The sequence below is a fragment of the Bos taurus genome, chromosome 6 (genome assembly GCF_002263795.3).
Source record: "Bos taurus isolate L1 Dominette 01449 registration number 42190680 breed Hereford chromosome 6, ARS-UCD2.0, whole genome shotgun sequence".
NCBI classification, from domain to species: domain Eukaryota; kingdom Metazoa; phylum Chordata; class Mammalia; order Artiodactyla; family Bovidae; genus Bos; species Bos taurus.
In genome coordinates this window covers 41877642-42165999 of record NC_037333.1, presented here as the reverse complement: position 1 = coordinate 42165999, position 288358 = coordinate 41877642, and the positions used below count along the sequence as shown (strand labels likewise).

General features: G+C 40.0%; 1 protein-coding gene across 4 annotated transcripts; it reads left to right on the top strand.

Annotated features, from left to right (window-relative positions):
- The first annotated feature begins 48946 nt into the window (after positions 1-48946).
- Positions 48947-181404, top strand: ADGRA3 (adhesion G protein-coupled receptor A3). Of its 4 annotated transcripts, none has more exons than XM_024993526.2 (19): positions 48947-49424; positions 86245-86316; positions 98175-98246; positions 102245-102316; positions 108736-108807; positions 111610-111770; positions 113423-113636; positions 118634-118798; positions 121841-122042; positions 123272-123427; positions 134118-134279; positions 137028-137231; positions 150278-150491; positions 150699-150907; positions 164750-164874; positions 165932-166055; positions 175623-175768; positions 179792-179887; positions 180023-181404. In XM_024993526.2, exons 1-19 carry the CDS (start codon positions 49186-49188, stop codon positions 181263-181265), a joined length of 3948 nt encoding a protein of 1315 aa, XP_024849294.1. In that variant the 5' UTR covers positions 48947-49185; the 3' UTR covers positions 181266-181404. The 4 variants fall into 4 exon arrangements, with proteins under 4 accessions (XP_024849294.1, XP_059743726.1, XP_010804350.1 ...); XM_010806048.4 differs by lacking the exon at positions 48947-49424 and adding an exon at positions 49475-50517; XM_059887743.1 differs by lacking the exon at positions 98175-98246.
- The last annotated feature ends 106954 nt before the right edge of the window (positions 181405-288358 follow it).

The window sequence follows — 288358 nt, the reverse complement described above, 5'->3', positions numbered from 1 at the left end:
CAACAGGTAGGTCTTTGAAAGCTGGGGTAACCACCTGGCAGCCTTTCTTCGAGGCTAGAGCTATGTGCTACAGAGAAGTGAAATGTGGGCGTTCCCTCCAGTATTGGCCTTAGACCGGGGCAGTAGGGCCCTTGCCCTATGTTTCATGGTTTAGAAGATGACTATAAAACACTCAAACCCCTAAAAGAATGAAAGAGAACGTGGGTCCTGCCTCACTTAGAACCAGAGTCTTACTACTGCTTAGATGCTCAGCAGCCTCTCTTGTGAGTAACACTGCTCAGGGCCCAGGAAAACACTTTTATGTACTTCTTCCTTTGTGTTCTTGATGGTAGGGATAAGGATGAAAATTTGCGATTGTAAAGCTGATGATATTGAAGACAGACAATGCTTCAGTGTGCAGGAAGGATTTCCTCTCAGGGAATCAAATTAATCTATCAGATTCTTCCTCTCAGTGTGAATGCCATAGATACTCCCATAGCAAAGTACCATTTCCAATCGGTGTTCCAATATGTGCTTCAGGAAGTACCCAGGAATTAATTAGCATAGTATTTGCAACATTGCACAAGGCAGCTGATGGACATTTTGTAATAGTAATTAATACTGCTCTCAAAATTGCATTATATAATTTGAGACTCAAATGTGTGAAGCTTGACAACTTTATATTAAAAATTTGATAGACAGTGAACATAAGGAATGTGAATAGTTTCATTTTTATAAATGTATTTAACATGATTATATTTTCAAAAATTAATACATTTCAACTTTAGTAATTTTGAGTTAAAATATTGATGCTTATTGTTATTTGAATTTGTATTTTGGTTTTAAATAATCTAAGCCTAAAGTAACTTTTTGAAAACTTATGAAAATTATTTAAAATATTTGATACTTATTTTTTATTAATAAGAAAATATATTGAAATATATCCATTTTGGATATAACGAAAGTGAAAGTCGCTCAGTCGTGTCCGACTCTTTGCGACCCCACGGACTATATCCAGGCCAGAATACTGGAGTGAGTAGCCTATCCCTTCTCCAGAGGACTTTCCCAACCGAGGAATCAAAGCGGGGTCTCCTGCACTGCAGGTGGATTCTTTACCAACTGAACTATCAGGGTACAATAGAATTATTTAATCTTTTATTTAACTGCTATTAACAGACTATAACTCAAGGGAGAAATAATTATTATAATAACATAATTATTGATATTGCTGAAATGGAGGCAAAAGAAAGAAATTTCATGGAAGAAGTTTATAATAATTTGTAAGTTTTAATTTATTCAGTCATCCGAAATCACCATTCAATCAGCATAACACCTAGACACATACAATTAATAGTTAAATTGAGTTGTTTTCACTCTGTGGCTAAAATCACATAAAAACTATAGTTTTACACATATATTTGCTTCTTATTAGAAAAGTGTATTTGTTGAGATAGGCATTTAGAACATGTTTTACATAATATAGCTGGTTGGCTTAATTTAGGACTTTTAAATCTTTAAACCTATGGTCGGAGAAGGCAATGGCACCCCACTCCAGTACTCTTGCCTGGAAAATCCCATGGACGGAGGAGCCTGGTAGGCTGCAATCCATGGGGTCGCTAGGAGTTGGACACGACTGAGGGACTTCACTTTCACTGCACTTTCATGCATTGGAGAAGGAAATGGCAACCCACTCCAGAATTCTTGCCTGGAGAATCCCAGGGATGGGGGAGCCTGGTGAGCTGCCGTCTATGGGGTCGCACGGAGTCGGACATGATTGAACCTATGGTAAGTAGAACTAAAATTGTGCCTCTGGACCAGGATCCCAAAATGTTAGGGGCAAAACAATTCCCTTCTAAAGTTTGGAGGTCATAAAAGTTATTTTTTATTTGCATATTGTTTTGGTGGTGGTTGTAACATGTGTGTGTGTGCTTAGTCGCTCAGTCGTGTCTGACTCTTTGTGACCCGTGGACTGTAGCCCGCCAGGCTCCTCTGTCCATGCAATTCTTCAGGCAAGAATACTGGAGTGGGTTGCCATGCCCTTCTCCAGGGAATCCTCCCAACCCACTGACTGAACCCAGGTCTCCCATATTGCAGGTTGATTCTTTACCGTCTGAGCCATTAAGGGAAGCCAAGTAGTGGTAACATAATTTTCCTCACTTTCCATGACTTTCTTGCTCATCACACAGAGCAGACTTTTGATGAAATTTATGCATCCACAGGCACGATCAGCTACACTATATAGTTCTGGGAGTTCATAGGGCCCAGCTGACCCAGGGCAAGGCAGGTATATCTCTGGAATTTTTACTGACATAGACCTTGGCTGCAGACATGTGTCAAATTGGAGTTCAGGGTTGGCCAACCCACTCACATGCTGAAAATGAACTTGGAATGACAATGCATGTTTGACAGGGGCCACAACCTGCCTGCCAGTTGTTGGAGGGAAATAGTGGGTGATGATTTCATATAGTCTGAGGCCCATAGTCCCTTGAATTGCATTTCCCATGTTCACCATGTTAGTTGGAAGTGCTTCAAGCCTTTTACAGTTTTTTTTGTTTGTTTGTTTGTTTGCAAAGTTACTTTGTTTCCTATGGTTGCTGTCATAAATTTGCAATAAACTGTGTCTACAGCAGAAATTTCTCTCTTATGGCTCTGGAGGCCAGCAGTTAGAAATCAGTTGCACTGGGTCAAAATCAAAGTGTCTTCAGGGCCCTTTTCCCTCCAGAAGTTAGAGGGGAGAATCTGTTCTTGTCTCTTTCGGTTTCTGGTACCTGCCAGTATGCCTTGTCTTGAACCACATCACCAGCTTTATGGCCAGCATCTTCAATGCCCTCTCTGCTTTGATCACACAGCTTTGCTCTGTGTGTAATAAAATCTCCACCTGCCTCCTTCTTCCAAGGGTACACATGATTGTATTTAGAGTCCACCTGGATAACCTAGGATTCTCTCCTCACCTCAAGATTCTTCATATCATCCCATTGGCACAGACTTTGCTACAATAAGTAACATTTACAGGTTTCAGGAATCAAGACCCGATATCTTTGAGGAAAACATTTTTAACCAACAACAAGTCACAGTCCTTTCTTAATATCATGGTTTCTCTATTCTACTTTATCAGAGTTTTTAGGGTAGTATGAGGTACATAGTTAAAAATTATCTTTTGGGTCTATGTACATATTTATGGAAAATTTACCATTAAAATGAAAATCTTGGTCTTGGACTATGTTACAAGAAACTCCAGCAAGTATTCTTGGAGTTTTGTTTTTTTCCCCCTACACTAAGGCACTTGCTTTTTGACAAGAAAATTCTGGCCACTCAGAGAACAGGTATGTGATAACTAGGACATGGGAGTATCCAACCTACTAGGGAACATTAGTCAAGTCAGTTTGTAGGTGGATAAGGAATCCTACCTACCTTCCCAATGGTTTCTGCATAAGCTTTGGTCTGGTTTCTCTGAGTTACATGCAGCAAAAGTTGGGTAGTATGCACATATATCGGAAGAGCCAGGCCTAGATCAATCATCTTCTCCTTCTTCTGTTGTCTTATCTCTGCCTATGGGTGCCACTAGCTTGAATGCCTGGGTGAGGACAGGAATGAAGGTCTGGGAATTCATGGAAAGACCACGTGGGAATAGCCAGACGTCCAAAAGGTAGACAAAGCTGGCCTCAGACATCCAGGCAGCATTATAAATCAGTGTCCATTTCATTCAATTATTCAGTGTTGGTTTGTTTGGGCTGATAAAACACATTCTGCAGTAACTGTACTTACCACTATAACACCAATAAATTTCCCAATATTTTAAATCAGATTTTGAAATATTAATATAAAACATATTTTTCCAAGTATCCAAAGTTGAAGTACTAGTTGTAGAAAATAAAAGAGATTCAAAAATGAGTTATTTAACCAAAAAGAAAGTTGGTTTAATTCAACACGCCCCTTTCCCCACCTTTCATTCTAAAATCTGGACTTTCTGCTATGAGGTAAGATGGTTTTCTCTTTTTTTTTTCATTAATACACATAGTGTTAAAATTTACCATCTTTATCTAGACAAGATTTTAAAGCATCATTTTTTCATTCCTTGTGTGACCCTGACTTTCAGTCAAACCTTTTATCCATTAGTTACTGTATGGTTTATTTTTAGCTGCCAAAAGTTAAATTTATCATGTTTGAGTTTAAAATTCTGTGAGAAAAATAGAATACTGTTTTAAAAACAGTTTATTTACTATTGATTTTGTGTCAGAGAAACAGCATCTTACCACGTGTATACCTCAATTCACATCCCAGTTTAACACTTCAAAGCTAAATTATTTTTGTTTGTTTGGTTTTGGGGATTTTTCTAATACCCAGTGTAGTCAAGAAGTCCCACTCCCTTTTAGATCTGCCTTGTAATCAGCAGAGGAGGAGACCCCATGACCCTCAGAAGGTTGAGATTTTGTGGCATTCAGCAAGGGATGGGGAAAGAACTTATTGTCACAAGCGCTTTTAAACTTCAAAAGACCATTTGAAAGGACTGTTGGCATATATTTGGAGAACTGTATAATACTTATTAAGTAAAACAGGATCTGTAAAGGGATTATAGTATTTGCCCACTGAAATAAAATATTGAAGATTTAGGAGTTGCATGACTGTTCAGGGAGCAAATAATTAGGGATCTCTTTATTCTTTGTGCTTTTTAAATTTTAGAATATGTGACACCAAGTTTTTTGATTATAGAGTGGTTGATTTTCTCTTGAGTGTTATCTGTTGAGTTTCACTTCTGCCATGTTAATTGTAACCTACTTAAAAGTCTTTGAACCCAAAGGCTTCCAACATGGAATATTAAAACCAACAAATGCAGGAGTACTCAAACAATGTATAACTGAAATCTGATTCATGTGATATATTAGGTACTCAAATACTACATTAAATAGGGTCCATGATAATACTTAGGGTCTTAGAATAAAAAATAATCTGGCTTCCCTCTTGAGGAGTCCAACTCCTCGTTAAAAATCAATGTGTGATTTTTCAGTTCTCATCATAGCCAATTATAAAGGTCCTACCTGGCAGGTCTCGTGGGGGAGAGCCGCCTGCCCCACTCCAGACTCGGTGCACAGCCAGTGCACTGCCATCTTTCAAAGGAGTTATAGTCAAAAACACAGGCACCCTCTGGTTGGTCATGCTCTTATGTTTATCTGCATTCTTAGACCAGGCTCCTATATTCCTAGGCTTCTTTGTTTGAAGCCTTGGGCTGAGGTCCTTTTAGGGTGCCTCTTCCAAGGTCTTCTTATGGAGTGAAAAGGAAGCCTTGAAGCCATTTTATTTACTCTTAGTATTCAGTAATTTCCCCCCTGAGGTTTATAAAAACGATAGAGCCTTTTTGTTCAGGGCTTCCTTAACAGTAGTCCCTTCCACTCGGCTCTGGACCATTGCACCAATTCGTAGGGAAAATGGAACAGGAGAAGTTGGCAATTTCTCTGATTTTAGCCTCTTTGCTTACATTATCTCAGAAACTAGTTAAAGACAACTCTTTTATCTTTCCTTGCTGCCTTAAATTGGTTACTCTGATACCTACAAGCTCAGCTCTCTTTTTCCCAGCTCAATTGAGCTTCTGATATCTTGGGGCATTCGGGTTATTATATAACATAAGCAACATTATTAAATCAACTTGAACATCCTTTACTCGAGTTTGTCAAGGGTGAGTCTTCCCAATAAATTAACAGAATGGACACTGAGCAAGAGCTTATGATGAGCAAACCTGGGCACATAGTCTATGGAGTTGAGATTTCTTCAGTTAGGTTCAGTTCAGTCGCTCAGTCATGTCTGACTCTTTGCAACCCCATGAACCACAGCACACCAGGCCTCCCTGTCCATCACCAACTCCCCAAGTCTACCCAAACCCACGTCCATCAAGTCGGTGATGCCATCCAACCATCTCATCCTCTGTCGTCCCCTTCTCCTCCTGCCCTCAATCTTTCCCAGCATCAGGGTCTTTTCAAATGAGTCAGCTCTTGGCATCAGGTGGCCAAAGTATTGGAGTTTCAGCTTCAGCATCAGTCCTTCCAATGAATATTCAGGACTGATTTCCTTTAGGATGGACTGGTTGGATCTCCTTGCAGTCCAAGGGACTCTCAAGAGTCTTCTCCAACACCACAGTTCAAAAGCATCAATTCTTCGGTGCTCAGCTTTCTTTATTGTCCAACTCTCACATCCATACATGACTACTGGAAAAACCATAGCCTTGACTAGACAGACCTTTGTTGGCAAAGTAATGTCTCTGCTTTTTAATATGCTATCTAGGTTGGTCATAACTTTCCTTCCAAGGAGTAAGCGTCTTTTAATTTCATGGCTGCAATCACCATCTACAGTGATTTTGGAGCCCAGAAAAATAAAGTCAGTGAGATTTCCTAGTGTGGCTTTATTACTTATCTTGCAATACTATGGATCAAACACATTTGTATTCAAACATAAATACTAAGACATATTTCTTGTAGTCACAGAATCTTACCTTCTCTTCCACACATTAATATGAATATGTCAGAATGGTTTTGGTCTCAAGTAAAATAAAACACAGGGATTTCCCTAACTGTCCAATGGTTAAGACTGTGTTCCATTGCAGGGACTGCCAGTTCAATCCGCATGCTGCCTTTGTAGTGCAGGCAAAACACACACAAAGTGACCAAAGTAATAAGGAAATTTTTTAACTGCTGTAAATGACAGACCATCACATTTGCAGCCTGGAATATACAAGCCTGGACTAAAAGTTCAGACAAACTAAGAGTAAAAGCATGACTGAGTTCTTGACTGCAACTCCCTTCACAGAGTGCAATGGCCATGCATCAAGTCTAGTGTGTGGAGGGCAGCTCTCCCCCTCTGAGACTCACTAAGTGGGACCTTTGTAATTGGCTATGAGAAGGCAATGGCACCCCACTCCAGTATTCTTGCCTGGAAAATCGCATGGACGGAGGAGCCTGGTAGGCTGCAGTCCATGGGGCCGCTAAGAGTCGGACATGACTGAGTGACTTACTTTCACTTTTCACTTTCATGCACCGGAGAAGGAAATGGCAACCCACTCCAGTGTTCTTGCCTGGAGAATCTCAGGGACGGGGCAGCCTAGTGGGCTGCCGTCTATGGGGTCACACAGAGTCGGACACGACTGAGGTGACTTAGCAGCAGTAGCAGCAGGCATGAAAAATCACACATTGATTTTTAACCAGGAGCTAGGCTTCTGGTCTGTCATTTAGAGTAGTTATGGTTTGATTAAAATGTCATCAGTCTATATCTCAGTCTTACTGTGATTCCTTTACTCTTTCTTTCTCTGTATATCCTTCTGATTGGCACAGAATCTTTACTAAGGAAACAATATGGCTTCCAGAGTTCTAGACTTTGTATCTATGGGTCATTTCATCCAAAGGAAAAGAAAGTCTTAGTTTTCCCAGCATTCTCTCTCTTTAATTATACTAGCTTTGGTCATATGCCAACTCCTGAGCCAATCTTGGTGTCGAGGGCAGTGCATTATTCCAACTGTCTTGGTCAAGGTGATGTGCTCTATTCTTAAAGCTGATGGATGGAGTTATCATCTTTCCTAAAACTGCACGGAATCCCAAACAGAAATCAGGAGTTACTGAGAAGAGGTGAATGGGTACTGGAGAGGCAGCTGTAACTATCAAATAAATCGGGTAATAAAGAATTGACTGCACTTTGTAATTTGGTCCAGAAATTAGCATAATAATCACAAACTCTCTGACTACTTCTAGCTTGCTTAATTAGTACAATGCATTTTGCACAACCACTATTTCAGAACCATATTTAAAGTAATGTACATCTTTAAAGTTGTACATTTAAAGTAATGTACAACTCTTTTTAAGGAAAATGCCTTTGCCATCAACAAATTACAAAGCACGTCATCATTGTAATTATTTTCTGGGGGAAAAATCTTTAAATTGTTAAAGTATTATTGGATAAATTAATGTAAATAGGATTATAGCAACTTCAAAAGTATCTCAGTTGCTTCCACTGCTAAAAATAAGTTGGTGATGAGAGATGACTTGAAATACTCAATAGATGACAGTGTCAATTGTATGTGGATTTATCTATGTACAGAGTTGAACAAAAATAAGTAGCATATGATGTTTGCAGTATGTAAGGCAAGAAAAATTAAAGGAACAGCCTCAAGACCTCCATAATGTCTTTATTCAGATCAGATCAGTCGCTCAGTCGTGTCCGACTCTTTGCGACCCCATGAATCGCAGCACGCCAGGCCTCCCTGTCCATCACCAACTCCCGGAGTTCACTCAGACTCACGTCCATCAAGTCAGCGATGCCATCCAGCCATCTCATCCTCTGTCGTCCCCTTCTCCTCCTGCCCCCAATCCCTCCCAAAATCAGAGTCTTTTCCAATGAGCCAACTCTTTGCATGAGGTGGACAAAGTACTGGAGTTTCAGCTTTAGCATCATTCCTTCCAAAGAAATCCCAGGGCTGATCTCCTTCAGAATGGACTGGTTGGATCTCCTTGCAGTCCAAGGGACTCTCAAGAGTCTTCTCCAACACCACAGTTCAAAAGCATCAATTCTTCGGTGCTCAGCCTTCTTCACAGTCCAACTCTCACATCCATACATGACCACAGGAAAAACCTTGAATAGACAGACCTTTGTTGGCAAAGTAATGTCTCTGCTTTTGAATATGCTATCTAGGTTGGTCATAACTTTCCTTCCAAGGACTAAGCGTCTTTTAATTTCATGGCTGCAGTCACCATCTGCAGTGATTTTGGAGCCCCCCAAAATAAAGTCTGACGCTGTTTCCCCTGTTTGCCCATCTATTTGCCATAAAGTGATGGGACCAGATGCCATGATCTTAGTTTTCTGAATGTTGAGCTCTAAGCCAACTTTTTCACTCTCCTCTTTCACTTTCATCAAGAGGCTCTTTAGTTCCTCTTCACTTTCTGCCATAAGGGTGGTGTCATCTGCATATCTGAGGTTATTGATATTTCTCCCAGCAACCTTGATTCCAGCTTGTGCTTCTTCCAGCCCAGCGTTTCTCATGGTGTACTCTGCATAGAAGTTAAATAAGCAGGGTGACAATAGACAGCCTTGACGTACTCCTTTTCCTATTTGGAACCAGTCTGTTGTTCCATGTCCAGTTCTAACTGTTGCTTCCTGACCTGCATATAGGTTTCTCAAGAGGCAGGACAGGTGGTCTGGTATTCCCATCTCTTTAAGAATTTTCCACAGTTTATTGTGATCCGCACAGTCAAAGGCTTTGGCATAGTCAATAAAGCAGAAATAGATGTTTTTCTGGAACTCTCTTGCTTTTTCGATGATCCAGCGGATATTGGCAATTTGATCTCTGGTTCCTCTGCCTTCTCTAAAACCAGCTTGAACATCTGGAAGTTCATGATTCACGTATTGCTGAAGCCTGGCTTGGAGAATTTTGAGCATTACTTTACTAGAGTGTGAGATGAGTGCAATTGTGCAGTAGTTTGAGCATTCTTTGGCATTACCTTTCTTTGGGATTGGAATGAAAACTGACCTTTTCCATTCCTGTGGCCACTGCTGTTTTCCAAATTTGCTGGCATATTGAGTGCAACACTTTCACAGGAAAGATACAAGCATCTGAATGCAGAGTTCCAAAGAATAGCAAGAAGAGATAAGAAGAAAGTCTTCCTCAGCAATCAATGCAAAGAAATAGAGGAAAACAACAGAATGGGAAAGACTAGAGATCTCTTCAAGAAAATTAGAGATACCAAGGGAACATTTCATGCAAAGATGGGCTCGATAAAGGACAGAAATAGTATGGACCTAACAGAAGCAGAAGATATTAAGAAGAGGTGGCAGGAATACACAGAAGAACTATACAAAAAAGATCTTCATGACCAAGATAATCACGATCGTGTGATTACTCACCTAGGGCCTTAGAAAGCATCATGAAGAGATTAGATTTACCTAAATTTATAAAAGCCACACAGAAGAGGTAACACTTGAACTAGGTCTTAAAGTATGGGTAAGACTTTTGCAGTAAGAAGGGAGAAGGAAGGCAGGGCATTCTAAGAAAAAAGACAAATGCAGGCAAAGAAAAGGGAAAGTCTGAAATTTCTGCAGCAAAGGGTCCTTGGAGATTTCTGAACACTGAATTATGTTGGAATCTGAAAAAGACAGGTCGGTTCAGTCTCTCAGTCATGGCCAACTTTGTGACCCCATGGACTGCAGCACGCCAGGCTTTACTGTTCATCACCAGCACCCAGAGCTAACTCAAACTCAGGTGATGCCATCCAACCGTCTCATCCTCTGTCATCCCCTTCTCCTACCTTCAATCTTTCCCAGCATCAGGGTCTTTTCCAGTGTCAGTTTGCATCCGGTGGTCAAAGAATTGGAGTTTCAGCTTCAGCATCAGTCCTTACAATGAATATTTAGGACTGATTTCCTTTAGGATGGACTGGTTGGATCTCCTTGCAGCCCAAGGGACTCTCAAGAGTTTTCTCCAACACCAGAGTTCAAAAGCATCAATTGTTCAGTGCTTAGCTTTCTTCATAGTCCAACTCTCACATCTATATATGACTATTGAAATATTATTACTAGCTTTCACTAGATGGACCTTTTTTGGCAAGGTCTCTGCTTTTGAATATGCTATCTAGGTTGGTCACAACTTCTCTTCCAAAGAGTAAGCATCTTTTAATTTCATGGCTGCAGTCACCATTTGCAGTGATTTTGGAGCCCCCAAAAATAAAGTCTCTCACTGTTTCCATTGTTTCCTCATCTATTTGCTATGAAGTGATGGGACTGGATGCCATGATCTTAGTTTTCTGAATGTTGAGTTTTAAGCCAGCTTTTTCACTCTCCTCTTTCACTTTCATCAAGAGGCTTTTTAGTTCTTCTTTGCTTTCTGCTTAAGGGTGGTGTTATCTGCATATCTGAGGTTATTGATATTTCTCCCAGCAATCTTGATTCCAGCTTGTGCTTCTTCCAGCCCAGCATTTCGCATGACATACTCTGCATATAAGTTAAATAAGCAGGATAACAATATACAGCCTTGACGTACTCCTTTTCCTGTTTGGAACCAGTCTGTTGTTCCATGTTCAATTCTAACTGTTGCCTCCTAACCTGCATATAGGTTTGTCAAGAGGTAGGTCAGGTGGTCTGGTATTCCCATCTCTTTAAGAATTTTCCACAGTTTATTGTGATCCACACAGTTAAAGGCTTTGGCATAGTCAATAAAGCAGTAGATGTTTTTCTGGAACTCTCTTGCTTTTTCAATGATCCAGCAGATGTTGGCAATTTGATCTCTGGCTCCTCTGCCTTTTCTAAATCCAGCTTGAACATCTGGAAGTTCACAGTTCAGGTACTGCTGAAGCCTGGCTTGGAGAATTTTGAGCATTACTTTACTAGAGTGTGAGATGAGTGCAACTGTGTGGTAGTTTGAGCATTCTTTGGCATTGCCTTTCTTTGGGATAGGAATGAAAACTGACCTTTTCCATTCCTGTGGCCACTGCTGAGTTTTCCAAATTTTCTGGCATATTGAGTGCAGCACTCTCACAGCATCATCTTTTAATATTTGAAATAGCTCAACTGGAATTCCATCACCTTCATTAGCTTTGTTCGTAGTGATGCTTTCTAAGGCCCACTTGACTTCACGTTCCAGGGTGTCTGGCTCTAGGTGAGTGATCATACCATCGTGATTTTCTGGGTCCTGAAGATCTTTTTTGTACAAGAAAAAAAAAGACATCAAGTGTCAAAACATTAAGGCTTGAGACTTGATTTTACATGCAGTGAGTGTCAATAAAGTGTTTAAGAAGGAAATGGTACAATTGGTTTTGCTTTTAAGGATGACCCCAGTGGAGTGTGACTGTCAACTGTAATAAGAATGGAGACCAGCCAGGGCCAATTTTTAAAATTTAGGTGAGAGATCACCCAGTTCTGCATTAAGTCCATGGAAGAGTTCAGCAAAGGGAGATTAGAATGCAGAGATGCTTCTGAATTTACAGCTAATAAGACTTGGTGAATGAACAAAAAAGGAACATTGAGTAGAAAAAAAAGAACACTAGATTTGCAGCGTAGGAGACCTGAGTTGACTTCAGGTTCTGCCATTAGTATTTTTTGACCTCATAAATTATTTTACCCTTATTACTTATAAGTTAGATATAACCATACCTCTCAATGGTTTATTGTGATTAAATATAATATTTATAAATCTCCTCCATATCATTAGTTTTATTATGATTATTAATCATAGTATGAGAAAGAAGGAAATTCTGGGATGCCTTCTAGGTTTTTGACAGAAGAATGGATGATAAGGTCAGGAACTTAAAAAGTGATAGAACAAGTTCTTGAAAATAAGACTGAATTGTTTCCATTCTCTGTAGGACTCCCGGTTGAGGTGCCCAGGCATAGTTATTAACATGGGCCAGAAACTTGGGAAAGAAAGCATGAGATTTAAAATACTGTTTCTAAAATTTATCAGTGTGTATATAATGTTTGAAGTGGAAGTAATGGATAAAGCTTGTCAAAGAAAGAAGAAATAGCTAGAAAGAAGTATTTTGTGAACTAAGCTTATGTTATATGACCTTGAGTCCCACCCCCTCCAAAAATTATCTATGAAGTTCTTTAAGAAAGGTCTGTTACTTCAAAACTTCATTTTATATTAGCATAGGCTTGCTTTTGCCTTTAGGGAATCCGGACTCTCAGTTTGGGTAACTACTAGCTAGAAAAAAATGCAAAAGTGGAGCTAAAGCCGTGTTCTGGTAGTTCAGGCCCTTAAGAAGCCAGACTGAGCTGTGTAATGTAAAAAGTTGTCCTAGTTGGGTGCAAAGAGATGAATGCAGAGATAAATAGAGTGCCACGTGGTCTTTTTCTTCAGAGGAAACTCTGTAGTGGTCCTAAGTTGCAAATCAGTTGCCTGACCTGGATATAGCGGCAAAAGACTAATCGAACCATCTAGTATCTGGTTCCCTCTGAAGTCTCCCTCAGGATAGCTGGCACTCTCGCATGAACCATACAGTTTATCCGATTAAGCGAATGATTAGAGGTCTTGGGGCCCAAATGATCTCAACCTATTCTCAAACTTCAAATGGGTAAGAAGCCCGGCTCACTGGCATGGAGTTGGGCATGGAATGCAAGTGCCTAGTGGGCCACTTTTGGTCTTGGAGGACTCTTCTCATCAACTGAGTCCTCTCAATATTCGAAGAGCCTGATATGCCACTGAACTGAAGAAGAGTCTCTCTTTGCCTAGCAAGTCTTATCTCTGGATGTAGGTGATGTGGCCAATGAGGCCTTCTTTCACAGTGAGCTGGCTAGAGCTTTACAATCTTTTGGATAGTTTGGAAACACTACCTCCCCACCCCAAGTCGAATGAAAGATGGGAAGTCATTGACTTAGAATGCACCTTGAGATAGGATACAGACAGCCCCCGAAATAGCTCAAGTGAAACTGAGCCTCACAAGAAAGGGACCAAACCCGGTATCAAGGAGATGTCCAAACTGACCTTCATGCCAAGGCAGCAACAACAGCTTCTTCAAAGATGATTATTGGGGGAAGAGGGCGCGCATGCATCAAGTTCGTTCTGTCCATTCAACAAATGGTCGGGGCTATGGGAGGCTCCGATATGGCTGCTGGGCCAGCCACTCAGGCGGTCTCCATTCTACTCAGCCAAACTCTCTCCCCACCCACCCACCCTCACACCCAGCCACTCCTCCCTGCCTTCCTTCACTTTCACCGGACATGGTGCCTTTAAGATGACTCTGATTGTAAATAGGCATTGACAGGAAGATTTCCTCAGTCTGACCTGTCATTCCTGTAACCCTGGGCTGGGGAGGGGATTATTTTTGTCCCCAAAGACCTCAGACCTCCTCTTTTTCTGGACCCTCTGAACCCTGGCCGCTGGACTTCATTCAACCGCCATTTAGTAAGAGGGTCATTCAAACAGTCTTGGTATGGTAGGTACACTTTCTGTGTGGGTTGAAGCCTTCCCACCCTCATTGCAAGCTTTAAAAACCAAATAGACAATAACAACAACAACTAAAAGGCAACAGTGTTTGCCACTTGGGGTATACCTTCCGCAGTCTCCAGTGATCAAGACACCCACTTCACTGGGCAAATCCTAGGAGCCTTCTCTTGCAAAATTTTTTGGAACCATCACTCTTCCAATCACCCTCAATCATCAGATCACGTGTACAGAACCGATGGAAAAATTGGACTCCAAGAAGAACAAGGAAAACTTCCATGGGATTGCATGAACTGATAAGTAGGATGATAAAATGTATGACTTTTTGTCTAAAATAGAATTGAATGCGAAATAGGGGCAGGGCGGGAAATTTAGGAGGTTGGGAGGAACATATACACATAACGATACATAAAATAGATAATCAACAAGCACCTACTATATAACACAGGAAATTATACTTTGTATTAACCTATAAGGGAAAAGAATCTGAAAACCCAAAACTAACATGATTCTGTAAATCAACTCTACTTCCTTTTTTTTTTTAAATCCCTTAACCTGAGTGAAAAGTAAGAGAGGGACAGACAGACAGAAGAAAAAGAAAATAGGATCTACTGTTAAATCTTTTGCTTTCCAGATACAAGGAAAAACAAACGACCAAAAGAACACAACTTTTAAATTTTTAATTTTGAAAGATGGACATCCATTTGGTCACTTAATACCCCTGGCAGCAGAATGGAATCATTTATCTTTTTCTCCCTACCTGGTCCTTCCAGATTTCAGAAACTCTCAGTGAAGATTCTTATCTCCTTGGCAATAGTTATTTTTATACGTTCCTTAAGGGGCCCAAATGATGTTTCCATGAAACGGGGATGCACACTTCTGAATAGGAGATTCTGGTGCTATTTGCTTTCCTTTGTGTGTTGTTCTTAACCTGAAAGCAGGAATGAATCTTGAAGTTTTCCAAGTTGCCTCCAATATCTGGATACAACCCTCTCCATGCACATTTACCATTTTCTCTTACCCTTCTGATTTGGCATCACTGAGAATTCAAAAGGCCCCGTACCTAAAGCCCTGCAAGTAGAAACTAGAGGACCTGGTGAAATTTTCTGAGAGAGTTCCCTGGTGGCTTACACTGTAAAGAGTCTGACTGCAATGCAGGAGACCTAGGTTTGGTCCCTGGTTCGGGAAGATCTCCTGGAGGAGGAAATGGCAATTCACTCCAGTATTCTTGCCTGGAGAATCCTATGGACAGAAGAGCCTGGCGAGTCCCAGTCCATGGGGTCACGAGGAGTCAGACATGACTGAGCAACTCACACTTCACTTTTGGTCTTTTTCATCTGTGAATTTAACACAAAAATGTTTTTCCCTAGGTTAGCACAGTCTATAGAACTTCAGGCACACACTCTCACTTAGGGTTCACACCTAGTATCATGGCTTTGAATACAATGTAAATAGTGATGATTTTCAAATTTTTATTTACAGTCCAAACTTCTACATAAGCTCCAGACTCCTATATCCCACTGCCAAATCAACACCTCACTTGGATGTCAAAGAGGCATCTCAGAGGCAACATATCCAAAACCTATCTCCTGATTCCTTCCTCCTTCTTCAAACTCTTCTCCTCGAAGAGTCTTTTCCATTAATAACTCAGAAAATGATAAGTCCATCTTCACAGTGGCTCATACTAAAAAAGCCATCCTTGATTTGTCTTTCTCTCACAATCCATAGCCAATGCCTCAGTAAATATTATTAGTTTGAATTTCAAAATAAATTCAAAATCTGCATGAGAAGTAGAGCTTTGGGAACTATTTAACACCCCACACCATAAATTGCAGAAATCTCAGTAGCCATTAACAATGCACCAGTAACATCCTAACTGAACTCCTTGTGTCTGTCTCTCCTATGACAGCAGCTGCTGCTCTGCTCCAAATGATCCCACTTTCTGATAGCCATGCTCACATGTAATCCCCTTCCCTTGATTGTGAACTGGACCTACCAGAGTGCCCCAACCACAATAGAAGCAGTGGTATGGAATGTTCCTTCTGTGACTAGGTTACAAAGACTCTGGCTTCCATTTGGCTGAGATTTCTGGCTCTGGCTCTTCGTGCTTGCTTGCTCTGATGGAGAGGACTACCTGGCAAGGAAATGAGGATGGCCTCTGGCCATCAGCCAGTAAGTGACCCAGGCACTCATTCCAACAGCCCATGAGGAACTGAACTCTCCTCACAGCCACTGAATGAGCTTAGAAGTATATCATCACCCAGTTGACCTTGAGATTACTGAAACCCTGGCAACACCTTGACCACAAGCATGGGAGACCCCAAAGCAGAGGCCACAGCTAAGCTGTGTCTAAATTTCTGGCTCCTAGAATCTATGTGATAACAAATGTGTGTTGTTTTAATTTGCTAAATTTTGAGACCATTTGTTACATAGCTAACAAATCTCAGTGAAGTAAATTTTGAAGGAGCAGCCAAACTGACTATTTGTGAAAATCATATCAAGGTGCTCCACTTAAAATCATTCAATGGCCAGAGATGAATCCACACACCTATGGACACCTTATCTTTGACAACGGAGGAAAAAATATACAATGGAGAAAAGACAATCTCTTTAACAAGTGGTGATGGCTGTTTACAATAGCCAGGACATGGAAGCAACCTAGATGTCCATCGGCAGACGAATGGATAAGAAAGCTGTGGTACATATACACAATGGAATATTACTCAGCTATTAAAAAGAATGCATTTGAATCCGTTCTAATGAGGTGGATAAAACTGGAGCCTATTATACAAAGTAAGTCAGAAAGAAAAACACCAATACAGTATATTAATGCATATATATGAAATTTAGAAAGATGGTAATGATCTTATGTGCAAGACAGCAAAGAGACACAAATATAAAGAACAGAATTTTGCACTCTGTGGGAGAAGCCAGGGTGGGATGATTTGAGAGAACAGCATTGAAACATGTATATTACCATACGTGAAATAGATGGCCAGTCCAAGTACAATGCATGAAACAGGGCACTCTGGGACAACCCAGAGGGATGGGATGGGGAGGGAGGTGGGAGGGGGGTTTGGGAAGGGGGGACACATGCACACCTGTGGCTGATTCATGTCAATGTATGGCAAAACCCACAATATTGTAATTAGCCTCCAATTAAAATAAATTAATAAAAAAATGAAATAAAGTGAAAAAATAAATCATTCAATGGCTTCCAATCTCACTTGGCATAAAAGCCAACATCCTGCAATAGCCAATATGATCCTACCTGATCAGGCCTGATCCTACCTGATCCTCCTTCCTTAACAGTCTTAGTTCTCTGACTGTATCTGTGACTGTATCTCCTAGGAGTCTTTCTCTTGTCTTTGCTTCACACTGACCTCCTGGCTATTTTTGAACATGCAATCATCCGCACTATTTCAGAGTATGTGCGTTTGTAGTTTTATCTGCTTGGAAGGCTTTTCAAATATCCACATGCTTCTCTTCTTCAGTCTTTTCAGTCTCTATTCCAAGGTCTCCTTACCAATAAAGCCTTCCCTGATGACCCTACCAAGGATCAACCCTGATGACCCTCCCCTGGCATGTTCTACTTTTTTTCCATACTTAAAAAAAAAATTTTTTTATTGTGGTAAGGTCACATAATACAGAACATAGCATTTTAACCATATTTAACTGTATAGTTCAGTGGTACTAAGTACGTTCACATTGCTGTGCAATTCTCACCACCATCCATCTGAATTTTTCACCTTCCTAAACTGAAACTCTGTCCTCATTAAACACCAAGTCCCCATTCCCATTACCAACCCCTCACCTCTTTACTGTTTGTCTACTTATTTATAACATGTAACCTGTATCTTTTGGGACGATCCCCTGGAGAAGGAAATGGCAACCCACTCCAGTACTCTTGCCTGGGAAATCTCATGGACAGAGGAACCTGGCGAGCTACAGTCTGTGGGGTTGCAAAGAGTTGGAGATAACTTAGCAACTAAACAATAACAACAGCCTACACCTTGACTTGTATATGAGTATATCGTCCATCTCCCCTTACTAAAATAAAAGCTCCGGGAATAAAAGAACTGATTTATTCACTGCCATATCCCCAGCACTAGAGCAAGGCTTAATGCATAGTTAGCATTCAATTTGTCAAAAAAGCTTCTGGTCCTTTTGCAGTAGAATTGGTACATTTGAAAGTTGTAAATGTTTAATGGGAGAGACACGAGGATGTCTCAGGGCTTTACTCAGGACCTGCCTAGCAAGCAATACATAAATAGCCATAGGAACACGAATTGCTATGAACAACATATCACTCATTAGGATATAAAAAGAAAGTGTTAGTTGCGTCTGACTCTTTGCGATCCCATGGACTATAGCCCACCAGGCTCCTCTGTCCCTGGTATTTCCCAGACAAGAACACTGGAGTGGGTTGCCATTCCCTTTTCCAGGGGAATTCCCAACTCAGGGATCGAACCCATGTCTCCCGTCTTGCAGGCAGATTCTTTACCTCTGCGCCACTATAGGCATTAATTTAATGCTATTACAAGCTAGTAATTTTTCACAAAAAGAAAAAAAAAAATCGGTCCCATAATCACAGACTGTACCCCTAACCTTGGCTAATCATCTTGCAAATGCCTGCGATTAGTCACAATGGGTAATGCGAAGGGGACTGCCTGAGGCCCAGGCAGCACCATCCATCACCAGCGCAGGGGATATAACTCACATTTCGTGTCCTACTAATGGCAGGTCAGTTAGCATCAATTTTGTACTTGAAGGGCAATTCAAACCAAATTCCTTAAATGCACCAAAATTTTGATAAGTATTCTCTGCTAATACTAACATTATCTAGCAAAACTTTAACATGGGAAGAATTTGTAGCCGTCGGGAAAGCAACCGAATTAAAAGTATAAAAACAAATCACGCAAGGCAATCTTGCTAGTTGTTTTGATGGAACGTCAAAATGTAATGGCCATTTAAGGGAACAGCATTTTATCAAAATGTCAGGAAATCTTACTCATTTTTTTTATGGATACTAACAATTTGATTCAAATTGCCCTTCAATACAAATACCAAATATCAGAAATGGGTCAAAAGGTATGATATTTATCCCTGTGTAGAACTACCTTTGCACCTACCATAGGATGTAACACTTTAAGGCTGGAGGGTGAATATAAAAGAATAAGAAGAACCTCTAAGAATACTCAGCAAGGCAGAAAACGAAGTGAATCAGGGTATCTACAGACATTAAAAATGATAGAAAGGAAGTTTTCAATTGTTGAGAGCAAGAAGAAATGATGGGATGGCCTACTGTTTAAAGAATATAATGTTAACAGGTGATAGAACACTAAAATATTTCTATTCAGTCTCCTTCAAGTTGGAAAGGTCCAATTTAAAGAAAGAAATTATAGCTAAAGATAGTCGAAAAGATAGTAAAAAGGGCACATAGGCACTTCAAGTGAATTTAAGTTTCTAAGACCAAGCAAATTACATTCTCAGAAGTTGAAGGAATTTCTAGATGGAATCTCAGGACCACTCTTTGACATGAAGAAAGGGGTAGAAGCCAGACAGTTGAAGGCAGCTCTATGTTGCTCTGTTTTCTAAAAAATGAGAAATACACACATATATGTATAGACATATATTTTGTAAGTGGTAGACAGAGACACAGATTGTGGGCAAAATCCAAGAGTGGATTCATTAAGCACAGCCATTTTAAACCTTTAGAACATAATGCAGTGATAGATGTGCTGTGGCCAGAGTTTATAAACACATGGTCTAAATTGAAGTGATTTGCATTAGTGTTTTGCTTTTTTTTTTCCCCCAGAAGTTTCAGGTTTGCTAGAAAGAGTTTTGGAGGCAGAGAGCTGATCATGGATATAAATGCTGGTTCTACCACTGTCTTCCTGGGGGCTGTGGGGGAATTCTCTTCACTCTCTTTGAGTCTTGTTTACTTATAATACTGCCTCAAAGAGCTATTATGAAGGTCTTCAGGCTATCTACTGCACCTTACATAGATGACTTAGTGTTATGTGTTAGTGCAAATCCTCTATTTCTCTGCTTCTCTATTTCTCTGGAGAGAGACCAGCTATAGCAACTTTCCTTGCCTCTCATCCTGTCCGTATTCCCCTTATTTGCGTATATGGGAGAAGGAAGTGGGCCTGTCCAGTTTAGATGCTTCTCTTTTTTCTCTATTGGAATCAGAATATTGAAGGACACATGCATTCTGGTCGCCTTTTCTGCCAAGAAGAAAGCTTGTTCAGGCAGGTTTGGTTTGTACAAAGGGGAGGCAGGTGATTATCCAACAATGCCAAAATGTTATCCACATGGTGACCAGGTGGGTACCATGACCTATTGTAGAGATTAGAAGCCCTGGTGGCCGCAGATTGAAACACACTCTTTGGTTCAGTTTTTCCAACAATAAAGTTGATATTCTGATCTCCATCCAAGTCTGATTCTTGTATCTCTGTCATTGGGGGAAATTTTTAAGGTTGGAGATGGAGAAAAAAGTGTTAGTTATCATCCCACTAGAACCTCAACAAGATGATGACAACAATGGTCACAAAACAAGTCAATTGGGACACTGTCATCCTGAGGAATTTTATACTTGGATCCCTATTCCTTAAATGACAAAATCGCCTGCTGCATTTTAGTGAGGAAATTGTTAAATGTCTGATAACTAGATAAGTAATAATTCTACAATACCAAGGACGATTGATTAATAATACAGAATACTTCCTTAGCATTTATGGAACCCTAGAGACTTCACAAGTTCTTCACATGTACCATCTAATTCCTCTCTGCAGTCACATGAAGCAAATATAATACCTCATTTTATAGGTGAAGAAAGGAGAGTTCAATGGTTAAATGATTTGTCTAAGGTCATGCAGTTAACAAGTAAAAAAATAGGATACAAACTTAGATCTAATTCCCGAGTTCATATATGATCCAGGGCTTGGCAAAACCCTACATCCTGCAGGCCAAATTCAGCCAAGACCACTTGTTACATATTGTTTATGACTATTTTTGCACTATAATGACAGAGTTGAGCAGGTGTGACAAAAAACATATGACCTGTAAAGCAGAAAATATTTACTATCTTCACCTTAATAGAAAGTTTGGGCCTTCTGCTCTAGTATAAACCATTGTGAAACACTCTTTCAATTTAAAATCTTGAAGGTTCCCATCTCATGCCAAAAATATGATGTGAATGTTCCTTCACTTAACACTGGCAGACAAGGTAAAATTTGAGACTCTCTGAGAGATAAGAAAGCCTTCCTCAGTGATCAATGCAAAGAAATAGAGGAAAACAATAGAATGGGAAAGACTAGAGATCTCTTCAAGAAAATTAGAGATACCAAGGGAACATTTCATGCAAAGATGGGCTCGATAAAGGACAGAAATGGTATGGACCTAACAGAAGCAGAAGGTATTAAGAAGAGGTGGAAAGAATACACAGAACTGTACAAAAAAGATCTTCATGACCAAGATAATCACAATGGTGTGATCACTCACCTAGAGCCAGACATTCTGGAATGTGAAGTCAAGTGGGCCTTAGAAAGCATCACTATGAACACAGCTAGTGGAGGTGATGGAATTCCAGTTGAGCTATTTCAAATCCTGAAAGATGATGCTGTGAAAGTGCTGCACTCAATATGCCAGCAAATTTGGAAAACTCAGCAGTGGCCACAAAACTGGAAAAGGTCAGTTTTCATTCCAATCCCAAAGAAAGGCAAAGCCAAAGAATGCTCAAACTACTGCACAATTGCACTCATCTCACACGCTAGTAGAGTAATGCTCAAAATTCTCCAAGCCAGGCTTCAGCAGTGCATGAACCATGAACTTCTTGATGTTCAAGCTGGTTTTAGAAAAGGCAGAGGAACCAGAGATCAAATTGCCAACATCCGCTGGATCATCGAAAAAGCAAGAGAGTTCCAGAAAAACATCTATTTCTGCTTTATTGACTATGCCAAAGCCTTTATTGTGTGGATCACAATAAACTGTGGAAAATTCTTAAAGAGATGGGAATACCAGACCACCTGACCTGCCTCTTGAGAAATCTGTATGCAGGTCAAGAAGCAACAGTTAGAACTGGACATGGAACAATAGACTGGTTCCAAATAGGAAAAGGAGTACGTCAAGGCTGTATACTGTCACCCTGCTTATTTAACTTCTATGCAGAGTACATCATGAGAAACGCTGGGCTGGAAGAAGCACAAGCTGGAATCAAGGTTGCTGGGAGAAATATCAATAACCTCAGATATGCAGATGACACCACCCTTATGGCAGAAAGTGAAGAGGAACTAAAGAGCCTCTTGATGAAAATGAAAGTGGAGAGTGAAAAAGTTGGCTTAAAGCTCAACATTCAGAAAACGAAGATCCTGGCATCTGGTCCCATGACTTCATGGCAAATAGATGGGCAAACAGTGGAAACAGTGTCAGACTTTATTTTGGGGGGCTCCAAAATCACTGCAGATGGTGATTGCAGCCATGAAATTAAAAGACGCTTACTCCTTGGAAGGAAAGTTATGACCAACCTAGATAGCATATTCAAAAGCAGAGACATTACTTTGCCAACAAAGGTCTGTTTAGTTAAGGCTATGGTTTTTCCTGTGGTCATTTATGGATGTGAGAGTTGGACTGTGAAGAAAGCTGAGTGCTGAAGAATTGATGCTTTTGAACTGTAGTTTTGGAGAAGACTCTTGAGAGTCCCTTGGACTGCAAGGAGATCCAACCAGTCCATTCTAAAGGAGATCAGCCCTGGGTGTTCTGTGGAAGGAGTGATGCTAAAGCTGAAACTCCAGTACTTTGGCCACCTCATGTGAAGAGTTGATTCATTGGAAAAGACTCTGATGCTGGGAGGGATTGGGGCAGTAGGAGAAGGGGACGACAGAGGATGAGATGGCTGGATGGCATCACTGACTCGATGGATGTGAATTTGAGTGAACTCCGGGAGGTGGTGATGGACAGGGAGGCCTGGTGTGCTGCGATTCATGGGATCACAAAGAGTCAGACACGACTGAGCGACTGAACTGAACTGAACTGAGGTATACTTTTCTATTCAGAAACTTTAATTTAATAAATAATTCAATGGTCCTATAATGTTTTAGCTTTTTCTCCCTAGAGCCTCAGCATTGTTCTTAAATTCCAATAAATCTCTTAACAATATCTCTTGATTATACTAGATTTGACCTTTTCAACAAAGTAAGATAATTCATAAACAGTATAGCTGTTAGGACAGCTTTCAAGTAGCAGGTAGAGTTTTATCTACTTTATATTATAAAAATTTTCAGATATATACAAAAGTAGAGAGAACAATACACTAACATTCCTTGTATCTATCACCCAGCTTCAAATTACCATCTTCAAGGCTAATTTTATTTCACCTATAAATCCTTCCTCCTCCCCAACTCCCACCAGACCATTTGAAACAAATTGCAGACATCATATCATTTCAGCCACAAATGCTAAAAATGGTTTTCAATACAGAGGCAGCGAAAATATGCTAATAGGATACCAGCACATAGAACCATATAATCCTTATATGGTTATATATATAATTATAATTCTGCTCAAGTTGAGAGTTTATACTAATTCTTTATAGGCACAATGTTTACTACATTTTTTGGTCAAAACAAGATAACATGCTATTCAAACTCCATTAAGGAAAAGAGTTCAGGAACCATGATAGCAGTTTATGTCATATGGCCTCAGGTGATCTCAGTCATTCACCCAGCAGTGAATCTTCAGAGGGTCATCAATAAGACAGAGTCCATGTAATAAATGAACATCAGGGCAAGAAAGAGGTCAATCCTGGTCATGGTATGCCAACAAAAATAATAAATATACTGCCTGCCATATATTCTTGAAAGATCCTGTACCAAGGTTACTGAAACCATTCATTATATATTTTCAAGATTACAATAATGCAACTGTTGCAGTTGGAAGCTGGCTTTTAAGTGTGTAGGGAGAAGCTATACTCTATTGTTTAAAGATGTCAGCACAAGTCAGTCATTTACAAATGTTCTTGAAAGCTACAGGTGTGATCTTACTCTATGCAAAACAGCAGAAAAGAAGTTGGTCAGTGCTGGTTCCTCCTGTGTCCCCAAATACTATTTGTGAGTAGGAAAAGCTAAGTATTTTGTTTACCATATTAATAGAGAACAAGCTTCCATGAAGTTTTGGTAATGTCTCAGTAGGGGAACAAAGTCAGAATTAATCAAGAATTGAGAACTGAAGTTTAGTTCTTTAGGTTTTTCAGTGCAAGAGGATTTGGCAAGAACTGTGTAAGGAGTAAGATATAACAGTCCAGTATTGTTGAAACCAGGAAGGCAAGGATTTCTGAGGTATGACATTGAGAGCATCTTAGAGTACAAATGGTCTGTTGATACTTTCTATTGTAGAATGGATGGGTCTTTTGAAGGTCATGCTAATGAAGGCAATGGAATAGTAAGGCCATTTTAAAGTAAACAGCTGTGGGGAGCATAGAGAGTAAGCATTTTAATTTCTCAACATCCAGCTGTGGGTAAAAGTTGGTAGTTCCAGTTCTCAACTTTCATCTTCAAATTAGAAGCATGCATGCGTGCACACTCAGTCATGTCCAACTCTGTGACCCCATGGACTGTAGCCCGCCAGGCCTCCCTATGAATGGAATTTTCCAGGCAAGAGTACTGGAGCAGGTTGCCATTTCCTTCTCCAGGGGATCTTCCCAACCCAGGGATCGAACCTGTGTCTCTTGTGTCTCCGCATTGGCAGGCAGATTCTTTGCCAGCTGAGCCACAGGAGATATAGATAGTAGATAAGCTATGTAATGAGAGATAAATCAAGAATCTCTCTATATACATATTTGTTTTAATATAATGAAGTCCATATAGTGTTTTATCTACCATCTCTTTAAGATGCCAGTAAAGAGCCTCTGAATATGATTCATTAGGCATCTTTCTTCTTTATTTTGGAGTTCTGCCCATCATTTTTTGTCTCTGTGTCTCCAAGGGTGTCACCATCAATATCCTTCATCAGAGGCTTCTTGCCAACTGGGAAGAACATCCAGTATTGACAGAAAAATTTTCAATCTCTGCATCTGTACCTGCTCAAAGTTCAGATGTTAATGGAGATGCATCATCAACTGTAACAAAAGGTTGGATCTTTAATTTAATTCTTTCCTTCTAAAGTTTGCTCTTAGTACCGAGAACCCAGAAATGTATTTTTATTCTTTTGTGTTGCACAGCACTTCTGAGATGTCATGGATATTAACACTGTCAAACATTGTGCATAAACACAGCAGATTAAGGCTTAGAACTCGGTGCTTCTATTTAATGTCAAGCCCATATTTCTACACTGAATTTCTGATATCAACAAATGACAAATTACAGACACATTTGAGACATCCTAAATCATTTTGGCATATCAGTTATGAGTGGGAAAATTTTTTTTTTAATTTCCAGGGTCACTTCCTTTAGTTAATGTTCACCGTTATTCAAGATTCATACAATGTATATTCCACCTACCTTTGAAATGAGAAAATTCCAAACTTTCCTTAAGTTATTAGCATTTTGGCTTCAAGTCCAATTCATTGGCTTCAAGTCCAATTCAGCTGGAGGATTCAGTCTCTTCAATCATGAGAGAACTAACTCCTGAAGTGGGACTTTTACTGATTTCTGAACCAACTCACTGTACAGCCTCCAGTAAAGAAGGTACTGGTTACTGTGAATGCCTCCCACAGCAGCCCCTTTCAATTGCCTTACCTGACTAAACCAGCTTCTAGCTTGACACTCTTACCCCCATTAACAGATCATACCTTCCCAGTTATTGTGTTCTGTATTTATTCTGTACAACCTCTCAGTGTCCCTAATACTCAGAGCGTGCTTCCAAATCAGTGACTTTTCCTTACTGATTGAATGGTTGGTCTTGACTTTCCTTAAAAGGAAAAAAAAAAAAACAAAACAATTCTCCATGTAAGGAGCCACCAACTCTATTCTTTTCTTGTGTAAGGAAACCATTTTTACTTGTAATAAAATCCAAATTCAGCTTACCTCAAATTGTTGATTTGGGAATAATATCTGATGAGGTGAGGTAGTCATATCTCAGAGACTTGGGTCTTGTTCTTGGAGATTTCTCATTAATTTCTCCTGCCACTTAATGAGAATGCTGCTCCCTCTTTGACATTTTCTTCCAGGATGGAATACAAGACTCATCCCTTAATTCTTCATAGCACAGCAAGAACCATGTTGAAAGATTAAAAATAATTTACTGAGTACTAAACAGGTATAGAAATACCAAAAGTAACTTGCTACAAAATACTCAATATTCTATTATATAATCTATTTTCTACTAGGGCTTTCTTGTAGAAAGTAGTCCTTTACTCATTCCTAGTCCCTGTCTAGCCCCAGATTTGCCTCAAGGGAACAAAGGTAATTTTCTCTTTGTTTGTCTTGTTAAGTCACTAAGTTGTATCAGACTCTTTGGCAACCCCATGGACTGTATCCCGCCAAGCTCTTCTGTCCATGGGATTTCCCAGGTAAGAATACTGGAGTAGATTGCCATTTCCTTCTCCTTGAGATCTTCCTGACCCAGGGATTAAACCAGCGTCTCCTGCATTGGCAAGCAGGTTCTTAACTACTGAGCCACAAGGGAAGCCACATTTTATTCTTACTGCCTGGAAACCTAATTCTAATGCATGACTAGATTCTTTGTAGACCAAAGCCAAAGAAAGGTGAAATGCTCCTTCACACTTGTCTAAGACCCGTCAAAGACAAAAACTGGACAAGCATGGACATTGATTTTATTCATACTATTGCAATAGGGAGAACAACCAGATCTGAAGATCAGAGCTTCTCATCAGGAGTAGTATGCAAGTATCAGAAGGTTATTTACAGTTGAAATTGTTTTATAGTCAAGGAAAGTCAATCATCTGAACAGGGAAATGTTTCTTGTCTAGTTAGTTTCAGAGGATATATATATATATATTTTTTTTTAATTGTCAATTTTTTTTAGAATATTTTTATTTAATGTATTTATTTGCCTGTGCTGGATCTCAAATGCAGCACAAAGCATCTTCGACCTCCATTGCAGCATGCAGGATATTTAGTGGCAGCATGTGGGATCTAGTTCCCTAACCAAGGATTGAACCCAGGCCCCCTGCACTGGCAATGCAGAATCTTATCCCCTGGACCACCAGGGAAGCAGAGGATACATAGTTTTAATCTTAGCTAATCACTCATGAGACAACGAATGGGAAGTTAGCAAAGGGGGAAAGGTCTGTGTCTGCCTTGTTAGTAAGTCCAGACAATAGGGGAAAGTTGTGTTTGGCCTTGCCATACTTCTTTCCCCTGTTGTTGAAGACAGCCATAGGTTGTCCTTAAATAGTTACATCTGAAAACAAGGAGATGAGGAACGTCCAGCTCTATACCATTGTCAGTCCAGTTTCGATCCTGATGCATTAAAACTATCAGTTGAAATTCAGCTTCTGCATGAGAAGTCAGTTGAAAGTGGAGTTGTTTTTAACTCTGATAGATCATAATACACTGCTGAATTTTGTTTCAAGATGATGACTACGCGACAGTGTTAGGACTTAGGACTCTGAACAAGATTCATCACCCAACTGCAAGGCATAAGGTTACAAGCAAAAGGACTGATAATCTTTGCAATATACCTCAAAGCCAAGATCCTGCTTTCCATTTCCTGTCCAGGAGAACATGTCCTATTGGGCATTTGGCTCAACCTTAGAGAGTTAAGTAGCCTTGTCATTCAGTCTAGTGATGGATGACTCTACTTGGTCTGTGACGTTAATCCAAGTGCAGCAGGAAGCGTCGGCCATGAAGCAGTCACCTCACAAGCTAGAAAGGAGAAAGTCAAGTGCTGTGATTGTCCACAACACTGGCCAGTGAGTTTAGGCTTATCTGCAATGCTTCCATCTGTGGTCCTATCTGGCTTAATGAGAGAGTTCTAACCACCTTTTCAAACTGTGTAATTCCCAGAGTGGGCACAATGACCCTCACAGCACACATAAAGAGAGAATTGATGACGTTTCCTAGGAGTTTTTCTGAATACCCTGTAGTTTCCTCATCTGGACATAACCATTTAAATCTATAGAGGGACACATGATCAACAGGTGGGCTGATGATTTTGAATAAGTGGAAGTCCTATAAAAGAGTTCCCGTATAAGGTAATAACACAGGAAAAACTGGGATATGTGGGAAAGGCAGGGGTAGTCTTGCTGACAAATAGTAATATCTCGGGAGGAGTTGCCCACAGACAGCTTGGGGGGATAGAAATTATTAATAATACCTGGGGTTAACCCTCCTGGGTATATCCCTGGGTATATCCCTCAGGAAGGCAGAGTCTTGCTTAGAATTAAGCAAAATTTGTAAGCCTGGCTGAAAAGCGGTGGAGGAAAAAATGGTTATTAGGGATAAAAAAAAAAAGTGTGTTTTTTCCTACATCCTGAGGAATTAAAGCTGCGAAGCTTGGCGACTTCAAGAGAAGCATAAATTACACTGGGAATTAAGTTTCAGTTAGCATCTACTGAGAGGTTGAGGTTGGTGATATGGGCGTAGTTGAAATGCCAATATGATCGTTAAGGGGAAAGTCTCCCTGAGATGTGTTGAAGGGAATGACAATTGGGTGTTCATCCTGGTGTCAGGTGGGGGGATGAGTGGAGAATGTAGGGATAGTTTGAAAAAACTGAGCCGACTTAACAAAGGAGTTTGCCCTTCCTGTGATGAGGATGCAAAGGAGGGAAAGGACAGAGCAAAGAAGGGCAAAGTCATTGGTTTGTATTTTTTAAATTATGAAATATGAGCCCAAGATTGTACTAATTGTAGTTTTGTAGCAGTATTGGTAATTAGGAGAATAAAGGCTCCCTTCCACCTGGATTCAGACTCAATCTTTCAGGGCTATCTTTTCTGGAAGACTAGGTCTCCAACCTGAAAGTCATGTAAGAGCTGTGGTGGGATGTCCAGGGGAAAGACAGAACTGACCTGAATGTATTGAATAAATATGAATATGTTTAAGAAGAACTTGGCAGTGTTGAAGTACAGTGGACCCTTGAACAATATGGGGGTCAGGGGTGCCAAACTTCATGCACTCAAAATTTCCCCATATAACTTCACATTTGGCCCTCTGTATCCCCACTTCACATATATGGATTCAACCAACCTTGGACTATGTAGTACTGGACTAGGTGTTAATTGAAAAATCCAGATTTCCCTGGTGGTTCCAGAAGTTAAGAATCCACCTGCCAATGCAGGGGACACAGGTTCAATCCCTGGTCTGGGAAGATCCCACATGCCATGAGGCAACTAAGCCCTTGTGCCACAACCTACTGAACCCGTGTGCCACAACTAGGGAAGCCACCGCAACTAGAGAGTAGCCCTTGTTCGCTGCAACAAGAGACAGCCTGCACGCAGTGCTGAAGACCCAGCAGAGCCAAAAAAATAAATAAATGAGAAAAATCCATTCCATGCATAAGTGGACCCTCAAAGTTCAAACCTGTGTTGTTCAAGTGTCAACTGCATATTGGATTGAATCAGATTAGAGTCTCCCAAGGTGCAGGATGGGAAAGGGATCTTCCTTGACCTGTTGTAATTACTTCACAAGGGCCCAAGCAGGAAGAGCAAATGATTATCAGGGCTAATAGCAACACTTTGAGCCAGAATCTGAGGAACCATTGAGAACTGAAAACAGTCCATTTACCAATAATAGAGAGACTTGCCAGGGGGGAGCTGGCTCCCATTCTTGTTTCTCCTTTACATGTTTACTAGGATTGTGTTTCTGGTGGATGATGCCAGTTGAGATTACCTGCCAATATGAGGGCTGATGCAATCTCATGATTTCTGCAGGAGTTCTTTAAGATTTCCTTTGCTATACAGGGTAATCTTACAAGGGGCTTTCCAGGTGGCTCCAGTGGTAAAGAATCCACCTGCCAATGCAGGAGACACAAGAGACGTGAGTTTGATCCCTGAGTCAGGTGGATCCCCTGGAGGAGGAAATGGTAACCCACTTCAGTATTCTCGACTGGAAAATCCCACGGACAGAGGAGCTTGGCAGGCTGTAGTCCATGGGGTCACAAAGAGCTGGACATGACTGAGCAACTTAGTAAACATCTAGTCTTAAAGAGTAGTTGTTGTTCAGTCACTAAGCTGTGTCTGACTCTTTGCTAGCCCTTGGTCTGCAGCACACCAGACTTCCCTATCCTTTACTATCTCCCAGAATTTGTTCAAACTCATGTCCATTGAGTCAGTGATGCCATCCTACCATCTCATCCTCTTTTGCCCTCTTCTACTCCTGCCCTCAATCTTTCCCAACATCAGGGTCATTTCTAATGAGTCAGCTCTTTACATCAGGTGGCCAAAGTATTGGAACTTCAGCTTCAGCATCAGTCCTTCCAATGAATAATCAGGGTTGATTTCCTTTAGGATTGACTGATTTGATCTCTTTGCTGTCCAAGGGACTCTCAAGGGTCTTCTCCAGCAGCACAATTTGAAAGCACTCAGTCTTACAGAGGCTATGGGCTAGAGTTCAAGTGAGAGACAAAAAGAGACCAAGCTGGTGTCTCCAAAGCTCACTGACTGGATAAAAATCCATCCTGTTTTCAGGTAGCCTTTCAGCTTCAGGTACCAGCAGTTGTTATGCCTTAAATTCCCTAAATAGAGTTTCTGTGACCAAAGGAGGTTGAGCAAGGCGAACTATGTTGAGGAAGAGTTTTCTTGGAAGCAGTTCCTTAGCATATTGTCAGTCAAGGAGTTTTCCTTAGCTGCAGGGGTCTGGCTACTAGTCTGAGGTTCGATTTTGAAAATATTTCTTAGAAAGTCTGGAAATTACAGATTTTTATTGTGCCCTTGTCTTCAGAGTCTGAGGACCTCTTCTTAATGGTTATGTCTTTTGACTGATCCTATTACAGAATTATTTTTGTAGAAGGCCCCATTTTGGTCTATATCTCAAATTAGGTAAGGACTGGGAATAAGAAATAAAGACTTGACCCCAACTCATAAGTTATTTTTACATAAAGGATGAATTTTATGGAGAAATAATGTTGATTTTCTAAATGAGGATCATCAGATCACCTTTGGTGTAAATGTTCAAAGGAAATTTGAATGATCTCATTGCTTAAATTTATGTCAGGTAACCTGGAAGAAGCACAGATCATAGGAAGCCTGTAAAAAGAGATGAATCACATTCTATCCTACTTGACATTATATTAACCCTTCAGGTTAAGGGCTCTGGAAGCATTTAACATGCATTTCAAGGATTCATGTTGATTTTTCAGGCAGATACCAAAAGAACTTCTTGGGTTAGACATTCTTCCAAAATGGCTCTAAGTGCTTATAATTACATTTCAAACATCTGCGGCAACAATCAGCTAGTTTTTGCAACACATGGATTGACAGACAACTGTTCTGATTCAACCTCAGTTTGAGTGGTGAGAACTTGTAGTTAGGAGCCCTATCTGAACTGTCACCATTATGTCTTATCAACTCCAAGCAAATGGCCACCCCTGGATGTTATAGACCACTAAAACTGTCTTAAATAAAAATGTTGGAAGAACTGTTTCCAACATTTGCCAGATTTATTTATTTTTGTCCCCAGGGTTTAACATTTCCATTTTCAACAACTCGAATTGAATTTTCTAAATTAATTATTGTGGAAAGGGAAGGAGGTGGTGACAACTCAGGTTAAGACTTGCTGTGATGGTCCTCGTCTAAAGCAGAGGTCACCGCATCATCCAAATTTATGGTGCCCACAAGCTAAGGTGGCTTTTGCATTTTTTAATGGATGGGGAAAAAAGAATATTCCACAACACACGAAAATTGCATGAAATTCCAATTTCAGTGCCCATAAATGGTTTAATTGAAACATGGTGCTCTTTAATTTGTTATTTATCACTTTTTTTCACCACAATAGTTGTAACAGAGACTATAGAGCTGACCCGGGCTGAGATATTTACCATCTAGCCCTTACAGAAAACGTTTGCAGACCTTTGCTCTAGTGTTAAGTCGCTCAATTGTGTCTGACTCTTTGTGATTCCATGGACTGAAGCCTGCCAGGCTCCTCTGTCCCTGGAATTCTCCAGGCAAGAATACTGGAGTGGTTAGCCACTCCCTTCTCCAGGCCATCGTCCTGTCCCAGGGATCAAACTGATGTCTCCCAAACTGCAGGCAGATTCTTTACTATCTGAACCACCAGGGAAGCCCTTTGCTCTATACTGCTGAAGAAAAAAACTCCTTCTGGAAATCAGCCCTAATATTTATACCTACTTTTGTCCATAGGGAAAAATTTGCAGGAGACTTGTAAAGGACTAGACTAGATATTCATCTTTAAAAGACATCAGTGGGCAAAAGATGGCCCTGATTGAATGATTGATTATAAAGTATTTTTCCACTATGGCTTGATGACAACAGAATCCTTAGAGCACCATCTGGCATGGAATATTTAGCTCTGTCTCCAGAAAACTGAGTTGAGATGCAAAGAATAAAAATAATAATTCTCTTGATTCCTGCAACAGCTGAAGAGAAGCCAGCTGGAATTTCCATACTTGCTAGGAAAACTCAGAGCAATCTCATAAAAAGTTGTACCACCAACAGTAAAGGATTCTGTTAGCACAGTGGTGGGACTGGGGGTGGAGGATAGAGTGCTGCTGGGTTTGGCAGATAGAACAGTTGATTTTGTGCTTTTAGTCTTGTTTCTTTCCTTTGGTATTTAATTTCATGTTCCGGAAGGCAGTTTAAGAAGGGTGAAATTAAAATAGTAGATCTTGCTCCGATAAAATTTTCTTCAAATCTTATTTGTCACTAAGTGACCACTTGGTAGAACAATAATTAAATGACCTTACGGAATTATCACCAATCACTTATTACACCATCAGTTTTTTTTTTTTTTTTCAATTTTATTTATTTTTTAACTTTACAATGTTGTATTGGTTTTGCCATATATCAAAATGAATCCGCCACAGGTATACATGTGTTCCCCATCCTGAACCCTCCTCCCTCCTCCCTGCCCATACCTACACCTTCAGTTTTGATACGCCCACCTCTTCAGTAAACAAAGGATGTTACAGCCATCAAGCCTTCAGCCACAGCTCCTCCTCCATGGTGCACCCCAAGGGGAATTCTGGATGTGGAAACGCAGGATACTGGCCTTAGATGGTTAAGATACACATCAAAGGAACAATTCAATGAGCCCAGACTCTTGCATCTTCCAATACTTAGAAAAGCTCTAAAGTCATTAGCTTGAGGTGTCTGTTTTCTGATTAGCAGTAATCTTTTGACATTGGATTACGTGTTTGTTTTCCCAGCAAAAACTCTCCTGTATCCTGGTTCCTCTCTTACCTTTTTGGAACAGTTCATCAGAGTTGAGAGGCTACCTTCCTGGGCTATGTGCATGTTAGTTGCTCAGTCACGTCCAACTCTTTGCAACCCCCTGAAGTGTAACCCACCAGGCTCTTCCGTCCATGGGATTTCCCAGGCAAAAATACTGACGTGGGTTGCCATTTCCTTTTCCAGGGGATCTTCCCAACCCAGGGATTGAACCTGGGTCTCCCACATTGCAGGCAGACTACTATGTGAACTACCAGGGAAGCTCTTCCTGGGCTATAGTTCTCAGTAAAGCCCCAAGTGAAACATGAAAGTGAATGTGAAAGTTGCTCAGTTGTGTCCAACTCTTTGCGACCCCATGGACTACACAGTCCGTGGAATTCTCCAGGTCAGGATACTGGAGTGGGTAGTAGCCTCTCCTTTCTCCAGGGGATCTTCCTCGAACCCAGGACTCCCTCATTGCAGATGGATTCTTTACCAGCTGAATCACAAGGGAAGCCCAAATGAAATATAATTCTCAACTTTTAAATTTTGCATTTTTTTTTCAGTACAAGTGACTTTCTCTAGTTACTCTGGTGCCAGCTCTTCTTATTCTTTATCTGCTGCTGCCTCCTCCTCTCCCAATATTTAAAAGCAGACTTTCTTTGCTAATCCCTATTCTTTTCTCACTTTGATCTTTCTATTTAGGAAATCTCATCCTCACCTATGCCTCTAATAAAATTTATAGGCTTTGATTTATGGGCTTCCTTGGTGGCTCCAATGGGAAAGAATCTGCCTGCAATGCAGGGACCCAGGTTCAATCCCTGGATCAGGAAGATCCCTGGAGAAGGGCATGATTATCTATTTCAGTATTCTTACCCAGAGAATTCCATGGACAGGGGAGCCTGGCGAGCTATAGTCCATGGGGTCACAAATAATCAGATATGACTTAGCATTCACACATACATTCTTGCCTGGAGAATTCCATGGATAGAGGTGTCTTGAGGGCTACAGTCCATGAGGCTGCAAAAAATCAGACACCACTGAGTGACTTACACTTTCACTTTCCCTTATATTAAAAAAAAAAAAATCAGTGGGAATGACCTGGCAATCCAATGGTTAGGACTCTGTGCTTTAGTTACTAATGGCAAGGGTTCAATCCATTATCAGGGAACTAAGATTCCCACAAGCCATTTCTTGTGGCAAATATATACATTTGTCTCTCCAGCCCTTGCTGAAAACTCCAGGTGCACATTCAAAGCACCACCTGAATGATTAAAACAAACCTCGGTCTCAACATGTCCCAACAGCACTCGTGATCCTCCCAGTCAAACTGCTCTTCCTCCAGGGTTTCTTGTCTTGGTGAATGGCATCATCACACACTCAGGTAAACCAAAACCTGGAAGGCATCTTTGACATCACCCCTGTCCCTCATATCCCCAACCAAACAACCACAGAAGTGAGTCCTGTGGTTTCCTAATTACAGTGTCATTCATATGCATCCTCTTTTCATCTCCATTCCCAACATCTTGGCTTAAGCTACCAGAATAATTTCTCACCTCTGGCTAAAGCACCTAATTATTTCCCAGAATCTAGTCTTCTGCAGCTCCCCATTCTCCAAGGGAGTACATAAAACTGCAACTTTTATGGTGTCTTCCCTCCACTTTAAACCCTTCAATGACTTCCAAATGTTACTAAGGTGAAAAACATTCTCTCAATGAACAAAGCCACAGTCCCAGCCAGATCTTACCTTTTCTTACCTCACCAGTGTCATTGGCTGGCTCTCCTCCTTCCATTTGAGGCCCTGCTAGATTTGCCTTTTAACTTTTTCCAAACGTTCCATTTTCTTTCCAGCTGCAGTAGCCTTCCACAGGCAGGTCTCTGTCCTCTCAGTTCAGTTCAGTTCAGTTCAGTCACTCAGTCATGTCCGACTCTTTGTGACTCCATGGACTGCAGCATGCCAGGCCTCCCTGTCCATCACCAGCTCCCGGAGTTTACTCAAACTCATGTCCATTGAGTCGGTGATGCCATCCAACCATCTTATCCTCTGTCTTCCCCTTCTCATCCTGCCTTCAATCTTTCCCAGCATCAAGGTCTTTTCAAATGAGTCAGTTCTTCGCATCAGGTGGCCAAAGTATTCAGCATCAGTCCTTCCAATGAATATTCAGGACTGATTTCCTTTAGATTGGACTGGTTGGATCTCCTTGCTGTCCAAGGGACTTTCAAGAGTCTTCTCCAACACCACAGTTCAAAAGCATCAGTTCTTTGGCACTCTGCTTTCTTTATAGTCCAACTCTTACATCCATACATGACTACTGGAAAAACCACAGACTTGCCTCTGTTGGCAAGTAATGTCTCTGCTTTTTAATATGCTGTTTAGGTTGATCATAACTTTCCTTCCAAGGAGCAAGCATCTTTTAATTTCATGGCTGCAATCACCATCTGCAATGATTTTGGAGCCCCCCAAAAAAGTCTGTCACTGTTTCCACTGTTTCCTCATTTATTTGCCATGAAGTGATGAGACCAGATGCCATGATCTTAGTTTTCTGAATGTTGAGTTTTAAGCCAACTTTTTCACCCTCCTCTTTCACTTTCATTAAGAGGCTCTTTAGTTCTTCTTTGCTTTCTGCCTTAAGGGTGGTGTCATCTGCATATATGAGGTTATCTCTGCCTATCTCTGTCCTCTGCATATCTCTGTCTTCTGAGTTGCACTAAGTATTACTTAAATGCCTCAAAAGTACCAAAGTCCTTCAGAGACTGAAAGCCTTTGAGCTTCAGAGAGGGACTTCCCTGGTGGCTCAGATGGTAAAGAATCTGCCTGCAATGCGAGAGACCTGGGTTTGATCCCGGGGTCTGAAAGATCCCTTGGAGAAGGGAATGGCCACCCACTCCAGTACTCTTGCCTGGGGAATTCCATGGACAGAGAAGCCTGGCGGGCTACAGTCCAGGGGCTTGCAAAGAGTTGGAAGGGACTGAGTGACTAACATTTTCACACACTGAGCCTCAGAAAGGTACTGGTCTTAAGAGCCTGTATCCCTAGGTGTCCAGGAATCTTCTTTGTTCCTATGCAGACTTACTCACCCTTCCCCCAGTGACCTGATCTACATTTGAAGGGATATTAAAAACAGAACTTTTGGTCAGAAGAAAAAGGCCTCCCTTGGGGCAATGGGTACCTGCTTGCTTCATAGTGTTTACACTTACATAATCAAAATTTTTACATTTACAAAATTAAGAGCATTTCTTCAAGAAATTTTTACTGGGAAAAAATAGGACAGACTTTGATAATTTGCAGTCTACTAATGTCAAAAAAAATTGAATGAAAAGTTATATTTACCATATTTGCTCTCAACCTTTAAAATCATCTTGCCTTTTAATTAAAGAGTGAATGGGTGGCAAAGTGGTAAAGAATCCTCCAGCCACTGTAGGAAATGCAAGAGACTTGAACTTGATCCTTGAGTTGGGAAGATCCCCTGGAGTAGGAAACAGCAACTCACTCCAGTATTGTTGCCTGGAGAATCCCATGGACGGAGCAGCCTGGCGGGCTACAGTCCATGGGGTCACAAACAGTGGGACATAACTGAGCACGTGCACACACATACACACACACAGAGGTTTTTAAAAAATCAAATAATAAAAAAAGTATAATGAAATGTAAGTCTCCTCAGCAACAATCCCTTTCCGAGATAAGGTGGCCTTTATAACTGTTTCTTTATATCCTTCCAGAAATATTCCATATACTCATAGTACAAATAGACACACATACACACATTATTTCTAGAAATGAGGACCAATGGCTTCTTCCACAGATCAACAAACAGAGATCTTAGTCTCTTTCCTCAGGTCTTCACTTGAGGTGAAGTGCCGCCCATTTGTAATTTGTTATAATTTGTTGAACCCATTTTTCCATTCAATTTATTAATAGACATATTATTTCCAATTTGCCGTTATAAAAAAGGCACCAAGTTGTATCACTAATTTAGAGCATAATGATTATAGCTAATAATAATGTATCATAGATTTTACAGCCAAGAGACTAAATCTTTAGCATTCTCACTACAAAAAAAAAAAAAAAAGGTAACTATGTGTTGAAAAAGACAGAGGTAGTAGCTAATATTTAGTAATAATCACTTCGCAATTTATAAATGTAACAAATCAACATGTTGACACAAATGTACACAATGTTATGTGTCAATTATATGTCAATAAACTGGCAGGGGTGGGGAGGGAACAAAAAAAATTTTTTATCAATTTGTATTGCCTTCAACCATGTAGGGAATCGTTGACTTCTCCACACAAGGAAGTTATGAAATGCTATTTTATTTATTTCACGAAATGCTATTTAATTTTTTCCAATTTGATGGCTAAAATTAGTATTTAGATTTTTGTTGGTGGGTTGGTTTGCTTGCATTTCTTTTTTGTGAGGCTGAACATCCTTCCATATTACACCTTTTATTTTTCCTTCTGTGAGATAGCTTTTCTCTATTTTTCTTAAGTAATTGAAGGTTTTCTTACTGATTTGTAAGCTTTGTAAATATAATAAAGAAATTATTCCTCTACCATATACATTGCAAAGCTTTTTAGCAGCTTGACTTTTGATTTTTTTTTTTTTTGACTTTTGATTTTTTTTTAATAGTATTTGTTCAGGCAGAATTTGTAACCTTATGAGATAAAACTTACCAATTCAAGCTTTGTGTCTTGATGTGGTACATATGTGCACACACATATATACATTTATATGATCATATATATGCATTTAAATACAATGTTTAAAACACTTTATGATTATATTTTTATATATTTAAACCTTTGATCTCTGTTGCAGAAGAGAGGAATTTGGTGATAAGCAGTGAGTAATAATAGCTGGTAATTTTTAAATAGTAATTATCCTTTGCAGAAGGAATTTAAGGACCTTTACAATAGTAATTAAAGGATTATATATTTGTCTTCCCCATCTGACAACAAATGCCTTGAAGGTTTTACCAAAGGCTTTTTTGCACAATGCAGCAAGCCAGACACTGAGAAGCCAAGGTTTGCCTCAAAGCGAGGATTTATTCAGGAGGCAATCAATGGAGGAGAAAGAGAATGCATCTCAAATCTGTCTCCTCAAAGGCAAGGGTCTTGGGGTATTTATGGGATAAAGCTGAGGTGTGGGGAGAGGTGAAGGGTGATTAGAGTTAAGTAAAGGCTGAGCCAAACTTTCTGTACAGGCGCAACTAAGCTACCTGCTTCTCCATGGGTTTTTTTCCCTACCTTTAATAACATATTTGGAGAGAATTCCCTGGCGATCCAGTGGTTAGGACTCCAAGTTTCCACTGTTGGGGGTGTGGGTTCTATTCCTGGTTGGGGAACTAAGACTCCACAAGCCTCAGCACACAGCCAAAAAAAAAAAAAAAAAAAAGAATGTATTTGGAGAATTCAGCTGATTCTACACCTGTTTCAGAGGTATGTTTTCAATTCAGACCAGGCAGTCAGAGGACTTCATTGTCCCCGCCCCTTCTTCAGGGATGTGTGACACAGACAGGCCAGTCATATCCCTCACTGGGAACCCTGTGTGTGGAGGGGGGATTGTTGTTTTCTGTTGTTATTTTTATCTTTTTGCTAGGATTTTACAATGTGAGGATGATGTAAAGGTGAAGCTGCCTGTGACTCTCCAATTATGAGTAATTCTTGCCAGAGAACGAAGCCAATAAAGTGCTAAGAAATGAAGAGAGAAAACTGGGGACATCATTTCAGCTCCTTGATCCAGCTATGCCTGAAGCAACATTCTAGCTACATGAACGAATATATTTCTTTTTGTGTATAAACTATTTGGAATGGTGTTTCTGTCACTTTCATCTGAAATGGTTTTGACTAACATAAGACTAGTTTTGATAGCATTTCATGGTGCTTTGGCAAAGGATCTATGAATGCCTGACTCTTGACTCCCTCCTTTCAGAGTTTGAGTGCAAGAAGGAAAGGAGGGGAATGAATATGCACACAAAACGAAATAAAAGCAGGAAATATTCTTAGCCAACTGAGTAATGAGTAACCCTGAAAGGCTCAAGCAGGGTGAAATACAGTATGGAATAGAATCACTCTCTCCCCTTAAGATTCTTTGTGTCTTGCATTATTAGTTGCCAGAGAGGCTGTTTTATTACATATGCCCATCAGAAGGGGCTGAGTTTTATATAATGAAGATTAGAGAAACTAATTAAGTGAATTTAGAATTTATATACAAAGCTTTCACAGCCAAATAGGCTTCATATGAGTGAGTTTCCAGATGGGGAAAGACTGAAGTCAGACTGTTGGGGTTTTTAACATTTATAATCTATATCATCAAACATTCACTTAAGGAGTAAGTGCAAGTATGAGAAATTTCAATGCAGCCAATTGAGCCAAGAGATGAGTTCATAAATATAAGTTTTGCTTGACTTACCATATGGCAAATAAGTTATGGTTATTTGGCAGTCATGAAAAGACAAATTAATCAGTGGAGAAATATTACCTCTTCTTTTGTTCACTCATTCATTATTCATTCAACAAATATTTATGGAGTGCCTATTGCATGTGCGGCACTGTTCAAGGTGCTAGGATACAGTAATAAACAAGGCAAAAGCTTTCCCTTCATAGCAAGTACCTAAAGAAGCATCTTGATTATACTGAACTGAACTTAGAATATACATACATTAATCTGTATGTGTGTGTGCTTAGTTGCTCAGTTCAGTTCAGTTCAGTCGCTCAGTCATGTTCGACTCTTTGCGACCCGATGAATCGCAGCATGCCAGGCCTCCCTGTCCATCACCAACTCCTGGAGTTCACTCAGACTCACGTTCATCGAGTCAGTGATGTCATCCAGCCATCTCATCCTCTGTCGTCCCCTTCTCCTCCTGCCCCCAATCCCTCCCAGCATCAGAGTCTTTTCCAATGAGCCAACCCTTTGCATGAGGTGGACAAAGTACTGGAGTTTCAGCTTTAGCATCATTCCTTCCAAAGAAATCCCAGGGCTGATCTCCTTCAGAATGGACTGGTTGGATCTCCTTGCAGTCCAAGGGACTCTCAAGAGTCTTCTCCAACACCACAGTTCAAAAGCATCAATTCTTCGGTGCTCAGCCCTCTTCACAGTCCAACTCTCACATCCATACATGACCACAGGAAAAACCATAGCCTTGACTAGATGAACCTTTGTTGGCAAAGTAATGTCTCTGCTTTTGAATATGCTATCTAGGTTGGTCATAACTTTCCTTCCAATGAGTAAGCATCTTTTAATTTCATGGCTGCAGTCACCATCTGCAGTGATTTTGGAGCCCAAAAAAATAAAGTCTGACACTGTTTCCACTGTTTCCCCATCTATTTCCCATGAAGTGATGGGACCGGATGCCATGATCTTCGTTTTCTGAATGTTGAGCTTTAAGCCCACTTTTTCACTCTCCTCTTTCACTTTCATCAAGAGGCTTTTTAGTTCCTCTTCACTTTCTGCCATAAGGGTGGTGTCATCTGCATATCTGAGGTTATTGATATTTCTCCCAGCAATCTTGATTCCAGCTTGTGCTTCTTCCAGCCCAGCATTTCTCATGATATACTCTACATAGAAGTTAAATAAGCAGGGTGACAATATACAGCCTTGGTGTACTCCTTTTCCTATTTGGAACCAGTCTGTTGTTCCATGTCCAGTTCTAACTGTCATGTCCAATTCTTTGTGACCCTTTGGCCTGTAGTCCTACAGGCTCCTCTGTCCATCGAATTTTTCAGGCAAGAACACTGGAGTGGGTTGCCATTTCCTTCTCCAGGGGATTGAACTAAGTCTCTCAATTCTCCTGCCTTGCAGGCCGCTTCCGCTGAGCCATCAGGGAGGCCCATTAATCTGTACAGTGAAGGGTATTCACTTGCAAAGGGATGAGGATGACTGAGGTAATTATTGGACAAATAGAACTGTAAAAGCCGGGTAGGATGAAAAAAGTCGGCTGGCTTCCTCCTGAATTTTCTGTATGATTATCTCGATTCTCCATTTTGTCTTCCTAGTAGAAGCATTGTCTGAGTGTTCACAGTGTTTATTTTGGAGGAATTCAGAGCTCCAGAGATGAAAGGAATTGATACATATATAATTGTAGTGTTATTAAAGATGAAATGCTTTTGTAGCTTATAATGTTTATAATGATATGCTATAATTACATGGAATGTTTTTCCCAGTGATTTCCTTCACACATCACACATCACTTCTTTACATTTCCAATAATACTGGAATGTGTGTGTATGTGTGTGGGGGACAATTATTAGTTTCTCAATTTTGCAGGTAGGGAAATAGATATTTAGCAAGTGATGTTTAAATCATAACTCTTAACCAGATTTATAAGAAAGCTTGGTTACAGGTTTATAAGGGAAACCAACTACACCTGCAAAGTTTTCCCAGCTCTCTGGTTCAGGCTTTCATGTGCACAAAGGGTTTGATTTGAGATTCATTTAACCTCCTTAGATTTCAGCTTCATCTGGAATATGAGGCAATGGGCTAGATTCAGGATCAGCTAACCTTCAACAAGTACTTACTATGTGCAAGTCGTATGTTAGGAACTTTCAATGTAATCATAATAATTCATATTAAATTTTAAATTAAACCCTATAACAGGTTAACAAACCTAGGCCCCAAGAAATTTGGCAGCTTGCTTAAGTCAAAGAACTAATTTGTATCAATAATAATTAATTTAAATCAAAATAATTTAAATTAATTTAAATATAAATTAAAATACATTAATTAAACTAATTAAAATTTATTAATTTAGATTAATATATTAATCCTATCTCCTGACTTAAAAAAATCAATGCTTTTCCCTCTATACTTTCACACTTTCCTCCATATTTTAGCATTATATACAATTATAGAAAAATGTATATGAGCTTTGATTTATTGATTTATAAGCTAAAGTATTCCTATTACCCAAAATACACACGAGTAAAATAATTAATATATCTAAATTGAAATTTTAAAGTTTGACTGAGTTTATATAATCAAATTGCTTGACTTACTAGTGTTTGAGGTTTCTGAGTGACATGGGAATGTGTTTTAAAACATATTACAGAAATCCAAACAGCAAGATATTCCATGTGTTATCAACATACAGATTCAGAGACTGAGTCAAAGTAGTGAATTCTTGATTGAGAAATGCATAATTTCAAATATAGATTCTCATTCTGTTCAGCTCCATGAATGGATTTTAATATGTTAACTGACCCTAAGAAGGAAGAAGACTACTATTTTTAAAAAAAACTTTAGATGGAAGTTTCATGATTGGTATATCTGCTATTGTGTCTACCATTAATAATTATTAGTTGGTTGATAGATTTTAATCATTATATTGGCACATAGGAATACAATGTATAATAGCATAGCTGATATAACAAGACATACATCATATTTGGGAGATAAATATTTAGGAAATACTGCTATTTGGGAAAGCAATATACATCTCTGGTGTGGACTGTATTTCTAAATTTCCCCAGAGTCTGCTGTTTCCTCTATTATGTACCATGTTTTATGTTATGCACTATGTTTTAAATATTTTAAAACATATAATTCTGCTATAAAAATAATAGGCAAAAAGGAAGGAGAATTGATGACACTAAATAGAGAAGCAAAGACTGTATGAGACATGGCAGATAGAGAAAAAGAAAGTAGAGTACATGTGGGATGAGCAGATAAATATGATGGGACAAAAGAGAACAAGATGAAAGGATAAATATTTAGAAAAGGATGAAAGATAAATATTTATGATTCACTAAATGTGCATATGGCATATGAGACACTCAATATATATCGGATTGAAAAACAGCTGCTCATTTGTGACATCAGATTTGGCCCCATGTTCCCTCTGTCCAGGAAGCACAAATAAAGTCCATAGCTGCTTATTGGGCGAGTTATAGTCATGGCCAGGTATAACTGCCCCTGCATCTCTAACAAAGCAGTGAGATGTTGGTCCCAGACATCTTAAATCTGTTAGGTCACCTTGCTTAAAGTTCAGCTGTGGTCCTTGGAACTACACCAGCAGTGGGGAAAGTTGACGTGTCTGAGTTGGAAGATAGACCGATGGACTAACTCAGTTCATATGTGCATTGTATACGTTGAGGTGATAGGTCTTTCTTCTGTTTGCATCCTAATCCTTGTGGGTTAACCTAGCCCAACTCTTTCCCTGCTTCTCACTGGTCCATGTGTTTTAAATGGATATAATAAACTGTGTGATTTGAGCATCTTAATTTGCACTGTGAGCCTTCCTGTTCCACCACCTCTGTGCTAACCTGCCTGGTCATGTACTTGGAGACTCCTATTACATCAAGGTAATTCCCCACATGGCACTGCTGGCCAATTTTTGCCTCATATTTCTTCTTTATATTTACAACTGATGGTAATTACACTGCAGTGGGTAGAGAATATACCATTTCAGAAAGATATTTGGTCATCTAAAAAGAGCATTTAACTGTCACAGGGATACATTCCAATAATAGTCTGGCTGCAGCAGACAAACAATAGAAGAATTCATGGTTTAGCAGGATCAAGTCAGAGCACTTTAAAGCTGGTTCCAGTTCAAATTCTCATTTCAGAAAGACGAGATTTAGTGACTTGCTGAAGGTCACTATTTCTAGTAACTAGTAAGGCAGAACAGGAGCCAATGCTGTCTGAAGACGTTATGGGGTTATTTGAGCTACTGCTGCTTCTAGCTGGGTCCTGGGTAATAACCAAGCATGCATTCCAGCACATGCCATGTAATGACTAAAAATATAAACTACAGCTGTCACAACTAATAGATTAACATTAAATGATGCAAAAATAAACAGAGAATGTCTGTTTATTAACAGGGTTTATAGAGGTGTCACTGAGACATTTCAAGTGCTAAAAATTGCTGTTCTTCCCATGTCAGTTTAATCATGACATTACACATTCCCCTTTGATTCTGGAAGACAGGACATTAGTCAATCTTCTCAACACTCACTAGCTAATATATTTGAAGAACTGTGTTAGATGTTTGCCACATAAAAATGAGTAAGGTATAAACTATGAGAATCAACACTTCAGACTCCCTTCCATGTGCCAGGCACTGTTGTAGGCACTAGAAAACCAAAACAAGTGTCTTAAACCAGAGAACATTCATAATAAAAATAAGTCCAGAGGTTTGAGAGGCAGCTCAGCGATGACCTTGGGGACCTCTGTCTTTCCATTTCCTCCTATTATTTCAGAATTTTCCTTTGTTCCTTTTGCTTGTGGTTTCAAAAGGCCTTGCTTCAGCTCCATGCCTCATGTTCTCACAATACCATTTCCAAAGCAAGAAGGATGAGGGTGGTGAGACAGATCTTCTCTTGTAGGTCTCTATTTATCATCACAAAATTTCTATCCTGAAGTTTCTTGGCAAACTCCCCTCAGAATTGTGTTGAAGAGTAGAACTTTCTGTGAGTTGAAACTCTTTCATAATTTGTGCTACCCAAAATGGTATCTACCAGCCACGTATGGGTAGTGAGCACTTGAATTATGACTAGTGTGACTAAGGAATAGAATTTTTCGTTTCATTTAATTTTAATTAATTTGAGTTTAAAATTTAAATACATGTGTCTAATGTCTACCATATTGGAAAACACTGCCTTTGACTCTTTCTGGGTAGAACTACAATATGGCCACCAGTAGTTCCCATATTGCGTAGCTTTTTCAGCCTCCAAAGGAGAAAAAGTTGGGGAATGGCTCTTTGGCAGCAACTAACAGAAGAAAGTGAAACTGTTAGTCACTCAGTTGTGTCCAATTCTTTCCCTCCAAGGGACAATGATTGCGTAGCTTTTTCAGCCTCCAAGGGAGAAAAAGTTGAGGAAAGGCTCTTTGGCAGTTACTAACAGAAGAAAGTGAAACTGCTAGTCATTGAGTTGTGTTTGACTTTTTTCGACCCCCATGGACTGTAGCCCACCAGGCTCTTCTGTCCATGGAACTCCCCAGGCAAGAATACTGGAGTGGGTTGCCATTCCCTTCTCCCAAGGATCTTCCCAACCCAGGGATTGAACCCAGGTCTACAGCAGTGCATCCAGATTCTTTACCATCTGAGCCCCCAGGGAAGCCCAGAAACGAACAGAGTCTGCCTTAAAAAGTAAATAAGACAAAGTGTCATAGAGCTGGTATTGTAATGGGGGAGGCTAACATAAAAGTATAAACAAACTTTTAAAGGTAGCTATCTTCAGGTTGGAACAAGCCATGTTATCTAGATTCAGTCTAGATGACTGGTCTAGATTTTAGAGTGATGTAATAGGGAGTAATTGAAGGTGGGAGGGAGTAATTTAAGAAGGGGTGGGAAAAATCTCAAGAAGTTCATCGTCTGGTAGAAAAGGAAGAAGACAGCCATATAAAATTAAATTGTTAATAAATAGGGTGTTATATACATATATAAATCCATGTATTTATTGCATAGTAAATATATGTACATATGTATTTACTCATGTACATAGCTAATACAGAGTCTACACTAGAAGGATAAACAAAGCATCTTTGAATGTTTCCCTGGTATCTCCTACAAGCTTTACATAACATAGCAAGACAGGATTCGCAGCATAGAAGCCTTGGAATGTGGTCCATCTACCACCCTTAAAGCAACAGTTGACACAATACAACTTTACAGGACTATGTGTACAGGAATTATGGTTAATGAGTGATTTCTCAAACAGTTCCTATAGGATGTTCTAAAGTGGGATAATCAGCAACACAGTGAAGACTTTGAAAGGACCTATTAAAGTAACTTCAAAAGGTATAATGTTCTTGATGCCTGAGGGGGGATCAGCAGTAGATAGACCTGTCTGACAAGAGACTGTCAGGGCTGGGGTAGCTTAATTAAAGCGAAGATTTTGGTGTGACTGAGGGTTAAAGATGGTAAGTTTCAGACAGTGTCATCCTCAGAGATCTTCGTAACTGGGGAAAGGATCATCTGCCATGTCCTTATGAACCCATGCTGGTACAGAATGATAACCCAGGGTTGTGTGCTTTCCAAGGACTACAGGGTTGAAAGATAGACTTTCTAAAGCCTTTTCAAGTTTTAATATACTATATTATTATTTTGTGACTTGTAGTGATTTTTTTCAAAGACAGTGATTTCTGTGCCAGAATGTTTGAAATCATCCATGTATTAAAACATGTCCTTCATAGTTTTCCTTGGATTCAGGATATTACTTGAGATATCTCTGTGATAATTCTGTGCTTTCTACAGCTTTCTCAACTACAGTGAGGTAAAAAAGAGGATATGTATCAAATTGGTGTTAATACGGTAAACAAATTTCAAAACAGACATGCAAATTTATTTCAACCATAGGCTGAAGTAGAGTGTGTGAAGATACAGATTCTGAGTTCACATGACAGTTGCGGCTCTGACAACAGTAACATGGCTAATAAACTTCCATTTAGCTATGAAGTTTTCATCTTTATAGAGAAAACTGATGACAACAATGATGATTTTGTTAGGGAATAAGAATTCTTTAAATAAATTCAAAAGAATTTATTTAATTATACCACTTAAGCTTATTTATAGGTTTAAAGCTACTTAATGGTGATGATGATATCCCACTTTTTCCATCCATCAGTGTCAAGAACTGCACAGTTCAACAAGGTAGTCACTAAGCACCTTGGACTTGAAATTTGAATTAAATTAATTAAAGGTAAAGTGAAAAATTCTCTTCTGACCTCACACTAGCTACTTTTCAAGTATTAAATAGCCACCATACTGGACAGTGCAGATCTAGAATATCTTATTTCAGAATGCACTGTTAGCAATAGACACCTTCAGGTTCACATCGTTGGTTTTCAAAAAATGTTGATCAAATGAAGCACTATTCAATTTAATGCAACAGTGTCTGTTAAATAGACATCATTTATTTACTATCGAGAAAGTTTTAGTCATATAAAGAGATTCCTAGGAACTGGTGCCTAAGATAGATTCTGTAGGGGCCTTAGTCAGTAATGACCTCAGACTTGGTGAAGAAAAACCCCTTTCTAGCTCTGCATGTTATTTTATTTTTGGCTTTATTTTTATTTTTTAGCTGCACCTGGCAGCATATGCAATCTTACTTCCCCAACCAGGGATTGAACCTGTGCCTCCTGCAGTAGAAGCCAGGAGTCTTAACTGCTGGACCACCAGGCAAGTCCCTGAGTCTACGTTTTAGAGGGCACCAACCAAGCTCTCCTCCCCAAAGGGTGAAAAATCTCCAGGGCCAAGGGACTTATTCCCTAAGAGCCTGTGTCCTCTTTCTGTCACTAGACCTTGTCCAAGGAGCCCAGGCCCCTGGAATTCAATGACTGAAAATTCCCAATGCTACTTCCGGGGCCTGTGTGCTAAATCGCTTCAGTCCAGTTCAACTCTTTGCGACCATATGGACTATAGCCCGTCATGCTCCTCTAGCCATGCCATTCTCCAGGCAAGAATACTGGGTTGGGTTGCCATGCCCTCCTACAGGGGATCTTCTCCACCTTGGGATCGAAGCCGCTTCTCTCGCGTCTCCTACATTGCTGGTAGATTCTTTGCCCCTACTGCCACCTGGGAAGCTCTATAAGGGCTTGAGCAGGCCTCTTTCCAGAATTTTCCTCTTCAGGGAGGGCCAAACAACTGGTATTTGCATTCCTAGGCCTGAAGGGCTGCCAATACCACTTGAGGGTGTGCATGAAGCTTCGTTGAGAGGTGTGCAGAAAGCTCCTCTTGTTCATGAATGGTGCGGGCACAGGAAGTTAAAGTCACATAAGTGTGTAGACCAAGTGCTGGGACCTACCACTTATGAGGTGTAATCCAAGGTATTTGAGAGCTCGGTACACACACCTGGCATTCCAGGTTGTTATTAAGGAGTATTTCTCAAGATGGGAGCACAGAATATATATATTTTTGAAGGTCTGACATACTCCTTGTAAATATTTAAATATAGGGTAGGTGAGCCCCGGTGTTGGGACTGTTAGCGTGGGGTTGGCAGCACTGCCTAGAAGAAAAATAGATTCCGCTTGAGTTTCTTGGCTGGTTTGCTCGCAATTGATCTAACCGGTTATATCTGAGGTATCTTTGGATACCAGAGGGAAATTTCCTTTGCCAAAGGCTGCCGGTCCATCGAGGCCCCACTGCATCCTTTGCAGTGGTTATAAGTGGAATTGCTGAAGGCCAGAAACGGCTTTGGGGGGTCCTTTTTCTGGGACAGGACCCTGTTCCCAGCTCGGATGTATCTGGGACAAATGAGACTACGGAGTGTCTAGAAGGAGGTTCGAGATGTCTGCAGAGAGGAGGGAAGGCGATTCCTTTGAAGACTGTTAGTTTGGGGGCACTCTCTTCTTTCTTGGGTGCTCCAAAGAAACTGAACCTTGCTCTCCTCCCCTTCCCCAAGCCCAGGACTGGGGCTCGCCAGGCGGAACGCGCGGCTCCCAGGGACACACGGGGCGCCTTTGTCTGGAGGATTGCGGTGGAAGAGTAGAGAAGCGTGCGAGAGTGGCCACCGTGGCTGGAGTTTGGACTAGAACTTTCTTCCGCCCTCCCTACGGGTACGGTACTCCCGCTGACCCACAACTCCGGCCCAGAAGCCGGGAGCGCCTAGGTACCGGGGGTCCGGCTCCGCGGCGGGCGGCGCAGGTCCCCACGCACGCCCCTCCTTCCCGGAGCCGCGGGCGGCGAGGGGAGCGGAGACGACAAGGTAGAGGAGGAGGAGGAGGTGGCGGAGGGGAAGGGGCGGGGGCGGCGGGCTGGGAGGAGCCGCCGCGGGCAGTGGCCGGGGGAGGCGGCGGCGACTGAGGAGGAGGTGGAGGAAGCGGCGGCACTCCCGCCCCGCCGTAGAGCGGCGCTGGGACCCACGCGGCTGTGACCCCGCGGCTCCCCGGAGGCCGAGCGCGGCAGCTGCGGACAAAGGAGCATGTCGGCGCCGAGGAGGGCGCGTCCTCCGGCCACCACGAGACTCCGGGCGCCACCGGGCCCGCGCTGCGCTCCAGTCCGCCGGGGCACCAGGGCGGCCCGCTAGGCCAGCGCTGCGTCGCTCGGCCCGCAGGCCCCGGCCGGCCGCCCGGCCCGCAGCATGGAACGGCCCGGGCGCCCGCGGGGCCGCCCGCCGCCGCCCCTTCTGCTGCTGCCGCTGGCGCTGCTCGCGCTGCTGGGCGGCGGGGCCGTGGCGCTGCCCCCAGGCTGCAAGCACGACGGGCGGCTCCGAGGGGCCGGGAGGGCGGCCGGCGCCGCCGAGGGCAAGGTGGTGTGCAGCAGCCTGGAGCTCGCGCAGGTCCTGCCCCCGGACACGCTGCCGAACCGCACGGTTACCCTGTGAGTAGCCCGCGGGGCGCCCCTCTGTCCTGGCGCCCGGTCTCTTCCGTCCCAGCGCTTTCCGTCGTGTTGCTTCTCCTTTCTCGCCACTTGGAAGAGGGTCCCGCCGCCACCCCCGCGCCTTTGTGTGCGTGGAGCCGCTGGCGGGGGTGATGCTGGGGAACGAGCGGGCTCGGCCGGAGGCGTTTCTGTGGCTGGCGAGCGGATGTGTGCCGGCGTCGCTCCGCTAGTTTGCAAAGTAAAAGTTTTAGGATTCCCCCGCGCGGTCCCGGCGCAGTGCTTGTGAAGCTAGCTGCGCGGTGCCACGTGAGGATGCAAGTAAACATGCAAGCCGCGGAGTTAAAGCTCATTCATCCGTGCTTGGGCGCAGGAAAACAGCTGGGCTAGAAGGGCCAGCCCTTCAGTTACTTGCAAGTTAAGTTACTCGAACACTAGTTTTCAGGATACTAAAGCCACACAGGGACTTTGAACGCCACTGTGTGTGATCTCCAAACTTCCAGACTGTTTCCTTTGCTTTTGCCGGCTGAGTTTTATTACATTAAAGAGCACCTTGTAAAATAAGAGTTTTTTTTTAAGGGCCCAGAAATATATTTGAGATGAAATCGTGCACCTTCGACCCCCGGTTTCTTGGGTATGAGAGCTTATCTTTAAAGCCGAGAACTTCACATTTGCAAACTGGGTTTGTTGAGCCTTCCAACTCAAGGGATTTTCGGATTGAGTTTCCACCTGGAAAGAAAAATTTTTGGTCTCGTAACTCACTTTGTGCTACGATTCACTGTCCAGTTTTGCCAATTCTAGCTGAACCCTTGGCCCGGTGACTCTTGATTTTATTTTCTGAACGAGGAATTGGTTTGGGACAGTTTAAAAGTGTTTCTAATGGGTATTTTGTCGAACTGAAATATGAGTCCCTCGGCGCCGTGTGCCTCTGTGTTGTTTTGGTTGGTTTCCTAAAAAAGAATCAAGGCTGCCAGTATAAAAACATGAAGGCAAGAGGAACAGCGTGACCTGTGAAAGAACTTAAAATATGGTTTTTAATTTAGCCCAGAAATATGGTTTTTAATTTAACCCAAATTAACCCTAGCAGGATTTATGGGTAAGTACAGATTTCATTACTAACACGTTTGTTCTTCGTTTCCATTTGTTTGAATTAGGAAAGGTTTAACACAGGAAAACTGTGTGTTTTTCTGTTTATGGAGGCCTGAAAAAGGTAAAAGAGTTTTTGTTTTGTTTGATTCCTTTACCAACGCTTGACCACTTGGTAGTGGCAGCAGCTGTATTTATTTCTTAGCCAGATTCTTTGAAGTGGAAATCTTGAGTATGGGCCCGTAATTACAGTCTGGAGTCAAGTGGAGAAAACCTTTGTTTTGGAGATATCCTCTGTTACTCTGAAGAAATTAGTCCTATATTTGGCTTCTGAATCAGTGGCACTTAAGCTGATTCAAGTTTAGGTCGATTTTTCCTGAATTGTCAACAATTGTAAATTGTTGATTTCACAGGGAGAAAAAAGTTGATATTGTAGAAAATAACTTTTCAGAATATGATCAAACTATTTCATTGAATGTTAATGAACTGATTAAAATATGTGCCTTTGAAATGTCATTGTAATTCTTTTTTTTGCACCTGAAAGTCCTTTAAAGTAAAAGTAATACAATTTAGTGAATGGGAAGAATTATAATTGAGGATCAGATAAAGTTGATGTTCTGGATGAAGTTGGTTTCAAGTGTATCAGAATGGGGGTGGGTGGGTGGGTGTGGGTGTGTGTGTGGGGGTGTGTGTGTGTGTGTGTGTGTGTGTGTGGTGTTCTGGGCCAGTTTCCTCATTTTCCTAGAGAATAAATTAGATGGTCATAGTAGATAAGTGACTTGCCCAATTCCTATGATAAATTTATAGCGAGGGGATCCGTGCCCTGGATTCTTGCCCTGCAGTTCACATGCTTTTTCATCTTCATTCCTTGTCTTCATCTTCCTTAGTTCAACACAGGTTTTTTTTTTTTTTTTATTAAATCATTTCTAGATCATTGGCAGTATGTTGAGGTTTGGACTAGGTGTTATTTTCCTAGGACTGTGGTAGATTAATCACTAGTTTGATGCCTTAAGACAGCAAATTTCTTCTCTCACCATTCTGGAAGCCGAAAATCCAAAAGCAAGGGTTTTAAGCAGGACCATGTTCCTGCCAAGGCTCTGGAGAATCCTTGCCTCTTTTCAGCTTCTGACTTTCCTTGGCTTGTGGCAGCTCAATTCCACTCTGTTTCTGTCTTCCTGTGGTCTTCCCTGTGGTGTCTTTCAAATATTCTCCTTTCTCTTATGAGACACCAGTCTTTGAATCTAGGGGTCCACTGGGAAGTCCACGAGGCTCTTTTCTCAAGATTCATGACTTGGTTTCATCTGCAGAGAAACCCACAAAAACCAACCCTATTTCCCAGCAGCGTTATTTTCAGAGGTACTAGGAGTAAGAACTTGGACCTTTGGTTTTGGGGCACACTCACTTTTCAATTCATACAGAATACAGACAAAAACATTATCTTTCTTCTCTAGGAACTCACACAGATTTGAGGAGAAAGTTTCATGAAGTCTCAGGACAGTATGGTTAAACACTCTAATATCAGGGAACACAATTAGCAAAAGGAACCCATAAGAGGGCAACCGAGGTTCCTCTGGGGCATAATGGGTAGGATCGAGGATCTGAGAACCCATAGCCAATTTGAGAAGTATGAGAAAGATACTGTGGAGGAAATGAGGGGATGAGAGGTGGGCATCCCCGGCAGGCCCAGGATAGTGGAGATGCTTGAGGAATTGTGTGTTTGAAGTTTCTGGAATGTCAAGGACACATGTCTAGTGCTTGGAATGGTGGTGGTGGTGGTAGGGGTTCAGGGAGCTCTAGGAACAAGTCAAGGATAGGCAGGCTCTCTAATTCCTTCGGTGTGGCCAAACGTTTTCAGCTGAGTTGTGATGTGGCTGCCGAGTGGAAAGTTGGGGGTTGAAAGGATGGCAAGGATTGAAGTTTTCTTTCTCTTTACTAATTAAAAATAAGATTATTTCTTCTTAGTGGATTTCTTTCTCAGATCCTTCTGCTGCTGCTAAGTCGCTTCAGTAGTGTGTGACTCTCTGAGACCCCATAGACGGCAGCCCACCAGGCTCCCTGGTCCCTGGGATTCTCTAGGCAAGCATACTGGAGTGGGTTGCCATTTCCTTCTCCAGTGCATGCATGCATGCTAAGTTGCTTCAGTTGTGTCTGACTCTGTGCGACCCCATGGACAGCAGCCCACCAGGCTCTGTCCATAGGTTTCTCTAGGCAAGAATACAGGAGTGGGTTGCCATTTCCTTCTCCATCAGATTCTTCTACGATCTTAGTGAACAACACTTATTTTCATAGCCATGTTTCTAGAGAGGTTTGGCAGAAATCCTCAGCTTGACCACACTTGTTCCTTGTATCTTATATAACCTTCTGCATTAAAGGATTATGTTCCATTTATTATTTTACGCACAAACTGAATACAAATTTAACTGCATTAATGCTTTTGTTGGAAATCTATTTCTATGTTTCATGTGAAATGCTCAATATTAAGTTTTAAAAATTCTGAAGACATCAGTGGTAGAAAGTTTCACAGATTTAGTCGTGGTCTTCCAATAGTGTTTTCCTGGTGATGCTACATGGTGATTGTAGATAAAAGGTTTCTTTTAAAAAAATTTTATGATTTGTTAAGTAACTTTGGGACAAAATCCAGATGTTTTTCAGACTGTTTAACAGACTAAAATAATGCTCGGGTTTGGTTTTTACTTTTATAAAATGTTAAGTTCTTTTGCTATCAGAGGACTGATAATTGGACATCCCCAGTGTATGCGGCTCAGTGCTAGGTACACAAAAAGAAGTGCTGGTGTTTGGAAACTTCAGTCTGGTTGGAGAGGGAAGATTTGCACCGAAGCAAAGCAGACATCTAGGGAATAATCTCAGAATGTCTGTAATTAAGTAATAAATTCTGTACTGCTGATTGTTTAAATGCTTTAGGAAGCCTGTTAAGAGGAGAGCTGTGAGGCTGTGGAGGCCTGGGAAGGTATTAAAATTTTCCTGGAGAGGTTGAGACTTGAGCACGGCCTGAGGGAAGGGAAAGGTTTGGGTTTTGAGCTAGGGGAGAGAGGGCGCTCTGCAGTTGAAATGAGGCGTGGTGATGAACTGGCCCTGCTGAAAAGCAGGGAAGGTTTCAGAACCATTGGTCTGTCTGTGGTGTTTCAAGCACCAGGCTGGTCCAGGTCAGTTAGGGGAGTGTGTCCAGGTGGGAAGGAGGAGGGGCCCAGGCTGAAGTCCCCTGGAGCAGTAGAGGGGCCTGAGAAGGAAGGTGCAGCTGGTGAGGTTGAGGGGCAGCAACTGGGGAGTATTTGGTCAAAGAAGCCAAGGGGAGTTCAGGTTTGAAGACAGGATGGGGGCGCCCCAGTGGAGAGATGCTGCGAGGTCGGGAACAGTAAGAACAAGCTAGACTTGACAGCTTTGGTGCCCTCCGTGGGCCAGAGGCTGCAGGAGGCAGATTGTGGTAGATTAAAGGGAGAACTGTGTGAGGATGGTGGTGTTACCTTGATGAGGAAGAAGTTTGGTGTGAGGAAAGAGAATCTTTGCATCCTGCTGAGTATGGTTGGCAATAGTTGGGGAGAGGGAGAAATGGATGATGGAAGGTGAGATATGATGGGAGCTGGAGCCCAGGTGGGGTGTGAGGCTTTTAGATGGAGGGGGGTTGTTCCATCCCCAAGTGGTGACTGGAGGGAGCTTGGGCAAAATGGTGGGTGGGAGACCACCGAGGAGGGCATATGGGATGAAGAGGGCTTTGCTGCCCCCTGGCATTTATTTTTTCAAAGACCTAGAGGCTGGGTGAGGGAAGAGGGTGAGGAGATGGTGTGAAGAGGAAGTGAATGAAGAGTGAAGTGGCCCTTTTGGAAAGGACCTGGGGATTGTAGAAGTGTCACCCAGGTGGAGTGGTGTCCGTTTTTGCCTTGTGATCCAATTCAGAGGGAGATGGTCAGCATGTTTTTTTTTCCTTCTCTTCAGCTGCTTTCAGCTTAGAGATGAGAACAGTGGATATTAGCCAGGCTGCTTCGCCAGGTGAGGACAACAGAGGAGGAGAAGTAGCAGGGAGATTTCAATGAACATCACGGACAGCTGCTGTGGTCTGAATTCATGTGGATCCAGGTTTTTATCTTTGAATGAAAGGTCTTCTCTGTAGCCATATTTTCTCATTCTCAGCACAGCCTTTTTTCCCCGTGCACATCTATTGAGACACTATTAATATTGTACGCACAACTCTGAGTGCTAGGGATGGCTCTGAGTGCTAGGGATGGCTAGAATAAGCTATAATTCTTTCATCCGAGGATCAATGCTGCTGCTGCTGCTAAGTCGCTTCAGTCGTGTCTGACTCTTTGCGACCCCATAGACGGCAGCCCACCAGGCTTCCCAGTCCCTGGGATTCTCCAGGCAAGAACACTGGAGTGGGTTGCCATTTCCTTCTCCAATGCGTGAAAAGTGAAAGTGAAGTCGCTCAGTCATGTCCGACTTTTAGCGACCCCATGGACTGCAGCCTACCAGGCTCCTCCGTCCATGGGATTTTCCAGGCAAGAGTACTGGAGTGGGGTGCCATTGCCTTCTCTGCGAGGATCAATAATATACCCCAATTCTCTGCTTCACCACAGCATGCGTCTCATTGTCCCCTGAGCAGATTTTTATGTATTTGCTTCCTGTATGCCTCGGCTAAGTTTGCCACTCTTGCCTGACGCCCCTTTCCTGGTAAAAATGTGGGTTCTCATTAATCTAGCCCAATTGCAGTGGCCTCTTTTGTACCTCTTCCAATGCTCTGATCCTTCTCTTCTCTAAACTTGGGAAGTGCTTCTTATCTGTGCTCTTATGTCACTTTATGGGATACTTGATGCGTTCCTCAAAGCATGTCCTGTCAAAGGAAGGGCTCTGAGACCTCACTGGGTGGGAATGTAATCACTCTTTATTGATAAGAGTAATGCCAGCAATGATAGGACTGTATGGTGGGAGGTCAGGACAAGCAGAGAGATGTGAATTCAAAATTTTACTCTTTTATGGCCAGTGAAAACATTTCATTAGTTTAGGTCAGCATTTCATGGCTGTTGGGTCCCCGATTCAAGAACAGATATAAATATGGGCAGTTACATTTGACCTACATGATCTTATGTGTGTGATAAGCACACATTGCCAACATCCATTGGATCATAGAAAAAGCAAGAGAGTTCCAGAAAAGCATCTACTTCTGCTTTATTGAGTACACCAAAGCCTTTGACGGTGGATCACAACAAACTGTGGAAAATTCTTAAAAGAGATGGGAATACCAGACCACCTTACCTGCCTCCTGAGAAATCTATATGCAGGTGAAAAAGCAACAGTTAGAACCAGACATCGAACAACGAACTGGTTCCATATTGGAAAAGGAGTATGTCAAGTATATTGTCACCCTGCTTCTTTAACTTCTATGCAGAGTACATCATGGGAAATGCTGGGCTGAATGAAGCACAAGCTGGAATCAAGGTTGCTAGAGAAATATTAATAACCTCAGATATGCAGATAACACCACCCTTATGGAAGAAAACGAAGAAGAGCTAAAGAGCCTCTTGATAAAAGTGAAAGAGAAGAATGAAAAATCTGGCTTAAAACTCAACATTGAAAAAACGAAGATCATGGCTTTTGGTCCCATCACTTCATGGCAAGTAAATGGGGAAACAATGGAAACAGTGAGAGACTTTATTTTTCTGGACTCCAAAATCACCACAGATGGTGACTTCAGCCATGAAATTAAAACACATTTGCTCCTTGGAAGAAAATCATGACCAACCTAGACAGCATATTCAAAAGCAGAGACATTACTTTGCAGACAAAGGTCCATATAGTCAAAGCTATGATTTTTCCAGTAGTCATGTATGCATGTGAGAGTTGGACTCTAAAGAAAGCTGAGCACTGAAGAATTGATGCTTTTGAACTGTGGTGTTGGAGAAGACTCTTGAGAGTCCCTTGGACTGCAAGGAGATCAAACCATTCAATCTTAAAGGAAATCAGTCCTGAATATTCATTGGAAAGACTGATGAGAAAGCTCCAGTACTTCAGCCACCTGATGCGAAGAACTGACTCATTTGAAAAGACCCTGATGCTGGGAAAGATTGAAGGAGGAAGAGAAGGGGACAACAGAGGATGAGATGGTTGGATGGCATCACCACATCGATGGACATGTGTTTGAGTCAATGGACATGAGTTTGAGCAAGGTCTGGGAGTTGGTGATGGACAGGGAAGCCTGATGTGCTGCCGTCCATGGGGTCACAAAGAGTCAGACACCAACTGCGTGACTAACTGAACTGAAACACTCACGTAAAACAGTGTTTCGGCAGGTTGATCAGAAATACTGAAGAATTTTGGGCAGACTTAGGCATTTGGTCTATGAATGCAAGTCTTGGTGCTGGTGGTTTAGTTGCTGAGTTGTGTCCCACTTGTGACCCCATGGACGGTAGCCTACCAGGCTCCTCTGTCCATGGGGTTCTCCAGGCAAGAATACTGGAGTGGATTGCCATTTCCTTCTCCAGGGGATCTTCCCAACCCAGGTATCAAACCCTGGCATCCTGCATTTTAGGCAGATTCTTTTCCAACTGAGCTACAAGGGAAGTGTTTTTTCCAATCTGGTGAGGTTTTGCATGACCCAGCCCCTTAATCTTGTTGCTTCTTACCTGCTTTGGAGTCCTCCAGCATCAGGAGTATTTGATGAGAAGATGGTGGGTTTGGCAATAAATCAGAAATAAAATCCTAGAAAGAGACATAGGAACTTTCCAAACCTATAAAGGTGTTTTTTTTTTTTTTTTTAAATAGGCAAAAACAACAAAGTAAAAACTCCTGAAAGTACTCAGAAAACAACACAGGGTGAAGTTCCTTAGAGTTGCATTTAGGACTTTTGTTTTCTTCCTATTTAGTTGCGTCTCTGAAAATAGTTGCTTTCTGTATTGGCTCTCCTCCTGTGGAGGAATTTTTTTTTTTTTTAAATTATAGCAGATCTATTTAGCTGTGTCGAGTCTTAATTGTGGCACACAGGATATTCATTGCATCAGGCAGAACTTCTGTTACAGAACACTGGCTTCAGTAGTTAAAGGCTCATTTGCTCTGCTGCCTGAGGGATCTCAGTTCCCCTGCCAGGGATCAAACCCGAGTCCCCTGCACTGCAGGGAGGATTCTTAACCACTGGGCCACCATGGAAGTCCCTCGCATGAAAGTCCCAGAGAACATAACAAATTCATTGTTCTCAACATTTTTGTCAAAAACAGACAAAAAAATAGAGTACAGAATTCTTAAAATTTTAGTAACTTATTAAATCAGTTTTTTTTTTTTTGCCAAAATTAGGAAGCTGTAGATGCAGACTTGCTCAATGAGTTTTTAATAGTTGCCTAACTAAATTTATTTTAATAAAATTTTTAATGCTTCATGGATGGTTTAGCTTGTTTTTATGTTCACGTGCAGATCATTTTAGTCCAAAGAGGGAGTTTTAAATTAAGCAGTTTCCCCAAGCTTTTTTAAATTGAATTTCGCACGTGTGGTGAGGGAAACTCCTGCGTGTTGGATGGGACAGAACAGAGGTGTGGCTGTTGCCCCACAGAAGAGACAGGTCTGTCCTGGCCACCACTTGTAGTGCCATGCTGAGCACCTTGCACATAGTGGGCATTTCTCTCAGGTAACCTTTTCTTGTCCTCAGAGCCTGAAGAGAGTAAACGGAAGGGGTTGGTGTAAGAATCATCTAGGACTTCCCCCATGCCCCTGTGCCCACCCAGCTTCCCCCCAGCACCCTTTGTCTGCGGGTTGCAAGCCCAGGTTTAAATCTGCTTTCCCACAACAGCAGGGGCCTTCCAAAGACCAGACTTTTGGTAATCACTCTTCTCTAGTGGCTGTCTTCGTAATTCCTATCCTAGTTTTTAAAACTGCTTGCTTTTGTGTTCGCTCGGCAAATAGTTATTTCCTGCCTACTCGGCCTGTTGTCGATGTAATTTAGGTGTGCTTGTGTGATTGTTTTTGGCCATTAGACCAGTTTTATCCTAGGCTCGTGTGCTTGTATTCCTTTCTGGAACTCCACCTCTTGCCTTCCAGAAACACAACATCTCCCTGGTCTGCCGCCTTGTGACACAGTTTAACCTGCATCCTCTTCCTTCGCCACACTCTGCTGTGAGAGCTGGAGATACCGGGGTTGGGGGTGGGAGGGGGAACTGGTGGACTTTCAAAAATTATTATAGGCGTTGAGGTTTCTAAAGAGATATCCGCAAGACTGGTTTAGGAACAACATAACCAATGGGACTGATAGACCGTGTGGGCAGTGACCGCCTTGGCTTTCCCCTCACATCTGTCTGCTGGGCACAGAATCTTTCACCTCATATGTCTCTGATCTCCGTAGCACATAATCACCTCCAGTACTCAGAGCAGTTCTTTCTGAGGATTTTCATGTTGTGACACACACACACAGTGCTAAGGTTTGTGTGGAGGGTGCGCAGGTGGGAACCCCACTGAGCCAGACCCTGCATCCCAGCCCAGCTTGGGGAGGGGTTTGGGGGAGCAGTTATTTCCACCTTCCTGTAACCTGGTTGCTGAGTTTGCTGTTGAGACTTTTCACCTTGCTTTGAATCACCTAGGAACATTAAAAGCTCAGATGCCTGGGCCACAGGTCTCATGATCTGATTTGACTGTTCCAGGATGGGGCCTGGAAGTTGGTATTTTTCACAGCTCTGCAGGTGATTGTCTTGTCACCTGGGCTAAGAATCTGTTTTCTAGGTGTTTTCTTCACCACTTGTCATCTGCTACAACAAAAGAAGGTAGAAGAAAGAGGAGTGGAGCAGAATGAGGACAACTGCCTCAAGGGAAGGGGGCTGTTCCAAGTGGAGCAAGGATGAATGGAAATCAGGAGATGTTTTTAGGACAGAGAACTGAGAGCTTTAGGTTGGGGCCTTATTCATAAGAGAGGAGAAAAGTGACTATATGTAAAGTGGGGAATGATATGCCAAACTAGGATTTAATATCAAGTCATGAGGTTAACGGCTTCCCAGAGGGCTCAGCAGTAAAGAATCCGCCTGCAATGCAGAAGATGCAGGTTCGATCCCTGGATTGGGAAGATTCCCCTGGAGAAGGAAATGGCAACCCACTCCAGTATTCTTGCCTGGAAAATCCCATGGACAGAGGAGCCTGGCGGGTGACAGTCTGTGGGGTTGCTAAGAGTCGGACATGACTGAGCGACTAAACAACAGCAGCAACAGCATGGGGCTAAGGACAGTAAGGTTGTGGAGGTGCGTTGTGGCACTGAAAGGATGAACTGAGAGAGTCTAAGGGCAGCAAACCAGCATTTGGGGGCCTGATACTCAGATGGAGCAGACAATGAAACACATAATAGCCCCTTCCTTGATCTGCCTTAAATCCTTTATTGTATATTAAATTTAAAATAGAGATTTATTTCTGATAATAATCCATTATTAATATAAAATAGTAAGAAAGCGTAGAGAATCCATGAGAGGCCCAATTCCCCAAGTATCTGCCTACTGAGAATTTTTTGTTTGGTCTTGTCTAAGTTATTAAAAAAAAAGAGCTTATTTTAATTTACATCCTCATTATAAGTGAAGTTTCATATATTTTTGACACATGTGCAAAAGGGTCATTTGTATTTGGCCACCTTCTCTGTACATTTTTAGTTTCCAGCAGTTTTTTTTAGCCCCCAGTTGACACTTAGATTTTTTGAGTGACCACTCATTATCTGAAAATGTAGTACTTTCATTATTTCTTGCTGCTTTGGCTGGGACTGAGGAGGCAGGATTGTGGACACCTTTGTCATGTTCTTGACTTGATAATGGACAGGCATGTTGGGCAGATGAGGACAAGAGATATTTCCTGGCAGGGCACATGATTTTGTTGAGAGGCTAAATCCACTCATATAGCAGGCATTTGCTAGTTGCTTTTAGCTCTTTATCAATTCACATGACTGACATTCTTGGTTCTTAGGTTAAATAAAAGATATCTTTTGCCCTTCTTTTCCTTCCCATATTTTGCCTTGTGATGTTTAAATTATGTAATGGTTGAATTGTACATATTTGAAATCTTTTCTTCCTGAATAATCAGTATGGGGGGGAAGGGCATGCCTGTGGAATGCAGTTTTATACAAAGAAGGCTCAATTGACAGTCATCCTCACTCTCTAGTTCTTAGGCTATTTTTATTAAATTCTTTTGGATGACAGTGGCATGAGCATGAAGAAAATCTTCTGGCAGGATTGCTAGCTCTACAAGCAAAAGCGGTGCTTCCACCTAGTCAAGAATTGTACAGTAATCCTCCTTTGTACCTAGCTTCAGTTACTCGTGGTGAACCATGGGCCACAAATATTAGATGGAAAATTCCAGAAATAACTCATGAGTTTTAAAGTGTGCACCGTTCTGAGTAGTATGATGAAGTCTCTCTCTCTCCTGCCTGGGATGGGAATCATCCTTTTGTCCAGCGTATCCGCCTGTTAGACACTTGGTGGCCATCTGGGTCATGTGTCATCAGATCGATTGTCCTGGAAGCTCAGTGCCTTCTGTTCCAGCCACCCTTGTTTTACTTCGTAATGAGCCCTCAAGTATAGGAGTATTGATGCTGGCAATGCAAAGGTGCCGAAGATAAATCTGTAAAATGCTTTCTAAGTGAAAAGGTGAAAGATTTAACACGGAAAGAAAAATAATCATATATACTGAGGTTGCGAAGATCTAGAGTAAGAACAAATCTTTAGCCATGAAATAGTGAAGAAAAAAGAATCCATGCTCATTTTGCTGTTGCACCATAGACTGCAAAAATTATGGCCACAGTGTGTGATAAATGCTTAGTTAGATGGAAAAGACCTTTTTCATTTGTGCAGTGAGATATTTTGAGAGGGAGACCACCTGCATAGAACTCTGATTACAATATGTTGTCATAATTCTCTTAGTTTATTGATGATAATCTCTTATGTGCCTTCTTTAAAAACTAAACTTTATCGGAGAATGTATATAAAGGAAAAAAATAGTACATAAAAGACACTGAAGTTGGAGGTGTCCTCTGGGGGCCTTGAAGCGTATCCCCTGTGGATAGGAGGGACTCCTGTACTTGCAGGCCAAGATGTTTCCCCAGAATAGGAACAAGCACGTCCGCCACCCAGGCTGGGGAGAAATAAAGACCCCTATGGGTAATCTAAGCTCCCCAAGCTGCACCCCTACTCCTCTCCCCTGCATCCTCCCAGTATGGGACATAATATACAGTAGGTGATTGTGAGTTAAATTCACTCCCTATATGAAGACATTTCTGAATTAGAGTAAATAGTTCCGTCTCTGTGATCTTGCCTCCCCTAGATAATGGAGCTTGGAGACTTTTTTGTCCCCTCCTGCCACTCTCGCACCTAGAAGAGTGGTCGGCTTTTCATTGGCATTTCTGTGATCGCCTCCTATTGTGAGCTGGATAGAAAGCAGGTTGTAAATTGTGTTGGGGATGACACTTCTGCCTAAACCCTCCTGAGATTTAATTGAAGGAAACTTAAAGTGGGCTTTGGAGATGCAGCTGTAACACAGACTCTGTAATGCAGTTGTTAAACTTCTCTTTCTTCAAGACTGCTTGAATCTAAGTCTAATTAAATTGATTCATTTCCCATCAAGATAAGACTTAAAAGCATTCTTTGTTTTATTGTGCAATTCTTCCCAACTCTTTTCTCATGAAAAGGCAAAGAGTAATTGACTAGGGGTGTATTCATCTCCAGTACCATGTTTAAGGCAGATGGGCTTTCTATTAGATTAAAAATTTTTTAACCTTCGTTTTGTTTGTTTGAAACAAGACCAAGTGTAAACTCTCCCTTGCTGGTGAAGATTTGATTAGATTTCTCAACTCTAAAGATGGTAACAATAACCCTGTATGTGAGACAGCAAAAGAGACACTGATGTATAGAACAGTCTTTTGGACTCTGTGGGAGAGGGAGAGGGTGGGATGATTTGGGAGAATGGCACTGAAACATGTATAATATCATATATGAAACGAGTTGCCAGTCCAGGTTCGATGCACGATACTGGATGCTTGGGGTTGGTGCACTGGAATGACCCAGAGGGATGGTATGGGGAGGGAGGAGGGAGGAGGGTTCAGGATGGAGAACACATGTATACCTGTGGCGGATTCATGTTGATATATGGCAAAACCAATACAATATTGTAAAGTTAAAAAAAAAAAAAGATTTCTAAACTCTTTCCAATACCATGGAATTTGCAGTCCACCTTGGCAATCAGTGCTAGGCTGGCTCCTCCATTCCTTGTACCCGCATCCAGCCTCATCCTTTGCTTGCATCACTGCAGCTGTCATAATCTTTGGAATTATTTATTTACAATCCTTTCTGTCTTACCAGACTCTGAACTTTTTTAAAAATTGATGTATGTATAGTTGGTTTAGTTTCAAAATGTCCAACATAGTGATTCAGTATTTTTGTTAACTTTAAATGGACTATGCCTGTGTATATACTAAGTCACTTCAGTCATGTCTGACTCTTTGCAAACTTACGGATTGTAGCCCTCCAGTTTCCTCTGTCTATGGGTTTCTCCAGGCAAGAATACTGGTGTGACTAGCCATGCCCTCCTCCATGGGATCTTCCCAACCCAAGGATCAAACTCGTATCTCTTACATCTCCTTCACGGGTTCTTTACCACTAGCATCACCTGAGAAGCCCTTAAATGGAGTATAATCTATAACAAAATAATGGCCATATTTCTCTGTGCTGTACAATATATCCTGTGGCTTAATTTACTTTATACATAGTAGGTTGTATCTCTTAATTTCCTACCCCTGTTGTGCCCCTCTCCCCATTCCTTCTCCCCATTGGTGATCACTGGTTTGTTCTCTGTATCTTAAAGTCTGTTTTTTGTTTTGTTACATCCATCCCTTTGTAAATCAAACCAGTCAATCCTAATGGAAATCAACCCTGACTATCCATTGGAAAGACTCATGCTTAAGCTCCTATACTTTGGGCACCTGATGCGAAGAGCCAACTCACTGGAAAAGACCCTGATTCTTGGAAAGATTGAGGGCAGGAAGAGAAGGGGACGACAGAGGAAGAGATGGTTGGATGGCATCACCGACCCAATGGACATGAGTTTGAGCAAACTCCAGGAGATGGTGAAGGACAGGGAAGCCTGGCGTGCTGCAGTCCATGGGGTCTCATAGAGTGAGACTTGACTTAGTGACTGAGCAACAATGAGTGATAACATAGAGTGTTTGTCTTTCTGTGTCTGACTTATTTGTCTTAGCATGATAATCCCTAAGTCTGTCAACTTTGTTGAGTTTCCTTCTATTTTGTGGCCTAGTAATGTTCTTGTATATATGTACCACATCTTCTTTATCTGGTCAACTGTCGTTGAACACGTAGGTTACCTCTCTATCTTGGCAATTGTAAATAATCTCGCTACGAACGTTGGGTGCATGTATTTTTTAAAATTAGCGTCTTTGTTTTCTTCAGATGTATACCCAGCTGTGACATTTCTGGATCATGTGGTTCTGTTTTTTATTTTTGAGGAACCTCCATAGTGTTTTCATAGTGGCTGCACCAGATTGTAAACTCTTGATGGTGATATTTACCTCTGTATCCTCAGTGTCTATCACATAAACACTTAGTAAGTCTTTGTATAAATAAGGCCCATGTTCCCCATTGTTTTTCTTTTTTTCCTAAAGTAGAACTAGAAGAAGAATCTTGCATTATTTTTAACACAGGATGATGACTCCATCACTGATAAGCTTGAGAGTCTTCAAAGCGGAATACCCAACCTACAAGGTCGAGGCTTAAACTCCCACTCTGTATTTGATAATGAAAAGCCTTTCTCTCTTACCCATATTTGGGTTTTTTTTTTCCTCCCCTTTTCTTGATCTGCTTCCCTTCTACTTTTGGAGAGACTGTCACTTACCTTTTCTGTTTTAAGCTTCTCTCCTTGTTTGTGATGTTTCTCCTTGGCATACATAGCCTCTGTTAAAACAAAAACAACAAAAATCTCGCCTCCCTCATACCACCCTTACCGCAGCACTATGTAGGTACTCTTCTTATTTCACAGTTAAGCTTCTTAAAAAGCAACATGAATTCACCCCGGCATTTCCTTACCTTATTTCGGTTTCAGTCCATTGTCTCGTTTCTGCACTGTGCCTTGCCTGAAAGCAGCTAAACTCAGAGCTCTTTTCATTCCTCCATCATGTGTAGTCTTCTCCTGGTCACCACCTCTGTTACCATGCTCATTTAATGATTAAACTTCAGCAGTTTGACATGGTTTGGGCTCAGCAGCTCCTATGAGGAAGTGGCTAGCTTGGCTGTATGGTTTCCTGCCAAGATGACCACAGGCAGCAGTACCTCCTTAGGGGATGGTGTTTTTTTTGAAGGCAAAGCCCTACGGAATGCGTATTGTCCACCCTGAACCACCATAAACAGAGATTGTCTACTTGAGATTATTGCCTACTTAGAGAAACCTAGTTAACTGTCTGCCTTGGCTTGATTTTTTTCAGGGATCCTTACTAGGGGCGGGAAGGGAACTGTCTTGGAGTTCTTCCCCCAGGGATAAAGTTGAAAAACTTGTCCATCAGCTTAACTAGAACAGCTTAGCAACCACAGACTGGGGCCATGATGTAAGGACTTTGTCAGACTTTCCCTTTTTAAGCTTTGTTAGTGTTTCCATTGTTTTTCCTTTTAGTGTTTTATAGAACTTTAAAAATTGCAGATGTTTTGGTTTCACCGCATGGAGCACAGATGAGGGGGGATTTTGGAGACCTCCTACACTAAGTCTTAACTTTCACTAAGTCTTACACCATCTTAGAGTAGATGGTGACAGCTTATAAATGGAAAGAAGCTGTTTATTTTTCTGTTGGGAGGTTGATAGTAAAGCCAATGTGAAGAACCTTCTTGTTTTAGGAAAAATAGGATTTCAGAAAACCTCTTAGCTTTCTGTTAAACCTGCTGTTTCTACTTCTGATGTAACTGTAAAGAATCCATGATTGAGTTAGCTAATGTAGGTGGTTAAAAACTTTTGTTTTAATGCTGGTTCAACTTTCTCCCAAAACCAGCTTGATAATTGCCTTAAACTACCATGAATAGCACAACTAAGGTGTAGAACTCTGTAGAACTCCTTGGCCTCCAGAACTTTATATAGTTGACCCTTGAACAACAAAAATTTGAACTTCGTGGTTACATTTATGAGTGGAAGTTCTTCAGTAAGTACTATAGTACAACATAGCATTCAACATTCAAAAAACTAAAATCATGCCATCTGGTCCCATCACTTCATGGCAGATAGATGGGGAAAAAGTGGAAGCAGTGACATTTTATTTTTCTGGGCTCCAAAACCACTGTGGACAGTGACTACAGCCATGAAATTAAAAGACGCTTGCTCCTTGGGAGAAAAGCTATGACAAACCTAGACAGCGTATTAGAAAGCAGAGACATCACTTTGCCAATGAAGTTTCATCTAGTCAAAGGTATGGTTTTTCCAGTAGTCATGTATGGATGTGAGAATTGGACCATAAAGAAGGCTGAGCTCCAAAGAATTGATGCTTTCGAATTGTAGTGCTGGAGAAGACTCTTGGGAGTCCCTTGGACAGGAAGGAAATTGAACTGATCAATCCTAAAGGAAATCAATCTTGAATATTCATTGGAAGGACTGATGCTGAAGCTCCAATACTTTGACCACCTGATGCACAGAGCCAGCTCATTGGAAAAGACCCTGGTGCTTGGAAAGATTGAGGGCATGAGAATGGGTGACAGAGGATGAGATGGTTGGATGGCATCACGGACCCAATGGACATGAGTTTTAGCAAACCCCAGGAAATACTGAAGAACAGGGAAGCCTGGTGTGCTGCGGTCCATGGGTTGCAGAGCGTTGGATACAACTGAGTGACTGAACAACAACAATAGAACGACATGATCTGAGGTGGGTTGAATTCATAGATGTGGGGGAACCATGTATACTGAGAGCTGACTCTAAGTTGGATTTTCCACTGAGTGGAGGGTAGGTGCCCTAACCGCCATGTTTTTCAAGGCTCAATTGGGTATAAGTGCCCTTAACTGATTTTGAGTTCAGTTCAGTTGAGTTGCTCAGTCGTGTCCAACTCTTTGAGACCCCATGGACTGCAGCACTCCATGATTTCTTTAGAGCTGGCTGACTGATGGGGAAATAGAATAACTGAGACTTTAAATACTTACCGTGTCCTAGTAACTCAGGTTCTAATTGCGATATTTATCATGTGCTGGGTACAGTGCCACATGCTCCACATACACATCTTAGTTGTTAAAATAACTTCCTAAGCTTGGCATTGTCCCCATTTTTCAGTTGTGCCATCTGAGCGTGGACAGGTAAATTGATCCTCTCAGGTTACATGCTGTGTACGCTCTGGCCCTGGAATGTGGCCTTTAAGCTTGTAATTCTCACTATTGTTCTGTTCATAAAAGTCACTGAGAAGCTAAATGCTCATGATGGCAGTAGGGGTTGAGGGTAAGCCTTTGCAGAACAAAAGAGATGGGGAACTTCTTTACCTGAACCATTTCTTTAGAGTTGGCTGACATGGGAAAATGGAATAATTGAGACTTCTCCTTCAGTACTTACTGTGTCCTAGTAAATCAAGGGCAAACGTAGTGTCTTGTTTTGCTATCAGCAAGTGGTTATGGGAACGATCAGAGCGCCATACTTAGTCCTCTTACCTGTGTTCCTGAGATCAAATATTTTATCCTAGAGTGATATCTTCGAGTCATAAATGACCTACCTCAGGCGTTACTGCTCTGTTAAGATGAAAGCAATAATGACATCATAGGGGGTAGTTGCATGTTTGATAGGTCTCCATGGGACATGAATCCATCACACACAGTCTTCTCAGGGAGCACTCACATCTACCTGTCAGAGTTGTGCCTGAGTAAGCAGGGAGCTGGCGTGCCTATTCCATGTTTGACAAAAATGCTCAGAAAGCAGGATACAGAGGAATTAGCAACAAGACTCAAAGTGTTCAGGGGCACTGAGTAGAATGTGACCCTTTACACATCATAATTTTTCTGGCTATCGCTTTCCTGAAGAGTAAAATAAGATTTTGAACTAGGTTATCTTTAAGTCTCTTTAACTGCTGAAATTCAAGATTACTGAGATATTTTTAAAAATCCTCAGAGTTCATATGCATATTTGATGAAGCTCAAATTGTGTATTAGAAGGGGTTTGTTGCATTATAATAGCAGGGCTGTTTTCTTGGCGGATGTTGGGGCTGTGCAGTCCTTAGTATCTGGCCGCATGCCTTTTCTCACCACTCTTAGGCTGATTGCCCATCAGTTGCGGGCTGAGACCTGCCCTTGTTCCCTAGGGCTAAACCAACATGGAACTTTGTGCTTTCATCCTGTTAGCTGGTTTTGTTTTGTCCCTCAGTTAGATCTGAATCCACTGAACTCTGGCTATCTTTTTGCAGATCATCATTCTTTTCCTCTGTTAAATAAATACAGATTATTAAGTCCCAGCCCAGGTAGTCTACCAGTCTGCTTATCTGAGTTCCTGAGTATCACAGGAATGTACAAAGTGTCCATAAAGTTCAGAAGCATACTTTGTTAAAGCAACGTGAAAATGAGCTTTTTTTGACTTTATGCATACACAGACACATGGATATTTTCCCCTTTATTTCCAGACTGTATGGATATGCTGCAGATTTTATATCACGTGATTGTTTTTCTTGCCGGCATGCCCCCCACCCCCTTACTGCTTTGCCCAATTGCCACACGTTTGTTATGCATCCTCTGATGCCAGTGTTCTGACTGATTCTACTTCACAGCACTTCCCTGTTGACTCTCTATACACAGTTCACCTTCAGTGGGCAGGTCAGTGCCTGGTCACGATGCCTCCACCAGTTATAAAAAGTACATTGAGGTCATAATTGCTGTGATAGAGTTTCTGTTGTAGAACCACTATGGTAAATAGATTCCTTGAATGACAACATCTGTGAATTGGGAGCAGCCATTAGGAGTGTGGCCTGAGCTTATCAGGAAAGTGCCAGTTCAGATGTCTGCTCTGGCACAGGATAGGGAGGTGGTGGCACACATGCCCTTATTTGCCAATGGCCCTGGAACCCCAAAACTCTGTTAATTACTGGATTGTTTGGTTTTATAATCTTGGAATCATATGGGTTTTTGTACATACCCAGGTTCTTTGCTGTTTGATAACAGTTTCAACAGCTACATGGAAAGAGTGTCTCTGAATTTTACAAAAGTCTCAGGAGATTTCTTTTTTTTTTTTTTGAGGCATGTGGGATCTTTGTTCCCCAAAGTATGAAAGTCTTAGTCGCTTGGTGGTATCCAGTTCTTTGCGACACCATGGATGGTAGCCTGCCAGGCTCCTCTGTCCATGGGGATTTTCCAGGCAAGAATACTGGAGTGGGTGGATATTCCCTTCACCTGGGATCTTCCAACCGAGGGATTGTACGCAGGTCTCCTGCATTGCTGGCGTATTCTTTACCATCTGAGCCACAAGGGACACCCCCTGCCCCAGGGATCAAACCCATGCCCCCTGTAGTGAAAGTGCAGATTCTTAACCATTGAACTTCCAGGGAAGTCCCAGGAGATTACTTACTGAAAGAATTAGACAATTCTTTGCTTAGCAGTGAGCACTTAGCTTGTCAGAAGTAATGATTTCACTCCTTGGTAATAGTTTCCGAACTCTAAGTATCTTCTAACAGAGACTGGCACCCAGCATTTGGGCCAGCTGCCTAAGAATTTTTGGAAGATCGTAATTAGTGAGAAGACACAGATAATCCATTCGAAATATGGGCCAGTAATAATCAGTAATGTTTGTTGAGTGTGCCAGATCCTGTCGTAAGTGTTTTTAAGGGTTGTGTTGTATTAGTTGATTCTCATAATTCCCTCATGAGGTCATTATTATTATGATCCCTTTTCTGTGCCTGAGCAACGGAGGCAAAGCTCATTAATTTTCCCTAGGTCACCCGGGCAGTAAGAGGTGGAGCCAGGCTGTGAGCTGAGGCAGTCTAACCTGAGAGTTCACACTTAACAACCAGTGTGTTATAATGATCAAAAGACGTTTTCACACCTTCACAGGAAGGGAACACAAATTCACAATGGGAAGTGGAAATTACAAGGTATCACTTTTTTTTTTTTCCTGTTCAGATTGAAGCATGACTCTAGCAAGAATATTTCACAGGTGATATGTGCACTCATTTCCTTCCTTCCCTCCACTCCATTCATTAACTTAGGAGCATCCCCTCTATTGGTACCCAGGTGCTGTGCAGCCACTTCCCACCCTGAGCAGAAAACACACATACTCTGGGCTGGGCTTCTGACCTGCAGAGCTATGTGCTAAGTAATAGGTATTGATTTAAAGCATTAAGTTTGTGGTAATTCGTTATGAAGCAAAAGAAAATAATACAGAGAGTTTATCTCTGTTTAAAAGGATTTTCCCCTTCCTGTCTGCACTTGGAATTCTTCCTCATTTAACAACAAAGTTCAGAAATGTTTCCCTTATTCATTTGCATTTCTGCAACATTTAAACTCTGTATTTTCTTTGAATCATACAGTCCTCTTGTAGCACTTTATACCAAGATTCATGTATTGTATTAGCCCTTGAGACCAATTATTGTGTCCTTTAATGTAACTCCCAGCACACAATAGATGCGCAAATACACTCAATTAATGCGTAGTAGGTTCATTGTGAATTTCAGCTTAAAAATCAGGCTCAAAATCCTAGAAGAAACTCATTCTGTTCCCAGGAGAAAGCCCTCTATTTGATTAAAATGCCAAATAAGCATGCTTTTATTGTATTCATAAATATTAAGTGTCCAGTGTTCTTTATGATGTTAAAGACACCTTGAAAAATAGGCTTTTCTCATTGAGCTAATGTGTTCCTAAATAAAATGAAGTGTTATTTAATAAGCAGTTTTTCATTTTTAGGCATTTTGGAAACAATCAGTTCAGTTCAGTCACTCAGTCGTGTCTGACTTTTTGTGACCCCATGGACTGCAGCATGCCAGGCCTCCCTGTCCATCACCAACTCCTGGAGTTTATTCAAACTCATGTCCATTGAGTCGGTGATGCCATCCAATCATCTCATCCTTCTCTCTTTCCCTTCTCCTCACACCTTCAATCTTTACCAGCATCAGGGTCTTTTCAAATGAGTCAGTTCTTCGCATCAGGTGGCCAGAGTATTGGAGTTTCAGCTTCAACATCAGAGAAGGCAATGGCAACCCACTCCAGTACTCTTGCCTGGAAAATCCCATGGACGGAGAAGCCTGGTAGGCTGCAGTCCATGGGATTGCTAAGAGTTGGGCACGACTGAGCGACTTCACTTTCACTTTTCACTTTCATGCATTGGAGAAGGAAATGGCAACCTACTCCAGTATTCTTGCCTGGAGAATCCCAGGGACAGAGGAGCCTAGTGGGTTGCCGTCTATGGGGTCGCACAGAGTTGGACACGACTGAAGCGACTTAGCAGTAGCAGCAGCAGCTTCAACATCAGTCCTTCCAATGAATGTTCAGGACTGATTTCCTTTGGGATGGACTGGTTGGATCTCCTTGCAGTCCAAGGGACTCTCAAGAGTCTTCTGCAACACCACAGTTCAAAAGCATCAATTCTTTGGCACTCAGCTTTCTTTTATAGTCCAACTCTCACATCCATACATGACTACTGGAAAGAACATAGCTTTGACTAGACTGACCTGTGTTGGCAAAGTAATGTCTCTGCTTTTCAATATGCTGTCTAGGTTGGTCATAACTTTCCTTCCAAGGAGTAAGTGTCTTTTAATTTCATGGCTGCAGTCACCATATGCAGTGATTTTGGAGACCCCCCCCCCCAAAATAAAAAGTCTCTCACTCTTTCCACTCTTTCCCCATCTATTTGCCATGAAGTGATGGGACCAGATGCCATGATCTTAGTCTTCTGAATGTTGAGCTTTAAGCCAACTTTTTCAGTCTCTTTCACGTTCATCCAGAGGCTTTTTAGTTCTTTGCTTTCTGCCTTAAGGATTGTGTCATCTGCATATCTGAGGTTATTGACATTTCTCCTTGCAGTCTTGATTCCAGCTTGTGCTTCATCTAGCCCAGCGTTTCTCATGATGTACTCTGCATATAAGTTAAATAAGCAGGATGACATATAGCCTTGACATACTCCTTTTCCTATTTGGAACCAGTCTGTTGTTTCATGTTCAGTTCTAACTATTGCTTCCTGACTTGCATACAGATTTCTCAAGAGGCAGGTCAGGTGGTCTGGTATTCCCATCTCTTTCAGAATTTTCCCCAGTTTATTGTGATACATGCAGTCAAAGGCTTTGGCACAGTCAATAAAGCAGAAATAGATGTTTTTCTGGAACTCTTGCTTTTTCGATAATCCAGCAGATGTTGGCAATTTGATCTCTGGTTCCTCTTGAACATCTGGAAGTTCACGGTTCACATATTGTTGAAGCCTGGCTTGGAGAAATTTGAGCATTACTTTACTAGCATGTGAGATGAGTGCAATTGTGCAGTAGTTCGAGCATTCTTGGCATTGCCTTTCTTTGGGATTGGAATGAAAACTGACCTTTTCCAGTCCTTGTGGCCACTTCAGAGTTTTCCATATTTGCTGGCATATTGAGCATAGCACTTTCACAGCATCATCTTTCAGGATTTGAAATAGCTCAGGTGGAATTCTCCTCCACTAGCTTTGTTTGTAGTGATGCTTCCTAAGGCCCACTTGACTTCACATTCCAGAATGTCTGCCTCTAGGTGAGTGATCACACCATTGTGATTATCTGGGTCATGAAGATCTCTTTTGTACAGTTTTTCTGTGTATTCTTGCCACCTTTTCTTAATATCTATTGCTTCTGTTAGGTCCATACCATTTCTGTCCTTTATTGAGCTCATCTTTGCATGAAATGTTCCCTTGGTATCTCTAATTTTCTTGAAGAGATCTCTGTTCTTTCCCATTCTATTGTTTTCCTCTATTTCTTTGCACTGGTCACTGAGGAAGGCTTTCTTATCTCTCCTTGCTATTCTTTGGAATTTTGCATTCAAATGGGTATATCTTTCCTTTTCTCCTTTGCTTTTGGCTTCTCTTCTTTTCACAGCTATTTGTAAGGCCTCCTCAGAGAGCCATTTTGCTTTTTTGCATTTCTTTTTCTTGGGGATGGTCTTGATTCCTGTCTCGTGTACAACGTCATGAACCTCTGTCCATAGCTCATCAGTAGTATGGCATAAAAAAAAAAAAAAAAACCTTTAGTTTTTCTTAATTAACCAAATGCTGTCTGATTACTGGAGAAGGCAGTGGCACCCCACTCCAGTGGGGTGGGGAAAATCCCATGGATGGAGGAGCCTGGTAGGCTGCAGTCCATGGTGTCGCTAAGAGTAGGGCACAACTGAGCGACTTCACTTCCAGTTTTCACCTTCATGCATTGGAGAAGAAAATGGCAACCAACTCCAGTGCTCTTGCCTGGAGAATCCCAGGGACGGGCGAGCCTGATGGGCTGCCATCTATGGGATCGCACAGAGTCAGACACGACTGAAGTGACTTAGCAGCAGTAGCAGCTGCATTTGATTACATGCGAATTTACTGCTTAATGCAAAAACAGAAATATAGATTTCCTTCCTATTTATAAAACTACTGAATAAAGTGGAAAAAAGTGGAAGTGTTAAGTTGCTCAGTCTGCTCGTGGCAGCCCCCTGAACTGTAACCTGCCAGCCTCCTCCATCCATGGAATTCTCCAGGCAAAAATACTGGAGTGGGTAGAATTCCCTTCCCCAGGGGATCTTGCTGACCCAGTGGTCAAACTCAGGTCTCCTGCTTTGCAGGCAGATCCTTTACCATCTGAACCACCAGATCAGCTCTTTTATTTATAAAACTACTGAATAAAAATTCTGAAATAATTATAAGAAAAAGCAGGCCTTAAAATGTCAGATTTTTGATAGAAATGCCTGGAAACTTAAAAAGATTATTTAATGAACCATTTGAGTATTAAGGATAACCATATGCCCAGGTTAACACCTGTTGTCTTGCTGTAATTATTAATGTGAATGTAAGCATCAAGTGTCTAGTGATAAATTATATGGTGACCCTATAATAATATGTTAGCTGGTGATATCTTTGACTTGCTGTCTAATTTTTAAATATTATTCAGGGACTTCCCTGCCAGTCCAGTGGTTAAGAATTCATGCTTCCATTGTAGAGGGCGCAAGTTTGATCCCTGGTCAGGGAGTCGAATCTTGGTCTCCTGCACTGCAGGGGCTTGCCTTGTAGCTCAACTGGTAAAGAATCCACCTGCAACGCAAGAGACCCCGGTTTGATTCCTGGGTCAGGAGGATGTCTTGGAAGAGGGCATGGCAACCCACTCCAGTATTTTTGCCTGGAGAATCCCCATGGACAGAGAAGAGTGACAGGCTACAGTCCATGGGGTCACAAAGAGTTTTACAGGACAGAGTGACTAAGCACAGCATCTGCACTGCAGGCAGGTTCTTCACCATCTGAGCCGCCAGAGAAGCCCGAATAAAGCCAGTAAGAGCTTTTAAAGTTGTTCAGTTGAGCTTTGTTTTTTAATAGTGGCCAGGTGAGGGAACAGAATTACAACTTCCCTCTCACACCCCCCTCCCCCCCCATATGACTCTCCACCCTTGTTTAGCCTTTGGGGGTTGGATGCTGAACCAGATGCCTGTGGCACTCATGAATGGGTTTACTCAGCGACACCTGATTGTTTTACAGGGCACCTGGAGCTTTACTTTTGGTGGACGTATGAGGCATTGTTTTAAGCGGGTCCCCTTGTGATTAAACGTCATCTTTCTTCCAGGTGAAAGGTGGTTGAGATTTTTCTATGGGTTTTGGCAACGTAAAGGGAAAGGCTAGCCTCCCTGTGTGCGGGGCTGGGATGGGCCAGACAGGAAGTCTGACCCCAGTCATGTAGCATCGAGAGAGGATGCAGGAGAGGAAGGGAGCCCTCCACTCTTAGGAAATGACTCTTTTACAACCCCCTCAGTGGATATACATTGAACCACACTTGTTTACTTTTTCTTCTTTCCTTCCAAAATTCTGTTGAAAATGACAGCAGAAACATGAAAATATGAACAGACCCATAACTAATGGGGCTGAAAACTGAGAAAGGTGCTGCAGTGCTCCAGGCGCACTGAGGATGCAGTGGAATAAATAAAACAGATGGGATCAGACTGATGGTGAAACTGCACGGCGCGGGAACTTACAACCCAATAGAGACAGAAGAGGGAGTAACTGCGCAAATGAATTTTTCTTCACAGGATCCTGGAAGATTCCCAAGAATTGAAACTCCAGGGAGTGGCAGCAGAAGTGGTGAGGAGAGTGATGGGCAGGGATGAATAGCTTGGAACCAGCTCTCATTGAGTTTGACTCAGCAGGCTTGGTGGTCGGGTTCACCTCTGCAGCAAAGCCCTTCAGCGGAGTTCTTAGTAAGCTGGGAGATTTGTCCAGGCAGAATACTGGTAGCTTACTGTAGCCAGAAGTTGAAGTTTTTGTCACTGAGGACCCCAGGTTTGTGTCCCTACCTTCCAAGGGTTATTAGACTTTGTGCCTTGAGATGAATGCTTTTTGCTCAACCCCCTTTCCTGCTTATTCCCCATTGTTTTCATGTGCGCTCAAGAAACCACCTGCAGCGGGGAATCTGCATTGATCCAGACCCCCATTTGTAAAGATGAGCAAGCAACCATGGGTCATCAGGCATGTGAGAGGAAATCAGCAGGATGATCAAGAAGTTAATACAGGAAACTTTTAATTCCTAGTCTCAGATCCAAGAGAAGGACAAATCCAGAAAGCAACAGCTGTTGAGGGAAAGGAGTTACAGAGAAAAGGAGGCAATTGGAGACATTAACCGTGAGGTTGTAATGTTAGACTGTGGCGGCTGGGGCAGCACATGGGCTCGAGATTAAAATAGGAACTGCATCAGACTGAGAAAATTAGTGGTCGGGAAAACTGAGCCGAGGATTTCTTCTAAAATTCAAAGCAGAAGGTTTAAGAACTATGAAGAAGAATTGAGAGATGTGAAGGATGGGTCTACGAGAGCCTGTATCCAACCAACTTGAGGAACAGATGGAGAAGAAAAAAGCAGCCAATATTTGCTGCTAAGATGCCATCAACAGTCAGATGCCTGTTTCCAAACAGCTTTTTTCTAAGGGAGCTAATTTCTCTAAAAATGTCGGTGTTTTTTTCCCACACCATGAAATACCACTTCTTCAGTACTGAAGTGGACATCCAGCCATCTCATTTAGAAATCTTCTGAAGCACTTGACCATTCTTGTCATGCATAGTGTCATCTTAATACAAAACTTTTTATACTGTCCTCTGAAAATAATTTCAAACGTGAAAGTTGAAAGTAAGAATAATGGGCAGAACCCTCATTTTATACCCAGATTTGCCAGTTTTGACTATGAATAACATTTTACCCCTTTACCAGTCCCCTTTTCTTTTCTGTGTATAAATGATAAATGTATTTTAAGATATTGGACAGCATGGTGCATGTATTGTAAACTACTGAGCTTTTTATAAAAGTGATCTTGACTTTTTCTTTTGCATCTTTAGCCTTGGCAGTATAATTTGGCTGTTTGTAAGGAATATTAGGGTTTTATTTGTACTTTTTATTTGGTTAATTTAACAAACTTCCTCCACCTCCATTGAATCATGCTTCATTGAAGTTTAACTGCTTCCCTTATAAATTCACTGCAGCTTATGAGAGATGGGAGCTGCTTGAATGATAGTTCTCCATGACACATGAATGAATCCCACCAGCCTCTCCTAAATGTTAAATTCTGGGAGATTTAACATTTCTGCTGCCTTTAATTATGCTGACTGTCATATAATACGCAGTCTCCCATTACATGACTTTTTATTTCAGTGCTGTATCATGGTGAAACCTTAATGTATCAACATTAAGCCATCATTAAGGATTCAGACTTCACATTCAGCCACAGTTTGTGTATTTGCCAGTAAGAACAGCTACTGATAACTTATTCCTTTTTCTAGCAGCTGGACATTTTTTTTTTAATCTCTATTTTAAGATGCTCCTAATTTTAGAAGGGTTAAAATGTGGGGTAAAGTATATTAAGACAACTTTTACTGCAATATTAAAAGAGGAAGGGGCTTCCCAGGTGGCTCAGTGGTGAAGAATCCGCCTGACACGCAGGAGATGTGGTTTCAATCTGTGTGTTGGCAAGTTCCCCTAGAGGAGGGCATGGTAACCCACTCCAGTATTTTTGCCTGGGAAATCCCATGAGCAGACGAGTCTGCATTGGGTTGCAAAGAGTCAGACACCACTGAACACACATGCACATAGAAGAAGAAATCTAGGCGTATTCTGGTAGATTGTTTTTTATTCCTGCCCCCGTCCCCTCCAAACTTTTTTCAGTAGGTCTCAGAGAAGAAGGAATGAGCATGGGACTGAAATTTATGTCTCATCTGTATGACTGGGTGCTTGGATATTGTAGATGTTGTATCATTAATCCCTTATAGAGGGATCTTTGAACACAGAACTTTAAACCCAGCCATAATTTTATTTCACTCATTTACCGGACAGAAATTGTAGGTGTCTTATCAGTTGGATCCTCTGGAAAGCACATGCCGGAGTGGGGTTAGAAGAATAACTCTGGAAACTATCTTGGGGGGTAGGGGAAGAAGGAGATGAAGCAGAAGTTATGGAAAGCCTCTGGATTGGGATGCAAGTCTAGCACCTGTGAAAGGAGTGGGAAGGAAGGATGATTGGGTGGTGCAGACTACCTGCAGCTATGAGAGGGTTTTGGCCACCCGGCAGGAAGCTCTGGTGCAGAGCAGGACCACTGTGGAGTCTGTACCGACCAGGGATGGAGAACCTGCTTATCACTGTGGAGCTCAGTCCTGGACTGGCATTGTTGCAAAGTGGGTGGCCTCTGCTTGGAACTGAGGCAGATCTTCTGGACAGTCGCAGCTGGAAGTGGTCAGTTGCCTGCTCTTCTGAACAGGGTCTGTCCGGAAGGGAGATCTTAGTACTGCACCTCCCTTAGCCCCGTGAGTCTCTCGTGTATCAGGCACTGTTTGACTCTTCACTCTGCTACTTGGTCTGAATATGAATCTGCGCAAGTTGCCCAGCTTGCAAATTTTCTGTTGTTACTGTCTTTGAAAAAACAATAGTGCCTGTTTCATAGTGTTCTTGTGAGGAGTAAATGAGTGTGTATCCATATGGAAAAGAATGGCTGCAAGATAGACTCTCTCCAGTGTTCACCATCATGATCTTTTTTTGTGGGGATGTGGTGACAGTCATGTTGAAAAAGATCCCCTACGCTTTATGGATTTTACCTTGTCATAGGAGACATGTAAATAGACCAATATCTGAGCAGAGTAATTTCAGATAGTGAGAAGTGCTGTTAAAACAAGATGATGTGACAGAGCGAGGACAAAACATTTTTTGACCCACAGAGACAGAACATACCACCCAGAATTCTTTCTGCAGGAATGAATGAATGCATCCAGTTAACAGAAGGATGCACTGATGAACAGATAACATGTGGGGCAAAATGTGTGTAATTGCTGATGCCTTGCAGAATTAAATGTGATTTTAAAATAAAGATTATTCAAATCAATGGAGAGTTTTGAAATGCAGTAGATACTCTTATTCTTACTTGGTAGGAAGAATTAATTTAGAAATTAGCATTTGATTTTCATTTGCCTGGAAACAGAGAATAAGCTGAGACAGAGTACACTAAGACAAGAGTTGGCAAACTTTTTCTGTAACGGGCCAGACAGTAAATATTTTAGACTTTCCTGGCCAGTCTCCTTCAGTACTCCTCAAGTCTGCTGTCAGCATCAAAGCTGCCATAGACAGTATGTGAACAAATGGGCATCGTCGTGTCGCAATAAAACTTTAAGAACACTGAAATTTGGATTTCATACATTTTTTTCATGTATCATAAAGTATTATTCTTTTGGTTTTCTTTCAGCCATTAAAAAACATAAAAAACCATTCTTAGAGCCCATGGGTTGTCAAGAAAACAGGTGGCGGGTTGTATTTGGCTGCCCCAAGAGAACATGGGAAATAACCAGTTTTCATTAATGGGATAAATGAAGCAAAGTACTAAACATTCACTTCTGAGGAGTTAACATTTCTGGTTTTAGCTTATCACAGGTGGCCCTAAAGGTTTAGGCAGTGTGCCCACTGTGTAAGTTAGTGACTCAGAAGCATAGCCTGGCCATATTGTCTATTTTTCTTGCACTTGATAAAGATGTAGCAATAACAGGTGCTCTTCTACATGATAAATCTAGTAGAAAATCAATTAGTATTATTATTTTAGCAAATCAAAAGTCTCAAGGGATGGGACCGTTTAATATGTAAATATATGCCCTCTGTCTTCAGTGTGTCTGATCTGTATGAATAGCTAAAAGCTTCCTCGCCACCACCTCTGCGCCCCCATCCCCCATTCTGCATGGTATCCATTTAATGGAGGACTTAAACCAATTCCATATTCCTGGGGCCAACTTAAATATTCAGTAATTAGCTTTTATAAACAATAGAGCAATGCATAATTTTGTTATCTAAATATATAATTATATAATATTTAACATGTACTATATTTTGTACATGTGCAAGTATGTCTTTTGGAGAAGGAAATGGCAATCCACTTTAGTATTCTTGCTTGGGAAATCCCATGGACAGAGGTGCCTGGTGGGTAGGCAACAGTCTCAAAAGTGTCAGTCATGACTTACTGGACTAAACAACAGCAACAAAGTATGTCTTTTGGGTAAATTTCCAGGAGGGGAATTAATGGATCACATATTATATATGCATTTGTGTTTTTGCCCTCCATAGTGATTGTACTAATTTATTGCTAAATGTGAGTGGCTATTCCCGTCTGAGTCCAAATGTGATACCACATTTTCCCCATTCTGATAAGTGATTTATGGCATCCTCTTTTACTAAGTTGCGTTTCTTTTGTAATTAAGGCTGTATATCCCTTCATGTGGTTGTGATCCACTAGTGTTTACTTTCAATGAACTATCTAGCTTTTGCTAGATTTTCTATTGGGGATTTTTTTTTAAAAGAGCTCTTTATACATTTGGGAAATTAGTCCTTTGTCTTTGATAGTGGTTGTAAATATTATGTATTTTTTAACAGTTAGAACTGGACATGGAACAACAGACTGGTTCCAAATAGGAAAAGGAGTTCGTCAAGGCTGTATATTGTCACCCTGTTTATTTAACTTCTATGCAGAGTACATCATGAGAAACGCTGGGCTGGAAGAAGCACAAGCTGGAATCAAGATTGCTGGGAGAAATATCAATAACCTCAGATATGCAGATGACACCACCCTTATGGCAGAAAGTGAAGAGGAACTCAAAAGCCTCTTGATGAAAGTGAAAGTGGAGAGTGAAAAAGTTGGCTTAAAGCTCAATATTCAGAAAACGAAGATCATGGCATCCCGTCCCATCACTTCATGGGAAATAGATGGGGAAACAGTGGAAACAGTGTCAGACTTTATTTTTTGGGGCTCCAAAATCACTGCATATGGTGACTGCAGCCATGAAATTAAAAGACGCTTGCTCCTTGGAAGGAAAGTTATGACCAACCTAGATAGCATATTCAAAAGCAGACATTTCTTTGCCAAAAAAGGTTCGTCTAGTCAAGGCTATGGTTTTCCTGTGGTCATGTATGGATGTGAGAGTTGGACTGTGAAGAAGGCCGAGCACCGAAGAATTGATGCTTCTGAACTGTGGTGTTGGAGAAGACTCTTGAGAGTCCCTTGGACTGCAAGGAGATCCAACCAGTCCATTCTGAAGGAGATCAGCCCTGGGATTTCTTTGGAAGGAATGATGCTAAAGCTGAAACTCCAGTACTTTGGCCACCTCATGTGAAGAGTTGACTCATTGGAAAAGACTCTGATGCTGGGAGGGATTGGGGGCAGGAGGAGAAGGGGATGACAGAAGATGAGATGGCTGGATGGCATCACTGACTCAATGGACGTGAGTCTGAGTGAACTCTGGGAGTTGGTGATGGACAGGGAGACCTGGCGTGCTGCGATTCATGGGGTCGCAAAGAGTCGGACATGACTGAGCGACTGATCTGATCTGATCTGATGGATTTTTAAAAGTAAAAAAATAAGCTTTAAAAATATAAATACACTACGTTTAAGAACATAGTTTTGTTTACACTTTTCCTTAGATCTGGAAAATCTTTGATTATTATGCCTGTATATTAGGTATATCTGCCTATCTTCCATTTTCTCTTTTTCCTCTTTCTGAGGTTGCCCTTGTTTTCACATGTGCCTCTGAGTCCTCTTTTCTTTCTCTTCTGGGACACCCGTCACTGTGTTTAGAGCCCAGCCTAATCCAGGATGGGTTTTATCTTGAAACCCTTAACTTCATTGCAGATACCTTATTTCTAATTAAGGTAGCATACACAAGTTCTTGGTATACCTTTTGGAGTCTTCCCTGGTGGCTCAGTATGTAGAGTCTGCCTGCAGTACAGGAGACCTGGATTTGATCCCTGGGTTGGGAAGATCCCCTGGAGAAGGAAATGGGCAACACACTCCAGTATTCTTGCCTCGAAAATTCCCTGGACAGAGAAGCCTGGTGGACTATGGACCATGGAGTGACAAAGAGACAGACATGACTGAATGACTAACACTTTCACTTTCATACGTTTTGAGGAACACCATTCAACCCACTCTAATGACCCTATTTATCTTTTTTTTTCTTATTTATCTTTTTTGACTATGTTTTTTTTCTTTCAGGAAATTATATTGATTTTAAGAGTTATATTCCTAACGTTTGCTCTGAATATTTAATGCTCTTGAAATACATTTTCAGTTCCTCTTAAAAGGAAAATGATTCTGTGTCTTCTGCCATACAGAATGTGGATGCTATGAACAGCATTCCATTCTTGGAGTTGAAATAGCATGCAACTGAGAAATTGTAATGCTGAATTTTTATTTCTTTCTGCTCCATAACCTTTTGATTTTAAAAAAACATGTCTACATTGTGTCTTATTCCTTTTTTTCATGTTTCAGGCATAAATTACACACCGAACTAACTTGTTTCTGGGTTAAATGGTAGCAGTGGACATCAAACTCTTCTTGTGTTTGAATTCCAGAGGCAGGAACCCATAAAAGCATTCCTGAGTGTTGCCTGTTGATCGTGTGGTGGTAACGTCATCAGTATAGAACAGAAATGAGTATATATAAGCTTTGTAACTCTGGTCAAGTTTACATTTTTCATTTAGTTACCTCCTAGAAAGTTTGAAATTTCAAAGGTTCCAGCAAAAATATTATGAATAGGTTTTAGGTTTATAATGATACATGATATTATGCACTTGCTAGTTCCACAGTCCCTCTGTCTCAAAATTGAGTATAAAAACTGTCTGCAGAGTAGATTTATTCATACCGATCCTGTTTTCTTGCAAAAATCCTTAAACACATCAAGTAATATGTAGACTGAATATATTAACATGAGGTTGTAAACTATATTTTTAAGGTTACAGTTATAACTTTTTAAGTGTGATAAAATATCTTCCCTTTTACTCTCGTCAATAAAGTCTGTCATTTATCATACTAAAGCCTTTATGACTGAGCAAATGACAGGCCTTTTGCTGAAGCAATACCAAGTCTCACTGAGTGTAATTCAGTCCGCATCCTGGCAGTTTTTCCCAAGATATGTCTGTGTGTAGGTTTCATTCTTCATTCTGAAACAACATAGTGGTGGCAGTGAGCTTGGTAGCTTTGTGTAGTTTTCCTTTATTTCCTTACTTTTGGTTCATTGCTAGTAAATTCTCAGTCACCATCAGTTTCTTCAGCTTTGCTCATTACAACATGAATAATTATAAAAAATTAAAAATAAGTTGGGAGGTGCTTCTTTTAAGAATGGAGATCATTCTTGCCTAATCTCTTCTGTCTTAAAAATGATGAAACAGAAGTCTATGTAGAAAAGTGAAGTGACTTGTCAGAGACTGAGTCATGTATTACTGGTGAGGTCTCAAAAGCCTGAGATAGCAACCACATTGTTCTTTGCACTACTTTTACTGCCTTTTAAGTTGCAGTCACTACATAAACCTTTTTTGAATGTAAATAATGAAATGTGAGCTTTTAATCTCAGCAGAAATAAAGTATTCCCTACTTCAATGTTTATTTTAAGATATACTCAAAATCAGCTCAATTTGAAGCTATACTTGGTAATTAAGATTCTTATGTTTATCATCAAAGTCTGTTTCAAAGAGAAGAGTCATTCTAGATATTTCAAAATACTTCAGGATTATAAAGACTAAGAGAGAAGTAGGAACCTCATCACCAAGATAGTGATCATTGTGATCTATTTCTTCCAAGTCTTTTTTGTCTCTGCATTATATTCATTCCAGTCAATGGTGTCAGTTTTGTTCTTTGCTTTTTAACTGATTATAAGCATTTTCCTTTTTATCAGGTTTCCTTTAAAAGTTTCCTTTAATGGATGGGCACAATTTTGTCGTTTGATATACCATCATTTGTTTAACTCCCCCTCTTACAAAAGCTGAACTCTTTGGTATAAATCATGCTTAAATTAGATCATTGAATATATTTCTTGTTGGATTTGGTGACTTCTTAGCTTAGGACCCCTGCCTGTTTAGGAAGGCAAGGTTGGTAGCTCTTGGGTATGGACTGCCGGAGAAATGCCGTTACAGTGACCTCCGTGGCCTTGGCCTTGTCCAAGTCTATGTTTGCTTTTGCTCACGCCTACTACTTTACTTAAAGTCCTTTTGCAGCTTTGATGAGATAAAATGATGTTTCAATTGGCATGTTCTTGATCACCATGTTTTTCTTGGTTCCAGTGGTTCAGGCCTTATCCTTGCTTTAGTAATAGGTTGGAGGAGAAGGAAAATAACTCCATATGATATGCTTTGATTGCCGGATGCATTTTGATGTCAGAAACATTAAAATGAGGGAAGATGTGTGTCTTAGAACCAAGGAAATAGAATTTGCAACATTACACTCATTGAGCGTGTTAGGTGTTTTCTGCTTTCTTTCTAGAATTATATGAGGTATCAGTAGATACTGTTCTTCCCATTTATAAATGAGGAATTGTGTTACAGAGAATGGAGTGACTTGCTCATGACCAGTGTAACTGAACATGATAGAGCTGGGCTTCAAGCACACATAAGCTTGACTTTATCGCAAAAATGCTGTGAAATGTTAATCTGCATTAGCTGTTTTTTTTTTTTTTTAACTTCAAACTAAAGAACATCAGTCAAATGGCTATTTCTTTTTGCTTGCTTTCATACACATAATGGACTCTTTTGTTCTAAAGAAAGATGAGAGTAAACAAAATGAAAATGAGTGCCTGAAACCCCATGACCCAGGGGTGTTCTGTTAACATTTGTACGTACAGTATTGCCCATTCTGGACTGGGGGCAGCCCTCAGCCTGGACCCAGTGTGAAGGGTCTGCCCCTGAAGTTGTACAGCACCTTGTGGGATGGAGAGTTTTCTGCCTAAAATGCCAGTAAGGGTGTCTCTTGACCAGCATTGGTCTGTATTGAAGAACAGGGGGTTTGGAGTGAAGTGTGTACCAGGGTTCCTATTCCATCTCTACCATTTCCTAGGATGGTCTTGAGCCATTAATTGAACTCTTCTAAGGCTGTTTTGATTTTTTTTTTCCATTTATTTTATCTCGTTATTTCCACTCTCCCAAGTAAGGTAGCTTTAACATTTCCCCCTTCTGTGTGGAAATTCCTTATTGGCATGCAAGATGCAAAAGGAGCATAGTTACAAAGCCTAGAGAGGAAGCAAGACCGTGTGCGCATTGTCTGGTCTTAGGCAAGTTCTGCCACGGTGGTGGCTCGACCAGGACTTCTTTTAAATCATTTTTTTGTTTCCAGTTTTTTTAAAGAACATCATCCTAATCCATGAGTTGTAGTATTGCAATACAGCTACCTGTTTCTGCCTGTGAATGTGTGCAAAAAGTATAATATTTTCACACAAACTTATATGCAGAGTACATCATGAGAAACACTGGACTGGAAGAAGCACAAGCTAGAATCAAGATTGCCGGGAGAAATATCAATAACCTCAGATATGCAGATGACACCACCCTTATGGCAGAAAGTGAAGAGGAACTAAAGAGCCTCTTGATGAAAGTGAAAGAGGAGAGTGCAAAAGTTGGCTTAAAGCTCAGCGTTCAGAAAATGAAGATCATGGCATCTGGTCCCATCATTTCATGGCAAATAGATGGGGAAACAGTGTCAGACTTTATCTTTTTGGGCTCCAAAATCACTGCAGATGGTGATTGCAGCCATGAAATTAAAAGATGCTTACTCTTTGGAAGGAAAGTTATGACCAACCTAGATAGCATATTCAAAAGCAGAGACATTACTTTGCCAACAAAGGTTCGTCTAGTCAAGGCTATGGTTTTTCCTGTGGTCATGTATGGATGTGAGAGTTGGATTGTGAAGAAGGCCGAGTGCCGAAGAATTGATGCTTTTGAACTGTGGTGTTGGAGAAGACTCTTGAGAGTCCCTTGGACTGCAAGGAGATCCAACCAGTCCATTCTGAAGGAGATGAGCCCTAGGATTTCTTTGGAAGGAATGATGCTAAAGCTGAAACTCCAGTACTTTGGCCACCTCATGCAAAGAGTTGACTCATTGGAAAAGACTCTGATGCTGGGAGGGATTGGGGGCAGGAGGAAAAGGGGACGACAGAGGATGAGATGGCTGGATGGCATCACTGGCTCAATGGACGTGAGTCTGAGTGAACTCCGGGAGTTGGTAATGGACAGGGAGGCTTGGCGTGCTGGGATTCATGGGGTCGACTGAACTGAACTGAACTGAAGTTGCAAATGGAGAAGGCAATGGCCACTCCAGTGGTACTCCCCACTCCAGTACTCTTGCCTAGAAAATCCCATGGACGGAGGAGCCTGGAAGGCTGCAGTCCATGGGGTTGCTGAGGGTCAGACACGACTGAGCGACTTCACTTTCACGCATTGGAGAAGGAAATGGCAACCCACTCCAGTGGGTTTCTTGCTTGGAGAATCCCAGGGACCAGGGAGCCTGGTGGGCTGCCGTCTATGGGGTCGCACAGAGTCGGATACGACTGAAGTGACTTAGCAGCTTAGCAAGTTGCAAATAATATTCAGTATTGTTGAAATGGCATCTAGAAGATACTATATTTCTCTTTTTAAAACTGTTTTACTTATTTATTTATCTGTAATTGGCTGCGCCGGCTCTTTGTTTCCGTGTCGCTCCTGTCTAGTGAGCAGGGGCTGCTCCAGATGCGGTGTGTGGGCTGCTCATTGCGGTGGCTTCTCTTGTGCAGCACGAGCTCTGGAGCACGTGTAGGCTCAGTAGTTGTGGCTCATAGGCTCAGTTGCTCTATGGCATGTGGGCTTCTCCTGGATTAGGGAACAAGCCAGTGAGTGTCCCCTGCGTTGGCAGGCCGATTATTTACCAGTGAGCCACCAGGGAAGCCCTGTATTTCCTTCCAAGTCAGTGCTTGGTAGAGCTCTTTTTGTATTAAGTTTCCAGTTTTTAAGTAGATATTCAGGTTATATAAATTAATTTTGTAAATGTATATGACATTCTTTATTCTTACACTGAACTTAGAGCTGTTTTATGTTGACTTTTTATTTCAAATGTCTTGGTTTAGGGTGACAAGAACAATTTAAGATGTGACAAGATGTGCAAATTAGCTATTTTGGGTTGTTTCTCAAAGAGAAGGAAGCTCCAATTTTTTTCAGGCATCTCAAAAATTCTTTGGGTAATAAGTGACTTCTTAGACTTCCTATAGTTTAAACTTAACAAGCTAAATTTATTTGATATTGATGATGTACATATATTAGGCAACTTACCTTTTTTTTTTTTGTCATTTTTAGGATTCTGAGTAACAATAAAATATCCGAGCTGAAGAATGGCTCATTTTCTGGGTTAAGTCTCCTCGAAAGATTGTGAGTATTTTTTTATTATCATCTCTTATTGGTATTTTGTTTAATACATTTCCAATGTAAGTCTGTTACTAAGCTATCAACTTTTCAAAATAAAATTTGTTTTCCCATTATGAAACATATGAGAATTTTTTTTTTTTCAGAATTGAATTTTAAAAAGCAATACATTAAAGCAGAGGAGGGCGAGCTTTTGATAAGGGCCAGATAGTAAATAATTTAGGCTTTGTGGGCTGTGTGGTCTCTGTCACTGTGACCCAGTTATGCCACTGTCTGGAGAAAGCAGCCACAGACAGTACATGCACAAATCAGTGTGGAGGTAACTGTGCTTAGAAAACAGGCTGTGCAGCATGGTTTGATGACGTGTGGCTTTTAAAGCCTCAGTGCTGTTTTGAAATTCTGTCATGAAATGTGTGTAGAATTAAAAAAATTAAAAAAAAAAAAAACCTCATCCAAGGGGAAGTACTTTTGTATAAACTTAATATTTTATTCAGCCGTCTTTGAATGGGATCCTTTTGTTTTGCTTAACAGTTAGGTCTAGTTTTGCTTCTGACCAGAAGTGTGACAAGCGTCACTTATTTTTTGCCTTGGTGAATTTTGCACAGTGGATCTTTAATTTGCTTGTATGCTGAATGCTACTCTAGGATCATGTTTCCAATTCCCATATTACTCATATGCTTCAGATAACGTTTCAGATACAGCAGGGAGCTGGTCACACAGTGAGCATCTCCGTTTCTGTTGGATAACAGACTTCCTCATTTTCTTAGCTCTCATTTCTTCTTTTTCTCCACTCTGGCCTTTCCTTGACCGTTTCCCTTGGTGTCTTCTCCCACAACTGATTCCCACAGGACTTCATTGCTTTGATCTCAGATGTGTTATTTAAGCACATAGCATCTAAAATTCTTCGTCTTTTTCTTTCATTGAGATCAAATGTCTTTAAATTAGGTTATATTAGGGCCTTCCAGCTCCCCTCTACTCATTTACACATACAGCAATGTGTTTACATTTACCTATGTAATATATGCATTTACACGTATATATAGCAGTGCATTCATGTGTGCATGTGTACATATAATTGTGTATATACACACATGTGTACACATACACACCTATAAAATGATCTTTACACAGTAGTGCTTAATTCTCAGATTTTTTTTTTTTTTTTTTCTGTTTTCATTTGAGGCTTCCTGTCTTGTTCCACATTGTCCGTTTGCTTCCGAGGATGCTAGCTGCACCTCGTGTCCAGGCCTTTCCCTGAGAGAACCATCCACTGGTTCTCTGGTCCAGTCACTGGTCCAGTAATGGGTATTTGACACAGTTGAATCCAGTTGAGATTTGCTTGGGGCTTTGGGGAGAGGAGTTTGCTCCCTGTCATCAGAAAGATGGTTGGACTTCTGGTACAGAAGCCACCATGCTGCGGGCTTGGGCAGAGCTGACGCACAGAGGAGAGTGGGGTAGGCCCGTTGGGTGAGTAGAGGGGAGCTGGCACGACCTCCCTGAAGCAGGACTCCCTCTGGACTGTTGGAGTCGTAAGAGGTGGCATGATCCTGTTTAGTTTTCTATTCCTTGTAATAAAAGTCATCGTGCTGACAGATACCCTGTCACACGCAGCACAGTATCAGGCCCTGCATATAGGTGCTCAGTGATGCAGGATCAGTGAGGTTTGCCCTTTCCAAGAGAAGGGTAATGGGCACTCCAGGGAGCTGTGGTGTCTCTTGTGTTCAGAAACATAAGTTACTTTTGGCACCAGGATTGCTCTGGTGGTTCATGCACATCAGAAGTGTGGACAGCATTGTGGTAGTGGGGGTTTTGACCTCAACATAGAAAATCCGGGGGTACACAATTCAGCCTGTGGCAGTGATGTAGTATTTTGATAGATTCAGTTCAGTTCAGTTCAGTTGCTCAGTCGTGTCCAACTCTTTGCGACTCCATGAATCACAGCATGCCAGGCCTCCCTGTCCATCACCATCTCCCGGAGTTCACTCACGTCCATCGAGTCAGTGATGCCATCCAGTCATCTCATCCTCTGTCGTCCCCTTTTCCTCCTGCCCCCAATCCCTCCCAGAATCAGAGTCTTTTCCAGTGAGTCAACTCTTTGCATGAGGTGGCCAAAGTACTGGAGTTTCAGCTTCAGTATTATTCCTTCCAAAGAACACCCAGGATTGATCTCCTTCAGAATGGACTGTTTGGATCTCCTTGCAGTCCAGGGGACTCTCAGGAGTCTTCTCCAACACCACAGTTCAAAAGCATCAATTCTTGGGTGCTCAGCTTTCTTCACAGTCCAACTCACATCCATTCATGACCACTGGAAAAACCATAGCCTTGACTAAACGGACCTTTGTTGGCAAAGTAATGTCTCAGCTTTTCAATACGCTATCTAGGTTGGTCATAACTTTTCTTCCAAGGAGTAAGCGTCTTAATTTCATGGCTGCAGTCACCATCTGCAGTGATTTCGGAGCCCAAAAAGATAAAGTCTGACACTGTTTCCACTGTTTCCCCATCTATTTCCCATGAAGTGATGGGACCAGATGCCATGATCTGTGTTTTCTGATAGATTAACCCATGTATATTTTCCTTACCTGTTTCCTAATTGCTCTGCCTCAGGAGAATGGATAACAGAACAGAAAAAAAGACTCTTTGACCAGTGAGTTCCTGAAGTCTTAGTCCAAGTGTAGAAAAGAGGTTTCAGTAGGTGTGAAAAATTATTCCTTACCTTGATACATACTCTGTGGGCTAATTGGGGAGTTAGAGGGAGTGTAGATAGAGCTTACATGCTGGTGGGTCCCCAGGAAAGAGCTCTGTCTTTGTCTTCCTCCCTGTTCCTCCCTGGGATGAGGGGGAGACAGGCGAAAAGACAGGGAAAAAGATCACGTGAAGTCAGTAAAAGGTTCTGTATCCAAAGGGGCATCTGAGGCCTCTTTCCTGGGGAAGCAGAATCCCAGATTTCCCAGGACCCAGCATGACGTGGGAGCAGGAGAGCTGATTGTGTAGCCATTGAAATGTGTGGGCTAGGACCGTCTATTGAAGGGTTTATCGAAGGGTTTGTCAAAGGGTTTCCTCAGGGAGCAGCAGGATAGGTTTGGGGCTTGTTATCAGAGAGAGGGCGCGCGCTCTGCAGAATCCTGATGGTTGCCAGGAAGTACTTGAGAAGCGTCCTGGGCTGGTTCTGGGAACCCAACTTAAGACTGAGCTAGCCGGATAAATGACTTCTTGTTTGTATAAATGACATCATATTCAAATCTTTCAAAAATTACCTGAAAACACTGTAGCAGACTTATTCCTTTAACACTTCCCAGAATGGGATGTGGTATAAAAAGCAAGTGGTAGGTCAAGGAATTATTCAGACTAGGGCCAAAACTGTAAAAGTCTGGCCTTAAAGTACCTGTAGCCAGGCCATGCGGAATAAGAGAGGGGCTTAGTAGTGCTGGGTAGTGTGCTTGGAGTAGAACAGTAGGGGCTGGCTGGGTTGAACTAGCTGGCACGTGGGCCCCAGCGATGGAGTAAAACCCGCGAGGCAAGCAGTCTTGGCAGTTCTTTTGGGTTGAAGAGTGGATTTCTTAAGAGGATTCGTTTTCTCTTTTTTTCCACAAAGTAAAACTGGTGCGGGTGGACACACTCCTTCTTACAAACTCCATCTAGAAAGGAACCTTTTTCTTTAGGCTTTGTTCTTTGAAATGTTTGGTTTAACTGGTGCGGGTGGACACACTCCTTCTTACAAACTCCATCTAGAAAGGAACCTTTTTCTTTAGGCTTTGTTCTTTGAAATGTTTGGTTTTCGTTTGGGAGCTTTCTTGTTTTCCATCATTTGTATTTGCTTTTGTCCCTCATAAGAAAGTAGCAGAGTGTGTGGTGTGTGTGCTTGTCTTTAAAAATTTTTATTTGAGTATAGCTGATTTTCATCATTGTGTTAGTTTCAGGTGTACAGCAAAGTGAATCAGTTATACACATACACACTCTTTTATTTTTTTAGATTCTTTTGAGTTTTTCTTCAGGGTTTGGGGTTTTTATTTTTAGGACATAATACCTCTTTCTGACATCTTGGAAACTAGTTTCCTAGTGATGATCTACTTTTTTAAAAGATTAATTGGCATTCTTTTAAAAGTGTGTACCATGGATAACTGATGTAGATTTATTGTATCATGTTAATTTAAACCATTAAAAAGGTAAATGGTCTAACATCAAGGCTTGGTACAAGTATTGTCTCAATCATTATTAAGTCCTTCCTGAGTAGCTGATCTAAATTTGTTTAGCAGATATTTATTAATTGCCCACACTGTTTTAGGATTGGGATTCATTGGTGAATCCCAATCCTTTGTTGTCAAAGGTCCTGTCTTTAAAGAGTTTATGTTGTGATGGGGAGAAATAGAATAGACATAGCAAGCCAATTGATAGCATAAGTACAAGTGCCCCTGCTCCAGGTTCCATCCTGCATGGTATGGAGGACTGACTCTACTATACCATTTTACGTACAGGACTTGAATGTCTGGATATTGGTGTTTGTGGGGGTCCTGGAACTAAAGGAATGACTGTACTATGGGTAAAGAAACATACAGCAGGGAGTGGCGTTTGTGCACCTATGCACTATGTATGTGAGTTTTGTATGGTGATAGTGTGAAGGCTTAGAGCAAGTGATTGAGCCTTGAGGAAAGAATATTATAGGCAGCCGGACCTGTAGGTGCAAAAGCTGTGCTGTGAAACATGTTGCTTGTGTTTGAGGAGCAGCAAGGAGACCAGAGTGAGGCCAAAGAGGTATTGGTGGGACAGATTCTAGAGAGTTACTGTAAGGACTTTGGCTTTCACTGTGAGCTACTGTGAGCAGTAGTCATGTATGGATGTGAGAGTTGGACTATAAAGAAAGCTGAGCGCCAAAGAATTGATGATTTTGAACTGTGGTGTTGGAGAAGACTCTTGAGAGTCCCTTGGACTGCAAGATCATCCAACCAGTCCATTCTAAAGGAAATCAGTCCTGAATATTCATTGAAAGGACTGATGCTGAAGCTAAAGCTCCAATACTTTGGGCACCTGATGGGAAGAACTGACTCACTGGAAAAGACCCTGATGCTGGGAAAGATTGATGGCAGGAGGAGAAGGGGATGACAGAGGATGAGACGGTTGGATGGCATCACTGACTCAATGGACATGAGTTTGAGTAAGCTCTGAGGGTTGGTGATGGACAGGGAGGCCTGGTGTGCTGCAGTCCATGGGGTCACAAAGAGTTCGGACATGACTGAGCGACTGAACTGACTGACTGACTGACTGACTGTGAGCAGAGGGGCTTCCCAGGTGGCGCTAGTGGTAAACAACTCATTTGCCAGTGCAGGAGACGAAAGAGATGCAGATTTGATTCCTGGGTCCAGACAGTCCCTTGAAGAAGGGCATAGCAACCCACTCCAGTATTCTTACCTGGAGAATCCCTTGGACGGAGGCGCCTGGCAGGCTTGATCCATTGGGTCTCAAAGAGTCAGACACGACTGAAGTGACTTAACACTCACGCACTGTAAGCAGATGCTCTGGCTGCTGGAATGAGGGGTTGGGATAAGGAGGAAGTAGGGAAGTGAAACGAAAGTTGCTCAGTTGTGTCCGACTTTTCGCAACCACATGGACTATACAGTCCATGGAATTCTCCAGGCCAGAATACTGGAGTGGGTAGCCTTTCCCTTCTCCAGGGTATCTTCCCAATCCAGAGATTGAAGCCAGGTCTCCCACATTGCAGGCAGATTCTTTACCACCTGGGCCACAAGAGAAGCCCAAGAATACTGGAGTGGGTAGCCTATCCCTTCTCCAGCAGATCTTCCCCACCCAGGAATCGAAACGGGGTCTGCTGCATTGCAGGCAGATTCTTTACCAACTGAGCTTTCAGTTCAGTTCAGTCACTGTCCAACTCTTTGCGACCCCATGAACCGCAGCATGCGAGGCCTCCCTGCCCATCACCAACTCCCGGAGTTCACCCAAACTCATGTCCATTGTGTCGGTGATGCTATCCAACCATCTCATCCTCTGTCGTCCCCTTCTCCTCCTGTCCTCAATCTTTCCCAGCGTCAGGGTCTTTTCAAATGAGTCAGCTCTTCTCATTAGGTGACCAAAGTATTGGAGTGTCAGCTTCAACATCAGTTCTTCCAAAGAACACGCAGGACTGATCTCCTTTAGGATGAGTTAGTTGGATCTTCTTGCAGTCCAAGGGACTCTCAAGAGTCTTCTCCAATACCGCAGTTCAAAAGCATCAATTCTTAGGCACCCAGCTTTCTTCATAGTCCAACTCTCACATCCATACATGACTATTGGAAAAGCAATAGCCTTGACTAGACAGACCTTTTTGTTTTTGAGCCTTCAGGGAAGTGTTAAATCTAAGGTAATTTAAAGCCCATAATCTCTGTTTAGAGACTAGTGCCTCACCTGGACTGGTGGTTGTCCAACTTTGTGTGCAGTAGAATCACTTGGGAGGACTTGATAAAGCACAGACTAGAGCTCCTGATACTGTGTTGGTTTTTGATGTGGCTGTGAGATGTCCAGATGTAGGTGTTGAGTTAGACAGCTGTGTATGCAATAGGGAACTCAAGGGAATGGTGAGGTTGGGCTACAGATACAGTTGTGAGCCTAGAGAGGGGTGGTGATGATTGCCTCAGAGAAAGTAGTTGTGGCACACAGGCTTTAGTTGCCCACGGGGTGTAACATCTTCCCAGCCTAGGGATCAAACCCGCGTCCCCTCCATTGGCATGCAGATTCTTACCCACTCTCCCACCAGGGAAGAAAGACTTAGCTCTTTTAACAACTGTTAAGATACTCCTTTAATTTTGTTTATGCAATTCTTGTGTGCCTTTTCGTTTATATTTTAATGATACAACATTCAGATTTAGCTGTATATCCTCAACTTAGACTTGTGTTTACTAAGTCTGGAAGTTGTGGGTTGGTAAAGGCAGGGAGGGAGGGCAATGTTAAATGAAAGAATTTGACTATAAATATCTTTTGGCAATGCCTGATTAATATGGCTATTATTAAATATTATATAATATGTCAAGGATTTTTTATTATTGAAGAAAAAGTGCATCTTTAAATCATATTATAGTCCTCGGTTATTCATGAGAGGTATTTTGTAGAAACACATGCAGTACATCATTGACCACAAATTTATGTACTGCTTTAGCTAAATCACTTCCCGTTGTAGATACTCTTTAAAATCTGATAACTGAAACATATGTATTAAAAAAATAGAACTGACATTGTATATTTCTTTTTGCAGAACTTTTTGCTTATATAGGTCAAAAACATTGATTCAGGTTTTTCCTAAAATCGTATCTTTGCAATAAAGAATTGGGGTCGGTTGTGGTGGGGGAGGTGGGTGGGGAGATGAGAACTAATAAATTGAGCCTGAGGACTAGTTGTAATTCATGGGACTAAAAATAGTGGGAACAGAATTTGTATTAAAATTTTCAACATACAAAAAATTGAAAGAATGATGTAGTAATCTCCCACATTACCAATTTACCTACTCAGTCATTAATAACAGCACGTCATCATTGTTTTCCTTTATATTGGAGTATGCCTACATATACTTGTTTGCTGAATGATTTGAAAGTCACTTGCAGACATCATGACCTTCTGCTTTTATTGAGAAATATTAGTGCTTATGAATGAGATGCAGCAGTTTCTACATTGTCTGACTATGAATATATCCTAATAATTTTGTGGCTAGCTGTAATTGACTAAAAAGACTTTTATGGTGAGGGTCAGGTAGTGTAATCCTGTCTCTCAGCCATGGTTTACTTTTCCATCCATTTATCATCTGTCCCAGCCTGTTCTGGCTGCTGTAACGAGATGCCATGAGCTGGGTGGCTTATGAACAGCAGACATGTATATCTCTCAGTTCTGGAGGCTGAGAAATCCAAGATCAAGGCTCTGGCAGGTTTGGTGTCTGGTAAGGGCCCACTTCCTACTTGGCCGTCTTTTTGCTGCAGTTTCTCTCATGTAGTGGAAGGGGAAGCGGGAACTCTCTGGGCCACTTTTACAAAGGTATTAACCTCATTCATGAAGTCTCTACTCTTATAACCTATTCACCTCCCAAAGGCCCCATCTTTGTGGAACATAAAATCTGAGTTCTGATTAATGAAATACTTACTTAGTAATGGTAACCAGAATAGACTCTATACTATGTTAAAAGAATGTTTCCTGTATTTTATAAATACAGGTATTTGCAAGGTACTTGGGGGTTCAGTTTTATGTAGAAGAACCTGGCTCTGATTTGTAGGGGGGGTGGAGTGGGATTGCGGTTTTGCTCCTGGCTTACAGCAGAAGGCTTAATGCATAAGGTTGAGTGTGAGACATGGAGAAGGCAGAACAGGGTTTGTTGGTGGATGTTTATGTGCACAGGCGTCACTGGTTGCGCCTCCAGGGAAGAGTTCTTGAGAATTTCTGGTCAACTTCCATCGCCCGGTATGAAACAGCATTGAGAGCACAGGAGGCCAGTGTGGATGGCACTGGGTTGTGGAGAGAGTGTGGGTTTTCAACAGCGACTGACCAGTGCAGTGAGGAGCAGAGAGCCAGTTTCTTCAGGCTGTTTTTGTGAAATTGCCAGGAAACCTGCCTACAAACCAGTCCTAGTGGTGCAGCTTTGTCTATATTGATAGTTTGAATGAGCCATTAAGGAAAAAGAGCATGTTATGAAGCAGGCCAGACAACGGTTAGTTTTCATCCCCTGATGTCAGTAAAATTGAACGTGCCTCCCTCACTTGATGACAGGAAACACATGGATCTGAGCCCACTGCAGTGACTTCCCCAGTGTCCTTTTCTTAAGCGCCAGTAGACCAAACAGGTCAGATGCCTGAGGAAGTGAACTGAGTATTTTTCTGTTGAGTAGTTTAGGCTGCTTCTCACAGGCTAGACTGCCCATGGTAGGGCAGTAGTGACAAATGATCCCAGAGACACGTCACCTCAGTGTTGTGATAACAGGCGGCACCAGTGGTCCAGGATCTGCTTTCAGGAAAGCTTTTTATTTCTCAAATAAGTGAGGTACTGAAGGACCCGAGAGGTACATGCTACCCTGGGTTTGTATTGCCCTTTGCTCTGCATTTTTGCATTGTTTCACCAACTCAGTGTGTGTGGGGGGGGTGGGGGTGGGGGGTGTAAGTCACTTTAGTCTTGTCCCACTCTTTGAGACCCTGTGGACTGTAGCCCATCAGGTTCCTGTGTCCATGGGATTCTCCAGGCAAGAATACTGGGGTGGATTGCTATGCCCTCCTCCAAGGATCTTCCTGACCCAGGGATTATGTTTACTGCATTGGCATGCGGGTTCTTTACCACTAGCGCTACCTCGGAAGTCCAGTTATGAGAATAATGATGGATAATTAGGATTGACGTCAGAAGCTCACACATACATGGAAGGGAAAATGTTGCCTTTGTTTGGGAAAGACTCCCAGGTGAAGAGAAGTTGGGAAGGGTTTCTGTTCACAGTCGACCTGAGGTGCTCTGAGAGATGACCAGAGGCCACTCAGGCCTCCAGTGGGCAAGGTTATGAGTGAGTCCTGATGAATGGGCCCACTTTGGGTGTCTAGTAGAGTTGAACTGTGGGCCAGCCATTGGCTGGCCTGTGGGAAGCAGGCCACTGTTCTCCTTCTCAGTGCTCCTGCGGCTGAGGATCACTCTCTACAGATGTTAGCTGGACTCTTGTGTGGGGTGACTGGAGAGTTTCAGCTGAGCCCAAGCAGAACCTTTGAAAGTGAAAGTTTCTCAGGTGTGTCCGACTCTTTGCAACCCCATGGACTATACAGTCCATGGAATTCTCCAGACCAGAATACTGGAGTGGGTAGCCTTTCCCTTCTCCTGATCTTCCCAACCCAGGGATTGAACCCAGGTTTTCCGCATTGCAGGTGGATTCTTTACCTGCTGAGCCCAAGCAAGCAGAACCTTTAGTGATGGGCCACATCTGCCCTGGAGGAAGGATCTGGCTGTGATGCTCACTGCTGCCCCCAGTGGTGGTGTGCTGGCATGCAAGGGCCAAGCACTGGAGGAGAGTGGGGATACAGTAGCCTCCCCACCCCATCCGAGGTTTCAGTTTCCACAGTTTTATTTACTCATGGTCAACTACAGGTGGAAAATATTAAATGGAAACTTCCAGAAATAAACAATTCCTATGTTTTAAATTACACACCATTCTGAATAGTGTGATGAAATCTCACACCACCCCACCCAGGGCGTGAATCAACCCTTTGTCCCTCACATCCTGCTCCTCAGTCCCTTAGTAGCCATTCCGGTTATCAGATCCACTGTCAAGATATCTCAGTTTGTGTTCAGGTCAGCCTCATTTTATTCAGTAACAGCTCCAAAGCACGAGAGTACTGATGCTGACTGTTTGGATGTGCTGAAGAGAAGCTATATGACACTTCTTTTAAGTTAAATGGTGAAAGTTCTTGACTTAATAAGGAGAGAAAAAAACTGTATGCTGAGGTTGCTAAGATCCATGGTAGGAATGACTCTTTCTCTAAAATTGTGACCAAAAAAATTGTACTCGTTTTGCTGTTATATCTCACATTGCAAAAGTTATGGTCACAGTTGTGGTAAGTGCTGAGGGAAAAGGCATTGCGTGCATGTTAAGTCACTTGGTCGTGTCCGACTCTGTACAACCCTATGGACTGTAGCATGCCAGGTTCCTCTGTCCGTGGGATTTCCCAGGCAAGAATACTGGAGTGGGTTGCCATGCCCTCTTCCTGGGGATCTTCCTGACCCACGGATCAAACCTTTGTCTCTTATATCTCCTGTATTGGCAGGCAGGTTCTATACCACTGGCAAAAATGGAAAAGGCATTGCATTTGTACAGTAAGATATTTTGAAAGAGAAAGACCGATTTTATAAACTTTTATCATGTTGTTATAATTCTGTTTAATTGTTGTTGATCGCTTACTGTGCCTAATTTACAAATTTTGTCATAGATATGTATGTATAGAAAAAAGGCATAGTATATAAAGGATTCGGCACTATTTCAGTTTCAGGCGTGCACTGGGAGTCTTGGAACGTATTCCACATGGATGGGGGGACTGCTGTCCGTTGTGATTGCTGTCAGATGCCATTGCATGGAGGACTGGTGCATCTTGGCTTTGAGCTGTATACTGTGAAATAACACACTGTTTTATAGAAAGCCTCGCCTTAGAAGTCCTGGGAGGAAGAAATATTAACAACCAAATGGTGTGAATTTTAGAGTGTATAGTTTTGAAAACGATTTGAAAATTTTTAATTTAATTATCCTTGTCACCAATACAGTCTGATTTATTTCAATAATTAAAGTGTAACATACTAAGGAAGAGACTGTAAAAATAATGTATAAGATTGTCATTTAGTCATAACTTTGAATTGGACTAATGCTATGCTATGCTAAGTCACTTCAGTTGTTTCCGACTCTGTGCGACCCCATAGGTGGCAGCCCACCAGGCTCCCCCATCCCTGGGATTCTCCAGGCAAGAACACTGGAGTGGGTTGCCATTTCCTTCTCCAGTGCATGAAAGTGAAAAGTGAAAGTGAAGTCGCTTAGTCCTGTCCAACTCTTAGTGACCCCATGGATTGCAGCCTAACAGGCTCCTCCGTCCATGGGATTTTCCAAGCAAGAGTACTGGAGTGGGGTGCCATTGCCTTCTCCGGAATTGGAGTAATACTAAGATGCATATTGCCCCACACAAATGGCTTCAGAACCAGATTTCTTGATTTTGAATTCTTGCTCTTCTACTTACTACTGGGCTGATTTTAGCTTAGCCTGTTTGGCCTCAGTTTCCTCCCATTCCTATTACTGTCATTGCTGTTTTCTGTACAGCAGATAAGTGCAGTATGCCTAAATAGTTCTTACAGTGTTGAGATGTAAGTAACTTTTATTTTGTCTTTAACAGGGACCTCCGAAACAATCTTATTAGTAGTATAGACCCAGGTGCCTTTTGGGGACTGTCATCGCTAAAAAGATTGTAAGTGTTTGAATTGCTGGCTTATGAATGTGAACCATTCCTTTTTAAGTAACTGTTAATGTACTTCAAACTTTAACACGATAAAAAAGTGGCTTTTTAATAATTTTTAGAAGTTCGTCTAGCCGGGTCTAAGATAGAAAAGCAGACTGTTTAAAGTAAGTAGCTCAGAAGGCAATTTATTTATACAGCAGTTTGATTTGTTGGTGGTAGATGGTTACATCCCTCTTATGGTAATAAAATGATTATGGTTGGCTTTGCCAGTGGGCATGATCTGTAGATGAGTTTCAATTTACGAATGCATTTAAACAATCTATTGTAAATGCCCTAAAAATTGAGGCCTCTTTCTATTAATGATTTCAAAATCTTGCCAATTTCCTATGTATTTTATCTGTATGTTATTTCAAAATCTAAAGACCAGTTTTTATTACTTCCGAGACTAAGCACTCTTGCTTTCCTTATCGTGTTCTTGTCACAACTACTTTGTGAGAGTGCTTATATTTTAGAGGTCACCTGGTGCTTAAGCCATGTGGACTGCGCCACTACCCTTCATTCCTTCTGAATGCGTTTATTGAGTGCTGACTGCTTATTATGCTTGGACTTCCCTGGAAGAACTCACAGACTCTTAGGGGCAAATCGATAGTGAAAATACATCCTAAATAATGTTACTAATCTGCCGGGGAAAGGAGGGACCACCTGAGATGGGAATGACCTCCATGAGAGCAGCCAGCCTTTAGACTTGACTTTGCTCCTGAGGGGTGAGTATGTATTGAAGAGTAACAGAAAGAGCACTGTAAGCAGAGTAGACACAGGTGTGAAAAGAACATGTTCTTTGACCAAAGCATTAAGTAGAAAGGGGAAAAGAACATTGGAATGTAAGGTTAGTCAGAAAGAGACCAGGCTTTTGATGACCTCCTGCCATGTTGAAGAATTTCGAATCTATTATTTAGACAGTGGAGGGCTGGCAAAACTTTTTCAGTATGGAGTTGATGTGATCAGATTAGTGACATCAGGGCTGCAGTGGATCAAGCTGGGTTTAGACGTCAGTGAAAGTATTATCAACGTATAGAAATGTAATTGAAGTGGAAGGACAAATCGGCATCAATTCAGTTCAACAAAAATTTATCAAGTTCATCCTCTGTGCCCAGTAGTGACCAGCCTCCAGAGATACAAAGGTAACTAACTCAGGAACCGCTTGGAAGGTTTGCAGTCTAGTGGAATTATGTACACCAACCAAGATCTTGGGTTTGGGTTTGGAATATACTTCCAGAGAGATGGAGCCCTAGCTGGTGTTCAGCTGTTAAGGGTCTTTGAAGCTGTTGGGACTTGCCAGACTGACACAAGCAGGAGCATGGAACGTGGCCATCAACAGGCTACATGCATCCCCAGAAACAGTCCTTAGGGAGTGGAGGGGCAGCAGCCAGCTGAGCTTGATTTATAACAATGAGTCATTTTCTCTGTGCTTCTTACTGGGACAAACTGACCCCTTGTTTGGATGGAATGTGAGTCCTCACGTAGGGAGAAGGAGTAGGAGTGTAGCTGCTAGAGCTGCCCTATCAAGCTCTGGGGCTGAGGCTAAAGCATTTTTATTTCAACTGTCCTTCCTGGTGATTCTGATGCTAAAGCTGGAGAATTACTACAACTAGTTGTTCCAAGAGGAGGGAGGAGGGTGGTATCATATGGCCAGACAAGTCCACTTATTCTCACCTTCTCTGATCACGTGACTGTCCGTGTTCTGCTTTCTGATAATAGGGAGCTTAATATGATAGTATCTGCATGTTGAAGTAGAGATTGAAGGAAACTCAACTCTTAATAAAAAGCAGCTTCATCAGGCTCTTTCAAGCATATTGCAAAATAGCCTGTGTTCTCCATCAGTTCTTTATCCTTCAGTAAATAGTTTTTCACATATTGCTATCCAAAATGAATTTAAAATTTTCTTGTTCAGTAGCACTTAATTTAATTACCATGATTGTCCCAGATGTTGCTTTAGCATTTTTTCATTGCATTACACATTAAGTAGTCTCTGGTGCTCATGTCTAGGAAGGTAATTGTCATTTATAATCTTCCCACTAGAAAATTCGGTCTTAATTCCAAACAGCTAACTTGGTATACAGCTTGCAAGCTGAGAGAGTTCTGTATGAAAACTCCATGAGATAGAAAGGTATCTGCTAGTCACTTCTTGACTACAGGCACTTTTTCTTATGAGGCCTTAAATCATTCAGTTGTGCATCTCACTCAGCAGCTGCATATAAAGTGTTTCTGTCAGTGTCCCATACCTTTACTTTATAGATAATTTGGATCAGGAAGATTAAGTCAGTGGCTTTCTGGAGAATAAACTATCAGAAGTAGGTAAAACCTAGACCCATTCAGTTTCTCTTTTGCTTTATCAACAAAATTCAAGCTGATTCTCAATTCAAATGAAAACTCATTATCAGTACCTAAATTCCATTTTAAATAGGTATAGCTGTAATGAAATTGTTTCCCAAAGAATCAATGGTAATTACACCATTTAAAACTCAGAACTGAGACAAGATAATGAATAGAACTCAAAATGCTTGTTTAAGCAACACTTCACACGATGATGCCTCATTTTCTTAAATAGTAAAGCCCAGAAATAGAAGGAAAATCAGCCGGAATAAAGAAAAGTCCCACACGATTAAATACTTAGCTTTAATATTCTGAGGAGCTAGAGCATAATGAATGTAGATAAAAACTTGTATTGCTTAACATATTTTTTTAAATCAAAAGTTGCCATAAGAAAGGGAAAACAGAGCTATGAAATTTTTGAATACTAGGGATTACCTAAACTAGCTTTTAAAATATCTAAAGGAAAAAATTAATGAGTGGGTACTGAATTCAAATATGAAGTCTTTGTAATTTCTATCAGACTAATACCTCCCCCCCCATTACCAAGTGTATAATTTAGAATCTGACAGTTTTAGTTTAGAAATGGTTGGTATAAGTCTCTAAAGAGTAACTCAGTGAAATTCAAAGAATATGTCCTTCTCTATTACAGAGAATAATACAGACAGTGAAGAAAATACGAGAAAAATATTTTTTAAAGTTTGGCTTAGAAAGCTTGTTTTACTTCTTTTATTGAAATAAAAAATGACCAATAATCCCAAATCTTAATAACTGAGAAAAACAAAGATTCATTGTTTTAGGGCTTTCATAGTAAATCCACTGATGGGAAATGATGAAAGCTATGCTCTCTTATTTGAAGAAATAGTTATCTCCTAATTAAAATAAATCTTAATTGAAGTATAAAATTGTGTTCACTGTGCTTGGTATGAATAAAAATAGTGTGGAAAGAACAAAATACTAAACTTATTACAGATAAAAGGGAAAAAGTTACCTACATTGAGGAGGAGAAAAAAAAAATGGTTTCAAAGTAACATTTGATAGGAACTATAAGAAGTTTAGGAGTGACTGAAAAAATATGGGCCATTACCTAGATATTGTGATAAAGTAATTTGGCTTGGAGCCTAAATGACAGATCTGTAAAGTAAAAGCTAGCTCAGTTGTTTTTTCATTACAGTCAAAACTTCTGAGTATTTAAGGAATGAAGTTAGCATTAAGTTTCACTTGTTCTTGAGGAAATAAAAGTTTGGGGATTGTGATAATGTACCTTTTTACCCGTTGTCTCTTGGATGTTGCCTTAGATCAGCTCTGTTCCCTAACTTACCAGCGTGATGAGCTGTGTATATCATCACAGGCAGTAAGATAGATTGGTTTTATCTTGAGTCATTTTCCAGGAGTAAATGGCTTTAAATATTGAGGGCACTGTAATTAAACAGCAGTTAGTTTTCTACGTGCCAGAAGTAAGTGAAAGCAAGGATTATTTCTTCTCTCAGTGCTGTACTTGAGATAGGTGAATATGTTAGAGATGCTTAAAAGAAAAGTCTTGTGTGATACCTGGGTGCCATTCTTGAATATGAAATGTATGAAACCTTCATTAACCAGGAGAACTAATTGAAGATACTTTTCCCCTTTCTCCTTAGGGATCTGACAAACAACCGAATAGGATGTCTGAATGCAGATATATTCCGAGGACTCACCAATCTGGTTAGGCTGTAAGTACCTCTGTCTTCCATATTGTAATACAAGGAAGCATATGAACCAGTACCCACATTTTTATGACCACTTATATGTTTAACATTAAAATAGCAACTGTAGAGGTTATAGAACTGGTAGGGGGATAGTTCAGTTCAGTCACTCAGTCATGTCCAACTCTTTACGACCCCATGGACTGTAGCATGCCAGGCCTCCCTGTCCATTACCAGCTCCTAAAGCTTGCTCAAACTCATGTCCATTGAGTTGGTGATGCCATCCAACCATCTCATCCTCTGTCATCCTGTTCTTCTCCTGCCTTCAACCTTTCCCTGGGAAAGATTGAAGGTAGGGGATAAGGAGCTGGAAATTTAATCATGGAGATATAATGTCATCAGAATATAATAATGCATGACATCCACTGCTCCACATACACATGCACACACGCGATGTAGTATGTGTGCATAGTGGACCTAGAGAATAGGTCCATATTGAGACACATGATCAAAAGCTTTGATGGTTTGGGAAAATTTCTTTGAAGAGGTGAATATTGAGCTAATGGTCCAGATCCTTAGAAGGGAAAAGAAGTCAAGCAAATGATAGAAATCAGAGCGAGGCCAGTTTGTCAAGGTGAAAGCTGATAGTCTTATGCATAGACTGACCATTGAAGTCACTCCTCTGACCTTGTGTTTATAGGTGACCTCTCAAGCTTTTCTGTTTTTTGTCTGTACAGTAGGATTAATAGTACCTCAAAGTTATTAGAAGGATTAATTAGCATTTGAATTATCTATACCTGTTTCTTATAATTTATATCTAATATAAATGGAGAACTTTGTATATATCATCAAATATATTTTAGTTTTATTTTTAAAGTTAAGAATCTGAGAATAACTAGAAGTAAGGACAGTTACCTGTAATAGAGCTTTATGCAAGAAAGGCAGACTGAAGCTTAGAACTGACTCAATCCTAGGAGGCCTCTGGAAGACATTGATGTGGGGAAATGGCATAAATCATGATTTAGAGAACAGCAATCTAGAAACAGGGTGCAGCATGCAAGGCAGGATTTTGAGGTAGAAGTTCTAGTTCTGAGATCGCCTATGCTGGGCTCTTTCCCTTTGTAGCTTTTTAGGATGTTTCATCTGTTGTGTTCAAGTTAACTTTGAAAAAGCCATATGGGCTTAAGTACTGAGGTTATTTCATCTCTACAGTAAGCGATGGGTCTCACTTGTCAGAATAGAACAAAGTACTCTTGCTCCTCAGTCAGCAAATTCGTATTTTTCAGTGTGCCCTTTAGCTCTGGGGGAAAGATAGATGGCCCCAGTATATGTTTTTAAATAAAAGATTGACTTGGTGTACAGCTTTACTCATTGCTAGAAATCAGTTAAATCTATTACAGTGTTCTTTTTTTGTAAGTGGATTACAGTTTTGTTTCAGTGCCTTTATTATATCGAGAGTTTTTAATTTTTGTTTTTGAGGAAAGTGTAAGAATTGGCAACCTGAGGCATTTATGGAGAAAAATGTGTTATGCTTTTGAGTAGTTATGAATCAAATAGTGAAAGAAGGAGTCTGAGGTTTACCATTTTCTTGACTTTAGTTCCAGATGGATTTATAGCTTTGGTCTAGGGATTTTTGACTCAACAGCAGAAGTTCTTTAGGCAAAAGTGTTGTTTTGGACAGTGCTTACATTAAAGCAGGTTACTATACACTTTTTTGTTTTTGCCTCCTGCCTTAAAATCTAATATTGTTGCAAATTTTAAAGCCTGGATTGTCTCTTACATTTTTACCAATTCTCTGATACCTGTGCGAGAATTTACAGGACATAGAACATAACGGACATATATCCAGTGAGTCATTAAAACATAGAAATAACACTACCAAGTTTCCTACTTTGTGATTGATTGAGATAATTTTGTAGTCCATGTAATAGTAGATGATAGCCCTCTTAAATGCAGCAGTATGGCACGTATAGAACTATACCTGACATGTCCTTCAAATACTGTTCTAAGAAAAATTAAGACTTCCTGCATGGCTCTTTGGGTAAAGAATCCGCCTGCAATGCAGGAGACCCAGGAGACATGGGTTCAATCCCTGAGTCGGGAAGATCCCCTGAAGAAGAAAATGGCAACCCACTCCAGTATTCTTGCCTGGAAAAGTCCATGGACAGAGGAGCCCGGCGGGCTACAGTCCATGGGTCGCAAAGAGTCGGACACGACTGAGTGACTGAACTGAACTGAAGAAAAATGATCAGTACTAAACACATAAACATAAACACATAGGAAAAATTAGCAGTTGTGGTAGCTTCTTAGCATTCAGGAATGCTTTGCAGTGGAGTTGCTTGTGATCATTTGGGTTGACATAGTTCTCGAGCATTGAATCAGGAACCTTTGGATGGGTGTTGTGTGTGGACTGCATAGCTTTCTGGGCTGTCTAAGCCAGGTTGTATGTTGCTTGTAAAGGCTGATAGCATTTGGTATTTCAGATATGGAGAATAACATTTTCATTCTAGCAAGTGGAAAAGAGAGTCTGATTAGTTAAGGGACATGTAGTACATTTTTAGGTTAAGAGTCAGAGAAGCTCTGTATTACTAATATTTCCCACCCTATAGAGTAAATGTGCAAAAGAAATAAGTCTAGAGTAGATTACTGTTCTAGCTCTTTCCTCTGCTACCTCTTCAGCTTAACTCTTTGGGTTACCCTGGAACTTTGGACCCTTAGACTCACTTGGCCTCTTAGCCACGGAGCCTGGAAACCTTGGCAGAAGGCCTGTAGCATTCCCACCCAGACTTCTCATTGGCGATTTAGTGTAAAAATTGAAAAATGACATACGTCAGAGTGTTCAGTGGACTTGGGTGTGGTAGGTAAATTGATTGAATCTGTGTATTGATCTCTGCCTTTATTGATGGAGAAGTTCTGGGAAGTGAAGCCATCCTCCCAGAGGTTCCCACTCTAACCCTAGGAGTAACTGGCAGAAAAAGGATGGAACTAATAATGGACTCCAGTGAAGTCTCTGTCGTTCACTTACGAAGTTAGCTTACAGAGTAGTTGTTAGGAGATCCAAAAAAATCAAAACTTTGCTTTTAATTTTCTTTATGAATTTTGATCAATTTAAAACCTGTGTTTTTCCTCTAAGAATTATACCTTTAATATTTTTCTGTCAATCGAGTGATATTTATAAGAACTTCCTTTCTACAATTTAAAAATTATTGTTGTTAAGTAATAAAGCCATATAGAGAGATATGTAGAAAGAGTTGAATTTCCCCTTCATCTGTTCAAACATACCCTTCTGAGATAGCATATACTGTCCAGTGTATATATTCTCAGACTTTTCTATTGCCCCTGCAAATGTGTAGGCATCCGCACAGGGCTTTAAAAATGTGCTATACTCTGGACTTCCCTGGTGATCCGGTGGTTAAGACTTCACCTTTCGGTTCAGGGGGAAAGGGTTCGATCTGTGGTTGGGAAGCTAAGATCCCACATGCCTTGTGACCAAAACCCCAAACATAAAATAGAAGCGGTATTGTAAAAAATTCAATAAAGACTTTAAAAATGATCTACATCAAAAAAAATCTTTAAAAAGTGTATTCTACTTGACAACTTACTTAAAAAAATTTTACCAAGGTACCATTATCTTTTTAGGAGAATACTTTTTAGGAGAATACCGTTATCTTTTCAGGAGAATGTTTTTGTTCATGCTTCTGACTAGCTAACAGAATATTCCACAAGTATAGAACAGTACGCTGTGCTTAGTCGCTCAGTTGTGTCTGACTCTTTGCAACCGCATGGACTGTAGCCCTCCAGGCTCCTCTGTCCATGGGAATTCTCTAGGCAAGAATACTGGAGTGGATAGCCATGCTCTCCTCTGGGGGATCTTCCCAACTCAGAGATTGAACCCAGGTCTCCCACACTGCAGGTGGATGCTTTACTGTCTGAGCCATGAGGTAAAAGAACAGTATGATTTAGTCAATTATTCCTAAGTTAAAGGAGGTACCATTTGATTCATTACCTCCTCCTTTAACAAGTCTGCCCTAGTAAACATGCCTGTACATACACAGATGCTGCATCGTACCCATTTAACTTACAGGAATGCAAATATCTATTTAACAAAAAGTAAGTAAATAAAAATTAAGTGAGAGAGTAAGAAACAGCATGAGTGGGAGTGGGTGGATAATTCACCTGCCACTCCATTCAATGAGCTGTTTTAGGACATGAGAGAGTGACTTTGCTGTGAACATTGTCATTCTCAGTCCCATGATGCTTTTTTTGGTATAAGCATTTCAGAGTTGGAATGTGCTTTTAATGTATTAAGGGCTTCCCTGGTGGTTCAGAGGGTAAAGCGTCTACCTGCAATGCAGGAGACTCAGGTTCAATCCCTGGGTTGGGAAGATCCCCTGGAGAAGGCAATGGCACCCCACTCCAATACTCTTGCCTGGAAAATCCCATGGACAGAGGAGCCTCGTGGGCTGCAGTCCACGGGGTCGCAAAGAGTTGGACACGACTGAGCGACATCACTCTCACTTTAATGTATTAAAGTATATGTGAATTTTTATGGTCATCAGCCAGTTACTTCACTTGGTGTCTAGCCAATCAAATAGCAGTTTGTTCCAACACTGGAGGAAAAATATGCTTTGTGTTGGGATTTACCGGGAGGATGGCATGTCTTTCTCCAATGTGATTCCTTCCTCAGTGATTTCCAAGGAAAAACAAATTAATAGTACCTAATAATTACCATAAAGTTACCTAGCAGTTAGAATCTAATGGTTCCTATAAGATACAATCATTTTGTTTATACTTAAATCCTATACTTGTAATATATATTTTTATTTCCAATGACTACACTCTTTCAAACATCTAAAAATTACAAATAATTGTACAGGGAATCTCCATGTACCCATCAGTCAGTTTCAACACTTAGCAACTCAGAGCCTATCTTGTTTTAGTTCCACATCATATCTCTTATCTTCCCACCTACATTATTTACAGTAAACCCCAGTAATCTTATAATTTCACATAGGGTACCTTGATAAAAGTACAGTTGTTCATTTTAATTACATCCAGGTTACTTTCTTAAAATGTTATGATTTGCATTCCATCAGCTGTAATACCCTTTTCAAAATCCACATTTGGTGTTCACTCTGATAAGCCAAAAAAGAAAAAGGCATTGCTTTCATGATTCTTTAATGTAAAAGTATTCTTTTTATTTTTTAAGTTCCTTGGCAATTCTTTTATGAAGATCAAAATTATTTTACTCAGCCTCTTTTCTATTAAAAAAATTATCCTAAGATATATGTAAAATGAATTCAATAATGTTTTTACTGAAGTCCATTATATATTACTTTTGAGGGATTGGTGTTTGTGCAATGTTAAGTCTTCCCATCCAGAAATACGTCGTTGCAGATGTCATGGAAACAGCTGACCTCTGCCCTCTTCAAGTCTCTTCCCTCTCCCCACTGGGGAATCCTTCTACTCAGGTGTCACTTTTTTCCATGCTTAAAGGATTTAACTCAGCCTCTGGACGTGAAGCAGGCCTCCCTGCGGGTCTCAGGACTTCTTCGGTGAGAATTCTAGGTCAGACTATAGCATTCTTGATACTACAGCAGGCACTGAACAGATCTTGGTGGTGGTTGGGTCATCCTGCCATTTTCCTGGAGCCCTTGGTAGCAGCTCCTAAAGCTGGGGTCCATGTCCTGAACAGCCAGCCACTGCAATTGAGCACCTTCTGTATACTCTGGCTTCTTACTGGCTTCCAGAGGTATCCAAGTAAATAAGACACACAAGCCCTTTCTGTCCTGGAGCTTATGAAAGTCGAGCATGGAAGAAATCACAAAAAAATGATTTGTACAAACTACTCATATAATAGCATAAGGTGTTCTACAATTTATAGCAAACTCTGTAAGTGTTTATATATTTATTAAAGCCACGATACAAGGGGAAACCAGAGAGGTTAAGTAATCTGCCCAAGGGCAACACTGAATTCTATGCCAAGTCTTTGATTAAACCCTGGACCCGTTTCACTCTTCCAATATATTTTAGTAGGTGACTGTCAGCTGCTGCTGGTTATTTGTACCATCCTTTTCTTTGTTTTTTAATTTTTGTTTCCTTAAATGAAACTGAGTGAACTCCTGAAGAGCAGTTCTAGTTGCAATGAGAGCATGATTGAAAATCAGGTTCAGGAACGTAACTTGGAGGTTCTACATGTTATTTAACAGAAAAATCCTTATCCAGCAGTAATTTTAATTAATTTTATTTATTGCTTTTTATAAGGTTAATTTTCTTCTTCAACTTTGGAGAAAATATTTACTAGATACTTCTTTCTATGAGATTTAAAACAACCTTCATAACTTCTTAATAACAGTATTTAATGATAGGATGTTTTAGGAAATATAATATAAAATGATATATAATTGTTCGCCTTTCTTACAGTAAAGTTATTTCCTTTTTTCCAGAAACCTTTCAGGGAACTTGTTTTCTTCATTATCTCAAGGAACTTTTGATTATCTTGGCTCATTACGATCTTTGTAAGTAAGAATTTTTTCTTCCTGTTTTTGTAAATGTATCTGAGTGTCTGAAAATTAAAAACAGTTATTATATGGCTTAAGAGACTTCATGGGAAAATTTTGTGATTTTGCAATAATTAGAATCTCACTTGAGAGTTTGCATTCACATTGAAAAACATACCATAAACCTTAATAATGTGTGTCAGGCTAGAGCAACCATTTTCTTCTTAGAATACTCTTATCTCTCTAATTTATATTTAAATAGGTTGGTAATATTTTTCTTTGTGTTTCCAAATTAGAAAATATTTTGTTTACCTAATTAAATCCCCAAAGTATAAAATAAGCCTCCCTTCTTATGAAGAGTTTATAGTTAAGACTTATGTTGTTCTTTGAGAGCTTTCCTGGTGGCTTACATGGTAAAGAGTCTGCCTGCAATATAGGAGACCTGGGTTCCATCCCTGGGTTGGGAAGATCTTCTGGAGAAGGAAATGGCAACCCGCTCCAGTATTCTTGCTTGGAGAATCCCATGGACAGAAGAGCCTGGAGAGTCTCAGTCAATGGGGTGGGTCACAAGGAGTCAGACACAACTGAGCGACTAACACTTCACTTCATGTTATGTTTTAGAGATTAATTTTATCCTGTGACTCCATCCCCAAACTGAATTCACAGCTTATTGCTGATATTTTTAGGCATGCTTATGTAGAATGTCTGCTTTATGAAGTCAGTGTATGGTCATATTTACACAGTTCTCTGTAGCTTTAAAATTGGCTGAGTTTTTTTTTTTTTACACCCAAAACCAATTTTGTTAAGTGAGAGATTAGATTGTCTAGAAGTTACTTTCGAAGCTTACTGTATTTTCAGTAGCATTAATATGTCTCAAAGCATAACTTTTACTGATTCCTATTGGAATTACAGTTAAATACAATGGTTTTTCAAATTTTTATTGTGACATACAGACTTGAGTCTCTTTTTCCAGTGAAAGATGTCTTCTCTGCCAGATGCCTGTTTGATGTATGCTCACTTCTTATCTTTCCCCCCTTCCCCTCCCCTTTCTTTTTCCTTTCCCTGCCCTCCTCTTCATCTTTAGTTTTGTAAATTTATCATTTCAGTCTCATTTAGCAGCTTTCATTGGAATAAAGCCAATGGGTTAGGTGCTCAAGGGGCTTCTCACCATTATGGCAGACATATGTATGTACTTCTAGAATCCCTACATCAAACTTTTTTTTTCTTTTTTTTAAATTTAATTTTATTTTTAATACCCAAAGTATTTTTTTATTGAGGTATAGCTGATTAACAATGTTGAGATAGTTTCAGGTGAACAGTGAAGGGATTCAGCCATACATATACACGCAACCATTCTCCCCAAACTCCCCTCCCATCCAGGCTGGCACATAACATTGAACAGAGTTCCATATGCTATACAATAGGTCTCTGTTGATTATCCATTTAAAATATAGCAGTGTGTACAGGACCTTCCCAAAGTCCTTAACTATTCCTTCCCCCCAGCAACCATGAGTTCTGTTTTCTAAGTCTGAGTCTCTTTGTGTTTTGAAAGTAAGTTCATTTGTGTCATTTCTTTTAAGATTTCACAATAAGGGATGTCATGTGATTTTCTCTTTCTCTGAGACAGATAATAATTATCGCATAATTATAAAAAATAATTTTTTTGACAGGTATTATTTTCATATGCTTAAAAATTTGCAATCATTTTTCAGATCAAAGTAAAAGCCACTAACTTGCCATAGTGAACAGGCTTTGGATCATCTTGTTCCCTGACTCTTCCCTGATCTCAAGTCCAGTCAAGTCCCCGTCTTCCATAGTAATCCTCCAAGATGCCAGGCAGACATGCTTCTGCCTCAGGGCCTTTGCACTTGTGAGGCCTTTGCCTGGAAAACACTTCCACCAAGTATCACCCATGGCTCTGGGACTTCCCTGGTGGTCCAGTGGCTAAGAGTCTGTGTTCCCATTGCATGGGGCCTGGATTCAATCCCCAGTCAGGGAACTAGATCCCACATGCCACAACTAGGAGTTGTGGCTCCTACACCCTGCCTCAAACTCTTATCTGGTCTTTTTGGTACTATTAACATTCTTACCCAGAAAACTGCTTTTTAGTGAAGACATCTCCTTTTAGTGGGCTTATGTCAGCCATTTCTGTGAAGTTTAGGAAATAAAGACTGCAAAAATGATCTGACTTTTGAAACCCGAGATAGCAGGAATGTAAGAAGTATTTTCATGCAAAAATTGAGCAAAATTGTCAGTGTTTATAAAAGATAATGCTGTAAACTCACCAGAAGGTGGTTCTTAGGAATTAGAAGTTAGTCATCCTAATCAGAAAAACAGAATATAACCATGCGAAGCAGTCATATGTTGCTTTATGCTGTCAGAATTAAGAGTTTGCAGACATTTAAGCCAAGAACATGGCAATGATGCTGGAAGAAATGGGGAAAGCTTCAGTTTCCAGTAATAGTGCCACAGCCCTGATGACATATCCGTACAAGTTTGATAGACAAAAGGAATGTGGATGTGATATTCCAGTACCCTGGGCTTCAGAAGTATGTTTCATAGATGATGAAACGATTTTGTTCACATACCATCTTTGATTGAAAGCCGAGTCAGTCCAGGATCAGGTGGGAAGGGATTTTGGGGTCAGACATTCGACATCATCTCGCTGGGAAGGAAACCATAAGCAGTTGATGGTACAGTATGTGCCCTAGGTGAGATTGAGCAGCTGTGTGCTTGTCACCAAAGACTAAGCCAATGTAAAGCAAAAGTGCAATTTAATTCATTAACCATACTGTCTAAATTGCATTTTGTGTGCTACAGAGAATTTCAGACTGAGTATCTGCTGTGTGATTGTAACATACTGTGGATGCATCGCTGGGTAAAGGAGAGAAACATCACGGTACGGGACACACGGTGTGTTTATCCCAAGTCTCTTCAGGCCCAGCCAGTCACAGGTGTGAAGCAGGAGCTGTTGACATGCGGTAAGGAAGAAAAGCTGAGAAACGGTTAACTGTGTTTTGCTTGCTGCCATGTGTTTCCTGACAAACTTCAGAATTCTTTTTATATGTTGGAACCGATTGTAGCCATCACTCTTCATGAATTTGATAATATTCAGTTTTTGTCAACAGTTAAGTCAGTTGAATTAAAAAATGTTTTTTTCAATTGGCATTTAAAGTTCTTAGGTTCTGAACAGCTTTCTTAATGAAATTCAATTTCAATAAATAGTATAGATCTTCATATTTTCTAGTAGCAAATCAGTAATACGTTGATAGTGCTAAAATCTCAGGATGCAATCATGCGTTTTATTGATAGGGTATGAATTGATACAGCTGTTTTGAAGGGTGGCTTGGCAGTAAGTATTAGTGTTCTTAGAGAATTGGTACAACTTGATATAGCTAATTCTGCAAGTAGGGCTTAATTCTTGAGAAATCATCAGCTATGTGTGTAAATCTTCAGATTTTATATAAGAACATATCTTAAATTCTGAAAAATAGGGCATTGGCTTACTTATGACAGTCCATTCAATGAAATAGCATATTTGTTGAAAATCATGATTTTCCAGAATACCTGAAGACTTGAGGGAAATAATACATTTACCATGTGTTTAATGAAAAAGAAAAACCAGAAAAAACAGGAAACAGTCCTTACAATGATAGAGGGAGGTTCTAGTTTAGTCTCTGTGCTTGGAAATAAACAACCCTATCAGTTTTTTCCTTTTATTTTCATCATTATTGTTGTTTCACATGTGAAGTGTGCTCATTGGATTAAAGATTTATGAAAAGAAATAATGTGTACAGATAAGAAATCACCTTGGTGTACACTTTAAATATCTTATAATTTTGTCAATTATACCTCCATAAAGCTGGGGGGAAAAATGAAAAAACTGAAAGAAGGAAAAAAAAAACCAAAATCCATACTTAACATTCTTATCACTCATAGGTAGCTAACATCAAAGATACCTTGGTATACATATCAATTTTCTACCTTTTTATTATGTTTTATCCAAAATACCATACTCTAATATTATTTTGTATCATTTTTAAACTTGAAATAATGTAAACTTGTTTCCTCATCATACTGATATAAAAGATGCATACCAATTCATTATATACATATAGCCATAACTTTTATTTTTACATTATAGGGATATAGCCACAATAATTTCTTTATTACTGCATATTTAGGTTGTTAATTTCTCACTCCATAAACATTAACAAGATTAATTTCCTTACGTACATTTTTACGTATTAGCTATTTAGGATAGCTTGCTACTAAAAGTAGAATTGTCATGTTAGAGACCGAATATTTTAAAGGTTTTTGATGGGCCGTGATATTTGTGTACGTTTTTGCATATGTAGTTTAAGATTTCCTTCTTTTATTTTTCTTATTGGAAAGAAATATATCAGCTTTGTAAAAGTGACGTGAAATGGTTTAATTTTAATTTTATTTAATGGTGTTTTCATCTTGGATCCTCTTAATTCAGCAACATCTTTGTTGATGGTAAAACTAGAATGCTGATTACTGAGGAATTTGTTTTTCCATTTTTAAGATTTCAATTCGAACTTCTATAATTTTAAGTTCTGTAGTGTGAATATAGTATTTGTTTACTGAGTCTTTGTTCTCCTGTCTCTAGACCCTCCCCTTGAATTACCATCTTTCTACATGACTCCGTCTCATCGTCAAGTTGTATTTGAAGGAGACAGCCTTCCTTTCCAGTGCATGGCTTCATATATCGATCAAGACATGCAAGTGTTATGGTATCAAGACGGGCGAATAGTCGAAACTGATGAATCCCAAGGTATCTTTGTTGAAAAGAACATGATTCACAACTGCTCATTGATTGCAAGGTAAACTTTTTTAGATGAGGAATTGTCTCTGTAGATTTTATTTATCATCTCAGAAATTGTAATGTTTAGTTGACGTTTAAATTAATATTTTACCTTCTTGCATTTAAAAAGCAAATGTCTGACATTTCTTTTTCTGATTGTTATTTATCTTTGAAAGTTATCTTTTATTTATCTTTTCCATCTAGTTTTGGAGGTAAAAAAGCATAAGGTAGAAGGGAAACACTTTAAAAGCTGGAGACTTTTTGTTTAAAGTTTTAAGAGGAAAAAATGTAACCTTTTTTTTTACCAAACTTAATTTCCAACTATTTCCTGCTGCTATTAATAAGCGCAGAATTTCACTTCTAGGAATCACCTAATTTTCACTGTCTTATGATTAATGTTGCATTTTAAGATACTGCCTTTTTCATCCTGTTAGTATAAAACAGTATACTACCTGTTAACCTCATGGTTGGTACAAGTGCCACAATAGTTTGAATGAAGTTAAAGTACAAAAAACAGGATAAAAATAAATGTTATCACTCATTGTATTTTATTTTGGTGATATGTTAATCTGTAGGCATTGAATTTTCTCTTTCCTGCTCTCTGCCTCTGTCTCTGAGTATCTCTCCAAGCCTTTTCTATGTTTTTCTCTTTCCTTTTTATCAATTTTATGACGTTAGACCTCAACTTGAATATTTAAGGATAGAGCTATAACTTTCTACTGAGGTACTTTATGTAGTATTACAAAAGTGCATGAAAAAACTACCAAGGAAACTAATAGTTCTCTGAGTTCAGTCTCAGATCTGGGAATTTTGAGGTTTGAATATTCTATTTCATAATTTCTCTTTCTCTTCTGAGATTTCCTTAGAAGCATATTTTCATTTATGTCTTTGAACTTTTATAGTAGAAACCCTTAAATCCTTGCCTCTTAGTATCTGGGTTATATGGGGGTCATCGCCCTGCTTATTTTTTATGAATATGGTTTATATTTTCTACTTTAAAAAGTATTATTTATATGTCTGGTAATGTTGGATTGTATCCTAGATATTGTGAATGATTTGCTGTGGAGAAGCTGACAAAGTACAGCTTATGGGACAAATCTGGCCTATTAATTTTTTTTATAGTTTTAAATGGTTACCTATCAAATGGTTATACAGATACCTTCCAAATAGTATTGCTTCTCAGTCAGCAAAACCTAAAGTATTTACTGTGTGGCCTTCAAAGAAAACGTTTGCTGACCCCTGACTCTGGATTCTTTTGTATTCTTCTCAAAGACAGCTGATTTTGTTTCATTGAGCAGTTAGCTTTTGGTTAAGCTAAAACTCCTGGATCTGGCTTTTGTGTAGTAGGCAGCCACTGAAATCTGCTTGGTGTTTGCTGTGTCTGCATGTAGGTCAGGGATCAGTTAAAGAACTGGGTGAATTACATATGCACAAGTTTGGGCTTCTAGCCAGGCTGCTTTCACCTCTGTCTCTGATTTTTCAACCACTCAGATTTTGAGTTTCTTTTTGAATAATGCCTGCCCTTTGGCAAAAGTCATTAAAAATTTTCCTGGTTACTCCCCAGTGCCAATCTCTTTTTTCTAAAGTCAGTTCCTCTTTGGCTTCTGCTCACTTTGGATCACTCACCATGTGTTCAGATAGTTGACTGTAGTTTGTCTACAGCTTATAGCTGTTAAATGTCGGGAGTGTGGTTTGATAGGAGCCAAGAAAGGAATGTCAATCCACTCCAGTATTCTTGCCTGGAGAATTCCACGGACAGAGGAGCCTGGAGGGCTACCGTCCATGGGGTCACAAAGAGTCAGACATGATTGAGCAACTCGCACTTTCTTTCACTCTACTATTACCAGAAGCAGAGTTCGCTTACTAGGGGTTAAGACTGTTAGGAATGTTTTGTGTATTCTTTGCATCAGTGTATTAAGTCCCAGTGAGAAGAGTCTGTTACATTGTTTTTACTGTGGTGATAATTTCACAAGTGTATACATATGTTAGAAGTTACCAAATTGTAGACTTGAAGTAGTTTATTGTCTGAGTAGACAATAATTGACATATAGTATGCACCCCACTCCAGTACTCTTGCCTGGAAAATCCCATGGACGGAGGAGCCTGGAAGGCTGCAGTCCATGGGGTAGCTGAGGGTCGGACACGACTGAGCAACTTCACTGTCACTTTTCACTTTCATGCATTGGAGAAGGAAATGGCAACCCACTCCAGTGTTCTTGCCTGGAGAATCCCAGGGACGGGGGAGCCTGGTGGGCTGCTGTCTATGGGATCGCACAGAGTCGGACACGACTGAAGTGACTTAGCAGTAGCAAAGCTTTAAAAATGTAATAGAACTCTTGTCTGAATAAAAGCTTTATTTTTTAAAGTTTTACTGAAGTTTAGTTAATTTATAGTGCTGTGTTAATTTCTGCTATATAGCAAAGTGCCTCAGTTATATATATACATACTTATACATATATGTATATATACACACACACTTTTTCAGATTCTTTTCTATTATGGTTCATCACAGGGTATTGAATATAGTTCCAAGAGCTTCAATTTAGGCTTCTTCAATTTTGTAACAAGTAACCAGATTTACTTTATAAATTCATTTCTCTGTCATGTTTAACTTAATCTAAATTCCATTAGCATTAAAAAAATTAATTCAAAGGATAGCAACTTCGCACAATGGTTTTTTGTTGATAGGAATACTTACTAAAGTGAAAGTCTTTCATATGAAGACTGGGAAGTCCTTTACCTGGAGTTAGCTCCAGAATAATAGAAAGTTGTAGGAGAAGGAAATATGTGGTTATTGGATTGGGTAGCCTCATAGACCTCTTGATTCTTCATTGGTCTTTGCATGTCATTGAGCCTTCATTAATAAGAACTGGAGTTTGTATTTTTCCTGGACATTGAAATTGAAGCTACCCCTTCTCCTTAAATCTCCTAATGTGTTGTGCTGAGGATTCTTGAAAAATTTATTCTGATAATTGGTTTTAGACATTGAAGGTATTGCTGAAAGTTATCTTTAAAAAATGTTAGGACCATTTTCCCCAGAGCGTGTGCTAACATGCTCTGGGATGCTACAGTGAGTGGACAGAGGTGCTGTGGGGTATTTTGAGTGTTTGAGCATAGTGATACTGGACATTCCTGGACATCTCACAGCTACCAGCTCTGGGCAGTTAGGGTGTTGACATTACATCATGCTGCCTCCCTTTTGTTTGTGTCACATCTTAGTTACTGGTATTTTGACAATTACTATGGTACAAAGCAAGTACTGTATGAAAATCATTGTGGAATAAGAAATAGAGATATCATTGTCTGATCTGTATCTGATTAATTTTAGAGTGCCCAGTAAGCATGCGCAACCCATTAGGAAGCAGTTGTGGTTATGTAAGAATGAAATATTTATTTTAAATTGATTTTTTTTTTTTTTCAAATGGCTGTAAGGTATTAGGACATATATACACAGTTTTAGGATTTCATGTAGTCATTGCAACCACCCGAGGTGTTTCTTTTAGGCTAGGGGCACTGTGAAAGTTATCTAGTCAGTGAAGGTACCATGAACTGAGAAAATATGGGGACTTCTGGATTTGAGAATGCTTTTTATTGCCCAGAATTTTTATATACTTCTTCCTGGTTCAGTAGAGTCATATAAAGTAGAATTCTAGTTGGCAATGTTTTGGTTATTTAAATTTAATGTCAAACTCTTCTGTGTCGTTTTACCTTGAGTATACCTATTTTAATATGTTAATGTATTTAACTTAGTAAAGATGATAAACATTTTCTTTGGTTCAAAATCACAGTCCCTCAAAGTCTTTATTAGAGCATTTATTGTTGTGTAGCCATTAATGATTTAGGAAGCTACAAAAATGTATAGTAACTTCAAGACAGTCTTTAGTGAGTTAATTAAAATGATACATGCTTTATGTCTAATGATTTATCTGTATCTACATAAAAGCAAAGTATGATAGATCATGTGGGGGGAATAAAGGTTAATTGAAGATTCTGCCATTTGCTCTTAATTAATAGGTTTTATATTAGAGAATTATGATGTCATCTTGAAAGTTGAATTTTCTGACAGCTGTTCAGAAATATAGCTGTTATTAGAAGTTGAAGTATACTTTTAAATGAAAAGCTACTTTTTTAAAAGCCTTAATTGGTAATTTATTAAATCTTTTTAGAGACTTAATAGGTTTCCCCCCTTTTCCATAAGATATTTCATTTTAAATATTAATTACACACTTTATATTAGTCTCCTTCATGCTTGAATATTTTCCCTAGAATTCCCAAGATGTAACTTGGTAACTTCCCTGCTAGTTTTTTAATTGTTAGGCTTTTGATTTTTTTTTTTTTCTCTTTTTTCTTATTGCAGTGTAGTTGATTTACAACGTTGTGTTGGTTTCAGGTGTACAAAGTGATTCAGTTAGACCTGTGTGTGTATAGATATATTTTCCAGATTCTTTCCCTTATAGGTTATTACAAAATATTGAGTATAGTTCCTGTGCTATACACTAGGTCCTTGTTGGTTGCCTGTTTCATGTGTAGTAGTATGTATATGTTAATCCCAAACTCAATTTATCCTTCTTCCCTCCTTTCCCTTTGAGAACCATAAGTTAGTTTACTATGTCTGTGGGTCTGTTTCTGTTTTTATCCCTTATGTGTGAAATCTAAAGAAACAGATACGAATGAACTTAGATACAAAACGGAAAACATAGCCTCTCCATTAGTTTTGCTGAAGGCAGTGCTGTGATGTTTCTGTTTTGGTGCTTGGTTTCCCTCTGTGGCATGGCCTGCTCTCCCTTTTCCTGGAGTCTCAGTGCCACTGCCCTCCATTCATTCTTATGTTACAGCCAGCTCTTGACTTGCTGCTGAAGTACTTAAACGGAGGGATCGTTTTTTTTATTCATTTTTATCTAGCAAGCGCTTAGCCTCCAGCACACATTCATGTTTGCTAAATGCATGATCGAAGCACATGTTGTCTCCCTTCTTGCCTAACCATATTTTCTCTCTTTAAACTCTTTCTTCATGCAGTGCCCTAACCATTTCTAATATTCAGGCTGGATCGACTGGAAATTGGGGCTGCCACGTCCAGACCAAACGTGGGAACAATACAAGAACCGTGGATATTGTGGTCTTAGAAAGCTCTGCACAGTACTGTCCTCCTGAGCGGGTGGTGAACAATAAAGGAGATTTCAGGTCAGTGACTTGAAGAGTGCTGAAAGGGGCTGATTTGCCCCAATTCTTTTTATTCTCAAAGGCATAAGTAAGTAAGTGAGGAAGTGAAGTAGCTCAGTCGTGTCTGACTCTTTGGGACCCCATGGACTGTAGCCTACCAGGCTCCTCCGTCCATGGGATTTTCCAGGCAGTAGTACTGGAGCGGACTGCCATTTCCTTCTCCAGTGGATCTTCCTGACCCAGGGATCGAACCCAGGTCTCCCGCATTATAGACAGACGCTTTACCATCTGAGCCACCACGGAAGTATAGATGTATGTAATTGGTCTCCTGTCTTCAGTAAGAATTTGAGAAATGTATTCACATATATAATAGGATCGCTCTAGTGGCTCAGGACGGTAAAGCGTCTGTCTGCAATACAGAAGACCCAGGTTCGATCCCTGGGTTGGGAAGATCCCCTGGAGAAGGAAATGGCAGCCCACTCCAGTATTCTTGCCTGGAAAATCCCATGGATCTCGGAGCCTGGTAGGCTACCGTCCATTGGGTTGCAAAGAGTCGGACACGACTGAGCGACTTCACTTTGACTTTATTCACATATATATCCTTATATATCTAAGGACTGCCCTTTAGAATGGTGATTTCAGAATCATTTATGGAAACTAAAAGTAAAAACAGGTGCCTGAACTTTATCTCAGATCTATTGATTGATGAGTCTCTGAAGGTTGAGCCAGAAGTGTTTATTTTTATTTTGTAGTTTTGTTGTAGTAGTTAAGAACCACTACCTTAAGAAACATTTTGGAAATTCCACTCAAATAATGTGAAATTCAGACAGGTTAACAGCATTTCCTGTTTCTGAGGGGCTTTTTTTGGATGGCCTTTGGAAGGTTTTGTTGTGTTAATTCAGTTTTAACTGCAGACAGTCAGTAGACATTGTACTTAGCAGAAACACACACCCAGTTTCCCTCCGCTGTGTGGTTCTTCTAGCAATTAAATCAGGGGACTTTGAGAAAAGAAAGCTGTTGGGTGGCCTGAAAGCTGGGGAGCCTCTAGTGTTGGACCCTGTTAGGATAAGCAGATTGACTTAAATGCGGTGGTTTTGTTTTTGCTTTTTAATAGAAAGTTTAGAATTTGTGAGCGGTAACAACTTTTACTTTAGACTCCCCTGTCTTTCAAAGTTGCTTTAAAACATTATCTTTAAACTTATTATTTACCTAAAATGCTTTATGTTCAGGATTTTAATAATCAGTTTATAGTTAATATAAATGAAGGGAAATATGTAGCTCTTTAAAGCAGCATAGAGATTTTTGAATACACGGTTGGTTTACACTGTCTGTGATTGGTATTTTTGCTGCCTTGTGGCTATAAGTCTGATTTTTAAGAATAAGAAAAAAACTCTTTGTTGTTATTCTTTCAAGTCCAAGGTGAAGAAGCAATGACAACTTTAGCTCAGCTAGTTCTTCATTGATTTTTTTTTTTAAATTCCCTTTTGACTTTCCTTTCTCCTCCCCCATTTAAAATTCTTCTGGATAATGTGTGCGTGGAAATCATAATTTATTGTTGCCAACAGATAAGTCTTTTATGTGGATTAACTGTTAACTTGTAATATTTATACAGTATACTTTGAAGTGAAATAGATACCATTTGTTAATTTTGTTACATTCAATGCCTTTATTAAATAATCATAGGATTTTTTCTATTTATGGTGTATTATCTGTCTTTACTTATAGTTTTGGAGTGTTTTCATTTTTAAAAATAGAAGAAGAATCTGTTTAACTGATTAATGAATTATTTATCTTTTGACACTCCTTAAGATATAATACAGTTAGAACTTCCACTGCATTAATAAAATTTAGTTTAGCATTGCTTGATCTATTTATACAGTTTTTGATAATGCATTACATTTTGGTGTGGCTGATATTATAATTTAGAAGTTCATATGTTGTAAGTCATCTGTAGCTTTTATTAAATACATTATTTTCATTCCCAGTTTTGGAGAAATAGAGCTCAAATAACAAAGATTTCTCCCAGTCCAGTTAGTGCTGATTTCACGCCAGCAGGTTGGTGTAGTCACTTGCACAGTACCTATGCAATTTATCTGGGTTTCACTCAGATAAATTTGGTTGTATATGTTATTGGATGTTTTCAAGACCACTTCCCAAGTGCAAAAGTTTGTTGAAAGGACTCACAGGACTCAGCATGCAGCTGTGGTCACAGCTCAGATGTAGTGATGTAGTAATATACCTAGCCGGATAATAAGGGGAAAAGACACAGATGGATTCTGGGGCGATCAGTGTGTAAGTTCTTGATTATCTCTGCCTCCCAGGAGGCTCATGCAGAGCCTACCCCTCCTCCAGCCTTGAAAAGGCAGCAGCCTCTGTATAGTGTTTTTGCCCAGGGAAGACGATTGGAGTCTCAGCATCCAAAACTCCTGTTGGGAAATGTTCATAAAGGCAACCTCTGTCTATCTCATTCCAAAACTTTAGATCCTCAGGATGAAAGCAGGTGCTCAGCACACACCATATGGCTTCCGCAGACTGTCTAGGTAAAGTGAATCACTCTTACCAGTTAACTGTGAACACAAAAAGCCCCAAATTCCTGGGTGCCACTGAAAGGCCAGCATTGCAGGCAGGCCACTTTAAGGATGGCAGTCCTTTCTGCAAGTATACTAACTGTCTTTCTGTGAAAGGCCAAATTCTATTCATACTGGAAAAGATTCTGACCCTATATACCTAATGATTGTATAAGCCAACGATACAGTAACAGTAATTAAAGAAACATAAGACCATTTGGTGCACCATTTTTCTTTTCTGCTTGATAAGGTACAATTTCCGTGGTTGTATTTAGAATATTTTAGGAAAATATTCTGTTATGGCATTAAAATTTATTCAGCTGATACCTTACAATGGTTTTAGTTCATTTTAGCTTTTTTTGTTTTTGCCTTTATTGTCAAAGGAGTTCTGTTTCTTCTTGATTTTCCTCTGATTCCGTGTGACACGTCCTGATCCTCGATTTTCCCCTGCTGTTACTGTGTCAGAGTAGGTTCTCTCGTGTCTTCGTCTCTCTAGGTGGCCCAGAACACTGGCGGGCATCACCGCGTATCTGCAGTGTACTCGGAACGCCCACGGCAGTGGGATCTACCCTGGGAACGCACAGGATGAGAGAAAGGCCTGGCGCAGATGTGATCGAGGTGGCTTTTGGGCGGATGATGATTATTCCCGCTGCCAGTATGCGAACGATGTCACTAGAGTTCTTTATATGTTTAATCAGGTAACTGGAAAGTCTTCAGATCTTCTGAGGTTGCTAATAAGACGTGGTGCTCACACCAAATACATAAGTTTTTTTTACTACTAGTAAAGCGTAAGGATTTGGTGTCTATACTTTCGTGGACTGTGTCTTTGGGATCAGACCTGTTCTTCTCAACCAGTATTCACAGCCCTCTCTGGCATTACTCTTCCTTTCCAGGTATGGCCTGGCTTTATGCCTTTGCTTGAATAACTTAGCATCTGTATCCCCAAACAGAATCCCAACCATTCTTCAAGAGCACCTGGGAGGCCCCCTCTTCAGTTCCTTTTATAATCCCTTTGTCACAAGAGATCCCTTGTCGTGCTTGTCTTTTTAGTGTGCCTTTTCTCATCTCTGCTTCTATGTCTTTTTTAAAACCATAGCCGATTATAAGCAGCTGGCAGGTGGTTTCTTTCACACATTTTCTTACGCTTCTTTGCACCTGGTATACACTTTTTGTAATGGTTGGTGCTGAGTTGTGTTTAAGTCAATAATAAACAAATGAAAAACATTACAGGCCGTGCATGGCAGTATAGATAAGTGCTAAATAAGTGGTTCATACTCCCAGGTGGCAGGAGTTCCAGGGGAGATGTTGATCCCTCCTGGCTGGAATACTTGGGAAAGGTGTTACTAGGCAATTGGAATTGAGTATATATAGGATTTGGATAGATACAGATGAAGAGATGGTGCAGGCCGCTTCCCTGATTTTTCTTTTTCTTTTTAAACTTTTAACTTTGTTATTTTTATCTTTTGGCTGTGCTGTAGCATGTGGGATCTTAGTTCCCTGACCAGGGATCAAACCCACATCCCCTGCATTAGAACCACTGGACCACCAGGGAAGTCCCTCCCTGATGTGTTTTTATGTGCTGTTTTATTTCATTCTAAGTTAAAAAAAGAAAATTCCTTCAGTTAGTTTCCAATAAAATTTGTCTTAGTTTTGGAAAAAGCATTTTGCGAAGGTCGTAGTGAATCGGTGATAAAGAGTTTTGAAATTGCCATGTTTTGAAATGCAAAGGTAAGGTGCAATGTGGGACACCTGGGTTCGATCCCTGGGTTGGGAAGATCCCTTGGAGAAGGGAAAGGCTACCTACTCCAGTATTCTGGCCTGGAGAATTCCATGGACTATACAGTCCATGGTGTCACAAAGAGTCGGACACGACTGAGCGACTTTCACTTCACTTGCTAAGTGCTTCTTTTTTGCCTTTTTAATACAGATGCCCCTCAATCTTACCAACGCTGTGGCTACAGCCCGACAGTTATTAGCTTACACTGTGGAAGCAGCCAACTTTTCGGACAAGATGGATGTTATATTTGTGGCTGAAATGATAGAGAAATTTGGAAGATTTACCAAAGAGGAAAAATCAAAAGAGGTATTTTCTGGTTCAGATTTGTAGCATATAGTATGTCAGCAAATGGTCGTGTGATAGAGCTGACTCTCTATTTTTAAAGCCTACTTATGTTTGCTGTATTTGAACTAAATATACCTTTTAATTTCCAGAATTGTCATTGAGAAACCTATGCTCCATCTGTCATGGGAACTTGTTGGGAGGAGTAGAGGTGGATTGTTAGTTCTTGGCAATAAGGTACCAGGGTAGGGCAGAACCAGCCTGTGAGAAAGCAGCTTTTTCTGCATCCATGGTGTATGTGAGTCGGGCTGCATCTCTCAGGCTGACTGGGATTTCCCTTCTCCCCACTGGTGTGTTTTCATCTTTCTTCTTTGTTTTTTTTTAAAAATCACCACTTAAATTTATTGATTGAAGACGTCTTTGTATGCTTAACAATTTACAATGTTCAGAAAGTAGAATCTTTTTTGTTCTTCTATTTATTTTTTTAAATTTAATTTTAAATTAGAGGGTAATTACAATATTGGGATGGTTTCTGCCATATATCAACATGAATCAGCCATATGTGTAGATGTGTCCCTTCCCACCCCCTCCCCACCCCAGCCTTCCCGGTTGTCACAGAGCACTGGCTTTGGGTTCCCTGTGTCATACAGCACGCTCCCACTTGTTCATCCTTCTTCGTGAGAGTTTTAGTTCCCCAGATCTTGTGTTAAATTGCTTTGGGAATGTCCTAGAGAAAATGTAAGACTATTTTAGCACTTTTAAAACAAAATTCCAAATGATTAAGATACACGAGGCATGAAAATTTAGTGACTTTGAAAAGAGGCCATGTTCAAACTATGATATTCCTGTCCACATGATACCCTTTAGGGGAAGACATTGACAACTACTGTTTTCAGAATCAGTGAGCAGCAAATAATGATTTGAATAAGTTTTTAGCTGCAGATTAACATGTTCTTAAACTTTATTTCCAGCCAGGTGAGAGCTTTTATATAAACTGTTTCTCTTGTGATGGAATCATATAAGAATGAATTTTTGAGCTAGAATAAACCTAGATTAGGTCATACACTGAAGCCTAAAGAAAATTAAACAATTTCTCTAAGGTTTTAGAGCTAAACTATGCAGGGCTGAAAACAACTCGAGAACTTTGGTTGTCTAATCCAGCAGTTTTCTGCTGTATCATATTTACTTTCTAGAAGAGCTTTGCTCTGTCATAGTATTCCAAAAGTACTGTGGGGAAGACACTGAACTAAACAAAGTCTTAATATATTTCTTTATGTGGGGCATCTCAGATTCGTTAATGTGCTAAAAGGTGGTATTGGTTTGGCTAAAAAGTTCATTCAGCTTTTTACGCACAGTGGTATGGATAAACCCAAATGAACCTTTTGGCCAACCCAATTAATATCCCTTGTTTCTCTACATAATTTAACCAAGGGAGTTTTTTGCATGTGGTACCTATTAATATCTGGCATTTTGGTGATAAATTTTGAAATTGCAGCTCTGTACATTAGGTACTTTACTTGCTGTAGTGTAGCTGATAAAGGAAAGAAAGTAGTGACATGCTTATAAATGGGATTCAGAACACCAGACCACCTAATGATGACATGGCATTTCACTGTTGCTATCTAATCTTCAGGCCTTAGTTTCCTAATGAATTGTTCCTTTGCTTGATTCTGTCCTTGGGCCATAGCCCGCTTCCCATGATGAATTTTTCTGGTGCCGGGAGGAGCCGTGTGAATCCTGGCTCTGTGGTAATCCTGCTCTCCCTTGTTGATTATAATCACAGGTTAGCTGCCCACATGATTAGAAGTCATTCATGGAGGCTGGATGTTTCAGGTCACTAGAGTAATTGGAATGGCATTTGGAATCTGGACATAGGGAAAGGTCCTGCCATCGTGTGATAGACCAGAGTTTACCCCTTGCTGCCCTGTTCTGGTGTGAGGGACTTCTGTACACTTCCCAGGTCGGGAGCAGCAGTGTGGTGCCCTGAGGTGTACGTTTCATTGTGTTGCTGCTGTGTGGGAAGAATGGTCTGAATCTTTGTTGCTTTGTCATGTTCTTAGGGGGAAGCATCTTGTTGAAGACTGGAAGTGGACCTGGTTTGTGAGTTATTAACCATGGACCCTTTGTTTTTAAAATGAGACATGATGCTTGCCCTGTTTAACTTGCAGTTAAACTCACTGTTTACGCAAGAGAGAATATAGGTGAAACTATTTTTATCATTGCAAAGCTAGGACATATTTTTTAGGGTTAAGAAATTAGCATTTTTTTTGTACTTGTGAGGAATTTTCATTTATCTATCTATTTTACTTGAAGTTGAATTGATGTGCAATACTTTCTGTTATAGATGCACAACATGCAGTTGCAGTTCAGTCGCTCAGTCGTGTCCTATTCTTTGCAACCCCGCGGACTGCACCATGCCAGGCTTCCCTGTCTATCACCAGCTCCTGGACCTTGCTCAGACTCATGTCCATCAAGTCAGTTATGCCATCCACACATCTCATCCTCTGTCGTCCCCTTCTTCTCTTGCCTTCAATCTTTCCCAGCATCAGAGTCTTTTCCAGTGAGTCAGTTCTTTGCATCAGGTGGCCAGGTGGCCAACATATTGGAGCTTCAATTCAACATTAATCCTTCCAATGAATATTCAGGAACAATTTCCTATATGAGACTGGTTTGATCTTCTTGCAGTTCAAGGGACTCAAAAGAGTCCTCTCCAACACCACAGTTTAAAAGCATCAATTCTTTGGGACTCAGTTTTCTTTATGTCCAACTCTCACATCCATACATGACTACAGGAAAAACCATAGCTTTGACTATACGGACCTTTGTTGTATATATATAACATAGCCGTTCACAATTTCTTTTTTTTAATTTATTTATTTTAATTGGAGGATAATTACTTTACAATATTGTGATGATTTTTGCCATATATCAACATAAATCAGCCATAGGCATACACGTGTCTGCTCTGAAAAGTAACATTCTTATGATCTCAGAAGCTAAGAGAGAAGTCCTTTAAAAAAAATACCACCAGACTGCTTTAGTTACTTATCTAAAAACTTACTTTGAAGGAGATTGTTGTCACTTTCACTGGCTGACATAGAAGGTGAAATTTTAACTATCTTTGGAAACAAATGATGGCAACCTATTAAGTATAAATAGAAAAAACAGGAAATTATTCAGGATTGAACAATTGAGATATAAATGTAAGATTACCTTTGATGCAGTGACAGACATTTGATTCTTTGGAAGCTTAAAATTGCAGGCCAGAGCTTTCCCGGTTTATTGCTATGTTAAGAAGAAATCATAAGGCTTAAGGGCTCCATTTTAAGTTAATTAACACTGCATAAAATTATGCTAAGGTATCTTAAAATGCATATAGCATAATTGGGCAATTAAATTGATTTTTGTATTATATCCAGAAAGTTGTTGTGCTGTGGATTTTTTCATAAACAACCTGGGATTGAGTCTAGCCAACACAAGCTGGTACTCTTGTTGTCTTAGGGTGGGTGCTGAAAACTATCAAACCGCCAGATCTAAATGAGGTATTTACTGGGGTCTTTTAAAAAGAGCCGAAGGTTCTCTGTCAGATAGTGTGTGTTCCATATTTACTGTAGTGATTTCTCTTATGGAAACAAGCATGTATCCATTTTAAAAGATGAGAACATCTATGAAGATTAGAGTTAGTTATGTATTATAATTTTCTTACTGTGCTCTAGTCTTAAATATGTAAGGCATGCACCTCACATTTTTATGTATAGAATTTTTAAAATTCTTTCATTTATTTACTTTAAGGTATAATCACATCTGTACTGGCGAGTTTCTTTTTTATTTTCAATGTTTTTAATGTTTTTTTCCTTGATCTTACTTGTCAGACTTCCTGATACTGTTTATATTTTCAAAGACCCAGCCTCTGGCTTTTTGATCCTTCTGAGAACATGGTTTCTCAAACTTGCATGGGGCCCACAATTGGTACCAGGTTCCGGGTGTGGGAAGCCTGAGGATTCGTATTTCCTCTAAATTCCAGGTGATACTGGGCAACGTCTTTGGCACAGGCTTTGAGCACCTCTGTGAAGTAAAGTGAAGTGAAAGTCCCTCAGTCGTGTCTGACTCTTTGCAACCCCATGGACTGTAGTCCATGGAATTCTCCAGGCCAGAATACTGGAGTGGGTAGCCTTTCCGTTCTCCAGGGGATCTTCCCAACCCAGGGATTGAACCCAGTTCTCCCACATTGAGGACCACTGTAGTATATTTCTTTCCTATTCTTACCTCTTTTTAAAAAAATGTTCTATTTGGGTTTAACTTTTTAAAAACTTTTCAGACACTTTTTTTTTTATTAGAAAATTCCTAAAATGTAGGAGAAGGAATATTACTATTAACACTCTTGTTTTACCTTTCACTGAATTTCGACAGTTTTCGGCACTTATCAGTCTTGCTTCATCTCTCCTGTCCACGCTTTTTATGTTTTCTGCCCCTCCTTCCTTCTCTCTTCCCCTCTCCCTGTGTCTCTGTGTGTCTCTGTCTTACTCTGTGTCTTTCTGTCTTTCAATGCCGGAACATTTAAGAGCACATTTTAGGTGTCATATTTCATCCATAATTTTTTTTTTTTAATTGTAAGGAACTTTAAAATAGAACCATGATATGGTTATTATATCACCCAAATGAACTCAAGTCCTTAATATTATAAAATATCTAATCCGTGTTCAGTTTTCCTTGATTATGATTTTTCTTTAAATGTGGACCTTGTGTCTGGTTTCCTTATGAAATTCATTCATATAATTTTCTAGTTGGTTTTGTGGGATTTTCTAGACAGACGGTTTTGTCCATAGACAGTAGATAACAGTTGGTTTGTCTGTTTCCGTATAAAACACATCCTGTTTTTCTGGTTATACGTCGGTGAGGACCTCCAGAACTATGCTGATGCGTGTTGGTGACAAGTGGTCTTCATGAGAATGGTATGATGTGTCATTATTATGACATGATATATGGTATGATGTGATACTTATGTGCTTCTGCTAGGTGCTGGGGGGCTATATCAGTGTTAGGGGGTCACATTGGAAGTAGTTCTCAGCTTGAGGTTTCTCAGACCACAGAAAAAATGAGAACTCTGTTCTCAGTCCTGTGTGAAGGTCGACTTGTGTTGACAGATGGACAGGGAAGAGATTTTTTTACCTCTTTCCTAGCTTGTGCCAAAGTCAAGATGGGCAAGTTTCAAGTTTCCTTGCGATTCCCTTCCTTCCAGGAGGCTGGTTTAATGCTGCTTGGCCCTGACCCTGCTGGTGTTCCCTTTGGCTTATCAGCTTTATGCTGTGGTTTTCTCCTGTTAGCCTGTGTTGGCAGGGCCTGGGTCTTACATGGAAGTCAGAGCATAGTCTGTGGTCAGCTGAGCTCAGCCGCAGAGCGCTTCGGATTCCTGTTGTTTTGCTGTTGGCCTCTCGTGGAGCCTTTGTTTTCTGAATGGTCAGTGGTGCATTTAAAAGGTAACTTTTTTTCCTTTACCATTTTTCACTTTTATCAGGAGAATTGTCCATAGTACTTAGTCCTCCATGCTTCCAGAAAGGGAGATGCATGTACAGTTTTGTCATCGGAAAAACAAGATCTGCTTCCAGTGGGAGAGTTGGAGGGATCGTACAAGTTAAGCCTTGCCATTTGTTGTGAAGGTATGGCTGAGGATGTTGAGCATTTCACTTGGTATCTCTTTAATAGTGTTCTTCACGTGTTCTAAGAATTTTCTTTATGAAAGTGACTGTCTACTTGGAGGAAATATTCTCCTTTTCATTAATAATTGAACGGTTATCTTCACTGCCTTGACTAGAAACACGTCAAGAATCAGTTTTTCCCCAGTCCCATTAACTCTGCCATTGATGTGTATTTTAACTTGAGTCTTTTTTTAAGCCTGTGTTTCCCACCAGGACTTCCCTGGTGGCTCAGACAGTCAAGAATCTGCCTACAATGCAGGAGACTGTGGGTGTATCCCTGGGTTGTGAAGATTCCCTAAAGGAAGGAAATGGCAACCCACTCCAGTATTCTTGCCTAGAGAATTCTGTGGACAGAGGAGCCTGGCAGGCTACAGTTTGTGGGGTTGCAAAGAGTTGGACATGACTGAGTGACTTAACACACTTTCTCACTCTCTATGTATGTTTTAATTTAAAAAGAATTATCTTTTAAACATTGTTAGGCTATTTCAGATACTTTCTATAAGGCAAGAGAGAATAAATGCAACTTTTATTCCCTGTGACATTGTTTTCAATCTTTTCCCCTTCCCACTTGTTTTCCCATCGCCATCCTCTTTATTTTTGTACCAGAGTGACATCAGAGCTTTCATCTGATGACCATCACATTTGGACCTTTCGAACACTGACTACTTACCAAGCTGAGCAGCGTTCAGTTGGGGTCCCCAGGCCCTCAGGATGCTGAAGCTGGTTAATAATGCCATAAACACATTCTTAAAAATTTACTTTCATAACAGAGCAATTCCTTCATTAAAGTAATCAGGGCATATAGCATACTTTGAGATGGGAATGATATCAATACAGCTATTTATAATTAGGAAAAACCATGAAGTTTACTTGAACTAAAATAATGACATCAACTGAGTTATTATTTAGTCGAGTTTGAACTGTGTGTCAGTTCTGGACTTTTCATCTCCATCTCAGCTGTCCCCAGACAACTTCTCAGCATACTGCCCTGTGGTATATGTGTCTCTAATTTTTGCTTCTCTAGTTATTAGAATTGCTGAGGTACCCCCTGCTGACTTTGTGCTTGAAACAAGAATGTGGGAAGGGGCCTAGATTTCTTGGCTTTTCTCAAAAACTATATGAATTGCTTAATGAAGATATTTGCCTTCTGTTCTCTCTCTCTCTGTCTTTCTTAAAGACAGTTTTCATAGGGTTCTTGGTCTCATTTTGCAAATGGGCAAACAGAGACTTGGAGAGGATAAATAATTTGCTATGGACATTTAACTTGTAAGGGATGGTTGAACTCTTAACCCAGGAGAACTTAAGTCCAAGGCACATAAGCATACTCGCTGCAGTGTTATTTTATTCTCCTGTTACATTAAAATCAAATACATCAAGTTGAGTTTATGTGTTGTGTGTTATGTGAACCAACATCAGAAATTCATGAAATTTACAGGTGATTTTAATCTAGTTTTGCCCGGGATTGCAAACATAAATATTGAAAAGAGCATGAAATATTCTGCCTCTTACCACAGATGACATTTAATGGTTTCATTGTTGTTAATGTGGCATTTTCATTTCTCTCCCCTTTTATCTTGGATGAAGTGCGTTCACAGTGTTTTCGTTTGATCCTCGCCCTGTGGTATGACAGATGGCAGAGCAGGTGCATGACTCCTCCGACCCTTCCGTGGCTGGCGTGGCCTTCAGGGAATGCGGTCGAAGAGAAATACGGTGCTTCCCCGCACATTGGTCACGGTTATTAAACTGTACCTGTGTGTCACATTTCAGGGATGCTTTTTTAATCCGGTGTAATTTTTCATGTACTGTTATTCTTTTTGTGTCCTTTTTTGCCACCATGAAGGATTCAGAACTACTTCCATAACCAAGCTCCAGAAGCATGTAGTGTTTCATGATTGCTTGCTATAGGGGATATTTTGGCTACAAAACTGTTTCTTTAATTCATAGCCTTTTATAATGAAATAATGGGGAAAAAAAAGCTTATCCTCAGCTAAGGCAACCCCTTTTATTAGCTCTATACTTTCTTACAGATACTACTACTACTTCTTTTTTTTTGTTGTTTTACAGTTATTGACACATGTCAAATTCCTTGGCTGGCATTATCTAGTGACCCATGGCTGTAGTTCCTTGATTAAAAAATAAACAGCTTTTCAAAAGAGATGATGTATCAGTTAGGTCTCATGTTAGAGTTTCATAAAGCCCATACATGTAGAACTTGTAAAGAAATTTCCAAGCTAGTTGTAAAATTGCTGATTTTTTTGAATACTTCATAAATATTTGAGGAGGGCCTTGGAGGAGAATTGGTATTTTCTTGTATTTGATCTTTTAAATTTTTACAGGCAATGGCCATTTCTTTTCTGATAGCTATAGAACATATCATACAGTGTCATCTCTTATTTATTTTTGTATACAGTTTTGAAAATACAAATTTGAAAGGTAAGAATAAGAGGTAAAAATGTAACCAAATTCTCTAGCTTCTCTGAATTGCCATTAAGAGGTGGTAGTTATTATTCCAGTTGCTGTATAAGTGGCTGATATACAAATGCAGGCGTCACCACCCATCTTCATAACTCCAGAAATAAGCACTTCTGTTAAAGTGAAATTTACCCCCATACCTATTGTTTTTAGGAATATATTATGAGGTGCTGGTGTTTTCATGAAAGTGAAAAGAAAGTGAAGTCGCTCAGTTGTGTCTGACTCTTTGTGACCCTGTGGACTGTAGCCTACCAGGTTTCTCCGTCCATGGGATTTTCCAGGCAAGAATACTCAAGTGGTTTGCCATTTCCTTCTCCAGGAGATCTTCCTGAACCAAGGATTGAACCCGGTCTCCTACATTGTAGGAAGACGCTTTACCATCTGAGCCACAGGGAAGTCTGGTGTTTTCATAAATTGTATCAAATGAACAGACTCAGGATTCTACATAGTTTGATTATAGGTTCTTCTTCATTCTTTGTCAGTTGATCTTGTTCATGTCTTGGGTTTGAATGAGTTGCCTCTTGAGAGAATATGTGAGTCCATTAAAATTGGGTTTTGCGGTTAAATTCCATTACTATCTGTCATTTATTACTCTGTTTATTTCATCTCTTGCAGGTATCACAACCTAGTCACTTAAAAAAAATGTATTTAGTTGCTTGTTATATATTTTCTTGATAGATACAAACTCCAAAATATATCTTCTATGTTTCTCTCACTGCTGTATCTCCATTGCTTGGGGATAGTGTCTGGCTCACCTTGGTCCTCAATAAATATTTAGTCAGGGAGTGAATGGGTATTATATAGCTGTTGGCTTTTATACGAGGAGTTACTCTAATGAATGAGTATGAATATAAGTAGGACATTGGGGGCTGTCCCTGCCCCCAAGATGTTTATACTGGAATTAAAATAAGGACAGAATTGTGACACATGATGGTAACGGCAGTATGAAGTCAATTAACTGTATTTGAGTTGGATAAGATGATGGGGCTTTACGGAGGAGATAGAGGCAGTTTTGCTGGGTACATTGTTCCTCTTTATATATGAACATGTAGACTTTAAAAATGTACCCCTCTTAACACTTCTAGAGCCTGTCATTCTCAGAAAGACTTATTTTGGGATGGAAATGGAAAAAAAAAGGGAGCAGTAAAATTAGAGCTGTGTTTTGAATGCCTGCCATGTGCAAGGCATAGTTTGAGGAGCCTTATAGTTATTAGTGGAGCTTAATCTTCACAACATTCAGAAAAGACAGGATGGTTATTATCCTTGTTTCACAAATAAAGGAAGGTACGGGAGGTGCCAGCCCTGCTCCATGGCTCGGGGGTGGAATCCGGTAGATTTCCGCAGGCTTGTCTTCTTCCTGAAAAGAAGCATGGGTGGAAAGGACTGATCTTTTTCCAGACCCACCTCAGCCCTCATAATTACACACCCTGGGAAGAGTATTGGAGACAGAACAGGGTTGAAAAGCTCAGCTGGACTCTTCTGGGGTGATGAAAAGACATCTGCTGAAATGGCCTTGGCAGTCTGGCTTGGCTTTGGGGCGTTTGAGGCTTTTTTCTTGGTTAGAGGACCTGCCAGCTTGTCAGCCCTCCAGTGCTACCTCCAGAATGCTTGTGTGCTCTAGCTCTTGTGAATGGTTTGCTCAATAGTAGACCCTCCTGGCAACAGGCTTTCTCCTTATCCTGGACTGTTCAGTGCACTTTTCTGAAATGAGACATACAAGTCACCAGCAACGACAGCCCATTGATATTTCACTGGTGTTGCCTGACAGATGTTTACATCTGTAAGTTACGGACTGAGCTAATGAAAATAATTCAGGAAATGAAACAAACAAGCAGTGGAAAAGTGGACACTTATTGGGATTCATTTGTTTTTTTGACCATGTAAATCTAAAAGCATCCCTTGAGTTGGGAGACAGGGAAGAAGCAGCTTGTTCAAGATAAAGATAAAGGGAACCGTGTGTGCACAGACTCACGTGATGGCCCAGCGCATACAGAGAACTCACAGTAGTTGGACATACCTAGGGTTTTAAACATGACAGGATGCTAAAGAGGTCACCAGTATGTTCTTTAATTTTTAATTAAATTTAACTGAAGTATAGTTGATTTAATGTTGTGCCAGATACTTCTTGATCATATTAAGTAATACTTATGCAAAAAGAAGATAAGTGTTTTTCCAGAGTGGAGATCTGTTTATTCTGAGAATCATGTAATTTTCTTCCCCTTGATTAATATAAATGCCTTTCTCCCCCGACTCCCTGACTGCACCCCCCAACCTATCAGTTTAAGTACTACATGTCACTCTTTTCCCTGATGATTTGGTGGTTACGTGAATACACTGTTTTGAGCTAAATGTTACCAAATGGTTATAATGACTGTGCTCTTCCTATCTGAAGATGCCTTAATGAGAAATGAGTCAAGTGCCTGTTGGGTTTTCCTGTGGAAATTTAGACTGAATGCCCAGCTTAGTGTCTCATTAGGATTTTGATGATGTAAAGCCTCCTGTGTGGGCTTTAAAGATCTTCCTTTTCTCTCCTGCATGCCTGCTAGCTTGGCGATGTGATGGTTGACATTGCAAGTAACATCATGTTGGCTGATGAACGCGTCCTGGGGCTGGCGCAGAGGGAGGCCAAAGCCTGCAGTAGAATCGTTCAGTGTCTGCAGCGCATCGCCACATACCGACTGGCAAACGGAGCTCATGTTTATTCAACAGTAAGTGTCACGTTATCCTAGATTTCTAAGGAAAAGGTTCATTGAAAGCAGCTCTAACCTCAAAATAGATAGGTCTCATCGCCATTATGGGGTGAGTATTTTGTCACTGCTGATTATTACAGAATTTACTGTTCTCAGACATTTAAAAAGACAGTTTTGCTTCTGAATAGTCTGTTTTCTTGGTAACTGGGCTTAATTTGTAATTTGAACAGTTACCACCATCTCATCCTCTGAAACTTTCCACAACACAAATAAGAACACCATAGCCTTGCCCTCCTGCCACATGCCCGTCGTGCATCCTAGCTGATATTGTCTTCTGGGCCCTGAAGGATGTTTTGAGACAGTGCTTGATTGCTTGCCCAGGTTTCAATTTCAAAAGGGAGCTAGGATTCCCCCAACTCTTGTGAACCTATTGACATTTTTCAGTCAGTTCCACTTTGGGGGAAGTGAGTGATTTATATGTAATAACCACTCTTGGGCTTCCCTGGTGGCTCAGTGGTAAAGAATCCGTCTGCCAGTGCAGGAGATGCGGGTTCGATCTCTGGGTTGGGAAGATCCCCTGGAGAAGGAAGTGGCAATCCACTCTAGTATTTTTGCCTGGGAAATCCCGTGGACAGAGCACCCTGGCGGGCTACAGTCCAGAGGGTTATAAAAGACTTGGACACAATTTAGTGACTAACCAACAGCAATGATCACTGTGTTAAATAATCTTAAATTTTGTTTGGGTAGAGTTTCTTGGTGTACTGCTTGCTTTTTTTGTTCTAAAATGTAGATATGATAAATGTGGGAACTATGATAAATAATGCTTTATTTTATTCTTTTAGCAGTCATATTCTGCTCTGGCCCATGATCTTCATTTTCTAACTATTTTAGTGGGTTCGTTGAATGTTTTCTACTTCCTCCTGTGATTTTATACAATTCAAAATTACTGTCTTTAACTGATGGAACCTTTTTGATGAGACCGTGTTTTATTGATCCTTTTGTTCACTTAAGTTTAGTATTACTTTCTTAAATAATAAACAGAATGGAGGCCTAGACTGGCTCCTGTCAGGACAACATAGTTTAGGGTAGGTGCTCTCTATGACCTTACTTGAAATGAGCTTGCCAGTTTGGGGGCCACACTTGGTCCTCCCAGATCATTTAAACCCATTTCCATCCTATGCTTCAGCCTTGCTTATTACTCAGCACAAAGAGCTTCCTTCATTCTCCTGAGAACCCACAGGTATAATAGAGGGTGTAGGGGGTATTTGTACACCACTTCAAAGTATAAAAAGTTCCTGAGAAACAATATATCTACTTAGGACATGGCTTCAAGGGCACTTCAAAATGGCAGTTTTCTTTCAACTGAGGTTTTACATGTTTATCATAATTATAATGTGTCTTTGATTAATAAAAAATTTCAAATACAATTTGCTGGTAAGTATGATTGAATTTAGTACGATTTTTCACACTGTGTCATCTCTGGGGCAAAACTAAATGCAAAGATTTCTTACTCTTAAAAATTTGGGGAACCACCAGATATATTCTACTATATATATGGTACTTGAAAAAATTCTACCTTCTTATATTTAAAAATTTTAATCTTCCTGATAGATTCTGGACACCTTACATGAAGGTCCAATATTAAAAAAAAAAAAATGTTTAAAGGAGAACTTTGTCCACATGTGGCACTTAGAATGGTGCCCTGCTTCCATAGTAAACGTAGAATTTACCATCCTTAAAGGAAGGAGTTTACCGCACATCCTGTCATCTTGCTGGATGTGAAAGAAACCGGTCAGCCTGTCACTTCTTATGTTAGCTCTGTCGTGGTTCTAACAGGCGGGAGTGGTGCCAGAAACTCCTGGACATGGGTGGTTGGTTGTTTGTATCGGCAGACCGTGGGTTTTGATAGACTCGCAAGTTCAGTCACACTCTTGCATTGCTTAACATTGTGAGGACAGGTGCCATCTTTTTCAGGTGACTTTTCTGGCCTAATTCTCCCTTCAGAATCTGTTCATTTATTTCTATTTGGACTAGCACCTCCCTTCCTTTTCTGAAGAAAACTTTGCCATGAGTCTGTGTAAAGATTTTATTGGTGAAACTTAATGCTAAGTGTTGATGTTCCTGTGAAAGGAAGAAGTGTAAAGATGTTATGAAGCGTTGAATAAGGCAGCTTTTAAGTGTACTAAGATCATTATGACTTCCCTGGTGGCTCAGACGGTAAAGCGTCTGTCTACAATGCAGGAGACCCGGGTTCGATCCCTGGGTTGGGAAGATCCCCTGGAGAAGGAAATGGCAATCCACTCCAGGACTATTGCCTGGAAAATCCCATGGACAGAGGAGCCTGGTAGGCTACATCCCATGGGGTCCCAAAGAGTCAGACACGACTGAGCGACTTCACTTTCACTAAGATCATTAAGGGGGTCCACTGATTTCTCCAGCTGTTTTTTTTAATCAGGATACTTCCATTTTCAACTTATAGATTCCTGCAACTACTCTTCAAATTATTAATTGACTTCTCATTTATATCTGATCTTCCATACTTCATGACTTTTTTCCTCTTCGTGGGTATCTTGCTATTTTAGGACATCCTTCTGTAGTTGGCATCTTTTTTGATTCTGCCAGTTATCTACACAATGTCTTTGTTTAGTAAGAGCTCAAGCTTTGTCTTCTAGCTTATGTAGTATTTTGTGTTTTAAACTCTTTGAAAGTGCTTTTTCCCCCTATGTTATAAATCTTTTGTAACTCCTGTTTGATTGACTTTTGAAGTATTCACCCAATATTGCTCTGGAAGCTTATGTCATCAAGGCTACTGGCTTCACTGGGATGACATGTACCGTGTTCCAGAAAGTGGCAGCCACTGACCGGACAGGCCTTTCTGACTATGGGAGGCGAGATCTGGATGGAAACCTGGATAAACAGCTGAGCTTTAAGTGCAACGTTTCGAATACATTTTCAAGTCTGGCTCTGAAGGTACGTTATATTCTGTAGTCATTTAAGACTTTGTAGTTAGATTAGAATACAGTACCTCCATATCCATAGGTTCTGTATCTACAGATTCAACCAAACTGCAGATTGAAAATATCCGATTTAAAAAAATATCCCGAAAAGTTCCAAAAAGCAAAACTTAAATTTGCTACATGCTGGCAGCTATTTGCATAGGATTTACATTATATTTACAGTTATTTGTATAACACTCACAGTAGGTATTTTAAGTAATCTAGACATCATTTAAAGTAAGTATACCAGAGGGTGTGCCTAGGTTATATACAGATATTATGCCATGTTAAATAAGAGACTTGAGCATCTACAGGTTTTGGTATCCGAGAGGATCCTGGAATCAGTCCTTCGAGGGTATGGAGGGTGCTGCACTTAAGTGCTCTGCTTTGCAAAAATAATCTTATGAAAGGTTGTTGGGAGGGAGAAGTGTATTAGAATTGCCTTTGTTCTTGTTTTGAAAGAAATTCAGACCAAGAAGGAACACATCATGGCTTTCATGGGCCTAGGCATTTTTGCCCTCTGGACCCCTTTCTGCATATGAATATATCAAAATTAAATTTTATGACTGGAGTGGTAAAAGCATGAATATATTAGTTACATATTGAGACATTTTCTTTGACTTTAAAGTTCATTTTTATGCTGCTGATTTTAAAGACATGAAGACGTTTCTGTAGACTTCCTAAAAGTATTTGGTGCCTGTGGCTCTGTGCTCCTGGGCCTAATGGGAAAGTCCAGGCATTTAATCAAGCCATCTGTATATCAAGATTTTTTGCACAGAAGTGCACACACATGTGTGTTTGTAAATTGGGGCTCCCCTGGTGGCTCAGATGGTAAAGCATCTTCCTGCAATGTGGGAGACCAGGGTTTGAGCCCTGGGTCAGGAAGATCCTCTGGAGAAGGAAATGGCAACCCACTCCAGTACTCTTGCCTAGAAAATTCCATGGATGGAGGAGCCTGGTAGACTACAGTCCATGGGGCTGCAAAGAATCGGACATGACTGAGCGACTTCACTGCAGCAAGCAAAATTAAAAGCATTTTTATTGGTTTTTAAAATTGGGGGTTTAGGCGTGTTTTATTAAACTACATTGAAGCAAATGTTGGAAGTACAGTTTGACACCCTAATGGAGCTGTGTTTTTTTCATTGAGTTTTGTATGGCTATGTGTAATTGTGTTCTTGGTGGTTTTTAATTACACAGTACTTTTCTTTTTTTATAGTTTGTTTCTTAATTATATTGTAAACAATATTCCATCCATTCCAGTCTTAATGCCTGATAATAATCAAATAGGTCTTAGGTGTCCTGGTACACTGGAAATGCAATGAATATTGAATGAATGAGTGAATGGATAAATGAAGAATTAATATATTTTGTCATACTTGAGTGGTTTAGTCTGATGGTGGGTTAGTCGCTAAATCATGTCCAACTTTTGCAATCCTGTGGATTGGGAACCTGCCAGGCTCCTCTGTCCGTGGGATTCTCCAGACAAGAATACTGGAGTGGGTTTGGAGTCACGCTTTACACTTGTGACCTCCATAAGGACAGCCAGTTTGCCTAATTTAGAAATAATCTTAACTTCTCCCACTGCCCAAGACAGCTATCTCAACTATATCAGAATGTCTAATGATAATATATTCAGAGGAATATTAGCAAGATGTATTTATTACTCTTGACTCTTGGAGAGTGTTTGCACCTAGCAGTGCAACTCCTTAATGTCTGCTCCTTTGCTTAGAGTGTAGTATTGGTAAAAACGTACTGCAAAAGGCATCGAAACAGCATCACACACAGGCCCACGAGAGAGGGGTGTGTGTCATTGAGGAACACTTAAAATTGATGAACCCTTCTATCTTAGATGATCACAGTTGGTAGGAAGGGATTAAAAATGATGAAACTCAACATTTCATCAATTTCACAACCTACCCCTCTGGGTAAGGAGGGTTCTACCTGCTGAAGTAGAAAGCTTTAAATGAACACTCTTAAATTTGTCAATTTCATACTGTTCCATCATTTTAAGATCATCTTGTGGCCAGAAACCAAGGATGCATCACACTATTATTCATGCTTCATAGATGGACATGCTTATACCGAGTGAAAAAGGACCATATCCTTCGTGATACAAAAGTCAGTTAAAAAATTTTGCATTGACAATGCAAAATGCCTTAGCATTTTAACAGAAAACTTTTACATTTTAGACTTTATATTATGGCAGTTTTTACTCTCTTTGCTTGTGCTTTTTTTTTTTTTTTAATGCCATCAGTGGACTAACTAGACATCCTGAAGATGTCATAATTGATTGTATTGCCCTTGGATGGGAGAACACGCTAGCATATAAAGTTAAACCCTTAAGAAGGCAGTCCTTAGCTGTAGGAGCCTAACTGGAGTTGTTTTCTACATATTTTTTGAATCTCTATTTGTCCTGTCTTTACTCTCTTTATTCCATCACAGCCCAGTTTGGACTTTCATTCTGTATTGCCCATACCATTGTGAGCTTCTGTTTAGTCTCTTGTGTTTCCAGGTTCTTCTTAAAAATCTATGCTTTTCTGAAGCAGGGCACCCAAAACTGGTGCTCTGTGACAACCTGGAGGGATTGGGTGGGGATGGAGGTTGCGGGGGTGGTTTCAGGATATGGGGGGAGACATGTATGCCTATGGCCAATTCATTTTGATGTATATATGACAAAATCCATCAAAATATTATAAAGTAATTATCTTCTAATTAAAATAAATTGATTAAAAAAAATCCATGTTTTTCATACAGGTTGGTCTGCATTCAGCCAATGCATACCAATCCAACCATGGCAGTTAGTAAAATACTGAAGTGCTTCCTTACCCTTTAGTGAATAGCTGTGCCGTGGCCCCGCACCGCCAGCCACACCCCCCACCCCCGGCCCCCACCCCAACCCCCGTCTCCTGAGTCCCTCCACAGCTGACATTCTGGATACTCTCCAGTCTGTCCACCCTTTAGCAACTGAAGGACCTGCAGAACCAAGGACCTATAGGACCTTCCCCTCTCTTCATACTCTTTGATTGTGAATGTTATCCCTGGATCTGTCCAACATGGAGATGACTCTTGCAGATCCCACGATAAATTCTTCATGTCCTTTAAGGAGGCTGGCTGTCAGTTAACTTAATAATTTGGCATTTATCTGCCCTTGTCTAGTAAAAGAAAACTTCCTTTGTTGTCTTCTTCCAACCACTGACCAATTTTACTTAGGCCAGGCTCATGCTAATTCTTCTACTAGAATCCCTGCTTCTCTACTCCCCTCCCTTCCCCAGCTGCTTGGTTCTGTGATAACACCCAGCAGAAAGACGTAACCTTCGAGAATCCTAACTAATTCCATCTGGTCAATCCTTGCCTCTCCCATCCTCATCTTCATTTCTCTTCCTCACTCTGCTCATCTCTCTGTCATCGCATGTTACACACAGGGGCCCGATGGGCTTCTTATTCCTGCACTGGACTGAGGGTTGCTTGAGGTCAGAGCTGCTCTTTACGTCATTGATGAACTCCAGTGCTGGCCCTCAGTCGTTCAACCATTTGGAGATTGAATTACCTGTGGTGTGACTCTTTCAGCACCTGATCTAAAATTTTTCTTTACCAAATGCTTCCTTCCACTGTTGGTACCATAAGTCAGATTTGTTAGCATCACAAAATATTGCCTATTTTTTGTTAAATATTAAGAGCTTTTAGTAACTGTTGGTGTTTTGAATTCAATTGTTAATGTAGCCAGAAGGAATTAGTTCTTTAAAATTTTCTTGGCAGGAATTTGGAAATCAGGTTTTCTTTATGTATCTCACGTTTCTGTTGTCCCATCGAGGGCTTTAGCCCAAATAAAGTTTTCATTTCCAAGGCAGTTGTGTACATCTTCACGCTTCCTTCCTTCACATGTGCCCCTTTTCATGCCCTCAGTCACCCCCCTGCTCAGGGAAATCCCTGTTACTCTCTTCTAAGAACCAGCTCAGACGGCAGCTTCCTTTTTTTCCTCAGACAGAATTCATTGTGGCCATTAGTTTGTAGTGCTTTGTTCATTGTCTGGAATAAATAGAAGCTGATATGCTGGTGAGTTGAGTTAGAAGCTAGAAGATATGGCTACTAAAATGTGTTCATGTTCTGCTCCTCGACTTAAAAGCTGTGCAAACTTGGGCAAGTACCTTAACTTCTCTGAATGTCAGTTCCTTTCTCTTACATAGGAATCATGAAGTGGTGTTAAACTCAAAAGGTTATTGAGAGGGTTTAATGAGGCAAATACGTAGACACACACAGCAGTGTGTGTACAGGTCTAGCACTTAATAAACGTTAAGCTTGTATTGTTGTATTATTGTTGTTGTCTCTTCCTTGCTAAATTTTGAATATTTGAGGTCAGGGACCATGGCTTATTTCATTGTTTATCTCCAGATTCTGCACAGCGCCATGAGTAGAGGAATGAAACATCTAATAAACATCATTGAATAAAAATTAACGGCCAAACTTAATTAGTGAAGTCAGTTAAAAAAATTCTAAAGGCAAGCATAATCCTTGTTAATCTTCAGTAGTGAGATAATCAAAAGATAGAATGCAGTTAATAACTAATTATACATAAGAAAATAATTAGGATGTATCTGAACACCTATCTGTTTAAAATCCAGTGAATAGATAGTCAAGAAAACTTGAACAAATTACTGTTTCAGTCAGCTAGCTCTTTGACTCATTCTAATTTTATTGTTAAAATTCTAGAGACTTAAACAAAATTAGGATTTCAAAAAATTTTAATTTCTCAATTACGTAGTTTTTGGAGTCCAGATTTCACAAGGAATGATAAAATCTAATGGAAATATTTGAGTTAACCTCCCTTAAGATACTTAACCATGTTCTTCGTAGTGTCATTCTAAATAAGCAAAAATGCATGCAAATAAATTCATGATAAGAGCTCAGTGATGACATTAATTTCATGTGTGTTTATAGTTTGTCAGTTTTGATTATTTAAAACTAATTCTGAACTGTGAAAGTCAGAACGTGAGGTTGTAGATGATTGTTGGTAAGTCAGTTACTTCAAGGCATTTTCTCTCCCCAGCCTTCAGATAACACCTGCTACCCTGCAACAGTACAAGCAGATCTTTGAAATATTGTAGGTTCGATTCCAGATCATTGCAGTAAAACAAATATTGTAATAAAGTGAGTTACATGAGTTTGTGGTTTCCCAGTGCATATAAAAGTTACATTTACACTATACTGTGGTCTATTAAATGTGTGATTGATTATGCCTAAAAAATAGTGTTGTTCTTCAGTTGCTTAGTCCTGTCTATTTCTTTGCGACACTATGGACTACAGCATGTCAGGGTCCTCTGTCCTCCCCTGTCTCCTGGAGTTTACTCATATTCTTACCCTTAAGTCAGTGATGCTGTCTAATCATCTCATCTTCTGTCGCCCCCTTCTTTTGTCTTCAGTCCTTTCCAGCAGCAGGGACTTTTCCACTGAGTCGGCTCTTTGCATCAGGTGGCCAAAGTATTGGAGCTTCAGCATCAGCCCTTCCAAAGAATATTCAGGGTTGATTTTATTTAGGATTGATTGGTTTGAGCTCCTTGCAGGGCAAGGGACTCTCAGGAGTCTTCTCCAAAACCATAGTTCAAAAGCCTCAATTCTTTGGCGCCCAGGCTTCTCTGTGGTCCAACTCTCACATCCATACATGACTGCTGAAAAAACTATAGCTTTGACTATACAGACCTTTCTTGGTAAAGTGTCTCTGCTTTTTTTTTTAATACGCTGTCTAGGTTTGTCATAGATTTCCTTTCAAGGAGCAAGCGTCTTAATTTCATGACTGCAGTCACCATCCACAGTGATTTTGGAACCAAAGAAAATAAAATCGGTCACTGCTTCCACTTTCTCCTCTTCTGTTTGCTATGAAGTGATGAGACCAGAAGCCATGTTCTTAGTTTTTTGAATGCTGAGTTTTAAGCCAGCTTTTTCACTCTCCTCTTTCTCTCTCATTAAGAAACTCTTTGGTTCCTCTTCATTTTCTACCATTAGAGTGGTAGCATCTGCATATCTGAGGTTGTTGATATTTTTCCCAGCAATCTTGATTCCAGCTTGTGATTCATCCAGCCTGCCAATTTTGGATGATGTACTCTGCATAGAAGTTAAATAAGCAGGGTGACAGTATACAGCCTTGACATTCTCCTTTCCCAAGTTTGAACCAGTTCATTGTTCCATGTAAGGTTCTCACTGTTGCTTCTTGACCTGCATACAGGTTTCTCAGGAGACAGGTAAGGTGGTTTGATGTTCTGATCACTTTAAGAATTTTCCATAGTTTGTTGAGATTCACATAATCAAGGCTTTCATGTATTCAGTGAAGCAGAAGTAGATGTTTTTCTAGAATTCCTTTGGTTATTCCATGATCCAGCAGATGTTGGCAATTTGATCTCTGGTTCTTTTTCCTTTTCTAAATCCAGCTTGTATATCTGGAAGTTCTCAATTCATATACTGCTGAAACCTAGCTTGAAGGATTTTGATCACAACCTTACTAGCATGTGAAATGAGCGCAGTTGTACGGTAGTTTGAACAGTCTTTGGCATTGTCCTTCTTTGGGATTTAAATGAAAACTGACTTTTTCCAGTCCTGTGGCCACTGCTGAGTTTTCCAAATTTGCTGGCATATTGAGTGTAGCACTTCCACAGCATCATCTTTTAGGATTTGAAATAGCTCAGTTGGAATTCCATCACCTCCACTAGCTTTATTTATAGTAATGCTTCCTAAGGCCCACTTGACTTCACACTCCAGGATGTCTGCCTATAGGTGAATAACGACGTCATCATGTCTATCTAGGTCATTAAGACCTTTTTTGGACAGTACTTCTGTGTATTCTTGCCACCTCTTCCTAATCTCTTCTACTTTTATTAAGTCCTTATTGTTTCCTTCCTTTATTGTGCCCATCCTTGTATGAAATGTTCCCTTGATACTCCAGTTTTTTTGAAGAGACCTCTAGTCTTTCCCATTCTGTTGTTTTCCTCTGTTTACTTGCATTGTTCATTTAAGAAGGCCTTATCTCTCCCTGCTCTTCTCTGGAACTGTGCATTCAGTTGGATATATCTTTCCCTTTTTCCCTTGCCTTTCACTTCTCTTCTTTCCTCAGCTATTTGTAAATCCTCCTCCCAACCCCTTTTGCCTTCTTGAGTTTCTTTTCCTTTGGGATGGCTATGTTCTCTGCTATGGCTATGTTCCTGTACAATGTTAGGAACCTCTGTCCATAGTTCTTCAGGCACTCTGTCTTCCAGATCTAATCCCTGGAATCTAGTCATCACCTCCACTGTATAATCACAAAGTATTTGATTTAGGTCATACCTGGAAGGCCTAGTGGTTTTTCCTACTTTCTTCAGTTTAATTGTGTAATAAGGAGCTGAAGATCTGAGCCACAGTCAGTTTCAGGTCGTGTTTTTGCTGACTTTATAGAGCTTTTCCATTTTCGGCTGTGAAGAATACAATCAGTCTGTTTTTGGTATTGACCATTTGGTGATGTCCATGTATAAAGCCGTCCATTGTGTTGTTGGAAGAGGATGTTTGCTGTGACCAGTGTTCTCTCTTGACAAAACTCTGTTAGCCTTTGCCCTGCTTCATTTTGTACTCCAAGATCAAACTTGCCTGTTACCTCAGGTGTCTCTTGACTTGTACTTTTGCATTCCAGTCCCTTGTGGTGAAAAAGACATTTTTTTTTTTAATGTTAGTTGTAGGTTTTGTAGATTTTCATGGAACTGGTCAACTTTAGCTTCTTTGGCCTTAGTGGTTGGGGCATAGACTTGGATTACTGTGCTGTTGAATGGTTTGCCTGGAAATAAGTGAAGATCATTTTGTTGTTTTGAGATTGCTACTGCATTTCAGACTCTTGTAGGCTATGGTGGCTGCTACATTTCTTCTAAGGGATTCTTGCCCACAGTAGTAGGTAGGTCATCTGAATTAAGATTCACCCATTCACGTCCATTGTAGCTCACTGATTCCTAAGATGTTGATATTCACTCTTGGCATCTCCTGCTTGACCGTGTCCAGTTAACTTGGGGAGCCTGGCATGGTGCAATTCATGGGGTCTCAAGAGTTGGACACAACATAGTGACTGAACAGCAACAATGAACCTAACATTCCAAGTTCCTGTGCAGTGTTATTCTTGATGACATTGGAGTTTACTTTTACCACCAGATGCATCCACAGCTGAGCGTCGTTTCTGCTTTGGCCCAGGCTCTTCATTCTTTCTGGAGCTATTAGTAATTGCCCACCAGTCTTGCCCAGTAACATATTGGACACTTTCCGACTTTGGGGGTTCATCTTCTGATGTCATCTTTTTGCCTTTTCATATTATTCATGGGGAATGGTTTTCCATTTCCTCCTCCAGTGGACCACATTTTCTCAGAACTCTCACTATCACTTGTCCATCTTGGGTGACCCTGCACGACGTGGCTCATAGCTTCGTTGAATAATGCAAGCCCCTTTGCCTTGGCAAGGTCATGATCCATGAAGAGGAAAAAATAATGTACATACTTTAAATAAAAAAATACTTTTTTTTTTTTTTTGCTAAAAATTGCTAACCATCTGACAGTGTAGGATTGCCACAAACATTGCATTTGTTAAAATCAAAGCAAACAACTCCTCCCACCCCCAAAATGCAGTATCTGTGAAGTGCAATATAACAAACTATGCCTGAAATAATAATAAAAACACCACCCACAGTTCCATTGCCTTTCATGCTTGTCATGGTTATGATCCCATTTGGTCCTCACAACTATTTGTTAGGAAGGTCGTTAGGTATATGTAACAAATGCAACTCAGAGGGTAGACAAAATCTTGCAGTGTCTAGCCACTGCTTTCTGGTGATGCTGGGACCCAAATTGTGGTTTCTTGTTGCAGATCCCATGTTCCCCCCCTCAGGGGTGGCATATAATCTTCAATAGATATTATAATAGACCCCAAAAACATGTCTTTCCAAAAGAGTTGTTTTTTTTTAATTGAAGGATAGTGGATTTGTGGTAATTTCTGCTGTACAGCAGTCATTCAGTTATATCAATACATATATATATTTATATTCATTTTCATATTCCTTTCCATTATGATTATCACAGGATATTAAATGTAATTCCTTGTGCTATACAGTAAGACCTTGTTTACCTCGTCTATATATAAAGGTTTGCATCTGCTAACACGAAGATTAGCGGCCCATCCTTCCCCTAGTCCCTTTTGGCAGCCTAAGTCAGTTGTGTGTGTGTGTGTGTGTGTGTGTGTGTGTGTGTGTGTGTGTGTATGCGTGCTGTTGTGTAGGTAAGTTCATTTGTGTCGTATTTTAGATTTCATATGTAAGTGATAGATATGATATTTGTCTTTCTGACTTACTTCACTTAGTGTCATAATCTCTAGATCCTTCCTTGTTGCTGCAAATAGCATTATTTTATTTTTTTGTGACTGAATACTGTCTCATTTGTATGTATATACCACATCTTCTTTATTTATTCATCTCAGTGGACATTCAGGTTGTTTTCACATCTTGACTATTGGGAATAGTGTGCTGTAAACATAGGCGTGCAGGTATCTTTTTGAATTTTGTTTTGTGGGATATATGCCCAGGAGTAGGATTGCTGGATCATATGGCAACTCTATTTTTTAATTCCTTAAGGAACCTCCATACTGTTTTCCATAGTGACTTCATCAACTTACATGCCCACCAACAGTGTAAGAGGGCTTCCCAAAGGTTTTGGAAAGAAACTTTTCTGATTTAGTAGCTATAATTCATATGTTTTATATCAATTTCCATTGCTGTAATCCATACATTTTAAAATGAATATATGGTTGAATGAAAGTATTGCCTTTGTGTTTTTGTCTTCAGGCTAAGTGGCAAATGTATAGTCACAATAAATGTATCAAATATGTCCGTTAGTTTTGGACATGCCACATAGCATGTGGAGTCATAGTTCCTCACCCAGGGGTCAAACCCTCACCCCCTGCATTGGAAGCACAGAGTTTTAACCACTGGACTGCCAGGGATGTCCTTCTTGGTGAATTTTTTCATTAGATTTACAACCTTTCTGTAATAAATGATCAGGACTTCTTTTAAAGAGATTAAATATTCAAGTGTTAACATATTTACTATAAAAATATTTTTGATACAGGTGAAGTTTGCTTTTCCATCTCCCCTAGGCTACCCCAAGGGACCTATAATTATTATTTGGCAATACTCGTTATTGAACTTTGAAGGGTATCTTATAAATTGTAAGCATGTAACAGCCTTGAATTTATAGCTCTCATCTCTCAGGGATTTGTCCTTACTCCAGAGTTTTTTAAATTTGTTGTTGTTGGGTTGGTTTTGCCAGTTTAAATTTGTGTAGAAAAAAAATTGGACTTGTAGAAACTGTAATTGTCATTTCCTTTTTCAGCTGTCTTTTAGAAAGTAAAGTATGACTTTCTTTATTAAATTAATTTGATTTATCATAAGGAATACTTTCCCAGAGAGCTGTACTTTGTTTTCAAGTTATTTTGTGTTCATAATAGAATTATTTTATGGACTTTTAAGTACTTAAGTTTTAATAAATGTCCAGCATGTAACATTTCATCAGGATTTTGACCTTCTAATTAAATTGATCTATTGATGTTTTTCCATTTTGGCATGCATCTTTATATACTTAGGATAAATTTATATGCTTAATAGAAATGTACTACGTTAGTGAATGAATTGGTAATATCTTTATTTGCCTATCAAGTTGTATTTGGAAGAATAGTAGAAACCTTATTATATGTTTTCTTAGATGTAATATTTCTACTAAATATTTTCTTGTTATCTGCAATTTAAAAGTAATGTTCACCTATCAATATTTAAACTTCAAAAATGCTCTCAGCAGATATTTATGGTTATCTGCTGTGTTACAACACTGTTTTAAGCACAGTAGTTAAGAACTAATTCTGAAGTCAATCGTTTGCTTCAGTAGAACCTTAAAAATGCCACACAGACTTTCATTAATTTCATAAACAATGGGCTACTTTTGTTAATGCTAGTGCCAGGAACTATTATTAACATAGGCAGTCCCCAAATAAATGAGATTATCTGCATTCGAAAGTTCTCTCACCCTAGTTAAGAGGAGTAGACAGTCGGTTACACTGTGATACTTGAGGACTTTAGTTATGCTGTGCTGTGTGCAGAATGCTGCCTGAGCCCAGAATAGGGAGCAGTACCTGGAGCAGTGATGTAATTAATCACCCCCAAAAGCCCTATTAATAAAACCTTGCAAAGTCACTCTCTTCTTGGCTGCCAGCCTTTCTCATCCTGATCCATCCTTTGCAGAAGCAGCAGAATTAACTTACTAAAAATCAGATCTGACCAGTTTGAGCTTACCAGATAAAAGAATCATGGGGCATTTCAGCCAGAGATACTGGCATGTGCACAGTGGCATTTAAGAATCAGGGGATGGGGCTTCCCTTGTGGCTCAGTGGTAAAGAATGCGCCTGCCAATGCTGAAGACACGGGCTGGATCCCTGATCAGGCAGATGTCACATGCCATGGAGCAACTAAGTGCTGAGCCTGTCCTCTAGAGCCCGGGAGCTGCTATACTGAGCCCATGTGCCACGGTTACTGAAGCCTGAACACTATAGAGGCTGTGCCCCAGAACAAAGAGAAGCTACTGCAGTGAGAAGCCTACGCTCTGCAACTGGAGAGTATCCCCTACTTGCCACAACTGGAGAAAAGCCTGTGTAGCAATGAAGAGCCAGCACAGCCAAAAAAAAAATAAGTAGAAAAGAAAAGAAGAAAAAGCAGGGGATGTCAAAAAGTGATAAACTCGATTCGTGTATATTATCATATGTGAAATAGATCGCCAGTCCAGGTTCGATGCATGAGACAGGGCACTCAGGCTGGTGCACTGGAACGACCCTGAGGGATGGGATGGGGAGGGAGGTGGGAGAAGGTTCAGGATGGGGGACACGTGTACACCCATGGCTGATTCATGTGAATGTATGGCAAAAACCACTACAATATTGTAAAGTAATTAGCCTCCAATTAAAATAAATAAATTAAAAAAAATACATATTTTTCTGTCAATGTCACCCCCCCGCCCCCCCGCCCCCCCGCCAAAAAAAAAAAAAGTGATAAACTCACTGTGGCCCAGTCATAGGTTGTGGTGTAGGGAGTGTTAGGAGATGAATTTGCGGCAAGGATTTTAGCCAAATTATATGGCATACTTAAGAATTTTTGGCTGTATTTTCTAAACATTTGGGAGCCAAGGTGTTACTTGAACTGAGATAACAACACATTTGTTGAAGAGGAAATTCTGTTGGCATCATGAGCATTGGGTTGGAGAGAGAGGTTGGTGCCAAGAGAAAGGCTCTGTGATGAGTCCTTAAAATAGGGAAGTTTTTAGATTATTATTTATCTTCTTGGTGTACAGATTTATTTTTCATTACATGCTGAATAATTTATACTTTAAAAATCCCTAATAAATAACCTGAAGAACATCCAGTGCCTGGCCAGCATTTTCACTTGTTCCTCTTTGTGACTGTGTTTTTATAAACCCAATGTGTTTCTGAGTCTAAAGTTCTGTTGTGTAATTTCTTCTGTTCTTTGACAGTCGGAATCTATCATAAATCACCTTAAAGTTTCACAAGCCCAAATTAATTATATTCACATTAGCGATATGCTCCCTTTGTGCTCATTCACCATATTTTGTCATTGTAAAATTCATAGGCAGAGTGATCGCTGAGATCTTGTTCTGTTTAATGCAGTTTACTTCAGCAGTGTACAGTATCAGGGGAAAATTCACTTTGAAATAATCCCTTGTTTACTACTTTAATGATTTGAAATAGAGTTTGCATTTCTCTTTATTTTCTGCTGCTTTTGTTCTATGCTGTTATATGATCTTTAGGCATTTCACTTAATGAATAAATTGTTTTAACTACTAAATCTCACTCATATTTAAAACCTGTGTTCAGCATGTAACTAGTCAGTATTCATAACTGTCTGAAATGTTTCTGGTTTTAAACTACTAAGATGTCAACTCTTCTTTCTTTATTTTTTTTTTAATATATTTTCAGAACACTATTGTGGAGGCTTCTATTCAGCTTCCTCCTTCCCTTTTCTCACCAAAGCAAAAAAGAGAAGTCAGACCAAGTGATGACTCTCTCTATAAGCTGCAACTCATCGCATTCCGCAATGGAAAGCTTTTTCCGGCCACCGGGAATTCAACAAATTTGGCTGATGATGGAAAACGGCGTACAGTGGTTACCCCCGTGATTCTCACCAAAATAGGTTTGTCTGTGGCGTATGTCTTCCTGTAGTCACTGGACAGCACGACTCGATCATTCCCTGCTCCTAAAGATGCTTATTTTTGTTCCTTCTCATTTTAATGAGTCACTAGAGAAAAAAAGATATTTGCAGATGCCCATTCTTGTATGTTGACATTTAATTGTTCATGAAATTTGTTTCAGAAATATTTTTATTTCCCTTTTCCTCCAGATGGTGTGAACATTGATACCCACCACATCCCCGTTAATGTGACACTGCGTCGAATTGCGCATGGAGCAGATGCTGTGGCTGCCCAGTGGGATTTCGATTTGCTGAATGGACAAGGAGGCTGGAAGTCCGATGGGTGCCATATACTCTATTCGGATGAAAATATCACTACCATTCAGTGCTACTCCCTTAGTAACTATGCAGTTTTAATGGTATGGCAGTTGTTAATGCATAAACACTAAGCATTCGAATTTCTTCCCTATGCATAGTTAAGCTCAAATGAAGATTTTTTTTTTAACTTTTAACGTAAATTGCTCCCTTAATTAAGGAAGAGGTGACATTTGGTGTCATTCTGATTTTAAAGGGAAATTGAGTTACTACTAAGTGAAATGTATTGGATTGAATTTGGTACGGGAATTTTCAGTAAACTTTAAGCCAATCAATTCAACTAGACCTTGACCTTAAAATTTGGAAACACGCTGTCCAACTCTTAATCAAGAGTGATTCATTTGCCCAAAGACACACAGTAAATAGGGCTTCCCTGATGGTTCAGCTGGTAAAGAATCTGCCTGCAATGTGGGAGACCTGGGTTCGATCCCTGGGTTGGGAAGGTCCCTTGGAGAAGGGAAAGGCTACCTACTCCAGTATTCTGGCCTGGAGAATTCCATGGACCGTATAGCCCATGGGGTCGTGAAGACAAGGCGGAGCAACTTTCACTTCCTCACCCAGTGAATGGGGCTTCCCTGGTGGCTCAGATGGTAAAGAAGCTGAGTACAATGCAGGAGACGTGGGTTTGATCCCTGGGTCAAGAGATCCCATGGAGAAAGGAATGGATACCTATTCCAGTATTCTTGCTTGCAGAATTCCGTGGACAGAGGAGCCTGGAGGGCTACAGTGCATGGGGTAGCAGAGTCAGGCATGACTGAGCGACTAACTTTCACATTCACACAATGAATAGTGAGAGATTTTCCTACTTTGCTATTTAGTGCCTCTCCGACTACACATCGTAATTTTTTAGATTCCTTTTGTATTTAGAGTAATGGTGATAATTTCAGTTTAGTTGCTGCAAGCAGCAGCACTGACACAAATGTCTTCAATTTTAATGCTAATCAAGTTAATGTTTTCTGTTATTTACTATTTTTGTATTTATTAATTTTTTTGTGAAATAGCTAGTTATTAGCGTATCTTTTTATTAATGAGTCATTTATGTGAATCTGATCCCTGAGTTGATAATTATGAAATTAGCCGTACTAGTTTTTATTGCATATTGTGGTTATTCTAAGATACTAACATCCTGAAGTGTGTATACATTCATTTAGAGCAGAGTGGAAGAAATTACTGATGAGCATGAAGGACATTTCTTAGCAATGGCCTGAGGCTAGCCTGGGAATGAGGATGCCTACGTTTTGATTTCTGCCACCAGCTCTGAATCTTCTGTTATCTAGATAATATTTTATCAAAGCACCAAATAATCTTGAAACATGATATATTTTACTCTAAGTGAATTTTCTTTTCTTAAAACTACAAAAGAGCATTTTCACTGGAAATGGTCTTGAAGCATGCTTTAATTGGAGTAGATTTTCTTCAGCTCTGTATTTTGGTTTTCTCTTTACTTCTCAAATTAGGCTACCTACCTAGTGTCCCGAACAGGTGAAGGAGTAAGTAGATTATCAGGCAGGGCAGAAGGATTAATGTGTGTGTTATTTAACCCAGCAGACAGTGGGTGGGGTCTACACTAGGAAAGAGCTCAGCTGTTTGGATCTAAGTCATCTCTCCTTTTGGGTTTAGTGTTAATAGTGTAGGATTCTCTTCACAAATAGATGTTTGAGTTCTGTAAGTCTAAGTCTGGTTTCTGTAAGTTCACATTTTATTGTTTTGTAGTCAGCTTTCAAAGAATGCTTGAAGCAGTAATTAAAATATGAAGCATTTGCTCTTTCAGTTTAAAAGTGTTTTCTCATTCAGGTTTTGATTATAAAATAATGTGGAACTGAGAAGTACTGAAGGAGAAATAAGAGAGAGGTAGCATTGCAGAGAAGGCAATGGTACCCCACTCCAGTACTCTTGCCTGGAAAATCCCAGGGACGGCGGAGCCTGGTGGGCTGCTGTCTGTGGGGTCGCACAGAATTGGACATGACTGAAGCGATTTAGCAGCAGCAGCATTTGAGGAGAAGGCAGTGGCAACCCATTCTAGTACTCTTGCCTGGAAAATCCCATGGATGGAGGAGCCTGGTAGGCTGCAGTCCATGGGGTCACAAAGAGTCAGACACGACTGAATGACTTCACTTTCACTTTTCACTTTCATGTGTTGGAGAAGGCAATGGCAACCCACTCCAGTGTTCTTGCCTGGAGAATCCCGGGGACGGTGGAGCCTGGTGGGTCACACAGAGTCGGACGCGACTTAGCAGCAGCATCATTTGAAATTTTTTTAGTAGTTAACTAGAAGAAGTTGGTCAAGAGAAATGAAATGCAGACCCACAACGAAAGGCATTTTATAAGCTTCAGTGTTCAAGACATGATACTGTACCATGTGAAACTTTTATTTAATACCAGTTAAAATATCTATTTTTGAACTTCCTAGCAGTTCTTCTCCACAGTTTAAATTAGTATAATCCTTTTCTTGAAGAAATAAGCTATTCTTTTATCTTTCATACTTTTAATCTTTTAAAAAATGTAATACACAATTCTTAAAGCTAGAATACAGCACTAAGTTTTTTTTCTGTTTTCAAAGAATATCCTTTCTCTTTTCTTAAATATAACTGTGCCACCTAGAGGTAGCAAGGTGAAAAGGATCTGAAATTGTTGACAAAATTGTCAAAGTTAGTATATGGCATTTTTAGAGTTGCTGATGAAATGTGAAGGCAAAGTTAATGAAATCATACCTACTCTTAAATAAAGTCATGTCTGAGTTAGAAAACATAGCTTTAGAAATTGGAAGTCAACATCTTTTTTTCTTTGCCTGACACTGTTTTGAATAATAGATAAAATCCTATTTTTTTTTTTTTTTTTTTGAGAACTGCTTTAATGTAGGATTTTATTTAGCAAGTCTAAATTCCTTTATTGGCAGCTAGCTCATAAAGCTTTTCCTGCTGTGGTTTAAAAAATAATGTGTATTTAGAAAATGAAATGAAAAGAATATATTTGTTTTTAAATCTCAAATAGATAGTCATAGTTCTAGACAGATAACATAGTTCAGTAGGCATCCTGCAATAACCATTTATATTCTAAGTTCTCAGAGAAAAAAGTTAGGTAGAAATAGAATTTGTTTGAATTATGTGATCAGAAATAACCAATTGACCGGAGGTCAGTAGGGAACAAAAAAACTGAATGAGGAGGGCCAGACCATTCATGGTAGTACTTACTACTTAATTGGTATTAGTAGTGAAGATAAAATAACCACTATATCTTGATTCTCCTTTGTTACTATATTCACCTAGAAACACATGAAACCAGAGAGCACTCATTTGTTTTTACATCTCTAGGTTTTTTCAAGGCAAACTGTGGTTTCATTTACTCTATAACTCAACATGAATGTTAGCATTGTTTATATAATTCTTAAGTAGGTATTATACTCACATGGATCAATTGTTTGAATTATTTCTAATTAATGTACAGTGAGAAATTAAACTCCTGACACTCTGTTGTCTCTTCTGCACAGAATCAGTTGAGTTCAGTTCAGTCACTCAGTCATGTCCGACTCTTTGCGACCCCATGAACTGCAGCACGCCAGGCCTCCCTGTCCATCACCAACTCCCAGAGTTCACTCAGACTAACGTCCATTGAGTCGGTGATGCCATCCAGCCATCTCATCCTCTGTCGTCCCCTTTTCCTCCTGCCCCCAATCCCTCCAAGCATCAGTCTTTTCCAATGAGTCAACTCTTCACACAAGGTGACCAAAATACTGGAGTTTCAGCCTCAGCATCATTCCCTCCAAAGAACACCCAGGGCTGATCTCCTTTAGAATGGACTGGTTGTATCTCCTTGCAGTCCAAGGGACTCTCAAGAGTCTTCTCCAACCCCACAGTTCAAAAGCATCAATTCTTCAGTGCTCAGCTTTCTTCACAATCCAACTCTCGCATCCATACATGACCACTGGAAAAACCATAGCCTTGACTAGATGGACCTTTGTTGGCAAAGTAATGTCTCTGCTTTTGAATATGCTATCTAGGTTGGTCATAACTTTTCTCCCAAGGAGTAAGCGTCTTTTAATTTCATGGCTATAGTTACCATCTGCAGTGATTTTGGAACCCCAAAAAATAAAGTCTCTCAGTGTTTCCACTGTTTCCCCATCCATTTCCCATGAAGTGGTGGGACCGGATGCCATGATCTTCGTTTTCTGAATGTTGAGCTTTAAGCCAACTCTTTTACTCTCCTCTTTCACTTTCTTCAAGAGGCTTTTTAGTTCCTCTTCACTTTCTGCCATAAGGGTGGTGTCATCTCCACAGAATAGATAACCCTTAATAGTTTTTTTTTTACGCATTATCGAAGGACTTTCACGTATGTTACAACAAAATGAATACATGATCCTATTTTCTTACATTTTTATATGAAGGTAGCATGCTGCAAACATTCTAAACCATTCCTGTTTCCATGAAGCAGTGTATCTTACACAAGGATGATGCTAACCATGGAACAGTATGTCCTAACACTGATGATGCTGCCTTGTGTTGGTGATATTCTTTGGATGATATGAGGGTAGTGATGGCAGTGGTTAATTTTTATTAAGTACTTAATGCACTGGGTTCTCTTAAATCTTTACCTACATTATTGTGCTACTATTATTACCCCCAGTTTCCAGATAGAGAAACCAAGGCATAGAGAAGTGAAGGACCATGACCAGGTTGACAAAGGTAGTCAGTGTGGAGTTGGAGTTCAAACTCCAGAAATGTCTTCTTAATCCCACTACTGAATTTCCTTTCTGAACACTTCCTTATTAGTGTTAGAGAGCTTTCTCATTCTTTTTTATCTCTGAATATTACTTTATGACCTCACCATCATTTATTTGGGCATTCTTCTATATTGTTTGTGTTATAATAATTTCTGTGTATAGAATGATTTTACACATTAGAAAATCTGTATCATAAATTATCTGAAGTAGAATTGATAATCAAAGGGAAATCAAAACTTTTTCTTTTTTCATTAAATTGAGCTATTGATCGATGTTCATAGATCTTAACTATATAGCTTAATGGTATTTTTACCTGTGAACCTACATGTTTAGCTGCCATCAAGACTTTTATTTGAGCACTCAGAAGCTCTGATATGTTTCTTTCTAGGAATTTTCACTGTCATTTGAAGAAATAGCCTTCTGATGTGTATCACTAGATAAGCTTCATCTGCTCTTTAATTCCATATAATTGGAATTGTACAGCATGCACTCTTTGTGTCTGGTTTCTTTCCATCATTATGTCTGTGATATTCATCTTTGTTTTTACATGTGGTAGCAGGTTATTGTTTTTTCGTTTTCCTTCATAGTAGGCCATTTTATGGGCTTCCCAGGTCGTGCTAGTGGTAAAAGAACCTGACTGCCAATTCAGGAGATGTAAGAGATATGGGTTCAATCCCTGGGTCAGGAAGATCTCCTGAGGAAGGCATAGCAACCCACTGCAGTATTATTGCCTGGAGAATCCCATGGACAGAGGAGCCTGGTGGGCTATAGTCCCTGGAGTCACAAAGAGTTGGACATGACTGAAGCGACTTAGCATACACACAGGCCATAGTATGAAGATATCAGAATTTGTGCATTGATGGATTTTTGAGTTGTTGTGAGGTTCTGGATATCAAGAAAAAGCTGTTGTAAATATTTGTGGACAGTGACTTCAGCCATGAAATTAAAAGACACTTGCTTTTTGGAAGGAAAGCTATGACAAGCCTGGACAGTGAATTAAAAAGCAGAGACATCTCTTTGCTGACAAAGGTCTGTCTAGTCAAAGCTATGGTTTTTCCAGTAGTCATGTATGGATGTGACAGTTGGACCATTATGGTCCTGAGTCCTGAAAAATTGATAATACTTTTGAACTGTGGTGCTGGAGAGGTCTCTTGAGAGTCCCTTGGATAGCAAGAAGATCAAACCAGTGAATCCTAAAGGAAATCAACACTGAATATTCATTGGAAGGACTGAAGCTGAAGCTCTAATACTTTGGCCACCTGATGTGAAGAGCCAACTCACTGGAAAAGACCCTGATGCTGGGAAAGATTGAGAGCAGGAGGAGAAGGAGGTGACAGAGGATGAGATGGTTGGATGACGTCATTGACTCAATGGACATGAGTTTGAGCAAACTCTGGGAGATAGTGAAGGACAGGGAAGCTTGGCATGCTGCAGTCCATGGGGTCGAAAAGAGTCAGACACGACTGAGTAACTGAACAACAACAACAAAATAATTTAGGAACATGTTTTTTGATGGACATGTGCATACAGGAGTGGAATTGCTAAGTTGTAGGCATCTGTATGCTGTGAGAAGTAATGCCATGCAATTGATCAAACTGGTTTTATTGGTGTAGTCTCACCAGTAATGAGTGTTAATTGCTCTATATCCTTCCCAGTGCTTGGTATTCTCAATCTTTAGTTTTGGTCTTCTGGTGGCTGTGCTGTGATAGATCATTGTGGTTTTAATTTTTTAAGTTTTTTCAGTTTTTAAAATTTTTTTAAATTTAAATAAGATAAAAATTAAAATTTTTGTTTTTTGGTAACTGATAATATTGAGTACCTCTTCATTTTCATATTACAGTTTGAGTAGCCCTTTTGTGAAGTTATTCTTCAAATCTTACATATTTTTAATTTGATTGTCTGTTGCTTTCTTACTGGCTTATAGGAATTCTTCATGAACTCTGAATAGGATCTCTTTGTTAGATTTATGTGTTGCAAAAATCTTCTCCCAGTTCATGACTTTTTTTAATCAGTTCAGGCTGCTACAACAGAATATCACAGACTAGGTCATTTACAAACAGAAGAAAAAAAATTTTTTTTTCATAGTTTTTGTAGGAGACAGGAAGAATAAAAAAAAAAAAAAAAAGCAGCCTCTGGCAAGGGCTGCAAAAGAAATTTATAATTGTTGGTAAACTGGATGCTATAAGGCATGAGACTCTTGGAACAAGTCCAGAGGGAACAGTTCATAACCTTGAAAACAAGATATGATCCTGGGGTCGGAAAACTGACCCCAGACTGTTTCTCAACTGTCGTCTCAGAGTCACATGTTTTGTGTATCTGATGAAAAAATCAATAGATAAAAATATTAGTCTTAGTTACTGATTTGTTATTGATTACTGTTTCGTAATTACTCAGTGGTTAATGATCATTTTGTTCTTTGGCCCTGAAGGCCACATGAGTTATAGTTTAACTCCCCGCTTATTCTTTCATTCACAGCTGAAAGTATAATAAAGCTGCCTTGGATTCAGTTTCGGGACCTTCACCTTGGATCCACGTTGATCCCCTGATCCTCGTTTTTCTCTAAATTCTTGTGTCTCGTTTCTTATTCTCTGACTGTATTGTGCTTTCAAAAACCCTGCTTGTCAAGCTGGTCTTGATAGTTTTGGAGGCTTAAGTCCATGATCAAGAAGCTAGCAGATTATTTGTCTAGTGAAGGCCTGCTTCCTGCTTCATAAATGCTGTCCTTTCTCTGTATCCTCTTGTGGTGGAGGGGGCATGGGAACTCTCAGGTGTCTCTTTTATAAAGGGACACTAATCCTGTTTATAAGGGCTCCACCCTCATGACCTAATCACCTCTCAGAGGCACTGCCTCAAGATAATATCACATTGGAGGTTAGGATTCAACATGTGAATTTTGGCTGGGTGACACAAACATTTAGTCTATGGGCATGCCTTTTTCCCTTTTTTCTTAATGTTGTCGTTTTATAAGCAGAGTTTCTAATTTTTCTAAATTTTTTTAGTAGTTAATGGGTTTTATGTCCTATTTAAGAAGTCTTTGCTTACCCCCAAATTATGAAGTTATTTTCCTTTATTTGCCTTAAGAAGCTTTAAATGTGTTTTATCTTTCACATTTAGGTCTGTGATTCAACCGGAACTGACTTTTGTGTATGGTGTGTGTTCAGTTCAGTTCAGTTCAGTTGCCCAGTTATGTCCGACTCTTTGCGACCCCATGAATCGCAGCACGCCAGGCCTCCCTGTCCATCACCAACTCCCGGAATTCACTCAGACTCACATCCATCGAGTCAGTGATGCCATCCAACCATCTCATCCTCTGTCATCCCCTTCTCTTCCTGCCCCCGATCCCTCCCAGCATCAGAGTCTTTTCCAATGAGTCAACTCTTCGCATGAGGTGGCCAAAGTACTGGAGTTTCAGCTTTAGCATCATTCCTTCCAAAGAATACCCAGGGCTGATCTTCAGAATGGACTGGTTGGATCTCCTTGCAGTCCAAGGGACTCTCAAGAGTCTTCTCCAACACCACAGTTCAAAAGCATCAGTTCTTCGGTGCTCAGCCTTCTTCACAGTCCAACTCTCACATCCATACATGACCATAGGAAAAACCATAGCCTTGACTAGATGGACCTTTGTTGGCAAAGTAATGTCTCTGCTTTTGAATATGCTATCTAGGTTGGTCATAACTTCCCTTCCAAGGAGTAAGCATCTTTTAATTTCATGGCTGCAGTCACCATCTGCAGTGATTTTGGAGCCCCCCAAAATAAGATCTGACACTGTTTCCACTGTTTCCCCATCTATTTCCCATAAAGTGATGGGACCGGATGCCATGATCTTTGTTTTCTGAATGTTGAGCTTTAAGCCCACTTTTTCACTCTCCAGTTTCACTTTCATCAAGAGGCTTTTTAGTTCCTCTTCACTTTCTGCCATAAGGGTGGTGGTGTATGTTAGGAGGATTAAAATCTTGAAATGATTCCTTGTTTCTTAGGGGAAAAATTAAAAGAAACAGACATAGTCTCAATTTTTTTAAAGACATTTTTAATTTTAAATCTCTTCTAAAATTTTATTTTATTGCCAAAGTCTTTTTAAAATACTTATACTCTGACAGAGGGAAACTGAGATGTTTTTCTTTGGTCTTCCTTCCATTGTTTAGATCTTGATGAGTTTAAACCATAATTAATTTATAATTATTATTGATGTGATGCCAGTAAATTATTTAAAACTGCTAGTGCACCCCACTCCAGTACTCTTGCCTGGAAAATCCCATGGACGGAAGAGCCTGGTAGGCTGCAGTCCATGGGGTTGCTAAGAGTCGGACACGACTGAGCGACTTCACTTTCACTTTTCACTTTCAGGCATTGGAGCAGGAAATGGCAACCCACTCCAGTGTTCTTGCCTTGAGAATCCCAGGGACAAGGGAGCCTGGTGGGCTGCCGTCTACAGGGTCACACACAGTCGGATACGACTGAAGCGACTTAGCAGCAGCAGCAGCAGCAGTGATCTTATATTTAGTAATTCTCAGGCTAAAACTATTGTATCAATCTCTATCAGGTTAATACAAATTTCAAAAGCTCTTCTTCCGTTTATTTGGTTCCTTAATAATAAGTACTTCTGTAGTTTTTAACACACTTTTACATGTTTTATATTCTCTGAATTGGTGCAGTTTATTTTGGTGAACTTTACTTTCCATTTTCTGGCCTGTTTTCTTAAACTTAGTAGTAGTAGTAATAACACTTCATTTGTGTCCGACTCTGCAACCCCATGGACTGTAGCCCACCAGGCTCCTCTGTCCATGGGAATCTCCAGGCAAGAATACTGGAGTGGGTTGCCATTCCCTCCTCCAGGGGATCTTCCTGACCCAGGGATTGAACACACGTCTCTTATGTCTCCTGCTTTGGCAAGTGGGTCCTTTACCACTAGCGCCATCTGGGAAGCCCTTAAACTTTGCACCATATGTAAGAGTGACTAAGATCACCATTTAGTGATGGACTGTGGTTGAATAAGCACCAGAGGCAGACTTTTCCTATGTTATGTATCACGGTATTGCAAATGTGAATGACACTTTGTACTTTTCTTCCATGGGTGTCTCCTAGTGGCCATTTGGACAATGTATTTGGTAATTTTTTTGTAATGGAAGTGATTTGATTTATAAAAAGAGAATAAAAGCAAGAATCATGGGTTTCTGTGAAATTAAAGAGATTGAAGTCTTTTGATATGTGTCTTTCTGAACAGGTAGATTTTTTTTCAGTAGAGGTATAATTGACATACAACATTTTATTAGCTTCAGGTATACAATGTAATGATTCAGTATTTGTGTATATTATAAAATGATCACCACAATAAGTCTAGTTAACATCCATCAGTATACAGTTACAATTTTTTTCTCATATGGTATAAACTAGCTTTACTCTTTGAGCAGCTTTCAAACTTCTGTATTATTATTAACTGTAGTCCCTTGCTGCACATTGCATCGCCAGGGCTTCATTTGTTCTATATTTGGAAATCGGTGCTTGTGGACTCCTTTCACCTGTGTTTTTGTTACAGTATCACAAAGCCTCTATTTGTTGATGGATATAATTGAAAATAGTTTTAACTTAAGATTTCTACTTTACCTCTTTTGTTTTAGTCTTTAACTTCTCTTCTTTCCTATCCTGATCTTCTCAGTTGTCTTATACGGCCTTAAATTCTCTTACATTTTGTCATCAAGATACAAGATCAAGTTTTTATTAACTTGATTTGTCTCCTTTACACCAGTAATGGAGTCTGCAAACCCTGGCAGATATTTGATCCACAGGCCTGTTCCAGTCAGCTCTCATTTGTTTGTTTGATGTTCTAAATGCTGGAAAGCTAGAAATGGTTTCCAAGTTTTAAAGATTATATTTTAAGTGGTTAATAAGTACCTGCATAATAACCTCAATTTTGCCTTTGGCCTGCAAAGCTTGAGCTCTTAACTCTCTGGCTCTTCACACCTTGCCAGGGGTTCTCTTTCATTTAGAAAGGTCTATTTATTGTGACAACAAAAATGCCCCTGTGCGACAGTCAGTAGTACTTGCTCCTTCCTCCAGGACTACTTTGGAGTTTTAACATTCTGGGTCCTCTGTGTCAACATCCAGCTTCCTGCTCATGCTATGTCACATTCATTGGCTTTTGAAAAAACTGAATTCTTTTAACCATAAATATTGTATAAAATGTAAGTGAAAGAGTAGAGTGAAAAAGTTGGCTTAAAGCTCAACATTCAGAAAATGAAGATCATGGCATCTGGTCCCATCACTTCATGGGAAATAGATGGGGAAACAGTGGAAACAGTGTCAGACTTTATTTTTTTCGGGCTCCCAAATCACTGCAGATGGTGATTGCAGCCATGAAATAAAAAGATGCTTACTCCTTGGAAAAAGTTATGACCAACCTAGATAGCATATTAAAAAGCAGAGACATTACTTTGCCAACAAAGGTCCATCTAGTCAAGGCTATGGTTTTTCCTATGGTCATGAATGGATGTGAGAGTTGGACTGTGAAGAAGGCTGAGCGCCGAAGAATTGATGCTTTTGAACTGTGGTGTTGGAGGAGACTCTTGAGAGTCCCTTGGACTGCAAGGAGATCCAACCAGTCCATTCTGAAGGAGATCAGTCCTGGGTGTTCTTTGGAAGGACTGATGTTGGGGCTGAAACTCCAGTACTTTGGCCACCTGATGAGAAGAGCTGACTCATTTGAAAAGACCCTGATGCTTGGAAAAGATTGAGGGCAGGAGGAGAAGGGGACGACAGAGAATGAGATGGTTGGATGGCATCACCGACTCGATGGACATGGGTTTGGGTGGACTCCGGGAGTTGGTGATGGACAGGGAGGCCTGTTGTGCTGCGGTTCATGGGGTTGCAAAGAGTCGGACATGACTGAGTGACTGAACTGAACTGAACTGGCAGTTTGTCTGATGTTTTGTTGGATAATATCCAGCCACCTGTGTTTTGTTATTCTCTGCAAAGGCCTGTGGAAGGCAAGCATACACAGGTTCTGCCCCTTCCCCAGACCCTGCCAGATGAGATGACTGTGGTGTCTCCATTTTACTGTGGGGTAACTGCCCCAGATCATACAGCTAGTGGTGGCAAAGTATTCTTGGAACATTTCCTGAAGGATTGGAAAACAGGCAGTGCACAGAAAGAGTGAAGAGACCACATCCTAGACGCTGAAAGTTTGTCCTCATTTATTCTCCATGGGAATAGAAGCTTTTCATAGAAACGAGGGAGAATCTGTCCACTCCAGCTAGCGTCTAACTGGCTCTTGTTGCCCCAGTCGTCTTTGAATTTCTCTTCTAACATTCTGGATTTTTAGCAGAATGCAAGTATTGATATGTTGAAACTGTGTACCATAGACCATGGGCATCTTACAAGGACAGGTTGTTCAGAATGGTGGCTGTAGGTTTCTGTCTTGTATTTTCCCTTTCGGGTCTTAGTTTATAGACTGTCAGCCCCCAAGAGATCCTGTGTTTCCCTGAATACCTGGTACTTGGCATAGTGCCTGGCCATGGTGGTCACCCAGCTGGCATTTATCAAATACGTAGATGAAGTACAGGCTTGTGACTCCTGACCGTGGGCTGGAGTGGAATTTCCCCTGCTGTGCCTCCAGTTTCTCATTAACTCTGACTTTTGTCAGGCTCTGTGGCCTCTGTTAGTCATTTGTTAATGATGAAGGATTTGCGAAGGTGTTCGGATAGATCTTTCTGGCTGTGTAATTATACACAATGGAGCACTGATTCTCCCCAGGAAAGTGTGCTGTTTCCCTCCCTCCTCCTCCTCTGTTGAGCCGTCAGTTTCCTCGTGTGTCTCACCCATTCCTTCCTGTCTTCACATCTTGGTTTTTCTAGTTTTAAGAATTATCTTAATAACTTCCTGACTAGAGATGCATCCCACTGTGAACTCCTTTCCACGTCCAGCTGTCATTTTCTAGCTTTCAGAATCGGTTTAGAAAGAGAATTTGGTGACAGGACCTGGTGAATCTGTGGCTTTGTCTCCTGACACCCTGGTTGTCTGGCTTGGAGTCCGGGGCCCCGGGAGAGACATCTTCCAAGCCTGCTCCAGTCCTTTGTCAGGAAGGAAGCCTTCAGGTGAATGGTGTTTTCGTTTTAGGACGTCACTGTCTGCTTTGTTTTAGGGAGCAGAGCCTTGGCAGCCACAAACTCTTTCAGATCTGATCTTCCCAGCCCTTAACCTCTTTGTGCCTCGGTTTTTTAAGCTATAAAATGGGACTAACAATATACCTAGCTTATAGGGTTATTCTGTGTAGGGTGCTGGCACGGTGCCTGGTTTAGGACAAATGCTCTGTGAGTGATCTGCTATTCTTATTTGTTATTACTGGTATTTGATCTCTAAGCGCTCAGTCACAGGGCTGCCCTTATGTTGATCAAACATGGTTGTGATCTCATTGTGTGTCTGAGGACCCTGTGACTTCTCAGCTCTTCAAGAGCAAGAATCATGGGTTAGCATTGCATCCCTGTCCTTCGCACAGTGTCTGGTCCCTTCATATTTGTTGAACTTGACTGCGGGAGGTTAGGCTTTATTGACTAAGAGATACTGCTACTGTCTTGTACCTTATTAGCTGGTGAATATGCAGAGTGACACGTTGGGTGAAAGTGAAGTGCTAGTCGCTCAGTCACTTCTGACTCTTTGCAACCCCATGGACTGTAGCCCACCAGGCTTCTCTGTTCATGGGATTCTCCAGGCAAGAATACTGGAGTGGGTTGCCATTCCCTTCTCTCGGGGATCTTCCTGACCAAGGGAATCGAACCTGGGTCTCCTGCATTCTTTACCGTCTGAACCATCACGGAAACCGAGGGCATTAAAAAGGCTGAAGTCTGTGGTTGACCTTCTAAATCACTGCTTTCCCTCAACACTACCATCAAAGGAGAGTCAGTGTTCACATTTATAAAGCAGATAGTCTGTTGTAAGAAGAGTGTGTGTGTATGTGTGCATGTATGTGTCTATACATACTACATGAGTAGTTAACACAGTACAAGTTAGGAGGGCATAGTAATGTGTGAGGAAAATGGCATGAAACATAGCCCTTGGATACAATGAAGAGATCCAAGGGCCAGAGTTCTCTTTATCGGTATATTTTAGCCCCTGAGAAAATCCCAACAACTTTGTGCAGAGCAGCATTCCTAGAATAATGCTTTGATTTTCCCTTCAGGATCTGACGGGATCCGAATTCTACACCCAGGCAGCCCATCTCCTGCACCCTGTGGTCTACACGACTGCTGTCATTCTTCTCTTGTGCCTCTTAGCAGTCATCGTCAGTTACATATACCATCACAGGTAAGAAATGAAACCGACTGCAGAGGCCTGTGGACGTTATTTCACATTTAATTAGGATAAAATGTTATCCTAATTTTATACCTAATTTAATACCATGCTGTCCTTCCAAAGTAAGGGCAGTTACTTCAGAGTACCTCCAGGCCTTCTTTATGCAAGTCAAGACATAAATAATAAGTGCACGTGGTGATAAACTCATCTTCTGCAGCGTCCAGTCATCCTGCTGGGTTTGTACCTGGCAAAGAACATGGGAAGTGTGTGTTAGGGAGTGGGGCATGAGGGTGAGGTCAAAGTGGAGCCTGGTTACCTGCAGAGGTATCTTCCTGAACCAGACTGTGGTATTATTTCTATTTCATAAATTTTTGCCTGTTGTGATAGTCTCTTTTACACATGGCATTTAAGAAAGCTTGTGGCATTTAAGTGTGGGATATGGTTTTTGTTAATTAGAGGCAAAGGTACAGAAATTTTTATTTTATGGTAAGATATAATGAACTGAAAGGATTTGCTAAGCAGAAATACATTTTCAAGAGGTTTTGCTAGAATGTATTTTCCTCTTTAAGCTGGACATATATGACATTTCTTGACATTTAGTTAAGAAACAAGGAGATTTTGATATAAGAAAGAAAGACTTGAGCATTTCATTATGAAAGGCCACGAGGAAATGCATTGGTTGTTTAGACCGTGTTATCCTAGTAGGTCAGGAAAAATAGAGATTGGCACCTTGTAGAAATTTCTGGGAAGCAAACAAGTAATCCATCTGTCATAAGACATCATAACTAACAAAAGCGGACGATTTCTTATTATGGAGAATTTGTGTAGCCTTTAGTGGATTGTAGTAGTTCCATTTGACTTGTCTTTTTTAGTGTATAAAGTTAAATGTTAAGAAACTGTATTGTGTTGAGGGATTTCTCAAAACCTGTACGTGTGTGTGATAGTATGTTTTAATAAAATGTTTGCACATTTACATTTGGCCTTGTATGAATTAGGTATGTTAACTTGGAGATGTCCAGCTTCAAGTATATTAACCCGAGTATTAATTTTTTCCCTTTTCTTTTAACAGTTTGATTAGAATCAGTCTCAAAGGCTGGCACATGCTTGTGAATTTGTGCTTTCATATTTTTCTGACCTGTGTGGTCTTTGTGGGAGGAATAAGTCAAACTAGAAATGCCAGCGTCTGCCAAGCTGTAAGTCAAAGTGAAAAAGTAAAATAAAAAAAATATACTGGTATTAAAAAGTAATTTCATATGTTTCATTGACTGTAAAAGGAAAATTGTTTCTTTAAAGCTTTTTTTCCTGAGCTAATTAAAGTTAACCTGAATGTTACTTAAATAATTCAGCAGTATACTTCAAGTTCTGAATTATAATTTCACAACGGATATATGACTTATGGAGCTTGTCTTTTTATCTTTGGGAATTTTGTGCTGCTTGTTATGTCTGTTATAATGACAAACGTTGAATTTTAAAAATTTATAAAATTCTGATATACCTGAAGAAGTAACATTTTCTGACAGGATTTTAAAAATCTTATCTATTTATGGAAACAGGAATTATAAAGATTTTAACTATAAGATATAAAAACAAGAAACTTCCTAGGTATGGTAAATATGAAGAATTTAAAAATCTTCAACTCTTAATTTCAAGTAAATGATTACATATATAGCATTAGTAAACAGTGTTCTAATAGTATAAGTATAAAAAACAAAACTTTTTAACATATGAGTAGGAAATACATAAAATTGTATTTATTTGCATATTATTTTCTATGTGCATCATAGCAAACAGTGTCACATAGAAATTCACAGTTCAGATTACGTGAATTTGGATGTCAGTTCTGCTTTTTCCAGTGTTTTTATAGGCAATTTGTTCAACTTTTTTTAATTGCAGATAATGAGATCTACCCTCTTAACCAATTTCTAAGTGTGTTGTATGGTGATTTAACTCTAAGGACATACAGCAGATCTTTAGAACTTTTTCATCTTGCGTGGCTGAAACTAGACCTCTGAAACGGCCACCTCCTGTATCCCTTCCCCTCACCTCCTGGCCCCACCATTCTGCTTTCTGTCTCTGTGAGCTTGACTTCATAAATACCTTATATCAGTGGAATCATGCAGTACTTTTCCTTCCATGATTAACTTATTTCACTGAACATAATATCCTCAAGGTTCATTCATGTTGTAGTATGTCACAGGATTTCTTGCTTTTTAAGACTGAATACATATGTCATTGTATGCATACACCACATTTTCTTTATCCATTCATCTATCAGTAGACATTTAGATTGTTTGCAGCTCTTGAATGTTGTAACACTGCAGTGAACATAGGACTACAATTATCTTTGATCCCGATATCAATATTTAACATTTCTGTGTCTCAATTTTCTCACCTGTAAGTTAGGAATAATAATTGAGTTGTTGTCAAATGATGAGACTATTTGCATTAGAAAAGCTAAAGTAATTTACAGATAAATTATTAGAAAAATAGGAAAACTTGTTTCCTATGTATGTAGTTTTTTTATGTAGTTTAATATACAAAGTGTGCTGCTAGTATGCAGAAATGTAACCAAGAGAAAACATAATTAATGAGAAGGTAACATTTATGTAGTATCAAAAAATATCCAGTACTTAGAAATAATAAAAATATTCAAGATTTGCAGGTAAAATTTTAGTGTATATTAAAGAAGACCTACATAAATGGAGAAATACACTAGGTCTAAGGATAGGAAAAGTGAAAGTCAGAGAGGTAGCAGTTCCTCCTAAATTAATCTGTAGATAAGAGAATTTTTCATGAAGCTCAATAAAATGGTCCTTAAATTTATATGAAAGTAAAGAAGGATCAGTGATAGTTAGGATACTTCTGAAAAACAGTAGAGTAGGAATTCTTCTTGGAGAAGGTGATGGCACCCCACTCCAGTACTCTTGCCTGGAAAACCCCATGGACGGAGGAGCCTAGTAGGCTGCAGTCCATGGGGTCGCGAAGAGTCAGACTCGACTGAACGACTTCACTTTCACTTTTCACTTACATGCATTGGAGAAGAAATGGCAACCCCCTCCAGTGTTCTTGCCTGGAGAATCCCAGGGATGGGGGAGCCTGGTGGGCTGCCGTCTATGGGGTCGCACAGTCGGACACGACTGAAGCGACTTAGCAGCAGCAGCAGGAAGTCTTCTAATCACCCAAACTGTTGAGGCTGTTGGAATTAAAACTGTGCATCAGAGTAGGGAGAGATAAATGGACCAGCACAGTAGAATAGCAGCCTTGGAAGCAGACCCACGCAGAGATTTGGTATGAGACAGATGTTACGTGTCTCATCAGCTGGGTCAAGACAGACCATTGTCCAGTTAAGGGAGCTGAGGAAAATCTATGTGGAAAAAAAGGTTAAAGTGGATCTGTACTTCATGCCATGTTAAAAAAGTCAGCTTTGGGTAGATTAAATATTACAAGTCTAAACGAAAGTGTTAAAATTTATATTAGAAAATATCATAATCCTTGGGATAAGGAGGGATTTCTTAAATATGACTAGAAAGAAAGAATGTACTTTTGACTAAAAATATCTTTTTCTTTAAAAAATGAAGATTCGTAAGGAAAGTGAAAAGACAAGTTCCACATTAGAAGACACTATTTTCAGTACATATGGGCTTCCCTGGTGGCTCAGATGGTAAAGACTCTGCCTGCAGTGCAGGAGACCTGGGTTCAATCCCTGGGTTGGGAAGATCCCCTGGAGAAGGGAAAGGCTACTCACTCCAGTATTCTGGGCTGGAGAATTCCAAGAGTCAGACACGGCTGCGCGACTAAGCATATCACAGCATGAATTCTCAATACATAATTACTGACAGAGCATTAGAATTAAAAAATGTATATATTAAAAACTAATCAGTGAGAATGCCACAAACATCCCAGTTGGAGAAGTGGTGAGAGTGACAGGCATTTCATAAGAGAAGAGACACAGGACCAGCGTACACGGCATTGGTGGTGACGGAGATGCAAATTCAGATCACTACCATATTATGCCTTTTCTGTCAGCAAAAATTAAGCCCGGCAGTGCCAAGTATTGAAGAACACGTGGATCCACATATTTTATACATACTGGGTAGGAATGTAAGTGGATGACTCCAGGAGCTCTACCTTATACAGGTAAACTTTTACACAGTCCCACTACAGGGCTTAGAGTGAGTGCCTGTGAATATTCATAGCAGCAGTCTACACCGTAGCGGAAACCTGGAAGCAACCCAAGTGCCCATCACTGAGAGAGTGAATGAATAAATGGTGATATTATGCAAGAGTCAAAGTTAATGAATTACAACAAGGCGTAGCAGTGTGAGTCAGTCTCAGGAATATAAGTGAAAAAATTAAGTCCCATAAATTACATTCATCCTGATATTTTTCTTTATAAAGACAAACATAACTAAAATGAAACAGCATACTTTTAATGAAAACACATAGGTGCAGTAAAATCTTAAGAAAGAAAGCAAAGGGATGATAAGCACAGGATAAACGGTGATGATTACCTTGGGTGCAGGGGTTCTTAGGTGCTGATACAGGCTTTTGTCAAGATCCTGCCTTTTGTCTTATTGATAGGTTGGTGGACACATAAAAAACTATTTAAGAAACTAAATAAAGGCAGGCCATGCTTGTGTGCTCGGCTCAGTCATTAGAATGTGTCATTAACCTAAGGCTGATGATGAATCCAATATTTTCTTCATGTAAAACAGTTTCAAATATGTATGTGTGTGTATATAGGAATTGTTGAGAGAATTAAATGACTCCAGAGTACCAGGTATACAGTAAGTGCTCAGTAATGTAAGCTATTATTATGACGGTTATTGGTATAATTATCTCTTAGCTGTGCAGAATATTCCCCTGTATTAGGGCCATTACTATACATCTGAAATCAAACTTGTTTGAAGCCTACAAGAAGTTAGGTAATGGATCCCAAATCAACTTAATAAGTGTACAGAAGATAGTGCTTCTCTTTTCTCAGTGTTTTCTCCCTTCTTCACCTGGGTGACTCCCACTTACTTTGTAGGTCTCAGTTTACTGTTTTAGAGATGCAGTCCCTCCACCTCTTCCCCTCATTATCCTAGCTGATTAACATTCCATAGTGCCTGCAAAACTTTATAATTGACTAGTATTTACCTATTTGTTGTCCCTGGACTCGAAGCTCTACAGGGATGGGGATTGTACTGATTCAATTCACCAGTGTTCATCCAAAAATCAGTATAAGACCTGACACATAGTAGGTGCTCAGCAGATACTGGGTAAATGAACAAAAATGGCCTCTGTGTGCAAATAGTAGAACTCATTCAACCCTGGAGTTGTTTTGAACATAGACTATTAGAGTACTCAACACACAATGGTGGTAATAGTCTCAATTCTGTCTAAAAATACTCATTGATTCACTAAGGAAATGAACAGAAAGAGGCCATAGTAGAAATGACTGCCTTTCATCATCCTGAATGGTATTTTATACCATTTCTAGAATGAAAAGGATAGGAAAGTACACTGAGTTTTCAGGGCCTCAAGAATGAATGTCTATTAGGTAAAGAATTACCTGAAAAAGTGTGAGGTGGGCAGGCTTCTAGATGTTTTCATATGTTGTTTTCTTCTGTTTTTTTTAGTGTTCTTCCTCTGTGAAAGACATAGTATCATTCTTATTATTTCTGACTCAGACATGACTTGCTTCACTTTATGTTTCTAATACTTATTCAGTTAGTAGCCAGCTGTGTCTGCCAGAACAGCCTGTGTGGCTTGTCTCTTAACCTCAGTTCCGTTCAGTTGCTCAGTCATCTCCGACTCTTTGCGACCCATGGACTGCAGCATTCCCGGCTTCCTTGTCCATCATCAACTCCCAGAGCTCGCTCAAGCTCATGTTTGTCATGAACAAACCTAGTGGTGGTGGTTTGTTCATTCAGTTGTGTCTGGCTCTTGTGACCCCATGGACTGTACCTGCCAGTCTCCTCTGTCCATGGGACTCCCCAGGCAAGAAATGCTGGAATGGGTTGCCATTTCCTTCTCCAGGGGATCTTCCCAACCCAGAGATCAAACCTGGGTCTCCTGCATTTCAGGTAGATTCTTTACCTACTTAGACACCTGGACAGCCCCTTAACCTAGTAGGGGCTTCATGTTTCTTCTGCAAAATAATGGGGTGGGCTCGTCTTCCATCTCTAAAACTGAACCCTGAAGCGTGCATCTTCTACATGCATTTCTTAGGTGCACATGATTGGTGTTGTCTTTGGCATATCTCCCTTTTAGAGCTCATGTATTTTATGAATGGTGTGAACAGGTTCTAATGCAGTTTCTTCCCTGAAATAATTGGCTGAGGTTATTAAAGGCCCCACCAGCCAGGGACTTCCCACTCTGGTTCTTATGTCATCCTTTCTGGGTGGTGCCATGGGTGCATGCTGTAGCCTTGAACTTTCTTTTGCAAAAGGAGCCAAAGGGAAACTGAGAAGTTGAGTGATAGAGTAGAAGAGGCTGTTGACTCAACAGGGTTTGGAGGAGATCTGGGTTCTGGGTCAGGATGTGCTGCCAGATAACTGTGTGATCGTTAGTTTTTGGTCCTTGGTTTCCTAGCTATGCAGTGAAAGGATTTGGCTACAAATATTTAGGATACCATGTTGCTCTACCACTCCACAATTTCATCTGTTAACTATTGTGCCAGCCGACCTTCTCAGGTGTCTTCTGGTCTGTTATCCAGAGGACTGCTGCACGGGCACATAGGATACACAGGGAGATTCAATCCATGGATGTTAAGAGCTTTCTACTTGCCAGCTACTGCAAGTATGTTATGTTAACTTTCACATTAACCCTAGGAGGTAGTTCTTACTCATATTTTATTAGTACAGAAATTGAGTCTTAGAGAATTGAAATAACTTGCCCCAAGTCTAGGGCCTTTGGGTGGCAGAGCCCTGATTCAAATGACAGTCTCTCTGAGTATTCCTTGCCAATCCCCACCCTTAACACTGCCTTCTTCTTATTGAGGACCAGGATGATGTAATAGAAGAGTCTCAGGCTTTGGGTTTGAGTTGCTGCCCCACCACTCTCCATGTGGCCTCTAGAGGATGATTTAACTTCTTTCAGCCTCCATCTCCTTGTCTGTAGCAGTAAGCAAATTGTGACACTAAGAGGATAAAATAGAAGCACATAAAAAATTGTCTAATACATTTTGGCATACATAGCAGGCATTCTGGAGAAGGCAATGGCACCCACTCCAATACTCTTGCCTGGAAAATCCCATGGACGGAGGAGCCTGGTGGGCTGTAGTCCATGAGGTCGCTAAGAGTCAGACACGACTGAGCGACTGCCCTTTCACTTTTCACTTTCAGGCATTGGAGAAGGAAATGGCAACCCACTCCAGTGTTCTTGCCTGGAGAATCCCAGGGACGGGGGAGCCTGGTAGGAGGCCGTCTATGGGGTTATGGGGTTGCACAGAGTCGGACACGACTGAAGTGACTTAGAAGTAGCAGCAGCAGCAGCAAGCATTCAGTAGTGGATGCTCTTAATTTTTATATGTATTCATATCAGACTATGAGTATTAAAGATGATTTTTTTGCACACTTGCTGTGTACGCTGCATTATTATAGGTTTTGTTGGTGGTTAAAAACCCAACTGTTAAAATGTCTCATCTCTGGTATGTGAATGTTTATGGTTAGGTAACATATAAAGTCCAACTCTTCAAGATAATTTTTTGTATCCATTTTGCACCTTTGAAAATTGATATCTTGAAGTAAGGTGACTTTCTTAAGTTCTAATCTGTTGCATTTAATGAATCATTTACATGCCCTATAAATTAGATTATTTCCAAACTATTTACAAATTTCCCACATGTATCTGATTTATTTGGGAGAAATTGTGACAGAGAGGTTGTATTTCAAGTATAGCCCAAGTGTCCGATGGAGAATAAAATAGGAAGCACATATGTGTGCTCAGTTGTGTCTGACTCTTTGTGACCCCATGGACTGTAGCCCACCAGGCTCCCCTGTCCATGGGACTTTCCAGTCAAGAATGCTGGAGCAGGTTGCCATTCCCTTCTCCAGGAGATCTTCCCAACCTAGGGATCAAACATGCGTCTCTTGCGTCTCCTGCATTGGCAGGTGAATTCTTTACTGCTGAGCCACCTGGGAATCCCCAAATAGGAAGCAACTTTTTTCCAAAAGATAGGAATACCATTGCTGCTAGACTAGATCTCAGTGCCTCCTTTATTCTGTCTTATGGAACGTTTGGTGATTTGCTTATGTGACTATTACCAGGTACCATTAGACCCCTAAAATTCCACTATTGGTAATAATTGTTTAACTGGAAGGCTTTAGTATCTTTTAAGTATGAACACTTCTCTGCAAATTTGAAATGCCATAGGAAACACTTCAAAATCTAAAGGTTGAGTTTTACCTATTAGATCTAAAACAAGAAAATTCTCCATCTTGCACTCCTGTGTTGAAAATATTTTTAACTTCTGTTTTGAAGCTTATTTGAAGCCTTGTCTCATTCTTTTGACCTCTACATCGGAGAACACTGTAGAAACAGAGGATACCATTTTGAGTCAATATCATTGATTGGTTTTGAATGTTTTGGTTTTTATGCACCAAATCCAATTATACTATTTTTATTTACAACATTTGATGTGACACCAGATAGCTCAGAGGGTTATTTTATGCTTTTTGTTCCACTTGCATCTGTAAGCTTTGCTTTTCTAGTGCAGTGAGTAAAACTAATAGGAACCATGGAGCAAGTTTTCTGCTTAAGAAGAAGATATTGTGAGGACTTTCCTGGTGGTCCAGTGGTTAAGAATCCATGTTTCCATTGCAGGGAACATAGGTTCGATCACTGATTGGGGAACTAAGATCCCTTGTGTTGCAAAACACTACCAAAATACAAATAAATAAAAATCAAACAAATTTTTAAAAGATGAAGATACTCCGACCCTCTGGTTCAGCCAGGCTGGATCACCCTCTTAGCCCTTTCAGTCATTGAGAGGACAGTGACTTCCCTGGACAAGTGACCACCCTAGTGTTTGCCCTGCAGAATAATCTGTGTACTTCCATGTCACCAAGTTTAATGAGGCTCATGTCTCATTAACATGAGCCTTAGGCAGCAGTCTGGATTGTTCTGTTACTTACCTAGGATTGATGATGTCAATTTGATTTTCTTGAGATTGGAGAGTCATCCTTTTTGAATTAAAAAAAAGTTTTTTTTTCCTTGGAAATTTTCATTGATAGAAGTTCACCTGTAATCATTGTGTAAGAAGAAAGGATCAAAAGATAGAATTAGATAAGAAAATTGAATTATGTCCTTGCTGCGCCATGCATTTATTTTTCTTAAAATAGATTTTAAACCTCTCTTACCCCATATTTGTCTATCTAGAATTTTATTTCTAACTGCTGTTGCTTCAGACACAGTTCACAAGGTGAATGTGCCCCCCCATCATCCCTCTGGGAGGAACTCAATGTCATCACTTACCTATATTGCAGTTCTCCATCACCTTTCGAGTACTTATTATGTCCCAGATATTGTGCCCTTTCAGTCCCTACAAAAACCCCTAGGGATGCTTATGGATGGATAGTCTTTCTACTATTCACATGAGGAACATTAATTTCAAGAATGTTTACGTTATTTTCTTAAAACCATACTCATAATAATAATAAAGATATTGCTGTATTTTTAATCACATATAATGTACCAGGCAAAGTGCTAAATGCTTTATATAGGGTGTCCTATTTAAAGCCTTATGGTACTTTAATATTATCCTCAGTTTACAAATGAGAACAGTGCTTGAGATATTCTGCGAGTTTGCTTAGGTGTCACAAGGGGTAGATTCTGGTTTTAAAACCAGGCAAAATTGTTAATTCCAGAGCTCACTCATTTCAAATAATCACCGATCTGTTATACTGCTCGCTTGCCATCCATTTTGATACATAAAAGCTGTGAATTAGAAATATTCAGGTCTCTGACTCCAAAGTTTATTCTCTGTTGACTGTGACTTTTGCCCTCCAGTTACCCTTGACGTCCCCCTGATAGCTCAGTTGGTAAAGAATCCACCTGCAATGCAGGAGACCCCAGTTTGATTCCTGGGTCGGGAAGATCCCCTGGAGAAGGGATGGATAGGCTACCCATTCCAGTATTCTTGGGCTTCCCTTGTGGCTCAGCTGGTAAAGAATCAACCTGCAGTGTGGGAGACCTGGATTCGATCCCTGGGTTGGGAAGATCCCCTGGAGAAGGGAAAGGCTACCCCACTCCAGTATTCTGGCCTAGAGAATTCCGTGGACTGTATAGTCCGTGGGGTTGCAAAGAGTTGGACAGACTGAGTGGCATTCGCTTTCACTCTCACTTACCCTTCACCTCTGCATTCCTCTTTAAAATAGACTTTAGGAACTCGACTCTAATTTATAGCATAGCATCTATGAGAGACATGGCTTTGGTTTACTGTTGTCCAGGAGTGAATTCCATGGTATGTTTAGTGTCATCTTAGGTATAAGTTGTAGTCCATGGGCCTCCTATATTCAACTATAGATTCGGTCTCTATTATACGCCTTTTATTTATTTATTTATTTTTTATTATACGCCTTTTAGACTGCTTTCTTTGTTCATTAGCGGGCAAAGGAATGGATCGTTAGAATATACCTTCGTACAGTTTCTGAGTCAGATATTCAGAATAACTTAACCAGTCTTTTTGAGGAAGTTTACTGGCAATTATTATATTTTGATTGTAAAGGGGAATTTTTTTTTTTTTTTCATTTTAGTTCATGTATTCTTCTTTCTAGGTTGGAATAATTCTTCATTATTCCACTCTTGCTACAGTACTATGGGTGGGAGTGACAGCTCGGAACATCTACAAACAAGTCACTAAAAAAGCTAAAAGATGCCAGGACCCTGATGAGCTGCCACCTCCACCAAGACCAATGCTCAGGTATCTAATATCTTCGTGTACTATCTTCTGTTAAATGTCCACACATATGAAATTTAATGAAGTATGGCCATAACAAAAAATTGCTGAGTGAACTTTGGAACGTGGAAGAATAGACTTGTAAGCAGCCTCGCAGCTGGGAGTTCTTTGTGAAGTTTTGTATCCTCTCTTGTCTTTCTGTCTCATCTAGAAAGTGGGAATGATTCTCTTTCATAGACTTGTTGTGAGGCATAAGTGACTTAATGTGTAAAGCACTTCAGACGGATGGTACTGGCCATGGAATAGACTCTGAAAATATTAGTTTTTATTTCCTTGAGGTCGTTTAGTAGATTTCAGTCTTCTCAAGTATGTATCAGTGTCATTATTCTCCAAGAAAGAAAAAACAGTTTTGGTGTCGTGCTATTCCTAATATCATAATTTAAATCAGTTGTCAGTGAATTATTATTCTCAATGGGTAGAAGACCTGTCCTTGAGGTCTTTACAGTCTGTGAGGAGACAGGTGTGAGAAGAACTACTGTAGCTGTGTAAGAGCTGGAGTGGAAGTACATTCTCTGAAAGCGCCAAAGAGGAACTGTAATTCTGAGGGGTCAGGGAGAGTGGGGGGCTATTAAGAATTGCTTGACTACCACATAAAGCACAGAGGTAGCACTTTAAATACAGGATCATATTGCAAGCTGAACAGATTTGAGAAGTGCGGTTTGACTGTGGCTGGAACCTAGGGTTTATGGTGTAGAGTAGCGTGATTCAGAGTAAAAGCTGAGTTTCAGGTTTTAGAGGGCCAGATTAAATTGTGGGCTATACATTAGAATGCCCGAAAGTAGGAGACATCTACAAATAATTCTGCTGAGGTCATTAGGAGATCCTCATGAGTACTGCATAGGGTCTTTTGCCCATTTCAAAACTGGGAAAGGAGTATTTCAAGGCTGTGTATTGTCACCCTGCTTATTTAATTTATATGTAGAGTACATCATGAGAAACGCTGGGCTGGATGAAGCACAAGCTGGAATCAAGATTGCCAGGAGAAATATCAATAACCTCAGGTATACAGATGGCACCACCTTTATGGCAGAAAGTGAGGAAGAACTAAAGAGCCTCTTGATGAAGGTGAAAGAGGAGAGTGAAAAAAACTGGCTTAAAACTCAACATTCAAAAAACTAGGATCAGGGCATCCAGTCCCTCACTTCATGGCAAATAGATGGTGAAACAATGGAAACAGTGACAGATTTTATTTCCTTGGGCTCCAGAATCACTGCAGATGGTGACTTCAGCCATGAAATTAAAGATGCTTGCTTCTTGGAGGAAAAGCTATGACAAACCTAGACAGCATATTAAAAAGCAGAGATTTTGCCGACAAAGGTCTGTGTAGTCAGTGCTGTGGTTTTTCCAGTAGTCATGTACAGATGTGAGAGTTAGACCATAAAGAAGGCTGAGTGCTGAAGAGTTAATGCTTTTGAACTGTGGTGTTGGAGAAGACTTTGGAGAATCCCTTCGACTGCAAGGCGATCCAACCAGTCCATCCTAAAGGAAATCACTTCTGAATATTCTTTGGAAGGACTGATGCTGAAGCTGAAGCTCCCAATACTTTGGCGACGTGATGTGAAGAACGGACTCATTAGAAACAACCCTGAGGCTTGAAAAGATTGAAGGCAAGTGGTGAAGGGGGTGACAGAGGACGAGATGGTTGGATGGCATCAACGACTGGATGGACATGAGTTTGAGCGAGCTCTGGGAAATGGTGAAGGACAGGGAAGCCTGGTGTGCTGCAGTCCATGGGGTCACCAAGAGTCAGACATGACTGTGTGACTGAACAACAGATGAGGACTGCCACCGGCACAGTGGCATGGAGGTTAGAGAGGACACGTGTTCAGGAACTTGAGGCAGTTTCTCTAGGAGTGATGACTAGCTGCATTTGGGAGCTCTGTATGGGGATTTGAAGGTGGCTGCAGGTTGTCTGCTCCAGTTGGCTAGGGTCCTTCTGCAGATGGTGCATCCATCAACTGAGAAAGTCACAGAGGAAAAGTGGGTGGGGGGACCCAGGGAGGGTAAGCACAGGGGAAGTGGGCTCACCCATACTTTCTCATGGAATTTTACATTTGGGGAGTCTAGTGCTCAGCAGAGAGGACACACTCTGTGTCCCCTTGACAGGACAGGAGATGTGTTAACATGTGTTCATTGAAGCACTGATAAGGAATGAGCTCTCCCAGGGAAAAGTCAGCTAACAATGATCCCTGGGCCATATCAGTGTTGAGTAGATGGGCCATAGCAGATAAAGGGAAGAACTGAAAGAGAACATTTGAAGATTGAGGGGAGAGTGGTTCAGTGAGCGGCAAGGGACAGAAGGAGTGCTTGGCCACAGCCAGATTCTAGGATGCGATTTGACACCCCTGTCACTGGTGTTAAAGGACCTGAGGGTGATGGTGTTTGGCCAATAGACAGGGATCCATCCTCATGCAGCTGTTTGTTTCTGTTGGGTTTCCTTTCTGTTCGGTGATTAAAAACACAAAGGGTTTAGTAAAAGGCAGCCTGAGCGCCAAAGCCTATGTAGTCCTCTGTGGCTGGTAGGTACACCCTTTGCTTTAGACGGTCAGGTTCACCCTGTAGGCTGCCGTCCTTTCCCTGAGTTCTGGAGCTTAAGGAAACTCAGCGTCTGGGCTACATGGATGATGGGCAGGGACTTGTCCTGAGTCTACTGGCCCCAGAGAGGGCAGTTTCAGTAGCATGGTAGCTTGGAAGCAGCGTCACCTCGCAATAAAGGTGAGGCACATGTTGGTGCTGTTGTTTCCAGGTGTTTGTCACCAAAGGGAGCAAGAAAGAAGGTGGTAGTTGAAGGAAAGTTTTAGGATGGAGAAAACGTGAACATACACATAGGCTGGAAGGAAGAAGCAGTGGAGAAGTAGATTTAAAGCTTTAAAGTAAGAATTAGTTGGTAGCAGGCAGTCCTGGAGTAGAGGTGGGGAAGGAGTGGCAGAGAGTACTGTGGAACTCGAGACAAATTTGGGTGAACTGGTGCTTCTTTGTCAGGTCAGAAGCAGCTATGAATTGGTTCAACAGGAAGAAGGGCAGGGTCACAAATGCTGGCTTTCCTCTAATCTGTGGAATAAAAGACATAGTTTTATGGGAGTAATTAGCTGTCTTTTTCAGCAGTAATATCATATTGAAGATTTTTAGTACCCATAAGCATGACTAAGAAAAAAATATATGGGAAAATGCGTTGTGAACATTGCCTTTATCAAGCCAATTCAGCATGTTGACTGTGACTCTGGACTTGGCAAATGCAGAGTTAAGACTGGCGTACCCAGGGGTAGCTCACCAGGCCAGGAAGTTCCCTAGGATCTTTTCAGAGCACTCAGAGAAGCTGCTCCTCTCTGCCCCAAAAGTTGTTCTTCAGAGGACCAGCTAGCACTCCGTCTCCCTCAGTTCCTCCCAGCAGGTCTGTGGGCAGTTGGTGAGGAAGGGCCCAAGCGCTGTGGGCAGCTGGGATCCAGGTACCTTCCTTACCTCCATTTCAGCTGACTGAGGATAAGCATACATAGCAGCAGGACATTAGATCTAGCAGGTCCTGCTAAGCATTAATATGCAGGTCTAGCCTGGCATTAATGAATAAACGATGTTGTTACATTTTTAGTGTGAACAGTGGCACAGTGGGATCTTCAAGTCCATTTTGCAGTGGACTAACTTTCTGCTCCACTGGCTGAATCTAAAAGAAACAAGTATAAGCCAGAGCCCTACCTGCAGGAACTGGGTGTTACTTCGCCTGCCCACAGGGTGGCAGAAGCTGATCAGCTTTCCTTCAACTCAAACTTGGTAGATCTTCCGCTTTTTTAAACTAAAGAAATCAAGAATAAATAAAAACTTAAAAAAAAATGTTACTGTTAACAAAGGAGCCTGCAAATGTTAACCTCTCCTGAATTATTGAAATAGTGACTAATCTTTAAGGAATAACTTCTGCAGAAATGAGATCCTACAATGTGTACACCTAAAGCAATTAGATTGATGAGCTGTTGTTTCCATCGTTGCCCCTACTAGGTTCTACCTGATCGGTGGTGGTATACCCGTCATAGTTTGTGGCATCACTGCAGCCGCAAACATCAAGAATTACGGCAGTCGGCCAAATGCACCCTAGTGAGTATTCAGTGTTCTCTTTGTACCTGAGTTGGTTCCTTGAACTGTTTCCCAGGAACTAAAGCTTACTGCAACTTTTTAAACACTTTCTTGACATATGGAGCATTTGAGCTGGTTCTCCGTTTTCTTTCCTAGTTGCTGGATGGCGTGGGAACCCTCCTTGGGAGCCTTCTACGGGCCCGCCAGCTTCATCACTTTCGTAAACTGTATGTACTTTCTCAGCATATTTATTCAGTTGAAAAGACACCCTGAGCGCAAATACGAGCTGAAGGAGCCCACCGAGGAGCAGCAGCGGCTGGCAGCCAATGAAAACGGAGAAGTCAATCATCAGGACTCCATGTCCCAGTCCCTGATTTCCACATCGGCCCTGGGAAACGAACACACCTTCCATGCTCAGCTTCTGGGGGCCAGCCTTACCTTGCTCTTGTATGTCGGCCTGTGGATGTTTGGGGCCTTGGCTGTTTCTTTGTATTACCCTTTGGACTTGGTTTTTAGCTTCTTTTTTGGAGCCACATGTTTGAGCCTCAGTGCGTTCATCGTGGTTCACCATTGTGTCAACAGGGAGGATGTCCGGCTCGCATGGATCATGACTTGCTGCCCAGGACGGAGCACCTATTCAGTCCAGGTCAACGTGCAGCCCCCCAGCTCCAGCGGGCCGAGCGGGGAGGCTCCCAAGTGCACCAACAGCAGTGCAGAGTCTTCATGCACAAACAAGAGTGCTTCGAGCTTCAAAAACTCCTCCCAGGGCTGCAAATTAACCAACTTGCAGGCTGCCGCGGCCCAGTGCCACACCAATTCCCTACCTTTGAATGCCACGCCTCAGCTCGACAATAGTCTGACAGAACATTCAATGGACAATGATATTAAAATGCATGTGGCGCCTTTAGAAGTTCCATTTCGAACAAATATGCACCCAAGCCGCCATCATAAAAACAGAAGTAAAGGGCACCGGGCCAGCAGACTCACGGTCCTCAGAGAATATGCCTACGACGTCCCCACGAGCGTGGAAGGCAGTGTGCAGAATGGCCTGCCGAAAAGTCGGCTGGGCAGTAATGAAGGACACTCTCGGAGTCGGAGGGCGTACTTAGCCTACAGAGAGAGACAGTACAACCCCCCCCAACAAGATAGCAGTGATGCCTGTAGTACGCTTCCCAAAAGCAGCAGGAATTTTGAAAAGCCTGTTTCAACTAGTAGTAAAAAAGATGCAGTAAGGAAGCCAACTGTAGTTGAACTCGAAAGTCAGCAGAAGTCTTATGGCCTGAACTTGGCCATTCAGAACGGACCAATCAAAAGCAGTGGGCAGGAGGGACCCTTGCTGGGTACGGATAGCACTGGCAATGTGAGGACTGGGTTATGGAAACACGAAACTACTGTGTAGACTTGGTGGGCTTCCTGGGCAAGAAATCCATATAAACTGTGATAGTCACATTCCTTTAAGCTATGAACATGTAAAAGCAGACTGTTTACAGCCACCTTAGGGATTCAAAAGAATTTTGAATAAACTTTTAAGTTTTGGATTTTGTGTATTTTATATCCCCCAAGTGTTGCGTTTTTATAAATTTTGGAAAAAGCCTCTAAAACAGTGTTTCACATGTCAAAGCACCAGCAAGACATTTTGGGAATCTGAAATGTAATTTTCTTGAAATCTGTACTATCTACTTAACGTTTCAGGCTTGTATTTAATACAATAAATAGGTGTTTGTCATTGTGTCAATCTTACATTTTTACATTTTACAGTCCCAGAAGCATTTAGTTCTAATTTAATGAAGTTTGTGCATTGGGATAATTTAGCCAGAATTATACATAGATCAATTATCAGATTTTTTACATGATTAGCTTCACTGATGATGGCATGTAAATCAAATGGCTTCTGGAATGACGTATTTTGTAAATACTGTTTTAAATACTATAAGTTTTTTTTTTAATCTCACAATTTTTTTTGAAAATGCAAATGCCTAAAAACTTTGCCTAAATTACCTTATTTTCACCCTATCACTTTGGTCATATTAATACCATTTTTTTATATTTATGTGGCTTTCAGTGGTTTATATATTGGTTTACTTATTCTTTTTTTTCAAACACAAGTTATTTTTTTTTCTTTTTTTTAAAAAAATATTTATTTGGCTGTGCTGGGTCTCAGCTGTGGCATGTGGGATCTTTAGTTGCTATTTGGCTTCGCTGGGTCTCATTTCCAGCATGCAAGATCTTCAGTTGTGACATACAAACTCTTCAGTTGCGGCATGTGGGGATCTAGTTCCTTGGCCAAGGATCAAACCCAAGCCCCCTGCACTAGGAGCAAAAAGTCTTAGCCACTGGACCACCAATGAGATCCCTGTTATTTCTTACTAATTGAAGTATAATTTGACTTACAATATTAGTTTCAGGTATACCACATAGGGATTTTATATTTTTATACATTACGAAGACAGTGATCACCACAGTAAGTCTAGCTACCATTTGTCATCATAAAAGCACTTAAAATATTATTGATTCTATTCCCTATACTGTACATTGCAGCCCCATAACTTACTTGTTTTTTAACTGGAAGTTTATGCCTCCTTAATCCCCTTCCCATATATGAACCTGAATGAAGAAGAGTTATCATATAAGGTTCACATTCATTTATTTTGGATTCTTTTGTGTTGGCAATTACTTTGTCCTTAAACAGGTAAAGATCCTCAGGTTCATGTTAAAGTGCTAATTTTTAAATTCCATCCAAAGGGCAGAAACAGGTCTGATCCAGAAGTTCTCATTGGTTGTTGATGCACCCCAGTCCTTATCTGTCTCTCATCTCCAGTCTCACTGCAGTCCATCCTGCAAACGTCAGATGGGTCTTCTCCTGGGTCTTCTCCGGCTGCCTTGCGCATGTGCTTCCCCTGATACGCAAGACAATGCCTGAAACGGTCGGCAGAGCTTAGATCTGTTTTTTTGGCATCGGTCTCAAGGTTTGAATCAGATTAGATTCAAAAGTATTGGGTGGGCTAAGAAGTTCCTTTGGTTTTCAAGTAAAAATAGAAGACACATTTTAAATTTTTATTAAACAACATATTCACTGTTTTGTTCTACTAACTTCTGCCATTTTTCAGGCAACTTCACAGTTCTGTCTTCTCCCAATTTTTTATCTTCTTGAGCAAAGAACTGTTGCAGGTGCCTTTTACAGTCTTCCAGGGAATGGAAATTTTTTTTCATTAAGAAAATTTTGTAAAGACTGAAATAAATGGACATTTGAAGGCACAAAGTCTGGTGAATATGGTGGATGAATCAGAACTGTAGCAGTTTTTGCCTGATTATCAGTGCTTGATTTGGATATTTTGAGTGTGTTGGTTATCTCTAGCATGGTATAACATATCAATTGTTTTCTACTGATGTCTCGATCGCTATCAATTTCAACTGGTCTGCCTGACCATGGAGCATCATCTATCGAGAAATCTCCAGCATGAAGCTTCACTAACCACTTTTGACACAGTCACAGCACCTTCTCCATACACTACACAAATCTTGTTTTGCATTTTAATTGCGTTTTTACTGTTCTTGAAATAATAAAGCATAATATGCAGAAAATGTTGCTTGTTTTCTTCCATCTTCAATATTAAAATGGCTACACAAAAATCCACAAATTTTGATAACTTTTTGTAAAATGCATGCTGATAAGACAGCTGTCACAATACAACCTACAAAATTGTTTTGAATGAGGTTAAAGACAAGCACTATTGGAGCCATCCTAGGAAAAAACTGAACCAACCTTTTGTCCAACACAGTATATGTTCAAGAAATGCTAAAATCAAGAAGCTTGATAAACCTCAAAACCTGAGAGACTTAGTATTTTCATGCATCGAGTAATTCTCACAGGGGATGACAGGCAATCACTCATTATGGTGAAAATGTTCACTTTTCATTGAGTTACTACCTTAGAAATAAATTATTTTGTCTTAATAAAACTGGTAGTTCTATATAGGCCTTTTGTTAGCTCTTGGTTTTAAAAACATTCGTTTTGGTGGGGAAAAGAAGGCAGTTGAGTGGATAAATTTGGCACCTCTTCATTTAACTACTTCCTGGCCCAGGGTCTCCAGGTAAGTTCATGAATTTGTGCAGGATGATGTTTAGAAATGACTAAGACAAACTAATAAGAAATGGAACAAATCATTCTTATTTATTTGAATTGCTATTTAAATTTTGCTCTGTTATTTTGCAGTATATCATTCCAACGTTTAATCTGCATCTTTGACCCATAGATCTAATAGAAAAACAACTTTTTTCTGCTTTTTCTTCCTCCGCAGGAAGTGAGGAGTTGCCCTACCTGCAAGTGTTCACTCTTAAGTAAGCACTTTTTAATTTGAAACATAGCTTTTTGTAGGTAACAGAAGAAAGAGAAGCCTGGAACTTGGAGAGGTGGAGACTGGAGAGAAAATTTAGAATGAAATGAAGATTCCACTAAAAATATTCAAGAGTGTTTTGATGCACAAATCACAGGTGATGAGCAATGACTTAATGCCTTATATTCTTAGTATTTGAATTGAAATTTGATGTTTACAAATAGTAAATAAAACATTGCATCCTCCCCATATTATAAAAGATAAATCTTTGACTTCTTGCTAGTTGAGATTTCTGTATTTTTCATAGAATCATAAAGTCTTAAGATACGTTTCAGCTTTCTTAAGAGATCAGGTCATTCATTTTTCTCATTTAAAATTTTTAGCAGCTGAGGCTCTAAGGATTTCTGACCTGCTGAGCATGCCAGTAAGTTATGCCACATCGAGGACCAGGTCTGTGTTCCCTGCTGCCATGGCCACTGTGTTTTGCAGATTGACTGCTTCTGTGAAGGCAAACACTCTTGCTCTTCACAGTGTCTATTAGCTATAATTTTGCTAGACATCTTTCTCATCCCTGTTATTATGAGTTAATTTCATATTGTGAAAGTGAAAGTTGCTCAGTTGTGTCTGACTCTTTGCCACCCAATGGATTATACAGTCCGTGGAATTCTCCAGGCCAGAACTGGAGTGGTTAGCCTTTCCCTTCTCCAGGGGATCTTCCCAACCCAGGGATCGAATCCAGCTCTCCCGCCATTGCAGGCAGATTCTTTACCAGCTGAGCCACAAGGAAAGCCCCATAATAAGGTATAATTGGTTATATTCAACTTAAGGAAACATATGATTTATTTCATAAAAGTTTTTTCTAAAAATCTGTTACATAATACGTAAGGTATGTAATAGGCACAATACATATGTATATGTTTCACTTCGTTGCTCAGTCGTGTCTGACTCTTTGCGACCCCATGAATCGCAGCACATCAGGCTTCCCTGTCCATCACCAACTCCCGGAGTTCACTCAAACTCATGACCATCAAGTCGGTGATGCCATCCAGCCATCTCATCCTCTGTTGTCCCCTTCTCCTCCTGCCCTCAATCCCTCCCAGCATCAGAGTCTTTTCCAATGAGTCAACTCTTCGCATGAGGTGGCCAAAGTACTGGAGTTTTATTAGCATCATTCCTTCCAAAGAACACCCAGGACTGATCTTTAGAATGGACTGGTTGGATCTCCTTGCAGTCCAAGGGACTCTCAAGAGTCTTCTCCAACACCACAGTTCAAAAACATTAATTCTTCAGCACTCAGCTTTCTTCACAGTCCAACTCTCACATCCATACATGACCACAGGAAAAACGATAGCCTTGACTAGTCGAACCTTTGTTAGCAAAGTAATGTCTCTGCTTTTCAATATGCTATCTAGGTTGGTCATAACTTTCCTTCCAAGGAGTAAGCGTCTTTTAATTTCATGGCTGCAGTCACCATCTGCAGTGATTTTGGAGCCCCCCAAAATAAAGTCTGACATTGTTTCCATTGTTTCCCCATCTATTTCCCATGAAGTGATGAGACCAGAGGCCATGATCTTAGTTTTCTGAATGTTGAGCTTTAAGCCAACTTTTTCACTCTCCACTTTACTTTCATCAAGAGACTTTTTAGTTCCTCTTCACTTTCTGCCATAAGGGTGGTGTCATCTGCATATCTGAGGTTATTGATATTTCTCCCGGCAATCTTAATTCCAGCTTGTGTTTCTTCCAGCCCAGCGTTTCTCATGATGTACTCTGCATAGAAGTTAAATAAGCAGGGTGACAATATACAGCCTTGACGTACTCCTTTTCCTATTTGGAACCAGTCTGTTGTTCCATGTCCAGTTGTAACTGTTGCTTCCTGACCTGCATACAGGTTTCTCAAGAGGCAGGTCAGGTGGTCTGCTATTCCCATCTCGTTCAAAATTTTCCACAGTTTACTGTGATCCACACAGTCAAAGGCTTTGGTATAGTCAATAAAGCAGAAATAGATATTTTTCTAGAATTCTCTTGCTTTTTCGATGATCCAGCGGATGTTGGTAATTTGATCTCTGGTTCGTGTGTGTGTGTGTGTGTGTATATATATATATATATATATAAAAATAATGTTTTATGCTAGTGTATTCTAATCTATTTTTAGGTAACAGGTTTGTGTGTGAGTATTTTTGTGATTTATGTACGTGTGTAAATGTTAACATTTCAGGTTATTAGGAGGCAACTAATTTCTAAATCTCAGGCTATTTTGTACATGTAACTTAATTTATATCTATGTTTAATCTACTTATATAAATAGGTATAATCTTATAAAGAAGGCAATTTATGTGTAAATGCTGAGGTTTAGGTTGTATTCTTCATTGAGAAATAACAATGTTAAAACATTTAGATCTATGTGTTTCAGGCATTTAATTCAAATTCTCAAATTGAAGTTGGTTGAGACCATAAAATTGGGGAATTAAAAAAATTAACAATGCATTTGATGCAGGAATTAAGCTAAATCATCAATGAAAGTGATGCATACACAGCAATCAGAAGTTTAAAACAAATGTTAATTCTGTTTTTCCTTTCATATTCCCAGAATAATTTAATTACTTTAATATTCACTTCAAAGCTCTTAGCTAAGAGATGACTTGATTATTTACAACTACTTATGATATTTTCCAGACTTAAGTCATTCTATCAGTTTTGACAATTTTGACATATTTTCCCTAAATTTACATTAATACCATCATCTGGGTCAACTCACATTTTCCCTCTGAAATATAAAAATAAACCAATAGATTTATTTGTATAAATAAAGCACTCCTGAAAGAAATATGTAATTTTATAAATTTGTTGGTAATAAGAAATCTCTAACTCTGTTGCTTGATTTTAGACAAAAATGAGATTGCAATAAGATTTTCTTTTTTAAGTTCATATTAATTGAATCTTCTTCCCAACCTACCTGCAGGTTTCCAGTCTAGAGCTATCCATTAGAAGCTTCAAGCCAGTGGTAATTTTGAAATTCTGGAGGCACCAATTCAGAAACAAAGTGGTGTATTAACTTAATCATTGTAGGTTAATGGTCCTGTATTTCTAGCTTCTCTGGTATACCCTGCTCTGTGTGTGATGAAGTCTCAGGCAGCCTGTGGTTATAGATTTTTTTCAGCCTCTTCACTGGGGACATCAGTGCCTCAAAGGTGGATACTGAATGTGAACTTACAGGACCATATTAATAAGAAACCCCATTTGTATGGTCAGCGATGGACCCCTATCTTTGCTTATAGAGTTAGATGCTTAGAATTAATTCCTGACCAAAACCTTGTTAAACTTTTGTTTGAAACACATGCTGTCCTTCTTTGTCATGTGTATAAAATAGTATTCAATGGAAGGAAACAGTTCAATCTGTTGTCTGCTACTACCGTCTAGTTTGAGCAGATACTGATGAAGGCTTTGATCAGAGTATTCCAATTCAAAAAGTTCAAAATCTTTTCAGAGGGCTCTTCAGATACATTTCCAGATAGATGGTTTAAATAAATAATTCAGCTAATCACATTTTCAGTTTTGCAATCATTGTGTTCATTCTGTCTTGGCATATACTATTGATGACATTTTGTGTGTACAGATAAATTGAATGTTCTGTGTGCAAACATATGCAAGTTATGATTGCTTGCAAAGCCAGGTATACTCACATGTACCAACTCAGGTTGAAGATTGCAGCTAGGAAGATACTTCACGTGAAAGCAGTGAACTCCAGTTCTAAGCAGGCATTTTGTTATCAGCGTTCGTTCCTTTATGAAACTGAGTAAAAATGTTAATTTAGTGGTCAACCATGATTAACAATTTTTTTACTGTTTAGTTTTTTTAAAATTTTCATGTGGAATCTGGGTGAACTCTCTTTAAAAATCAACATTTTAGAAGCTTAATGCAATAAAAATTTCTTAATAGTCTGCCATGTATGTTCCTGTATGGCAGCTCTCCCAGGAGTTCTCACCCAAATTTCTGCCCTTCTCTCAGGTAATTCCTCAGAAGATGGAGGATAGCACATGGGAGGATTTTAAGGATCAGGCCTGGAAATGGCATATATTGTTTCAGTCCACAAGTCATTGGCCAGAACACCGTGTGGCCACACTTGACTGCAAGGAATCCAGGAAATGTAGTCGAGGTATGTGTCCAGGAAGGAAAGGTAGATGGTTTGGTGAATGATCAATCAGATTGCCACAGGGATAAATTCCTGGTATACATAACAGTGAAGTTTAGTCCTACCTAGTCTTCATGTTTTTGTTGTTGAATTGCCAAGTCATATTTGACTCTTTGTGACCCCATGGACACCAGGTTTCCCTGTCCTTCACCATCTCCGAGTTTGCTCAAATTCATGTCCATTGAGTCAGTGATGCCATCCAACCATCTCATCCTCAGTCGCCGCTTTCTCCTCTTGCTGTCAATCTTTCCCAGCATCAGGGTCTTTTCCAGTGTCGGTTCTTTGCATCAGGTGGCCAAAGTATTGGAGCTTCAGCTCCACCTCCAGTCCTTCCAAAGAATGTTCAGAGTAGATTGCCTTTAGGATGGACTGGTTGAATCTCCTTACAGTCCCAGGGATTCTCAAGAGTCTTCTCCAGAACCACAGTCCAAAGTATTCTTCGGTGCTCAGCCTTCTGTTTGTCCAGCTCTCACATCCTTACATGACTACTGGAAAAACCATAGCTTTGACTATATGGACCTTTGTTAATAGAGTAATGTCTCTGCTTTTTAATATACTGTCTAGATTTGTCATAACTTTACTTCCAAGGAGCAAGCATGTTTTTATTTCGTGGCTACAGTCACAGTCCACAAGAAAATGAAATCCGACATTGTTTCCGCTTTTTCCCCTTTTGCCATGAAGTGATGGGACCGGATGCGATGATCTTAGTTTTTTGAATCTTTAGTTTTAAGCCAGCTTTTCCACTCTCCTATAGTTTCACCTGTAGTTTCTCTTCACTTTCTGCCATAAGGGTGGTATCATCTGCATATCTGAGGTTATTGATATTTCTCCCAGCAGTCTTTAATTCCAGGTTGAGCTTCACCCAGCCTGGCATTTCGCATGATGTACTCTGAATATGTTAAATAAGCAGGGTGACAATATACAGCCTTGACGTACTCCTTTCCCAATTTGGAGCCAGTCCATTGTTCCATGTCCAGTTCTAACTGTTGCTTCTTGACCTGCCTACAGGTTTCTCAGGAGTCAGATTAAGGTGGTCTGTTGTTCCCATCTCTAAGAATTCACACAAAAGCTTTAGCATAGTCAATGAAGCAGAAATTAATGTTTTTTCCCTAATTCCCTTGCTTTTGCTATGATCCATTGGATGTTGGCAATTTGATCTCTTTATGAGTACCAAACAAAAAAGCTAGGTTTCATGTCAGTTTGCAAATTGTTTCCTTATGAGTCCTCTACCTTGGTACTCTGTTCTCACACTGTCTTTCCTTTCTTTCTGCGCATCCTGGAGTCTCTAATGTATCCAGATTTCCTCTTTTAAGGACACTAGTCAGATTGGACTAGGGCTGATTCTGTTCATCTCTTTAAAGGTGCTGTCGCCAAATGCAGTCACAGTCTGAACTGAGGGGTCAGAGCTTCAACATAACAAATTCTGGAGAACATAATAAAGTGCATAATAATTATTTTGGTTATTTGGGATTACTTGAGATTCCATATGACTTTTAGTATGGATTTTTCTATTTCTGCAAAAATGTGTTTAGATTTTAATAAGGGACTGCACTAAATCTGTAGGTCTCTTTGGGTGGTGTTGACATTGTAGTAGTACTAAGCCTTCTAAGCTATGAACTCAGAATATCTTTCCAGTCGTTTGTGTTTTCTTTAGTGTCTTTGGGCAGTGTCTTGTAGTTTTTACTATATAAGTCTTTCACCCCCTGGTTAAATTTATTCCTAAGTACAGTTGACCCTTGAAAGACTCAGAGTAGGGGCAGTGTCCTCTGTGCAGTTGAAAAGCTGCCTGTTTCTTTATAGTCAGCCCTCTGTGGTTCCATGTCCACAGAATGGTGTAGTACCACAGTACATGTTTATTGGAAAATATCCATGTATAAGTGGACACACACAGTTTAAACCTGTGTTGTCTTGTTCCAAGGGTCAACTGTATTTCTTTTTAATGCTATTATAAATGGAATTGCCTTCTTAAAGCATTTTTGGCTTGTTCATTGTTATTAGAAACACAATTGACTTTGTGATTTGATATTGTACCTTCTACCTCTGTTGAATTTGGGTACCTTTTGTTTCTCTTTCTTATCTGCTTTGGATAGGACTTCCAGTACTATGTTGAATAGAAGTGATGAGAGTTAGCGTCTTTGTCTGAAATTTTTTTTATTGTAGTATAGATGATTTACAGTATTATATTACCTTCAGGTGTGCAGCATGGTGATTCAGTATTTTTTTAGATTGTTGTTGTTTAGTCCCTAAGTTTTACTGAGTCTTTTGAGACCCTGTGGACTGTAGCCAGCCAGGCTTCTCTGTCCATAGGATTTCCTGGGGAAGAATATTGGAGTATGTTGCCATTTCCTTCTCCAGGGAATCTTCCTGACCCAGGGATCAAACCCACGTCTCTTGCATTGGCAGGTGAATTGTTTACCACCAAACTACTAGAGTTTAATAGTTTATATTAATAGATTATACTATTATATATATATTATATATAATACATTTTTATTATATATTTTATATATGTATAATATAATCGAATACACTATTATATATACTATGTATATATATACACACACACACACACATACATACACACTGCTGCTGCTGCTGCTAAGTCGCTTCAGTCGTGTCCGACTCTGTGCGACCCCATAGACGGCAGCCCAACAGGCTCCCCCGTCCATGGGATTCTCCAGGCAAGAACACTGGAGTGGGTTGCCATTTCCTTCTCCAATGCATGAAAGTGAAGTCGCTCAGTCATGCCTGACTCTTAGCGACCCCATGGACTGCAGCCTACCAGGCTCCTCCGTCCATGGGATTTTCCAGGCAAGAGTACTGGAGTAGGGTGCCATTGCCTTAGGAGTTTAATAGATTATACTCCATTTAAAGTTATTGTGAAATATTGGCTCTATTCCAATTACATTATATCCTCTGCTGTATATTACATCCTTGTATCTTACAACTACTACTTGTTACCTCTTAATCTCCTCCCCCTATTTGCCTCTCCCCCACCCCTTTCTCACTGGTAACCACTAGTTTGTTCTTTATCTGCTTGTTTATATTTTGCTATATTCATTTTGTTTTATTTTTTTAGACTCGACATATAAGTGAAAATTTTGAGCATTACTTTACTAGCGTGTGAGATGAGTGCAATTGTGTGGTAGTTTGAACATTCCTTGGCATTGCCTTTCTTTGGAATTGGAATGAAAACTGACCTTTTCCAGTCCTGTGGCCACTGCTGAGTTTTCCAAATTTGCTGGCATATTGAGTGCAGCACTTTCACAGCATCATCTTTCAGGATTTGGAATAGCTCAACTGGAATTCCATCACCTCCACTAACTTTGTTCGTAGTGATGCTTTCTAAGGCACACTTGACTTCACATTCCAGGATGTCTGGCTCTAGGTCAGTGATCACACCACCGTGATTATCTGAGTCATGAAGATCTTTTTTGTACAGTTCTTCTGTGTATTCTTGCCATCTCTCCTTAATATCTTCTGCTTCTGTTAGGTCCATACCGTTTCTGTCCTTTATCGAGCCCATCTTTGCATGAAATGTTCCTTTGGTATCTCTGATTTTCTTGCAGTATGTGAACCTTGAACTTCTAATGTTCAAGCTGGTTTTAAAAAAGGCAGAGGAACCAGAGATCAAATTGCCAACATCCGCTGGATCATGGAAAAAGCAAGAGAGTTCCAGAAAAGCATCTATTTGTGCTTTATTGACTATGCCAAAGCCTTTGCTGTGTGGATCACAATAAACTGTGGAAAATTCTGAACGAGATGGGAATATACCAGACCACCTGATCTGTCTCTTGAGAAATTTGTATGCAGGTCAGGAAGCAACATTAGAACTGGACATGGAACAACAGACTGGTTCCAAATAGGAAAAGGAGTTCGTCAAGGCTGTATATTGTCACCCTGCTTATTTAACTTATATGCAGAGTACATCATGAGAAATGCTGGGCTGGAAGAAACACAAGCTGGAATCAAGATTGCTGGGAGAAATATCAATACCCTCAGATATGCAGATGACACCACCCTTATGGCAGAAAGTGAAGAGGAACTCAAAAGCTTCTTGACGAAAGTGAAAGTGGAGGGTGAAAAAGTTGGCTTAAAGCTCAACATTCAGAAAACGAAGGTCATGGCATCTGGTCCCATCACTTCATGGGAAATAGATGGGGAAACAGTGGAAACAGTGTCAGACTTTATTTTTCTGGGCTCCAAAATCACTGCAGATGGTGACTGCTGCCATGAAATTAAAAGACGCTTACTCCTTGGAAGGAAAGTTATGACCAACCTAGATAGCATATTCAAAAGCAGAGACATTACTTTGCCAACAAAGGTCTGTCTAGTCAAGGCTATGGTTTTTCCAGTGGTCATGTATGGATGTGAGAGTTGGACTGTGAAGAAGGCTGAGCGCCGAAGAATTGATGCTTTTGAACTGTGGTGTTGGAGAAGACTCTTGAGAGTCCCTTGGACTGCAAGGAGATCCAACAGTCCATTCTGAAGGAGATCAGCCCTGGGATTTCTTTGGAAGGAATGATGCTAAAGCTGAAACTCCAGTACTTTGGCCACCTCATGGGAAGAGTTGACTCATTGGAAAAGACTCTGATGCTGGGAGGGATTGTGCGCAAGAGGAGAAGGGGACGACAGAGGATGAGATGGCTGGATGGCATCACTGACTCAATGGACGTGAGTCTGAGTGAACTCCGGGAGTTGGTGATGGACAGGGAGGCCTGGCGTGCTGCGATTCATGGGGTCGCAAAGAGTCAGACACGACTGAGCGACTGATCTGATCTGATCTGATAAGTGAAAATATATAGTGTTGGTCCTTCTCTGTCTCTGATTTATTAATTTTTCACTAAGCACAGTAGAATGGGAAAGACTAGAGCTCTCTCCAAGAAAATTAGAGATACCAAGGGAACAATTCATGCAAAGATGGGAACAATAAAGGACAGAAATGGTATGGACCTAACAGAAGCAGAAGATATTAAGAAGAGGTGGCAAGAATACACAGAACTGTGCAAAAAAGATCTTCATGACCCAGATAGCCACAGTGGTGTGATCACTCACCTAGAGCCAGACATCCTGGAATGTGAAGTCAAATAGGCTTTAGGAAGCATCACTATCAACAAAGATAGTGGAGGTGATGGAATTCCAGTGGAGCTATTTCAAATCCTAAAGTTGATGCTGTTAAAATGCTGTACTCATTATGCCAGCAAATTTGGAAAACTCAGCAGTGGCCACATGACTGGGAAAGGTCAGTTTTCATTCCAACCCCAAAGAAAGGCAATGGCAAAGAATGTTCAAACCACCACACAATTGCACTCATCTCACAAGCTAGCAAAGTAATGCTCAAAATTCTCCAAGCCAGGCTTCACCACTACATGAAACGTGAACTTCCAGATGTTCAAGCTGAATTTAGAAAAGGCAGAGGAACCAGAGATCAAATTGTCAACATCCGTAGGGTCATAGAAAAAGCAAGAGAGTTCCAGAAAAACATCTGCTTCTGCTTTATTGACTATGCCAAAGCCTTTGACTGTGGATCACAACAAACTGGAAAATTCTTAAAGAAATGGGAATACCAGACCACCTGACCTGTTTCCTAAGAAATCTGGATGCAGGTCAGTAAGCAACAGTTAGAACTGGACATGGAACAACAGACTGGTTCCAAACAGGAAAAGGAGTACATCAAGGCTGTGTATTGTCACCCTGCTTATTTAACTTCTGTGCAGAGTACATCATGCGAAATGCCGGGCTGGAGGAAGCACAAGCTTGATCAAGATAGCCAGGAGAAATATCAGTAACCTCAGATACTCAGATGACACCACCCTTGCAGCAGAAAGTGAAGAGGAGATCAAAGTTTCTCTGATCTAGGAGAAACTTTAAGTTTTTCATGATCAAGTATGATATTATCTGTGGGCTTTTCATGTATGGCTTTTATTATGTTGAAATAGTTTTCCTTTATTCCAAGTCTGTTGATGGTTTTTTATGAAAAGGTACTGAATTTTATCAAGTGCTTTTCCTCCATCAGTTGAGGTGATCCTGTTTTGTTCCCCTTTATTTTATAAATGTGATATATTACATTGATTTTCATGTATTGAATCCTCCTTTCTTTTCAGGAATAAATTGTACTTGGTCAGTGATGTATGTTCTATTTTATGTGCTGTTGGTTTTTTTGTTAGTATTTTATTGCAGATTTTTACACTGATAGACTTCTAATGCTTCATCTTTTGATATGCCATTGGATTTAGGTATTTTGTAAATAGCCTTTATGATATTAAAATTTTTTTCTTACCCCTCATTAGCCAAGTTTTAACATGAATGAGATTTGGATTTTCTCAACTATTGAAATATTTAAATTGTTTTCTCTTTATTCTGTTACTGTAGTCAAAAACCTTGACTGAATTTTGAATGTTAAACCAACCCTGCATTTGTGGAATAAATTCTATTTGATCATAAAATATTAGCTTTCCAATATATCACTGGGTTTTATTGCCATATGTATTTTTAAATTTTTTGCATCTGTGTTTATTAGAGAATTTGGTCTATAATTTTGTTTTAATAATCATTATTGGGTTTTAGATGAATATTACACTGCCCTCTTAAGATGAACTGTGCTCCTCTGAAAGAGTTTTTATAAGATTGGTATTAGTTACACGTCTTAATTTGGCAGAATTTTCAAGTGACGTTATCTGGGCCTGTTTTTCTTTCAAGGGTAGTTTTTTTTATTATACATTAAATTTTCTGAGAAGTATTGAGTTAATAAAGATTTTCTGTATCTTCTCATTCAGTTGTAGTGAGTTGTATAATTTTCTTTGGAAAATGGAATGGAATCTGTCCATTTCGCCTGAGTTGACACATTCATTATCATAAAGTCCTTCCTAATATCCGCTCACCCTTTAAGGTGTGTACTAATTTCATCTTTCATTTCTGATAAAGCTGTTTTATGTTTGCTCTATTAAAAAAAATCCATGTTCCTAGAGGTTTTGCCACTTGTGTTAACTTTTTCAGGAAATCAACTCTGGCATTGTCCATTTTCTCTGCTGTGTGCTTGCTTTCTACTGTCACTGTCTTTTATTCATTATTTCGTGTTTTGGGGGGCTTACATTGCTGTTCTTGCTCCAGCTTTTTTAAATGGAGTTAATTCTGTAATGTACACTTAGAACTATACGTTTCCCCATGAACATTGTTTGAAAACTGTGAAGACCAAAAGATTATCCATCTAAACCTTGTAAACTGTACATAAATGCCTTCATGTCGTTTTCTATTTTGTTTGTTTATTTTGAGGAAAATATTACTCTTTCTATTTACCCTACTTAGAATGAGAAATTATTAAAGTTTAATCCTTTATTTCTATTTTTAACCCTCCTGCCTAGGATCCTCTTATCTCCTTAAATTTCATAACTCCTTATTTTGGTAGGTTTTCTTCCATGCTGTTAGAAATTACCGTGGAGGGTGGGTGGGGAGTGTTATTCCATTGTTTAAAGATGCCTGAATGTGCTCCTATTTGAAGATACATTGCATGGGTATCTCCTCAGTATAGGCAGGACACTAAGAGACCTATAGACCAATTCTAACTGTGTTTCTGGAGACATTTAGATCATCTTATGTAGAATATTACCTGAAATAGCAGCTTTATGGGAAGCTAAAAAAACCCCTGTAACTTTATAAATTATAATCAACAACAAAAGGAAACTTGAAAAGACTGATTAGAGTCAAGTATATAGATTTTATGTTACAACTGGAGTGTTCCTAACATTGAATGCAAATTGTGTTTGAAGTGGTTTCTACATGAGATTTCCATACATTTTACTGCTTTCAGGGTTAAATTGGCAACCTGATACCATGACAGGCCTGGAAGATTTGGCTGGTTTTGTTCACTGAAGGACTTGGCATTCATATAGGGATAGGACAGAAGGCTTGGTGCTTGGAGAGATAGGGATTTGCAGCCAAGATGAGTACACGAAGCTGAACCCTTCAATGTGCTACATCCACAGGAAGAAATCCCACCCACATTTAGAGACAGAGAGCAGGGGAGTTTATCAGTCGTGGCCTGGGCTGTGGTTTGTTGCCTCTGCAAGTTGATAGCCACATAGCTTTAGTGTTCATATTTTTACTTCTTGCATTCTTCTATGCTTCTCCCCAACAAGAGATGGTAGCATAAAAACATGGCCTTGCTGGATGCCACTTCAGCAGATGGAAGAACATGCACCCAATGACCTATAGGTTTTATGTTGCCCAGGTGTGAACTGTCTCTTACTTAGGTATTCAGCATCATTCTATCTGAACACTTTTGGAATGACCTGCTATTGTTGTCTTTATTGCACCCGTCCATTTCATCAATACCATCTGAATGCAGTGGGATCTGCCTGTAGTTAATTATTCCAGAAATGGATACATGGCCCCAGCCAGGGCAAGCAGTCTCTTCCCTGGGAATTGGAATGAATAAGTTCCTCCCTTGATAATTTGAAGACTCAGGATCCTTTGGCTGTTGTATATTCTGCCGTGTAGCCCTTTTGCCAGAGAGAACAATGCAGAAAACCAGAGGGAATGAAGACCAAAAAAAGAAAAAGTTTCAAAGGCTTTAGAGTGCCTGGGTTTAGAAATATCTTGAAATCTAGTTGCATTCCCTACTTCCCAGGTGGCGCTAGTGGTAAAGAATTCTGCCAATGCAGGAGATGCAAGAGGCAGTAACTAATTCCTGGGTCGGGATGATCCCCTGGAGTAGGAAACAGCAACCCACTCCAGTATTCTTGCCTAGAAAATTCCATGGACAGAGGACCCTAGCAGGTTACAGTCCATGGGGCCGTAGAGAGTCAGACACACACCCGCGATTTCCATGACATCCATCCTGTCGCCCAGTTCCTCTACCGCTGGGCCCCTCCCACTGCCTTTTTTTTTTTTTTTCTTTTTCTTGTTTTTCAGTTGCTAAACCGTATCCGACTCTAAATGAAGCTATAGTTGATTTCTGTTACTTACATTTCAGAAGAGTTCAAGCTAATACATCAGTAGAGCCTCCATCTCATTTTTTGGTGTGCTCTCAAAGATCAGACATCTGTTTTTGATGGAACGTTTGGAAGAAATACTCCAGATCTGACAAGCAAAGGCTGAAGCTGCAATTGCATTTTTGGATAAATACTAATTCATTTTCATCATTTGAGTAAAAATGCCTAAAAATAATGTGAATGTAATTTTGGCACCATTATTTTGTGGATTTTATAAATGAGTTTAGCCATTATACTAATAGAAGTTTAAGAATGAGAAAATACATTTCTTTAGGCAAAATAGTGTGCCAACATCACATTGCACATTTAATATTTTGCAGGTGAGATTTGCTCTCCAGCTAAAATTAATTCTTTTTCATATGAACAGAAGATTGGTTGAGTGATAGTTCTTAATTCAAGAAGGAACATCATAACTGAAAAGCTATTCAGAAGCAAAAATACTCTCCTAAAAATATTTTTGCATTCTATTAAACACTGTTCATTTAATATTCACCTTTGAATATTGAAGCTCCTGTTGACTCATCAAATATATTTATTCTGTCACAAAATAAGACATGCTTTAAGAATTTAACAATTCTTGAAGGTCCGGTTATAATTTCATGTTTTGACTTGAGCGAAATAGAATATTAGGATGGAACTCTTAGGATATTAGAATGGAACTCTCCCTGCCTCAGTTTCAACTAAGGTGCCAGTTTGATAAATTAGGATACTAAATGAAATGAAAGCATCACATGTAAGTTTTATTAAAGAACTGTAAAGAAATGTGTTCCGCAACTCTATATCCATTTGACAGACCTAAGGATCAAAGAAAAGGTCAGATAGGCACTTGTGAAGAGACTGGAGAAGAGATCTTTGGAGGACTTGTTGCCATCCTTGGACAGGGAGTGGAGTGTGCTACCATCTATACTTCAAGCCTAGTGGGAGTGATTTCCATGAGGAAACCTAGAAAGGCTACTTTAGGATCCAACTCACCCCTGCCCCTCAGAAACATAGTAGACAGAATGCATCAACAAAATAATGGACCTCCTAAAGATGTCTACATGCTAATCCCTGGCCCCAGTGAACTTGTTACTATACATGGCAAACAGGACTTTGCAAGTGTGATTAAGGATCTTGAGATGGGGAAGTTATTCTGGGTAATCCATGTGAGTGCAGTGTAATTAAAAGGATCCTTTGGAAAGGGAGGCAGGAGGATCAAAGGAGGTGTGATGATAGAAGTAGTGTGACACAAGCCAAGGAAGACAGGTGGCCTTCAGAAGCTGGTAAAGGCAAGAAACTGGTTGTCTGTTTCCTCACCGACTTCAGAAGTATCAGCCCTGCCAGCAGAGTTTAGCTCTGTGAAACTGATTTTGGACATCTGACCTCCAGAAGTGTAAAATCACAGATTTGTGATAATAGGAAACTAATGCACAGAGTGATGCTTCGGCGACAGAGTTCAGTTCTGCTGCTTTAAGGTAGATCAGCAGGCTCAGAAAGTGGGGAGAAGGATGGCTGAATACTTCCCATGGACCATATGGGGACCTCACAGGAGAGAGATCTGGCAAGGGGTTTTCATTAGACTTATCCAATAGTGCCCTCTGTAGGAGCAAGGCGGTTTCAGCGGGCACATTCTGGAGTATACCGTTGACTTCCTGTTATTAAGGAAGGAATTCCAAATGACTGTGTGCATCTTTATATCAACAAAACTAACAAAGTATGGGCCCAGACAACTCAAGGCCAACATATGACAATTCCAATTAAAATTTCTCTTGTCCCTTTCTCCGACGTGTCATTTCTGATAGAAGCTAAAGGAACCTTCATGTAGATGGGGAAGATAAGGTGCAGAAATAGAGAAACTGGTCTCCCATGCCTTTCCTATTGCTGACTTGGAATCATTGTAGTTACAGCAACCTACTGCTGCTGCTGCTAGGTCACTTCAGTTGTGTCCGACTCTGTGTGACCCCATAGATGGCAGCCCCCCAGGCTCCCCCGTCCCTGGGATTCTCCAGGCAAGAACACTGGAGTGGGTTGCCATTTCCTTCTCCAATGCCTGAAAGTGAAAAGTGAAAGTGAAGTCATACAGCAACCTAGAAGAAAGTAGATTAGACACTAAAGCAAATTCGCAGCTTTATTATATTGAACTGGACTTTCTGGCTACTTAATAAAGAGTTGTTCATGGTATAAAGGGACTGTAGAACCTTCTAGAGTTTTCTCTCAGGGAATAGTTTTGTCTCTCACCAAATAGAGTGTAAACAAACAATAGGGGACAAAATACAGTTACATCTTTTAAATTTTATGAAAGCTTCCAAACATGTAAAAAATTAGAAATAATAGCATGAATTTCCCTCTATGATGGACTGAATTGTGTCCCCTCTTCCCCTGCCCTGCAAAATTCATATGTTGAAGACTAACTTCAATGTGACTGTATATGAAAATAGGATTTTTAAGAGGTAATTAAGGTTAAATGAGGTCATAAGACTAATATCTTAGGACCTTAGATGAAGAGAAAGAGCAATCCCCTCCCTCCCTTACTCTCTCAGTCCCTCTCCGTCTCAAAATCCTCTTTCTCTTCCCCTGAACCCCTGCATATACTCTGAGGAAATTCATGTAAGAACACAGTGAGAAGTTGGTTGCTCACAAACCAGAAAGAGCTCTCTCCAGAGAGCAACCATGCTGCATCCTGATCTCAGACTTCCAGCCTCCAGAATTGTAAGAAGACATCTGTTTGCTAAATCTCCCGGTCTGAGTGTTCTGTTATTGCAGCCCAAGCAGATGAGTCCACTCTTTAACCATCCCTCAAAATCAATTATCATTAAATGTCATGATTCCTTCATTGACTTTTCTCCTTTTTGTACCCCCTCATCCCTACTGCCCATTTTATGAAGACTATTTTTATATCAAACATAGACATCATTGGGCTTCCCTGGTGGCTCAGAGGGAGCCACATGCCTGCAATGAGGTAGACCTGGGTTCGATCCCTGGGTGGGGAAGATCCCCTGGAGAAGGAAATGGCAACCCACTCCAGTATTCTTGCCTGGAAAACCCCATGGTCGGACAAGCCTGGTGAGCTACAGTCCATGTTACCACAGAGTTGGACACGACTTCACTTTCACTTTTTTTAGACATCATATGATATTTACTTCTAACATCTGCATCTCTAAAGAATAAAGGTGACTTACCACCCAACCCTTGTGGCATCATCCTTGCTATCCATTAGGATCTTGCTTCCCAAACATGTTGGATATGCTAGTAATTGAAGTCAGTTGTGGGCATGCAATTTGTTTTCACTTCCAAATAAAAACACAAGTAACATGTATCAGGTAGCTATTACTGTGTAATAAACCATGCCAGAATGTAGTGGCTTAACAGGCATTAATTTTTTTCACAATTCTGTGGGTTGGGTGGGCATTTCTTTTGTTTTGAGACAGTTTGGCTTATCTCTATGGTCAGCTGGCAGCTCTGTGTGTGGCTGGATGGTGCAGGAAGTCCCCAGTTGGCGCGATCTGTTTGACCATATGTTCTTTCCTATTAGTAGACTAACTTTGGATTCTGCATAGTGTGGTTCAAAGAGCATGAAGAGAAAGTAACCTCCAATGTAGACGTGGTTTTGATTCCTTTTGATCAATTTACTAATGTCCCATCCACCAAAGTAAGTCATATGGCTGAGCCCAAATTTAAGGGGACAAAAATAGACTCCCTCTCCTGTTGCAAAGAGCTACAGCGTTGTCATATTTCACAGGAGTGTGCATACAAGATGAGAAGAGTTAATATTGTAAAGCAATTATCCTTCTATTAAAAATAAATAAAAAGATGGGAAGAATTTGTGTCCATTTTTGTAACCTATAGTAGTGTGAGACTCTTCCTGAGTGATAATTAACTGAGGGTTTTGTTTTGCATACAGTATATGTGAAGTCTGGATAACAAATTAACAGTTGAGAATTGGCAGTGGAACAAAGCAAAACAGTGTTAAGAGGAAAGAAAGAATGCTTTCTAACCATTCATTGATAGTATATAGAAAAATTGTATGTATGTAGTTATATGTATATTCCTGAAAACTTGATAAATTTACTTAAAAATTATAGTAACTTCCTTAAGATCTTCTATATACATGATCATGTGGCCTACAAATACAGTTTTAACTCTAATGTGTATGTGTTTACTTTCTCTTGCCTCGTTTCTAATATAAAGAAAAAGCATTTAGTCTTTCAACATTAACTATGTTAGGTATACAGTTTTTATAGCTCCCTTTATCAAGTTGAGACTATTCCTTTCTGTTCTTAAGGTGGAAATTTTGTTCATTGATATTATTATTTTCTTTTTTCCTAAGCATTTAGAGCTACAGTTTCTTCTAAATTTTATTTTAGCTTGTTCCTCACAATTTTTATGTTTTCTTTCATTTTTAGCTGTTTAAAATATTTAAAATTAAAAAAAAAATTTCTCATCATTTCTTTTTTGACCATGTGTTCCAGAGAAGTGTGTTGGGAGATTTTCCAGGTATCTTTACTATATTCCTAATTTAATTCCTTTGTCATCAGAGAACACACTTTGTATGTCTTAAGTCCTTTCAAATTTGACTTATTTTATACTCAGCATATGTCTTGTTGAATATTTAATGAACATGTGTAAAGAATGTACATTCTACTGCTGTTGGATAGAGTATTCTATAAATGTAAATTAGGTTAGTTAGATTGGTGGTATTTGAGATGTCCGTATTCCTGATTTCTGTCTGGTTGTTCTATCACTTGCTGAGAGAGAGGTATTGAAATCTTTAACCATGATTTTGGATTTGTCTACTTTTTCCCTTTCTGTCATTTTGTTGTTAATATATTTGAAACTTTGTAATTAGGTGCATACACACTAAGACTGGTATGTTCTTTGAATTAATTTGTTATAAAATATTTATGTTTTTATTTCTGATTACTTTTATGATTTTCTTCTGTCATTGGTTTTCAGAAATTTTATTATATGTTTGGTGTGGTTTTTGTTGTGAATGTATTTGTTGGATTTGTGCAATTATTGTCTTCATAAAACTAATACAATCTGTAGCCTTATTCCTTTGAATATTTTTCTTTGTCCTACCTATAAGTTAGTCCACAACTGCCCCCAAATCCTGAGTTCTGTGTCTTGTTTTGTTTTTTGTCTATTTTTCTCTCTCTTCTTCAGTTTGGATATTTCCTATTGCTTTATCTTCAAGTTCACTGATTTTTTCTTCTAGAGTTTCTAATCTCTCTTAAACTCATCCAGTGGATTATTTATTTTAGATACTGTGTATTTTATCTCCAGAATTTAATTTGATTCTTCTTTGTATTTTTTCATTTTGTGTATGTTTTTCTGTACAATATTAATTATATTTATAATAACTCTTTTAAGTCTCTGTAATTCCATCCTGTGAGTCATCTCCCGTGATTTTTTTTCTATTGAATGACTTTTCCCCTAGTTTTTGAAGTACATTTTTCAGCTTCTCAGTTTATTAATTTTAACTGAAGGTTGTGCATTGTGATTCTTTGCTGTTGAGTGTCTGATTCTTTTGTCTTTAGGAGCATTCTTTTTTTCTGGAAGACAGCTACATTGCTTGTAGATTTGTTCAATTCTTTAGATGGTTGTTTGTGAGGGCGTGTCTAGTGTACTCTTACTGTAAGGCTGTTTTACCTCTACCACTTAGCAGTGACACTTCTCAGGTCTCCACTCTCAGTGGGCAGAGCTCTCAGTGGACAAAGTGGCCTGTCTACACTGGCAGGTTAAACTCAAACATCTCTTAGTCCTACACAAGAGGTGATAATTTCTCAGTTCTTTCCTGATTTGGTGAAATTTCAACCTAGGTGCATTAGGATCTGGAGAAGACTCCTATGCAGATTCCTGAAGCTCTTTCTTTGTGTAACAGCCTCCTCTCTGGTTCTTTCCAGAGAAAGAACCACATGAGCCTCTCTGAATTCCCATCTTCCTTTCATGAACACAGTGACACTTCTGAGCTATACTTGGGTTCTCTCTTCCAGCGTGGTCTGTAAAGTGCCTCCAGGCATAAAGCTGGGGTGACTATATTGCTCACTTTGATTGTTTTTTCTCCTTTGGGGAAGTCATGGTTTTATGCTTTATGTTCTCTAATGTCCAAAAACAGTTGTTTCACATATTTTATCCCTTTTTCTAGATCTTTATTATGGTAGATGAGTCTGATCCCAGTACTCTAGTGTAGGTAGAAGGGAAGACCTCATTCCATTAGACTTTAAGAGAAATTATTAAGTGTCTTTAAAATTTTCTCCAAGGTATATCAAACTGCTCAAAATACATTTACTATTCATAAGCAAAAATTTTATCAACTTTTGAAAATCAGAGGAGCTAATTGTGATAAAGCTATAGATCTTACAGTAGAAATGGAAGTCTCAGTAATTATCAAGAATGTTTTTATTAATGAGACAAAATCATATAATGAAGTACCATTAAACTGGTCATGGAAGCATAACTGTAGAGTATCTATGTAATTTTGCTATTCTCTTCTGAATTTAGCAAAACTTTTTTTTCTGTTGTCTATGGGAATTATAATAATGTCATTGATTTTCATATTTTTTAAAGGGTGAACTTGGTTATATTAGGGGGACTCATTAATTCTTGGTTTACATGGCTTTTAGAAACATACTTTTCTGGATAAATTTGACTAATTTGAATTGATATAAATTTCTTTTCTCTCCTTTCTTTAGTTTTAGTTAAAGACCCTAAGGGGACATATTTGGAATTATTCATTCATTTAGAGAAATCAAAGAATGTCTGTGAGAGATTTGGTTTCTTTTCATCTTTAGTTTTAGAAATTGTATTTTCACAGATTTTGACAGTATTGGACTCCTAATAAGTGAAAATATACAAGACTAGAATTTTTGTATGAATTTTAAAGCAAGTAGAATCTTTAAAGGATGTTACTAAAGATACAAAACAAACATAAACATTAAAAATGCTAATAAGTGTCCCAGATTCTGTATTTCTTATCATACTCATCCCTGTCATCTCATACCCAATAGAAATCTCTTAATGAACTGACCATAATATTAAAAAACCCACCTTCTACACTGCTGCCACTAGTACGGACACAATCACCCAAGAACAACTGAAACCAGAACCAGGAACAAATTCAGCCAAGAATCAGATTTTGCACTCTGCAATTGCCCAGTTACTTAACCTGTGGCTCAATACAAGGAAGCGTGTATGGGAAAATCATGGATATGACTTTTAGGGTGCGGAGTGAACCCAGATAATGTTCAAAGGACATGCACATACAGTAAATATCTTCAGATTTGGGGACTTCTCATCTTCCACAGCCATGTGTACCAATCCTTGATAATAAATTTCTCTCTCTCACCCTTAGAGAGATACAGAGACATAGTCATGGATATACATCTATATATCTATATCATATTGGTTCTGTTTCCCTGGAAAACCGAGGGTAATGATAGCTTATGGTGAACGATGTTGGATTTGTAATCTCCGAAGAAGATTTAGCTTTGGGACCAGGGACCAGCTTGATCACTCAAGAGCTTTTGTGTAACAGAGTTTTATTAAAGTGAAAAAGGGAAAGAGAAAGTTTCTGATATAGACATCAGAAGGGGAACCCATTCCCACAGTATACAAGTTTTAAGATAAGATTAGTCAGAAGGTTCTTGTTAAGGAGAAATAAATCCTCGAGCAAGATACATTGTTATATTGACTAAGACCAAGCAATGTAGAAAAAAAAATGTTTGTCTTTTTCTCCTTCTTGAGAGCCCTGGACTCCTTTATCCTTCTCCAGGGCCCTGGACCCCTTTCTTCTCCTCAGGGACCCAGGACTTCTCATCAACCTGCCTAGGAATTAACTCTCTCAGTACTACAAGTGCTGAGCCACTTCTGAGTATTAAGATTAGGACCATCCCAGGAATGGCAAAACACCAAGACAAAAGGACCTTGAATCACCATATTACCTTGTGGAACAGAGATTCCTGCCTACCCTGGACCACTTGCCACCTGAGCTGCTATATGACAGAGCCAGAATCTTCTGTCTTGTTGCAGCCATTGTGTTTGCTTCTCTGTTAGAGTTGCTTAGCTTATGCTCCAACATGGTGCCAACAGTCAACCTGGGTACATTTGTTCTTCTTCAGGTTAGTATTTTTCTTCCCTTAAGTTTGCATCATTGACTACAAAAATTGGGAAATTAGACTAGCTATGTGTCCATGGCCTCTTTGCCCAACTCTGTAACCCATCTGGATAGCTATAGTAGATTTGTAAAGAAATTCATGATGTGTTCTCACAGTTTGTAATTGTAATTCATGTACTTATTAATTCACACTTCCACTGTATAGTCATAAATGATTTGATTTAGGTCATACCTGGAACGACTAGTGGTTTTCCCTACTTTCTTCAATTTAAGCCTGAATTTTGCAATAAGGAGTTCATGATCTAAGCCACAGTCAGCTCCCAGTCTTGTTTTTGCTGACTGAATAGAATGTCTCTATCTTTGGCTGCAAAGATATAATCAATCTGATTTCAGTATTTACCATCTGGTGATGCCCATGTGTAGAGTCTTCTCTTGTGTTGTTGGAAGAGGGTGTTTGCTATGACCAGTGCATTCTTTTGGCAAAACTCTGTTAACCTTTGCCCTGATTCATTGTGTACTCCAAGGCCAAATTTGCCTGTTATTCCAGGTATCTCTTGACTTCCTACTTTTGCATGCTGCTGTTGCTGCTGCTGCTAAATCGCTTCAGTCGTGTCCGACTCTGTGACCCCATAGACAGCAGCCCACCAGGCTCCCCCATCCCTGGATTCTCCAGGCTAGAACCCTGGAGTGGGTTGCCATTTCCTTCTCCAATGCATGAAAGTGAGAAGTGAAAGTGAAGTCGCTCAGTTGTGTCTGACTCTTAGCTACCCCATGGACTGCAGCCTACCAGGCTTCTCTGTCCATGGGATTTTTGAGGCAAGAGTACTGGAGAGGGATGTCATTGCCTTCTCCCCCTATAATGAAAAAGACATCTTTTTTGGGTGTTAGTTCTAGAAGGTCTTGTAGGTCTTCATGTAGTGGATTATACAGTGGAAGTGACAAATAGATTCAAGGGATTAGATCTGATAGAGTGACTGAGAACTATGGACAGAGGAGGTTCTTGACATTGTACAGTGCCGGGGTCCAGCCCCGGTGGATCCAGGGAATTCGAAGCGGGGACGGCGTCGGCGATCAGGAAACAATAGCTTATTTAAATGTTAATTAAAAATATAAAGAGTGGTTAAATAAGGATAGCTCAGTGAGAAAATTCAGTGGAGAAAAGAGGTTGAATAACTTGGTTTACATGGAAAGCCAGTGAAATTCCAAGACAAGGAATTTGCGTCACCTACGTAGGCTGCAGGTGTCCTCCCGTTCTCCCGAAGGAGAGGAGACACTAAGGCCTCCCCGGTCAGATCTTAGAAGCCCAGGCATAATTAGTAGGCTTGACGAGCCTCCATGCTCCAGATGGGAATTCAGCCAGAAGGTGAGAGAAAGAACGACATGGGGAGACCAAGCTTCAGTGAACAAGGCCCGCACTTTATTTTCCAAAGTAGTTTTTATATCTCAAGTTGTGCATAGAGGACAACAAGGGAAGGGGTGGAGTCATGCAAGGACAGCAGTCCTTGATCCTTATCGAAGCCAGGCTTTCAAACTTATCATATGCAAAAGTTTAGGTGATTTACATCATCTTCTGGCCAGGAGGCCTGTTAACATTTTATGACCCTTTCTTCAGAAAACTTATTTTTCTCTAAAGGTGATTATTCTAAAGTCAGGTGCACCCTCCAAAAGCATTAGATAAAGTTGCATTTCTATAGGGCAAAGGTGTGGTGGGCTATAACAAGAAAAGAATTAACTCAAGGGTCCAAGGTTGCAAACATTAAAGCTACTACTTACATTCCTATACACCAATTACATTAATCAATACACTCCCAGGGACACAGTAGGTAAGGGATATGGAAACTTAGCAGCAAACATTTGCCCAACAAGTGAAAAACCCTTCACCAATACAATTTCTAATTAATCTTTTAACTGCTGAAAGGAATCTGTATTTAGACAGTTTAGAACATCTCATGCCTCTCACGGTTGGGAGGCTGTGAACAATCACATGTGGCCGGAAGAACCTGTTCAGGCAGGCTAGAGGACTTCCAAAGGAGTTTGTAGGTTGAAACACTCTTGTCACGCCCAGGAACTTTATTAAATGAAGCTGTAAGTTAACTCTTTTTCAGAGAGAGGTGGTGGGGGACAGCCCTCCGGTAAAGTCAGAGGTGTAGGTGAGAGCACAAAGCAGTAAAGTAGGCAGACTCTGGTTATGAGGGTAGATACTCGAGAATTTCCAGGGGGACTCCTGAGGCTCGATCCTGCCTTTGCATATGCCGAGCCTCCTTCCTCATGACCTTTGCCATGGGCGGAGTTCCTCACGCTGGCTCCCAGCAGTACAGTAGACAGTGATCAAGAACATCCCCAGGAAAAAGAAATGCAAAAATGCAAAATGGTTGTCTCAGGGGGCCTTACAAATAGCTGTGAAAAGAAGAGAAGTGAAAGGCAAAGGAGAAAAGGAAAGATATACCTATTTGAATGCAGTTTCAAAGAACAGCAAGGAGAGAGAAAGTCTTCCTTAGTGATCAATGCAAAGAAATAGAGGAAAACAACAGAATGGGAAACACTAGAGATCACTTCAAGAAAATTACAGATACCAAGGGAACATTCCATGCAAAGATGGGAACAATAAAGGACAGAAATGATAGGGACCTAACAGAAGCAGAAGATATTAAGAAGAGGTGGCAAGAATACACAGAAGAACTAAACTATACAAAATAGATCTTCATGACTCAGATAACCATGATGGTGTGGTCACTCACCTAGAGCCAGACATCTGGAATGTGAAGTCAAGTGGGCCTTAGGAAGCATCACTATGAACAAAGCTAGTGGAGGTGATGGAATTCCAGTTGAACTATTTCAAATCCTAAAAGATGATGCTGTGAAAATGCTGCACTCAATACGCCGGCAAATTTGAAAAACTTGGCCATGGTCACAGGACTGGAAAAGGTCAGCTTTCATTTCAATCCCAAAGAATGACAATGCTAAAGAATGTTCAAACTACCGCACAGTTGCACACATCTCACACACTAGAAAAGTAATGCTCAAAATTCCCCAAGCCAGACTTCAAGTATGTGAAACATGAACTTCCAGATGTTCAAGCTGGATTTAGAAAAGGCAGAGGAACCAGAGATAAAATTGCCAACATCTGTTGGATCATTGAAAAAGCAAGATATTCCAGAAAAACATCTGCTTTATTGACTATGCCAAAGCCTTTGTGTAGATCACAACAAACTGGAAAATTCTTAAAGAGATGGGAATACCAGACCTGCCTCCTGAGAAATCTGTGTGCAGGTAAGAAGCAACAGTTAGAACCAGACGTGGAACAACAGACTGGTTCCAAATCAGAAAGAAGTATGTCAAGGTTATATATTGTCACCTTGCTTATGTAACTTATATGCAGTGTATATCACGTGAAATGCCAGGCTGGATGAAGCACAAGCTGGAACCACAATTTCCAGGAGAAATATCAATAACCTCAGATACACAGATGACACCACCCTTATGGCAGAAAGTGAAGAAGAACTAAAGAGCTTCTTGATGAAAGTGAAAGAGGAGAGTGAAAAAGTTGGCTTAAAACTCAACATTCAGAAAACTAAGATCCTGGCATCTGGTCCTTTCACTTCATGGCAAATAGATGGGGAAACAATGGAAACAGTGAGAGTTTTATTTTGGGGGCTCCAAAACCACTGCAGATGGTGACTGCAACCATGAAATTAAAAGACGCTTACTCCTAGGAAGGAAAGTTATGACAAATCTAGACAGCATATTAAAAAGCAGAGACATTACTTTGCCAACAAAGGTCCATCTAGTCAATGGCTATGGTTTTTCCAGTAGTCCTTTATGGATATGAGAGTTGGATTATAAAGAAAGCTGAGCGCTGAAGAATTGATGCTTTTGAACTGTGGTGTTGGAGAAGACTCTTGATGTCCTTTGGACTGCAAGGAGATCCAAGAAGTCCATCCTAAAGGAAATCAGTTCTGAATATTCTTTGGAAGGACTGATGCTGAAGCTGAAACTCCAATACTTTGGCCACCTGATGTGAAGAACTGACTCTTTTGAAAAGACCCTGATCCTGGGAAAGATTGAGGGCAGGAGGAGAGCGAACAACAGACGATGAGATGGTTGGATGGCATCATTGACTGGGTGGATATGAGTTTGAGGAGGCTTCAGGAGTTGGTGATGCACAGGGAAGCCTGGTGTGCTGCAGTCCATGGGGTTGCAGTTTCTTTTCATTTGAAATATATTGCAAACTTCCAGTTTATATGCATTCATGGAATAGGGCCACAGTGTAAGTATCCTAAATTCAATTCAACCGGTGTTAATTGGGTAAGTATAATATGCAGGCATCCAGTTGGTCCTATTAGGGGACACAAAGTATTATAAAATAAATCTCTCATCCTCACAGGGGTTAATATTTTAATGAGGGAGAAAGGATATTCATAATTTTACTATAATTTCCCCAAGTGGTTATTTCAATAAAAATAATAATATTCAGTTTTAGAGGGAAATGGACAATGATTATGCATTATCAAAAAATGATGCAAATGTTATTTCTATACAGTTTTTGGAATGCATGAAATTTTCATGGAATCACATGGAAAATTTTAAACCTGGGTGTATTCAGATGGCACAGAGAGGGAGATAGGAACATGACCTCAAAGGTAGAGAGTTGCTCTATGAAGTATGAAAAATCACTATTAAGGGCTGTAGTTGTTAACTGAGAGTTAACTTATTTACCTCCATTATAGCTTTCTTTCTTTCATTCTTTTTTAGGCATCTGTATCATCATACCTTTCTTTACTAAAGTTTTTCTATTCAAGTACTATGAGTAAGCCTTACTCAGCCAGAAATGATATACAGAATAATTAGCTTAGAGTTATAATATTTTCTTTCTGATTTCATGAGAAAGAGAAAAATAATTCTGATTAGACTCATACCTGGATTGGTAGAATCCTCATGATGCCTCAAATATAAGAAAAGTTTGTTGTGACACATTATTTTGAGTGCAGTTTTTAACCTATAAATTTTCCTTTCTTCCTTTTGTTTGGTGGTATAATGGTTAGTGAAGTTTGCATATGCAACAAAGTCTATATGGTATGAAATTAAGTTCAAAAGGATGGAAAAATAAGAAGGCAAGTAGCAACAATCAGCTGCTATAAATTATAACTTCCTGGCCAAAGTGACTTGCAATGCAGGCAACTAAAATAAATTGTGAGTGAATCCATCAAACTGCTATTTGAGGAATTCTGAGGAATAGAAAATTCAGGAAGAATCAGAGTTGGGTAAGTTTATTTCTGATTTTTTTTTTTTTTAAGTGAGATCTTCCACACACTGTCAAGCTTACCCACACTCAGAAGACAAGGAAAAGCCAAGACGTGACTGATCAACCAGTCCAGACACAATGAGGCACTTTTAGGATTAGACCATCTATTACTTACAGACAGTAGGGAGCTGAGTAAGCCGAGGAACTGGCGCCAAAGTCTTTGGCCCCTGCACCAAAACAGGAAGGGGCAATGAGTCCATCTCTGGGGTGTTCCATTGCTAAGTTGCCTGTGCTTCATGAGAACCCAGGAGATGATGAGAATCTGTCTCATAGTATCCTTTCAGGGAGGTAGGGAGTTAAGTGGGAGATGGCTTCCTAACAGCTCATTAGAGGCATCCAAAATTTTCTCCATTCCAGGATGGCGTTCAGCCAGGACTCAGGTAATCTACAGTTCAGGCTTTGTTTATACCAGTTCTTGCAAGGTTGCCAGGGCAAAGCTGTTCCTCTACACAAATCAATAAACTTGGATGGGTCTAGAGTAAAATCTTAAACATATTATTTACAAGTGAGATAACTTGTAAACACAAAGATAATGATGATGAAGATGCTGACAAGGTAAAATTTAATATAAATAAGTATGTAATTATGGCTTTGTTTCAGGGAACTGACCTTCCAAACTGAGAATGAGAATGGGTTTAGCAGAAATCCTCAAAGAAATAGACTTAGGGGTTTACAAAACTCAAGGGTTTTATTGGATAACTTAATAAGAACATATTATGATCTGAGTGCCAAGAGAGTAAATGGGCTCTTAGGTCCTAGTATTAGGATATTGTTTTCAGCCCCATGGAAGTGATATGCTTTGTCTAACTCATGTACAGGAACATGACTAGGGGATCACTTGAAGAACACACAATTTAGGTTGAGGGGGCTGAAACCAACACTAGATAGGAAGTAAGGATTTTGTAGTTCAGAGGAGAATCAAGTGGAGTTATTATCATTGTTGTGAATTAGATTCCTGTCATGTTCTAGATACTGTTACATGCTTTACATGAATTATGAATGAAAGCCTCACAATACCAACAATGGCCATTATTACCCTCATTTTCCACGTGAGACAGTGAAGACTCCATGAGGTTAAATGGCTGCCCAAGGTTACCATGATGTTAACTAGTGCCCGAGCTGGGGTTTGAACTCGGGTGGACTACCCCAGCTTCACACTCCTATGCAGTATACTGTGATATCTCACTGACATTTGCCAGCATTTGAAAGGGCTTTAATATTTAAATGGAGTATTAAGGACTGAATGGTGTTCCCCCCAAATTTATATGGCAAACCTCTAACCCCCAATGTGACTGTGTTTGGAAATGGATCTTTAAAGAGCTAATGAATGTGGAGTTCCTAAGCCAATAGGACGGATGCCCTTTTAAGAAGAGATTCCAGGGGTCAGCACACAGAGAAATAGCCATGTGAAGGCACAGCGAGAAGGTGGTCTCAGCAAGCCAAGGCCTCAAGAGGCACCAAACCTACCAACATCTTGATCCTGAACCTCAACCTCCAGAGCTATGAGAAAATACATTACTACCATTCCAGCTACTAAGTCTGTGGTGTTTTTATATGGTAGCTAGAGAACTAGCATAAGGGGTTAAATTAGTTTCATAATTGACAAGCAGTGAGCTGAAAGTATGAGATAGTGTGAGATAGTATGAGATGGGGGACCCTGGCCCTTGACCTAGTGACCTACAAGGACCCCAAGGAAAGTGTCAAAGTGGAAGCTGTAGAGAGACAACTTTAGACTATGACGGGAAGAACCTTCTTTAAAGGGGCTCCAAAAATATCCTTATTAAGTTGTCTTGGCTTTGAGATATTTCTGATTAAAATGAAATTGAATTGTATTTAGCCTGAATGAACTTTTATAGATGATGTTGATAAAAAGATTTAAATGTTCAACAATTGGTTGGACTAGATAATCAGGACTTCCCTGGTGGCTTAGTCAGTAAAGAATCCACCTGCAATGCAGGAGAATCCAGGCTCGATCCCTGGGTCAGGGAAGATCCCCCAGAGAAGGAAATGGCTACCCACTCATATTCTTGCAGAATCCCATGGACAGAGGAGCCTGGTGGGCTACAGTCCATGGGGTTTCAAGAGTCAGACACAACTTAATGGCTATTCCACCACCAGATAATCTGTAAAGTCTCACAATTCATGCGTCTCTTATCTTTGCACTTTGTACCCACTGAGGTTTGTTTAGAAAGATATATTTTGTTAAAATACTTTTAGATTTACAAAAAATTGCAAGGACAGCACAGAGAGTCCCTTCATATCCACACCCAGTTTTTCCTTGTGTTACTGTCTCACATTATATGGTATTTGTCACAATTAATGAACCAATATCCCCACTGAACCTTCAAACTTCTTTTTTTTTTTTTGGAAAAAATTTCAACTTTGACTTTAGTTTAATCAAATGGAATCTTTCCTTTGTATTGAAAGTAACTATTGAAAATATAAAAATACCGGTTGCTTCTGAGAGTTCTATCTGGGCAAAAAAATTTGAGGAAAAAAGCGAAAACTCACTCCCCAAATTTTAGCCAAGTAGGCAGGACAAAAGCTGTAGAATCTTGAGAATTATTAGATAGCTCAAAAATGAAAACTGGGTAGAACTTGAGAAATATATGTGTTGGAGGGGAAAGAGCAACAAAATGCTGAGAGTTGCTCCTCTTCTCTTTTTATTTATTTTTTTGCTCATTTGTTAAAAAACATAGAAAAGCCATGGGAAAGCCAGATTTTATTTTGCTTTCTTTGTGCGTACATAGCAGTTGTCGCCCCCTAAGGAAAGGGGGAGAAATCTGGAAATTCTTCCTGATTGGCAGCAGAAGCTTCTCAGGCTGTTGGGGGAGGATTTCTGACTTTGTGTCCTGTCACACACACTGCGGCTCCTGGCATGCAGGTTCTGTAAGGGTCTTTCTCTGGACACCCTTTACCTGACACACCTTGACAGATGAGCACAAGAGTAACTGTCTGACTCTTCCTTTAGGCACTGTTTCTGTAGTAAGAATTTTTAGAATTAAAAACTATACAAGGAAGGATATAAAGATTTCATCCCATGATTCATTTATTTTCCTAGAGAATTAAATTATCACTGAAAAAAGTGTTTGAAAAATTATCACTGTCTCTCTACAGGTATTGGCATGTTGAAAACTTAGCCTAAAAGATGGTATCAGTTCAGTTCAGTTCAGTAGCTCAGTCGTGTCTGACTCTTTGTGACCCCATGAATCGCAGCACGCCACACCTCCCTGTCCATCACCAACTCCCAGAGTTCACCCAGACTCACGTCCATCGAGTCAGTGATGCCATCCAGCCATCTCATCCTCTGTCGTCCCCTTCTCCTCCTGCCCCCAATCCCTCCCAGCATCAGAGTCTTTTCCAATGAGTCAACTCTTCACATGAGGTGGCCAAAGTACTGGAGTTTCAGCTTTAGCATCAGTCCTTCCAATGAACACCCAGGACTGATCTCCTTTAGAATGGACAGGTTGGATCTCCTTGCAGTCCAAGGGACTCTCAAGAGTCTTCTCCAACACCACAGTTCAAAAGCATCAATTCTTTGGCGCTCAGCCTTCTTCACAGTACAACTCTCACATCCATACATGACCACAGGAAAAACCATAGCCTTGACTAGACGAACCTTTGTTGGCAAAGTAATGTCTCTGCTTTTGAATATGCTATCTAGATTGGTCATAACTTTCCTTCCAAGGAGTAAGCGTCTTTTAATTTCATGCGTGCAGGCACCATCTGCAGTGATTTTGGAGCCCAAAAAGATAAAGTCTGACACTGTTTTCACTGTTTCCCCATCTATTTCCCATGAAGTGATGGGACCAGATGCCATGACCTTCGTTTTCTGAATGTTGAGCTTTAAGCCAACTTTGTCACTCTCCACTTTGACTTTCATCAAGAGGCTTTTTAGTTCCTCTTCACTTTCTGCCATAAGGGTGGTGTCATCAGCATACCTGAGGTTATTGATATTTCTCCTGGCAATCTTGATTCCAGCGTGTGCTTCTTCCAGCCTAGCGTTTCTCATGATGTACTCTGCATATAAGTTAAACAAGCAGGGTGACAATATATACAGCCTTGACGTACTCCTTTTCCTATTTGGAACCAGTCTGTTTTTCCATGTCCAGTTCTAACTGTTGCTTCCTGACCTGCATACAGGTTTCTCAAGAGGCAGGTCAGGCAGTCTGGTATTCCCATCTCTTTAAGAATTTTCCAGAGTTTGTGGTGGTCCACACAGTCAAAGGATTTGGCATAGTCAATAAAGCAGAAGTAGATGTTTTTCTGGAACTCTCTTGCTTTTTTGATGATCCAGCGGATGTTGGCAATTTGATTTCTGGTTCTTCTGCCTTTTCTAAAACCAGCTTGAACATCTGAAAGTTCACAATTCACGTATTGCTGAAGCCTGGCTTGGAGAATTTTGAGCATTACTTTACTAGCGTGTGCTGCTAAGCTGCTACGTCACTTCAGTCATGTTTGACTCTGTGCGACACCATAGACAGCAGCCCACCAGGCTCCCCCATCCCTGGGGTTCTCCAGGCAAGAGAACACTGGAGTGGGTTGCCATTTCCTTCTCCAATGCATGAAAGTGAAAAGTGAAAGTGAAGTCGCTCAGTCGTGTCTGACTCTTAGTGACCCCATGGACTGCAGCCTTCCAGGCTCCTCCATCCACAGGATTTTCCAAGCAAGAGTACTGGAGTGGGGTGCCATTGCCTTCTCCTACTAGCGTGTGAGATGAGTGCAATTGTGCAGTAGTTTGAGCATTCTTTGGCATTGCCTTTCTTTGGGATTGGAATGAAAACTGACCTTTTCCAGTCCTGTGGCCACTTCTGAGTTTTCGAGTGCAGTACTTTCACAGCATCATCTTTCAGGATTTGAAATAGCTCAACTGGAATTCCATCACCTCTGCTAGCTTTGTTTGTAGTGATGCTTTCTAAGGCCCACTTGACTTCACATTCCAGGATGTCTGGCTCTAGGTGAGTGATCACAGCATCGTGATTATCTTGGTTGTGAAGATCTTTTTTGTACAGTTCTTCTGTGTATTCTTGCCACCTCTTCCTAATATATTCTGCTTCTGTTGAGTCCATACCATTAGGAGGAGGCTATAGTATGTTTAAATGGCAGCATCCAGTTGGGCACTGAATTATGTGACACATCCTAAAGTAAAAGCTTTCTGCCCATTGATGGAAACTCAGACATCACTCCATTTAGCAGCCTTTCTTTTCCTCTAAAATGGCAAAGCTATCTCTTCACTTTGTCATAACAAAGATGATACCTGTTCCCAGGTGGTCACATTGGAGATGGCTAACATGTTCACCAAATTGGAAGACAAACACATTTTAATTCTACACAGACTTGTGCGGTAGCTAAGAAAAATATGAATAACCGGAGTTACAGATCCATAGTTGTGGAAGATCTTAATGATTGATTAAGATAGTCTAAAAGTATTTTTACAATAGCGATCAGCAGAATCAGCATTACCACCTATGAGACAAGATGGGAATCAGCAGATTCCATGAAAGTAAGACAAAGAAAGGGGAAGATTTATCCATAAAAAGACAAAAACATGCCCCCAAACTCACCTGGATACAGTTTTCATTAATCCTTGAATGAGGAGGGATTAGATATTAAGCATAGCTCCTAAACATCTACTGTAAATATGTATTCTTACATTAACTATTGAATAAAAGGCAAGTGGTAAGTTCATTCCATATTTCAGATTCAGTCCTTAACTAATCCTTGTACTGGTTTCCAAAATCCCTTTATTGAATCCCTCAGCAACGATTGAGGGAGGTCCCTCGACTGTGTCCTCACAGACTTACCTGTCAGTCAATGGCTGGTCTGCACAGTAGGCAGAACCAGGTACGTGGCCATCTGTCTAGGTGCTCCCTGCGCAAAGCATCCATGTCAGGACACAGCCGTACGACTCTCTGACATCTTTGATCTGCTTTTCTCAGGCTGTGGTGGGCGAATCATGTGCATCAGAATTCCCAGAGGGGCTTAATTAACATACAGACTCTAAGTCCCCCTTCCTGCATCCCGAGTAATGAATCAAAATCTCTGGGAATGTCATTTTAAAGACAATTAACTGCTCTGAATGAGCAAACAAGAGATTGAGAACTACTGTTTCAGATTCTGCCAACATTAAAGGGAATGCTATATAGAGATTCTTTGGGAAACAAAGAGATAATTGCCAGTTTTTAACATTTCCCCGGGAACTCTTCTATTTGTATCCATAAATGATTTTTTCAGGAAGGCTTCACTTGGATGTTGAAAATATTTATAGTATGTATAGGGAGGTTACCTATAATTACCTACCTGAGAACCCATATGACAGAACCATGCTATATATCTACAGATAATTTTTCTAATTGCTCAAGCAATGTGGAAAGCACTTACTTAAAAACTAAACTGAAGTCATACAACTGAGACAAATCTATTTTGTTGATTCCCACATTTCTCCATATATCTAAACCCAGTACACATTTCCACAGCAAGTTACATGTGGTTTTATAAATCATTAATGTAAATCAGAGTAATGTACTAATGTTGTTCCACTCAGAATCTTACAGAAAATATTCTCTATGATTATGTTCACTTGACAGCAACAATTATACTGTGTACTTTTGTAGCTGGACTAATATATAAACCAAAAATCTTGACTTTTAATTCACTGACTTGTATGAAATACTCTTTCTCTACAAGGTCATAATATAAAACTATATATGTATTTTGAAATATAATCCAAAAGTATTGTGTTAGAAGAAACCATATTTCAGCAAAACTAAAAATATATTCTTGAAGTATGGTGTGATGATTAAAAGTATAGGCTGTGGAACTAGAATTTCTAGACTCAAAATTCCAGTTCTCACACTTCTTAGCTGAATATCCTTGGACAAATAACTTCTCTATGCCTAAGTTTTCTTATCTGTAAAATAGCAAAAATAATTGCACTTCTCTTGTTGGTTTGCTGTGATGGTTACTTGAGTTTTATATATATGGCCAATAGGACTCAAAGTTAGTATATTATTATTATTAATCTATTTGATGACATGCCAAAATTATGCTTCAAGTCATTAATCCATTTTTAGTGTATTTCCCTACCCCATTTTGCTCTTGAGGGTTCTTTTCAAAATTATTGAAATCAACAACATAACATTGATTTCAGATGTATAATGTTATGATATGATATTGTATATATTGCAAAGTGATCACTGTAAGTTCAATTTGCATCTGTCACCATACATAGTCAACACCATTTTCCCTTGTGATGAGAACTTTCAAGAGCCATTCTCCTAGCTACTTTCAGCTATGCAAACAGTGAAAGTGAAAGAAAGTGAAAATTGCTTAGCGTGTTCAACTCTTTGCGACTCCATGGACTGTATAGTCCATGGAATTCTCCAGGCTAGAATACTGGAGTGGGTAGCCTATCCCTTCTCCAGGGGATCTTCCCGACCCAGGGATCAAACCCAGGTCTCCCACATTTCAGGCAGATTCTTTGCCAGCTGAGCCACAAGGGAAGCCCAGGCAAACAGTAGTATTAATAACTGTGGTCACAGTGTTGTACTTTTCACCCCCTGACTTATTCATGCTGTCACTGCACATGTGTACATTTTGACCCCCTTCACTCGTTTCACTCACCCTCCCCCCAACTCTGGCAACCAGCAATCTGTTCTCTGTGTCTTATGAGGGTTCTCCCCCAACCCCTTCAGCCCATATCAATGCTGAAAAAAAGATTAAAAGTTACCATTGACTTGAATGCTAAAGGAGGATTCTTGGGTCAGTTTTTATATTGTCAGTGAGAAGCTTGAGGGCTTGGGGCTGGGGAAAGGCCATAATGGTGACTAGAGGGAAAGAACTGGAGGAAGAGATTGGGAGTCCGCGGAGCTGGAGGGAAAGAAAAGGCCCTTCATCTGGAGACGACTCCCAGTGAGCACGCCATCTGTTGTGGACACCTGTCCTTCCCATCCCACAGGCAAACTGCTCCCCAGCATCCCTGACACATAGAAGCTTCTGCTAACAGGCTGGGGAACCTGGCCACCCTGCATGAGTTTAGGTGTTTGAAGGGAGAACCTCAACCTTACAGACTCAGTTGTGTATTGAGCCAGTGGGGATGTCCCTAAGAATGGAGCAGTGAACAGACAATTGCTGTTACAATTCAGATATATGCATCTACCTACGTACTGGAAAAATGCTACATTGCAAAAAGGTCAAGCTGGAGTTTGGGTGTTTTTAATTTCCATAGTCTAGAATTATGAGAATTAGGTGGCTACACTGATTAATTATAGAGTAGTTTTGAGTAGAGTAAAAAAAAAGTTCCTGCTCAAATAATTCTTCTCTAGAACTTTTAATATTTCCCTCTTAAATGAATCATTTCCCTTTGTCCTTTAACAAAGACAGGCTTTTAAAAAAATCTCACAAATTTTTTTCTCATGACATAAATCTCAACCTCCCACCACCAGTAACCATGTCTCATAGTTTCTATTTGCACTTGGGATGACTAGTATCACACTGCGAGTTTCATATTTCCACTATTCGCTCCTACATCTGTACATAGACTTAAATGTGGGAGTATATGAAATTAAAAGACGCTTACTCCTTGGAAGGAAAGTTATGACCAACCTAGATAGCATATTCAAAAACAGAGACATTACTTTGCCAACAAAGGTTTGTCTAGTCAAGGCTATGGTTTTTCCAGTGGTCATGTATGGATGTGAGAGTTGGACTGTGAAGAAGGCTGAGTGCTGAAGAATTGATGCTTTTGAACTGTGGTGTTGGAGAAGACTCTTGAGAATCCCTTGGACTGCAAGGAGATCCAACCAGTCCAGTCTGAAGATCAGCCCTGGGATTTCTTTGGAAGGAATGATGCTAAAGCTGAAACTCCAGTACTTTGGCCACCTCATGTGAAGAGTTGACTCATTGGAAAAGACTCTGATGCTGGGAGGGATTGGGGGCAAGAGGAGAAGGGGACGACAGAGGATGAGATGGCTGGATGGCATCACTGACTCGATGGACGTGAGTCTCAGTGAACTCCGGGAGTTGGTGATGGACAGGGAGGCCTGGCGTGCTGCGATTCATGGGGTCTCAGAAAGTCGGACACGACTGAGCGACTGATCTGATCTGATGATAATGTTTGGAAAATTGCATTTCCTAAATTAATTAAGCCCTTAGCTGTTCAAGTCGATTTCACTCATTGCTTTCCTTGACTTTTCAGAAATATCTGACACCAATTCCCTTGTCTACTTTTCTTGAAATTATCTTCCTTTCCAACATAGTAATATGATGATTTTCTTTCTTTCTTTGTAACTCCTTTGTGGAATCTTAGGGGTCATCCTTGACCTCAAGAAACATAGTCTAGTGTAAAAACCAACATTCTGATGGACACTGCTGAGTGGCTGACCCAGTCTCAGTGCATAAACCTCTTCTCCTCAGCCATTTTCCTTTATATAATCTACTAGCCATCTATGGGGTCGCACAGAGTCGGACATGACTGAAGCGACTTAGCAGCAGCAGCAGCAGTACACAATTAAGTATAAAATCTGTAAGCAGTAAAACTATCTACCAAAAGAGCAGGGGTGGGGAGAAGCCATTTAAATGGCAGAGATGGGGAAGCTTTCTATAGGAGGTGACACTTGGACGAACATCTAAAGATGGAGAAATTTCAACAGTAAGAAGTAAAGATATTCCACATGGATGAAACTACTAGAGCAGTGGCACAGAAACAGAAAAATACTAAAATTCTTAACAGTTCTAGGATGAAGAATGATCACCAGGATGAAGTGACAGATGTGAACCTTGGTAGACTGGGGGTGGGGTGGGGAACACGTAGATCATAGATAAATGCTATGGAATCTGGTTGGCTTTATTTAGATAAAAGGGAGTCTTTGACAGTTTAGGGAGAGGAGTGTCACAATAGAGCTATGTATTAGAGAGCTCAAGTATCAGTGTGGAGAACACAGTGGAGGATGAGAGAGTAGAGGTGGGGCATCCTTTTAAACATATCTCATTTAGTATCAGTCATACGTTATTCTCCCATATTTCTATGCTAAATATTTCTATGCTAAATATTTAGTCATTCCTTGCCTTCTAAGAGCATAAGCTCTTTAAGGCAAGAGCCAAATCATGTTTTTCTTTCAAGTATACTATCCCAGATATTATCACCCTGCCTTGTAAATTATCTTCATAATTTTCATTGTTATATTAAGTAACACTGAGCATTTGCCACATACCAGTTGTTTGTGTCTAGCCACTAAGTTGTGTCTGACTCTTTTGCTTCCCCAAGGACTATAGCCTACCAGGCTCCTCTGTTCGTAGGATTTCCTAGGCAAGAACACTAGAGTAGGTTGCCATTTCCTTCTGCACATACCAGACACTATGCAAAATCAATAACATGCATTATCTCACTTAATCTTTAAATATGACTGTCTCCAGTTTACACATGTGTAAACAGGGACTTAGAGAACTTAGTCCTTTGCTCCAAAGCATGGAGATGGTAACCAGTAGAGCCAGGTTTCAAAACAAGTTCTCTGTGACTTCAAAGTTATTAATAACAATGTACAATGGACTCCCATGGTGGCCAGTCAATGAATACTTTTAAATGGTTGGGTAAATAAAAATGGGGGATCACAGAATGAAGACACCAACTCGTCATTTGAGTTGATCTATATAGGCAGTTAAACATATCCATTCATATTGGGAATATAGCATGTGTTTGAATTGTGCAAAGCATCTCCTGTATTTTTAAAATAATAAGTTTAATAAACAATGGTATAAAATATTACTCATGTAAATGAACATCATTTACATGATGGAACATGGTTCCATCATCCTGGAACCAAGTAGTAAATAATGTCAGAACTGTATCCATATTCCCTAATGTCTCTTTTCCTGTTCCTGTGTATCCCCAGACTTTAATATGCTTTTATTCCTATCATTCCATAACCTATAGCAATTTGGGATGGGACTTTTCTTCAATCTACTGGTGGTTTCTTTGACTAAACACGTGGGAATTTATGTCCTCCTGGGTTGAACCTTTGCTGATGACTCTTTGCCAATGAATTTAAAAGTCAAGCACACTTGACTCAGATAACTCTAAATAACTTCCTTTCTAAATAACATTGAAACATGTATATTACCATATGTAAAATAGGTGACCAGTGTGAGTTCAATGCATGAAGCAGGGCATTCAAAGCTGGTGCTCTGGGATAACCTAGAAGAATGGAGTGGGGAGGGAGGTGGGAGGGGAGCTCAGGATGGGCAGGACACACGTATACCTGTGGCCAATTTATGTTGATGTATGGCAAAAACCATCACAATATTGTAAAGTGATTATCCTCCAATTAAAATAAATTAATTTATAAAAAAACTTCCTCTCTAGAGTTTACCATAGGAGCAAACTGAAGCTACCCTGTGCCGGACTTTGAGATTCCACCTTTATTTGACTTCATTCCCTTCACTTCCTTGCTTTCTTCAGCCTTTTATTGGTTTCGCTAATGAGATTTCCTTGATAAATCACTTGCATATGAACCTTCATCTCAGGATCTGCTTCTGGGGATATTGACATATGAAAAATGATACATTAAAATCTACTGAATATGTTAATGTTTCCCTTTAAAATAAATAATGGTTTCTTTTCAATACTTAACATGGTGCCTTCTTCATTTTAGGTGGGAAAAAATCAACAGTATCATGTTAGGATGCCCTCTGTTATCACTTAACTGTTTATGAGATTTGATTTTACCTGTGATAATTTTCATAGCAAACTACGTGGAAGAAAAGTTTTCTGCTGTGTTCCTGTATAAAAGTGCAACTTATAGACATTTCGTTGTATGAAAACTAGAAATTGCCTTAAAATTTTCACTATTGAATTTCTAGGAGTTTTATTTTCTAAGTTCTTAAATTATATTCTAAATATAGAAAATGTGCTTTAAGTGGGTACATTTTGAATTCACATGGTTCATATCATTCCATTTCTTCTAGCATTATGAGCAAAACATTAATATGTTTCTTTTCTTCATTTTCCAAGCTGAACATTTTATTTCCTCCAGCAGGATCATAGATAAGCACATCATTCCAAATTTAGTACACTGGAAACCTCTCATGTTTAAATCATAGATGGTTTTTATGGGCTTTGTACCTTTTGCTAATTTATCCCACAGTTTGCTTCAGGTAACATTCTGAATGATGGCAGTTTCTTCTGCATCCAGACTGGTGATGGTGTTGAAATCTCCAAATGGCCAGGTCATAAATATGTCTTGTATTCTTTAAATAGACTCAATAGTCCTCATGATTTGCAAACTCACTGGCCCCTCTTCCCTCCAGTCACCTTCCTTAAGTTGTAAGTGACTCATGTGACCCCATCTTCATCTAATCCTACTTATGTGACTGACTACTGCTGACATGGAATAAAGCTACCTAACCTAGAAATTCTCTTTGAACTTGTAACGAAAATAGACATGGGAATTTTTAGCTGAAGATATATTTTTATATTTAAGCCCTTTGAGATACATCATGTTAACTAATTCCTCTGTCTTGGAGATTATATATTGAATCCAGATTAGAGTGTACTCTAAAGCCTTTAAATGGAGTGAATGTTCTTCTCTTAAGTGTTAGCTGACCCTCCAGATAGAAGGCCAGGGTGTGGGAATGCAGAGAACCTACTGTAAGATGGAGAAGCAGATGGAAGACAGAAGACTGATATGCAAAAATGACCAAGGAGAAATCTATCACCAAATTCCAGGGCCTATTGGATGCTGGGCGAGAAAGATGAAGCTAAAAGGGCAGAAACTGAGGAAAAGGTGAAGGAAGAAGCAGGAATGAGGAAGAGGTGGACTTTTCCAGTGTTCTGAGCTGAGATGACTGCCTTCTGATGCCTTGGTGGTTTGATCCATGTTAAAACTGCGGGATCAGGCAAACAAGTACTATATTAAAATCCTCTTATACAACAATTAAGAATGATTCACTCTTTATAATTGAAGGGCACTGCAGTAGGCAACGGGGTTGCAAATAATAATAATGATCATCATCATCATTGTGATAATAGTAACAAAAATAGCTCGCACTCCCATAGAGCTTACTTGTATGGTGTATATTATGTGCCAGATTCTTCCCTAAGGGCTTCACATATATTAACTCCTTGCAACAACTCTGTGGGGGTGCTTCCATTCTCTTATTTATTTACTTTTTTGTTTTTCAGGTGCTACTGTTCTAATTACCATCTTATGAATGATGAATCAGAAATACAAAGAGGTAGAGCCCTTTGCTCAGTGTCACTCAGCAGGTAAGAAGCAGAGCCTCAATTTAAATCCCAGGAAGTATGGATTCAGGATCTGCAATAAACTGCCTTCAAATAAGGTGCTGTTAGATGGAGAGGCAGGAAATGTTCATAACCATATAAATGACCATAAAACCCATTTTGTCCTAAATATTAAGTTAATGCTACACACAGTGGATGCCTCAGAGGGCTGGAGCTGGGAGCCAGTGTTGTGGTTGGCTATTTGTACAAGTTATAGAACATCCAGGAGTCAAATACCAAACACAGACTTTGAGAAACAAAGGGGGTTCACTGGTGACATAACTTAAAAACTGCAGAGTTTTGGCATGACTGTCATAGAATGCAAATGATATTATCAAAATATTCTCTCCCTTATTTTGGTTTTTTTTTTCTTCTGTCAGCTTAATCTCAGCAAAGTCCTCTTCATGTGGGCCAGATTGCTCCTAGCAACTTCAGAATTACATTCTGCCTGTTTACCAGTAAGGAGGTTGTCCTCTTCGGTGTTTCTAGAAACATTTCCAGGATTGATACTCACAGATTCTAATTTCCATGGCTTTAGTGATGTATCTGCTTCCTGAACCAATTACTGTGCATGGTCTGGTTTATTTATTCATTCCTCACACCAGAAGTGTGCTCCTCTGAATCTGTATGGATTAATAGCCTAGGAGAGGTGGTTTCCCAAAGGAAAATCTAAGTGCAGTTGGTGAAGGAAAGGGAAATGATGAACTTTGGAAGAAAATAAAGCAAAACAACAGATCCCTTGTCCCTATATTACCATGGGACATTGTATTGACTAACCAGGTTAAGTACACATATGACTATAGAGAAGGTAAAGCTGAAATTTTTTATTTTGGCCAGATTATGGAGAGACTAAGATATATGTAGATTTTATTTTGTAGGCAATGGATAGATAACCATTGCATGTATTTCTGCAGTGAAGTAAGTAAATCCAAAACTAATGTAAGATAATTAATCTAGAAGAGATAGCTAGGCAATAATGGGTTCCCAAATCATTTACTAATTTCATGAGATTTTTAGAGGAAATCATACAATATATTAGATTGATATATTGATAAATTCATGTTCATCAAACTCAAGTGGATACACAACACTGCTCTGAAAATCTTATTTCACTGTCTTGAGCAATGGTCACTTTCTGAGATGGGTATTTCATACTGTTCCCTCCATTGTCTAAACTCTAATCCTTTCTCTTGCCCTTCAGGCCTTTCTGAAGGCCTCCATCCTGACAGCCACCACATCAGTTCAAATTCCCTTTCACTCCCACTTGAACTGTTGCAGTATCTCATTAGAGGCTGATGCCACCCTGGTTTTGTTATGGCCCCATTCCATGGCTTTAACCCTTGGTGATGGGTACTAGGTCCTAGGTGTGATGTGGTGGAGTTGATCATTAAAAAATCACTTAATGAAGTCCCACAGTAGAGGAAAGGTAAGGAACAAAAAGGTGAACGAGGGAATATTGAGCTTGTTTTTTGGCTGAAGAGAAGAAACCAATAGAGAGAATTATGATGCAAAGAAAAAGAAGGGAAATATTTAATGGACCAAGGCCCCATAGTGTAGAAATGTATTTCAGTAAAGACATCTTCTTACTCTGAAACAGCTGAGAAGTAACAAGGATTTGTTGAGTGTTGTATTGACAAATCGATGCACTTACCTGTTCTGCTGGCTTCCTACCCTGAACTCAAATCTGAAGATGCTATGGGGGTGAGTAGGTACTAGACAAATTTATTCAATACTTTGTTTAATTACTTCCTAGGCCTTTCTATGCCTATTGGAATTTGACTGTGACCCACTGAATGTGAATCATTGTGGAATGTACATTGTATTAGAAACTGAAAAACTAAAGGAAATTTAAGTCAAAACCACAATGGGTTATTACATCTGTCAGAATGGCTGTCATCAGAAAGAACATGTAACAAGTATTAGGGAGGATGGGGAAGAAAGGGAACCCTCCCTCACTGTTGGTAAGGATGTGACTTGGTGTAGTCACTGTGTAAAACAGTAGAGAGGTTTCTCAAAGAACTAAAAACAGAACTACCATATGATCCAGCAACTCCACTCCTGGGTATATATCTGAAGATGTAAAAATAATAATTAAAAAAGATACATATACCGCAATGTTCATAGCACTATTATTTACAATGGCAATGAAATGGAAGCAAACTAAGTGTGTATCAACAGATGAGTAGATAAAGAAGATGCAGTATGACAATGGAATACTACTGAGTCATACAAAGGAATGAAATCTTGCCATTTGCATCAACATGGATGGACTTAGAGTTCATTATGCTAAACGAAATGTCAGACAGAGAAGAACAAATACTGTATGATATTGCTTATATGTGGAATCTAAAAAATACAACAAACTACCATTATTAACTTGATGGCTTATTGCTTATGCCTGAACCATTGCAAACCCACAGACTCAGTTCATCTTTGGGCAGGGTTCTTGGTGTACAGTTTTTTGTAAACAACAGGTATGAATCTTTAGTTTTGGAGTAAAAGTTGTAATGTTTAAATGGTGCTGAATTTCAGCTTAGTTTGGGAGCACTGAACATTAGAAGCAGGCAAAGAGATTGGGATCAACAGCAACACTGCATATAAAAGGACAATAGAGTTGTGAATCCACTCTACTTCAGTTTCAAAAATGACAGGGGTAGTATACTAGTTTCTTAGAAACTTATTGATCAAACAGACATTAGCAAGCTAGAAAGTTTGAATAACATAGTTAATATATCCAGGATAATAGATTTATACAGAAATAGAAATGTAAAATATGCATAGAAAATTTTTGGCATTGTTAAATCTTCATAAAACATTAACAAAACTGTATAAATACTATGTGACAAAGAAATTTCAATAAATAAAAGAATACCACACAAAATAATTCAATCAGATTAGAAATCAATAGCAAAAGGAAAAATAGAAAATTGGCACATGTTTAGAAACTAAAATCATACCATTCAATATCCTTGTGTAGATATTTCATAATTAGAATCATTATGAATTATCATTCATAAATTATTAGTACTAATAATTTCATAATCTGAACAAATATATGAAATTGTTACATGATAAAATTTATGGCATATAGTTAGAGGTAGTATTCAGTAGAAAAGTTAGAGCTTTAAAACATTTGCTACAGTAAAAACAAAAGTCAAATGAACTGATTGGTCTTCTATAGAAAGAATTAATAATGTATGAAAGAGTTAAGCCTGAGTAAGAAGTAAACAAGAAAATTAAAATTATGACAATAATTTTTATATGTAGCATTTATTGACCCATTCTAATGTTTTACTAACTTGAGTCACAATAATAAAGACAAATGCAGAAATTAATGAAATTGAGTAAAAATGGTATAGAACATTAATCAAACCGAGTTTAGCCATTTTAAAATATAAATTAATTTAAATTGAATAAAATCATTTTTCTGTTGAGCTTTATCAAATTATCAAGGAAAAGATAATTCCTACCTTACTAATTTTTTTTAGAAAGCAGATATATGCCCAATTCATAGTATAACTGGCTAGAAAAACCATTCTTCCAAACATGAAGATGATATGAAAAAGAAAATTTTAGGCCCCTTGCACTTAGAAATGTAAGTGCTAAAATGTAGTAAGATACTAATTAACTCTAACAATGTAACATATCATGATTAAGTAGAATTTATTCTAGGGATTCAAATGTGATTTAATAACAGAGTTTCTATGCTAATGGATTAAAGAAAAAAAATCACATTAATTGAAATAAAAATGGTATGCTGTGCTGTGCTATGCTATGCTAAGTCACTTCAGTCATGTCCGACTCTGTGTGACCCCATAGACAGCAGCCCACCAGGCTCCCCTGTCCCTGGGATTCTCCAGGCAAGAACACTGGAGTGGGTTGCCATTTCCTTTTCCAATGCATGAAAGTGAAAAGTGAAAGTGAAGTATAGAAGATGTATTTGATAGCATCCAATTACTGTTTGTGATTTAAAAGGTTTGGACAACTAGATATAAATGGAAAATTATATAACTCAATAAAAAGCAGTAAACATTACTTATTGGTGTTTAATAATACAAAATCCCCCACTTCCATCATTACTCTTCATCACTGTTTTGGAATTGCTGACCAATGCTCCAGATAAGATAAACAAATAAGAGACATGTCAATCAGGATAGGTTAGATTATGCCACAAGTCATAATAACTAAACATTTTAGTTGCTTAAAAGCCACAAGAGTTTATTTCTTGCTCATACTAAATGTTCTTTATGGGTTGGCAGAAAGCCTGGACTCATTGACACTCAAAAGAGGCAGACTGGTGGGATAGCTACCATCTTAAACATTGCTAGTCATTGTATCTGAGGGAATAGGGCAACTTGGGAGATTCTGGTGAAAGTATTAGTCACTCAGTCGTGTCCAACTCTTTGCAATTCCATGGACTGTGGCCCACCAGGCTCCTCTGTCCATGAAAAGGTCTGGTATCCACAGTTAAATGTTCTGATTACAAAGTGATAATATGTCACCTGTCTCAGAACTCAGTTGGCCAGAAATAGTCATATGGTTCCACTGAAGAAGGTCCAGAGAGATAAGATATGGAAATATTGGTGGATATTACTAATAACTACCACAGAAGGATATTAACTGAAAAAGAAGACAAAAAATTGTCTTTTTTTGTAGATTTAAGAGTGTTTACATAAACTGACAAGAAATACAAAAAAAATTGACAGTCCAATTATCATAACTAATAAGATCTTGTAGCAATGTTGCTGAAAATACATGATCAGCTCACAAAAGCAAATAGTAGTGCTAAACATCACCTGTGCATATGTCCATTGCCTTTTCTCCACTAACCATGGATGAATATTTAGTTTCACGGCCACTTTAGAGCCAGATTCTAATTTCTCTCACTTATTCAAACAGATTACAACTCTCTATTCTTATTCATTCTGGAATATTTCCAGAACTCAAGCATTCTACAAGTTCTTACAAATCTTAAAATAATCAGCAAAGTTCTCAAACATTCTATGAATGCTCACATCTTAAGAATAATCCTGTTTGTTGATTGCACATCCACCTCTAACTCCCATCCCATTTTATTGTTACAGTTGAGAGTAAAACTTGAAAGAGCTGTCTGCTCTTGCTATCTCCAATTACTCTTCTTTCTTTTTATCCTGAATCCATAATCTTTTACCATTCTTTCCATGATGGTTAATGGCTTCTGTGTGGCTAATCCTGTAGTTACTTTTCAGGTCTTTACTAATTTGACCTATCATTGGTATTTGATAAAATGAATTACTTCCTCCTCTAAACCTCTGTTCACTTGGCTTCTACAAAATAGTAACCTTGTAAGTTTACTCCACTGTCACTTGTCACTCTTCGTAATCTTTGTTCATTTTCTCTGCATCTCTGGAGATACAGATGTGGGAGTATACCAGGATCAGTCCTTGGACTTCTTTTTTCCCCTTTTCTCTGTTCCTTGGCGATTTACTATAGTCTTTTAAGTTATACAGTAATGTTACTTAAATTTATATCTTAGAGACAGATCTTGCCTCTGAACTCCAGACTCACATATACAACTGTCTATTCCAGTCTCACTTGAGTGTTTAATGACATCTAAAATGACCTTTTAGATCCCTTTTAAAAAAGACATCTAAAAGATGAAGGGAATTTTTCTCCCTTAATTTGTTAAGTAGTCTTCCATTCGGTAAATGGAAACTCGATTCTGTAAGTCATTCAGGATAAAAATTTTGAGATCATCAATGATCCTTCTTTCTCTCCCATATTCCAGTTGATGAGTTGTCAATGAATCCAGAGTCTGACCCCTTCTTTCCTCTTCCATTGCTACTAAATCATCCAGATCACCACCATCTCTTATTTACCCTGTTGAAATCATCCCTAACTGGCCTTTTTTTTTCCTACTCTTGCCCCACTTGCAGCTTAATTTCAACACAGTGTCCAAAGTAAATCTGACATGTGAATCAGTCATGGTTCTCCTCCTATGTCCCAGCCCACTCAAAGGCAGTGCAGGGCAGTGTGTAAGAGCAGAGGCTCTAGAATTAGACTGTTGGGTTGGAATCCCAGTTCTGTCACTCACCTGCTGCATGACCTCAGGCAAATTCCTTAAGCTATGAATGTATGTGCATGGTTTCTTCTCCTATAAAGTAAGGAATGATAGTAGTAACTATCTCACAGTGTTGTTGAGGGGCTTCAGTTCAGTTCAGTCGCTCAGTTGTGTCTGACTCTTTGCGACTCCATGGACTGCAGCACTCCAGGCTTCCCTGTACATCACCAACTCCCAGACCCTACTCAGACTCATGTCCTTCATGTTGGACCATCCAACCATCTCATCCTCTGCCGTCCCCTCCTCCTCCCACCTTTGATCTTTCCCAGCATCAGGGTCTTTTCAAATGAGTCAGTTCTTCACATCAGGTGGCCAAAGTATTGGACTTTCAGCATCAGTCCTTCCAATGAATATTCAGGACTGATCTCCTTTAGGATGGACTGGTTGGATCTCCTTGCAGTCCAAGGGACTCTCAAGAGTCTTCTCCAACACCACAGTTCAAAAGCATCAGTTCTTCGGTACTCAGCTTTCTTTATAGTCCAACTCTCACATCTATACATGACTGGAAAAACCATAGCTTTGACTAGATGGATCTTTTTTAGTAAAGTAATGTCTCTGCTTTTTAGTATGTTGAAGGGATTAGATAAATTAAAATGTTTAAAACCCTTAGAATATTGCCTGGCAAATAATACAGGATATGTTTTAGCTGTTACTGCTATTTTAATAAATACTTATATTGACTTTTAAGACTTTATACCATCTACCCATCCTAAGATAAGCTCTGTGGTAATCAGAAACTTTTGTCTGTTTCCCCAGTACACAAAATAGTATCTTTTTAATAAAGGTGCTCAATAAATATTTGCTAAAGTGAATTAATGGATAATAGAAGAAATGAATTCAAAAGGGCCAGTTCAATATAATAGAGATCCCAGAATCTAGTCCTTATTAAATGCTATAAATTGCACCATGAATCACAGGAAACAAAAGGACTTTTTAATTAATATTGTTGAAGGCATTGGCTTTTTATGTAGAAAAAATGAACATTGGTATTTTTAAAACCTACATCACATAGAAACCTAAACTTAAAAACTGTGATTTTTTTAGATAAACCCCTAAATCACAAACCCTAACAATCAAAAGTGGGTTGGGCAAAACTAGCAAAAGTAAGAAAATAATGATTAAAGCATAGATAAATAGAGAATAGAAAACAGTAAGAAAAAATAGCAGTGAAACCAAGAGCTGGTTCTGTGAAAAGATCAGCAAAACTGACATTGAGTAAAGTCACTGAGGAATCTTGGCACAGGACACCTAAGAAGGAAAATTGTATGTTCTATTGGTGTTAGTTGCTCAGCTGTGTCCGACTCTATGACCCTGGTCTGTAGCCCACCAGACTCCTCTATGCATGGAATTCTCCAGGCAAGAATATTGGAGTAGGTAGCCATTCCCTTCTCCAGGGGATCTTCCTGACCCAGGGATTGAACCTGGGTCTCTTGCATTACAACAGATTTCTATCTGAGCCACTGAATAGGATTGGGGCTATTATAATTTGAACAATAAAAGAAAAATGACTTTTTATACCCAAACTGATGAGGAAATAGTTGTTACTGATCTTGTGAGTCATTTTATATAAATAGGATCATAATATGCATACTGTTTTATAACTTACTTTTTTTCTTTAACAATATGTTGTGAACATATTTCCATGAAGTAAATATATAAATGTGAAAAAATTAAGGATCTCAGAAAAAAAGTAGGTTGGATTGACTACATTTAAATTTAAGTTTTGTTTGTCAGTGAAGGACATTGAAGATAGCAGACAACTGACAAATTGGGAGCTGAGAGCCATAATCAGAACACTGGAAACCAAGGGATTATTATCTAGAACATAATAGAAATATCTGAGTACCTTTGGATCTTCAGTTAAAATAAAATAGAAAATAATTCACAAACAAGGAAATCGGAATGTCTTATAAGAGATTCTTACCCTCATTAATAATCAGAGAAATATAAGTTAAAAATCATATAATCCTTTATACTTTTCAGATTGGTGATATAATACTGATACCATCATTAAAACTCCTCAGATTGGTAATTAGACATTAGGATACTAGCAAACACTGGTGGTGGTAATGAAATGGGAACCCTCATATTCTTCTAGAGAAAGTGTTCAGTTCAGTTCAGTTGCTCAGTCGTGTCTGACTCTTTGAGACCCCATGGACTGCAGCATGGGGTCCATGGGGAAAGTATAAATTGGTAGAAACCTTGAGGGGAGAGAAATCTGACAATAGCTCATGAAATAACATCTGTGTATCCTTTAAAACTCCTACAACCCTGTTCTTGGTTACAGACTCCTCTTCAACATGTCTAAGGATGTAGCCTGTGTCGGTCACTCTCTGTAGTGGTGGAAACAGGAGGAAACTGTCACTGGGGAAATAATAGGTAGAATGAGGCTGATGCACACAGGGATCTGTTGTGTAGCATTTAGGAGCAATAATTAAGTAGCTATCGATCTATCTATCTATATATACATATATATTATATATTTAACTATGTGTTATAGTTGTTTTTATATATCTATGTATTTTGAAACCGTATTATTGAGTGGAAAAAAACAGAACCATATTCAATGAAATTTATTTAAAATAAAACCATATATTCACATGAAATGATCCCTATTATCTTATAAAAATATATATGTATCCAAGGTAACATGTTAGAGATGCAGAGACCAGAGGGAGAAGGAATGTGGTGAAGGTGAAATTCCCAAGTTGAGAAAGCCCTTTGGAGATCTATGGTGATGGCAAGGTGTGTACATCTACTATGGAGGAATGAAGGGCAAAAATGAAGATCATCTCATGGCAATAACTCTTCTTCAGTGATTTTGCACCTGACTACTTCCCTGTGTGTGTGTGTGAGGAGTGATGCCTCCAACACTAGACCAGGCTGCAAGGCCAGTGCTGTACCTGTATCTGATGTGCTTATTATGGCTGGAGACGTGAAGACCATTGAGAAGACCTCTGCCCATCAGTGCAAATAACACACCTGGATCCTCCAAATGCCTTAGTTTGGAATTCCTTCAGAAATGAGGATAAGAAGTACAGATTCACAAGAAATCACATTTCGGGCCAGAAAAGAAATTGAAAGCATAAGGAAAAAAGACCTCTACCTTTTCATGTAAGTAATTAAATAGGGCAACAATTTCAAATCTTTACAAAGTTCAATATCTAAAAACACCACCACCATGTCTTAGATTGTTCACATCAGACATTAACCACAGTTTTGGACTTTGTCATTCTTAAGATATAGCCACTATTGCTTAAGTTCTTACTATGCTCTGGGATACACAAGCTAAAAGCCATCCCTTCTGCCCATATTTCAATAAAATCAATGTAAACAGTTCATAAATTGACTAGAATACCTGTCAGCACACGTCTCTGCCAGTTTGACCTGTGATTGGACTTGCGTTTAAAAATTTAAGTCCCTAGTATTATAGGCAACTCCCAAATATTAAATCGATTTTATTTCAAAATTTATTTTATGACCTTATTGTTTGGAAAGCAGATTGTCTTATCAGATAAAAGGATTGTTATAAATGGTGTAACCCACTTTCCTGGGCACTGGGCCCACTCTGAGCAGAATTCTGAAAGTATGAATCTTGGCAGTTCCCCTGCAATACTCACAGGTGATGCTTCACGTGCCTGGCACACCCATCCATGCACACACCTACCCAATAGGAAATCACACCGATGCTTCAGCTAAAGAGCTGTTCCGGAGGAATTGCAGGTGAAGAAATGGGATGTACTGTTTTTCTAAATCCCTGGATCTCAATCCTGCTTTTCAGAAGAAATCAGAATCCTGGCAGGTGGGTGTTCGGTGCAGAAGCTGCCCAGGTGATTCTGGGTCCCACTGTGTTGCCAACCAGCACCAAAGTCATTCCAACACTGTTCTCTTTCCTCCATGCCTGCAGGAGCAGCAGGCAGCGCAGGGGGCCTCTGGCCTGAAACCCAATGTGCAGGGGGATTTAAGACCTCACCCCTACTACCTGTGAATCTGGCAGGTGTCCAGAATGACAAAGTCTTATCCACAACTTTACCCTCACTTTATTGTCTAGTCTAACACTGAGGTTCTCAGAACAGGACACCTGCTCTGGTTTTAGAAATAGGTGATCAGGATGTGACTTTTGTTTCTTTTTTCTTACTTTTTTATTGGAATATAATTGTTTTACAATGTTGTAAAACATATATATCCCCTCCCTCTTAAACTACCTCCCTCCCACTCCACTCTCCCACCCCTCTAGGTTATCGCTGCAGGTTCCCACTAGAAATCTATTTTATGCATGGTATTGTATTTATGCCAGTCCTAATCTCCCAGTTCATCCCATACTCCCCTTTCCCTTGCCCCCATGTCCACAAGTCCATTCTCGACATCTTCTCTATTCCTTCCCTGCAAGTAGGTTGTCTGCACCATTTCTCTAGATTCCACATATATGTGTTAATATATCATATTTGTTTTTCTCTCTCTGACTTAACTTCACTCTGTATGACAGACTCTAGGTCCATCATAGAGTCTGACCTTTGATTCTGATGAGCAGAAAAAAAGAAAAGTCAGACCACATTGTCTGAAGTGAGAGGGAAGGGGTCAGATTCTGATACGGGCTCCCAGTGGACAGCCAGGTCACCATTTGTGCGTTCCTCCGTGCAGTCTGCCAACAAGCAGTGAGATAAACAAAAATCGCTCTGGCCAAACACTTCTCTAGGTTCTGGCAATATGGAAGGGAGCAAAGCAGATGCAAGTCTGCTTATAAGCAGGTAAAATAGGTAAAATATACATCAGGCAGCACTAAGTGATAAACAGAAAAATAAGAAAGGGCCCCAGGAATTTCCCATGTCATGGGGACTGATAAAGAAGGCCTTGCAAGAGGGTGACATTTGTGTAAAGACTTAAAAGGGTGAAAATGAGCCATGTTGCAAAGGCAGGTGGCATGTCTGGTATAGGGGAGGGACATCAAGGAGCCTGGAGTGGCCTGAGTGGGAGCGAGGGAGGAAGAATCTGAATAGAAATAATGAGAAAGGAGGTTTATTTGATTCTGAAAAAAAAAAAAAAACAACAACAACAACTGCCGTGACAGCGAAAGGACGCAATTCCCTTTCTCTTGCCGCTAACTTGAGTTCTGGAGCTTTTGCAGCAAGACTGAGATGGTCTGCATCCCTATTTCCCCATCCCCTAAAAGGCACTATATTAGTTTTTACCAGGACTTAAACTTTGATCCAACCAGTCCATTGTGAAGGAGATCAGCCCTGGGATTTCTTTGGAGGGAATGATGCTGAAGCTGAAACTCCAGTACATTGGCCACCTCATGCGAAGAGTTCACTCATGGAAAAGACTCTGATGCTGGGAGGGATTGGGGGCAAGAGGCGAAGGGGATGACAGAGGATGAGATGGCTGGATGGCATCACTGACTCGATGGACGTGAGTCTGAGTGAACTCCAGGAGTTGGTGATGGACAGGGAGGCCTGGTGTGCTGCGATTCATGGGGTCGCAAAGAGTCGGACACGACTGAGCGACTGAACTGAACTGAACTGAAACTTTTTTCCTCCAATACCCCCATATCCCCAAATGTTTTCTTCTCTTCACATTAAACAATATTCCTTGCTTCCATGAAGATGAAAACTGCTTTGCGTTAGAAGAAACCAGTAAAATAGAGTTCTCGCTTATGAGCTTGTCAGTAAGAATAAATCTCTAGTTGATGTACCATCCAGCACCAGGAGGTGTAGAGTCCCTGACCCATTGCCTTCACCTGTGAGTCATTTCTGAATCAGGGGCTGTAGATGGTGGTTCAGTGTCTTTTCCAGTTGTTTACTCTGGAACCCCCAGGCTCGTCAGGAACTGCTTGATGTCTTTTGGAAGTGATGGCACTCATTTTACGGTGGGAAGGGGCAAAGATGACAGGCCTTGGACCAAAAAGGAAGCTCACCTGGCAGTTGGCGTTTGCAGTTTGCTGCCTGCTGTACTTGCCAAGCTAAAGGCAGGGCCTAGGGGAATTCAGGGGCCCAGGCGCCTTCTGAGAGCAGACTTCCCAGAAGAAATGCCCCGGACCTTTGCTGTTACGGTGATGAGTCAGGGAGCAGGAGGTGGGGGGCACAGCTGGGGTGAAAGCAGAGAGGATAAATTAGTCCAGGAAACAGCAGGCCAAGGCTTCCAGAGGAGCTGCTACCACTACCTACTGCTTTGAAGTGAAAGAAGGCCGACCAGAGTCAGATGGCTCAAAGGGACCCAGAGGTGAGAGAAGAATCATTCTCAGGAGCGTCAGCACCAAAATAGTTGCATTCAGGATGACCCAACCCAGATTTAGAGTCAACCAGGTCACACCTACCCCCGCCACACACACACACACACACATCCCCCACTCTCTTACTCTCTTCTATTATTTATCAGTTATCTATCTGTCTGTCTACCTACCTACCTACCTACCTATCAAGCTATGAAAAGACATACTCAAACCTACATTGTCAAACCTAGAATGAGGAGAAATAGGTCAAATCCTGAAATCTGTTCTTTTGGCATCTAAACTGGAATTAAGAGATTCATTATTATGTCAACAAATATTTATTGACTAATGCCTGTCAGTAAACACACACACAAAGATATATCACTTTTCAGTATGATATCAGTGGAACACACACACATTTATAAACACTCAAGGTCAAGAATCTGCATGCAATGTGGGAGACCTGGGTTTGATCCCTGAGTTGTAAAGATCTCCTGGAGAAGGGAAAGGCTACTCCAGTATTCTGGCCTGGAGAATTCCATGGACTGAATTCTATGTGACCATGGGGTCACAAAGAGTCAGACATGACTGAGCGACTTTCATTCATTCAAGGTCACTTCTGAGCCTCAAGTGAAGAGCTGTTTTCCTAAATTGGATTTTAAACTCAAGGCTTTAGCCAGGTTAAGCAGAGGGCTGGAAAGACACTGCACGCAGGAATGAAGACATTTCAGAGCCTTATCTCCTGGGGGTATTGTGAATTATTTGCAGGAAACACACTTGGGGTTGTGATCTAATATAATTTGGGGGAAATATACAAAATGTATGGAAGGACTTTTGATAATGAGGGAAAAAATACGTTGGAAGACCAGGAGTAAACATGCTGAATAGTTGTTTTCATTATAGTAAAGGACTGTTACGCATAAAAACCTTAGATTATTCACAATACTTAATAACAGATTAAGGTAAGAAACTTGGTTTAATTGATTTCCTTAATATTCCCCCCTTCACCATACTCCTCATCCAGAATTCCATACTTTGAGTAGAATCTCTGAACTTAACCTAAAAGTCCAACCTCAACTCGCAGTCAGGCAGTGAAAGTGAGGGAAGGGACAGGTGTGCAGGCTGGAAAGCTGGTGACCCTCATGTGCTGTGGCAGAGTGGGCATAACTTCCTTGTGATACCTTGGAAAACTGACCACACTCTGACTAAGCCTGCAGCTTTAGGGAAAAGGAAAACATTCAGAATTCTGGGGTTGTTCTGGGTGGTCATTTCAGCGAAGACCTGCCGGAGCAATGCACTGAGGCCAGAGCACAGCACGGGGAGAACAGAGCTTGGGGAGGGGAGAGGTGCTCTTCCTGCAGATTAAATCCTGACAGAGTTAAGTCAGGTGAGGTGCAGCAGAGCGCCACACTTCAAAGGAAACAGTTAACAGGTGGCTCTGAAGAGTTTACTGAGCAGAACTGGCATCCCTAACCTTCTCCTCAACTTCTTGTTAAAATCTCTGGAAGGCTAGATTAGACAAGCTTGCAGCAAACATCAGATTTAGGAAGCTTCCTTTTCTATCAAGCCTAATTTTTCACATAGCCTTTGGGTGCTTAGTCATTATGGCCTTTGGCTACCCACATGAAAAGCCAAAGGGTCAGAGAACAGGCAGATCTTAGAGTCTTGCAAATCAAAGGGTAGCGCTACCTCTGGTGGCTCAGTGGGTAAAAGCGTCTGTCTATAATGCGGGAGACCTAGGTTCGATCCCTGGATCGGGAAGATCCCCTAGAGAAGGAAATGGTAACCCACTCCAGTACTCTTGCCTTGAAAATCCCATGGGCGGAGGAGCCTGGTAGGCTATAGTCCATGGGGTCACAGAGAGTCTGACACGACTGAGCGACTTCACTTTCACTTTCAATCCTGATACATTGTGAAGATACAGGTGGCTATGAGAGGGGGGTTTAATCCACTTTGAAATTCAGGAATGTTCTGACGCTCCATCCTTTTTCCATGTTTAACTTCTTGATGAATCAATGCTTGAGCTGAAACCTGAAGGACAAGTTATTAATAGAAATTAGCCAAGGGAAAAATAGGAAGAAGGCTTTCCTGGCAAAGGACACACTGCAAAGAGGGGCACACCTAAGACCAGAGACCTGCTCCGGTGTATTGGATTTTATTGTTGGCTCTGGTTCTGACGCTGGCCGTGGTACAGTGCATCACCCTGGCCTCGAGAGTGCGCCCCCTCCTGGAAGACTGGAAATGGCACAAGGATTTCAGATAATTAGACCATTGGCCAAGGTCATAATTTTCACCACTTCGGTATCATCATCTGTCAAATGGAATAGTAATAACTACCTTGTGAGATTTAAGGGAAATTACATAAAGGGCGCAGAAAGGTGGAAGGTTCATAGCAGCTGCTCAGTAAGTGTTGGCATCTTTTTTTTTTTTTTTTTTTGCTGTGCTGGGTCTTGGTTGTCGCGAGAGCTTTCTTTAGTTGCCTCGAATGGGGGCTACTCTCTAGTTGCGATGTGCGGCTTCTCATTACGGTGACTTTTCTTGTTGCAGAGCACAGGTTATAGGCACACAGGCTTCAGTAGTTGTGACACATGGGCTTAGTTGCCCCGTGCCACGTGGGATCTTCCCACACCAAGGAGCGAACCAAAGTCCCCTGATATCTTTATAATATCACCCATCCCTACCCCTTTTTCACAGCCAAGGTGAACCTTACTACTTTCATAAATCCTTCCTTCTCTGATCATTCCAACTCCTTCCCCACTACCCCTTCTTTAAACTCCTGTATTCCCTTATCGTCAACAAATTTCATTTTTCTTCATACTTTTTCTTTTTCATTAAAAAAATCTGATAGAAGTTTGAGATGTGAAACATAGTGATTCGGTGTTCTGATACTCCATTTAAAGTTATTGTCAAATAATGGCTTTATTCCCTGTGCTGTATAGCTTTTTAACATTAGCTTTTATTCACCAACATGATTGTAATCCTCTAAGAAAAGCTTGTCATAGACTCCAGGGTACCTAGAAAGTTAACGAGCACAGAGTGGGTGATTTATAAATTTTCAGGGCTAGAAAGACCCATAATAGTACGGTTGTTGAATTACCATAAATGCTGAACTTCATGGTTCTCATATAGCTCTCAACCGGAGTACCTGAAAAGTGGACCAGAAACACACTCAGAGAATGCATTCCCACGGAAAATATTTTGGTGTGAACATGTATGCATGTCTGCTCAGTCGCTAAGTTGCATCTGACTCTTTGTGACCTCATGGACTGTAGCTTGCCAGGACCCTCTGTCCCTGGGATTTTCCAGGCAAAAAATATTGGAGTGGTTTGTTATTTACTCCTCCAGGGCATCTTCCCAACCCATGGATTGAACCTGCATCTCTTGCATTGCTAGGCAGATTCTTTACCACTGAGCCACCTGGGAAGCCCCATGAACACATAAGTGCACGTGTTCATGCTTAGTCACTTCAGTCGTGTCTGACTCTTTGTGACCCTATGGACTGTAGCCCTCCAGGCTCCTCTGTCCATAGGATTCTCCAGGCAAGAATACTGGAGTGGGTTGCCATTTCCTCCTCCAGGGGATCTTCCCAACCCTGGGATGGAATCCATATCTCTTATATCTCTTGCATTTTCAGGCAGGTTCTTTACCACTAATGCCACCTGGGAAGTCCTGTGAACATGTAGACATAGATGCTAAATGCTACAGACATTTACTAAATTTGGGTGAAGAGGAAGAATAATGCTATGCATTCAAACATATGGCACACAGTTAACAGTGGACTCTGTTACACTGAGGGGGTCTGCTTACCTGATCTGCCCGTCTGGGAATAAGAACCCAGCTGCCATGATCAGGTGGGTTAGTTCATTTCAGGTGCACATCTCAGTAACACCCCAAATGGTGGTTTACTTGGTACCTTATAAAGACAGCAAGGATTAGTTGAGAAGAACTGAAACTGAACTTGGAAACTGTATTTACTGAATAAATAAATGAATCATAGCAAGTACTCTAGCACATGCCTGTTCTCAGGATGGTTTACTTCTAGGAACTGGTAAAACCCTTAATAGCTGTGGCTAAGGGTGGTGTTTCTATTCTGATTGTTGCTTGGGCCCTCAGACATAATTTGTTTCTGCGTCATTCACTACTTCAGGGTATTGTATTTGGATCCAGGTGTATTTGTGTTTGGATTCTGTCTGCCTTTTACTAGAAATTTAGTTTTGAGCAAGTTTACCCACCATTTTTGAATTGCTGTTTCTTTCAGTCAAAAGTGGGAGAAATAAATTTACCTTATGGGATGATTGTGGGAATTGGTGATAAGAAATACACAGCTCACAGTGATGTGTATGATACAAAGATCATGTTTATACAAAGATCTCATGAATGATGCTGCTGTTTATTATCATTGTGGTTGTTCCTTTCTCCTTCATCCTTTTCTGTGGCCCACTCCCTGGTAGATCAGTCAGGTCCTGATAGACAGGAAAGTAGCCTGCCTAAAGGTAAATCACAGCCTGATTTACTCACGTTTCCGACTCTCAACCACAGAGTCATCATCAGCCCTATTTCCCCATCTTGGCTCTTGTATTTCTTGTCCATTAACTACCGTGATGTTGACACTAAAGGAAGACCAATATTTTTTTAAATGTGTTCCCTACTGCAGTCAGGTAATTATTTCTCTCTGTTTTCTGTAGTAGTTGTGTGAGAGGGATTTTATAGAACACTGTAGGACAGGAAAGGGAAAAAATCAGGGTTGCATGCTACCTCAAGACTTCTCCCATTAATGAAAAACTAACTTATTATTTATTTCAGTATCACACTGCCTTTTATACCTGTCAGCTGAACCTCCTGGGATTTTGTGGTTTAAACATTTCTTTTTCTTATAAGTCAGAGACACAGTGAAGTATAACAACAACAAAAACAGTAAGTTACACAGATGAACACCATACCTAAATAGCAAATGCAGTATGGTTCCCAAAAGTACAATCTCCAGTGGTCAATTCACATGAAAAGTGATTGTTTGACTTGTGGACACAGTTGGGGAAGAAAAGGGTGGGACAATTGAGAGAGTAGCTTTGGAACATATACATTGTATTACCATATGTAAAATAGATAGCCAATGGGAATTTGCTGTATGACTCAGGGAACTCAAACCAGGGCTCCATGACAACCTAGGGGGTGGGATGGAGAGGGAAAGGGGAGGGAGGTTCAAGAGGGAGGGAACAAATCTCTATCTATGGCTGGTTCATGATGATGTATGGCAGAAACCAATACAACGTTGTAAATCAATTATCCTTCAATTAAAAATAAATTTATAAAAACTGTTTCCTTACAAGCACCTTTAAATATAAATGGCTTTCTCTCCCAATATATTAAATTCCTGATATTTTAATAGTTTATTCCAAGGATTCTGCTCATATATAATTTTAATAGACCAATGGAGACTTTTAGGTAAAATACTCTATTGTATTCAATCTCATTTAGTAAATAAATATGTATTAAAACCCTACTAAATTCAGAGGGACTAGCCTAAACCCCTACTGGGCTCCAAAGGTTTCCTGTTCATAAACAACTTATTTGCTCTCTTCTCTACATGAAATACAGTCTATTTTACATATAAATAGAAGTTTCTTTTAATTATGGCACATCCAAATTGCAATCATAGCTCTTTTTATTTTATATAGCGTGTATTTCCCAGGGTGAATAAAATACTTCATAAATCAGAGTAAAAGGATATACTCAATTATGCAAGATGCTACTTTTCCAAAAATGCAAGCAGTTGAATTTTAAATATTTTACTTCAATTTGTACATATATTAAATAAGTATATTTTAGTACCTACTATGTGCCAGACACTTTGATAGAATCTGGATTATGAATAAGACAAAATCCTTACTCTCTAAGGACTCAAAATCTATTAAACAGGCAAATCACAGTTGGCTTAGATAGTAAAGAATCTTCCTGTAATGCAGGAGACCTGGGTTTGATCCCTGGGTCAGGAAGATACCCTGGAGAAGGGATTGGCTACCTACTCCAGTATTCTTGCCTTGAGAATTCAATGGACAGAGGAGCCCGATGGGCTACAGTCCATGGGGCCACAAAAAGTCGGCCACGATTGAGAGACTAACATTTTCATATGGTATACACAGTAACAAAGGTGTGTTTAAGGTGTGGAGGAGGCTACTGCTGATATAGAAGAGAGAGTTGGGGAGGGATCTCTTGATTTCCTACTGCATCTTTTCCAAACTACCTATTCCTCTCTGGGTGTTCCCAGTTGTTGAAGCCAAAAATCTAGGCATCATCTATGAATCAGTCCTTTCCTTGATCTTCCACGTTTAGTCCACCAGATGGTCCAGCCAAACCTTCCCCTAAGCTGTATTTTTAAATCTGCCAAGATTTCTCTCTCCCGACTGTTTTACCCCTCAAATGCAAGCTCCCATCAAATCTCCTCTGGTTCTTTTCAATAGCCAGTTTCCTTGGCCTCCCTGCTTCCATTTTTGCCATTTTACAAAGCATTCTCTACACAGCAGTAAACATATAAATCAAATGATGTCATTCTATTGCCTAAAGTTCTTCAGTGGCTTCCTGTCACACTTAAAATTCAACCCAACATCAGACCTTGGCCTGCAAGACCCAGCATGATTTGTCCCAAGCCTTCTTTTCCTTCTTCATCTCCTTTCCTTTCCCACTCAGTTCCACTTTGTAATAGCCATGAAATTTACAGTTAGCAAACTATATTGATTGCCACAAGATATATTAATTACTGTATTATTTTCATATATTAATGTAGCTGTGTACATCAACCTTCTTTCTATTTTTGAATACATTGAGCTTGCTCTCACTTCCAACTTTCTGAATGAAACTCTCTTCCCCAGATATTCCCATGGAGGGATCCTTGTTTTTTTTTTTTTTTTTTTTTGCAGATCTTAGCTCAGAAGTTACCTCCTCACTCTCTTTCAGCTCACTGTTTTCAATTCTCTGCAACACTTTCTTTTATCTGAAATTATCTTAGTCTATCATTTCTTTATCTTTTCTTCCCAATCCCTCCTTACCCTTGCCTTCTACATATACACTCAAATATGATTCACAAGATCAAGGACCTCTATCCACCCAGTGCTTAGCATTAGGTATTTGTTGAATGAATAAATGAATGATTTCATAGGGAAGATGATGTTAGAACTAGCCTTATGACCCAGCAATCCCACTGCTGGGCATACACACTGAGGAAACCAGAATTGAAAGAGACACGTGTACCCCAGTGTTCATCGCAGCACTGTTTATAATAGCCAGGACATGGAAGCAACCTAGATGTCCATCAGCAGATGAATGGATAAGAAAGCAGTGGTACATATACACAATGGAGTATTAGCCATTAAAAAGAATACATTTGAATCAGTTCTAATGAGGTGGATGAAACTGGAGCCGATTATATGGAGCGAAGTAAGCCAGAAAGAAAAACACCAATACAGTATACTAACACATATATATGGAATTTAGAAAGATGGTAATGATAACCCTGTATGCGAGACAGCAAAAGGGACACAGACGTATAGAACAGTCTTTTGGACTCTGTGGGAGAGGGTGAGGGTGGGATTATTTGGGAGAATGGCATTGAAACATGTATAATGTCATATAAGAAACAAATCGCCAGTCCAGGTTTGATGCAGGATACAGGATGCTTAGGGCTGGTGTACTGGGATGACCCAGAGGGATGGGGTGGGCAGGGAGGTGGGAGGGGGTTCAGGATTGGGAACATGTGTATACCCGTGGTGGATTCATGTTGATGTATGGCAAAACCAATACAATATTGTAAAGTAATTAGCCTCCAATTAAAATAAATAAATTTAAACTAAAAAAAAGAACTAGGTAAGATTTTGTTACCCAAAGGAAACCAATCCTGAATATTCATTGGAAGAACTGATGTTGAAGCTGAAGCTCCAATACTTAGGCCAACTGATGTGAACAACTTACTCATTGGAAAAGACCCTGATGCTGGGAAATATTAAGGGCAGGAGGAGAGGGGACAACAGAAGATGAAATGGTTGGATGGCATCACTGACTCGATGGACATGAGTTTGAGCAAGCTCCGGGAGTTGGGTGATAGACAGGGAAGAAGCCTGGCATGCTGCAGTCCATGGGGTCGCAAAGAGTTGGGACATGACAGTGAGTGAATGGAACTGAAGATTTTGCTAGACCAAGAAGGTGGAGTATTCGAACACTATGAACTGTTGTTTGTTCCCAAATTGCCTCATGAGAGAGAAATGTAAAGATAAGGAAGTGGCAGTACCATGGCAGTACCAATTGGCTAATATTCCAATTGGGAATAATTTCCTGATCAGTAGGCATAGTATTGATTGAAATATGCTTCACTCTTAGCCAGACTAGGAGTGCTAACACTTGGAACATGTTTCCATTTTTTAAAAATTTGGGGTGTTAGAACTGGAGTTTATACTCAGGAGTTTATCACATGGTTTGTATCTTTCCAGTTATAAATCACTCTCTGGTATTATTTAAAGTGAAATTGTAATTTAAATACTTTTGTGGGGGTTGTGTGTGTATATGTGTGTTTGTGATTGAGAAAAGGGGTCATGAACACTCACTGGCAAATCTGGTATCTATGGAACATACTCAATGACAAGATCACAAATTGTTTGCAAGAGTCTCAGAAATAAAATCTCATTTAATTTTCTGTCACTAAAGCTTTTAACCTAGGGAGACTTGAGCTAACAGTGAAAAGAATCTGAAAAAAAAAAAGTCCACCATTTTTATTACATTTTCAGGGGGCCATTCCTGTTTTTAATTGAATCTGTCAAGTTTTCTTATGATTTGTGGGGCTTTTGGAAATAAATCAGTTTCTGTCTTCTCATTGTCTTTATAGGGAGTTTACCAGTTTCCCAGGAATTGTGAGAATTTGTCAGGTAATTATGGAATCTGATTTCTTCCAAGTCCAAAGTGTTGACCTCTCTAGAAATCACAAAATTAGAATGTGGACAACTTAATGAAGAGATTTTTTTCCCCCTTCAAATTAGCATTTACATTTACCCCAAGACATTTATAACCGTAATAAGTGTCTGATGTTAATGGATGGCATAGACATTCTTATCATCTGAATTCTAATTATTCTATTTTCTGTTTCTAGTAGATAATTAGTTATTGCTAGCTTTTAAATGTTTTCTGAGAGTTTGGGTTTGTCTCTGCATCCCATCATCCATAGAGCTCATCCATTTTCAGAGCTACACTTCTGTCTCAATGACATTCTCAATTTTCAGGCCAGACTTCTTACCCAAGTACCAGACTTTAAATGACCTGGATATTTTCATGCAAAAGCTCAACCACTGTGTAAAATTCAACAAACCCAACTTCACCAAAACTCCTCTGCCATTCTCTTGTGTTTATCTTTCACACTTTCATCCCCCACACTCCCTCGCCTACGTTACCTTGCATCGTTCCCTCATCCCTTCTGTTCAGACTGTGGCTCTGACTTACATATCACCTCTTGGATTTGTTTCTTCTAGTCCCATTGGGTACACACTTGTACAGACATCATCACACCTAAATCAAGTCATTAATGTCCCCATCTGTCTCCCTGCCTCTAATTCCTTTGCCCTTCAAATCCAGATATATTTTCAAAATAGCATTTGTAGCATAAAAATGATAGAAAAGGATCCAAGAACTCTTTCATGTACCACAAAAAGGAGAACTTTGAATTATCTGTGAAAATAATTTTAAACAACTTATCATAGCACTTAAGGCCCTCTTCCCTTGTTTTTGGCAAGCTTGCAATCTAGACAATCAGGTCTCTTTCCCATCCTCTCCACAACCTTTTAAGGTGATCTTGTGCCATTTTTCACCTTGGATGACCTCTTTTTCCTAAATAGTTTTCCAAGTTTACTCTTCCTTCAAGTCACTTTTTTTTTTTTTTTTAAAATTTTATTTAATTTTTAAACTTTACATAATTGTATTAGTTTTGCCAAATATCAAGTCACTTTTCAAACCTCATCTTTTCAAAGAGTCTTCCCTGGACACTCAACTCTATCGTCTTTTCTTTTTTGACAATGTATTCTCATGTGTTGTTTTGTGTGCCTTGATCGTATCTCCTTCCTGAGAACATGAGTTTTGCAAGATGGAGATGTTATTTTTTGCTATCTCTGTGTCTTTCACAGTGCTAGGCATTTTGCTAAACCTTAGTAAATACAGTGACAAAGAACCAGTCTAGTATGGATGCTCCATGAGGACTGGCGTCATGCCTGCTCTGTTCCCAGATATGTATCCTGTAGATAACACAATGCCTGGCCTGTAACAGGTGTCTGATATATATTTTTTCAATTGAAAGAATGAATGAATGAGAGCTGAGAGTGAGAATCACAAGTCGCTGTGAAAACCTTCCTGTGTTAATTTTTACCCATAAAAATTGTAAGGGTAATTAAGAGAAAGGATACCTAGGATAGAATCTTAAATTCCAGGCTATGTATCCATGGGTTAGAATAGAAGCCACAGCATACGTATGGGTTAAAAAACTACCATAGGAGGATGACTCATGACAGTCAGAATCCAGTCAGTTCAGCAAGCTGTCCAAAACCTTGAGATTTCTGTTACCTTTGGTCTGTCATGGAGGACAAAATGTCACAGAGCAAGAACATACAGTCTCTTCAGGCAGCTGGAAACCCAGGGTAGGGGAGCTTGTTCCCACCGTCAGGAAGCAGGCAGGTCTTCCCACAGAGCAAGCTCTGCAATGTGTTCTTAACAAAGATGATATTGGAATTTTCTTCTTCTCAGTGTTAGGTCCCCATGTTAGTAGCTGTCATTTCCTACTATGTTCTACATTTGCTACAAATGTAATAAGATGATTTTTTGTTGTGTGTGCTGTTTCTTTAATATCTGTTATTCCTGTAAAGTGCAAGCTTCAAGAAGGCTTCTCGTGTCTCACATGCCTGGACTAGAGCTCACAGCATAACAGGTGCTCAGTATGGATTTGTTAAGTGAATGAGGAACTCTACGTCTGTACTCAGATGAGTGCGCATATGTGTGTATGTACGCTCATGCATGTGAGAGACATATAGACAGATATTAAGATGCTGGATAGACTTGAAAACTGTAGGATAGTCTCAGAGAAAAACACTGAAACCCATTAAGGGAATGGAAAAGAGGTGTTAAGAGCAGAAAATGTCACAGTTGACATTGCAAAATTTAGAGATAAGAATATTATATTAATACAGTGAGGCAGCTCTGTGACGTGACATGAGTCTTAGCTGTCTTATTTCATTTATATTTATAAAATGGGGATAATAGCCATTTTTTCTTACATTAGAGTTAATTGGGGTTATGTATGTGAGGCATTGGAGAAAGCGATGGCACCCCACTCCAGTACTCTTGCCTGGAAAATCCCATGGATGGAGGAGGCCTAATAGGCTGCAGTCCGTGGGGTAGCAAAGAGTCGGATACGACTGAGCAACTTCACATTCACTTTTCACTTTCATGCATTGGAGAAGGAAATGGCAACCCACTCCAGTGTTCTTGCCTGGAGAATCCCAGGGACGGGGGAGCCTGGTGGGCTGCCATCTATGGGGTCACACAGAGTCGGACACGACTGAAGGGACTTAGCAGCAGCAGCAGCATGTGAGGCATTAACCTAGTCCCTGGTTCCTACACAAGAAATTACTCACCCTCTGGACAGTTTTTCTTTAAATTAAAGTAGAGTTGATTTACAATATTATGTAAGTTTCAGGTATACAGCACAGTGATTCATATATATTTGTAGATATATACATACACATATATAGTCTTTTCAGATTCTTTTCCCTTATCTGTTGTTATAAAATATTGAGTATAGTTTTCTGTTCTACACAGTAGCTACTTGTTTATTTACTATTTTATACATAGTTGTGTATATATGTTAATCCCAGCCTCCTAATTTATCCTTTTCCCCAACCCCTTTTTCCCTTTGGTAACCATGGATTTGTTTTCTATGTCTGTGAGCCTCTTTTGGATTTGGAAATAAGTTTATTTTTGTCAGGTTTTTTTTTTTTTTTTTCAGATTTCAAATATAAGCAATATCATATGATACTTGATTTATTTTATTTAGTATGATAATCTCTAGGTCTATTTGTGTTGCTGTAAATGGCATTATTTCATTGTCTTTTGTGGTTCAGTAATATTCCATCGTATATATGTACTATATCTTCTTTATCCACTCCTCTACTGACGGACTTTTAGGTTGCTTCTGTGTCTTGGCTACTGTAAATAGTGTTGCTGTGGACATTGGAGTGCATGTATCTTTTCAAATTATGGTTTTCTCTAGATGTATGCCCAGGAGTGGGATTGCAGGATCATATGGCAGTTCTATTTTCAGTTTTTTAAAGATCTTACGTACTGTTCTCCATAGTGGCTTCACCAATTTACATTCCCATCAACAGTGCAGGAGGGTCCCTTTTTCCTTCACACCTTCTCCAGCGTTTATTGTTTGCGGTCTTTTTAATGATGGCCAAAACTACCTCATTGTAGTTTTGATTTGCATTTCTCTAATAGTTAGCAATGGTGAGCATCTTTTCATGTGCTTTTTGGCTGTCTGTAGGTCTTTATTGGAGAAATGTCTATTTAGGTCTTCTCCGCACTTTTTGATTGGGTTTTTTGTTTGTTCTTTCATATTGAGCTGTATGAGATGTTTGTATATTTTGGAAATTAAATCCTTGTCAGTTGCATCATTTGTAAATATTTTCTTTCATTCTGTAGGTTGTCTTTTCATTTGGTTGATACTTTTCTCTTAATTCATAAACTCGTAGGCTATTCTTTTTAAAAAAATATTTACTTATTTTCATTTTTGTCTATGCTGGGTCTTCATTGCTATATGGGCTTTTCACTAGTTGTGGTGAGCAGGGACTATTTTCCAGTTGCAGTACATGGGCTTCTCATTGTGGGGATTTCTCTTACAGTGAAGCACAGGCTCCAGGGTGCGTGGGTTCAGCAGTTGTGAGGTATGAGCCTAGCTGCCTCACAGCATGCGGGAGCTTCCTGGACCAGGGATTGAACCTGTGTACCCTGCACTGCAAGACAGACTCCCAACAATTAGATCACCAGGGAAACCCCCGTAGGCTATTGTTTAAGAGAATATGATGAAACAAACCTGAGAAAAACAAAAAAGCAGGAAATACAAAACATAGTGTAACTGAATCGATTGTACATATTTAAAAGTCATTCACAGCCTTGCAAAAAGAAACTAGAAAATGTTTCTTCTGATGTCATTGCAGCCTAAATACTATATCTGTGTGTACTTATGTATCTATATCTATTTCTCCATTTATATCTCAGACAGCATGTGCCCATATTGGTTCATGTATTTTAATTAGTGGTAGAATTTTTAGCAACTGACATGGTAAATAAGTAAAAATCAACATTTTGCAAAAAAGTTGAAATCTCTTCCTTCTCTTCCTCCTCATTCATGGTTTTTTTGAAGTGACCAGATATCAAAATAGATTTTTCCTGTAGCTTTGGAATATCTTATACTGTTTTGATGAATTTAAAATTTACCTTTTGGTACTAAGGGCCACGATGAAGTTTTTAAAGTAAGCGCCAAGGGAACTTCTTCAGACTTTGACGTCTGGTAAGTGCTGGGTATTTTCCTTTACTCTTCATAAAGATATTCCTCTATAACCCGAGTGCCCAGACTGATCGTGTGAAACATCAGGTAAAGCTTCCAACAGGGAGCACACCAGAACTTGTGCTGGGATCTTTTCCCGAAGTGTATAGGCAGGGACTTGAAATCTCTCTCTTAAAATTAAAATCACTGACTAAATGTTGGGGTTTAAAAAAAGATCTCAGTGGTAAAACTGACTGTATCAATTCAAAGCTTTCTACCAAGGTCCCAAATGAAGCTCCACTGTGCCATCAAAACAACAATGTTTAGAGGTCAATCAGGAGAGGGTGAAATGTGAGCAAAACTTATAAAATAAGAACATTTCCCTTCTAATAGCTTCTATTAGATTTTGTTATGTAACAATAAGGTAACAATTAATATTTATTGCACATATAACATGAGTTAGGAATTTTGGATATTATTTAGCCTTTGCATCAACTGTATGAAGTCTTATCTTTCTTATTGGTCTTTTACAGATGAGCAGACTAGGGTACTGTGAGGTCAAGAAACAGTCTCATGTAAGGCCAGTGAGTGGCTGAGCCAGGTTTTTAAGTCCAGGTAAATGGGTTCCTCAGGCCGTGAGCTATGCAGGGTGCCATTGCTATTTCATCTTGGTAACACAATCTCTCCTTAGGACAGGGGTTACCAGTGGACTGATTATACATAAATGGGAGATTAAAAATTATTTTTTACATTTATTTTTACTTTTCTTCTTCTAGTTTTATTGAGATATCATTGAAATACAGCACTGTATTAAGTTTAGGTTGTGCCTATGACCCTGCCATTCCACTCCTGGATATTTATCTGAAGAAAATGAAAACACTAATTGTAAAGATATATGTACCCCTATGTTCACAGAAGTATTATTTACAATAGCAAAGATATGAAAGCAACCAAAGTGGCCATCAACAGATGAATGGAGAAAGAAGATTCTATTCTAATAGAATCTATTATAAGGGAAATGTTCTTATTTAACAAATTTTGTTCACATTTCACCCTCTTCTAAAATGCTGGACTGGATGAAGTACAAGCTGGAATTAAGATTGCCGGAAGAAATATCAATAACCTCGGGTATGCAGATGACACCACCCTTATGGCAGAAAGTGAAGAGGAACTAAAGAGCCTCTTGATGAAAGTGAAAGAGGAGAGTGAAAAAGTTGGCTTAAAACTCAACATTCAGAAAACTAAGATCATGGCATTTGGTCCCATCACTTCATGGCAAATAGATGGGAAAACAATGGAAACAGTGAGAGACTTTAATTTTGGGGGGCTCTAAAATCACTACAGATAGTGGCTGCAGCCATGAAATTAAAAGACGCTTGCTCCTTGGAAGAAAAGTTATGACCAACCTAGACAGCATATTAAAAAGCAGAGACATTACTTTGTCAACAAAGTTCTGTCTAGTCAAAGCTTTGATTTTTCCAGTAGTCATTTATGGATGTGAGAGTTGAACTATAAAGAAAGCTGAGTGCCGAAGAATTGATACTTTTGAACTGTGGTGTTGGAGAAGACTCTTGAGAGTCCCTTGGACAGCAAGAAGATCCAATCAATCCATCCAAAAGGAAATCAGTCCTGAATATTCATTGGAATGACTGATGCTGAAGTTGAAACTCCAGTGCTTTGGCCACCTGATGCGAAGAACTGACTCATTTCAAAAGACCCTGATACTGGGAATGATTGAAGGTGGGAGGAGAAGGGGACGACAGAGGATGAGATGGTTGGATGGCATCACTGACTCAATGGACATGAGTTTGAGTAAGCTCTGGGAGTTGGTGATGGACAGGGAAGCCTGGCGTGCTGCAGTCCATGGGGTCACAAAGAGTCGGACATGACTGAGCGACTGAACAGAAGTGAACTGAAAATTGACATTTAACCATTGTTGTTTTGATACTACAGTAGAGCTTTATTTTAGACCTTTGTTGAAAGGAACTTTGAACTGATCCAGTCAACTTTTCCATTCATTTGCTGATTGCCACATTGGTTGATACACACACACACACACACACACACACACACACACACACACACAAAAGGATATCACTCAGCCTTAAAAATAGTGAAATCTTTCCATTTGTGACAACATGACTGCACCAAGAGGGTATTACGCTTAGTGAAATGTCAGGTGGAGAAAGACAAATAATGTATGACTTCACTTATGTGTGGGATCTAAAAAACAAAACAAATGCACAAACAAAAGAAAACTGTAACGGAATCGTAGATACAGAGAACGTACAGGTGGTTGTCAAAGGGCAAGGAGGTATGGGGAGGAGAGAAGTGGGTGAGGGAGATTAAGAGGTACAAAATTCCAGTTGCAAAATAAATGCATCATGGGTATGAAATGTACAGCGTGGGGAATATAATAATAATGAATAATAATGTGTGGGGAATATAGTAATAATTACTATGTAATGTCTTTGTATGGTGACAGACAGTGACTAGACTTGTGGTGATGATTGTGAAATGTACGGAAATACTGAATCACTATGTTGTGTGACAGGAACTAACATAGTGTTGTGGGTTGATTGTGTGATTTCTTTTATGATCCAGACAGATGACTGACGTCTTTATTCACTTCTGATGGAAAACAGGTGTGTTTTCTACTGGTGAATGAAGAACCTCAACCTCATCAAAGGCTTTGCTACCTGATGTGGCCTGTGTGATGATTTACTTTATTTGCACTTTCCCTGTCACTGACCTATGATAATAGCACCTAGTTTTGCTTACCAAAAAGCAACAACTCATGATTAACTACCTTTGGCTGTTCTTTTCCCAAAGTCATCTGCATCTGTGGTGCTTTGCAACTGAAATGTCCAAAAAGCAGCCCCTCTTGACATGGAAATCAGGTTTCATACAAACAGGGGTTCCACCTCCAGAAAGAAAATGAGTGGACGGCGAGGGTGTAATAATTGAGTGCTAGATGTTCAAGGAAGCAGGACCCCAAATATCACATAGACTGAATCTGTTTAGGTCACATACCTAAAACAGTATTTTAACAGATGAAATGACTTTCCTCTTCTGGTTTCCCTGAACATGTGACATTACTGACAACTCTGTTAGAGTGCATTTGAGAATGTGGTAGTGATCTAATAGAAATCAGCAAGACCTTCCCAGAGGATTTTTGATGGAAGAGAACTTGTCAAGGCTAGAATATGAGAGGGGTGATGTGCTTTTAGGCAGAGGGAAAACATGATCAAAAAGATAGAGATATGGGAAGAAATAAAGTTTTTGAAGGCTGGAATGCCAACTATGAGAGGTGGAGTATCTAGCCAGGTAACTCAGAGGCAGCTTGGAAAATCATATGCACTACACAAAGAAGCCTAATTTCATTCTTCAGGCAAAAGGAAACCATGAAAAATGTTAAGTATAGTAGTAACGTGATTAGTTTCAGATTTTAGAAAGCTCACTGGAATTATGGTGGCCATTGGATTAGAAAGCCCAGAGATAAATCCACGCACATATGGACACCTTATCTTTGACAAAGGAGGCAAGAATATACAATGGATTAAAGACAATCTCTTTAACAAGTGGTGCTGGGAAATTTGGTCAACCACTTGTAAAAGAATGAAACTAGAGCACTTTCTAACACCATACACAAAAATAAACTCAAAATGGATTAAAGATCTAAACGTAAGACCAGAAACTATAAAACTCCTAGAGAAGAACATAGGCAAAACAGTCTCTGACATACATCACATCAGGATCCTCTATGACCCACCTCCCAGAATATTGGAAATAAAAGCAAAAATAAACAAATGGGACCTAATTAACCTTAAAAGCTTCTGCACAACAAAGGAAACTATTAGCAAGGTGAAAAGACAGCCTTCAGAATGGGAGAAAATAATAGCAAATGAAGCAACTGACAAACAACTAATCTCAAAAATATACAAGCAACTCCTACAGCTCAACTCCAGAAAAATAAATGACCCAATCAAAAAATGGGCCAAAGAACTAAATAGACATTTCTCCAAAGAAGACATACAGATGGCTAACAAACACATGAAAAGATGCTCAACATCACTCATTATCAGAGAAATGCAAATCAAAACCACAGTGAGGTACCATTTCACACCAGTCAGAATGGCTGCGATCCAAAAGTCTACAAGTAATAAATGCTGGAGAGGGTGTGGAGAAAAGGGAAGCCTCTTACACTGTTGGTGGGAATGCAAACTAGTACAGCCACTATGGAGAACAGTGTGGAGATTCCTTAAAAAACTGGAAATAGAACTGCCTTATGATCCAGCAATCCTACTGCTGGGCATACACACTGAGGAAACCAGAAGGGAAAGAGACACGTGTACCCCAGTGTTCATCGCAGCACTGTTTATAATAGCCAGGACATGGAAGCAACCTAGATGCCCATCAGCAGATGAATGGATAAGAAAGCAGTGGTACATATACACAATGGAGTATTACTCAGCCATTAAAAAGAATACATTTGAATCAGTTCTAATGAGATGGATAAAACTGGAACCTATTATACAGAGTGAAGTAAGCCAGAAAGAAAAACACCAATACAGTATACTAACACATATATATGGAATTTAGAAAGATGGTAACAATAACCCTGTGTACGAGACAGCAAAAGAGACACCGATGTATAGATCAGTCTTATGGACTCTGTGGGAGAGGGAGAGGGTGGGGAGATTTGGGAGAATAGCATTGAAACATGTATAATATCATGTATGAAACGAGTCGCCAGTCCAGGTTCGATGCACGGTACTGGATGCTTGGGGCTGGTGCACTGGGACGACCCAGAAGGAGGGTAGGGGAGGGAGGAGGGAGGTGGGTTCAGGATGGGGAACGCGGGTATACCTGTGGCGGATTCATTTTGATATTTGGCAAAACTAATACAATATTGTAAAGTTTAAAAATAAAATAAAATAATAAAAAAAGAAAGCTATGGAACATATACACAATGGAGTATTACTCAGCCATTTAAAAGAATATATTTGAATCAGTTCTTATGAGGTGGATGAAACTGGAGCCTATTATACAGAGTAAAGTAAGCCAGAAGGAAAAACATCAATACAGTATACTAACGCATATATAAGGAATTTAGAAGTTTAAATTTAGTTTAGAAGTTTAAATAAAGTTTAAAAATAAAATAAAATTTAAAAAAAATTAAATCTTGAGTTCAAAAAAAAAAAAAAAAAAGAATGGAATAAGGGAGGGCTAGTCAAGAGGTTATTAGAATAATCCTTGTAAGAGAAAATGCTGGCTTGAATTGAGGCAGTAGCAATGAATTAGACAAAGGAGTGGATGTAAGAGGTCTTCGAATCTGTAAATAGGATGACTGATTGTATGTGGAAGTAGAAGAGCCAGTGATAACTATTAGGTTTCTGACTTGGATACCAGGAGAGAGACTTGCATTTGTTTGTCTGCTAATAGAGCAAAGATCTCGGGGTGGTGAAAATGTTGGATAGACAGGACAGATGGAGGCTGATGTCTTGAGGTCCTGGAGAAGCAAGAGGACATGTGTATGTCAATGGAAGGAGAAATACCCCTTCCACTGAGGATGGAGAACAGAAGATGAAGAAAGAGGTTGCGGGTAGGTTTGTGCTGGCTTAGCGGATAGGGTAGCAGTGCTCAAGAGGTTGAGAGACTTTTTGAACTCTGTCTAAGAGGCAACAGATAAGATTTTTGGATAAACATGTTTGATAAGAGACTTGGAGAGAGTGAAGATTTGTACTGTTGGCACACTAGAAAGGAATGTTGCCAAGGAAGAGACTGCGGCTCTGAAAGGGCTAAAGGAAACCACAAACTGGCAGTGGTATCATTCTGCTCAGTTCGTGATGCATAACTTGATCCTATAGTGTGTTACAACTATTATCATCAGGGCTGCAATGATGGCAGGGACCATGTTTCATTTAACCTGAAGATTCTCCAGTGTTCAAAAAGGGCATGATCCATATTAAATGCTCAATATACTTTTGTTGACTTGAAATCTGTGGAGCTATGGAGCAGCAGACATGAAATACTATTAGCAAACAGAACTTTTTTTTTTCCAAGCGCATTAAATGGCAGTACCTTGGAGAACACTAAAAGTAGAAGAGTCAATATTTTAGGATGGTTCTCCCAGGAGTGACGGTTCTTTGTGTGAACAGGTGTATCTGAAAAGACCAATTTGCTGCAAATAGTCACTTTCCTGCTACAGACTACGGGTTTAATGATTTAAGGTGAGACAGAACACCTGGTGCTGTTTACAGCCCTCTTTCTTCACAGTGACAATCTCAAAGAGTCTATAGCGATTTCAGGGAGAAAAGGGAAGTGAATTGGAAAAATAGTGATGCAAGGGGATAATGAAGGAGAAGAGTGAGCTGAGGTCACGTGCCAAGAGGAACGTTGCTGCCTGACACTTAGTATATGCTTTAAGGCAAGAGCACATAGCTGGACTTACAGAAAGGAAAACATCTAGGTTCTAGTTTGAGCTCAACCTCTAACTAATCATATCACCTATAATCTTTTATCAGTTTTCTGAAACTCAAGGTTTTTTGTTACCCAAGGGGAGTCACACTTTTTGGATCAGATGACTCCTTTAATAAATATTTTGTAAACTGCCCAGCATTCTACAAATGTGTACAAGGCTACAGAGGAGAACCTTGATGCAAAGCTGACTTCTACATTGCATGCATGGGATCTTCGCCTCATGGCTTTAATTTTTCTCCTGCCCACCTCAGCCTAAGTTGTCTGTTTTTCTTTCTTAAATCTCTTCATAATTTTATCTCCAGAAAATCCTTATGTACAAGGAAGATTTATGTTGCAACTTAAACCTAAGTCAGTATTTACTCCCCAAGGTATCCTTTTCAGTGTACCCAGTATGATTATCTGGAAAAGGTGATGGCATCCCACTCCAGTACTCTTGCCTGGAAAATCCCATGGATGGAGGAGCCTGGTAGGCTGCAGTCCTTGGGGTCACGAAGAGTCGGACACAACTGAGCAACTTCACTTTCACTTTTCACTTTCATGCATTAGGGAAGGAAATGGCAACCCACTCCAGTGTTCTTGCCTGGAGAATCCCAGGGACGGGGGAGCCTGGTGGGCTGCCGTCTATGGGGTCGCACAGAGTCAGACACGGACACGACTGAAGCGACTTAGCAGCAGCAGCAGCAGAAGCAGTATGATTATCAACACATCATTCTTTCAGTTTCTAAGTATTTGCAAATATGAGGTCATTTGTTAATGCAATTCAATGAATGTATAGCTGTTACATGCCACACCCTGTATTAGGTTCAGGGAATACAGGGATGAGGTACAATAGAAGAGATGCTTCTACTGATTCTACTCAAATGGATGCTAAATGTTCGTATTAATATAGATTGGACACAGAGGAGAAATTGACTAATTTTATCTGGGAAGTTTAGAGAAAGCTTTGTAAAAGCTGTGATATTTGACCTTGGCCATGAAGAATGAATATGATTGACACAATTTCACCAGATAGAGAAGGAGGGACAAGACATTTAAGGTAGAGAAAACAGCCTGGTTGAAGCCTAGAGCTGGCAAAGGGTGCTGTGTGTTGAGGGGAATGACAAGTGGCCCAGCCCTGGGCCATTCATTCTCCAACAAGAAATTCTTTGTTGTTCAATCACCCAATTATGTCCAACTCTTTGCAACGCTATGGACTGCAGCATACGAGGCCTCTCTGTCCCTCACCATTTCTTGGAGTTTGCCCAAGTTTACATCCATTGAAATTCTTACCAGAAGCTAAAAATCAGATATGGACACAGTGGCCTCAAAAAATGGTTATTCCCATTGCTTTTGGAGAGTTATGGCTGCCAGAGACTTTGGAACTGTGGTACAGAAGGGTAGTGATAATTACTATTAAACATATAAAAAGAGCTGTCACCTGGGAGAACAGAGGTTGTGAAGGGCAGTGTTAATAACTTGCTATGCTATGCTATGCTAAGTCGCTTTAGTTGTGTCCAACTCTGTGCGACCCCATAAATGGCAGCCCACCAGGCTCCCCGTCCCTGGGATTCTCCAGGCAAGAACAACTTATGAGCATGTAACCAGAGCCATCCCACCAGCAGATGTTAACCTGACTCATTGTGGAGACCATTTCTCAGTATATGCAAATATAGGATCATTGTGTTGTACACCTGAAACTAATATAATGTTACATGGCAATTATACGTCAATTTTTTTTAAAAAGTAGCATTTCACAAGACCAGTGGACTAATTAGTTCCATGTTTTGTGGAGCAACCAAAGATAGCTGAAGATTTGCCATGATTTAGGAAATTACTAACAAGAGAAGAAAGCACACGAGTTGATGTTTTACAGACAGCACATGCAAATTCCTAATCATTTGAGATGTTCAGATACCGGCAAGGTGCATGAAGCCCTCTTCTTCCATCTAAATCTCATGGCTATTGATTACATAGCTATAACTTGTTTATAAGAGTCAGAGGGAAGCTGGCTTAATCACAGCCTTTGCTACTTGTTCTATGTGGAAACTTGGCCAAAGTATTTGATATCTATAAATACCGTAAATCTCAGTTGGTTCATCTGTTTGAAAAGGTGAGAAGAATACTTATTTCATGAGTTGACAGGATTTACAATGATGTACATAAGGCAACCTGTAGAATGCCTTGAATTTGCAACATATGCAAGATGAATGGTCCCCATTATTACTTTTGTCTTAATTCTATTGCCTTTTCTCTATATTTAAGTATTGCGATGGTTTAATTTAGCAAATTTCACCACCAGATCTCAAACTGTATTTTAAATGCTATAATTCCCACCTAACTGGCCTTGTTGGAGCCAGGGCTCCTGAATAGAAATTGATGTGGGTAATAATTTTCTTGTGAGAAGATAGGTGAAGAGTTGTGCTTTGCCTATGTTATACGTGCCCACATTGAGGCAGAAACTTTGGATATATCCCAAGAAATTCAGACTCTGAACTAAAACTCTAATTAAATGCCTTTATCTCCAAGCCTGCAGACTCAGTCATTTGCTTCTGCAATCTTGTCCATACGACTGTAAGTCATCAGGGTGCTGAAAGGAACAACTCTCATAAAGCTGTCTGGGCACCAGACAGCACTGCCATGGCTAGCATTTCACAAAGATCAAGTCCCTTAGAAAAATCCAATTTGATAGGAGCAAGAGTAATAACAAAACAAGGGATTGTAGTTTAATCATATCAAATCAAAGATATATATATATATATATATACACATATATGCACATATATATGCATGCATTATATGGTAATGGCAAAAGGAAAAAGTAATTCATTTTTGTGGTTCTAAAATTGGATTTTTCCCAAAGATAAGAATAGAGCTCAATTTTTTGGACTTGGGTTAACGATACTGTCACTAACAGAAAATGCTGGGAGCAAAAGCTGAAACCATTGCATGTTGAATAGCTTCCCTAAAATTGATTGTCCCATTTATGCATTTGAAAATCTGAATTGTAAAAGAAATGATATATGTCTCAGTTAGGTATGGCCTTATATAGGATTTTTCATTTTAGAAATTTATTAATATTCCTTAGGCAATTCTTCCTTTATGAGAAAGGCAGCTGTGGCATGGCATTTAATAAGTTTGTGGCAACATTAAGCTCTATTGATCTGAATTAGTATATCTGCCTTTTGCTTTGATAGTTTATTACTGTGACTCACAGGTAGAGAGATGTACAGTCACCCAGTTTCTATTGACTATGCTAGAAAATGTATTGCATGCCACTGACTATATTGCAAGTCTTTGGAATAATTTACACAGTGTGTTTTGTTTTTGTATATTAAATTTTTGGTCCTGGCATTAATATCAGTACATAGACATGTAAAACAATGCTGTGAACATTGAGTGAGTGAATGATTGAGTTAATAGCTTGTATAACATCAGAGAAAGTAAGCAGTGGATTCAACATTCAAGTTTTGAGCTTGAGAACATTCAAGTGTTCTGGCCAAGGAGAATGAGGTGGATTGGTTGGGCCAGAATTAAGCCCAGCAGCTCACAACTCATATCTTGATGTACTCATTTTGGCTGTATCTCTTAATTAGTTGTTCTAAGTTGGGAGGCTGATGGAGTGGATTTGAATCAGATTCTCTGAGGCAGCATTAAGAGCTAGAGAGCAAAGTAATAGAACATGATCCTCAATAAGAAACTGGACTTATGAACTGGGATCATGGTGCAACAGATTCAGAATGGCTTAATCTAGGAGGGTTCCAGGAAATTGCTGTTTGCAGGGGTGTGTGTTATAGTTTTTACTTCTTAATATATGTATGGGGGTGGCAGAGGATGAGATGGTTGGATGCTATGAACTTGAGCAAACTCTGGGAAATAGTGGAGGACAGGGAAGCTTGGCATGTTGCAGTCCATGGGGTCTCAAAGAATCAGACACAACTTAGGAACTGAACAACAACATATGTACATGATTATGTTCTATTGGCTGAAAGTTAATCAGTTTGCAATGGACTGAGAATGTTTTAGCATTTAGTTTAAACAAATGATAATAGTGGTGATTGCTATCTACCAGGAAGAGTTCTAGGGTTTTACATAGATTATCTTACTTAAATCGGGTATTTTTACCCTCATTTTATAAATGGAGCACTGAGGCCTAGAGATTTTAGGTATCATGTACAAAGTAAGGAAAGTTATAGACTCAGGACTTGTATCTTTGGAACCTGATGCTAAAGTCTGGGCTCTAAACAAGCATTCTAAAAAGTAAGGGAGTACCATGGCCTCCTTAATGCAAAATTCAGACTTAGAGAAAATAGGAAAACCACCAGGCCATTCAGGTATAACCTAAATCAAATCTTTTACAATTATACAGTGGAAGTGACAAATAGATTCAAGGGATTAGATCTGATAGAGTGCCTGAAGAACTATGGATGGAGGTTCATGACATTGTACAGGAGGCAGTGATCAAGACCATGCCCAGGAAGAAGAAATGCAAAAAAGCAAAATGGTTGTCTGAGGAGGCCTTACAAATAGCTGAGAAAAGAAGAGAAGCAAAAGGCAAAACAGCAAAGGAAGATACACTCATCAGAATGCAGAGTTCAAAAGAATAGCAAGGAGAGATGAGAAAGCCTTCCTAAGTGAACAATGCAAAGAAACAGAGGATAACAATGGAATGGGAAAGACTAGCAATCTCTTCAAGAAAATTAGAGATACCAAGAGAACATTTCATGCAAAAATGGTGTCAATAAAGGACAGAAATGGTATGGACCTAACAGAAGCAGAAGATATTAAGAAGAGGTGGCAAAAATACACAGAAGAACTATGCAAAAAAGATCTTCATGACCCAGATAATCATGATGGTGTGATCACTCACCTAGAGCCAGACATCCTGGAATGTGAAGTCAAGTGGGCCTTAGGAAGCATCACTATGAACAAAGCTAGTGGAGGTGATGGAATTCCAGTTGAGCTATCTCAAATCCTAAAAGATGATGCTGTAAAAGTGCTGCAGTCAACATGCCAGCAAATTTGGAAAGAATAGCAGTGGCCACAGGAGTAGAAAAGGTCAGTTTCCATTCCAATCCCAAAGAAAGGCAATATCAAAGAATATTCAAACTACCTCACCATTGCACTCATTTCACATGCTAGCTAGGCTTCAACATACATAAACTGAGAACTTCCAGATGTACAAGCTGGATTTAGAAAAGGCAGAGGAACCAGAAATCAAATTGCCAACATCCATTGGATCATAGAAAAGCAAGGGAATTTCAGAAAAACATCTGCTTCATTGACTACACCAAAGCCTTGACTGTGTAGATCACAACAAACTGTGGAAAATTCTTCAAGAGATGGGAATACCAGACCACCTGACCTGCCTCCTGGAAACCTGTATTCAGGTTAAGAAGCAGCAGTTAGAACCCAACATGGAACAACAGACTGGCTCAAAATTGGGAAAGGAGCATGTCTCAACTGTATATTGTCACTCTATTTATTTAATTTACATGTAGAGTATGTCATGTGAAAAGCCAGCCTGGATGAAGCACAAGCTGGAATCAAGATTCCTGGGAGAAATATGCAGATAATATAATATGCAGAAATTGTCAGATATGCAGATGACACCACCATTATGGCCGAAAGCCAAGAGGAACTAAAGAATCTCTTGATGAAGGTGGAAAGAGGAGAATGAATAGCTGGCTTAAAATTCAACATTCAAAAAACTAAGATCATGATATCCGGTCCCATCATTTCATGGCATATAGATGGGGAAACAATGGAAACAGAGTCAGACTATTTTCTTGGGCTCCAAAATCATTGTGGACAGTGACTGCAGCCATGAAATTAAAAGATGCTTGCTCCTTGGAAGAAAAGCTATGACAAAGCTAGACAGTGTATTAAAAAGCAGAGACATTACTTTTCCAACAAAGGTCCATGTTGTCAAAGCTGTGGTTTTTCCAGTAGTCATGTATGGATGTGAGAGTTGGACCATAAAGAAAGCTGAGCACTGAAGAATTGATGCTTTTGAACTGGTGCCGGAGAAGACTCCTGGGAGTCCCTTAGATTGAAAGATCAAACCAGTCAATCTTAAGGGATATCAACCCTGAATATTCATTGGAAGGACTGATGCTGAAGCTCTAATAATTTGGCCACTTTAAGCTAAGAGCTGACTCACTGGGAAAGACCCTGATGCTAAGAAAGGCAGAAGACAGGAGGAGAAGGGGACGACAAAGAATGAGATGGTTGGATGATTTCACCGACTCAATGGATGCCAGCTTGAGCAAGGTCCAGGAGATAGTGAAGGACAGGGAATCCTGGCATGCTGCAGTTCACGGGGTTGCAAAGAGTTAGACACAGCTGAGTGACTTTTACTTTTCCTTCTCTCACCAACACTGTCCCACCCCCTAAATATTCTGACTTTCTCTTCCTCTGAGATTTTGAAGCCTAGGACTATCTTAGACCTTGGAGCTACAGGTTGGAGGTTTTTGGTAAAAGGTACATTAACTCAGAATGGAAACACTGATGGCCTGTTGCTAAATGCAGTCTCTGAATGGTATTTACTTGCTCTGCAGTTAATAAAAATACTGAATGATTACTTTGCAAATATAATATAGAGGACTAAATATTTCAAAACCTATCTTCTTTGGAGGGAATACCCATCAATCAGATGAGGGCAGCTTCCATTTCAGTTTACAAGTTTTATTACTGCTCTCTTTCTTCAATCATGGCAGCTTTTGTCTTCAATTGGTGCTGGCTATTTGTCTGCCAAGCCGTGGAATCAGAATAAAAGCTAGCACTGACAAGAAGATAGTCATAACAGGGTCATTTCTTTGTTGAGTCCAGGAGAAGAGATTTTTCCTTTGCAGAAACTTTTATTCCAAACCTAGCCTTCCTGACACGGGTTTGTTTAGCCGCAGGCAGTTGTCAAGTACCAGCAAAGCCTCTGAAGATGCTGACATGGACCCTGTTCAGGACCATCAACACTTAGTGTCGAGCAGATGAAAATGGATTTTTTTAAATGTGTGCAGTTTGGCAGCAACTTTACTGATTGTCAAAGCTGATTTTTAGTTATTCATAAACTCTTCTGTGAATAGATAGAGTGCATGTGTTTAGTATTTTGGGTTTGAATCTCTGATGAAATCTTATATTAGAGCAACTCAGGATAAAAGAGAGAGCTTCCTGTCTCAGATGTGGTTGATAAGATGGATATCATGGTTGATGGAAAGGAGAGATTTTGGAGTCAGGCAAAAACTGACTTCAAAGGACAGACCATGTTTTAGACCGACCTGCTTTGTGATCATGGGCAAATTGCTCAAACAAACTGCAGTTCCCTGACTTCTAAGAATCACTATTGCAATACCTCCCACCCTATAGTCTTCTTAGAAAGAATAAATGAGAGTAGATATTGGTAGCGAGGTAAAAAAAACCATGAACTCATCCAAGGCTCTTAATTTATGATTGAGAAAACTGCAGCTGATTTGTTTATAATGTGCAAACCCAGGACTCCATCTTCCTGTGTTTAACTCGGAGCACAGTAGTCTTTCTGCTACAACATGTTCAAGCAAAGGAAATATTTATAAAGAGCACATGTTACATAACATAACTATATATAACTGTGCTCAAAAGAACCCACATTATCTATATAATTCTGACTATATGAAGCTGGATTCCAACAGGCTAAAAGGATGTAGGATGTGACCACAGCCAGCTGGGTTTCTAAATGATGCATTATGGACATAGGATGAGATAGTGGCTTGAGTCATGGCCTCCAAAAAGATGTCTATGACCAATCCCCAGAACATGTGAGTACAACCTATTTGGAAAAGGCTCTTTGAAGATGTAATTAAGATAAGGATCTTGAGATAAAGAGATCATCCTAGATTATCCAAGTCCTAAATCTAATGACAAGTATCTTAATAAGAGACAGAGGAGTGACACCAGAAGAACAGGAGGAGGCAGTGTGACACAGAGGCAGAGATTGGAGTCACACAATCCCCAGGCCAGAAATGCCACGGCCACCAGCAGAAGCTAAAGGAGGAATGGGGCAGAAAGTTCCCTAGATCCTCTGGGGTGACCACAGCCCTGCCAACATTTTGATTTCAGTCCTGTTATATGGATTTCAGACTTCAGGCCTCCAGAACTCAGAGAGAGTCAATTTCTGTTAAGTCACCAAGAGGATTTGAATTTTGCAATACATTATAGCAGCTCTAGAAAACTAATACAAGAGATCAAGAATCTGAGACAAAGAATTGAAAGTAAGTTGTGTGCCAGCTAGGATGTAACTCACATGCAGACACTGGCATATGGAGAGGACGAGAATGCCCTGTTTTTAAAATCTCTCCTTGTTTACCTACAAGACCTTTTGGAACTAACACCCAAAAAAGATGTCCTTTTCATTATAGGGAACTGGAATGCAAAAATAGGAAGTCAAGAAACACCTGGAGTAACAGGCAAATTTGGCCTTGGAGTATAGAATGAAGCAGGGCAAAGGCTAATAGAGTTTTGCCAAGAGAACGCACTGGTCATAGCAAACACCCTCTCCCAACAACACAAGAGAAGACTCTACACATGGTCATCACCAGATGGCCAACACCGAGATTAGAGAAGATCTAATCTCCATCTAAAGATGGAGAAGCTCTATACTGTCAGCAAAAAAAAAAAAAAAAAAAAGACCTGGAGCTGACTGTGGCTCAGATCATGAACTTCTTATTGCCAAATTCAGACTTAAATTGCAGAAAGTGGGGAAAACGTCTAGACCATTCAGGTATGACCTAACTCAATCATATGATTTTACAGTGGAAGTGAGAAATAGGTTTAAGGGACTAGATCTGATAGAGTGCCTGATGAACTATGGATGGAGGTTTGTGACATTGTACCGGAGACAAGGATCGAGACCATCCCCAAGAAAAAGAAATGCAAAAAGACAAAATGTCTGTCTGAGGAGGCCTTACAAATAGCTGTGAAAAGAAGAGAAGTGAAAAGCAAAGGAGAAAAGGAAAGACATAAGCATCTGAATGCAGAGTTCCAAAGAATAGCAAGGAGAGATAAGAAAGCCTTTCTCAGCAATCAGTGCAAAGAAATAGATGAAAACAACAGAGTGGGAAAGAATAGAGATCTCTTCAAGAAAATTAGAGATACCAAGGGAACATTTCAAGCAAAGATGGGCTTGATAAAGGACAGAAAGGGTATGAACCTAACAGAAGCAGAATATATTAAGAAGAGGTGGCAAGAACACAGAAGAACTGTACAAAAAAGATCTTCACAACCAAGATAATCACGATGCTGTGATCACTCACCTAGAGCCAGACATCCTGGAATGTGAAGTCAAGGGGGCCTTAGAAAGTATCACTACAAACAAAGCTAGTGGAGGTGATGGAATTCCAGTTGAGCTATTTCAAATCCTAAAAGATGATGCTGTGAAAGTGCTGCACTCAATATGTCAGCAAATTTGGAGAACTCAGCAGTGGCCACATGACTGGAAAAGGTCAGTTTTCATTCCAGTCCCAAGAAAGGCAATGCCAAAGAATGCTCAAACTACTGCACAATTGCACTCATCTCACACGCTAGTAAAGTAATGCTCAAAATTCTCCAAGCCAGGCTTCAGCAATACATGAACCGTGAACTTCCAAATGTTCAAGCTGGTTTTAGAAAAGGCAGAGGAACCAGAGATCAAATTGCCAACATCCGCTGGATCATGGAAAAAGCAAGAGAGTTCTAGAAAAACATCTATTTCTGCTTTATTGACTATGCCAAAGCCTTTGACTGTGTGGATCACAATAAACTGTGGAAAATTCTGAAAGATATGGGAATACCAGACCACCTGACCTGCCTCTTGAGAAATTTGTATGCAGGTCAGGAAGCAACAGTTAGAACTGGACGTGGAATGACAGACTGGTTCCAAATAGGAAAAGGAGTACATCAAGGTTGTATATTGTCACCCTGCTTATTTAACTTCTATGCAGAGTACAATATGAGAAATGCTGGGCTGGATGAAGCACAAGCTGGAATCAAGATTGCCGGGAGAAATATCAAGAACCTCAGATATGCAGATGATACCACCCTTATGGCAGAAAATGAAGAAGATTTAAAGAGCCTCTTGATGAAAGTGAAAGAGGAGAGTGAAAAAGTTGGCTTAAAGCTCAACATTCAGACTTCACTTTCATTTCTCACTTTCATGCACTGGAGAAGGAAATGGCAACCCACTCTAGTGTTCTTGCCTGGAGAATCCCAGGGATGGGGGAGCCTGATAGGCTGCCGTCTATGGGGTCACACAGAGTCAGACATGACTGAAGCGACTTAGCAGCAGCAGCAGCAGCAGCAGCAGCAGAAAACAAAGAGCATGGCATCTGGTCCCATCACTTCATGGCCAATAGATGTGGAAACAAGGGAAACAGTGGCTGACTTTATTTTGGGGGGCTCCAAAATCACTGTAGATGGTGATTGCAGCCATGAAATTAAAAGACGCTTACTCCTTGGAAAGAAAGTTATGACCAACCTAGACAGCATTCTTAAAAAGCAGAGATATTACTTTGTCAACAAAGATTCGTCTAGTCAAGGTTATGGTTTTTCCAGTAGTCATGTATGGATGTGAGTGTTGGACTATAAAGAAAGCTGAGTGCAGAAGAATTGATGCTTTTGAACTGTGGTGTTGGAGAAGACTCTTGAGAATCTGTTGGACTGCAAGAAGATCCCATCCTAAAGGAGATCAGACCTGAGTGTTCACTGGAAGGACTGATGTTGAAGCTGAAACTCCAATATTTTCGCCACCTATGTGACAAACTGACTCACTGGAAAATACCCTGATGCTGAGAAAGATTGAAGGCAGGAGGAGAAGGGGAGGACAGAGGATGAGATGGTTGGATGGCATCACCAACTGGATGGACATGAGTTTGAATAAGCTTCGGGAGTTGATGGACAGGGAGGCCTGGTGTGCTGCGGTTCATGTGGTCGCAAAGTGTCAGACATGACTGAGCAACTGAACTGAACTGTTTACACTCATCAGTTCATTGTTTGCTTTACCAGAGCTCTGTATTGGTGCATTAATTCAATCACTACTTGAGAAATACAGGATGCTTGCCTCCATGTAACTTAAGTCATTGATCAGTGAACAAACCAACCAACAAATGAGTTGCAGGACTGTATGCTGAGGGCCCCCAGAGAGTGGTTAGGTGAATGCTGTGGGTCTCATAGAGAAGGGATGCTCAGGCTCTGATTAGGGAAGGGAAGCCCCCAGGTTAGGCTTCTGAGGAGCATGGCTGTCTGAGCTGGACCTCCCCTTGGCTTGGAGACATGGAGATTTGGCTGACAAAAGAAGCAAGAGTGCTATTTTCCCCATGAGGTGGAGGTCATGAAGGCTAGAACTCTATTTTTATCATGCCTGCTTTCCTCTTCTCTATGACTTGGCGTGTGTATATATATATATATATGGAATGCTGTAGGTGTTGGCTGAGAATGTTAGACAAGGAAGTGTGTGGTTAACGCACGTGAGCCAGGTGTTCTGGAAAGATAAGCTCGGAAGTGGGTAAGGACAGTGTGGGTGGGATGGAGGACTTCCCACTTTCATGGGCCAGGTGGGAGCATGTCCAGCTCTGAAGTCATCAGCTCTGCCAGTGGCTTAATTATTCTTGCCTCAGAGCCTCCCCCCTCTCCCCGCCCCATCCCACCGCCTCAACTCACCTCTGACTGCCCTTCAATTCATCACCCTAATTCCTGATAAGGAACCGAGTAGGAGAAAGGGAACAAACCTCTTTTTATGTATGACAGGCACTGTGCTAATTTCTTTACATACGTGATCTGATTTAGCCCTGGCCATATTCCACTGGGAAACGTATTGCTATTCCCGTTTTTCATAAGAGGAAACTCCTCTTGTTAGGTGAAGTCGCATTCCTGGAGCTGAAAGGCATAAAGACCTTTGAAGCCCTGGCTTTTGCTTACTTCTCCATCTTCAACACCAGTCATTCTCTGTCTCCAGAGCGACCCTCTGACTATACCAACCTGCTTCAAGCTCTTCCTTCCATGTTTAATGTGATGGCTCTCAACTGGGGGCGAATTCGTTCTCCAGGGAATTTGAGATTTGACAATGTCTGGAGACATATGTGTTTGTCACAGGAGAGGGAGGGCGTGCTGCTGTCACCTACTGGATAGAAGCCAGGGATGCTGCTGCCAAAACGGAACTGGACAGGGTGGCCCCTCCCCCAACCAGAAAAGAATTATCTGCCCCCAAAATGTCAGCAATGCTGAGCCTAAGAAATCCTGCCTCCATGTTCATCATTCCCTCCACCTGATCTTTTCTTATTTCCTTCCTCTCTTGGCTGAAGTTCTCGTACTCATTTATGACCCAGCCAGTGTGTCGTCCCCTCTAGGAAGCCCTTTCTCATTTCTCCAGGGTGGGCCAGATGCTACCCCTCTGTCCTCCCATAGGCAGCCTGTTATTGTACCTGTTATTGATTCTCTGCTGTCCTGTTCATGAATCTGAGTCTCCTACTGGGCAGGGAACCACATCCCATCTAACTTTATAGCCCTGGAAGATAGTGCAGATCCTGGCAGGTCTTAAAGGATATTGCTGCATGAATGAAGTGGTGATTTGAGATTTATACACTATATGGAAAGGGAAATGAGGAGAATTGAGATTATTGTTCTCAGTGCATAGTGACTGGCAGGAACTTCTGCTGCAGAGATGGAGACATATTTCTTACTGATTTTAGCTCTGTTTTCCTGAGTCAGAACAGAAAGAGTCTCAAAACTTCAAGAAAGAGACAGAGGGCTTCTCAGAGAAATGAAAAAGTAGCCAAAAATAAAGATGCAAGTCCTTTTCTTCTTAAAATCCACTTGCTCTCCCAAGTTGTGAGAATTAAAAGAATGACAAAAACAACTTAACTTGAACTGAACAAAAATTAGGTCTGGCTGTTGAAGCTTGAACAGCTCTCAGATCCAGTGGAGGGAGCATGGGGAATGACAGCGTTTGTGCAAGGTCGTGGATGCAAGAAAACCCAGTTGGCCCCTCCTTGCTTCCCTCAGAGAAATTCAAATGACAGTAACACTTACGCTGGCTGCCAAAGGAACTGGCTGAAAGCAGGAGATATTTGAGGCACTTGACATGCTATTTTTTCTAAAAGGGAGTGTCCCTGACAGCCTTCCAACTCCTTGGCTTTCTTCAGCACTCAGAAGCAATGGCAATCAAAGAAAAGTTGAGGACAAATCCTCACTGCTTTTTATCTGCACAATCTTAGGATTTAGAATAGCACATGCATGGATAAAAAAGGTGGCTCCAACTGCTTTAGTTAAGCTTCCCTACCTGTAGCAGAAGAGAGTCCAAAGATAAAACAGGACTTGCTTAGACATAAACACCCAGGAGTCTCCGCAGGTGCAGACTAAATTGAAATCTGGATCTAGGAATTCTTACAGTATTTTAAATGTAGGAATCTTTGGATATTATCTTTTATATTTTAAATTCATTGCTATTTCTAAACAGGAGCTTAAATGAGGAACATAAAGTGATCATTGAAAACTCTTCATTTAGTGTCAGAGCAGCCTGATGAAAAAGATAGATGAAAATGTGTATCTTTTCTCCCATACTGATTTTTCCCTTTGATTCCAAATACACCACTTTCCAATATTCTTTTTCTTCCTGAAGGAAAAACCTCAAAGGAAAATTATTATGAGACTAGCCAAAACAATGGAGAAGGCAATGGCACCCCACTCCTGTACTCTTGCCTGGAAAATCCCATGGACAGAGGAGCCTGGTAGGCTGCAGTCCATGGGGTCGCTAGGAGTCGGACACGACTGAGCGACTTCATTTTCACTTTTCACTTTTCACTTTCATGCATTGGAGAAGGAAATGGCAACCCACTCCAGTGTTCTTGCCTGGAGAATCCCAGGGACAGGGGAGCCTGGTGGGCTGCTGTGTATGGGGTCACACAGAGTCAGACACGACTGAAGCAACTTAGCAGCAGCAGCAGCAGCCAAAACAATTCTTTCAAAGACAATATGCTACATGGAGCAGGGGCTGTCCAGCAGTCCTGAGAAGGAAATGATTATACAGTATGACTTTGTGTGCCTTCTGTCGGGGAGGGCATTGAACAGTGTTGAGTGGGAAGTGCGTGCTGTCCATCTCCTATACAGTGGACCATCTGTCTTTATCATATAGCCAGCCCTGAACTTATTACTTCTGGGACGACAGCATTTGACAGTCTCCTCCCTCCTGTGGCACTGACAGAGAGGTCAGATCAGTGGGGCATGGGCTGAATGCAGACACAGCTAAGTACAAGTCAAAGGGCAAAACCAGAGTTTAACATTTTAATAAAAGATTACAATTTTTATGTGGTTAACATTTCAAAATCTTCTTTAGGATATGCACTTAAAAAAATCCCTCCATGAAATAGCAACAACTCCAATATGCACATGACACTGCTCTAATGGCAGAAATTGAAGAACTAAAGAGCCTCTCATTGAGGATGAAAGAGGAGAGTGAAAAAGCTGGCTTAAAACTGAACATTAAAAAAACTAAGATCATAGCATCCAGTCCCATCACTTCATGGCAAATAGAGAAAAAATGCAAGCAGTGATGAATTTTATTTTCTTGGGCTCCAAAATCACTGCAGATGATGACAGCAGCTATGAAATTAAAAGAAACTTGCTCCTTGGAAGAAAAGTTATGACAAACCTAGGCAGCATATTAAAAAGGTGAGAATCACTTTTCCAACAAAGGTCTGTATTGTCAAAGCTATGGTTTTCCAGTAGTCATGTATGGATGTGAGAGTTAGACCATAAAGAAGGCTTAGCGTTGAAGAATTGATGCTTTTGAGTTGTGGTGCTAGAGAAGACTCTTGAGAGTCCCTTGGACAGGAAGAAGATCAAACCAGTCAATCCTAAAGGAAGTCAACCCTAAATATTCATTGGAAGGACTGATGCTGAAGCTGAAGCTCTTAATACTTTGGCCACTTGATGCAAAGGCCCAGCATATTGGAAAAGACCCTGATACTGGGAACGATTGAGGGCAGGAGGAGAAGGGAGAAACAGAGGATGAGATGGTGGATGGCATCACTGACTCAATGGACATGAGTTTGAACAAAGTCCAGGAGATAGTGAAGGACAGGGTAGCCTGGTATGCTGCAGTTCTTGGGCTCACAAAGAGTTGGACATGACTTAGCAACAACAGAGAGTTGAACAAACAACAGAGAGTTAACCAGAAAACTCAAGTGAACTAAACTGTAAACGTTGAAGTTAAACTTATAACCAATTTATAAAAAGTAAAACTGTTATCATTGAAAACCACCTTCAATACAAGTCAAGCAGGAACTCTTGCTACCATCTTCACTTGCATGCGCAGTGGGAGCCTAAAAACATTGCCCAGCAGAATGTGGCAGGCTAACTCTAGAGTATTCAGTTTGAATTTTGAGTAAGTGTAATTGTAAGTTATTTTTACATTAAAAATGCAAAGGTTTTTGAATTGTTTTAAAAAAAATCCCTCCATATCTCAAGGTTATGAGAGTATTTTCCTGTATTTTCATCTAAATGTTTTGAAGTTTTGTGTTATCTGTATTTTTAATTTACTGAAAAAGGGAAAGGCTACCCACTCCCGTATTCTGGCCTGGAGAATTCCATAGACTGTATAGTCCATGGGGTTGCAAAGAGTCAGACACGACTGAGTGACTTTCACTTCACTTCACTTTAATTTACTGGAGTTCAGGGGGTTTTTTGGTAGTGGTGATGTAGTCATTTATTTATTGATGTATAGTTTATTTACAATGCTGTGTCACTTTCAGGTGTATAGCAGAATGTTTCAGCTATACATATACATACATACGTACACACACACACACACACACACACACACACACACATTCTTTTCCAGAGGCTTTTCCCTTATAGGTTGTTACAAAATATTGACTAGAGTTTCCCTTGCTATACAGCAGGTTCTTGGTTATGTTATATATAGTGGTGTATATATAGTGCTAGCCATCTATCATGCTGGTATCAAACTGCCTCAATTACTATAACTTAGTAATGTTGCTTTGAATGATTGCTAAACCGAGAGCAGAGAAATGCACTCATACCCCCATACCCTCTCCTCCATGACTAGTTTGGAGTAAGCAATAAAATTTTATTGTGTTCGAATGAGATTTTTTAAAAAGTTTCTTACTGCAGAATAAATTAGCCTGTTTGTTAATAAATCAATGAACATGTCTCCATTGGATTATTCTTATTGGATTGACCATGTAGTCATTAATATTGTTGGCCTTCTTCTCTTGGCCTCTGAACATCCTCTAGCCCATTTCTCTGTTCAGTGAAGTTTTGTGAGTCTTCTTCACTCAGTCTCTATTTCCTTTCTCTTCCATTAATTCCAAACCTGGTGGTCATTTCTCCGTCTTATTTAATTCTAATTTCTAGCAGCGTTTGTAATGGCTGACCATGCTCTTTCCTTTGTTTTTCTTCTTACTGTATTAACCAGTTCTTCTTTATCTCCCCTTCTGGCTTCATCCCTTCATCAGATATTAAGATATAGATGTGACCCAGAGCTTCTACTCTTGGCTATCAAATTCATGTGATCTCATCCATGTCTGTGCCTCTAAAGCATGCCATATTTGTGCTAGTAGAATCCAAACCTATAGATTTAGTCTGAAACTCTAACCTGAGCACAAGATTCATATATTCAACTGTTTATTTAATACCTCTATGTGGAGGCTTAAGTGGTATCTCAAACTTAACATGAACAAGACAAAACTCTTAATAGCCCTTTCCATCATATCTGTTTTCCATCTCTGTAAATGGTATTGCTATTCTCAGCGCCTAAACCTAGGATTTTTTCTTGACTTTACTCTAATTTACCTTTTCCTTATATCCCTTGGTCAGTTAACATTTATCCTCACCATCATCCCTAACTAAACTATAATTCAAGCCACCCTCATCCTTTCATTTGAAAATGCTTCATAACTGGTCTTGTTACTTTCTTTGCAGTTTCCTTAGAGCAGCCAGTAGGATCTTTTGGAAAGAGAAAACATATAGTGTCACCCTCTTGCTAAAGGTCTTTAGGATTCTCTGATTGTAACTAGAATAGAATCCAGATTCTTTACTTCACCTCACAGTGTCCTGCATATACTATCTCTTCCCTGACTCTCCACTCTCATCTTCCCCTGTTACCCCCCACATACTAAAGTTTAGTCTGACTATTCTTATTGTTGCCTAATCATGTCAAGCTCATTACTACCTCAGGGCCTTTGCACTTCCTTTCTCTTCTTCATGGAATGATTTTCTTTTGGATCTTTTTATGGCTTCATCCTTCTCATTATTCTGATCTTTACTCAAATGTCTTTGTCCTAGAGAAGCAAATGGACAATCCTTGAGTCATTTTCTATGCTTTTAACCAGTTCTATTTTCTTTATAACATGAATCTGGATATGAAATTTTTATTTTTTTCTTTATATGTGACTAATTCACTATCAGGAAGTTTGGCTATATTTTAATAAGTGATACATTTCCAGTATTTTAAACTATTATATTAATATTTATAAACAAGTAAAAGAAACTGGATATTTAGCTTTTCTGCTAGGAAATGTCAAGCAGGAGCTAAATATAATGAATGTAGCAGGAATTGAAAAGAGGTGCTGGCTTTTGTGTGGAGAAACTTATTAAAACCACTGGTTCAAATCATTACTTAATTATAGCATGCCAGAGTTAGAATGCCCCCTGATTATGGCTCCATTTCAGTTTACCACTAAGATTCTGGTACAATTAGCATTTTGAAATGCCATTGCAGCATTGCCTGCTGGAGTATCTTATTCTTGGTGAAAAAAAAATTTCTTTTTTCCTTTCTGGTTGCTTGAGCACCACTTTCATTAAATTGCAATCAAGTCTTTGCCCTACACTGCATCTATTTTTAGAACCAGTCCCACCCTTTAAACACCCATCCTCTGCCTTTCTCACTTTCTCACTCTTTAAAGAGACTTATGCAGCCTGTCTGTGATGGAGCTGTTAGGTCTGACTGAAGTGCCCACTCTCCTCTGTGGACCTCCCCGTTGGCAGCTCTTCCTTTTATTCCTATTCCTGCTTTTGTCCCCCACCCCAAGTCCTGATGAACACGTGGCTCAGTTTTCTCAGCTGCAGCCCTCTCTTGCTGGCCAGGTACTTCCAATAGTATAGCACTAGTCTAGTTACCAAGCTCCTTTTTGTTACAACCCTGGTACCTCTTATTCTTAGATGCCAATTCTCTAGCAGTTCTTACTGAACACACTCTGGAGGGTTAGACTCAGAAATGGTCTGATTTTCAGCATCATGTCCTCCAACCCAAAGGCTGGGGACCTCATGATGATGAGAGAGGATAAATGAAAGTCTTTGGTGGCTTACCAGAGGACTGTTACATATTCTTTCTACAGAGTTCAATCCATTCATGAGAAACCTCACTCCTGTGCTGGTCAGGAAGCTTTCAAAGATGTCAACTGGGCCCCAACTCCCAAAGAACTACTTTGCTTCTAGACTTCTTCCCATCTGACCAACCCACTTGGTGAAAGTCCTGGGTGTCTAATCCAGATTAGCACTTACTGTCCTTTTGAATAGATCAAAATCTTCTAAGTATAACTTTTAAAATTTGAATAATAAGTAGATTCACCGGAAGAATTCTTTTTATTCTTGAGAAATCGTCTGTATTTAGTTTGCTTGGGTTGCCATCACAAAGTACCACAGATCAACTTAAACTACAGAAATATATTTTCTCACCATTCTGGAGGCTTGAAGTTCAAGATCAAAGTGTTGGACTGAGCTGATTTCTTCTGAGGGTCATGAGGTAAGGATCTATTCCAGGCCTCTCTCCTTGGCCTATTAATGACTGCCTTCTTTCTCTGTCACTCCATTGTCTTCCCTCTGTACTTGTGTACATGTCCGAGCCCAAATTTTCAGCCGTATTGGATTAGGGTCTACCCTAATAACTTCATTTTAACTTAATTATCCCTGTGAAAATTCTATGTCCAAATATAAGCACATTCTGAAGTACTGGGAGTTAGGCCTTCATCATATGAATGGGGGTATGTGTGCAGAATCCACCCACAGTAAGAATTTCAGCCTTTTGAGAAACACTCCATCAAAAGTTACATTCTGTCCCATGATCACCTATAACTAAATGAGTGAAGGAATATGAACACCTTAGTTTATTCCTGCTTAAGAGTGTTTCATTGGCTTTTTCCCTCACCTAGAAAGTTCTTCAGAGCTATGTAGCTTGCTTCATCACTCCACTTAGGCCTTTGATTAAATATCACTGAAATAGAGAGGCACTCCCGGGTCACCAAGTAGAGCGCTTATCTTACCCCCATTGCCTTCCACTGTTTTGTTTATAGTACTTAGTACTACATGACGTTTAGAACTTTTGTTTACTCTAAAGAATAAAGGATAGCAATAAGAAAAACTATACCTAACATTCATTGAGTCTTTACCAAATGTTAGACGCCTCTAAGTACTTTTCATTAAATTTCATAGCAAACCTGTCAGGTTGTCATGATTTTTAACATTTTTGTAAATGTGCTTATTGTCTTACTTATCATGTTAGGACTTACATAATTTGTTGTGTGAATAAATTCATGATTACAAATACAAAACTGAAATAAATAGAAAAGAACAAAGTCAGCTAGAAGGGCTTGGTTATCCAGATCAAGAATTAACTTAAAGAGTAATTTAAAAAAATTTTTTTGAAGTGAGACTACAACCTTAAAATTTCCTGAGTATCTCCAAGGATATCTGAGAATGTGTACATGAACTCCAATGTAACAGGATTACTAAATTATGTGATGAGCTTTTTTTTAAAAATTGAAGTATAGTTGATTTAAAATTCTATGTTAGTTTCAGATGTACAGTGAAGTGATTCAGCTTCAGATTTTTTTCCATTATAGGTTATTACAAGATATTGACTATTGTTTCCTGTGCTATACAGTAGATCCTTGTTGTTTATTTTATATATAGCAGTATGTATCTGTTAATCCCAAACTCCTAATTTATCCCTCCTCACCTTTCTTCTTGGTAACTATACATTTTTCTGTGTCTGTCAGTCTATTTCTGTTTCATAAATTGTATCACTATCATATTTTTTAGATCCCACTTATAAGTGATATCAGTAGTTCTTGATGGAGAGTGTACATTGGAATCAACTGAAGAACTTTTGAAAACTCGACCTGCCTAGCTCCCAGGCCCATTGCTTAGAATCCTTTGAGGAAAGGTCCAAGCATGTAAGTTTTGAATTCTAGACTAACACTGCAAACTAAACCTAGGGGTAGAGGAACAAAATTTACCTCCTTGGAGATCAGGGTGATCATAATCCTTTCTTGTTATGCAGAACATAGAGTAGCATATCAGTACCACCATAGATTTTGAAAGTCATTCAGACCAAGATTTAAATCCTAGCTTTGTCCTTACTTATGATGTAAATAGAGGCTTCCCAGGTGGCGCTAGTGGTAAAGAACCCACCTGCCAATGCAGGAGACATGAGAGATGTATGTTCTATCCCTGGGTCAGGAAGATCCCCTGGAGGAGGGCATGGCAAACCACTTCAGTATTCTTGCCTGGAGAATCCCATGGACAGAGGAGCCTGTTGGGCTATAGTCCATAGCGTCACAAAGAATCAGACACAACTGAAGAGATTTAGCATGTACGTGTGAAGTAAATAACTTAAACTCCCTAAGCCAAAGATTCCTTAAATGTAAAACAAATACAATGATTCCTATTTCATAATATTATTTTGAAGATTAAATGATTAAATGAAATTAAACACAATTCAGTACAGTGTCTGGCCCAGAAGTAAATCCTCAATAAAGATCCTCTAAATAGAAAGCCCTTGGGAGAGTTAAGAATGGTATAACTTTATTTTTTGGTAAATGCATTAAACCCAGAGATATTAAAAAGAAATTTCTATGTCAGAATTTGGTACTTTAAGCATATCACATCTTTCATGATGTCCCCAACACTGGTATCACCTGATCAGAGTTTTCAGCTATGGAATTATCTTTCTGGTCATTATCAATGGACTCTCAAATCTCACAGGAAGTCAGGAGTGATTTTTGCTGTAATTCAGAGATTTTTTTTCTTTCCAGTAGCAAAAGCCAGTATCTCCCCTTTAGTTAACAAGGATCAACGGTGCTTTCAGCCACAGTTGCAAGGTGATTACAACCACTTTTTTCATTTGGTCCAAGTTGAATAATTTGAGAAAGATCATCAAGTATTATTTTATCATCTGAATATCCCAGCAGAGGAAAAAGCCGTCCATGAAGTAGATTCTAGAGAGGAACTCCTAGCAGCTGTATTGGTTCTCCATCATATGAGTGATCTGACAGCTCCCTCCTCAGGATACTGTCATTCTAGAACCCTGCAGAAAATCTGACCTTGTCAGCCTTGGCTTTCCTGGAGCTCTATAAATGTGAAGGTGATTAACATGCAATTTGAATTGCTTACTCTTTCTGTTGCTCACTGGGCAGAGTTTAAATGGGAATCATTTGCATAACTGAATTTTCCCTTCTTCCGTGTTGTAGAGAGAGTTTCTCCTTGTGAGTTACTCCATAAGGTGAATTATCTTAATGGATTCAGTGTGTGAAAATTAACAGATGTTTGTAGAAGTCTAAATCTATTTTGCTTTGTTTAAAGATGTGATTTAAACTCATCTGTCTTCAAATAGCTCCTAAATGATTCAAATAAATAACTATCAACTATAAAGCATGTTACTAACAGAAGGCTCTGCCCTGAGAAAGTATGTATGCCAAATGGTATTTTAATTTTTCAAGGAAATGGATGACTTTCATTGTTTGAGGTGTTTACCATTTCTAAGGGAAGGCTTGAGCCTATTCCCATCCTTTTCTATAGCTTCTAGAAAATTGAGAAAATGAATTTGCCAGCAAGAGCAGTGTTCTATATTAAGAAACACACACGTTGGCAGATTGTCAAGGGAGTGCTACCTGGGTGCTGAGAGCCATTTAGGACTATTCAAATTTAAATCTTCAATTGGAGCTGAACACAGTTGAGCAATAAACCTATTTGTTGCATTTATGCTTGGCTGAAGTCAGAGGAAATGTGATACTGGTAATATCTGGTTATGGACATACACATTTGTAAATGGGTCATTGTTTGAAAGTACTTGGATAGTAATGAAAGTGTAATACCGTACTGAAAAACTTAATGCAGATAATAATGTTTATGTGTGTGTGTTTAGTCGCTCAGTTGCGTCTGACTCTGCAACCATATTGACTGTGGCCTTCCAGGCTCCTCTGTCCATGGGGTTATCCAGGCAAGAATACTGGAGTGGGTTGCCATGCCCTCCTCCAGGGAATGTCCCCGACCCAGGGATTGAAACTTTCTCTCCTGAATTGAAGGCAGATTCTTTACCACTGAGCCACATGGGAAGCCCAATAATAATAATGTTTATCATACTTCTATTGCAGGGTATGTATTGTGTGGTCGGTATAACTTGGAAACAGGGTTATATAATCTAGGAAATTGTTTCACGGTATTTTATACATCTCCATGGCTGTACTGGCCTAGGAAATATATGCTGAGCACTTTTAGATCTATAGAAATGAACAACCTACTTTTCTTTGAAAGCACATTTCTATTAGTTAGTCTATAAAAACTTCTGAAGCAAGCAGTTTAAAAATGGAATAGTTAGCTACTTTTTAAACCTTCTGAAATTCAAAAAAAAGGTTTTTAAGGCAATTCGACTGTATGTAACTAGGCAGTCTACCTTGGACTTTTTGACAATAATGAACAAATAGGCAATTGTGAAATTCACATTTAATCAAATAAGATAGCAATTTTTCATTTACCTCCTTCCCTGAACTAAACTGAAACATTTTCTCTGCTGTTTATAGTTTATTAGCAATTTTCTTAATATACTTAGTATTGTGGGATAAAGGAAATTCAACATGTAGTTAGATTATAACTAAATTTAAATCCTTACTTCAGAAACACAAATATTATTGGAGCCGAAAGGAAACTTAACGGCTTTCTAGTTTAACTTCATCACTAGACAGGTAAAGATAAAGAGTGAATCACAGAAGGTCAATCACTGATTAATGGCAGAACCAGAAGACAGGTCGAGGAGAGCCCAGGTTAATTAGGACAATTAAACTTAATAGCAAAAACAAGGCCTATCAATATTTTTCCTGACAATATTTCATTCTATCAGCTTTATTTTCTTACACAAGTTTTATTGAAAAGCACAATTACAAATGAGATCATCATAATGTCCATTGTAAAATCATGTGTAATTATATGAATGCATTGAACTAACTAGAATTCCTGAATAAATAAGGCTTTCTTAAGACATACACAAAAGCATTGTATTGAAGTGACATGGTTTCCTGATGTTGCTTTCTGGGGACTTCCTTCTAGGCTTTTCTTCTCAAGGTGAGCACAGCACATTGAACAGCACCTTCAGGGAATAAGAGCTTCAGATCAGATCAGATCAGTCGCTCAGTCCTGTCCGACTCTTTGCGACCCCATGAATCGCAGCATGCCAGGCCTCCCTGTCCATCACCAACTCCCGGGGTTCACCCAAACTCATGTCCATCGAGTCAGTGATGCCATCCAGCCATCTCATCCTCTGTCATCCCCTTCTCCTCCTGCCCCCAATCCCTCCCAGCATCAGAGTCTTTTCCAATGAGTCAACTCTTCGCATGAGGTGGCCAAAGTACTGGAGTTTCAGCTTTAGCATCATTCCTTCCAAAGAAATCCCAGGGCTGATCTCCTTCACAATGGACTGATTGGATCTCCTTGCAGTCCAAGGGACTCTCAAGAGTCTTCTCCAACACCACAGTTCAAAAGCATCAATTCTTTGGTGCTCAGCCTTCTTCACAGTCCAACTCTCACATCCATACATGACCACAGGAAAAACCATAGCCTTGACTAAGCGGACCTTTGTTGGCAAAGTAATGTCTCTGCTTTTGAATATGCTATCTAGGTTGGTCATAACTTTCCTTCCAGGAGTAAGCGTCTTTTAATTTCATGGCTGCAGTCACCATCTGCATTGATTTTGGAGCCCAGAAAAATAAAGTCTAACACTGTTTCCCCATTTATTTGCCATGAAGTGATGGGACTGGATGCCATGATCTTCATTGAGCTTTAAGCCAACTTTTTCACTCTCCACTTTCACCTTCATCAAGAGGCTTTTTAGTTCCTCTTCACTTTCTGCCATAAGGGTGGTGTCATCTGCATATCTGAGGTTATTGATATTTCTCCCGGCAATCTGGATTCCAGCTTGTGTTTCTTCCAGTCCAGCGTTTCTCATGATGTACTCTGCATATAAGTTAAATAATCAGGGTGACAATATATAGCCTTGACGTACTCCTTTTCCTATTGGAACCAGTCTGTTGTTCCATGTCCAGTTCTAACTGTTGCTTCCTGACCTGAGTATCGCTTTCTCAAGAGGCAGGTCATGTGGTCTGGTATTCCCATCTCTTTCAGAATTTCCCACAGTTTATTGTGATCCACACAGTCAAAGGCTTTGGCATAGTCAATAAAGCAGAAATAGATGTTTTTCTGGAACTCTCTTTCTTTTTCCATGATCCGGAGGATGTTGGCAATTTGATCTCTGGTTCCTCTGCCTTTTCTAAAACCAGCTTGAACATCAGGAAGTTCACGGTTCACGTATTGCTGAAGCCTGGCTTGGAGAATTTTAAGCATTACTTTACTAGCTGGAAGGTTTGTATAGTACTGTGAACTCTTGATAGGCATAAAGGAGGAAGGTGGACTCTGAGTCAGTCATGTCTGTATGTATGCATGTTTGTGTGTTTCTTCCTCTTTTCAAGGGTGAATATTGTAAACTCTAGCCAAAGGTATGATCATGCTGTTAGAATCCCAAAGTATACAGATTCAAGCTCATACACTAACCCAGTCTCTGTACCCTCCACCAGTAACACTTTTTAAATCAGATTTTTGTCTATGTGAATATTTTAATATTATTCCACTCAGTATATTTGGGATATATGTATACATCTTTTACTTCATACATGATTTGAAGAGGAGCCAAAAGATTGATATTTGTAATGATGATAGCTTCATGATGGACTGATCCTTTTATAATGATGAACTTTGTCTCTAAAAATAATTTTTATCTTAAAGTCTGTTTTTTCTGATATTAATATTTGACTCTCTTTTGGTGATTGTTTGCATGCTGTTCTTTTACTTTCATCCTATTTGTGTCTTTCAATCTAAAGTGTATCCCTTATAGAAGGTCAATAGTGGGATCATATTTTTGTATCCATTCTGCCAAAGCCTGCCTTTTGATTATTTATTCTATTTCAATTTAATGTTATTACTGTTAAGGTAGGATTTACATTTGCCATTTTATTTCTTTTCTATATGATTTATGTTTCATTTCTCTATGTTGCCATTATCATCATCTTCTTTTTGAATACTCCATTCCCACAAGGTAGAACTTTATTAAAGCATTGTAAGGTGAAATAGTTCCTTTAAAACTATAAATTCTTAGATAATTTCATAGTTAGAGAAAATTTATTTGGTCAAGTTATGATAGTACTTTTCAGTGTTTTATAAGACATTTACATTTTAATTCTATTATCTTTTATTGTGTCAAATAGATATTTTCTAGTAATGACTTTAATTGTGATTTTTCTGTATATTTATTGAGTTCTTGTCTTAGTGGCACCTTTGGAAATCAGGTCCTTCCCCTACCTAGAGTTTGTTGTTTTTGCTGTTTGTTGTTGAATGCCTTTTCTGAAATAATTTTGTTAATGTCTGTATCCTTTGTTGCATGCGTTCATTAGAGTCTTTGCCCAGTCAGCCTAGGGGACAAGTCATCATTGGATAGAGATTTCCTTAAACACCTTTAGCAATAATTCTCCCTCTCTTTAGGTTGCTATGGTATGTCTTCAGCACTTTGGCAATTTATGACTCCACCTTATTTCTCACTTACTACTTGCAAAGAACCTCAAGGTTAGCCAGGGGTGAGAGCTTAGGGTTTCTCAGTTTTTTATTGGCATGCACATGGCAGTTGTAGATCCCCAGGAATATGTCACAACTTTTCAAAACCTTCTGTAGACATTTCATTCCCTAGAATTTCCTCTTCTATTTTTTGGGAAGCCTCTTACTTCCCAACTTACATCCCTGGCTCAGGCAGCTGTGATGTTAAACAATTGGCTGCTGATTGCTTTTGCAAATACTCTGGGGTTAGGAATTTCCCCTTAATGCAAGGTCACCTGAAGATAAATCCTGTGAATGGACTCTTATAGGGAGCTGCCAGAGAAGACAAATAGTGACAGTTCTCCAGGATGGGGCTTTTTGCAGTACTTCAGACACATTCTGCTTCCTCCAGGGTCCACTAGGCTGCTGTGTTTCACAGTGACCTTGGTAGTCAAGAGTGTTATTAATATTTTTAAGGCTGCTGCAGAGCTAATGAGAGGCAGATGGGAGTACATAAGCCCAGCAAATCTCACTGTTATTACTGATACCCCGATTCTGAACCCTCATTACATCCAGGGTATATCTTTGCCCAGCACTTGCTATATTATGGTGAAACGGTATGTTTACCTGTTTCTGGTTTTCTCTCATTAGTCTGTAAATTCTTCTTGAACAGGGACAGTGTCTCATTACTCTTCATGGCCCTGACTCCTTTTGCCATGTCTGACTCAATTAACTTTTTCATTTGTGTTCTCTCCTTTAGATATATGGTATCTTCCCTCATTCTAAAATCATTCAAGGCCAATAAGAACATAATGGTGAAGGTTAAAATAGATGTTTGAGGGGTCTTAAAACTAGGGAAATAAATTTAGGGCTAAGATTCATACTATATATGGATGCCTTATTAGGTTTAGAATAAAAGTTGGCATTGAGATTCCTAGCTATGACCTTCTGAAAATCTCTCTTTCTGGTTTTGAATGTGGGGTTATAAGTATAAAACACAAAGATTTGAGAAGTATTGTAACATATCTCCAGATATCTGTTATCATTTTTCATGGTCACTTTAGGAGCTGGACTTATTTTCAGTAATATTTCCCAAGCTCAGATCTCCCTTGGGAACCAGCTCTTGCCAATATAGTCTCATTACCAAAAGTCCCCTGCACCATCAGCCTTGGTTCAGATTGATTTTTCCCAGTTTCTTGTGCTCAGTGCTTCCCTTCAAAGGATGAAGATTTACTTATGTCAAAGAGTTAGGGGTGAAATACATGTCACCTTGGATGAAATCTGTGGTCCAAGAGCCTCACGGGGGACAGTCGTCTAAGCTGCTCTTGGGGGCCTCTGCTCTGCTTTAAGTTGGGGGTCAGGAAGCTTTTTCTACTCGGAGTGATATGCCCCAAACTGTTAAATACCTTTATCTTAAATTGGTGACACTAAATGGATTGCAAAGACATTAAGACAAAGTGAAACAAATGGGAAAAGGCACTTGTAGGAAGACTTAATTTCTTATTCGCACACCAAACTGCATACTTATCTACACAGGAAGGCTACAGTGGTATTTTAATGGATATAAAACTCTTTGAGATGCTGATGAAAGGATGTGTAATATGATCTGTCTTTATTTGTGCAACCCTGGCACTGAGCTCAGCAATTCAGAACCTAGAGTCTGTCTTTTATGGAAAAATGGAAAGAATATAAATTAACCCTTTCCTTCTTAGGGGAAAATTGAAAGGCTGGTGACTCAGAGTCAAGAGATTTTTCCATTTGATAAAGACGACTACCTGGCCACCTGCTATTCCATATCTCTTTAACGAAGCCACTACAGTTTTTAGGAAGAATTCATGAGATGAGCATACAATGCCTTTGAATTTTCCTTTAATAATGAATAGTACATAAACATAATGCTACACTTAATTTCCATTTCTTTTAAAATCCATTTTTCTTATGAAGTTATTACATCTCAAGCAGAATTCTCGATCTTCACTTTGAAACTATAATGAAACTGCCCTTGGGGTGAAGGATTAAGGAAATGCTTTTCTTATTAATAACAGCAACTGACAGGTATTGGGGAGTTTTAAAACTCTTTTCCATTGTTAATGGTAAGTGAGTTAGGTGAAGCAGGTCAGATCCAGCTAAATTTAGAACTATGTCTCTAACTTCTGTAAAACAGGATTAAAAATTGAAATAGTTTTATGTCTGGAACATTCTGAATATTTTTCTCTTTTTTACAGAAAAGCTTTGGTATGTTTGATTGACTGGAAATGCTTTTTTTCCTTGGTATATAGCTCAAGGCATAAAACAAAGAAATGTTAAGCAGTAAACAATCTCTTCTGAATTTAGTAAGATCCAGAAATAAGACAGAGAACCAAGAAGAAAGGAGCAAGAAATCCAATGAGAAAGGAGAACATACAGCCAATTAAAATAGTCTTGTTTTCTCTTACATGAAAGATGATTATATGGTGACATTTTCCAGTTCAGAGTTCACATTGTACCTGAACCAAATTCCAATGATGCTCTCTCTGTATCTAATAATAATCCACAAATATTGGCAAATGGTAAACTCAAGTAAATTGAATAGTTGAAACTACCTCATTAATCCATGGTATTTCATTTTTCATATAAGGTTGTGGGAAGAAATTGTCACTTGTAGAGACAGGAGCTCAAAAAGAAGTGCCGTGATTATTTCAGATTTAGCCATAGCTGTGTCCTTCCTTGAATTAATAAATGCTTGGGTACAGAGGAATGAAGTGAGTCTATTTGTCTTAAGAGCAGGAGCACCTCCTGTGTTTTTTTGTGATGAAGGAAAGAATACATGAGAAGTACTAGCTTGATTCAAGAATCATGCCTTAGAATTAGAAAGGAGGAGGATTTGGGGTGCAATATACTTTTCTCAAGTTCTCTTCCAGCCCAGGATCATGGACTCATGTCTGAGTGTTCTGAATAAAGGGCTACAAATAACAGTCAGAAGAACAAGCCCATCAAAGCCTCACTAAGAAGTAGGGACACTAGAAGCCCAGTGTCAAGACCGACAGAGCTGAGTGTAACACAAAGCTGGTGAGAGCCAATCCCCCCTTCATAACGGAGGTGACAGCTGACAGCACTCTCATCTAAGACTGATGTCTCATAATAATAACATGTACTAGGTCAAGAGAAAAAAATGGGGACAATTTTCGAACAGAAAAATAGCTGAACTACTATAAGAAGGTGGCAGCAGGAACCAAAGGCTAGAGGACGTGTAAATTAGCAGTATCTTCCATATTTGTTTTAGGCCACTCTGTTCTCCTAGAGAGGTGACCCTAATAGTGGTGCAGCTTTGTGGGCCTTGGAGGGTTGGGGGATGACCAGAGAGGGGAAGAGCAAGAATAACCACAGTAAAAGCAACCTACTGTCTGAAGGGACTAAAATGGTGAGCAGTCAGGGTAACACCTCTGAGAACCTCCCAGGAATTGATAGAGTTGATATCCAATAAGGGGAAATGGGAGTTTTCTAACCATGGGCAGAGGCAGAATCAGAAGACACATTATGAAGCTCTGAATGCAGCCATCTTTCTTTTTTTTTAAACAAAATGTTTATTTTTTATTTGGCTGCACTGGATCTTAGTTGTGGGCTCATGGGATCTTCGATCTTCGCTGTGGTGTGCAAACTTCTTATTTGCAGCATGTGGGATCCAGTTCTCTGACTCGGGTTTGAACCCAGGCCCTCTGCATTGGGAGCTCCATTCTTAGCCACTGGACCACCAGGGAACTCCCGCAGTCAATCCTGTTTATCATCAGTATGATGCAGCCAGTGGAAACTACAGAACTTAAGAAATTACTGTGCCTAAATCCCTATAGACCTTAAGCTTAAGGAGGAGTAAGAACTGGAAAAAAAGACCCTTTACTTATGAGTAGGGATCACTTTCACATTAAAAAAAAATTGTATTGGAGTATAGTTGATTTACAATGTTGTACTAGACTCAGATGAACAGCAAGTCAGAGAAAGACAAATATCCTATGATTGCTTGTATGTGAAATCTTAAAAAAAAGAGTACACGTGAACTTATCTACAAGGCAGAAATAGAGTTATAGATGTAGAAAACAAACTTATGGTTACCAGGGGGTGAGGTGGGGGCAGATAAATTGGGAGATTGGGACTGAGATATGCACAGTACTATATACAAAATATATAACTAATAAGTACCTACTGTATAGCACAGGGCACTCTATTTGATACTCTATAATGGCCTATATTGCACAATTGCACTCATCTCACATGCTAGTAAAGTAATGCTCAAAATTCTCCAAGCCAGGCTTCAGCAATATATGAACCATGAACTTCCTGATGTTCAAGCTGGTTTTAGAAAACGCAGAGGAACCAGAGATCAAATTGCCAACATCTGCTGGATCATGGAAAAAGCAAGAGAGTTCCAGAAAAACATCTATTTCTGCTTTATTGACTATGCCAAAGCCTTTGTCTGTGTGGATCACAATAAACTGTGGGAAATTCTGAAATAGATGGGAATACCAGACCACCTGACCTGCCCCTTGAGGAATCTGTATGCAGGTCAGGAAGCAACAGTTAGAACTGGACATGGAACAACAGACTGGTTCCAAATAGGAAAAGGAGAATGTCAAGGCTGTATATTGTCACCTGCTTATTTAACTTTTATGCAGAGTACATCATAAGAAACGCTGGGCTGGAAGAAGCACAAGCTGGAATCAAGATTGCCGGGAGAAATATCAATAACCTCAGATATGCAGATGACACCACCCTTCTGGCAGAAAGTGAAGAGGAACTAAAAAGCCTCTTGATGAAAGTGAAAGTGGAGAGTGAAAAAGTTGGCTTAAAGCTCAACATTCAGAAAACAAAGATCATGGCATCCGGTCCCATCACCTAATGGCAAATAGATGGGGAAACAGTGGAAACAGTGTCAGACTTTATTTTTCTGGGCTCCAAAATCACTGCAGATGGTGACTGCAGCCATGAAATTAAAAGACGCTTACTCCTGGAAGGAAGGTTATGACCAACCTAGACAGCATATTAAAAAGCAGAGACATTAACTTGCCAACATAATTTCGTCTAGTCAAGGCTATGGTTTTTCCTGTGGTCATGTATGGATGTGAGAGTTGGACTGTGAAGAAGGCTGAGCACCGAAGAATTGCTTCTTTTGAACTGTGGTGTTGCAGAAGACTCTTGAGAATCCCTTGGACTGCAAGGAGATCCAACCAGTCCATTCTGAAGGAGATCAGCCCTGGGATTTCTTTGGAGGGAATGATGCTAAAGCTGAAACTCCAGTACTTTGGCCATCTCATGCAAAGAGTTGACTCATTGGAAAAGACTCTGATGCTGGGAGGGATTGGGGGCAGGAGGAGAAGGGGACGACAGAGGATGAGATGGCTGGATGGCATCACTGACTTGATGGACGTGAGTCTGAGTGAACTCCGGGAGTTGGTGATGGACAGGGAGGCCTGGTGTGCTGCGATTCATGGGATCACAAAGAATCAGACACGACTGAGCGACTGAACTGAACTGAACTTTATTTTTTGGGGCTCCAAATTTTTTGGGCTTTTATTTTTGGGGGCTCCAAAATCACTGCAGAGGTGACTGCAGCCATGAAATTAAAAGACGCTTACTCCTGGAAGGAAAGTTATGTCCAACCTAGATAGCATATTGAAAAGCAGAGACATTACTTTGCCAGCAAAGGTTCGTCTAGTCAAGGCTATGGTTTTTGAATGGCCTATATGGGAAAGAGGAAAAGTATCTTAAAAAGTATATATATGTGTGTGTGTGTGTGTGTGTGTGTGTGTGTGTATAACTGATTCACTTCACTTATGTTTTGAAGCATCCTTCACTAAGAGTAGTTTTAGAGAATTATTATTATCATCACTGTTTAAATAAAGGAGATGAGCCTCAGTTGCCTCAAGGTCTTAAGATTTCAAAGCTTACAGTAGGAGAGTTTGCATCAGCCTTCAGGGTTAATGAGTCTTCTCTGAGAAGCTCTGTTCTGGTAAATCCTTTGAGTCCTCAATACTGTCTCATCTATAAGAGGGCAGGTGCCATTTGTTAACCTGGGGCTTCAGGTTAGGGAGGAGTTTAAAATTTTCAAGAAGAAAGGAATATTGACAAAATCAGA

Coding starts and splice junctions, on each gene's coding strand:
- ADGRA3 (XM_024993526.2), top strand. CDS start 49,186: ATGGAACGGCCCGGGCGCCCGCGGGGCCGCCCGCCGCCGCCCCTTCTG. Junction 111,771..113,422: donor GCAGGAGCTGTTGACATGCG/GTAAGGAAGAAA, acceptor TCCTGTCTCTAG/ACCCTCCCCTTGAATTACCA. Junction 118,799..121,840: donor AACAATAAAGGAGATTTCAG/GTCAGTGACTTG, acceptor TCGTCTCTCTAG/GTGGCCCAGAACACTGGCGG.